Here is a 244,552-nt window from a genome sequence, read left to right as displayed (position 1 = left end):
CTGCTGTTAGAGAAGGGTAACATCTCTCCGCTGTGGGTCTTCAGAGGAAGGCGAGAGGTCACGGACTAATTACATGGAAGATTTCACTGTGTCCATGTTTCCTTGGTTAAATGCAATATGAAGCAAATAAACAGAGCCAGAGCACCGAGCTTTATCCTTTTAAAGCTACATGTCAAGACTACAGGGGTGATCTTTAAGTTTTGACACAGACTAGACAGGCAGGCGTGCGGTCATACACAGAATATTTCAACCGCTGATTCTTTTAACATATTTGAAAAAGAAAACATCCTTTTAGAAAGAAATGCAACATCAAATATAACATTTTGCAGTCATTTTCATTTTCCAGATCAGGGGCCAGACCCCTAACCTCTGACCTCTGACATCAAGGGTCTGGTCTCTTTGGCATTATCACACTAACGTATGAGAGGCTGTCTCTAGCAAGTGATTCCATTGTAAGTAAAAACGTCTGAAAAATCAACCCTGCAATGAAAAAAAACATTGGAGATTGGAGAAATCTGACTTTATTAGGTGGCATGACAGGAGGAATCAGAGCAAAACAGTTCACCAGTGAACACAGGCAGGCAAGACCACACATTTTGGAATAACGTGCACTAGACAGACACATTAAACACATGGTTGTTTGGCCACAGTAAGAGTAGATATGTCTGCTGAAGACCTAAGACAGCTTCAGGACAAAAAAACAAAAACTAATACCATGCTCTGAAGCATTTTGGTGGAAATGTTATGGTTTTGTGTGGCTTCACGGCCTGAGGCAGGCCGGGAAGCTTGCCATCATTACTTCAGCTACGAATTCTGTATCATATCAAAGAGAGCCCGAAGATAATGTTTGTTTGTCTGTCTGATAGTTGCAAGTTGAACTTTTCAAACTGGCAATGATCCCAAGTACAGTATATTATCCATTATATCCACTCAGGAATGGCTGGAAAGAGGAAAAATCAGGGGTATGGTCCAGGTCAAGCCTACACCTGAATGTTGCATGCATAAAACCCTCAAACACTACTAAGCTACTAAGAGATTATTTAATGGAAGATATGTCATAAATGTAACCTTTTTTCTTTTTTTTTTTTTTTAACACTGATACTGGATGTGTGCTTATTTTTTCCATAATCTGTGAAAGCCAATATAACACTATATACACTCAATGGCCACTTTATCAGGTACACCTTGCTAGTAAAAGGTTGGACCCTCTTTTGCCTTCAGAACTGCCGTACTTCGTCAGGGCATACTTTCAACAAGGTGTTGGAAACATTCCTCAGAGATTTTGGTTCATATTGACATGATAGCGTCGCACAGTTGCTGCAGATTTGTCGGCTGCACATCTATGATGCAAATCATCCCAAAGTTATATGAATAATACCTTGTAGCCTGTAGGGATCACTGGTGTCAGCTTCTGTTGCAGAATATGGTAAGATACGTGAAAAAAAAAAAAAAAATCCAAGCCGAGGGAATAATGAATTACATAAAGTCATCAAAGTCATTCACTCTGGTCTCCGTGGAATCTCTTGACGATAAGTCACGCATGCCGGCAAAGCAGCACCCGTCACAGTGTGCTGGTTCAGAAGGGGCGACAATATGTTTAACGGTTCTAACATATGGCAACGTAAGAAGCTGTCATGTTTATTTCATGGCAGCCATTTAATTATTTGAATGCTATATATTTAAGACTCTTTGACAAATGTTGTAAATAAGTAGACTTTAAAAGTTCTTCAACTCTTCTCGGTACAATATCTGTGTCAAATCTTTCTTCTTCTTCTTCTTCTTCTTCTTCTTCTGCTGTCCTCCCTCCAGTCCTTCTTCTCTGATGCTGCGTGCAACCTTTTACCTGTCCTCCCTCCTACCATGCTGAGGTGGGTGTGATGAAAACAGAGGACACCCGCGTCAAATGCATATGGCTCCTGGACACGCCACACCACCCACCCCTCGCACATGTGCAAGGATGGATCTAAGCTGCTGTGGTTGGAGGAAGCTGTGGCCTCTTTATGAAGATCCATGGGGCTATTTCAGCTGGAACCAAGGTGGCTGTGCTTACTGTGCCAGCCTCGAGAAGAGCCTTGGGTCTTCTTTACACAGACGCTATTGTTTCCAGTGATTCGTAATGTGCAATTAGGTCCGTGTGGACGAGCCTCGGGAGCGGTGCTGACACGGAGCAAAGATTAAGTGCTTTAAAATGTGACAAAAAAACTCGTCTCGCGGCAGCAATTAAGGTCAGAGACGAAAACGGCTTTTTGAACGTCTCATTTAGAAAGTTCCTTTGCAGACTTTGCAGACACCCCGTAAATTAAAGTGGTTGAAGTGGTACTTGGAAAAAAAGTGATTTTCTGACTCTTTAAACACACAAGCTCTGTAACAAAAAATAAACAGCAGCAGCTTTACTCATTCCCCCACTGACACTGTGAAAGCTATGGTCAGACTGCATTTACACAAATAATTTAAAACAGATGCATGTTAAGTCATAAAAGAGGCCGTTTTTTGTCCAGCATTAGAGGCATGTGAGATGCAGATATCCAGCCTGCAAGGAAGAAATACCATGCTAGAGTAAAGCCTAGACAGACCAAGTGGCCTGTGAGCGTCTGTAGTTTTTAGGATTGCATCCCTGTCCTCAGCTTTTCAACCAGTTGAGCATGTTGAAGAGCATCAGTGAGACAGATACAGAACCTCTGATTGGCTGTTCAACTTAGCAAACCGCTGCAAGGGAAGAGAAACAGACAGCAGACAAAAAGATGACGCTCAAAGGTTACACACAGGGGGCTCCTCCAATATCAACCAAACATTCAAGTAACAACATATTTGCACAATGGCACAATCATCTAAGATGAATAATTTGCATGATTCATGGAGAGGCCAGCTCTGTTTGATGCTTTGTAATTCTTCCCTACTTCCTAGCATCCCTAGAGTTTTCATTGACAAATACAGACTACTGCCACCTGCTGGTATTTAGGATGATTTCATCTCTCTTACTGCCAGCTGGCTGCAGATTTTGTGCTGTGTTCAACTTTTTGGTCCAGACACAGGCGACTAAGATGCTGGTTGTAGTGTGTGTATACCTTAACACAGGGGTCTTCAACATTTTTCAGGTCAAGGACCCCAAACTGATGGAGAGATTAAGTAGGGAGCCCTTACCTACTATATGTGTTCTATACTTAAACTCAACCTAGTGCTATTTATAAATATACATTATTATCAGAATTTTGCATTCAATATTAAGCTATTCAGATAATAATCAGGTCCAAATATAATTTTTTTATTATTATTATTTCAAATGTGCAATAGTAGGGTGGCAGTGCAACTGCCATAAACTTAAACATACCTGACATAAACACACATATAACTGTATATTTGTATGTGTATATGTTTAGATATGAAATTTAAAGCAATCCATTTTGGCCTCAGTAGTTGGCTGATGGGAACAAGCTCCAAAGATAACATCTTCTGCGTCCTTTTATCTCTTTACTATAATATGTTGGATTCACATTGTGTATTTAAAGAAATTTAAATTTGTGGTGAAAAATAATGATAATAAAAATATATATAAAATGTCTAATCAACCAGAGATTTTGCAACCCCCCTGCAGTACCTCCACGGACCCCCTAGGGGTCACGGACCCCATGTTGAAGACCTGTGCCTTAAAGGAAACAACAGCGACCCTATCTGGAGAAACTACACCTTTTTACACTATGTTCCTGTAAGGTTTTAGGCTGCACCCCTGGCTAAGACTTAGCCACTGCTTGGATGGTGGAAAAGATGGCGTCTTTTTTGAAATGTTAATTTTTGGCTAGTTATCCTTTAGAAACTCAGCCTCACAAAGGAGAATGGAGAGGTGCTCCATCTACATCAGTCTAACAGTGTCTTAAAGGATAAAGTGCTGGCAGGTGCTCACAGAGAGAGGAATGCCTTTTTCTTCTTGTGCAAATGTCTGAGCATTTAAGTCCAGACTTTTCAACGGGGGCCCTTACATCACTGTTACCTCAACACAGTGGGAGACATCTATTTACTAAGAGCTCTTTTCGCTGATGATCCTCCTAAATTTTGCTTAAAAATGCCAGACTACTCCCTGACAGGTGAACAACGAAAGAGGTAATTTAGCAGCCATTCCTGTATCCTTCGCTCGATGGGCATAGCCAGACCAACACCTCTAAGAGAGGGAGCCACCATTAATCTCCACTTCTGACATGCGCATTGTTCTGTCACCCCTCCCACCACTTGTACCGCGGCACCCAGGGGAGCAGCGCCGACTCATTTATCAAACACACAAGATGTCCTGCAAGCTCACCCCCCTCTCCCCCCTCCCTCCCTTCCAGTTTTACACAAATGCAAATATAAGTGTTCGGTTGTGCAACAGCAGCCACAGTCTCACCCGGAGTGAAACAGATAAATGTAAAGCCCTTGTGTGGAGAGCTTCTCCATTTTCATATGTGAGCTCTGTTGCAGGCCCAGACACATACATGGAACCAGAGCTACACAGCAGAGCAAAACCACAAACTCATAATGCATTCTTGGTTCAGCACACAGCTGAGCCTCTTGTCTTGGAGCTATGCGAGGCCTGAATGGAAAGACCACACCACAGCTGGCAGACTTCTGCATATCTCCATTATGTCCTCCAAGATGAAAGGAGCGGAATGGGCAAAATTTTCATTACCTGAGAGAGAAGTTCTCACCTCCTGCACAGCGCTGGTGTATTTTAGTGCTGAAATCTGGGGCGAGGGACAAGTGAAGAGGCTCTTTTCACTGGGATAAAGTGCTCATTTGAATGGAAGAGTGAATGTGCGTGTGTGTGTGCGCGCAGTGTTTCAGCTTGTGTGTACGGATGACAAGCGTGGACGAGGATGAATAGTTGCTGTATTTGGGTCAGGGCCATCATCAAACAATGTGAATCGAGCGGACGGAAAACATACACAGACTTGCAGTAATAGAGAGGAACCGAAACACAAAGTTAAGTGTATGTTTAAACTGAATACCCAGGTGCGTTTTTTTTTTTAATTTCTGTCTAGCTTTTCCCTGAATCAGACCCCGCCTTCCACTGAAAATTGGGGAGGGAAGGGTGCAAAGCAGGAAGCCAGATGGGCCTCAGTTTGCTAATGACAGATAAAGTGGGAAAGCAGTGAATAAAAGATGAGTTTGCAAGCAGGTGGATAAAACGATGCATAAACAGGCAGGATGGGATTGTCTGTACACCATTAAATATGGATGGATCTTCAAGACCTCGGGGTAAATGACAGCATTCCCACAGATGTGCTAGGGGTGCTGCTAAATACACAAATCATTCTCAGTGCAAACACATCCCCCTGCACGTCCATTCTCAGGAAAACAAGCAGGAAAATCTTGTCTCCATTTTCACGTTGCTGCTGCTTCTGTGTGCAAACTTCATTAGCTTCCCTGAGCATGACTCTAGTTGTGATACATCCGGTATTCCCCTCACACCAACTCCCAGCACAGACAAAAACACACAAACACACAGCGGAGCTGCAGGTGAGAGCAGCTGGACCTCCGACAGGTGTGTCAACGTGGGCGCAGCACGCATGCTTACCTTGCCTACGTCACCAGTGGGACATGGCGGCCACTGCACTTTCACCGCAGATCAACCGTGGCTGCAGCTGACGAAAGGGCCCGCACACACAGGCACACAAAACAAATACACAGCGCAATTCCAAACAGAGCTAGCAACAAACGTACTGGATGAGAGAGATTTCATCCGAGTTCAGCAACAACTCATCATCAGGTCAGAAGAAAATCAATGGCACGAATACAACGCTGCTTCAAACACGGGGTCGCGGAAAAGGTGCTGCTTAGTATGCATGAATTTAGGATGATTCAGAATTTGTTCACAACGGATCCTCGGGCAGCATTTATTTCTGACTGCTGGCAGAGATCGGCCCAGGAAATCTCAAGGTGGGGCGGCAACAGGTTTTGGCAGGGTGGCTATGAGTCCTCATTGTTCCCAGTTGTTCAGTCAGTTGAGGTTTAAGAAAGTCGCTGTAATAAATCTTGAATCCATCATCTGTTTTTGCGACCTAATATATATTTTTTTCCCACTCAGTAATTTATTGACTTTCTCTCCATTTCTTGTTTCGGTGCTTTGTGGACATTGGGGGTGACTTTTGGGGGGTGAGGAAGGGAAAGCTGATTGTGTGGAAATTTTCAACTCTTTAACCTCAAGTCTCAGATGCTTAATGACAGTGGCCAGTATGTCTAGAAATTCATTATGCTGATGATGATCTATATTATTTATCCTAGCCGTGTGCCTCTTGACTTAGCTGTGTTGGGTGGGTTCATTCATTTCGTATTACTGCAAAATTACATAATTTATACTAATAATAAATTGAAGGACAGTCTGCTTTCAGAATGTCAGTATGACACTGTGACGGCATTTACACAACCCTCCAATAAAGACTGATGAGGTGGCATGGAGAGAAAACTTATATCCCTTGCCTTGACCCTGAAAGATCAATAAAAACACATCTACAAGTGAGACTGAAGCGCGAGCAAGGTGTACTGCATATTTGTTTTGGATAAAAGGGAAAAAAAAGTGGATGTCATGATTCTTTAATAAGAATCACATAATTTCCAGCTTTGATGATTGTCTGATGAACAAGAACAGCCAGCACACAACAGTCATATTTGTAGTTTATTAGCATAACCCTTTTTGTTTCGTATCTAATAGATATCAAAATGTTTAGGGAAAAAAAGAAGTTCGATTACAGTACATTCCATTTGCAGAGAAGCAGAGTCAAACCTACGTGAATTCAAAAGAGAACAGTAGATCTGTTGGGATGAGAGTTATGACCCTTTTCCTGGTTTAAGATTGCATTGGCTGATACCAGCACACAGAACTGACATAACCTCTTATGCAGTAGCGTCATTTACTGCCATCCCGCACTCTTGCATCCTTTGAGGTAAAAAAAATACATCTTTAGTATCGATACATTCATAGAAATATAAAAGTGTCTTTATATCCTTATTGTGCTTTTATGTGGGAATATTGCCTTCGCTCTGAACGGCTTAGGAAATGGATCTCAGAGCTGGTAACCCTGGGTGACGATCGGGGAAATAGCCTACGTCGTGGATCATGAACCAATTTAGCACTGGTAACATTTGCTCCAGGCCACCTCACAACAAGGGCGACTACCTTGTGCCTAAAATAACCAAGTTGCTTAAACTGAGTCCATGTCCATTAAATATGCACCAGTAAATGCCGGGCTCAGCTATATAAAGATTGAACCGTGTTTCCTTTAAATAGATAGATAAATGGCAAGCTGGATTTCCACAGGGTGACATGCAGCATGTTAATGTGTGTCTACAGGCACTACTCAAAAGGCTCGGAGAGGCATGCAGAGAGAGAGGAAGGGAAAGGGAGGAGGGAGGAGGAGAGAAACACTGGAAGAGGGAAGCAGACAAGGAGAAAGAGTCCCCGTGCTCACTGTGACAGAGGACAGCAGGGGCCGCGCTGCCCGAGGCATAACATACCCCACACCCACCTCCATAGCCAACTTCCTGCCCACCCCTCTTTCCCTGAGGCTCAACGGTAAAGAGCACAATACGTCCCATCTCCCTCCTCACACCATCAGGAGCTCCCAGTCCAACCAGCCATGCACTGTTCCACCTAATTCAGAGCATCCACCACGGGTTGAGTGAGCAAGGAAAGAAGAGCTAAAAGGAAAGGAAATGGCAGAGACAGAGCGCTAGGGGGAAAAACCGCCCTCCAACCCTCTTTGTCTCTACACTCAAAACCCTTTACACAGTCTGCCTGAAACCATCTCTGGTCAGGAGAAAAGAAAAAAAAATGAGAGGAGATGAATTCTTTCCTCCTCCTCGTCCTCCTCCAATGTCTCCATTATAGCACAGTTCCACTCTTTGAAGGAGCCTCAAAGTGGAGGGGGAAGGGGTTGGAGTTGAGCTGCACCCAGAGAGCTGCTACCATACAGCTCCAAAGCTGAGCCAGGCCTCTACATACCGTCTAACAACATTAAGTTTCTCTAAGGTACACACCTAAACCCTCTCGTTACTTGTTTTCATGCAACTGGATTTTTAAACACGTGCCTTTAAAACAAAAGAATCTGATCCTTGTAAACGTCTTCCAGTGATATGGGCGACCCCAGTTGGTTTTTTTTTTTTTTTATAGTTCAGGAATATATCCCACAAAAATGTCCTGGAAAATGTCCTGCAGACTCCAGGGAAGTTCTGAGGCAGCTCTGCTACAAACCCTTGGTTGGGTTGTGGTAGATTCCTCCAAGTCCAGTTTGAGGAGAACACTCAGTGCTCGGAAGAGGGCCCTCACCTCCCCCGTCCTGCGGAGGTGGACTGTGTACCCTTGACCTGATGGAGCTAGAAGCTCCGTCTCTGTAGTGGGAAAACTCCAGTGAGCTTATGGGGGAAGGAGGGTTGTGAGGCTCTGGGATGATGGATGATGGTTGGAGGACTGGAGAGTTGGGAGTTTGAGGTGGCGGCGATTTGGAGACAACGGGGAACCCTAGCTGGAGGTCCTGGGATCTATGCGCCAGAGAGTCCGTGTGACACATAGCAGCATGCTGCTGGGAGAACATGAGAGGAGAGGAGGGCAGGGACATGGGTGTGTCCGTCCAGACAGAGGCAGTCTGGGAGGAAGATGGCGAAGGGTGAGACTGAGGGGAGGGGGGATGGTGCAGGTATGTGGGGCGCGCCGGGGAGCAGTGCGCAGGGCAGACTACCGCAGGTGGCGCCACTGATGGCAGGAGGGTCTCCATGAGGTGAGCCATTCTCTTCATCACCTGCCCGAGGTCGGCCACTTCCCTCCGGAGGGTGTTCACCTGCAGACACAAACACAGATCTGCCTTCAATCCCAGACACTCACGTGGGTATTAAAACCAAACGTTTATTTGGTCACGTTTTGGAAACATTTGTATGTGTCTGCAATTAATGCAAATTATTCATATCCACAACGGATTCGCAGATTTATGGAAATTATGTTGTCAATTTACACATTCCTACTAAAGTTGCTTCGCATTAAAAGCACAGTGACCACAATCAGACAATAGATACTGTGGTTGAACTGATTAACAGAATAACAAGGATCCACAGTGAGCATGTGAAATGAAATGTAGAAGCTGACTGGGCTGTCATATTACCACGGTAACCACACTTGCTGTTACTGTGGTAACCATAGATTTCCCCCAGTCCACCGAGATTAAAATCTTAATGGTAACAACTTAAATAAATATGGGGAAGTACAGTATAAAAATATTTTTACGATACCTGCTTGCCACTTCAGTTAAAAATATGCTCCAAGCTAACTTTATCAGGTTTGTCATTCAGGGTTGATCTGTGGTTTTAAGGCTCCAGTTTGTTTACTTGTTTGAGGAACTGAATCCATTCTAATGCCTACATCTCTTACATTTGAGCCTCCGCCACGCGTAACTTCTCTGCTTATGTAATAAGAACAAACTTTCTAGGAAGCGCTAATTACGGAGAACAAAAAGCCCCAGGATTTACAGTACCTCGAAATAATTTTGGCATTTTCAGGTCACTCGTTTTGGGTCAAAGTATCCGTCTTGTGCCTGCCGCTTTCCATGTAACATCAAGCTGCTATAATTGGTCATTACACTGACGAGTGGGGGCTGGTGATTAGCTGCTCCCCACACGTGGCATGTCCACAGAGGGCACGACCATGAAGCCCTGCCAATGCGCCATCTGCTTCTGCCAGTCAAAGCACTCATGACCATTCATCAGGCCAATCATGCACATCGGTGCAACTGGATGCACATCAGCCCTCAGCAGGACACACAACTCCAGGTGGGAACCGCTCCAGTCGCTGTGCGAATATGTCAAGGGGTGATCAGGCTGAGTGCACAACTCCTGTACGTTGTAATCAAGGTAGAACAAATCAGGCTGAGAGCAGACGTGTAACACATGATACATCCAGTTAATTCAGCTTCGTCACGGTCTCCCTGACTATATCGTAGCTCTGCCGAAGCAAAACATTCAACAAAACAGTCTGCCCCTCTTTCACAGTCCTCCCGTCTTTCCAGTCTCTCGAGTGGCTGGTAAAAGCCTGAGTCTAAACAGAAAAGCTGAGAGTGGCAGGATGGTCCAATCTGACACGCTGTCAACATGATTCAAGAACTCCCACGTCAGGGACAACTGTCTATGACGACGGTCAGAGAAAACAACAGCAGCGGATGACCACTGCAGCTACAGGTGCTAGTCAAAGGGTTGGTATGGCTCTTCAAAGTGGGTTACTTAACTTTAGTCAGTGCATCAGCTAAACAACAAAGAACTGCTGTGGACAGTAATGTTCACGCTTTGATAGAACTCACATATTTTAAGCTCAAACCAAATTTACAGTTCACATTAAATATTGTACCTTACAAAACAGACCCAAACTTACTAAATGGAACATTAAACCGGCTGAAGTCTATCCACTGTTTCTTAATATTCATTTTCAAAACGAGGTCACTACTGGGGAGCAGGCATGTGTTTGTCTCCCTCAGCGTGTGCATTGCATTGTAATGTGTTTCTGGCTATGCTCCGATTGTTCCTGCGCTGCCGTGTAGCTCCGCATCATGATTTTCCTTTGCACGGTGCAGAGGTCACAATGTTGGGCCTCTGCTCAATCCCATTAATGCTTTATTCATCTCCCATTGGAATGAGCCGTTCAGAGGCGCAGTTATTGTTTCAAGTCAAAGGGCAAAGGTAAGAAGTCAGGGTGCAGAGCAGAGCTGGTTTATTGCTGCGAGCACACAATTTGTAGTTCATTAAAATATCGCTACGTTTGTGTGGTTCAGGTCAAAATTAGTAAAGATATTAGCCTTGTCAGTGTTTTCCTTGGACGGCCATAACTCACATAAAACATTGCGATCCAGACCCACTGTTCCATGGTGTTACATAATTTTCATCAATTATTATATGACCTAAATGACTGTAAGTTAACCCCCCGCCCCCTTTTTGTTGCACCTACACATTTTTATACTACTGCGCCGTATACATCACACAACATACAATGCTCTCATTTGTCGTTGTTGCTGGGTGTGTTTGTATAGGGAGCAAACAGGGCTTAAATCAAACACACCTTTTCATCTCCTGTGGTGAATTGTGTGGATGGATCCAAGTGTGGATTAACAACCTACAAGACCACGCTGAGAGACTTCCTGTCAAACACCGGCGACCAGCAGAGCCAGAGAAGGCACAGCAGAGCCAGCGTGTATAACTGTGAAGGGTGTTGTGCCACCGTCTTTCACGCGACTCTCTTTTATGTGTTTTCCTCTTCTCACTTACGCTCTTCCACCCGGCGGGTGTTTTTCATGAATTCAGGTCTTTTTCAAATTTAGCTCTGCTTCATATTTTCCTCGTGTCTCGTTGTCTTCAACTCATCCTACGATGCACACCGGGGCTTAGCGGGAGGAAGCAAGCACTCCTCCTCCACCTGCCAAAAGTCTAATGTCAATTTAACCACCCGCCAATCAAAACCACGGGATACAGCACGAGAGTCTGTGCGTGTGTGCGTGTGTGAACCTTTAAGGCTGGACACCGGGCCGCGCTGGACGACAAAACATAAAAATAGAATCCCATACGATGCTACAGGAAATGCTCAGCATATGCTCATGTAAATACCAGAGGAGCACCGTGGATTAAGAATTCATTATCTTATTTATTGTTTTTCATTGGTTCATTACGTCTCTCAATCCTTTCATCCATCTTGTGTCTGACATGCTGATGCAGCCATATGGCTCGTGCTTACTTATGCCCACCTGTCTGTCTCTCTCCATCTCACCACTCACGCACACATGCATGTCCGCATTCGCGATAATTCACCGGCCTGCGCTCATTTCCCGGAGACTCAAAGTCCTGACGAGTCCTACCTGCTGGTCGAGGTGTCGCAGCTGTCCCCTGGTCTCCTCGGCTTTAGCCGCTAGGTCTGCTGTGCTGATGTGCAGCATACCTGTGACAAATTAGGAACTTATAAATCACCTCGAGCGGGAACAAACTTCCACCCCGCAGTTATTGTATCGAGGCAGCCGATGAATATCGTAGCCGCTGACAGACATTAATCAGCCTCATCGCTCCCAAATACTGCAGGATTTTGCATGTGAGCATTTTTCTTGCGGACAGTAATTGGTAATAAGTTACAAGTGAGAGGTAAACTGCTGTGTGTGCAGTGCATGATGAGAAGACCTGTGGTAGATGCTGAGGCACTGACTGGTTCGTTGGCAGGACAGCCTCGGCTGGTAGAGAAGGAGAAGGCCAGGGAGCTTTCTGTGCCCTCACTGTCTTCGGTACCGTCCACTATCCTGAACAGAGACGAGGCCGAGTGTAAGTACAAATTGTTACTTGTCCTTTAAGAATGCTGGATTTAACTGAGAAATGTTATTAATGAAAAATTTGTATGTGTTTCCTGTTGTTCAAAAGCTTAAATGTCATCAGGTCCTTAACATTTTGGGAGCACTTGTATTGTTGCATGTTGAAGTTAAATAAGAAGCTGGAGCATGGACATTGTTAGCTTAGCTTAGCATAAAGACTACATGTGTTTGCACTGCAATAGCTGAGCCCAGTTGTCTTTCTTAGAACTCTATTTTGTAAATTTGTAGTGTGAATTTGTGGGGGGAAATAAAAAAAAACAAAAACAAAAAAACATAAAAATTGTCTAATCAACCAAAGATTTGAACCCCCTGCTGAAGACATACTGTATGTATGTACTGTATGTATTTCAGATATGATGCTCTAACTTCCAACTGACTGTGGCCACAAGATTTAGTGAATAAATGAAACACATGTTACTTGTCGCATTTGTCTCAGCCCCAGCTCTTCCCACATATAGTGTTGGAAGAATGACAAAAATAGACATAGCAGAGAGTCACAGGGCTACAGGTCTAGACAGGCATATAGACAAAACAACGACAGTCCAACTCACCTGGGGCTGAGGTTGGAAGGGTCTAAAGTGGTGAGAGTAATTTCCTGGATCTTCCTCCGAGACCTGCTGGAGCTCTGTGCCATGGTCTTCTTGCTGGGTCGGCACAGTGGAGACTTCCCACCAGTGTCCCTGAGGTTCGTGGCTCGGTTCTGCTCCGACGACAGAGCTACAAACGTGGCCTCGCGCTCTTCCTCCTCCCCCTCCTCCTCCTCCTCATCCTCCTCGTGAACCTCCTGTCCCTCTACAATTGGCGGATAGCCCTGAACCACTCGCCCGTTCCTTCTCACTCCCAACTGGAAAAAGAAATTGAAGAAAAAACGTGAAAATGGCAAAAAGCTGTCAATCGCCTGTGATTTGAGGACATACAGATACTACGACAAAGCTCTGGAGATAAGGTAACAACGTAATGTCAGAGAGCTGACATGAAATTAAAATCTATTCATTTGATCGAAAGCAAGATGCTTACTGATGTCTGTTCTGCTTTTCTAGAAAAACTAGCAATTCTCCACATTCACCGTCTCAGCAAATGTGAATGCTGTTTCCTTTCCTTCTTCCTCTAAAGATGCTAAAGCTGTGCTTGCACCTTTAATACTGTCACCCTGAAATGCAAGTTTTTTTCCCCCAATACACATAAAGCACTAATGACTTGTAAGTGCAAAGAGCAGCCCCCTCAAGAGTGACAAGGTTGACAAATAAATCCTCTGATCAACGTTTTAGCCTGAAACCGTGACCTACGGGATAGTAAATGCACCACCAGTGAACTCTGACATTTGTGTCTATTGTCAAATGTCTGCAGCACGCTGTAGCTAAATTACTGGGATGCAGATTATCTGTAATGTGGGAACGCAATCTGGTAACATAAACAGAAATGACGTCCACATTCACCTATCGATCAGCCGCCTGTGACCCGTCGTTCTCTGACAAAAATACCACCAGCGTCAGGTTAATGGCTCTGACGGATGAATCGATTCTGCTGCAGATCTGAGCAGCTGGGCAGCATATAGACCACTGCCCTCTATTCTGGCTATGATTTAACGACTTCAACTAATTCTGAGATGAATTGATAGTCTTCTTCCCTCAACCTTCCCACCACCAGAAAAAGATCTCTTCGTCATAATCATTAACTCTAAAAGAATGAGTGTGTCCATTATGAGTGATGGAGGTTTAATATCACCCTACACACCATTCATTATTATTTCCTATCTTATTAAGGTGTCGTGGATGGGCATCAGTTACTACATTAATAATGATGTTTCTTAAACCCTACAATTTCTTTCAGAGTTCCAAGCTCAACTGTTAACGTGGCCATGATATGCAACAAAAAAGTTTTTTAACTTCACTGACAACACTCAATTTATTAGTCTCTTCAGACACTTTGAACAACCTGTTCTTTTAAGTATTTTTCTTTCTTTTAAGGTCTCCAAGAAAAAGGTTATGTCTGCCACAGCCTGTTGTTGCTGCATTTTACTGTGTGGGGACAAACTCCAGTCCATTATGGACAATGTCCACCACCCTCTACACGACACCGTAACCAGACAGAGAAGCTCTTTCAGTGACAGGCTGCTGTGTCTGTCTGCTCTGCTCCTCTGACAGGTTGAGGAGGTCGTTTGTCCCTCAGGCCTTGCGCCTCACTGTGAGGAAACAACTGCGGTTGCTCTGCAACTACTTGCTGCTGCTATATATATATATATATATTTTTTTATAATGCATTACATCATAGGTCTTCAACAGGGGGTCCGCGACACCTAGGGGGTACGCAGAGGTACTGCGGGGGTTGCAAAATCTTTGGTTGATTAGACATTTTTATATATTTTATTAATTTTTACCCCCAATTTTCCCCTGCAAATTTATATTTCTTTGAATGCACATTAACATTAATCCCATAGTAAAGAGATAAATGGAGGCAGAAGAAAAAAATGTTAAATACCCCTGCATTATATATTTAATATCTTATATATATCACAAGTGCAAATTTGCTTTTGGATGGTAAACTAATTCACAAGAGCTTTTGGACTGCGGGATGTTTTATAAATACTAGTTACTGAAGTAGAGTCCTACTTCATGTTAGGTACGCCTATTTCCATTTCAAATACAAACAGAAAGAAATACCCTTAATATGTACATGTATTGGTTCTTAAGCCCCTATTCGGTGTATGTGAGAGTGCCAACAGTTTGTTACCTGAGTCTCTAGAGGTGTTGTGGACAGTCTAGCCTTAACCTGGAAGACAACCAGCAAAGAAAATGTGGAGTAAATAAAGCGCAGAGAGAGGAAATCAAAATATTTATCCACATTGTTTACAGAGAAGTCTACGGGGAGGCGGTTACAGAAAATGGTTCACCTTAATACAGTGATATAACTGTAGTCAAATACATGATCCCTTTGCAAACATGCCTCTATCCACAGCTACGTCCCTCCTCCTGACTTAATTTAAACTCTGCTCGGTCTTGAGATTTGGGCAGCCCCTCTGCACATTACCTTCACCTAAAAGCCCTGCGGCATGTACTCTATGTGTGTGTGTGTGTGTGTGTGTGTGTGTGTGTGTTGTGTGTGTGTGTGTGTGTGTGTGTGTGTGTGTGCATGTAAGTGGGCCAGTGGTGTTTGGGAGAGACAGATACACCTGACTGTAATTACAGCAGCAGAGCTTCTCCGAGTGCCCTCTTGGTTTTCGCACGCTCTGCGACTCTCACACACACTTGAAGACTTCTCTTATTTTACAGCGTTTCAGCGTTTGCTTTCTTCACCCACACTCAACCCAGTCGTCGCCATCCAGCCCTTTTTTACTCTCCTCTGTCTCAGCTCATCAGTCATTCGCACACATTATTACAGTACAGTGATTCATTACACAGAGAAGCTGGCACATTCAACCCTTCTCTGTGGTCGGGATCATGAAGATTATTAAGACATCATTATAATTCCATATTTAATAAACTTTAATAATTTTAATCAACTGAAGACAAAGGCCTATTTTGCCTGTTTCACTTTAATAAGGTTTCTGAACTTTATTACTTTTCGGGTTGAAACCTCAGTGTAGACCATGTTTAGGACAGTCGGACGGACTCACGTGCGTCTCATGTCCCTCCCTCAGGTTGTATGTGAGGTCCTGCTGGATGTCCTGGACAAAGTGGTGAGAGTACTCCGGGTAGAGGTCCAACACCTCGTAGAGACCTTTCAGATTGACGCACTGAAGGTCACAGTAGGTGAGGGCTTTCACGTCCGCATTGGTTTTTATCACCCGGTCATCTAAGGACAGGTTTGCCCCAATCAGGTCGCCTTTACCTGCTCAGAGACAGATATGGACAAGGTAGGTCAGCAAAAAGGGGTCGTGGAGAAATGTTTGCAGGCTGGTAAAAGGGGTTGAAGCTGCACATGCTGTAGTGTCTGATGCAGACACTCCAACCCGTTTCAGATCTTCCATTTGTTGCAGGGTCTCTAAAAGGTGTACTCAAGTTTTGGAGCAGAGCAATGCTGAGATATGAAGAGGACCACTTCTCCATCAAGACTCTGTCCAAGCCCTCATGTTCACATGATCCTATGCTGCTGACATGTCTGGGAAGCTGTTACTTTCTTACTCAACGTATTTACTGTCTTTTAATTAGAGGTGTAATAATGGCGTCCCTGTACCAATAGTAGTAAGAACAATTTTTTGAGAGTTGCCGTGGCATCATTCCCTACACTACACCAACGTCCAGGCTACAGACCAAAAATGTAACTACCGGTACTATTGTCTATTGGTAACGGTAAACAGTCTTGTTTTTATGTAGCACCTTTCCTCTCATTGGTACTCAAAGCGCTTTACAGTCACAGACACATCTACTCATTCGCACACACAAGCACACATACATTCACACACCAGGGCCACGCACTAGGAGCAACAGGTTCAGTGTCTTGCTCAAGGACACTTTGTCATTTGGAAAATTCCGGGGAACGACCCGCTACCTGCTCCGCCTACCTACTGAGCCACAGTCACCCTTATTGTCTCCCACACATTTATATTAGGTGCATTTAATGCAAAACATCAACCAATATTACATGTACATCCATAATTATTCTAATGGCTAATGAAAGAATACTTACTTTTACACTTACATATCCTAAATTAGAAGTGTAACTCATAAAAAAAAAAAAAAACTCTGACTTTTACCCAAATTTTATTCAAATACAAATACTGGCTGCTTTGCACACACCTAGTGTGCATATATTAAAAGATGGCATTTTATAACGAATGAAAATAGTCTGATATACGGCTTTCTTGAGTAATTTCTTTTCACTATAGCTGGAGCCACAGTTAAGGCCATCATTAGGAGAAAAACTGGCACAAACACCTCCAACACGACTAAACGTCACTGTAATTTGGGCTTTTGACAACTGTATCTTCCGCTTCATCTGCATCCTGCAGCTCTTTTCACCACACACGACAACAATGAACATCAAGGCAGCTGGAAATAAACAGACCTGACAACTGGCTTTTCTGTTCAGTTTTTACACGAATGCTAATGTGTTCTGCTAATTAACTGCTGCCACCTACTTGTCAAACGATGTTGAAATTACAATGTTACGAGCGCAAGCGGTCACTCGCGAACGACGGAGGAGACCGCAAAAACAGCACTTTGTTGAACAGAAGAGATTAAGGTAGAAATGTTGAAAAAGCACCGATGTTTGGGTGAGAGAAGAGGAATGTTGTGTTTTTGCCTCTAATTGTTATTTATGAAGCAGAATCAGTGTCACTGTTTGCAGTAAATTCCACAGTTTTGAGTGAAGTGACGGTGGCAGCTGTTGCTCCACACACACGGTGAAGCTAAGTATCCTGTTCGTGCTAATGTCCCTTAAGCAGGGATAAATTATTCATTATGGTCATTGTGAACGTGGCTAAATTACACCGCAGCTGATGGACGGGCAGTCATGACTGTTTTTATTCTCTATCTCTCTGTCTGCTCCCTCCTTCTCTCAGTCATAACTCCGCTCTCTGTTCCCTGATTTCTCACTGGTTCAGTTATATAGAAACCCTTTGTCACTGTCTCCTGTGTCGTCATAGCTGCCTCCCTTTCTGTTCCCTGCCTCTTTTCTTTCTTGCCTTTCCTTTCCTTTGTTGCTTTTTTTTTTATTACATTTTCCCTCCTCCTTTTCGCCCTTGTTTACTTTCCTCAAGCCGCCTTTCCTTCTTAATGTCTAGGCAGGAAAGAAGAACCCTTCAGAAAGATCAGTTCCCTTTGCCATCTTCCCTTTCTTTCTCCTCTCTTTTCCTGCCATTCCTTCTTCCTTTCCTTACTCCCTTTCATTCATCCCCTCTTAACTCTCCTTTCATTCTTCTTCTTTTCCCTCTTCCATTCCTCTCCCGACTGCCCGGTTTACTTCTTTACATGCTTCTTCCAAGTCTTCATTTCACTCTAATTTCTTTGTTCTTTCTTCCCTCCTCCTTCACTCCTTTTTCCAAGTATCTTTCCCGTCTCTTCCCCTCTTACTTCTTCCCTTTCCGTCTTCTTGTTTAACGCTCCCCTTTCACCTCGACATTCCCTCCGTCCTTTTTCTTTCCATCCACTCCACATTCTCCTCTGCCTCTCGCGCTTTCTCTTTCACATCTCTCACCGTTGGTCCTCTCTCGTTCTCACCCACTACCTATTATAGAGTGCCGGGCTGCAGCTGTGGACTTGTGGCGCGACAACAATGAGGACGATAGAGGAAACACACACACACACACACACACACACACACACACACACACACACGTGTGTGTGCGTGCATGGCAGAAAGAGCGACTGACTGAGAAAGAAAGACGCTGTTTTTTCTCCTTCAGTCAGACCCTCAATGTCAGCCTGACCTTCTGCACAGTCAGCAAGCGAGCGCAGACACAATGCTCTCCGCCTGTCGAGCCTACACACACAGATATGCACCCGCCCCCGCACACAAACACACACCATTTCTTGCGGCAGTAAACAATTCCACCTACTCGATACACACAAACGCCCAAGAACACACAAACTCTCTATTTTTTTTTCTTCTTCCCTCAACTGGAACATGAAGGAAGCAAAACTAATAGCGCGCACACACATACACAGCTCGACATATAGACCGACATAGCGATTTTAAGCACCCACACCAACAGAAACAAATTGATGGATGGAGGTTCGGACTCAGATCTTTAACGGGCTTTCTCTGACTCACTCTCACACACACACACACACACACACACACACACACACACACACACACACGTTCCTGGGACGCACACTTGTGCCAGATTGGTCTATAACGCCGAGTCCCGGAGGTCAGACACCAAACGTCATTAAGGTCACAAGGACGAGAGGTCGTGTTGCACAACAGATGTGCGTGGCGGGGGATACTGCTAGAATTAGTTGGCATCTTGTATCAGATTTACAGTGTTCTGCATACAAATTGGGCGAGATATGCTTTTGAGTGAGGAGCTTTTGCCACTACAGACTAAAAGTAGGCACACTTTTATGCAGATGTCCTCAAAGAGAGGTGACAAAGGAACATAAAAAGCCGTTCGTTTGAGTGGAATTAAATGAGATCCAAAACTGTTTTTGCCAGAAGTTGCCCGTTTAAAGATGATGTTAAAAGCACGGGTGTAGAAATTGCAAATTATTCTCAGTCAAAGGAAAAGTTTTGTATTTTGGGAAGTAATGGTTAAGAAGCAAATAGTTAAACATATGATTATATAATGTGATAAATCAAATAGTGAACATCAGAGTTTCTTGGAGCAGGTTTTGTTTAATTATTTTATGTTGTGAAATCATTTGTAGGCATTTTTTCCTTTTATTGATAGGAAGTGCAGTAAAGGTCTATTATTCAGCCCCTATTCTAATCTAAGCTAAAGGCGTTTCTCATTAATTGATTAAACTCTGGATATCTTTGATATTTTTAATTTGCAATGATCAGCCACAACATTATGACCACCTAACAGGTGAAGTAAATGACGTTCATCATCTTTTGACTTGCAACATGCACGTTTTACATCTATCATCTCTAGAAACTGAAGAATTTCATTAAATCCCATGGCCCTTTGTCCCCATGTCGCTGCTTGTCTATGTGTGCAGATCAGCCACAACATTAAAACCACTGCCAGGTGACGTTTATATCACTGACCATCTTGTGACAGTACAATGTTCTGCTGACAAAATCTGGACCTAGCATTCATGTGATTGTATGGAAACCCCCACCACATAGCAGTGACACCCTTTGATGGCAGCAGCCATCCCCAGCAGGACGCAGCCTGACGCAGGCACACACACACAAAGATGGTTTAGGAACAACTCAAGAAACATGAAGAACAGCAGGAGGCGTTGACCTGGCCTCCAAATGGATCAAGTATCTGTAGGATGGACTGGCACAAGTCTAATCCACAGAGACCCCTCCCCTCAACCCATAGGACCCAAGGACCTCCACTAAGAATATTCTATTTCCAGACACCACATGACCCTCAGAAGACACATGTCCATTCTCTGGTGAGTCACAGCTGTTTTGAAGGCAACAAGGGAGACCCACACAATATTAGGAAGGTGGTCATAATGTTATGCCTGATCGGTGTATAATTGTTTTAATCCAGATCTGCCAATGAAAGGCTAAAAGGATAAGTGTATCAAATGATTTAAACCAAGTGTATTCTTCCATGCAAAACTGTTGTATTGTCTGGATGACATACTGACTTTTTTTCTGTCATCGTCTTTTATTAATTTGAATCTATTCTACTTTAAAACATAAATACTCAACGAATAAATATCTTTTCTTAGTTTTAGCTGAATTGTAGTTTTTTTTGTTATGGAGTCATATTCCTTCATTAATTAAAAGCCAGCTTCTATTTTAGCATCCTACTCTTTCGTAAATTGCTGATTAGGGATTACTCAAGGGCTGACATAGACCTTCGTATTATTATGCCAGATGATGCAGTAATTAGTTGGCACTTTAGCAAATCAAACATTCATTTAAATCTGCAAGTGCAACTGAAAACACATTTAGCTTTGGGCTCCATAAAAGCAAGAACCTGCCTGGACAGCCTGGCCTCGACTAGATGGAAGTAAAATGACCAAACTCCGGTGAACGGAGCTGATTTAATGGGCTGGACTCCACTGGAGAGCTCAGATTAAACTTGACAGTGGACTGGATTGCGATGCTATAGACCAGACCTGACCATGCTCAGCTGGGCATCCCTGGCCTGGACCGGTTAAGCAACTATGGAACTGAACAATTGTGGACTGATTTGATTACTGGTATATAATTATAATACAACACCTGCCTGTCAACTCCGCTCAGTGCTTCTTTAAATGTATGTAGCCTGAGATCAAGCTTTAGAAATTAAGGCTACAGCTGGATAAGCCCTTCTTCGACTCACTTACTACTAGAAAATGGCATCTGACGAAAGCAATAGCCTCTGAGAATGAGCTCTAGCCTTTAGAACACAGCAATGCCTCCATGTTTACACAATGGGCTAATTTAGAGCATCACTCTTGAATACAAAAAGCTGCACAAAATATTTATTATGAATTACACTTCTGGGATTTTCTTTTTAAAACTAGGATAATGGTTCAAAGGTATTCGTTGTCACTTTTTCCCCATTACTGAGCCCCATCCTCGTCCCTTTATCGTACCCAGGATGGCGAGCACCATGCCGTCTTTCAGCACCTCCATGGACCCCGAGCAGACAAAGAAGATGGCCTGGAGAGCGTCACCCTGTCGAAGGAGGTACTCTCCGGGAGCGCAGAAGGAAGTCTTGATGTGCAGTGACAGGGAGCGCAGGCAGCCGCGACTTGCAGAGGCAAACAGCGACAGCTCCAGGATCTCCTTGTTAAGGTGCATGGTGATGTCGGATCGCAGCTCATCCGGGAAGTCCTTCAGCAGCTGTGGAGATGATGGGAGGGGGGGAAGGCAGAGAATGAAACCAAGAGAAAAAAGAGAAAGAGAAGGCAAGAGACAGCTGCGAGAAACACCATTCTGCAATTCTGTGACTAAACATTCGGTCTGGGTTGCCTCAGATTTTATTTCTGGTCTCTGGTACAACGGGAAACATTAGAGCTAACGCTGATATTCTCTTAATGACAGACCCTCAGAGAACACATGTCATACCAATAAAGGAAAAAAAAGTCATTTGCATGACCCCAATTATAGAGCTGTATGATTACTTATATACTACTGAATTGACATCATGATTCATCGCACATCCCGGTGAGTTAAATACGACTTGGAATAGCCCTGTCACAGGTTGAAAAAAAAATTGCGTATTATCTATCTGAGTATCAGCTTGTGAAGAAATACGTAAAAATCTGGAGCACATGATCACACAGGCCTGATCAATGACTCGTCAGGCCAAGCTCAGTTTAATCAACAGTCCCATCTATAATTCATCTGTCTAGGATTCATCATCATCACTCCATCTAAGCCCTGGTCTGGGCTCTGACAGCTGTCTTGCAGGCATTCACAGCCTGGAGGGACGAGTTACTATTTGACTGCTGACTGGTTGCCTCAGTTTCCCTGAGCTTGTCAAGGAAAGGTGTTCCTTCCACTTTCCTGTTTGTGCTTCCTCTAAGCTATCCTTTTCAAAAACATATATTTTCTACACTCAGTTCATGAGCCGTTGTCTAATGCTGTTACACTTGAGACTGTCTAAAATTTTAAGTCACACGGCTCAAAACGGGTTCTGTCAAATTACACCATCCCAATATGTAAGAGACGCCGCGTCTTTCTCTCCCTGTCAGTCAAAGCCGAGTTCAACGACATGCTTTCACGTAGTGGTGGGTCATGTAGTATTGATCACATTATCAACCTTATATGGGGCTGCTATGTGAGAGGCATGTGAATTTTCTAATGAATTATTGATCCCTCTGTGCTGACCCGTTGAGCTAAAAACAAGCTAAAAACAAGTAGGCTCGTTAATGCCATCTTAGGTGCGTGATGGAGATATTGGGATGGATTGGACACATAAAACCTTCCTAACTTAAAATTCACACGAATGGTGTTTGTTTTGCACCTCATTGCAGTCGATGCCATTGTTGACCGACCAGGTTGTCTGAAAGTACTCCAGCATTCGCTGCTTGAGGCTCTGTGGCAGGTGATGGACACGAATGAAGTCCTTGAGGTCTTTGGTTCTGGTATGGTACTGGGACCAGCGTGAGTACATCCTCTGGATAATGGCTGTCACATTACCAAAGACCAAGGCATGCATCAGTGCTGTGGGTAAAAAGAGGAAGGGATGAGGGAGAGTTAGACAGGAAATAGATGATGGTGCATGAGGATGATTGAAATATAGCAGAACAGACTGAGCTGACAGTGGGCTGTCAAGATAGGGAACCAAAATAGGGAGACCTGCTGCACACTATTCTGGCCTTGAGAGGAGCAGAGTAATATCACATTACTGTGTATTTCACTGCAAACTTTACCGAACTAAAGTGTAAAGAGAAGAACAGCATGAGGTGCAGTACAATGCAAGTAGGATGATTGGGATTTGAACTCAAACCACCTGCTGATACAAACTAGGTCAATTGTGTTTTGAGATGAAATCAAGGAGCAGTTGTTCTGTATTTTCATGTCCTATAGAGGGATATAGAGCAGATTTGCACTCACCGGCTACTTTATTAGGTACACTTTGCTAGTACACTTTGGACCCCCTTTTGCCCACAGAGCTGGGTGTTACAAGGTGTTGGAAATATTTCTCAGAAAATTTGGTCCATATTGACATGATAGCATCACACAGTTGCTGTAGATTTGTCAGATTTGTCTGCACATCTATGATGCGAATCTCCCATTCCACCACATCCCAAAGGTGCTCTATTGTGGAGGCCACTGGAGTACAGTGAACTCATTGTCATTTACAAGAAGCCAGTTAAGTAGCCGTCAGAAGATGGGTACACTGTGGTCATAAAGGGATGGACATGATCAGCAACAATACTCAGGTAGGCTGTGGCATTTAAACCATGCTCAGTTTGTAGTAAGGGGCCCAAAGTGTGCCAAGAAAATATCCCCCACACCATTACACCACCACCGTTCAGAGATGGTATTGTGCATTCCTTGATTGTAACGAGTGGTTATTTGAGTTACTGTTGCCTTTCTATCATCTCCAACCAGTCTGCCCATTGTCCTCTGACCTCTCACATCAACAAGGCAATTTCATCCACACAACTGCTGCTCACTGGATATTTCCTCTTTTTCAGACCATTCTCTGTAAACCCTAGAGATGGTTGCGCGTGAAAATCCCAGTAGATCAGCAGTTTCTGAAATACTCAGACCAGCCGTCTGGCACCAACAACCATACCATGTTCAAAGTCACTTAAATCCTCTTTCTTCAACTTTCTGGTGTTGTCTGGATCACCTCTACATGACTAAATCCACTGAACTGTAGCCATGTGATTAGCTGATCAGCTATTTGTGTTGACAAGCAGTTGAACGGGTGTACCTAATAAAGTGCCAAGTGAGTCTTTTTTAATAAGAACTGGGATAAGCACCAGGAATAAGGCTACTTTTACAGATGCTTGTATGTGGTTTGATCGCCTTCATTTGATTTCTAAAATCATATCAACAGACAAACAAGCCAAAAATATATCTGCATTCATGTCTTGGATATCCACTCCTTCCAGACAGGTACATCAATGTCAGGACCAGAAGGTGCTTATTTGATTGGTATGACACATATCTGCCCTTTCTACGCCCACAGATAATGTATTCTACTGATCGCATTCAGTTTGCAACTGCAGCTGTGTCGCAAGCCACTGGACATAAAAGTGTGACTGTCCAGAGAAAACTGATGACCCTGATGTGCCTTATTAAAGCAGTTTAAGGTTTAAGTTTCAGAAATCAAAGTAAAATTATTCCTCTTTAGTGACACGGCTGAACTGCACAGTGGAATAAATGTAGATTAGGTTTTTAAATTCACTCTAATAATAAACTAATTCCATCCTCAAACTGTTACACCAGTGCTCTGCTATAAGCTATTCCACAAGGTGTATTTGTGCTATTGTGCGTATGTGTGCTGGGTGTGAGACAACTACTGCTACTACCCCCAGGCAGCCAAGGTCATTTAGCCAAGCCATCAGGAGGGTGGGTCCACAGGGAAAACCTCACAATATTGACCTCACTTCAAGTCCAAATCTGGATCACACCCCAAGAAAGACCCTGCACTGGATTTAATTACTCTATTAGAAACCAATGGACAAATGTACAAATTTATATTCATATTCAAGCATTTAAATAAGAGAAACTACATTTAATTAAGAACACGTGAACATATCTTACAAACTCTAGTCTCAACAAATGAAAAGACAGACAGTATTTTCTAAAAACATTGTGTATATGTGTTCTGTAATTTCTGGATTTGTGTGTTCTGTCATGTTGACGTGTGTCTGCTGCTGCCTGTGCCAGCAGTACGGGTGGGTGGACTCGCTTTATACTGATGATTACTCCACGTCGATGTGAACGTTATTGGAGTTTTGCATGTCAGACACACCTTTTGAATGGCTGCGTGTTTGAATGGGAATGGAGAAAAGAGGGCACGGTGAAGAACTATTGTGCTACTGTACGAGCTAAGCAGCGCATTCGGCAGTTCCATTTAATCATGCAGTCACTGTGTGATGAATAAAAATGTATCACTGTTAAGAAAAAAATATTTACTGCTGTTTCTGTCACTGAGAACAAAGCCCTTTATGTTAGTATGCATGATCCTTTTGGGGCGAAGATATAATCAGCGAACTTGTGTGTACGGTCTCAGAGAGGTTCCCTTTTCATGAAATAAAGGCTCATCTTTTTTAAATTTGGTTTTTGCTACTGTTGGAGAGGCTGAAAACAGCGCATTCTCTTGATGATTTTCAATTTCTACTGCTCCTCTCAAAAGTAATGTCACGTAAAAATTGCAGACTTGTTTGATTGCGATACTTCCCCAGAATTTTTGTGGGTGTTCATGAGTTGCGCGTACCTCCTATGAGCATGACACAAACGGAGAAGATCTTCTCAGCGTCAGTGTTGGCCGACACGTTGCCGAAACCCACGCTGGTGAGACTGCTGAGGGTGAAGTAGAGCGAGGCGATGTAGACGCTGCGGATGGACGGCCCATTGTTGGTCCCGTTAACACCTCCTATGGCATAGTACGGTGACTCCAGGCGCTTCCCCAACTCGTGGAGCCATCCTGTTTTTAAAATGGTGTAATAAACAAATGGATGGTTAGATAGACAGATAAAAGTACCTAAATGTATCTAGTAATTAATTCACTTTCAGCTATTATTAAAAGCATAGGTCTTCAACAGGGGGTCAGTGACCCCAAGGGGATCTGAGGAGGTACTTCAAGGAGGGGTTGCAAAATATTTGGTTGAGGAGACTTTTTTTATATATATTTTAAATTTTCCCCCACAAATAAAAAGAAGACTCTATTCAGTCCCCAGGTGAAATCCCATGTATGTATGTATGTGTGTTATGTCAGTTATGTTTATGTTTACGGCAGTTGCACAGTTGGCCTACTATTGCACATGTTTGAAATAAAAAAAATTAATATTTGAACCTGTGCAATGTTTGAATAGCTTAATATTGAATGCAAAATGATAATAATCACGTATATTTATAAATAACACTAGGCCAAGTTTAATATAAAACACATAAAGTAGGTAGGGGGTCCCTACTTAAACTATTTTTCAGGCCAAGGACCCCCAAACTGCCATCCTTGGCTTGAAAAACCAGGCTTGAACCACTTTCTACCACATTTACACTGGTCATCTCTAGTCAGCTCTATGCCAGGACGGTACTGACAAACATAGCAGCATTGTTTCTTAGTTCTGTATACTCATTAGTGGACTTAGTGGAAGCTGCAGAACAATGGATTTTACAGTAGAAGCAGATCAGATGCCTAAGAATCAGAACTGATCCCTGGTCAGTGCAGTGTGGAGACATGCAGCTGATCCCAAGAGAGTCTCCTGCAGACACTGATGAATGGTAATTGGATGGAAGCACCTCATAGCTGCCTGACTTCAACGTTCACTTCAGCGTCAGAATTGCATAATTAGGAAACAACACATTAATCCTGCCTCATGTACTGACCTGTTATTTTATGACACTGAAAAGCAGTAATTGGTGAAGAGAAATCTGCATCTTTCTCCTGACCTAGTCAATGCTGACCTGGAAACAGTTAGTGAAGACGCAAGAGCGACGTAATTGCAAGCGGTGCAGCTCATCGATACTGACCAGAGATCAACCCAGGGGGCCTCATTATAAGAGTGACCCGGAGGCTGAGGGGAAAGCCTGGAGGCTCCGTCATTAATTATGAGAAGAATCAAGCCATTCATAGCAATTTTACAATACTGAAGGAGCTGTTGCTTTTTATTCAATGAATATTAAGGAACGTATAAGGGAATCAATAAAATCAATGAAGGGAATCATAAACGTAATTTAGCTGCCGATATACACAGTTTATAAAATATTAAAGGAACCAGGCAGCCTGCTGAGCTGTCCTTGGCCGACAAACACCTGCTGTATGCCAAAATATCACAATATGATGAAATGAGTGTGTAATATAGTTATTAAGAGGGACCCCTCAATTCGGTTCAAACCCACACACGTGTCATCTTTTTAATTGATCTACGAGGACTGTAACGTTACAGCAGGGCTTCATTACCAAACAACAAATCCATACCTGCTTCACCATAGATTAAGTGTGTGCAGCCGTCTTAAACTCACATATAGGAGGCCAGTGACAGCAAAGACATCCCCAGATGAACATCACATTGTATTTGCTCAACAAAACATTGACGTGTTGATGCATCAGCATCCTTTCAGAAACACAGCTAATTTGAAATGAATGTAAGTAATGACGCGGCTATGCATCAAGATACTCATCTGGTTCACCCACATACACAGTATGAGAGCGATAAAGAACTCAATCTGAAAATAATCAGGAAAAAATACTTCTTTTATAAAACCAGAAGATCAGTACAAAAATCCAGTATTTTAGCTCTGTGCTAGCTTTTAGCCTGAGAAATTAACCATTCATTGTAAAGAATTTTGCCCATAGAAGCTCTGTGTTTCCTTTATATTGATTTAGTACAGAGCTGGATAATGGTTCACTCTGTCAGACTGATAAATGTGAAGTCCAATCGCGTCTAAAGACATTAGTAAATTATGTTTTATTCCAAGCATTCACATTTCATTCAAGCTTTTGCAAATGGTGTAATGATAATAAATTATTTTGCGCAACGACAAATCATTTTATAATACTCATCTAATTAGATTTTAGATTAAGGCAGTAAAATTAAGAAATTACACATTCGTATCATATTACATTCCCTAGTGACACTAATCCCACCACCAACAGTGTCTGAAGAAGCTCCTCCTGATTTTGGTGCAGTGCCCAGTAGCACCCATGGTGCGCTGAAAGGGATTCACTGTTTGTTATAAGATCATGGGAGCTCTGGCATTGTTTCCCCCAGTACCCACCAATATCCCAGTTGTAGGCGTTGGCCTCCATCTCCATCTTGCCGATAATGTACCAGATGCAGGCCATCCAGTGTGCCAGAAGTGCAAACATGGACATGAGCAGGGTCAGGACCACCGTGCTGTGCTGCGAGTAGCGGTCCATCTTCTGGAGGAGGCGCAGCAAACGAAGCAGGCGCACAGTTTTTAACAGGTGCACCACGGACACCTGGGGACAAAGAACAATAAATGAATGGATTTATTTTTAGCTGACAGATGGCCAATATTTTTTCTATTTAGAGAACTACTGTAAATGCGAAATTGGATTTTCCACCATGCACAGTCATAAAAGAATTGCTGGCATTTTGACATCCTGGTTTTGGGCACAAAAACATTTGATCCTGTTTGAAACGGTGCCTATTATGAAGATGATATACTGAGACAAATGAAACGGACGTTGTGTCGTCCTCTCAGATGAGTCACATAGCAAAAAACAATTAATCTGCCTTACTTAAGCTTCTGACATCGGGGGTCTGATGTCCTCTCAGCTATTTAAGTGTGTGGTGACATGATGACAAAATCTAACAAGCTGTCTAAAGTCTAAACTACTCCACTGAAAGTAAATCCATCTATGATCCAAGTGGTGTAGATGTCAGGTGACTTCCAGTTTGTCCAATACCGGATGCCCCGTCAAATCCAGTTAACAGGTAACTTCGTGACTCTTGGTGTCAAAATCCACATGGATCACAAAAATGATTCGGCCCGCATGTGAGCGGTTCCAGATAAAAGCACAAAAGAACATTAGAGCAAAACTACAGTTCGCACAGGTCATTTGTAATAATGTTCTCTGGATGAGTCAAAGACAGAGGTGTTTGGCCCACTGATTGACGCAGACCAGAGAAAACCTCAAACCACCTGGGAAGCACGATCATAGAAATGTGATTTTGACTTGCTTCGCTTCTTGCAGTCACTGAGAATTCTGCAACATATCAAAGCGAGCTGGAAGATAATGTGTGATCACCTGTCTGTTACAATTAACTGAACCAGAGGTGGCCCTTTGTACAGGATAATGATTCTAAGGGGTTACATAATGATCATACTGGCAAAGCTTAAGGTTGCAGAGCCATTGAATATTGTGGTGGGATTTGAAGTGGGCAGAGGCAATTATTTAACACGCTTACAGTAAGTTATTTCTGCTAAGAGGGCAATAGTAGCTTCTGGTGACAAGGGTTTATTTAATTTTTCCGCAGAAGAAATCTATCGGAAACTATTGAATCCATTGAAGCTTTTGTTGAGTATATTTTACATTAAAATACCAACTTTATCTGCAAGCATAAATAAGATTTAATATTTGCTGGTCCAAATATGAGAGAAGAAAATTGCCAGGGGATGTCCTCATTTTACCACTGACTCACTACAGTGCACTTTATCGTTTCTGTCTCCCTCCCCGCAGCAAACACTCCTGAAGGTAACATGTGCTTCATTCCACGCTCAGCAGCGATCAAAAACCACCCCGACACAACCTCCTTATCATGTCTTGAGGTTGTCTGATGTTCTGCCGGGGGCAAAGTCAGACAGACAGACACGGACGTGAAGAGAGTGAAACGGAAAATCTGAACGAGCGGAGCAGAGTGCAATTGTCTCCCTTTTGCAGACAGAAAATCTCCTGAGATGAGTGATAAACCAGCTCAAAACGCACCGAATGGCATTACACAATTACATTCACAGCATCAAGTGAAGTGATGGAAAGCGTGCTCTTCACGTCCTCTCCAGCCTTAGAGGCTGCTCAAACACTCTCCAGTCCTATAATTAGAAATCCACAAATGCTTGTAAACATTTCTACAATATGATCTGCGTGAAGATTTCCTGATGAAGGACACTTGAATATAAAAATAACAATTAGCGCAATCAGGCGCTGGCTCACAGGTGAGTTTGTGTTGGTGTTTTTCTTTTTTATTATTTGTTACTTCCAGTCCTCGCCCTCCTCATTCTTTTCTACTCCTTCTTCAAAGCGCAAGCTTCTTTAATTCAGTCCTCAACAAATCAAAAAGCCTTCTGTATCCACTGCCTTCACTTGCGCGCAAAATGTAAAGTTCCTTTTCACACCTTGCTGACTTTTACGCGCTGTAGATGGGGAGGAAGTGAATGTCATCCATTGTGCACCTGCTCCTCAGGCAATCTCCACCACCAGTCCATCATTTGGGTACCATCCTGTATCCCCACCGGAGCCGTGCACACAGGGACTTGCACACACACCTATAACAGCTATTATTTAGCGGGATGCAGGACATGGAGGGTATTTGATGTATGTTGCCCGTGCATTTGTGTGGTGGGGAGGGGACAAATGGGGGCTGGTGGCAACGGGGGAAACTGGGACACAAATTCTACAGTCAATGTGTTTCCAAAGCAATAAGTAAAATAAACAAAGAGAAAAAGAAGGATGGTGTTTAGAACAGGTAAAGATGGATTAAAGGGGGAGAGAAAATGTGTCTGATGAGAAGGAGAGTGTTTGAGCAAAGCTGAAAGGAGATACAGTATGTGGACAGTTCTTATCAGAGCTGTTCCTGCACACGTCTCCATGTTTTTTTTTTCCTGTGAGATATACAGAACTGCTGCTTGAGGGGTAATGAAGCCTCCTACAGGCCCCCGGGGAGAAGCTCCATCTCCTTTCCACCATCTATCACCACTCTCATCCCACCTATGGAGAAAGCAGCCTGCGCCACCTCCAATTCTCCTCCAGCAGCATAAGCAGTAAGCAATGTAGTACAGTCAAACAACGTACACACACCTACTGCCAACTCCAAGTTGTCCCTCTGCACCTTCCACCTCACCCCGCGATTCACGATTTCATTTCCGCTGCTCATCAGGTGTGAAATTTACATTTAGCAACCTGATTGCCTCCTTTCTTTTTGCATATTAAGGCATTATTTGTGCACATGAGGCTATAACTTCACAGAAATGCTCATTATTTGTCCCCCTGCAGCCTTCAGGCCTACAAGTCTATCACACCAGCGTGACTGGTCATGTTTATTTTTATTTATTTTATTGATGCAACCGTGTCATTCCAATAAGCCTGAACACCACTGTTTGCCGATACCAAGGAGGCATCCAGGCCCAGGACCTTTTACGACCTATCTTAAAGCTGAACAAAATACTAAAAGTATAATAGATGGATCGTCAGCTGGTTTAGCATAGCATATTTTACTTACAAATACACTTATATTACCAAAAGTATTCACTCCCCCCTCCAAACAACTGAATTCAGGTGTTCCAAACATTTCCATGGCCACAATTGTATAAAACCAAGCACCTAGGTATGCAGACTGCATCTACAAACATTGGGGAAAGAATGTGCTGCTCTCAGGAGCTCTGTGAATTCCAGCGTGGTACTGTGAAATTTCCTCGTTACTAAATATTCCACAATCAACTGTCAGTGGTTTTATAACAAAGTGCAAGTATTTGGGAACGACAACAACTCAGCCACCATTGTCAGGGCATGTAAAATGACAGAGCTGATGCTCACAGTGCAGAGAGATTTCCGACTTTCTGCAGAGTGAATCACTACAGTCCTCCAAACTTCATGCGGCCTTCAGATTAGCTAAAGAACAGTGAGCTTAATGGAATGGGTTTTCCAAGGCGGAGCAGCTGCATCCAAGTCATACATCACCAAGTGCAATGCAAAGCGTCAGTTGCAGGGGTGTAAAGCATCCCGCCACTATGGTGTGGGGTTGTTTTTTTCAGCAGCTGGACTTGGTCCCTTAGTTCCAGTGAAAGAAACTCTGGATGTTTCAGCATACCAAGAGATTTTGAGCAATGGCATGCTCCCAACTTTTGGGGACAGATGGGCCATTCCTGTTCCAACTTGACAAAGCATTAAGACATGGATGAGTGAGTTTGGTGTGGTAGAACCTGACCGGCCTGCATCTCTCTATATAGAACAACTTTAAGATGAATTAGAGTGAAGACTATGAGCCAGTCCAACATCAGTGTCAAATGTCACAAATGTGCTTCTGGAATGAATGGCCAAAAAGTCCTATAAACACCTTCCCAGGGAATAGTCTTCCCAGAAGAGTTGAGGCTGTTATAGCTGCAAAGGGTGGGCAGATGTCATATTAAACCCTGGATTAGGAATGGGATGTCACTTCATTGCATGTAAAGGCAGGTAATGTAGTGTATGTAAAACAAGAAGTCAAAGATAGACAATACACCCGTTTTCTATCAGAAACAAAGAAAAGGGCCATGGTAGTTTTTCAGTGCCATCTTTGTTTTGTCTTCCTCAACTTACTATAGCGGTTCTGTCAAAGAGATACATTTATTCATTCCTTTGTCGTGCAATCTATTGTTATGTAGCAGCAGTACCCACAAAAAAAAAAAAAACTCTGGGTAACTCTGGGGACTCTACTCAGAGGTTATTGAAATGAAGCATAGGGAATAAGAGCATTACCCTGAGAACAAAAGGAAATGCAATTTAAGTATTGCTCTAAGAAGGAAAGAAGACGAAAAGTCGGGGTCAAATGGGACCACTTGACAGACTATAAAACATGCCAAAAAAGCAGAAATGACAGAGGCATATGACAAAAAAAAGAGGAGAACACAAGGGAGGGACACTGCTGGGGCCCCGTGGCTCATTCTGGTAAAGGATGGCTTCTGTCCTCATAGGGGACGTCAGTCTGGCTGCTCCTTCCTTAGAGGGGACATGACGCAGAACGTTACTCAATTACCAACCATTCCTGCTCTCCCCGGCGGCAGCCCAGTGCCCCTACTGCATCCAAATCCTGCCCTTCTGGGAGAATGTGGTATTTCCATTAATAGACACTAGAACCAAACTGGTACCGTTGCCTGGAGTGGCCTGTCATTGATCAGTCCCACTCCTCCTTTCTTTCATCAAACGTCTCAGTTTGATTCAGATTTTCTTTTAAACCACATAATAATTCATATGCGTAACTTTTTATATAGTTCTCATGAGCACCACACGTTTGACTGCTGAATCTTTCATACCTACAGGTTAACTTACGCATATATACCTTTGCCACTTTTAAGCCTTTGCCAAAAAGGTTTGCAGACTACAGATGAAGATGATCTGTACCTGTGTTATGCCCCGGCCTAGGGATACCTAAACATAACATAAACACCAACTCTTATGAAAAGTAACACAGAACACGGAGAGATGCAGTCCAAAACGAAGGGATTTATTTACCCAAACGAACATTAAGTCTTTGGGGTGAGCATCACCTAAAACAATAAACAAAACGAGCTGGATTTGAAAACTGACTTAGCTAGCCAAAAGAAAAAGAAGTCAACAAAACAACAGGTTTTCTACCCTCACTCCCTACCAACAAAACAAGAGAAAAGATGGACAAAAGTAAAAGGCTACTCACCCCTACTAATATGGGATATGTAGACCTTTCTGCAGTTCATAGCTTACTTGAGTCAGCGATGTTTAGTTTAGCAGAGCAAAGAGGTGAGGATCTGTAGCGACGGAGATGGATTAGCAAAAGAAGTAACCAATATTCTACCTTCTGCTGCAATTCTAACTAATGAAATTGACCAAGGAAGAATCCAAGATAAAAAAAAGAAACTTGGCGCCCAGAGGAATGATTATAGTCTGAAAAAAAATAATAAATAAAAGCGACAGACAGTGAGGAAAGATTTCACTGCGTTCACCTACTGTACGTGGGATTAGATGCTTGTGTGGAGCCATCCAATATTAGATATTGAACCTTTTGATTCACATTACATTGGTGAATTGAGCCAGGCATGTCTTTCTCTAAATTAGAGTGCAGGACCCAAAAACTTCCATAAGCAACCAATCAAAAGCTCCCTATAGTGCAGCGCTTCGATTTGGTGATATCATTCAGCCAGGGACAAGACAAGACAGTCCACCTAATTGCTCCATATCTCCGTTTCTGCCTCCACTCAACTGTTCTTAAGGGGGCTGTGTGTTTGACAGAGGCAGAACAGAAGAAGGGTTTTAAAGACGAGGACTTGATTGTTTTCTTCTGTGCTTATACAGTATGTGGAATCAATATGACAAAATTAAAGAGGCACTGGGGCCACTCTGGTAAACAGGGAAGGTCATTTATTCGTATGAGATGTCAAATGTTGTGGAGGTGCTGTTCTTTACAATGACAAGATTAAAGGTGGACGGCCCTGGAAAGCATGTCAGTCATGACATTTTTTTTTTTTTTTTATGATAGCATTCAAAGTCATTGCTTTGACCTAACATTATTCATTGATCCGCCAATGCAGCTGTATTTCATACATATGCGAAAGAAACAAGCTGACGGCTACTCACCACGCTGACTTTGAAGGCATAGAGCAGGTCAAAGGGTAATGCGGCCACCAGGTCAATGATAAACCATGTGGTCAGGTAATGGATGCATATCTGTCGAGCATCAAAGATGACCTGGCCTGATTTGCTGACATAAGTGGTACGAAAATTGAAAACGATGTCTGGCAGTAGAAAAGAAAAATAAACAGATGTAGTCACTGTAAATGCAGCTTATCGCAGAGACTCAATTATTCAAGAATAAATCGTTTCTAAATTACAACTAACCTATGATGAATAGTATTTCCACAGCAATGTCACTGACAGTTGTGCTGCGGGTCAAGTCATCGTCGTCGCCAATGAAGCACACGTTATAGGGCACCGTCACAGCAACGTAGAAAGTAGCGAGCAGAATCAGCCAGTCCCATCCTGCTTTGAATGTGCTGTAGTGAAGTAAGATGAATTTGGACTTCTTCGCATCGGCTACCTTGTACTCTGGCAACGCAGGTAGGTCTCCGAATACATTCTGGACAGTTTGGGATAAGACAACAGAAGCGATGTAGAGTACATACAATTAAAGTATTATATGCAGTGACTACAACACGACTGAAACACAATGAAGTCAGTATCTAGGAAAAAGTGAATTAAGAGTCGTAATTTTGATATAAAATGTCCTGGATGACTGAGAACCTTCACATTCATCAGTGGTCACCAGCATACTTTACTTTTTGGTAGGGGAGGTACCTTGACTAAGCCTCTCTGGCATTTAATGTATCCAGTTGTTTTTTGCTTTTCTTTTACATTATCTTCTTGTATTATGGTGTAAATAAATAAATATAAAATGAGAAAGAAAAAAAAAGCCAGAGTAGTTATTTGACTGAGGTGAAGGCAAGGAATGACCAGCTCAGCAGAGAGAGACAGAGGCTGCAGCTGCATTAGCTGTGCAAACTAATAGTTACAGGTTAAGATGCTGCTACACCACAACTCTGAACAAAAAATCTCTCAATCATATGAATTGTTTCACGTTATCCAGATGTAGTGTTATTTTATTGGCTTAGAAACTATTTAACTTCACTACATTGTGTCAGTCATTAATACATCAGTTAAATCACTGCCACACACAAAAAGAAAAATCGTCTTCTTGTTTATTCACTGTTCTTGGAAGATTTTTTTTTTTTTTTTTACTGAAGAGCCCCCTCCAACTCTCTCAGCTCCCAACTCTTGACTCTGTGCCTTAATAACAGCAGTTATCTTGTCACTTCCAGAGTCAGACCCGTCCCACGTTTGAGTGAACCCTCAACGCGCTACATCCTGCTCTGTTGTTTGAAGAGTCACAATGATACCTTGTTGAGTTTAATCTTGCTCTTCTCTCTGCTGTGGAGGTGACCAGAGATGTGGTACAGCACGGTGCTGCTTCGCAGACGAGCTGAGCTGAATTGAGAGCCTGTTTTCACCCTGCCGCGCCGTCGCTCTGTGAACACACACACACATATACACTCACAATAGTTAGTACACACCCACCTACAATTTTTTACCCCCCAAGGCGAACTCTTGATGACTGAGTCAGTCATTATCCTTGATGAAATACATAATATTCTGTCCTGAATAGGAAAACATGAATATGCAACAGCAAGAGTGTTTCATTTCTGAACAAACTGCTAAATTTACAAAGAAAGAAGAGAGTGAGAGGTATTTATTGTTATTTTGCTTTGCTGACGTCTATGAACATTGCAGTTGTTGACATGTAAATACGTCAGGCGTTTCCACATTTTTGATTTAAACATTTTCATCTTATTTAAAAAAAAAACAACAAAAAAAACCCCCATTGTACTAGTTTTGATATTGACATACTGTGTAAACACTATCTCCAACAGAACTGCAATCACAGCTCTGATAAGTTGCCGCAAGAGAGACAGTTAAGTATAGTATGCTATATTTTCTCCGGAAGATTGGTACCGGTGTGTGTTCCTTCACAAGTGTATTACATTAGCAGATGAAAGTAGATTGTGCAGGAGTGATGTGTTCAGACGGAGGAGTTGGGTAATGGGAGCAGGCACGTTATTGCTGCTAGCTTCTGAGCTCCATTCTCACTTCTGTGAGGCCACAGGACCAAGGCCAGATTGGCTTGAGGGGGGATAACGACAGTAACAATGCCGGAGAAGAGAACTGATAACTGCTGAGTGTCCTTTTGGAAAGTGTACGTGTTGTGTGTGTTGCGAGTGTGCGTACGGACCCCAGACGAGGCGGATAGACAGGACCCATCCATAACGCTGTTCAGCCTTGGGGGACGCGACACGGCAGGAGCACGGAGACAGAGACGTGCTTATTTTTAGATCTAATGAATTTCCCTTCGCTTTTATAGCCATTCTGTCGGGGGTAGCGCGCGGGAATAGAGGGGTGAGAGTTGTGCATGGGAGGGGAGGCAAAGGCATGTAGGGCAGATAAGCAAGCTGGGAGTTTACTGATATTGTAAAAGCAGCTCCGGTGGATGATAAATAGAGGTGATTGGAAAACAGATAGGCGAGGAAAGGACAAGAAAAGAAGGAACTAGGTAGAGAGGGAGGATTTACCGAAGAGATATAACGGAGAAACGAGAAAAGAGGGGGAGAAGGGAGTGAAAAGAGGTCCTGCTGACGCCACAGAATGGGTCTCCCTCTTTATCACACTGTCCACATTGTCCGGACAGAATGCTAAGTGGGTCACATCCAAGGTGTCTGTTCTTGAAAGGCTCTCCCAGAAAGAATGGAAATACCCCACTTATATCATAGTGTGACTCCAAAATGTCAAAACATTTTTGGAAAATGTGTAATTTAAAAATATGTGTTTGACCACCAAAACATGCAAATGTTGCCTCTGGTACATGTCTTCAACACCGTCAACTGTGGTTTACAATCAGATCACTGAAATTGATGGTCCTCCTTTTAATGTGTGGTCCCTGCAATTGATAAGGCTGTTCATCTGCACCACTGCCATCCAAAAATAGACCTGGAAATGACTTGGATAATTCTGCAGCTCATTCATCAGCAGGTGAACCTCTCCTTGCATGTGACATCTTCATAGGACTGGAAGGCCCTGACTGTTTTCTTTTTGCTACTTTCTAGAATCAAAGAACCACAAATCACTCTCACTGCTTGACGACAAAGGTCTGCCAGCATACGAGACTGGATGATGGATTTTTTTAAAAAAAGTCTTGAGTACAATTTCTGCTTAAACGTACAAAAGCTTGTCTCCACTACTTGAAATGCAAATGTTTGTGAGGCACATTCCCACTTAAACAAGCTTGTCAGAGCCAAACCTATTATCTTGGGGGGTTCCTCTCTGACAGACACACACAACTTCAGACTCTTTCCTTTCCTATTAAGTGCATTTCACTGAGTTGGCAAAAATAACTTTGCTTTCTGTTTTTCTGTTTCCAGTTTTACAGTAATGAAAGTAATTAGGGAAAATCAGGGGTGGCAGGCCTTAGATGGGGAAAAGTGTTGTGTGCAGTATAAAAAGTCCGTAGCACATCATGGAAACAGAATGGAAAGAGCACAGGCTCCCTAACGAACTAATATATTGAAACAGTACAACCCTTTCCACTCAGCGGGTCAATGTAGCAGCCTGTCAAAACACAACCGGTGTACAGTTTTCAAAGTTTCAAAGCACGGGACATATTGTGTACATATTGTTCTTCATTTCTCTCGCATCAAACTTGGTAGAAGTCTTGAGAATATAGAGTAACATTAGTGACCGTATTATACAAGTCAGCTATCAAATCTTCAAATTAAAGTTATAAAAATGTTTTTTTCTATTGCTGTTGTTTTTCCAATCTCACTCTGGGTTGGTAAAAAGGGTCAGGAATTTTACTGAATTTCAAGTTTTACAACATTTGCGAATTTTTCCATTGAAAATGAAATAAAAGCCAGGGTTTTAAAGGGTGAAACAAAATAAATCTTTATTGTTACCTTAGCTTCAATGTGGATCCTGAGTTCTGATGATTATTTTTCTCTATGAAAGCAAACACTATTCTGACAGTATGATTTAACGCATAGGTCTTCAACAGGGGGTCCACGATTCCTAGGGGGTTCACAGAGGTACTGCAGAGGAGGTCACAAAATCTTTGGTTGATAAGATATTTTTTATATATATTTTAATTTTCCCCCACAAATTCAAATATCTTTAAATACACATAAAGATGAATCAAACATATTTTAGTAAAGTCAATGGAAGCACAATACGTTATCTTTCAGTCAGCACTTCACTCATTCAGTGATACAGGAGCTGTCTCAACAGCACAGTTTCACACGGAGCGTCACGCTAGCCGAGACCTGTCAATCTAAGTCTCCTGTACACAGTAGGACCCCGCCCTCATGGCTGCTGAGTCAATCATGAGGCAGCATATTACATGCTGACTCTGTCAGGTTGGCTTCAACTGGCCGAGAGCCTATTCAGTCCCCAGGTGAGCTCCCGAAGGCATGCTGCAATATTAGCAAAAGAGAAGCTAACAGTGCAGTTCGCTACTGCTCACTACTACTACTACTACAGCCAACTACTACCATTATGGATCAGTTGGTCACTTGAACAAAAAATATTAAGTTTAAAGTTTAATATAGAACACATATAGTAGGTAGGGGGTCCCTACTTAATCTCTCCATCAGTTTGGGGTCCTAGGCCTGAAAAATATTGAAGACCCCTGATTTAATGTATCAAAAACGAGTTCGTATTTGGGGGGCTTTGGGGATATTCTCCTCACTTGTACAGCACTCATTAGAAGCCATTCAACAATGCCAACGCACGTACTGACCTTCCTTCTTGTCCTCTTGGATGGCTTTGGCTTTCGTGTCAGTGATGTCCTTAAACGAAGCCAGAAAGAGCACCACGTCGCCTTTCTCATTCTTAATTGGCACAATGTCCAGCAGGCACCAGAACTGCTCCGCTGAAAGGGGAAAAACACACTTATTAACACTATTAAACACCATCTCTGAGTGAAGTTACAATGCGGGTGTGTATACCTGCGTGATTTTCCGTGTGTGTGTGTGTGTGTGGTGGTATACAACAACAAATTCCCAGACTTATTAGTGAGTCTATCTACAGTTGGTGGTCCCTCAGGAGACGCAGCGTCTTTAAATAGACCGAGCCATTGTTCCCCCGGCACAGCGAGAGATGAACCCTTCTCTGAGGTCCCATCTCCTGCTAAATGGATTGCTTTTCAGAAGAACTGAAGGTCAGCTTCTGTGTGCATGTGTTTCTCCACCAGCGTTAGACTGCGTGTGCTGGTTGCTGTTGTTCCACGAGTCGTCAAACGCACATTTAGCGCCACCACTTTAGCATCTTTTGGCTCACTGTTTTGGTTTTGTAGATGAGCCTTTTCAGCAAAAAGGCTAAAACGTTACGTTAAACTGCCACTTACTGGTGATAGCAGTGGAGCATTTAGCCGCCAAGAGACAGATCATTTGCACCGGGACGCCAGAAAATGTAAAAAAAAAAAAAAAAAAAAGTTTTCTGGATTTGCACAAACTGTTCCCGATGGAGTTTGCCATTTCAGCTTAATGTGTGACAATGTGATTTCTTTTAAATTATAGCATTCTCTTGTTTATGTCAATTATTTAATCACACGAATTTCAGGCTAATCTGCATCATGCTGCGGCATATGCACGACAGTGACACCGGGGTGAATTTTTCATCAGGCATACTTTTTTTTTTTTTTTACTTTCCTCTTGGATTATTTCATACTTTCCTTTGTTGTGTGTAGGCCAGCTGACGTTTTTGTCCAGTGATAAGTTGAGTTAAAACGTCAGACTTCCACAGATTTTCTCATAATAAAAGTCTTCAAAGCGAAGAGTTTGCTGCACATTTCATTCTCTTCTCAAATGAATCGCTGAGCTAGAGGGATTTCCCACGGAGTTTCCTCCCACCCAGTAAATCTTCTTTGCCTGGTGTTAACTCAATCACAGCATTTTTGTCTGTGTGTGTGTGAATATCTGCGTGCAAGGCAGCACTATCAGGCGCACAGTGAGAAAAAGCTTTCCTGATTGCGAACACGCGGCGTTCTCTTTTCTCTGGCAGACAGACGGAGGACAAACTGAGTCAATCAGTTACGTTTACTTTCAGGACTCTGCTGTGACAGACGGGAAGAGGGAGGGAAGAGGCAACACACACAAAAAAAAAAGGCTGAGGAAGGGAAGGGAGATGAGCATGAGAGACACAGACAAGCTACTACCAAGAGAAGAATGTTCAAGAGGTAAAAAGAGGTGGAAGAAAATGCTGTTGTTGTGAGAGACTCAAAGGGAAATGAAAGGCAACAAAAGGGAAGTGAAAGAGAGCAGAAGGAGTGTGACATGTAAGACGACAAAGCAAGAGAGAGTGGAGACAGTCACATCTGCGACGGGGTTAGCAAAGCTGCATGTATTGAAACTGCACTGAGCCGCCTGCTAAATTCGCTTTAGTAGTTAATTAATCAAAGAAAATGTCAAGAAAAGCAGTTAAACATGTGGCACAGGCACATATCGCGATACCTGTATGACTAGTCTTCTGAGACCCTACGGGCAGCCTACAGCTTCATAAATGATAGGAAGTTAATTAATCTGCTTCCATGACATCCTTCTCAGATTCACCGTTGTGTGACTGAGGTCTGGTGCTGCGCTCGCTGATGGCTGTGGCCCCATTTGGAGAAACAATCGACCGATGATTGAGGTGAGACAACTTAGGAAACTCATAAATCGAAGCATTCGTTTGATCAATGTGAAAGACATTAACTCCCCCTAGCAACCGCTACCACCTCCAAGATTTATTACTCAACCACTGGCGAGTGGTTAATCCAGAACAACACAGAAAAGTGTTTCTATACAGGATGTCGGCTAACGGGAAGCGCCAGGCTGAATGAATGCAGTGGAAAGAATGGTAGTTCAGAGTTCAGACTTCAAACCGAAACAGGCCGAATACGATACAATACAATACAAATACGAGTTACAGTACTGTGACAGTAACCTGATGTTTTATATATATATATATATATATATATATATATATATATATATATATATATTTCTTATAAAAAACCATATGAGAAGTGATCATAGGAAACAGAAGAATCTATCAAACATCTATCAAAGGCTAAACAAAACAGTCAGAAGAGATATGAAAGGGCATTCATTTTGGCCTTTGTATGTAAAATTGTGCATGACCTTAGTAACACATAAAACATTTGCATAGCTACCACTAACTCCAAGAAGGCCCATTCTGCTAACGTTAGACAGTGTCTCAAAAAGGTGGCAGTGTAATGAGCAATAAGACGGATCTTTACACATAAACAGTGATCTGACAACTAAAGAAAATGTTAGCCTGTGGTGGATGAAATATAGATACAGCCTCATCATGGTGTTTAACAATCAGTCATTCATACTTAGCATAGCATTTTGTTTTTTCAGATCCTTCAGATATCTCAACACTGGTTCCCATGTTCTTATTATCAAAAGCTTGTATTCTGCCTGTATTTTTCTGTATTTGTAAGTTTCTCCAAACACAGTGTCTCACCCACAGTGTCACTAGCAGACCCCAGAACGGCCAACAGGGGACGGGGTTCCCATTGTCTATTGAGATCTGAGAATTAAAATATTTAAAATTCAATCTGTAGCCATACTGAGGTCACTCCAAGTGGGAAGTAGTCCATGAGACACGGCTTCATGCTCATTAGACTATTTTCAGAGTCACGTGGACAGTCGTCTACAACAGAGTCACTGACATCCAGTACAAACGCAACCCAGTGGAGAAACCGCTCTTAGTAGTTCCCCACAGGACATTTATTAGTGGACACCCTGTGGATCTGCCACAAGTGCAAAACACCGGCAAGATGGATTGTGTGTGATTTTAAAATCAAACTAAATGACAAAAATTAATTTTTTTACTTTGCGAGATAATTGCGATGGAGTAACTTCTGGGAAAAACACAAATTTTGTCACATTGGATCAAAACATGTTTTGGTATTTTTTTAATTTTTTTTTTTTTTTTGTAGATTAATATCACTGAACCTAACAAAACATGCTAAAGTAAGCTTCAAAGAATATACAAGGGCACGCAGCCCACAAAGTGTCAATCCACTGAGGCAGAGATGTGCTCATTATTTTTCACTCTATTTTGTTCAGCTGGCTAATCAGCAAGTCACACACCAAACCACGCCACACCACAGCTACATATTGGGCTCAGTGTAATTGAAGAAGACAGGGTTAAAGAGTCACTATCTGACAGCTATTAAATTTTAATGTGCCTCAGCGTTAAATCACGACTGTGGGATTTTCTCACTGATGGATTTGTTTAATCAGCTTTTAATGAGAATGGGTCAATAAAAGAAGTTATATTTCAATTTCTCTGCCATTACTTCATCTACCCCGTCGGCCCCTCTATGCCAATTTAAAAACGGAGCTCCTTCAGAAATAGCCACCGTGAAGTGCTATCCATTTAAAGACGTATAAAATGCACACATGGTAATCACCCTGTCTGCTCATTTCCTAGCCTATCAGCGCTTCTCTACAGGCCTTTCTTCCAACAGTTAATTGGTAAATGACAGGGAAGTCTGCCTCGTGTGTGTGTATGTGTGTGTGTGGTAAAGCAACAAAGAATGAGCAAAGAAAAAGATAAAAGACAAGAGGACGGAACAATCCGGAGACAACTGAGCTCACCTGTCTTCTTGTAGAACATGATCTCATCCTTGAACTCTTTGCGCTCTTCCAAGGCTTCGTCGATGCTGAGGATGATGCTTTCGCTGCTCTCTGGTCCGTACAGGAACTTGCAGGCGCAGCTCTTCTGCATGACCTCTGCCCGGGAGAAGCCTGTGAGCTCACAGAAGCCATCAGAGCAGTAGACGATGGGAAAGCCCTTCGACACCTGAGCGTTGGCCAGGATGAAGTTGCTGTCTGCAGGGGCGAGGGGAGAAACAGATGAGGTGAAAAGAGGGACGAGTGTATGAGGTGCTTACATCTTTCTCGAGGTTGTAGCACGGTTATACTTTTATGCCTGCTCGCCCTTGAGTCATGGATTCTTGCAGAGTTTAGCCTAGCTTAGCGCAGTGTCCACCTCCACATAAAATGGAGAAAACACCAAAACATAAATACATCTTCACACTGACTCCAGGAATGCTGAATACGTAATCCACTCTGTTTTCATGACTCAAAGCACTCAGTACTCATTATTTTGTTCCTTAAAGCGTCCATTGAGGTCTCTGGATCAATCTCTTAGCAACCGCAGACTCACAGAACCTCAAATATCTTCCACAGTTAAGTATAACTATTATTAATTAGTTTTAACATAAAAAGAAACTGTAAGCACAACATGTGCTAGTATGAGCACTGGCTAACAGTGTGAACGTGCATCCCACTTAACCCCTCGCCAAATGAGTTCATACAATGCCAGGTTTTACAACATACTGTAATTTTATATGTTGGGTCTGTGGTGGTGAGAAGGAACTGAGGACAGACACTGGCGGCGTAGAGGACACGCAACAGTGTTTGTGTAATTACTTTAATGGCCACAGGGGTGAGACAAAAGTTGTACTCTGTGGGTTTGACACTTATTTGATGACGTTTCTGTTCTGGTCACTCAAATAATTTTCACTCACCAGTTGTGTTTGTCTATTTAGTTGATAAATGTTCTAATTTCTACACTTTACACAACTGAAACAGGAGTCACACTATGATCGCAGTGTCTGCAGCCAAGCATGGTGAGAGAATATTGTTTCACTGGAGCTCTCACTGTTTGAAACTGTTGGGTGTCGTCATCAGCGAAGAAGTCAACTGATGAAACCAACACACGTGATCGATTGACAGCTCACTGACTGTGTGGCTGGAGCACTGAAAAACGTTTAAGCCAGCCACACTGAAGTGCTGAAGATTTGTTTGAAGCGTGTCCCTGGCATCCAGCAGTAATCGCTTGCAGCATTTTGGAGTAAATCTAGACTTAAACATACACAAGACTTCAATGATGCACGGGGGAAATTAGCTTAGTTGCACAACAAAAACAACATTCTTAAAACCAACAAGTGAAAAGATAAAATAAAATAAGATTAGATTAAAACAACAAAAAAAGTATTATCTTGTAAAATAAAATAAACAACCAACCACAGAATTATCATTGTGAACAAATGTACAAAAGAAGTTGGCAAAACAGAGTCCAAGGTGATCCAGTTGTTTGGCCAGTTGCATAGCAACAGTGGCATGGATCGTGCCTTGTCCGCTGAGGGAGGGATGCAAACTCCAACACCCAGGAGCGCTTCTCTATCCCTCCTCAGAGTCCTGAGGCCGGGCACAGACGTAGTGTGGTCTGTACGTATGAACCCAGGTCTCCCCAAAACACGAAACACTGTTCACAGACCATTCTTTTTTCTAAAATCACAGGAAAGAGCTTAAAGATGCTATGGAGTGGACTTATTTTCTATAATCGCCTGTCTGATATAACACATTAGATCAATATTGGGGGGAAGCAACTACTGTATGGTCAAACTTTCACTATGTTGTTCTAGCAACACGCTGCTCGTGACCACTTCTTTAACCTCTTAGCTACCACCACCATCTTTTCAAACCTCACATAATAAAAATGGAAGTAACTTAAGCAGTCAAGTAGCGCATCTCTTGTTGTTTCTATGTATCACCCCTCAGCAGCCAGCATGGCAAAGACTTTTAACACAGGGATACGGAGGGTAATGGGATTTTTGATTCAGGTAGATGAAGGCCTGCAAAAGGAAGGTCACTTGCCTCAGTTTGAGGCTGATTTATGTGCACACTGAAGAGCAATAGAAATCCTACCCTTGAAACTTGCTCCTTTGTATCAAGAAACCCCGACCCTGAATTCATGACATGCATTAAAAAGGAGAAATTCTGAGCGAGTGGAAGATAAGTGGGGGAAGAGCTGGTGTGATGACAGAGTAAAGAGTGCTGAAGTCTATCACAATTAATTAGCCTATTTGTGTCTATCTCTAAATACCCAGTTGAAGCAGACCAGCTGTTTATACCTGAATCCATCTATGACTCTCTCACACACACACGCCCACACACACACACCATCCACACAAGCAAACACTCACAGTGCCAGCGTTGTGCTGAATGATGCTCAGCAGCGCTGATAGACAGCTAATGTTTACAGCGCGCTGCCCACTATCCAAGACAGAGAGGACTGTGGTTGTGTTATATGTGTGTGCCCTGATGTAATTTAATAAGCAGTGTAACCAGTCAAAGCTGCTTTGAAAAAATACACATTTACAAGTAGATCTGGCATCAAGAAAATATGTAGAAGTGTAATTACAGTAGACTAATGCACCACACACATTACCACACATTCTTAAACACATGAAATGACAGCGTGTTCATAATCATTGCTTGAGACATTCTGCAAAGTGACTTGTTTCAATTACATTTCATTACAAAAATCAATTTTCTGCATCAATAATTCCTTTTCCACCAACACGGATGTTTAATTGTTTTATGTTACACGTCAGGCATTTGCTGAAAGAAACCACCTTTGATTTGGACTGGGAATACACAGAGCAGAGAACAGAACTCTTGTATGCGTCCCTCAAGAGAAATGAGCGGTGTGTTTCTTCTCTTACTCCCATTCTTCAGTCAGCGACTGCCTCCACGCGCTCACCGTACCGTAATTCGTGCCACTTTATAGCCAAGCCCAAGATTACTGTACATACCCCAGGATTACTGTAGTGAACTTCTATTGAGACCTATACCTATGTAGATATCTGCTTGGAAGTGGGAACCGTGCAACTTTATTTGCAGTTAAAATATGAAATAAACAGTTCTGGACATTTACGTAACAGTTTTAAATTCTAGTGCATATTGCTTCCAAATTTATTTGGCTGACTAGAGTCTTGCAATAAACTTGATTTTTGTTTCTTCGAACAGCCAAAAATCAAAAGCGCATTATTCGGTCTCTCAGTATATTCTCTTTTATGACGAAATTATATAAATAAATGAGAAAGGTAAATTAAAACGTAAGAAAATTAACACTAAAATATTAATTTAGGTCACGTTTTATACATTAATTATTGCCTACATTTCTTTTTACATTTTTTTTGTATTTAATGGCATATTTTATACATATCTATTTATACATGTCTATTTACTTATTATTTTGGCAGTTTTGGGCTTCCATAAAAGCACTACATTTTAAGTGGCGTTCTAGTGAGTATGTGGAGTTCACTGAAAATAAATTATGCCGGTCAAACTAAATTTTTAATTTGTGACTGGTTTATTTATGGGTTATTTCTTCCTTTTATCGTGTCTAGAAAAACGCCTTGTCAGTAGTTGAACCAGGTCATCCACTTCTTTATCGGGATACATGATTGAATTGCACTTTAAATGTGGCACCCAAACTGCACAAGAAAACTGAAACTTTGACAAATATTTTCAATATACTGAACTGGAATTTTCCCCTTCAAATAAGTTTGGATCACCTGGGACGTTTGTTTAAAACAGATCAGGCCGCCGTTGTCTCATTTGGCTTATTTTTGGCAACGCTGCTGGGGCTCCCACACCTCAGTAACTAACTTGGCTGTTACTCAATCCATTATCTTTTACGGTGACTTTGGAATAATTGTTATCATTAATAAATAAATCGCAGTGACAGTAATGCCCTTTCGAGAAAGAGAACACGGGGAACGTGTCACGTCAGCAGTAATACTCTGGCTGGAACGGCCCAGACAGATGGTCAGAGGCGGTCTCAGCGCTGGGACCAGCTGTCAGATGTGAGGGCCCTGAGGCTCGTGGTACTGCTGGAGTCTCAGGGACCCTTAGCGGAAGGCCTGGAGCCTTTCTGACCGCAGCTCCCAGAGCACAGGTGCATGGTGTTGAGAGAAAGCTAATGTTTACAGTGAGAAACACACTATACCGTGTTGAGCGGCGGGTTGTGTTGGTTGCCTAGAAATGACAGATAGATGTATCCGGTCTGGGAGTCCACTGCGCTTAAACTCTATGGTGTGAAGATGATGGTTGTTTAACAGATCTGATAGGCTTTCGTTTGGTTTTAAAAGCAATATGAAAAAAAAAAAACAACTGAGTAGAGTGTATCTCTTTATAGATATGGTATATATTACACAATTCATAAATAAATACAGGGGTTTCTGAAAAAAAAGAAAGTAGAAGAAACACTTAATATTACGATGTGTTTGAGGACTCTGTACTCAAATTTTCCTAAATATCAACAAGAATTTGAACATTACCACGCAAACATCACGACAATGTATTTTCTTAGTTGGCTTCTTCTATGACTAAATCATATTTTTACCCAAAGTGGGAACGCATATCTCTTTTTGTCAACTTTTTTCTTGTTTTAAATTGTTATATCTTGTATAATGTTAATACCTAAAAGCAAAAGTTTTGAAATCAAGTTTTTAGGATAATTAACTGTTTGTGTTTTAAGTGTTCACATATTTTAGGTTGACACAGATTCATTGCATCTTTATCGTTAAAGTTAAATAATCTCTCCTTTTCCATACGTGTTCTTCCGCCCCTCCCAACTACTGCCCTACTTTCTCTGCCTCCATATGTCCCTCCTTGCATTCCCCTTACTCTCAAAACATTTCTATATTTGCTCCCTTCCCCTTATCCCCCTCTCAATCACTCCAGCCGCCCTTAGCTCCATTGCTCCCCTATCAACCTTCGCTCCCTCCTTACTCCTCTCCCCAGCCGCTCGCTACGTACCTCCTACCATTTTGGCTCTCTCCGCCTAATTACTCTTCATCTCCTCTCTACCCTTGGAATTCCACCAGACTTCCCCCTTTTCCCCGATCCATTTATTTCCTTCCCTCTCCCTCAACCATCACCTCTACAAAAGCCTTATTACTTTTGAATCTTTCCCTCTAAACCCTCCACCACCTCATCTTATTCCTTTTGTCCCTTAGTTTTAGGTTCTGTTTCTTATCTCCTCTGCGTCACCTCCCCTTTTTCTCACTTTTTCTCCATCTTCTCCGCTCTGACTTTGTTTTGGCTAATTGCTCCGATGTAGAAGCCCATAGATCATCGCACCTCACGCTCACGCTGCTGGAGAAACCCCACAGGTACGTGGAGAACAGAGGGAGGAGGAAGAGACAAAGGCGAAGGAAGAGAGAAGGAGGGAGGGCAGGGGAGGAAGGAGGGTAAGGAAGGAAGAGATAGATTGTTACAGAGACCTCTTATGCAATTAACGCCAACTAAAGTAATCTGGTGGTGAACAAATGATTCCTAAACCCTGCGTGAGCTATAAATAAAAAAATGCTTTCAAAGGTAATTACAGGATAAAAACACTTGCAGTTGTTTCCTGCTTTCTTTTTTCAGACTTCTTTACTTCTTCAGTACCTGACACCTGTTTTTAGCAATTTCCTGAAAAAGTGACGCATTTGACTGTCTTTTTTTTTAATACATATAACTTGTGATGAAATGTTCTGTGGAGCTTTGGTCCACATTATTATGTCAGTATTCTTATTGTGAACAAAGAGAAGCCTCACAATCTTGTGTGTGTTGTTTTCACCTTTCATCTAACTTACACTTTAATGATCCACAAGGGAAATTAATTGATCATAGTAACTTAATTGACACAAAAAGACGAGCTGTTATACAGTATCCATACTGGGATAAAGGAAGTTCAGTAGCGATCACCATGGGAGTGGAGCTGAATCAGTCTGATGGAGAACGAGCTCCTCTGACCCCTTAAATATTTGGTGTAGTGGATGGGATGGATTGTCCATAATGGATAGCAGTTTATCCAATGTCCTCCTGTCCCTCATTGAGACAAATGGCTCCAACTTCCTACCGATCACTTGTCCAGCCTTTCGGATCAATTTGTTGATCCTGCTGATGTCTTTTTGCTGGTCCCACTTCCCCAACAAACCACAGCAAAGAACAGGGCACTCACTACAACAGACCGGTAGAAAGACTCTAGCAACTCACTGCACACATTGAAGGACCTGAGCTTCCTCAGAAAGTAGAGTCTATTCAGGCCCTTCTTGTCCACAGCATCACTGTTGTCCCTTCAGTCCAACCTGATGTTCATGTGGACTCTCAGGTACTTGTAGTGGTCCACTACTTCCACCTCCAGGCCCTGGATGGTGATGGGCTCCACCGGTGTCCTCTTCCTCCTGAAGTCAACGACCGGCTCCTTGGTCTTGTCCACGTTCAGGAGTAGGTGGTTTGCCCAGGACCACTCAACAAAATCCACGATCAGTGTCCTATACTCCACCTCCTGTCCATCTCTGAAACACCCTACCACTGCAGAGTCAACTTCTCACTCATCAGAAAGGGCTGACTGGTGTTAAAAGTGCTGGAGAAATCAAAGAACATGACCCTCACAGTGCCCTTCCCACCACCCACCATCCATGTGAGAGTGAGCTCGCTGCAGCAGGTAGATTACAGCATCATCCACACCAACATGAGGCTGATACACAAACTGAAGAGGGTTCAAGACAGGGGCCACCAGGACCCCTGTCTTGCCAAGTCATTTTTGCGCCTACAGCTAAAACGAACACAACTTTTGCAACATTTTTTATTTATTTATTTTTTAAGCTTTTGCAATAGTCTGTTGCTTTGGTGGGCTGTGAGAAACAACATGTGTTATTTCAGTTTGTTTGAGTCTATTTCCGCAGCAGCAGGTCAGCGCCAGAGTAACTAGGTGGGTCAGTGGAAACAAAGCTGCACCATCAGGTACGTTCTTCCGCTCCGCTCTCCTACACAGATGGTAAAGCGGGGAAGAGGTACTTTGTCCCAGATTTGTACGTTTTAAGCACATTCGCGAGGTGTACGAACATTCGCCGGCTTATCGACAGCCTCACGCCACCACCTAAAGCAACCCGGGAGCTATTTAAGGCACAACAACAATCCTTATGACGGGTGACCGAGCATGAGGAAAAGCAGAAAGGGAGGAAGGGGGGGTGGGGGGGGAGCAGAAACTGTCAGAACTACACAGCGGGCAGAGAGAAGGAGATGGATGGCAAAGCAGATGAGAGAGTGAGAGATGAGGGGGATGTGGACAGGTAAGGGGAATAGAAGGGGAGGAATACACAGAGGCAGACAGATCGGGGTGGGGAAGGGGCAGAGGGCGGGCGGGTGATGTGGAAAGTTGAAAGTGAGTGAGATTGAGCTGCGAGAGGAGGAACGATGAAGGATTGAGACGGAGGGTGGTGAGAATCAGGCGGGAAGTGGGGGAGACGGATGGAAAGACCTCATCACCTTTTTTGCCTAAATTCATGCCGGCCTCCGAGAAACAGCTACAGAGCGGTTACGTAACCACAAAAAAAGTCACTGCACAGTTGCCACAGAAACCACCGACACACACCATGGCAACCAAGGATACAACTGCACAGTCTGTCTTTGGGATGCAGACTCAAGTCAACATATGGGATTATGAGTTTATTGTGAGACACTGGAGTCCAGCATCAACAGTTACTGGCATCGTTTTGTGTCGCAGAGAGAACGCGTCCCTAAAAACGCGTGCACATACAGCATGTGCACACACAGCCATTCTGACAGTGGAAATACCATGTCAGTGAGGAGAGAAAATCATTACAGCCGTAATCACTGCAGCAACTTCTTATCATACAATCCCCCAGGCTCACACCAAATGAAACATTACACCAGTCATTACATTCCTGTAACTTGCATGCTGCACCTTTGCATTTCCCCCTCTGTCTCCCCCAGCCAATATCTGTTTCACCCTCCGCCGTCTCCCCGCTGTCGCCCTCCTAAAAACCTCTGTCATTTATCACCCCTGTCCTCCTCACGAAAACAATTAATTGAGTCTAAAAAGGGCCGACTTGGCCCAGACTTCCGCTGGTGAAACCCAGTTTGTCGATCATTCTGGACAGTCCATTAGAGACGGTGATTAGGTGAGGAATCTCACTAATTAGGCGGCTTAACAAGGCGGAACGTCCACGGCGACGGGAGGGCTCTCACTCAGGGGTCCCAGAAGTTTGGCGGAAAAGGAGGGATGCTCTCCCTCCTTCCAGTTCCCAGTGATAATCAAGTGCAGTGACCTTACAGCGAGGACAGCATTAGCCTGCTGAGTCGGTGCTGATGATGGTGGCGGTGTCCTAACCGAGAACTTTATCAAAGCCTTGTTAAAGCCAGCCGATAGAGCTGGGCTGCTATTAACTCAGCACAGTCATTTGCATTTTCCACAGCCGACGACGATGCTTTTAGCTATGCTGGTTTACAGCGGGTGTCTTTTTCGTTCTGACATGACATGCAGATGATGAAGGTGTGAGAAACAACATGTTTCTGGTAAATTAAGATAATCGTGCTCATATTCTTCTTCAGGTGTGTGTGCAGTGGATGAGCAGGTTCACAAATGCGCGGGGGAGGTAAGAGGTTGGACGCTTGGCGCTGTTGACAAAAAAGAGAGCCCTAAATGCCTTGAGGAAAGGGGCTGGGCGAGTTAACGTGGTCCAGAGCTCAGAAGAGCCGTCACCGATGGCTTTCAGTGCCTCCTCTTCTCCGTCACTGCCTCCACGCACTGTCCACTTTCAGATAACGCAGCAGTCTAGTGCATGCACTGAAGGACCTTAACAGTCTGCTCTGTCCTTTCTAGTCTGTCCAGGATATTCTTGAGTTGTGCCCATATGAACTTTCTGATGTTCCATTTCCACCAACTCCCTCCTTAAAGCAACAGGGTTTGGGGGCCTCTTGAAGAACAGATGTCCGGCATCAGCTTCTTGGTATTCCCAGCACTGTGCCATCTGAGGAGTAGCTACAAGGTGAACACAAACGGTGCCAGTGCAGCAGTCGGTGCGACCTGTTGGTGTTTGCTTATGAGGAGATACGGTAATATGGCAGTGGAGTTTCAATACTTGATGCACTAAAACCAAAAACATTGGACTAAAGCCGTGTGAATTTTAACAAAGCACTTATGCACAGTGGTGCTACTGTGCTCTGAGCTACATGCCAACACCACCATCCTGAAAATGTTTATATTTACACACATGGTTAACTTCAGCAGGTATGCATTTTTTTTGTTGATCTTATTCACCCTCTTAGTATAATATGTCAGCATGCTAACATCTGCTAATTAGTGCTTAAGTTGAGGTCATTTGGAAGTATTTAGTTGCCTACTAAAGAAACGCATTGGGCAAATTTTAGTATTTAAGAAACACTTCTGTCATTGCGGTTCCTAATGTGAAGTCTGAATACACTTGCTGCATTAAAGAGGTGTGACATGGTTTCCATCCAACCATTAAACAGGAGGTGACTGATAGTGACTGGTCTTGCTAGCTTTAATGACTTATGTTACTGTTAAACTCACTAGTCATAGCTGTGTCAATACAGTGCAGAATTTACCTGAATCAGTCTGTGCTATTCTACAATGTGGGATACCCAGCAGACCCCCAGGCTGGATGAGGCACAGCAGCACTGCATCAGTATTTCTGTTTGTTTTTACCCTAAAATGAACCAGTGCTGGTATTAAGTGGGTTTTGGAGAAAATTGGAACAGTAGTGTCAATCCACTGCCAGTAAGTGAGGGCCCCTCTGCACCCTGCAGCACTACAGTCAATGATGATGGATTACTCCCTCACAGTCTCATAACTGCACTCATTATTTCTTTCACAGTCATTCTCCAACTGAGGACAACACCAGACCTGGCTTTTCACAAGTTAGCATAATTACACTGGGAAATAACACTTTACTGGGCGTCCATTAATGAAAAATGCACAGCCGTTAATTTACTGTCATATATGAAACTGGTTTGTTGCAGCACACACTCCTGGCTAGCTTCACTTTAATAATCCTCCCAGAAACATATTATATGTGCATCAATATGTGATCTATGGTCTTCCACACTCAGTAATTAGCTCCCTCTGCCTTCTTGCAGGTCATAGAGTTACTTGTGAGACTAAGCCATAGGGACACCTACAGCAGTGTAAAAGCCTGTCTTCTCCAGAAAACAGGAGCGGATAGTGATATCTCCCACTTGTGCCGGAGCCTATTCAACTGGATTTTTTAAATATTCACCTGGCAGCGAGTGGTAATCACAGTGTGGATGCCACAGCTACTTTCTTACCAGATAATTAGTTGTGCTGCGTTTAAGGGAAGTTTAAGAGTGGAGAGGAAACTTCTGTCTACAGTTCCCTTACACTCAAAGACAGCCAGACACACACAGAACTACACACAGGCTACAGACACACACAAACCGGCAAAGCGCAGGAGATGCCTCACGCTCCCCTTCTTCCTCTTGCTCTACTATTTTCCTCTCCTCTGTTTCTACACGCTCCCTGTGTTCATTCACATACACACTTAAACATTTCGACTGCCGTCCTGTTCCGTCTCAACACACAGCTGTTCCGAGTCTTGGCATCAGTGATTGTGACAGTAATTACCTGCCTAGTTGAGGTGGAACTAGTGTGTGCCGAGAGCTAGAAAAAAGCAATCTGGAAGAACAGTGCAGGATGGGGAGCAGGCGGCACACCGGGGGACTCTGCACAGCCCTCTGTTACAAATGTACCACTAAGCCGTCTGCTTAATTTGGCAGAAGGTCAACCCAATACAGCCCAACGGAGGCCCTCATCGGTTGATAGAAAGGCAAGTCAGCAATACTGTGCTGGTGACGAGGCTGCTGCAATAACCCTAACACATTACATCAGGGCTTTAAAGAGGTGTTGGGATAAATAAGTGGAATCACCAGAAATGAACTCAAACAAAATATCTTGAGATTTGGGTGTAAGATGTACTAATTCTGACTTTGTTATGAACCAAATAATATGTCAGAAATGAAAGAAGTTGTTAGTTGCAGCCCTGAATGTGACTGATTTTCAAATCACCGCATTTTGGCCTGTGTCAGTATGGAATTATGACACCACGACATGTATCACCGACACGAGGGACCGGTGGTAAGATTAGTGACCTGGATGGTGCACGGTGCTAGGGATGACAGAAGGTGGTGGAGCGCTGTAGCACATTCATCGCAGAGCAGAGACACAGACAGATTCTCTCCTTTTTGTTATAGCAAACGCATACACACTGTACCCGGCAACAGTAATCAGAGGAATGCGTGTCTGTCGGCCACTGCACACACTGAGACTGATCTTTAAAATATATGGCAACTTGACATTAGCTGTGGGATGCTAGATAAATAATTTGCAATGTGTACGTTCATCTTCCTTCTCCGAGGATTTGTGAGTAACTGCAAAAACCTGCTACTTAACCCAAACACTGAAATATAATTCAACGCCTCAAGCATCTTACCCTGTCTGAGCTATTCAAAGGCCTGCAATCTGTGTCTTCTCAAAGCTGTTAATGGAATTGATCCTGAGTGGTCCCACTCATTAACTGTATCTGTGGACTCTCTTACCAAGGGGGCGTCTCAATTTATTCAAATAACCCTGGATCTGAACACAGAGGAGAACATCATTCTTTGTGAGCACTGAAAAAAAAAAGTTCAGTCTATTTAAAGGGCCATCGGTAAATATGAAAACCTGTTCTCCGAGCACAAATCGGATCACGTCAAAAAGTCGCCTACTTTCACTTCCATCCATTTATCACTGCCTCCGAGTCCAGCCTGCTCGCCTGGGCTTCGGATGACGTCAAATGGGAACACATAGCAGTGAACTTAGCGCTTCCCTTATATTTGCTCTCGGCCAGGCCATCGGACCCAATTTGTCCCGTCAGGCTCTGCTGCCTCAAGGCAGCGCCACCTGGCAGTTCAAATCCAATGTTAATTTCCTCTACCTCACCAGCTCAAGGACAGCGGTTCATTATCTGGAGCTTGACAAACCACTTGTGCTAGGTACAGTACCACTCCAATTCCCTTGTGTTAGGACATAGCTACTACCCAGGCAGCTGGATGTTTGTTGCCACTCGACATATAGCCTGCTCTGACTCATACAGCGGTGCTCAACCGGTGGATATTGGAACTGAAATCACGATGGATGTCTCTCTGAGTGTTGTGAACACATGGCAGGAAAGGTACAAATGTTCCAAAGGGAAGGGTAAGAGTGGAGTCAAGAGGTGGGTTTGGCTTGAAATTGGACAGGAAATGCAGAGAGAAGTGTGTTTAAAAAGGTTGTTGTTACAATTTCTGTCAAATTTCGAGACAGAAATAACGTCACAAAGGCTACAAATTAGCAATAGTTTCTGTACTGCACACTCATCCTGGATGCTCTGACAATTTGAGTTAAAAAGCAAAGACAGGAGACACCATTTCTAAATCAAGCAAATATTTGCAAAACAAACAAACAAACAAAAAAACAAACAAAAAACGTGTTTAAGGCTCCAAACAACAGCACTTTAAATGTAACTCTAAAAAAACATGGTAAGCAGAAAGGAAGAAAATAAGAACAGGGCCAGACCTGGAGCAAATAACAGCTCCAAAAACATTTTTCTCCAAGAGAAACAGACGAACATCATGAAATATCTCATCTGATGCTTGAGAAACATCATTAAAACGAGAAGAAGTAGCGAGAGTTCAGACAAAACTTGCCCGTATGAAATGCCTGTGTGAGCCTGAGCCCGAGGAAGGGCTCGCTGTAGTGTCGACCAATTAACTTTGATAAATGTGGCTGCTGGTTTCAGACCAGCGGGAGGAAAGATTGCAACCGCTGCATGATTTGTCAGCCAAAAAAAAAAAAAAAACTCAGATGATAAAGGTTAAATTTAAGGCAAAAGTGAACGTGTGAAAACATTTGGCTCGAACGTGTTCACAAACTTCATGAATCTATATTAAGTGTAGGACACAGGCTGCAACTTGCAAACAAGTTGTCCAGATGCCTGGTGGGGTGTTGAAGGCTAGGTGCACACAGTTACCAATTTGTCGCTGTCTGTGGTGCTGAAAACTCAGCACCACAGACAGCGACAGCCTAAACAGACTGGAGGAGCTCTCCTTTTTATTTACTGTCTGGACTTAAAAAAGGGGAGTTGCCTTGAAGTTAAAGTCTGTCTCTGGAAAACAAAGGAGTCGGGATACCTGGTGACCTAAAGACACTTTTAAAAGGCCGTATGCGTCGATGACTGTGAATTTGCAAACATATGAAAAAATGACATTCGTGGGTTCGGCTGCTTTGTCAAGCTTCTCCCAGACTAGACAATTGAGGCAAGCTAAAACTTATATAGAAATATATCAAAACATATTAAAAATAATCGAGCGTTTAAAACATTTTTTCAAATAAAAAAAAAAGAAGAAGAAAGAAGAAGAAGAAGAAACTTACGAGTGCCATCAAAGCGTGTGGCTATAGTGTCCAGAAACGTGTTCTGCGGCGCTAATAATCCTTTCATCACAGGCATTTTCCCTGCTTAATGTCGAAGTCCCCATCAAAGTTACTGAGGAGAAGGTGCAAGTCGTCCAAATGCGTGAGGTGCTCCCATTTAAGGCGCATGGGGCTATATGAACCAGCAGCTATCCGGTCAACTCAGCACAATGCGAACCCTGGCTGGTGGAGAGCGCACGTGATGCGCGCACCCGGGAGTCTGTTGCGTGTGTAAAGGACGGAGGGGGAGAAGAAGCCCACAGGTGCAGTTCAGGTAATAGCCAGGGACGACCGTGAGAGAGCGAGACTCCCTGTCAGCGATGCCATTATTATGGCTGTTGGATTCAATGATCGTCTATCCACAACGCGCCGAGGGTGGGAGGCACCGATCACTTCACAACAACAACTGTCTCAGAGCGCGAACCGGGGGAGTTTCTCAGTGAGGAGATACACTGGAATCGCAAGACAGAAACATAACTTTTATTTACAAATTTCTTTTCTTTTCTTTTTTTTGTGTCACTTCTTCTCCCACAAATAAACAGTGGATGTGTTGGCCTCAGCATTCTCAGGGACACTGAGACAATATTAGTCCAGGCATGATGCATAAAAAAATCAATGAATTAAGAGGAGCTGTATAAAAAACAGTAGTCATTTGTATTGTTGTGTTGGTAATGTGTCCACGTTGCTTTCTGCAAGCGCCGTCAGTACGTCAGCAGACGCACCACTGTGCACAAAGACAAAGACGAGTCGAGAGTTTTTAGCGCCATCTGATGGTAACATCAAGTCGTGACCTGCACTGACAGGCTGGAGCTAAAATTCAGCGACATGAGGAAACTCAGCAGCCCAGATAAACTGAACTATAGCGCCCCCGCGTGGTCAGTGTAGCGCCATGCTTGGAGATTGTGACTTTCTGAACATACTGTACATGGAAAAAAAAACACATTTCATTCTCTTTGAATAAGTGGCCACAGACTAAGGTTATAAACTTGAACACAACTTCCTTTGTGGCATTTTAATAGTCTCCGTCACTCTCGTCAAACCTGCAAGATGTTTTGGTGGTGGAGCAGCGTGTTTAGGATCATTAACCTGTTGAAATGCCCTCTATCGGTTCAACACTGACTTTCAGACAGATGAACTCAAATCATCTTCAGTCCCTCTTTGATGTCACGCATAATAGTTTAATCAAAGAATGAAAGCTGTCCATGCCCAGAGTCAGTGAAGAAATTCAAAACCAGAACATTTCCACCACCATGATTCACAGCTGGTGTATAGCTGCTGTCTTTAGTCTGTGCCAGTCAGGCTTCACCAAACATCTTCAATCTTCGATCTTTACCTGTGTGTTCGCTGACGCGCCAGTTTTGCTACGGTGTTGTTTTCTGACAGCAAAGACCTTTTCCACGCATGCCTCTGGTGGATTTTGAGATTCTTGATGACTTTAAATCATCTGCTGTCAGGCTGAATTAGTTGGGGGCAGCCAGTGTTGGACAAATTGCTCACTTGAACTATAGCATGTCTTTGGGGAGCTCTTTAGATCTTGGCATACACTCCAACAGCAAAGAGAGTAGACAGTAGACTCTGGATGTCAGAGTCTTAAATAAGACAACCTATCGCTCCCTAAGGAGGTTTAAAGGACACATAATATGGAACCCATGGCTGTAAATTTATGAGACGAAGATGTGACAGACACTTTCTTTCTTTTAATAATTTAAATGATGAAACGACCATAAATTTCAACGTCGTATAACCTTTTTGAGTAAATCACCTCTGATAAGCGTTTGCCAATTCAATGACTGTCTCTACTAAAATGTAAATGTAGACTTTTTTTTATCACAAAACGTGATATATTTATCACTGTGCTCAATGACATCGAGAAGCACCAGTTGTGTTATAAGCAAGTCTCACCGAAACAGGGCAGGAACATTTCTTAATTCCACCTCAAGTAATCATAAAATCCCTAATTGGCCAACCCACAGTTCCTTCTGTAAGTCAAGAAATAGGATGGCAGCCAAGCCTTTTCAATTACAAGCATCAAGTACAAAATACCTCTAGCAGTTCGCAAGAATCCTTTAGTACAGTCATGCACACAAACACACACACACACAACACACACGTGCGTGCAAAAACTATGAGACGCAGCCAAACTCGGTTCTAGGTCAATCTCACTAACACCAAAACTAAACAGCAGAAGTCAAGCACCGTGACTCCTACTCAGATCCTCCACAAAAGTGAAGCAGCTGTTTGCAGCGGTTATGTCATTCGGACCAAGTGTAGTCATCAGGTGCTCTGAGGCTCCCTACTATGAATCACATATCAGCTCAGTGGCTTCAAACAAGCCCACAAACACAAACACTCAAACGCAAACAGGTTCCGCATACACGTGAAGAAACGTGTGACTCATGACCCTGAGGTGAGGCAGTGCGAAGTAGTAGTTAAGCGCACGGAGATAATTCCATCAGCGTGCCGGCTAATAAAATTAAAACAGACAGCCAACGCACAGTGATGCTTCACCTGAGTAATTAAATGCTTAACGCATCGTTTAATCCTGATCATTGCTCCAAACACACATTTTGAGTCTGTGTGTGTGTGTGACAGATAGCTGAGTTAAAGTGAGTCATTGTTACCTCATAAGAAACTTTATTAAACTTCCATAAAGAAAGTGTCTTTAGTCCACTTAATGTCTGTTAGTCATTCAATTATAACTATAAGTTCGATGACATTTAGGTGGAAGTGTATTTCATGAAGATGTGCCTTCTGATGTTGAGCCACCGGAGAAATATATATAACACTTACTTAAGCCAAATGGAAAGCTCTGGGGTAAGTAGCAAAAGTCATCTTTGAATATCACCACATTATTTTCCTGTCAGTTGGGAAGCTGACACTATTATATCACTCTCTATTGACAACAGTAATATTGCTTCGGAGAACACAGTTGTTGCTGCATGAATTTGGTGTTTCAATGTGTAAATTTGGGACAAAACGTATGTGTCAACATAAGCGACACAGTAACACAAACTGACCAAGGCAATGACAGCTCAGCAACCCCTGTGTTCTGTGCAGTAAAATTCGCAGTTTTTGTCAATGGAACCTGGCATCAGAAAAGGCTGTCTGACAACAAACATAAAGCAGCGAAAACGTTTAAACTGATGCTTAACTTTTTAGATGGCTAAAACGTGTCTTGCTGCTGACTCCCTCTACGGTAGTTAATTGTTTGGCTATAGTGCTGTTTTCCTGATCTGCTTTTCCAAATTGGGGGCATGTTGTCCTCCATCTAGTTTGGGTAATACACAAACTGATAATCACTTGTAGTTTTTAAATGGGGTTGTTTGAGGTACTTATCTGTCCATTTAATAGTGTGTGGTATTGTACACAAAGGTTCAGTGTTTACATATTACTGGGACAGATCCATTACTGACATTATCACAACCTGCCCCCGACATGACAAGTTTAAGTTTGAGCTTTATTATATATTCAAAAGAAAAACGTAAAATAATAATAATCAAAAAATTCATAGAAGAAAGAAACATGCAATATATTCAAAAAGGGGGAGGAAGTAAAACTTATCAAGCCCCACCCCTTCTGCTTCCACATTTGACAAAAGAAAAACAGTTTCTACACCACACGTCAGTGATCTCACAAAAAATAATCAAAGACAGAACAATAACAGCGACAACCAACAAGGTGAGGCAGTAATTCTTAATTCAGTGTGATTCTTCCCGTTTCATTGCATTGTTTCAGATCTATCTGTAACCGATTCGAGAATTGAATGCCACACCGTGAAACACAAAAGCTTTTAATTCTTGTGGTGACCTTGAACCATCCATTTCTACAGTTTTTGAATGGTGGGTGGTAATGAATTATTTTTGACCCTGTACATTATTTGTGCTGTTTGCAGTTCAACAATGTCCGTGAGTTTTGCCAGTTTTTACCTTATAAATAGTGAATTGGTGTGTTCTAGATATGCCACCTTACAAATGCTTCTTATTGCTTTTTTAATATCTTTTTAAAATCTTATATATAAGATGATTAGTGGATGTAGTTTGTAGTTGTTACCCTAAGCAACACAGTAACGGTTATAGAAGTGCACAGTAAAGAACTCGTGTATCCAGAGTAAAAGATATTGGTGTCGTCAGCAAACAAAACCATCTTCAAATGCCTTGCATAGATCATTAATAAACATAAAAAAAAAGTTTTGGTCCCAATAGTGACCCCTGGAGGACACTGCAAGTAATGCTCAGACATGATGAGTTGTATTTACCCAACAAACTGCCTAAATAGCTTTTAATCCAGTTTAAGACTGTTCCTCTTATGCCTGTCGGTCTAATTTGTTGATCAATATGTCATGATTGATGGTGTCAAAAGCTTTTTTGAGATCAAGAAATATTCTGGCATTGAACTTTTTATTATCTATTGCGTTAGTAATTTCTTCAACTGAATCATTTATTGCCAAAAGGTCGTGTGTTTTTTTTGGTTTTGTTTTGTTTGTATTCATACAAACAAACGAAAAAAAGAAAAAACCCTTTGGCACTAAAGTCTTGTTATTTTTGTTGTTGTTTTTTTTATCCCGCACATTGATGGTTTAACCTTCTGATAAGAGGTTTAGACTGACAGAAATACAGGAGCAGTAGGATCCGAATAATTAAAACAGCAACATGAGAAAAAAAAAAAACAACAACAACATTACAAAAAAAACCTCCAACCTCCTGCAGTCTATTAACATCTTGAAGAGCACCCTTGAGGAATGAGTGGGGGGAGAGAGAGAAATTTCCATTGACTGTTTAATGGAGAGACTCCTTCATTTAGAACAGCAGATGATAAATAAGTCTGTCAAGAAAGAGCTTTTTAAAAGAACATAAGGGAGCCAACCTGATCAGACCTCTGCTGCACCACCAGTTCCATCAACCACTTCTCTCCCACCCTAACCCCCCCCCCACACCCCCTGCCCCCGACCACCACCCCACTCCCCACCCCAACTTGTACATTTCCTTAACTTTGTAGCCCCCCACCAAAACCCCAAAGAACTGTTCATAAAAAGAATACATATTTTAATATTTTAGCAGTATTTAGGTACAATTCTATCACAAGTGGACCTCAACATGTACTTATTGGTGAAAATACATTGATAGTGAGACTATATACACACACACACACACACACACACACACACACATACTGTGAATAATGTGTTTGGTCTAATCTTAAACCTTTCCCCAAAATGTGCAGATTATTGTCCAGTTTGCTCTTTTACTCCTGTGTTGCTTTTACTATTGTAAAACAGTAAAAATGGCCCAAGTCTGCCCCCATCTGGCAAAATGCTCTAATAGCAACGATGTACAAGTGCACAAATGTTTGGTTCTGGGGGCATTCGTTGTGGTACCAGGGGTGAGAAAGAAGAAGTAGAAAATGGATCCAACAACCAATAATTCAGATCAGTCTGTACACCTTCATTATCTATTTCTGTGAGAACATTTCAACATGGAAATACAGTGTCACCTCCACCACAGAATGACACTGGTTGAGCCCGACACTAACTGTCTGTATTTCTAAACTCTCTCACACTCCAAGGCATTCTGATGATGAACTGGAACAACAAAAAACAAGTGTGGCAGACACTTCTGTTGAGCTAACAGATAGATCTCGGTCTACGTTTTGGATGCACATCAGAGATATACCCTCACTAGTCAAAATATTAGGTACACAAGAGAAAACTAATTCAATCTAATGTTAAAGTCATGCATTAAATCCGCCTCCATGACAGTTCTGCAGTTGTCAAAATAATAGAAACCTGCATAATTACAACACAACAGTAGAACAAACTACAACCCAAATCCAAAATAAAAACACAGCTCAACTCAGTTATTCGAAACAAACGACTGCTATATTAGAATGCATCCATTTTCAATAGGAAAAGTCAGTGCATAAGAGAATTATACTTGCTATTCCCTTGCTGCAGTGAAAAGCCAACACTGGCATTATAACCATGCGGTTTTTATGATGCCCTAGAGTGCTTTAAACGGAGAGGGCTTGGCTGTTTAAAAATACGGTTATAGGTTCATTTCACATGCGCACTTTAACAGTGTCCTATGTTTTATGTGCAATATGTACCGCATACATGTACAATCACACTGTCATCATTCACACGGAGCTCTGCACGAAACCTCCTAATATATATTATATTATATATTATATTATTATATATATATTATATATATAAGGCCCATAAACATTTGTCTAACCTGAGGCTTTGTCTCTTTTGTGTTGTTTTGTGTCTCATCATCCTTATCTCACACCAACCATTTCTTTACATGTTACACAAAACATAACCTGTACACTTGTCGATCGTGTAGGTAAACAGTTCCTGAGCTCACAGCGACATCTAAAGCCTGGAGGTCCCTGGAGGTTTCTCTGCTTTGTTTGTTTGTTTTTTTTTTTTTACATCAGAACCACCTTGACCAACAGCTAGTTTTTTTCTGTTCGACACCCAAGCTTGTATGTCAGCAGAGTCAGGAGCCTCTACATGTCCCAGATTAGGAGAAACCTGAGCAGAGACAGCGTCCTACAAGCCAAGCTGAGGCACAATGCCAGTGACAGGTCTATTGTATGGACATCTTTGCGGAGAGAGGGTTTTTTGGGTTAAGTGTGAGAGGGACAGGAGTGCAAATACATTACAATCCATATCAATTACAAGTAAATGGGCTGCATGCAAAAAAAAACAAACAAAAAAATGATTAGGTAGAAGTACAGAAATATTAGCAAAATGTCAATGCTGTGATTTATATAGGTGTATCATATTCTTGGACTGATGCATCAGTGTAGTGGAAATGTTTCATTAGTTTAGATGGAGGATGTGAAAGTTAAATTAAACTTGTCGCTCCAACGTGTACGACAAATACGGCAAAGGGCCTCAACTACACGCTTCCCCTTTGCAATTGGGTCACAAGCATAGAGTGTATTTAAACATTGTACATAGCCACAGTCACACCAATCAGTCATAACATTATAATATTATTATTATTATTATTATTATTCCTAATATTGTGTAGGTCTCCCTTGTGCCTCGAAAACAGTTGTGACTCATCAGGGAATAGACATGGGCGTTGTGAGGTTGTCCTGTGGTGTCTGGCAGCAGGATGTTGTTAATGGAGGCCTTTGGGTCCTATGAGTTGAGGGGAGGGACCTCTTCGGATCAGGCTTGTTCCAGTGCATCCCACAGACACTTTGGAGAAGGGAATTTGGAGGCCAGGTCAACACCTTGTGCTGTTCTTCATGTTTTTTTGAGTTGTTCCTTAACCGTTTGTGTGTGTGTGTGTGTGTGTGTGTCTGTCTCAGGATGCATCCTACTGGGGACGACTGCTGCTATCACAGAGTGTCAGAGTTGCCGTGGGGTGGGGGTGCCTAGTCTGGTGTAGGTGGGTGGTACATGTGCAAGCAATGTCTAAACGAATTCCGTGTCCAAAAGTTTCCCAGCAGAAAACTGAATCACCACAAGATGTTATTTACTTACCCACTTACTTACTGTCAGTGGTCATAATGTTGTGGCTCATCTGTCTGTGTCACCCATTGGTTTATGGACTATAGTTCTGAAGCCTCGGGTTGAATCTAGTGAGATGTGATAATTTGTGATAATCGAGAAGGACGAGGGAACCGCACAGCCACAGTCAGCCAAGCCAGGCGTTACCAGGACACCAAACGGAAAAAATTTAAAACTTATTAAAACTTAAGGAAAGAAACATCGACTTAATAATTCAAGAAAGAAGTTGGGAGACTGTAGGAGTCACCATAAATGCTATTACACCTAAAGCTCTAGTCTGTGTTCATAGGACAAAAAGGTTGTAAACAATGATTCAGTCTTTCACAACATAATAAATTTATAAGCTGTTTGTGTTTTTCTATGTAAAATATTAGCCTGTGAAGTAACTTTTAACCACAGCTTCCAAAAACAAACAATGGAGTAAAAAATATAACATCTCTCCCTGAAATTAAGAGGATTGAAGCATGCCTGAAAAAGGAAAGTCCTTGAGAAAATGCTAATAACTTCCCATCAGTAGACAAGGTTGATGGAAAATGTACAGTAAGTATTAGTGTCTTAACATTTGTGTATTTTTTTCTTCTTTTACATCAGATTGTGTCTGTCAGACTGTCAGCGTTGTGTGCAAATATTCTTTAGATCACGGCGCACGTACACGCGCGCACCACAGAACAGAAATGTGCAATACTGTGTGCTGGCAATCCATTTCCCCTTTAACGCGCCAACACGATGTCTCCACCCATCTAACGGCAGCAGGCTCACTAACCATATCATGAGTTTATAATAACCACATCACATCCATGGCGAATGAGGTGGAATGAAAATCTAACCTAATTTGGAGAGATACACGACTGTGTGAGTAGTGGGGTGTCCCCTGAGATGAGGCTCCAATTGAGGGAGCCGTGTGCTGCACTGGTAGCATGCTCTGTGAGCGTGTAATGGTCTTAATTATCATTTAGCATGCCAGCCTCATTGACGACATATCAAGCCAGTGATAAAATAGCAGAGCAGAGGGTGACACCGCGAGAGAGAGAGGGGGAAACTGTATCATATAAAAACTTAAAGATACACGCACGCACAAAATAGTAGCAGACAGCCACGGAAACGCACGCAAATCAGTTTACTTGGATAACAACATACCCAGAGGTAAAAGGGGAATGATGCAAACACACACACACAGGCTTCCACCCAGCTGAGTGACATCTCTCTCTCTGAATTAGTCATGATGAATGATGTGTAACCAGCCATGACTCGTTCTGGCTGGGGAGATAGCTAATTCACTTTGTTTAATTAGTCAAAAGTAGTAGAGCATGCTCCCTCTCTCCCCAAACACACACACTTCCACTGAACAACATCCACCCAGCTACGCCTGCCTGTAGAAAAGGCAGACCCATGGCCACGCCGGTGTAACATTTCACGGGGCAAGTCTTTCAATCTTATCTGACAGAAATGAAGGATCTCTGACTCTCACCTCTCTCTCTCTTTCTCTCTTTCTTTTTTATCTCACACACACACGAACACCGCCCTTTGTGATACCTTCGCAGAGATTTCAGGCGCCGTTTAGGGATCTCAGCCACGGAGGTGAGTCCCCGCATCTCGTCTGCGGCGGACCACATGGGGGAGGTGTGCTGATGCTCGGCGGCAACTTCAGGTTTTCTGCACACAGGACAGAAGAAAAGTTATTCGCTCTGCTGATCTGACTCTACGGACATTTACAGGTACAGTTAAAAAAAAAAAAAAGATTCTGTTGGGTTTTTGTCTTTATTTTTTAAAGCCTTGGCCACCGTTTGGTGTGATGTTCAATAAGTGATCATGTTGAGAACCGTCTGCATCTTTGTCTTCTTCTTGCTGTCTACGCCATAGTATGATAATACAGGAAGTACTACCTTATTATTCTAACTATACTGTTATTCGAAAAACAAATCAATATTCTGTTGGATATATTGGATTTTATATGTGAAATATTGCATTTTATCTATCATGGGATGTCATTCTAAACTATAGTAAGTACTATATCATCACCATGGTAGAATAATTCAGTAATTGTGGCCAGATATGGAGCACATTAAGTGAAGTATGTGATTGTATATAGAAGCCACTGTGACAATACAACATCAGTGTTCAAAAGTTAATATCAGTCAGCCAGTTCCACCCTGCCCTGCTCCACTTTGTTACCATGGAGAGCTCCAATACCCTAAAGACTATAATAAGTGCGTGCACAGCATGCGGGAGAACATAATAAATAGATTTATGCGCAATTGTCACATTTAATACATTTACGGAGCGCGCTAGTGAATTCATTATTACACCATATGTTAATGCAGCTGGGTCCGTGTATTTTTGAGTGTGTGTGTGTGTGTGTGTGTGTGGGTCTCTCTCTCCCTCTGTCTCCCTCCGTCTCCCTCTCTCTCTCGCTCTCTCTCTCTCTCCCCCTCTCTCTCTGCGTGCGCACAGCGCTTTGAAGTGTAACCAACAACTGCTGTCCTGGAGTCAGTGGTGTTGTCTAATCTCTGATAGGAAATGCGCCCCGGGAGCTCCACGCCGCGCATTGTTCTCCACAGAGCTTGATCCACACTGAAACGGCATGTCCCGGCGCTCTGGATGGGAGGTCGCTTCGAACTTGCGCTGAGGCCAATTTATCGTTGCACCGGAAAGCGAAGCGCTGTCGGAAAGAACAAGGAAAGATAGGGACAAAACTACTCGGGCAGGTCATTTCGGTGCCGAAAGGGAAGCCGCCGGTTTAAGTGAGGGGAGGCGCACAGCTGGGCATAACACAGCACCGACAGCCGGGAGAAGCGGATCCGTTCCTCAGCTGGAGATCAATGGAAGCGAGCACAACATATGGACACAGCCGCTGTCTGCAGGAATGGGCTGTTGATGTATGATAGCGGGTCCGGGCATGCACGTTGTGTGGAAACAGGTTGGTGGCACCTCGATCAAACTTCAACAGAATCAGACCATGGGACGGCTGGCGCTCATTTAGGTGGTGGAAATGAAGTGAATTACTGCCGCCCTGACAGTGCAGCGGCGCGCCTGGATATGACAGCAGGTTTATTATGGGAAACTGCGCTGTAGCATTCACTGGACTTTTTACTGGATTTAGAGGGGTTATCCTAATCGCCGAGTGAAGGTCATCCCCAATACTGATCCGGATATATTTCTGATCTGAATGTGTTTGTGTGTGCATGTGCTTTCTAATGAACTGTAAAGGACTGACACTGCTTTCTCTCGACATTTGGATTTACTTAATTGTGCAGTTTGAGTAGGGTAGGGAATGAGTTACTGGCTGTGTATCCATAGCCACATGGTCACAATATTTGATTCACATAAAAGCTATTTTATAATATATGCTTTTTAATTAAATTAAGAATCCTAAACAGTCAACATAATCCCTGCTGACCAAACTATATAGGTGATGTATATTGGGTTACGTTGTTTAGCTTTGAGTATTTGTGTCTCTGTGTTAGTGTGAGACCACAGATGGATCCCCTGTGTAATGGAATCAACAAAGCTGAGGGCAGTGATCTCGTGTTAGACCCTCGGCCCCTTCCAGCTAAGCTGCCCCGGCTGGAATCACACGAGGTCGGACTCTCATCCCACGAGAGGAGCAGGCAGGGGAGTCCCGTGGCCAAAAACCACTGCTTGGCCCAGAAACTCCCCACAGTGAGGCCACAGAGCAAGAGCTGGCACACCAGAGGTACATGGGCCGACAAGGAGAAGGGTTTAGAGAACAGATGCAAACAGGAGCCCAGAGGGTTTGTGGCTCTAAAAGGTTTTCTCTCCCTTTTTTTTTTTTTTTTTTGGATTGGATCTTTAGTAAAGTGATTATGACACTTACGTGTTATCTGATTAATGGGGGGATGTTTACGATTGTAAATGTCATTCTGATTAGGACCTGCTCCAATGTGATAAGAATGTGAAGTCTGCACTGCATGAAAAAAAAAAACATATGAAAATGAAACGAACCATACGTTTGCAGGTCGCTGAGCACATATGACCACATTTCCAAATGCCGTGTTTTTCACGAAATCACGTGTGTCCGTCTGCTCAGGGAGCCTGCTGCCGGTGTTCTGTGTGGTGGAGCACAAGGAAAACCCTTTGGAGGGAGAGAGGAGAGAGGAGCATGCCGAGTTTGTGCTCGTCAAGAGAGATCTGCTCTTTAACCAGCTGATAGAGATGGCCCTGCTGACGCTGGGATACTCCCACAGCTCTGCTGCTCAGGCGAAAGGTACACAACACAGTGCACCGAGGACACACGCTTACATCTTTAAGCAGTTTTCAAGTTCTACTCTTGTGTGTGTACCCTCAGGTCTGATCCAGGTGGGCAGGTGGAACCCGGTGCCTCTGTCCTGTGTAACGGATGCTCCAGACGCCACGGTGGCTGACATGCTGCAGGACGTTCACCATGTTATAACCCTTAAAATACAGCTGCAGAGGTAGAGAGCACACGTTATTTCTATTAAGATGTCTCAGTCCGGTCCGTGTCGACTGTACACAAGCTGTAGGAGTGTACAAGAAATTTCTTACAGCACAACATATAAATATAGATACATTTCTCAGAAGACATTTAGGCTCATAACAGGAAAACAGGTTACAAGAGGTTTCTGAAGCACTGCCCTAAAAGTGAAACAGCTAAATGGGATTCAGCCATTGTTTATTTTTGTGTTTACACCTCTGCGTTTTGAGATTATTTAAGGTCTTCAGTTTCCTCCCACAGCCACAACTGTCTCACACCTTGAGTTCATGAGCCTGAGACAATGTATTCATGTGGTCCAGCATTTAGACAGGAAGTCTGAGCTGCGGGTGTGTTTACTGCATGACGCCTGGGACTGTGTTAGGCTGGATGTTTATTGTCTTTACAATATATGTAAAGTGTGCGAGCAGAGAGAGATATGTTTTAGAGGCTGAGTAAAGTGGTACGCTAAGATTTTTACACATAAAGTTTTACTGACTAATTCCATCAAAGCCTCTGCGGCTCTGACAGGAGCTTCCGAAAGTCTGAGAAAACAACCCTAACAATGTCGCCAGGGTCTAATAAAAGGTGCCAATGAATTACATCCTGACAATTTCTGAAATGTTGCGGAAGTGCGGCGTTAAAGTGCTCGAATGCTCCATTAAACTGTAGCCTAATAAAGCACTGCAGTACGTCCTTTTTTTTCTTTTTTCTTTTACGGTAGCTGTCCGAAACTGGAGGACTTGCCAGCCGAGCAGTGGAGTCACTCCACGGTGAGGAACGCTCTCAAGGAGCTCCTCAAGGACATGAACCAGAGCTCCCTGGCCAAGGAGTGCCCGCTGTCCCAGGTAGAAAGAAAACACACACACACGTGTACTTACACAAACAACATAGAAAAAAACCCCCAGAAAAATATAAACTGTACTGACATTCAAAATGTGCACATGCAGTTATGCCTTTGCCCTAGTATGGGTGTGTGTTTGTGCCTGGTCTGATGCACGTCAGAGAGCAAGCTTTTGGTACAATGGAAAGGAAGTCCAGATGCAGAGGTAGATAAGGCGTGGAGGCAGAGCGCAGGGCAGAGAAACAGATAAGGAGAGATAGCTATCTCTTAAAAAGCTATACCGCCTGCGCTGCTGCTGCCTATCTCGATGCTGACGTCTGCCTGCCTGCCCGTCACCCTATCTGTGTGTCAGCCCCACACACTCTTTGCTATTTAGCTTTTCCTGCCGTCTCGACTGACTCAGCATTAACATCCACGTCTGGTTTTAAGATCTCCTTCAATTCTTGTGTGTTTAATTAAGCAAATACAGACACAAATGCAGAAATAATTTACATTAATCATGCAGTGTTTGGAGAAGGCCTCCTTATAAATATTCATTATTATCAACTTAGTCTATCTGTTATTCTGCCTGAGGGTGTGTAGGACATAACAGTTTGATCAAGAAAAAACTGCTCACCAGCTCTCTCTTCAAATTCCTTCCCTCTCTGCAGTATTAAGATCTGATTCAAGCCTCCCCCATCTTTCTCTCGCTCTCCTATCACTCCCTTAACCCCCCTCTCTTGTTTGCGAGAGGCAGATTAAAATAAATATGAGAAGATGAAAGGTGTAATCAGATGTAAAGATTGCACAGGATGGTCTTCAGGGAAAAACTGTGCGTGTGTGTGTGTGTGAGCGGGTGAGTGAGAGACAGCGAGGCATAGTCTCTGATGACCTCTAGTGTTTAGTTTGATTACACACACGCGCGCACGCATACACACACACAGACACACGCAGCTCACACACCGACACACTCATCTGTCTTTATTATCCTATTTACCTGGGGGTCTTTTTAATAACATAGATCTGAGTTCATTAATATCAGATGTGTGAACAGCTGAGGCACCCAGGCTGCCCGTAGCGGGAGCTCGGAAAATGTAATGAATTTCTATTGTCTTTTCCCCTCTGTTTCAGAGCATGATATCATCGATAGTAAACAGCACTTACTATGCAAATGTCTCAGCTGCCAAATGTCATGAGTTCGGTCGGTGGTACAAGCACTTCAAGAAGTCCAAATGCTTCAAAGGTGAGGGATTTCGATCACACCTGTGAACATCGAGGGCGCACATTGTCAAGTTTCGCTCTACATATAAATGCTGTCATACTCTTTCAGCAGTTCCACCACACACACACAAGTAAATGGATTCTATCAGGACATTAAGCAATACACAGCGAGAAAGAAAAACTACTTAAACACTTTGGAATAATCAGTTTTCCATCTTTATCTTCATCTAAGTTACTTTTATGGACAATCCATTTTTTCAAATAATAAAGCCATTGTATTATTATCGTCCATTTTAAATACATAATTAAAACATCAGAAAAAAAAACATATGTGAAACCCAAGACTAATGACATCAAGCTAATTAGAATCCAGTCAATGAAACCAGACTAAGTTCGAACTACTGCAACATATTGACTAGAATTACAGTCTGGTGGTTGTGAATTGCCTAAGAATTGATAGATAAAACAGTAATAGCATCAGTTTTAAGTTTATGCTTTAGCCAGATACTGAAGTTGCAGTGTGCGTCTGTGTATATAATAAAGTAAGGAAGACTGAAGAAAAGTCGTGAAGGTTTTTTGGGGTGTAATGTCACCACTTCGTCATTTTATCCTATTATTTGACCTTATTTGAGCAACAGCAACCTTGGTCCTTTACCTTTACTCACCGAAATCTAATCCGTTCATCATTGCGTAGCTGGGCTGGATGAATGAACTCTGCAAGTTTGCTGTTCTCAAGAAGTAGCTGCACGTATACACACAGAGTCAGTTACACAACAGCCTGAAAAGCAAACTACCCCCCTTACAATTGCATTTAGCGAGTAGTAATTCACTTAGTTTGTGAGTTTTGTTAATCACCATCTTCATTCTCTTTTGCCAGAGACTGAAAGCTTCTCCGACCAGCCCGCACACATCACCCTAACCCAGCAGCCACTCGCAGGTAGCCCTGCAGATCAGAACACACCCCTCCTTTTCCCCCGCGGCGCGGTAGCCAACATATGCGGCCGCTCACCTCTGGGGCTGCACCCTCCCGGGATGGTGACCCAACCCCTCAGCTCCCAGATGGTCAACCAGCAGCTGGTGATGGCCCAGTTCCTCAACCAGCAGTACGCTGTTAGCCGCATGCTAGCCGGCCAGGGCCTCTCATCACAACCACAGCAGTATCTCAACCACCCTCCCGTGGGCAGAGCTCCCGCTAAGGTCTTCTCCAAAGCCGGCGATTCCCAACTTCCACAGCAGGCGCAGTGCGGCCTAGCAGGAGGCCCCGTGGCTGGGCTGCAGAACCAGACACCGGCTGGGCCTTCTGCGGGAGCAACAGACGTGCCGGGCGACATCTACCACTGCGTGAGGGAGGAACTGAAGCGGGCGGGCATCTCTCAAGCCATCTTTGCTCGGGTGGCCTTTAACAGGACCCAGGTATGGCGGGAGAATGGGGCGGCGGAATAAGAGTTGTTGAAATTCACGAGGGTTTGTAAGAGTTTATCGAATGTATTTCTGGCGGTTTCAGCAGTAGGGGAAGTGTGAATACGTGCGTTTGATGGTTGGCACATTGGCATGGCCTTTGCCGCAGTGCCCCCTCCCCCCATGCATGTATGTATGTGTGTGTGTTTGTGCCAGCTCTCTGCAGCACAAAGCTGGTGCCAGCACTGAAGCAGCTGCTGGGCCAACTAATCACAACCCCTTGGAGAAATGTTGTCTCCCTCTCTACCTCTTGCTCTGTCCTTCCATCTTGCCACCTTTCACACTGGAAGCTCTTCTGCTCGTTTAATCTCTACTTCCTATGGTCAAGCCATCTTTGCTTTTGTGCGTCCATTGGTTTCTTTGCTTCTGTATCTGTTACTGATGTACAGACGGTAGTTAGATGTGCGGTGGCTACATGGGTCATAAAAAAACAACTTTCTGATTTACAGAGCATTATTGCGAGTGGTTGAAATAATACCCTACATTATTAATGACAAAAATATCAGGTTAATTATTATTATTAGAGGACGGCTAATTATATTCGCTAAAATGTTAAGTTTTGTCAGGAGGACATTAACAATTTTAGTTTGAAGGGATTAATTATCTGGGCTACTGTTCAAAGTTTCTGTTCAAAATCACTATATTTCTTTCTTTTTTTATTATTATTATTTAAACATACAATAAAACAGATGACTTTCGAGCAATGCTGGCGTATCATCACGCTTACATATATCCAACTGAGAAATGATAACGGCGCGTGGTCGGGGGCTGGTCTCTAAATTGGAGAAAATAATTTGTGATGGAGGCTGATGATTTATAATTGCATGCGTATTCAGATGGCATCAAAGCCAATCACCAGTGCCCATAATTCTTTCTATATTGTCTCAAACTAACAGTAAAATGTTACATTATCTGTGTCTGTCATCTTACATTCACCGCAGCGCCCACAGAAATGGGGCTCAGAGGACAGGCTAAGCCCATTGTTATTATTATTATTACCATCATTATCATTTTCATCACAATAAGCAGAGTTAGTTATTATCCACCCCCATGTTTCCCCTGTTGCCAAGTCCAAGGTGCTCCGGTGCCAGCCATACAAGTTGGGCACGAGGCCAAAGCGTCATCTAGAAGTGAGAGAAGCATTTGTCACTTGACAATTCACATAAAGCCTCCATCCATTTGGAAGGCGGGGGTATGCTGGGTGGATCCAAGGGTGAGCCACGATTTGAATAAGAAGGCTGTATCCTCTCATGCCATTCCACTGCCAGCGTGAAATCTGATTTCTTTTGAGGAAGGAAGCCGTACAATTTGCATGTGGCTGTATAGACAGATACACAGAGAATAATGCTAGCCGTACAGGCGGGCAATGTGCTTAGAACAAACTGGGAACTGGCTGTGAAACGCTCAACTGCGAGATTTCGTCAAAATGCCTCCTTGAATGGGATCAGGATTTGAATATAGGGATCTAATGCGAAAACCCTTCACAAGGAACTTTATATTTGGGATCTTTACATAAAGATAACAGAAGAAGACATAATATTTCATATGAGATCAATCCCCTGTACGTGTAAGAGATTGCGGGCTTCTGAAACATCTGAACTGAATCACTCTGTAAGCCTCGACGCAGCTCACGCTGAATAAATGAAAAGAAAGCAGTGTTATCTGTGCAGTTTTGCTTCAAATGAGACTTTTCTTTTTCTGCTTAAAAACTGTTTAATTTAACAACTGGAAACAAGGTTAAACAGCTAACCCGGCTCTGTCACTAATTAAAACATTATATCATGTTTGATTAATTCAAACAAAACCAAAGTAATTAGTTGAGGTTTCACACGGGAGTTAGTTGCGAGATTATTTCTGAGCTCTGTATCTCCCCGACAACCTTTTTACATGCCAATTATTTCCTCAGAATAGTAATAGGAAAACAGTACGCACCGCAATCCTTGAATGAGTCTGTATCAGTGCTTCCTTATATGAGCCAGCGAGGCCTGATTTGGTTGTGCTCGCGTGTGCTTGCCAGGGTCTGCTCTCAGAGATCCTGCGAAAGGAGGAGGACCCAAAACACGCCTCGCAGTCTCTGTTGGTCAACCTGCGGGCCATGCACAGCTTCCTGCAGCTCCCCGAGGCCGAGAGGGAGCGCATCTACCAAGAGGAGAAGGAGAGGAGCCTGACAGGATTCACACCCAGCTGCAATAACACACCACCGAGATCCACACAGGTCAGCCAGCAGACGGGCCGAAAGACAAGAGATCAAAAGTCGGCCCTCGTAAATCCGATGGCTCCAGCTAATGTGTTTTTCCTCATAAAAGAGCACTTAAAGGGAGAGTTTTGTTACTTAGTTGAATTGCGTGCAGATGTCAGCGGGTGGCTCAGAGCCCTGTAGAGCCGACTAGCATGGCTGAAGGAGCACTGGTATGATTTGATATTCCAGTAACAGCAGTCGATATGGTGTAAACTGTGTCAGTGCACTGATGCACTGATAAGCCTTAATGCAGGTGTGCATACAGGACTGATCCCTCAGTACCAGTTACCAGTACTTTGAGTAGTTTGCACTTAAACCTTCCCTTTTCTCGTCTGTCTCTTTAGGCGAGATTATCCCCAGTCACGGTCGACAGAGGGTTGAGGACGGACAGTTGTGTCCTCAATGTCAGCGCTTCGATCTACGAGGAGATTCAGCACGAGATGAAAAGAGCCAAAGTGTCTCAGGCTCTGTTCGCGAAGGTCGCCGCCTCCAAGAGTCAGGTATAGTATCCGCTTTCCTCCTAGAGCACATCTAATGAACATGTCCCACCCCAAACGTTGCGCCCAATCGTCTCTGTTGCTTGATCAAACGTGCAAATTTAGCATCCGTGATGACTCCATCTTCTCAGTTAAAGCAGGGGTGGCTTGTGTGTGTGTGTGTGTGTGTGGAGGAAAGCCCAGATAATCAACCAGCAGCTGTACTCTGCAGAGGACTATCATCAGTGCATCAGACTGCTATTGTGTCCTAAATTATCGCTTTAATAGTCGTCATACACACACGCGCAAACACACACACTCCGGCACGCCGCCGTGCGCAGACATACTGTATGAGCAGGTGCACACACGCGATCACACACAGGCGCACAAATGTACGAGCACAAATGCACACACACAAGCATGATTTGAGTGTTTATTGTTCTCATTTTTATGGCGGCCCCATAAGCTTGTTATTGCCTTTTGTTTTGAGGATAATTTCCCTTCATGGAATGGGGGGATTTCAGCTGTCTCATTTTCTCTTCCTCTCGAGCATATCTTTAGCAATTTTAAACTTCTTCCTTTCTCTCGTTTTCTTTTTCTGTTGCTTTCTCTCCTTCTTTCTTCCCTCTAACTCCCCTCCGTCTCTCTCTTTCGCTCTCTTTCTCTCCTCTTCATCAAGATGTTTAGAGGTCATTCAGCGGTTATGCCAGAACAGACAGGTGGTCCAAAACCCCCGAGGTTCTTTTTCCATCTCTACGCTGGCCTCCGTTTATATCTTACTTTTTCTATGTTCTCTTTACCCCTCTCTCTCTCTCTCTCTCTCTCTCATATTCACCCTCTCTCTATATATCTCTACCCCCACCTCCCCACCCCCCTTCTCTCTGTGTATTACCCGGTTGTTTGGCAGGCAGAACCAAGCTGGATCTCTCTGTTCTATCAGCACTGTGCATCTGGATGGCATTGTGTACTAGAGCTGGGCTACAGCCAGATGTGTGTGTGTGTGTGTGTGTGTGTGTGTGTGTGTGTGTGTGTGTGTGTGTGTGTGTGTGTGTAAAAAAGGGAGAGAGAGAGAGAGAGAGAGAGAGCATATCCTGCTCGCAAACCTAATTGCGCTGCAGTTTATGAATCTGAGACTAGCTTGGCTTTACGTTCCACAATCTGCCGCTCACAGATTTCTGCCTCCACAATGCGAAGACAATTCAAACTGATGTCCCCATGATCTATGGATCGCTCATGTTTGGGATATTGGGAGTAAACACGAACCAGTTTGCTTTTGTAAGTTTTCTTTTCCCCAACTAAAATGGTAGGGTTAGCTTAGCTGAATCATCAGATGTCTGTGGAATCAAGCAGCAAACAGGAACATCTTAAAATATTTAAACCCTGAGAAATATGAAGATGGCTGAAATAAAAATGTGCTCTTAAATGGCTGAGGCAGAGGGACTTACTGGGTATTCACACAGGGGCAGTGTCTTTGGGCTTAGGGCTAACTACTTCATGTTCACAGAGCATCTTCGTTTTACAAGGCGGCTCACATGGTTCACTCATCGCTGCATACGACTGTACCTCTCGTAGGGCTGGCTGTGTGAGCTGCTGCGCTGGAAGGAGGATCCCAGTCCGGAGAACAGGACCCTGTGGGAGAACCTGTGCATGATCCGCCGGTTCCTCAGCCTTTCCCAGACCGAACGAGACGCGATCTACGAACAGGAGAGCAGCAACATGACCGCTCAGCAGCACTGCGCCGACAGGCTCACGCTGCTCAGCAATGACAACACACTGGTAAGCCTACAAAAACCACACAAACAAAGCTTTATTACACACTGTTTGGAACACTTTGCCTGGATCTTAAGAAAAAAAACATCAGGGTTTTTTTTTTTTTTTTCATGTTATGCTACCGGCTGTAGAAACAGAAGAAAATCATTAGAGCCTGAGGTTACTCGACTTTCATTCTGTAAAGGACTTAAAAATCTATTTAAGAAAAACGCAGTATAAAAAATGTATATAAACTTTACTGAGACTTTGGAAGAAAATGCACCACACTGAATGCCAATAGATCTCTTGGGTGCGCAATGGGAATGCGGCACAGTAATGACAGCTAAATGCCAAAGATATCAAGAAAAAAAACATGATTACATTAAGCAATGATCCGTAAGGCTGATTGGTTATTTTTCTTTCATTTCCAGTGCTTATGTGTGGCTTGATGGCCTTATTGTGGCATTGTCTCACAGTTACCATGTGAAAGAATAGTTGTGTATATCTGCTTGTGAAGGTACAGTCCACATGGGCTGCATTGCACCACCTCACAATTGTCCTCAATACCTTGCATTTAACAACAGATCAGATAGGCATGTCCTATGCTTTTCCTCATCATGTTCCCAGACTGATTTAAGTAGATACAGTAAGAAACGTGCCGTGTGTTCATGTTAGTCCCATGTTAACCATGTTAACCTATTAAGGTGAAGAATAATTCTTTGTACACTACGAGTCACTATGTGTGTCCAAACCTTTGACTGGTAGTGTATATTCTGTAAATTCATTATTTAACCCCGATCTATTCATTCGTGATCAAACGCATCATTTCACTTTAAATCACACAAAACATTTATGTGCTACTGACTTCACTTTTACGTCATTTAAAACCATTTAAATCTAACATGGCATTATCCACGTTAACATGATGAATATTAGCTGGTGTTGAAAACATGAAACTCTGAAAGCATGCCTCTAATTCCTCTAATTCCTCTCATCAGTACCAACGCAACTCCCCGATGCCACAGCAACACCATCTCCAACCCCATCAACCTCTGCAGCCCGAGGCAGGACCTCACCTGTCTCCACGGCAACCCTGCGCTGCATCGCCAGCCGAGTCTGATGCTGGGGGCACCTGGGGGCACTTGAGAATGCGACTGCAGAGCAGAGGCAGCAATGGCGACAGTAAGGTCTGGGTTGAAGGGGGAAGAGTAGAGAAGGGCAGTCAGGGCGGGGACTGGGGTTGCGCTGGAAGACTGAGGGATAAAAATAGTGACAGCAGTGAGCAGGTGAGGGACGGAAACGTGGTCAGGGTGAGCGCAGATGAGATCGCTGAAGACAGCAAAAAGGGCAAGATTAAAGAGAAGCTGCTGGTGAAGTGGCCAGGGATGGGGAACGAGGATCACGGTGGGCCTCTGGTTTGTTCTGAGACAGACAGTAATGAGGTGGGAGGTCCAGATGAAGTCCAAAGCGAGGGGCTGAATGTGTCTAGTGACGCCCTGGGAATCCTGCAGAGCTTCATCCAGGACGTGGGCCTAAACCCAGACGAGGAAGCGATCCACACCCTGTCGGCCCAGCTGGGGCTGCCCAAACACACCATCCGCAGCTTCTTCAACAGCCAGGACCAAGGACAAAAACAAGACCACAGCCAGAGCCCAAAACAATGCCGAGACAACGTTAATGGCTGTACAGACCCAGTCCTCTCACAGGCAGACATAACTATATGTGGAGGAGGAGAAGAAGGGGGTGGAAAAACTGAAACAGAACAAAACAAGGAGAAGAAGCAAACAGGAAGAAATGAAGCAAGAGAGACAACAGATTTACAAGAGTCTGATGTCGGCACTCAGACAATGCTCCTTATGAAGGAGGAGCAGGAGAGCTACATCTGACCCATATACCTCCAGTGACATACAGTATCTTGAAGCAGCATGTGAGCCACCGCCAGGAGCAGAAACCACAATGTAACTCAACCACAGTAACATATTGTTCCAGTGCAGATCCAAAGTATTTCGGTCTCGGATCTGTTCCCTAATCTCACTGTGGAAAAAGACTAATTGTTACTGTTATATACTTCAGCTTTCAGAGACTTGAATTCATTACGAAAGCTGTTGAGTCACTGGAAGATCCTTAATGCACTTGAGACAGAGTTTACTGTGACTATGTGTACAGATATTAATAGAACATTGTTTCTGTCTGTAGATACATGTCTGGAATAAGGGGAACCAGTACAGTGAGCCTCAGATTACATATCACAGTTTTTGGTTGACTGATGTACATTTTTAGCAAATGTTCATACCAGAAATGCCTTGTGGAAAGTGGCACTGCCAATCCCTTTCTTTTTTTATTTTAAATGACCAATATCTCCATTATATTCCTATTTTTTAAAATTGCATTTAAAATTGTTCATGTTTGTCTGTCACATCATACTGAATCACATATATTTCTGTTTTAAATGAAACGTTTAGTAGGAAAAAAGTGGATTTATGTAACAAACCTATTATGTTCTTGTTTACACAGTGTGCCATCTTATGAATTTAAAGTACAACGATGGTTGGATCTAGGGATAATACAAGGCATTCTGTGCGAGTTCAACTGCAGCATTTAATCAATTATGGAGGACCAACTCCGCCACAATCAAAAATAAATAAATAAATGAATAACTAAAAAAAAAAAAACCTTAATATGTATGCCATAAATAAATAAATGAAAGAATCAATCTCTCATTACCTAAATATATATGCCATACATCATTAAATAAATAAATACCTAAGTATATACCATAAATGCTATTTATTTACTTTCCAACACATCAGCTAAGCGCCTCAGCTCTGCAGCAGTCTCATGGTTTGAAGTCGCCTGCGATGGCTCCTACCTGCCGTTGCTGCACCATTTCAAGTCAAACTACCTACTGTGAAAAGCAACGCATGTGCAGTTGATGCGTGCACTCACGGATCACCAGTAGGCAAAAAAATCAGTCAGTGTTGAGAGCCCCCTCTTTTGCATTACATTTCCTTGTGCATGCTGAAGTGCGTGCATCAATAATCAAATAAATAAATACCATTTGTGGCATATATTTAGGTATTTAGTTAGATATATGTATTTATTTGTGGAATATATATTCAGGTAATGTGTGATTGATTTATTCATTTATTTATTTATTCATGGCATATATCTGTAGGTATTCTCTTATTTATTCATTTATTTATTTATGGCATATATCTGTAGGTATTTTCTTATTTATTTATTTATTTTTAATTATGGCAGAGTTGGCCCTCCATAAACAAGTCAGTAAATGAAAAAAAAAATAAAAAATGTTATCAGACCGAAAGACTATTCCCATTTCAGAAGTTCTTCCACAATATCTAATCACCAGTGAACAGATCTGCATCTGAACACATTGTAGTTTACATACACTGTTTCTGTTGATGCATGTGAATTTATCAAAAATGTAGTGTTTTTCCTTTACGCTCTGTTGTTCTCCTCATTTTATGGCCCACGCTGCTTGATGGAGGGCATAATGTTTAACGTCTCTTCCTAAAGGAAAGCTGGTGGCAGCACTTTTAGCCTTTTAGAAAGATTACAACTTTACCTGTCATAATTTTAAAGTTACTTTAATGTGTTTCAACTGTCTGATCTTCCAGTAGAAAAGCCTTTTTTGCCACAAACAATGTGAGTGAGGATAATAAAGATTTATGTATCTTTTAATCATTAACTTTGTTTGTCTGATCCCTTTTGACAGATATATTAGCATTAAAGTACAAAGAGGAGACATTCCACACGTTCCACACCACCATGAAACTCAGGGACATTTACACTTTGAAAATACTGAGTTGAGATATGTTAGTAATATACAGAACTTCATCTATAACAGACTAGAAATACAAGTCGGTGTAAAAGCCCACTAATCACGCAACTATTTTAGGCCTACTGCAAAAACGTATTAAAGAAATAATTCATGATTCATGATGTTTACTTTCTGTATTGTTGTTATTCTCTTTAATGACTGTCCCTGTGTTGGTGAACTGTGTCATGGTTTGCAACCATCAGACAATATTCCTCTGTGCTGTTTACCAAGACACTCTGTACCAGTGGATCTGGGACTCTCTACAATCACATGTCCCTTAGTGCTGCAAGCTGCTATTTTCATCTGTGTTTCAGTCTTCTCCTCTCTGGCCTTGACTTACCATCGGTCCCTCCTCAGGACTTTTTATATTACAGCTCCTACACTCGGACTGTGCAACATTCAAGTCCCATTTGGTCAGAATAGCTTCATAGGGTAATTCAATAAAACTATGCTCTTTTTTTCTGCCATCTGTTGCCATGACAATGCCTAAGTCAGGGCCAACGAGAGGCCATGAAAGCCTCATCATCAGTAATATTAGCTATAATAATGATGATAATGGTGCTCTTGAAATGCCATGCCTGTGACGATGATGATAATAGCGACGATGGTCATTATTCCCGCTTTGTGTTAACCCCCCCACCACCACCACCACAACACAAACACACCCATCTGAATCAGTAATGGTATTTAATGTCTCCACCTGTATATATTATCCCATGGACTTCTGCCTTTTCCCATCACAACCATCTTGCCGCATTAAATTTTTGTGTGTCTCGTCTTCTGTGTTGGGAGCACTTTGTGATGAAGCCGTTTGTTAAAAGTGCTCCACAGATAAACTTGACTTGTCTGACCTCAGAAATTGCTGTAATTAAGTCTACATAAAACTGCTTTAATTAACCCTCATACTGTACGGCCCCTTCAGTGTTCTTGCTTATTCATGATGTGTTTTATTTCTCCTTGGTGGGGCCACAACCTTGTGCTTTACCAGTGCAGATTAGCATCTTCACTATTTCATTTTTCACAATCACCCATCTTTACATCATATATTGCGTCTTCTTCTTTTTTTTTAATTTTTTTTTTGCAAATAAGACCTTGAAAGGGAATTTCAGCTGATAAAGTTATAACTGAATCTGCAATCTCCTATGCAACCTTATCTCGGCAATCTAAAGTAATTGGATAAATCCAGAGTAATCCCTGCATTATTTTTCAAACCTCCCAAGTGGGATTAGCATATGACTGAGTAGGGATAAAGACATGTGCCGCAGTGGTACCATGCAAGGTACATACAGCACATCATACCTGTGAAGAAACAGTGATCAGTCTGAACAGGTATGTACCCCTCATGAGTCCTCCTGTTTGTAACCTATGAGACGTTTGCCACAACTGCAATGATTACTGTACAGATGACAGGATAACAAGTATTTTCCATGGGGCAACGCTTGTAAGTCAATCCAGTGTCTCTGAATAGAAATTCTCCTGAAACTTCAGAAATCATTTTATTCAACTGACCAATCTTTAATTTCACACAGGTTTAGCCTTTGTGCCCTTTGAGCATGAAGGTTGACAACTCATGAACAAAACCAAAAACTGCCTCTGCGTTTTAGGAAATGGTTAAAGAGAACTGGAATTTGTCAAGATGGCTGCCGCATTATGGTAAACATCTAGCTCTGCATATGATTTGGATGATCCGGGGCTTTGAAATATTCTGACAAGTGGACAACAGCTTTAGGTGCATGCCAAGCCCTGGAACGCTTCAGGTCACTTTCAGAATGATCGTGAATAAAGAGAAGTGAGACGCGAAACTGCAGGATGGGTCTCAAAGTTAGCTGTGTGAAATGACTTTGGTATGGTTTCACACATCTAAAGACCGCAACTTAACTTAGGGCTACCTAAATAACCCTGTTGATTAAAGGTGGTATAAACTTAACAAGATGTACCAGGTGCCAAAAAAAAATATTACTGATACTCATCCTCTCCTTGCTGAAGACTTTTTAGCTTTTACAGGTGTCTGCGGTTTGGACTGGCAACTGATCTTCTCCTTTGAAACAAAGACCATCCATTAGCAACGAGCAAACATGTAACTTAGAACTGCAGAAATGTGGATTCATTTATAGATCTTTACTGCTGACTTACAAACAAAAGCACTTGTGAGGCTCTTCACAATGTTGCATTAATGCACAATTCAAACCATCCATCAGCTGCGATTTATCAAACCCTCTGACTTTAATAAGTGAATTTTGCGTGGACAGAGTCTAAATATAAAACGCAGCAGTAGCAGCAACAGCAGCTACCTGAGCAGCAGCCCTCAGCCGCATCATGAGCCCTGGTCACATGACCAGTCAGCTGGTCTTCAGCACATCCGCCTGACCCGCTACTGTTTACAAATCAGCAGACAGACCGACACGGCAGAATGAAGACTCCTGTATGATCTGAGCAGGTATCTGAACATCTCCAAGAGCATTTGGGCGATAACTGGTTGCTTTCTGCTGATGGTCACGCTCGCATGAACCTGTGTGTGAGAGGGGGTTTGAACTTCGTCTCGTGTGTGTGTGTTTGTGTGTGTCGGAAGTAACGACAGGCCCCTGCTTCGGCTCGTTATTCGCTAACAGCCCAAGCTAATGTCACATTAGCTTTCCGGCTGCTTCCTGTCATCTCAAGTCAAATTCACTCAGCCGTGACAGCTACAGCATGTCATAGTAAGTCTTTTATTTATTTTTTTATTTTAGCCTTGGTTTAGCATTGCTAGCCGACACAGGATACGTGATAGCTTAGCCATTTTTATGGCGTTTTGCCCTGTCTGCCTCGTCAATCCCGCTGTTATATACCTTACGTAAAACAATATAAAGTGTCAACGTTGGCTGTCATTTAGTTTGACAAAACTGTAGACAAATGCTAGTTTTAATGACCGGTTTTGTCCTTTAAAGTGGTCGGCCGAGCTGAACCACCTTTCTCTGCAGATTTAGTGATGAGTTCAGGGCGATGCAGAGCTGTGGTTTACACTGCCTCGCTGCACGGTTTAATGCGGTTTCTCATCCCACACACACACACTGTCAACAACCAGTTCAGGACAAATGCTTGTGTAAGAGTACAGTCTCGCTTTCCGCAGGATAGTTTGGACCACGCAAAGCTGTCTTGAGTTCGCAAAACAGACAATACTATTTTAAAATAAAAAAATACCTACACTCGCCCTCGACTTTAACGCACCTCCCGTTGTTATGTGAGAGGAAATGTGTGTCGTAAGCCCATTGTGAGAAAATCTGCTGTTCTTGCTGAACTTAGTCTCTTCCCCAAAATCACTGAGTATTTCTGGATGTTAAAGTGTTTCATACGTCTTCTTCTTGGAACAAATGACTTCCTCTATTGAAATGATACACAGCCTTTATTTTGCTTTTTAATGGCAAAGCTGTTTTACGAGAAGTCCAGCATTTATTTTATCTAGGTATTTGTAGAGGCCTGATGTAAAAGTATCCTGTTATTAAGTCAGTGTGCCTTTGTACCAAAACTCCCAACCAGTGCACTGTTACTTCTGTACATGCTGTCTTTCTCCTCCGGTAAGTGAATCAGTCAAGACCCAGCAAGTTTGTGGTATTTTGCCAAGGTTAAGGTTTCAAGCATGTTCTCAGCGTCTTGCAGAGCATGTGACCGCAAAGGCTCCTGAGCTCTCGCTGTGTGTGCGCGCCGAAGTAGAGGCATGTGAGTTTGTTTAGCTGGGGTGTTTGACTTTGACCAGAGTCTACCGCTCCGACTGCCAGTGACAGCTCCTCTCATCGCAGAGTCCTCTCTGAATATTCATCAAGACTCGGCCCAAGAGCTGAGTCTTTGTCTGCACTCATTCAACGTCGCGCTTCGCTGACAATTGTGCATCACAGTTTATGACGACCGACAGTTTTACAAATCCTAACTTTTATGAGAAATTGAGGCATTTTTATTCCACATCTGCGAACAAGGCTGCAGTTGTAATTCAGCCAGATGTCCCTAAATATTAATCCTGCTGGCACTTCAGAAAACTTATTTTATACGATTGACTAATCTGGGTTTAGTTTCACAACAGTTTAGCCTCCATGCCTTTGGTTCAGTAGGCCTAGTGTGTATGCGTGTGAACATTACGAAAACCTGAAGGACTCGTCTCACTTGCTGCCAGATCATGCGGTAAAACAATGAATCGGAGGAAATCCTTAGTCGCCAAACCCTGTGACATTAATGGTCACTTTCACACTCGTAGTGAACTATTGGACGTGGGAGGTGAAAAGTTGGGTTGCACACATTAATCTGGTTTGAGGGAAGTGGTTTGGAGTGAGTTTGTGTGACGTGACTTTCACACGACCCAAAGCATCAACATATCTGATAACCTGAAGGCGACTGCCAGATGATGTAATGGCCACACTTTGGATTCGGCACCCTGAGCTTCTCCCAAGTAAATCCCAGGAAGAGATCTTCTACCTCAGAACAGATGGACTCACTGTTATTTGTCTCTTGATTTATTTATGCATTTCATTATGTATTGATTTGATTATTTCATGAAAGATTCGTGTTCTGAATTATTGAGGTGTCTCCAGGTGCTGCGGATTGAATTATGCAGGAGCTAATTTGCCTTGATTGTTATGTGGTGAAGTTGGGATGTCGTTTCACGCTCGACTCCGGGAAGAAGCGGTGAAAGCGGCGAAAGCCTAAGAGAAGACTCGCTTCGGGCAAATTTGCGCTAACACGGCAAAGGCCTCAAGTCTTCAGCCCACATTGTTTTTCACAGGCGCAGAAGACATGCCCCCTCAAAGAGCACAAATGATGTGTTTATACATCTCAGGAAAGTTTCAAAATGACTTTATTTTTATTTCTGGATGTGCAGGCCTGTGGGGAGAAATGCTCCCCAAAATATCTTGTAACACTTTGTCCACCGCAGATTGTTTCTCAGACAGTGATGATGTGAATTAATATTCAGTGCGAGCTGACACTGTTGCTCAGGAGACTTTTAAATCTTTCATCCCGATCTTTTAAAGTAAAGCTAAGAAAACAAGCTATTATTGGAGATATCAATTCACAGCGTTCCTCTGTTGTTCCCCATAGTGGTGGATTAGTTCCGATTATTCAACGTGGTAATGTCATTTTTATGAGAGAAGGGGGTGAAAAAAACCCCCACTGACTTAAGGAGAGCATTAGTCTTTGAGTAGAACAGATGTTTCCCAAGAAAACGGGCACATACATTATTCATCTAAAATAATTTCTATTTTGATGGCGTGTGTAGCTAATTTATCGAGCAGCGCTTCATTCACATGGTTAATAGGTTTAAGAGATGCCTTTGTTGTGTTATTTCCGCAATTATTAAAGTGAAGGCAAACGTAATGCTCGGCGCGCGCGTTGCTGTTCTGTAGGCCTGCGTATCAGGCTAACCATATTCATAAACGCGGAATAATCCCAAGCCGGATAAAGAGCGGAGGCAGAATCGGTTAACCTAGATTGTGATGCCTCACGGAGGAAGTTTAACTTTTTCTCACAACTCAGCAGAGAAGAGTTGGCCCAAGGTTTCACCTGCTCCGGATCTTGTTTATATATTTTTGGGGCAGATTTTGTATTTTTAAAAGGTATTTCCTCCAGCCGCTCGATGAGACCTTAAGTCATAATCAATTGTCACATTTACGTCGTTCTTTAGGTTAATCAATGAGTGGTTTAGTCATAGTGAAATGTCAGGAAACAGAAAAAACAAAAACATGGTGGTTTCTTTAAGTCGTTTTGTTCACATTGATTGTTTCGTCAGAACACAAAGCTGTTCAATTTCTATTGAAAGCGGGGAAAATGAGGACCCACTGACATTTTAGGAGCTGTTTGTAGGTCTCATAACTGACTTAAGATACACATCGATTGCTGATTTGTTTTCTAACAACAATTTAGGACGCGAGTTTCTGTCCTGCTGTTATCTAGCTTGTGAAACGTCGGCCCTGTTGATTAACATAAAAACAGGACTATGGCCTCGTCAGCCAGTGGTCGTTCCATCTATTGTTATCTCCTTTTCCTGATTATAGAATCGTTAGTCTCACAAGAGTCAGATCATCTGGTGATACATTTTAAAGTTTTCCAATATACCCCACTATCCTACTTTTCCTAAACGGTTGCAGAAACCCTGCCGTCTACGAGCTTTGTGAAGACTGTTGACATTAGAATATTTAATGAATGCATTCATTTGCCTACTTAATGACCTCATTAGCCGTGCTAGTTATGTTCAATAGATCACAGTGAACACGGTGGAGCGTCAGGCAACTCGAGTGCTTCTGGTTAATTTCAGCCATTCTTCACTGACTGTAATCACTGTCAGCGTTTTTGTTTCATGCCGCAAAGTTGTGATAGATGCAAAGAGAGAGAATGCACTATGGCCCCTCGGCTTGATCACCACCAATAACTAAATTATTAGTCATCATTTTATTTAATGTCTTCACAGATGCTTGTTGCTTTGTTGTAGCGCGAATTTCACGGAGCGGCTCTTTCGCAGACACGATTTGCAGGCATGTTAGGGCCCGATAGTCCACTGGATATCAGCCGTGCTGTCTGCCGCCGTTCTGTTTCTTATCACACTACATCCTTTTACTTCCCCCCCTTAATAGCCTTGCTATTGGTTCTTGCTATTTATTCCCCCTTGTGCTGAAGGTGTTAATTTTCTTTCTTTCTTCCTCTGGTAGAAGCATCATTTTCTTCTTGACTGAGGAGGATCACGAGGCTGTGACAGTAAGTACTCAGATCACATCGTTCAAGGGGGCTCAGTTTGCCCAGAGAAAGAGGGGCTTTACAGATCGCAGCAGATAGATTTCAGCTGGTGTGTTACACAGAGCGGTCAGAGGTCGGGGTCGGCTAGAGAACGGCGTTCAGCGAGAGTCAGCACAGAAGACGCCTGTGTGATAGATTACCAGCGTCCCCCTCAGTAGATATGAGTCACTTTAGAGGGAATCCATTGTGCTTTATCTCTAGGACGTTTAGGAGTTTAAAAAATGAGCCGTGCCTATAGAGTGAAATACCCAAAGATTGGTTTGTCGGTGCTGATTCTTACCCATCATGTCGTACTAACCTGTTATTTAATTCACTTTGTTGTCGTTGTCCAGGTCCAGCTGGGTCGCGGTCATGCAGCACCCCAATTTTGAGACCCGCCACCCGCTCCAGACCGAGGAGCAGCAGGAGACGGGCTTTGACCCCCTTCACAATTTCAACAAGAACCGCAGCAGTACGTCATCTGTCAGTGACAGCTTACAGACCTGTGGTATGAAGGAGACCATTTGTGCCCTGTCCTGGCACCTAGACTCATGTCGTCATAGTATAGCTGCACTCTAGATAGTCTGTTAAGTTACTTATTTGAAGTAGGGGTGGGTGTTGGCGAGGACTTCACGATACGATACATTATTGCGATATTATGATATTGCCGTATTCTATGTAGTTCACTGAGAAATTTTAAATGCAGCTTAAAATACAAATTGTATATATGTACAACAGATGACAGTGATAATTCATTGGACAAACTGAGTCAAAAAACAATGTTAATCAGAACAAGTGAAGGTGGAGGTGTAGAAGTTGTTTTTCCTTTTTCTTTTATTTCGAAATCGATATTGTACCAGAACAAGAAGTATTGCGACATATTGCCACATCGCTGTTTATTCCCACCCCTACATTAAAGTAATTAGAGATTTAAACTGGAGCATTACACCTCAGACCGATAAACGCGGCGTAAAGTAAAACATGCGCCCATGAAAAGTTGAAGTTCATCGTAGAGATAATAAAAAGTAAATTCACAGCTGACTGAAGCGTGAGTCACAGATGTGGCTGGCGACGCCCCCGGGCTCAGGGTGTTTTTATGTTTACGTGGGAGAGAGGGAAAATGTCGGGGGCTGGCATGTTGTGGAACTGATGAATATTCATGCTGAAGCGTCCCTGTGGAATGATCCACTCCTGTAACTAATGTTGATAGACAGCTCTCCGACTTGAATGCATGTTCACCTGCAGGCCAAATTAGGCTTATTACCTCCAATAAAGGAGAAAAGGTGCACGGCGCTTTACTTTGTCTCATCACTTACCTTGCTTCTGGTCTTTACTGCTCAACTACATGCCTGTAAAAAGAAGCCCTAAAAATAACTTAACTGCTCATTCGGATGCAGTAAATGCTAGCTCCCTGATGAGCTTGTTGTCAAAGGTTATGTTTTTTATGGCCTCACACTCTCTTCTACCATCTCCATCACTTGCTGTTTACATCTCCCCCTTGTGGTTGTGTGTGTTTCATCAGGAGGATCTCTTGACAGCGGCACCGACTCACAGTCTCAGTCAACCTTTCTCTCGTACAGGTAACTGTTTCTCGATTATCCTTTTGTCACTGTACCATAAACTCTTGGCTCGACTAACTGCCCCAGCCTCGCGGTTTTACTGCTGGATGACACATTAGACGGAAAAACCGTGCCCGGCATGGGTTGGGATGCTCATAAATCTCCTCATCCTCCGCCTCCCCTCCCCTGTGCAGGAAAGAATGGGACGACTTGTTCCTCAACAGTAATTACCTGGCCAGGATCCGGCAGGCGGGCATCAACGGGCGGCTGAGGAGCAGCCGCTTTCGGAGCGTGTGCTGGAAGGTAACTGCCAACTGGATCGAGCAGTTCTATCGAGTTTGATTAAAGGGGATTTTGGCAAATTCCCTGCAACAGAAAAGAAAGAGTGCATTTCTGGCAGCCTGCAGAGCGTTTTTTTTTTTTTTTTGTGTGGAAATAGCAGGCTAGAGTTTAGCTTTTAAAGGTGTCGATCATTATGTGTGGTGTGTGTTTGCAGTTGTACCTGGAGGCTCTTCCAGAAGACAAGAGCCAGTGGATCAACAAGACTCAGGAGCTCCGGGCCCAGTATGAGAAAATCAAAGAGACGGTGAGAGCGCCCCCCTGTGGCCGTTTTCTTCAGAAGGATGAAGTTGCGCCACCTTTGTATAGATTTTGTGGTCATACTAAGCAATCAGTTTTATACATATTTGTTGGGTTTTGGTTAAACGTCACTGCACACAAGGTTCAACCATCACTGACATTTCAAAGTTCCAAGTAGAGCTTGTAGCTGGTTGTACAAGGTTATGGTTAGAGGCATACAAGATGAAGTATGCGTAGTCAACATTTCTAGTAAGTTATTTATTTATTATTTATTTTTTTCCTGACAGCACATCACTAACCCCCGCAAGGCTGCCGGCCAGCAGGACCTCGTGGTAAACAACCCGCTGTCCCAGGATGAGGGGGTGAGTGTCTTTGAGGATGAGAAAGCTGCCTGTGTAGGGCTTGTCTCCATCTTTGTTGATTTTCAACAATGATCATCTTTATGATGAACATAGTCCCCTAGACTATGTTATTAGGATAATTGTTAGTAATTGTAGACTATCTTAGTAATTCATTATATATATATATATATATATATATATCTGTTTTTGTAAATAAGTATAAAGCCATTAAATTTATGCACAATTAGACAAGTAATCAAGTATTTTTATAATTAACTTTTTTATTTTTGCATCTGTTATGTGCTGTAAGGTTTCTTCTTCTTTATTTTATGGTGTCACATTAGTTTTTGGTATGTTTGTCAGATTGGACCAGTGTTAATTAGAGAGGAAATAGAGTCTGCTTTCAGTTTGTATACGTCCCAAAAATCTTAGTAGCTAAAATGTAACTACACTCCTTTAATTAGTCAGCAGCAACTCAGTGAACTATTGGGACTTTAACAAGAAGTTTTAGATGAAGGGTGGCAAAAAAAATGCTTCTAATTTCTGGCAAAGCAGGTGGATATTTAAGCAGTTTTGACTTGGTTTGTAAATCCATCCAGGACAAGTTCAGTTAATTCGATTATCATTGTTAAAAAAACGTGTATTATTGGTTTGATCTGTCTCCAAATGATGGATTTTGTTTAATTCATTGGAATAAATGTTTTGTCATCGTCCTTCAGCCCCACATCTCTCAGGTTTCTGACTCTTCTTTTTCCTGTCCAGAGCCTGTGGAACAAGTTCTTCCAGGATAAAGAGCTGAAGGGGATGATCAAGCAAGATGTGTTGAGAACGTGAGCATCCATGTCGCACCTGTTCAATTATATTTTTTTAATTACAGTGAACCCTCGCTATAACGCGGTTCACTTTTCACGGTCTCGCTGCTTCACGGATTTGCATCATGCATTGTGTTCTGCATTCTGATTGGCTAAACAGTCTCTCCGCGTCTTCTCTACCTGTGTGTCAATAACGTTATGGTTTAATATGTACACGTACATATTACGGATAATCGCCATTACGGAATTAATGAATCTTCCGTTCGTTCCATAAAGAAGGAGGAAAATAACATAAGGACGACAGCAGCAATAAGTTTTAATAAGGATGCAAAAAGGGTTGCAACTGTCCGCAACAAGACCGTGGTAAGGATGGAGTCTGGTTTAGCTTTGTGGATTAATGACTGCAGAAAAAAAAACATCACGCTGGATACGAACGTTATCTGCACAAAAGCTAGAACACTGTATCAAACCTTTGCTGACAGCGACAGTGACAGGGAAGAGGAGGAGTATGCAGATACTGGGCCATCATCAAGTGCTGTTCACGCAGTACCAAGCGCATTTAATGCAAGCAAGGGCTGGTTTGAAAAATTTAAGAAACGCTTTGGACTTAAAAATGTTTCTCTGCACGGAGAGATCGCCTCTGCGAATACCGCTGGAGCAGAAGAGTTCGTGAACAATAAATTTAAAGCGATCATTGTTTTACGGAGTATTTCATTGTATAATAACTGTAAAAAAAATAAAGGTTTCTACTTCACGGATTTCGCCTATCGCGGGTTCTTTTTGGAACGTAACCCCCGCGATAAACGAGGGTTCACTGTATATATATGGTAAACTTATACGTCTGCTTTTTTTTTTCATTTGCATCAGATTCCCCGAGATCCGTTACTTCCAGGACGAGGATGTGAGGACCAAGCTGACGGACATTCTCTTCTGCTACGCCAGAGAAAACGAACAGTTACTGTATAAACAGGTGGGCGCATTTTGTGTTAACTTAAGAGTCAAACACCTTTGCTTTCTTGAAAATGCCGACCTCCTCTTCTAGTTTTTTTTTTTCCAGAGCCGTAATCTAATCTATAATCTAGACCTGCTTGGGTGTGAACTTGGCAAGTACCCGCTGAGCTCAGGCAGAAGGACAAAATGGCTTTGTAACCTAAACGTTATCAGTGTCTGTAACAGGTGCCAGCGGATGAATAGACGGCGTGTACAGCCTCCCTTTTGCAAACTGGAAGTGACACGTGGCCGGGCCGAAGCTAACAATATCTAAATTAAAGCTGTCATCACAGATTAGACGCCTCGTGCATCACTATTAAAGAAAGACTGACCACAAATGAACCATATTTTGTCTCTCTCTCTCTCTCTGCCCTCACACGTCTTAAGCTCCTCCTACCTCTGTCTTTTTTTTTTTTTTTTTGTCTGTGTGCAGGGAATGCATGAGTTGCTGGCTCCCATAGTGTTTGTGTTGCACTGTGACCATCAGGCCTTCCAGCATGCCAGCGAGACAGCCGCCCCCAGGTCAGTCTGTACTCACCGTGAACCCGCCCCCCTCCCCACCTTCAGGTGTCATTAACGCTTTCAGACCTACCTGTGCAACAACAGCTTGTCCTCTCATTTGAAGCTTTATTATTCTTTGCATGTGGATGAAGATGAAATCTAAGGAGTTTCTTTTCCTCCACAGTGAGGAGATGAAGTGTCTGTTGAACCCTGAGTTCCTCGAGCACGATGCCTAGTGAGTAAACTAAAGATCAGATGAATATCAAAGGTCCTTTTCAAGAAAATGCCTTCCTTATAATAATTACGATCATTCACAGTCTGAGCCAGATGTCTGCGTACCCTTTATCCACTTACATTTGAGTGTTTAAATTTAAGTTTAAATGTCAGGTCAATTCCTGACATTTAATCCTGAATGAAAAATATGTATCTCAGCTTTTTTTTCTTTCATCATATTCCCAGCGTGTCAGAAGATTGCATACAGTTAGCATTTGGAAACATTTCCTGTAAATAGTTTAGCTTGGGTCAAATGTTCCAGGTGGCCTTGATTAGCAGCAGTGGTTAGCTCGATTTTTAGCCCAGAATGTTTCTCCTTCCTGTGAGGTGTAATAGTGTCGCATGGTGTTTATACTGTGTGTAGTAGTGTTTTGTACAGATGAACGTGGTACCTTCAGCCGTTCATAAATTGCTCCAAAAGATGAATCAGTCTTGTTTAAGTCCGCATTTTTCCCTGAGTTTTTTTTAGTCTGGCATTCCGTCAAACAAAGAGGCACTGAGTTTGAAGGTGGGCATTAAAATACATCCACGTGTAAACCTCCAGTCGGCTCACATGATGCCAGTTAGCTTATCGTGCTAGCGGTCGACTGTGGACACTTTTGACTGACTGGAATTCTGAATGGTGAATTATAAGTGAGACAAACTGTCAACAGATACTTGTGTCTTGCATGAAGAGACTCGCAAGAGCCATAGTTTCATCCGTGGAGTGGTTAAAAAAAAAATCAGTTTGATTGTCAAGTTCCAACTTTAACTGCACTAATGTCACCATTTCAACACATTTCTCTTTTTTTCACGCTCATTATTTGTCACCCGCTCTCTCACACACTTCTGTCTGTAGTGCTATGTTCTCGCAGCTGATGGAGACGGCGGAGCCGTGGTTCTCAAGCTTTGAGAGGGAAGTGAGAAAGGTCAGAAAGAACTCCTTTTTGGTATCATAATTGTGATTGTGCCTCTTAACCAAGTGTCGGCTGATTGCACAAAGACATGGGATTATATCAACGTCTAAAGTTATACATTGTGTCGCAATTACAGGCCTGGCTGGTCTGACCACACAGGTGGTTACCGTGGTAACAGCCAATGTCACAATCTGATTTAGTGGCTACATCTGTCGACTCACTGCTGCTCATGTTCACCTCTGCAGTATTTAGAGTCGTCTGTTGTCAAAAAATGGTAAAAATGAACATTGTCTTGGTAAATAAACTACATTTCTAGGAGACTGTATTGTAAAGCTCCTCAAGGCAAATTTGTGATCCGTCTAAAATCGACTGTTTCCCAAAAAAATCCACTTGTTGTCCCTCTGGTTGGATGTTTTTGATGTGAACTAGCAGCAGCAGTAGGAAATGCTGAGTTTGCACAGACCTCAACCTAATACGACTGCTACGGCTGCAGCAGTGGGACAGTAAACACTGATGCGATGAAATAAAACTGGATTACTTTCTGCATCGTGTCTTATGAATCCCTCGTGCTCAAGCAGGCAGTTTGACTCTTGCCTGAGAATTGCAGACTGTAATAAAAAAACACTGTATAGAAAAGTAATCACACAGTGTAAATTCGTTGTTAGGAAAGCTGTCAGCAATAAACTATGAATAACACGGCATGATCTCTATGGAGGACCAACTCTGCCATAATTAAAAATAAATCAGTAGATAAAAAATACCTACAGATATATGCCATGAATTAATTAAACCATTCAATACCTATAAATATATATGTCATAAGTAAAGAAATAAGTAAATAAATAAATAAGATATTGAAATATATGCCAAAAATGCCATATTAACAAACTTATGAATGCTCCTCTGGCTCTCCGCCATGTCATGTGTCCAAACGGTCCAAAGTGGACGCTGTGTAAGAAGACAGTTAGCCAAGATATCTTCAACCGATGCAAGAAAAAACGGCACATTTAAGCTATACTTACCATGTCCCAATTCTTCCAATCTGTTGGCCTCATCTCTTAAAAACTCGGACACCGAGCACCTGTCCGACAAAATGGGTACTCTTTATAGTGACTGTCACTTTGCAGCTACCTGCCTGTGGGAAGCAAGACATGTGTAGTCGATTCCTGAACTCGAGTGTCGATCAGCCAATAGGCGATAAGTTCAGCCAGTGTGGATAACCCCCTCATCTGCATTACATTTCTTAGTGCGTGCTGAGGTTCATGAATAAATAAATGGCACTTTGACTTATATTTAGCTATTTACTTATTTATTTACTTATTTACTCATTCATGGAATATATATTTAGATATTGAGTGATTTATTTATTTATTTATGGCATATATCTGTAGGTATTTTTGTATTTATTCACTTATTCATTTATTTTTAATGATGGCAGGGTTGGTCCTCCATAGTACTCATCCAAACCTTAATATTAAAATGGTAAACCTGCAATTTCTTTTTGCGTGGCATCCAAAAAAAATTCTAATGTGTTTCTTAAAAACCTATGTGGTGAATCAGACAGATGGACACAGATGCTGCTGATTTATAGAATGAAATGTCACTTATTTAATAATCTGCTCCCCCCAGGGTAAAGAAGAGATGCTGACCAGCATCCCGTTTGCTCGGCCCCAGGACGCAGGGCCGTCCGTTGCCATAGTGACCAAAGTCAACCGGATCCAGGACCAGCTGGTGAAGAAGCACGACGTAGAGCTGCACATGCACCTCAACCGGCTGGAGATAGCCCCGCAAATCTACGGCATGTCAGTGTCTGCGGCTTTATTTCGTCCAGGTCTTTTCCCGACCCCAACAGCTGTACATAAACGCACTTATCCCGTTTGTCCGTGTCTTTAGTCGGTGGGTTCGTCTACTGTTTGGCCGTGAATTCCCTCTTCAGGACCTGCTGGTGGTGTGGGACGCCCTGTTTGCAGACAGCATCACTCTGGACCTGGTGGACTACATCTTCGTGGCCATGCTGCTCTACATCCGAGATGCTCGTACGCTCCATTTATTGTTCGAATAATCCAACGATGCCATGTGTTGTCTTAAAAGCATGTCATTTCACAAGTTGCGCTTAACTGGAAGAATGTGACTTCCTCTGTCTCGTGTAATCAGATGGAGTCACACTGCTTTAAATAGAATACATACAGGCCGGATTGTTGTGTCCTGATGTTAGCTTACATCCTCCCCGTCTGTCTGTGAGAATCATCCTACTTAAACAACAGATGCCGAGCCGCCAAATGACTGTAGCGTTTCCTGCGAATCAGTTTTTCAGCCCTGTTTCCACGCGCACATTTAGGAAGACAACTCAAATATTAAGTTCTAAATTCTGAAAATGAAAGGCAGATTTTTTTTGTGATCTGCAGCACTGCTGTATCTAAATGCTCTCAGCAGAAAGAGGATGGAGACAGATGGAAACATAGTGTTGTTCAAATACGTTTTATAATAGATGCTAAATGGTGATTGTGGATTTGTAATCTAATAGTATGTATAATAGAATCTAAAAAGGCCTTGCCCTGTTCACTTTAGAGATACTATTTCAATCTGTTTTTCTCTTTCAGTCATTGCTAGTAACTTCCAGACCTGCCTGGGCCTCCTAATGCACTACCCTCCAATAGGAGACATCAACTCTTTGCTGCAAAAAGCTCTGTTCCTCCGAGATCCCAAAGTAAGCTAAACTGACTTTAGCTTAATTAACTGGTCCAATCATTCTACAAAATGTTTTTTTTCTTCCTGTTTGTTACTGTACAGGCTTTCTGAAAGACCTGCTGTGGTGTGTGTTAAGCGCTTTCATTAACTGGTCACAAGTTAAAATGCAGAAGAGAAAGGGGAAATGCTAAAATGAAAGTGGACGGAGAAAGAAGTGCGAGGAGTGGGACTCACTTTGCAGAGTCCTGCTGCTTCTCTCTCCCCCGGAGGATGTGCCGCGCTAGCGCGACGATTTGCCTCGTTGTTTTCTTGCAGCGTTAAGTCGATTATTTGCGGAAGTGAAATACTCAGCGACGCCCAACCTAGTGGGCTTAAAAATCCTCGAGCATCATGTGTCACGTAAAAAAAATCTTGAAGCTTGAAGGTGTTAAAAAAAAAAAACATTAAAGTTTTTCAGTTCCTCACATTTGAGGAACGATTTCAAGGCATTTACAGTAAATGCATGAAGCACAGGTGCAGTCAGTGAAACGATCATTGCGGTTAATAATGGAGTTGCGCATATATATATGTATATACTCTGATCAGGCATAACATTATGACCACCTTCCTAATATTGTGTAGGTCTCCATTATGCCTCCAAAACAGTTGGACCTTCTGAGGGCGTCCTGTGGTGCCTGGATGTTGTTAGTGGGTTGAGGGGAGGGGCCTCTGTGGATCAAGCCAGAGATACTTGATCAGTTTGAGATCTAGTGAATTTGGAGGCCAGGTCAACACCTTGTGCTGTTTCATGTTGTTTGAGTTGTTTCAGCAAGAGCTGAGAGATGTGGATGAATTAGGACATAGATTGTTGAGTATATTGTGTATTGCAGAGTGTCTTGCTCTACAAGTTGCTCAAATTCTGATTTCAGCAAGCATTACCCTCTTGCAACAAAATAGTCAAACTTCACATGCAACTCAAATGTGTTTTATACCATTCAGACGTAACACAGTGACCACTGAGTGTGATCATTTTGTGACAATGCAAGTGTTCTCCAGGGGAAACCTTTGGACCTGCAATTCGTGCGGATGTTACATGTACCGCCCTCCCAGACCAGACCAGGCACCCCCACCCCATAGCAATGACACTCCTTGATGGCAGCAGCCATCCCCAGCTGACACAGACACAAAAAACCCAAAGGCCCCCACTAACAACAATATGTTGCCAGACACCACAGACACCCTCAGAAGGTCCATGTCCAGGAAGTCACGCCTACATGTTTCAAGACATTTAACCCTCCATTTTGTGTGTACAGTCAACATTATGAACACAGTTAAAGGCTCTGTAATGTCTCTGTGTAGAGGAGGAAAATCCCTGTCCTGATTCTGAGCATGAAAACACTGTAGTTCCTGAAATGACCCCGCCTTATTGTTTTATCTGCTTCCTCTTGCGACAGTGTATTTGTAATGATGGACCAACCGTAAGAATGTGAGGTTGAAAACAGAACTAGTTGTTGACACCCTGTAGACTTGTGATGTGATGGTTTTAGCTCTGCAGTTTAAAACGGGCATTCAGGCTCTGTCAGCCTGAAGGAGAGCTGCTGTTTTCCGCATGATCTTTCAGCCCCGAGCATTTTTTTATTTTTTTTATTCCGGTTTCACTCTCACCCAGGCGTATACAATCCCTCTCATTCAGTCAGTGCCGCTTCCCCTCACATGCAAAGTATCCACGGCCGGATCTCGACGTGTGAGTTAAGTTAAATCTGACAGCACTGGTTATTTGACCTCAGCTATCGCCTCACTGTGGTGGAGCAGGTTTTCTTCCTCCTCTCCTCCAAATTCACTGACCTGTGCATCCACACACAGCCGCTCACCACTCTTCCCGAGATGTAAATTCACGAAGGTGCTGATCCGACATGACAGCATTTCCCCCCAGGTCAACCTGCATGTCATGTGTTGTCCATATAATTTTTACATTTTTACATTTAGAGGCTGGTTGCTCATAAGTCCTCAGTCAGAAACATGACTAGATTTAAGGTTGACTTGTTCGCCCTCTGATGCTACTTGTTTACCACGCACAGCAAAGACAGACTTTTCCTGCTCATAAAGTTGCTAACGCTAAACTTTGTTGATGACTTCTGCCCTTTTGTAGAACAATCCCCGACCTGTGAACTATCAGTTCCAGCAGAATCTGGATTACTACAAAACGAGGGGCGCTGACCTGATGAACAAGACACGGTAATACACAGACAACTTTTCTCCCTGACACAAATCTACACTACGGCTCAAAAAGTCAGTGCATGCTTCTAAAGCACAAATGTTTATCGCAAAAGATTTTAGGAGATGTTTTCATTTTAAATAAACCTGGTCACAAAGAGTCTGTACTTTGATTCTTTACAGTTCACAGATGTCGTGTGGATTTACTGCGGCTACAACAGAATTCAAAATGTATCTTCTTTCTCTTAAGAATAAATAGAAGGTGGACATTTGTCTTAGTAACAGTGTAGATAGATTGCACACAGATATGCGTGTCTGTCCTCATGTATGTCCATGACACTGGGACACAATTGTTTACCTGAAAGAGACGTAAACTTGCTTAATAATTTAGTCCTGAGCAAAGCAAGGACTTTGATGGATTTATTTCCAATGTAGATTTGTCTTATTGCGTGGAGTAATACACATGCAAATATGGACATCTATTTGAGAGTGTTTATTTCTCGGTTGTTCTTTGGGCCAAATTTTCACATCGCCAAACTCTGGACAGACTCAGCCAACTCTCATTTTCTAGAGTGAATATAGTGTAACCCTAATGCCCCTACTCGTAACTAGTTACAGGTACCCAAATTATATGAAAGAAAAAAATAAATGTGTTGAGTTGTTGAGAGGAATCAACAGCCATAAGCTTGTAGTAAACTATAAAAAGCTAGGGTGCTCGTGCTTTAATGTTGTCTTAACACAAGCGTGTCGTCTGGAAAACGGTAACCGACAATCCACAGTGTGTTGGAAACGGGTCTCTCTTGCTCCCCCTGCCTGTCTAGGTCTGGCTCCAGTACAAAAGCGGCTCCCCTCAACATCAACAAGGTGTCCAGCAGCCTGCTGAGCTTCGGCAGGAAGCTGATCGGCCCAGCCATGTCGGGCGCTTCCAGCGGCATCTCGCCGATCAACTGCGAGGTGCACTCCTCCCCTTCCTCCTCCTCGTCCACGTCTCCCTCCTCGGCGCACGTCCTGCCTCACCCGCTGGCTGAGGCCCCCGCCCCGACGCAGAGCCAGACCCAGGTCCAGACCCAGGCCGAGACTCACCACTACCGCATGCTCAAGTCTGAAAGCATGCCCGTGCACCTCAGCAAAGGTGAGCAGCGGGCGATGAATGAACACGGCTTTGAATTTGTCGCGGGACAAACGAGACATCCTGCATATCATCTACTAGTGCATTGTTCTTGTCGGCAGTTGTGTAACTAGTGTATTAGCCGCATGCCCAGTTTGACACTGAATATCACCAGTCATTGGTTTGTGTGGTTGTGGCAGCATCAGCTTTGACTCTTCCTGTCTGTCAGATGAAGTTTCAGGTGCCGTGTCTCAGGTCTCTCTCCCAACCCAGACTCACACTGACACACAAGGTAACTGCTACCATGGCAACCGCTTGTGTGACATGCTGCCCATGCGTCCATGCTTTTGTCATTGTCTAGGCAGCAGGCGTATCGCGCGGCTTTTTAGACACTAACAGGCATGAGTTTGTAGTGCGTGTCATGCCGGACGTTGACCAGCAGAGGGAGATCACAGCACGCTGCGTCGCTGATGGCATGGCCTTTGTGGATGTGTGGAGACTTCTGCTTTCAGTATCGCATTGAATGTATTTGTGCTTACTTACTGAACCACAATAGCTGTAAATATTGATTTTGTGTGTGTGTGTGTGTGTGTGTGTGTGTGTGTGTGTGTGTGTGTGTGTGCACAGAGAGAGTAAAATCTAAAGGAAATGGCTTTAACTGTTAAATAATTACAGGCAGATTTACAGCCAGCTAAAACAAATGCATAAAAATCACTATTATAAGTTCATTACTAGCATTTGCATTTAAATGATGCATTAATGAACAGCGGGAGTCCTGCTTTCTCAGAAGCTACATTCCGATCTCCTGCTGCTCTGTTGATGTGACTGCTGCACGTATTTACATCAGAAAAAAATAAATAAATAAAACAGAGCGTGAAATGGCAACTCTAAAATCTGGGGTAAGGATCATAACAGCACTTGCATGTGAAATAACAAACATAAAAGCTGAACTATTTTTCATTTCTATTTTTAAATTCGCTTCAGTCATTATTTAAAGTCATCTAATTATTAATTGGGAATATTAATTCATTCCTTGTGCTTAATTAATGGCTCATTAAAATGCAAATGTAATGACTGTATATACTCTTGATTTTAATCCTGCTCTGAAAAAATGTAACTATTCCAGTGGCACACTGCGGGTTTTGCATTCTTGTCCAAACCTTCTTTTCCTTAATTTAGAGGTTATGTATTGAAATAAGTCCAGCAGATGTGTATGTGTAAGATATATATCTTATATTATTCACTAACAATGGTCAGACACTTGTTTAGATGTTTAGCTCCAGTGAGCTGGATTTTGTGTTGGGAGTTTTGATGAACATCTAAAGGATTCTGTTCCAGGGGAGGTCGTAGATTTTCCTCCGTGGTTCATCTTCTCAGCGTCTCTAACCTTCTGTCCTCTCTCCGTCTTCCTGTCGCTCTCCCTCAGGCCAAAGCTCCCGGATGGTCAGCTCCTCCCCCAGCACAGAAAGCCTCTCCGGTGGGCGAGGTCAGCCCACCGCCTCCCCGCCCCTTCCCCTCTCCAGAGGGACTGACGCCAGCACCTCATCCCCGCCCCTCTCCGCCACCAAGAAAGAGTCCTTCTTCGCCATCACTCGCTCTCGCTCCCACAGCAAAACCATGGGCAAGAAAGAGACGGTGAGCTGTCCCACCTGCCCTCTGCTCCGGGGGCCCGTCCGCCTCACGTCTTCCGTCTCCTCTCGCAGCTTCCTCCTGAATCACTTTCCATTTGGTCCCTTTCAGTTTTATTATTTTCTCATGTTTGTGCGTGTGTCTGTTATCAAAAGGAGGAGGATCTGGAAGCCCAGATGTCATTCCTTCAGGGCCAGATCAACGACCTGGAGGCCATGAGCAAGTACTGTGCCAAAATGATGAACGCACACATCTGTGAGTTCGACAGTGCACGCTCTCCGTGTTTATTTTCAGCTTCAGCACTAACGCGCCTTAAAAAGCTTCTTATGGTGAATATAAACTCGACGTGAGTTTGGCCGCGTGCAGCTGCAGAACAGTTTTAGCTTCCTGTTTCCGAGTCGTTTTAATTCTTTTATTCAGTCTTTCGGATTATTTTGTGGCTGGTTGCCTGAGTCAGCGTTTGCTAATAATTCTTTCCCCTCCAGGCAAAATCCAGGAAGTGATTCTCGAAGAACATCTGGAGAAAGAGGATGAGGTCCTGGTGTCGCTGGCTGGACTCAAACAGGTGAGTGGACGAGCCGATGTTTTCACAGCCCGTGTTCCTGTGCGGCCGTACTCACTTGAGTTTTGAAGTGAAATCCGTGGAGAAACTTCACAGACTTTCTCCCTAATGTCAAAAAACTACAACTTGCACACATTGTTCGATTAGAATACGAGAGAATATCATTTACATAAACTCCCTAGCCTTCTCTGGAATATTTTTCTCCTTGTCACTGTCTCTAGTAAACACTTCCCTCCTTTAGTTCATGGCATTCAGTGTTTGTTGTCGTTTCAACCTTTGCATGAAGAGACTCGATGTACACATAGTACATGTTCAGTCACGTGTTTTTGGTTCCTCTTCTCCTTTTTTTGACTTTTGGCAGCTCTGGCCGTAGCCGACCGGTATCAAAACAGAAGAGGGAGAACCCGTTTTGACCCTACATGGACGCGGTTCTGGTTTACTGCTTATCTAAAATAAATAACTACCCACTGATTTATGCCTCCGTCGGTTAAACTGATTGGCCCGGATACCGACCGGGACGTCTCTAATTGTTAGTCCCAAAAGCTCCAGTGTTTGCTACTGCCTGACATTTCCAGCAGCTGCTCTGTGTCCTTGTTTCACTTTACCTGTTACGAAAGTGCTGACACAATCATCTAGATGTGTCATGTTAGACTGGGTGACCTCAGTGGTTCTTTAAGTGTTTGAGGCTTTTAAGAACAGACAATGTGGGCCTTACCTCAGAACAGTCTGGATTGTATCACCGACTGTCAGAAGGGCTAAATTTGAAGCTAAATCAGTTTTGTAGTCTGAGCCTAGTGGTACCCGTGTCTTTTGTGTGACTTCACCTTGTGGTCCGTTGTCAGATCAAAGACATCCTGAAGGGCTCGCTGCGCTTCAACCAGAGCCAGCTGGAGGCCGAGGAGAACGAGGAAATCACCATCGCCGACGATCACTACACCTCCACGGCGGCCGCTGAAACCGCTCTGAACACCGCCAACCACCACGGTGACGGCCAGCGACAGGGAAACGGCGGGCGCAGCCGGGACTCCGACCTGGAGGGGAGCGCGAGCACGGACGAGAAAGAGGAAGAGGAGCAGGCCGCGACGCCGCCTGAGCAGCAGGTTAATAGCTGATCCGTCCTCTTCTAAGCGGCTGGAATCACTGCAGTTTAACGCTCGGTTCAGACAGGATTGGTTTTTCGGTCGTCCGGTCTGATTGTTTGACCGTTTGATCCAGGGACATTTAAGTCAGATCGTTCTCGCGTCTGCAGATTGTAGCCTGTGTTCTTAAAGAACCAGTATTTGTACCAGAATTATTAGCTGTTTCCAGGATTAGTTCATGTGACAGCGAATGCGTTTCAGTGGAAACTTGACCGACGCAGCATGAAAATACTGTGCTTAGTCACATGTTATCACATGGGAGTGTGAGATGGAATTCGATCTGTGTGGCGAGGGGGAAGCAGCAGCAGTGGGTTAAACGCACCCTGTCCATGTGCACAACTTTTACATATCTAAATCTGATATGTGTAGGTGGCGTCTTCCCTCGGCTCGGAGGGTAAGAACTGGGACGACTACATCCTCGTGTGTCAGGATGGAGACCTTCATATGGATGGGGGAGGAGGAGGAGGTGGAGGAGGTGGAGAAAGGGCTGCACCTGAGCACACTCCTCCAGTCAGGCGAGGCCGCGGCCTGGTGCGAATGGAGCCTGAGGGAGCAGCCGGGACTTTCCACGACCCCCTGATGGCTGGCACCACCTCGGGCTCCTCCAGCCCAGACGACGGCTCCACCCACAGCAAGGACTCGGACTTTACCATCGTCAACCCGAACGACCTGTGAATGAGTACATCCCCCCCCCCCCCCCCCAACAACCCCCCCTCACCCCTCTCCTCCTTCTCTATCACCTGATCTGTTTCATTTCCCTTTCCGGGGGTTCTGATAGAAGAAAACTGACTTGGGATCAGAGAGGGGAAACTCGCAGTCTTCGGTGGAGCGCCTCGGGAACTGCTGTCAACTTAAAAATTGCACACGTGGACTGTGACAGTCGATCACAAATACCTTATACTCTGTCTCTTTAACTGTTATCTGTGCCACTTCGGTCCTGTCTGAACTGCGGCTGTCTCATCTACCTAATGCCTGTCTGCTTATTACTCTGGGCCTTTTACGGGTGCCATCCACCTCCAACCATCTCTCATGGCGTTTAGCTGTAGTTCCCCGCTCTACAGAGAGAGGGTGCCATTGAACTGCTTACCCTGTCACTACATTATTACTGTTAAAGAGCTGGACCTCAAACTGCTATTGACCTTCGGAGGACGACTCTCCTCTTACTGTACTGATAGGGAGTGTGATGTTCGGCTTCTTCTGGATGTGGAGATCTGGCCACACCTATGCCTGTGTCATGTCCGCGCGTCTGTCTTTGTCCTTAGAGAGGAAGCTCACTTCTCTGATACTCAAAGGAAAGAATGACGGTGTCCTCCTGTCGCTTGTGGAGGACAGCTTTCTCCCCCCCTCCCTCCTCCTGAACCAGTGCCTCTGACCATTATTCTTCTCTCAGCCAAACAAAACCTAACTCTGTGATCTTATTCTTATTTTTGTTAGCCTTTTTTTTATTTTAAAGAAAGTATTTTAACACTTTAGACCTTTGATTTCCCAGATAAAAATGATTAAATTATGGAGTAAGTCATTTTTTTTTGTTTTCGTTTCGCTTTGCTTTTAACGTTGATTCCGATGTGAACATTTTATTGTTTTGCATTTGTCGCATTTCAAGTGAGTTTGTGTGGAAATTATGTAAAGCAGCACACAAAGAATGTCCCTCTAGCTGCCCATTCAGCATAATTAACCCTAGACCAATAAAACTACGTCGCTCTTGCTACACCCTGAAGTTATATTGTCTGTTTGGGGAATGCTTTGTAAGTATCTGTTCTGCATAATTGGGAAGACAACACGGTAGATTGCATTCATTTTCTGAATCGACACATTTCATATAATTAAGTATTCGTCTTCACCTTGAAAACAACGTTTGAGACGACGGTCTACGCGCTGTTCCTGTGAATATCAATCTCCCGGACGCCTTGACGGATCTTCCTCAAATTTGGCATAAACATCCACACGGACTCAAGGACGGACTGATAACAATTTGTTGATCGCGGTTCTAGGCCAGCGCCGCCTCGCAAAACATATTTTTAACCATAATTGAAGAGTTAAATAATCTAATTAAGACAAAAAATTTCACAAATGCCTTAATAGAATAAAATTATTTTATGCCCACAAAGTCAAAGGCCCAATTCACTGCTGGATCATAATGTTCTGCTAAAAGTCTCTACCACATACCATGCGTTTGTTCCTTTTTTCTTTCGCTTTTTAGCAAATATTCAAATTATTACGGTTATTTGTCCATTTACATTTGAGCCGGAAAAGGGGAAGGTGTAGGAACGCAACCACTTTCCCAATGAACCTATGCGCATAACACAAGTCTAGACAGACCGTCCCTGACAAGCTTAGAAACAAGAGTCTGCTTCACCCGTGCGCCGCCTTAGTGCAGCACGTTGCCATGGTAACGTTGGCTAATTAGCACGGGAGACAACAGTCTCAACATTGGGGGAAGTTTTGCAGGAGTTTCCCACAAACAAAAGTGTATATTATGACTTGATGACGATTTGAGAAGTGATTCCAGGACTTTTTTTTTTTTTTTTAAAAGGTTGTAGAAAAATTCACCCTGTAGATGCTGTCACATTTCTTTCAAAACCACCGCGGTGCTGAAAGTCCAAAGGTCACAAAGTTCCCTGGGATTTCGTCTGCACCTTATTTCATGGCCTTATTTAGTTTAGTCTGCACTTGCAACACTGCTATTCACCACCAGCATGGCTCAAAAAGGTAAACATCACAGCCTCCATGTTTACTACACATGCATTTAATATACATCCATATTGAGACTGCGACTTTGATCGTGATCTTTCAGCAGGAGGGCACTGAAGCTACAAATGGGACCTGATTGGTCTTTTACCCACAGCCCTTCACAGCAGCACTATACGTCTGCCCCCCCCCCCCCACGTACGGCGGATGAGGGCGCCCAGCTGGCATCGCAACACCGTGCCAGCCACACGTCACTGTCAGAGAATGCACATCAAAGCGAGGAAACGGCAACAGACCACACAAGCGTCATCGTTTAAAAACTAGTTTATTTCCATCCTGACCGCTGAGGAAGGTAATCGTGTGTTGTAACCTCTCACGTACAGTAGCCGGCGGGCAACCCCCATCTAATGCAACAGTATGTCTTTTCATTCAGCATCAATAATTTACGTAAAATATTCTTTACAGCAAAAGGATAGAATTACATATTAAAATACTGTACAGTGTTTCCACACAAAGTAAGCACTTTCAACATAACAGCATCGGTTGTGTCGTAAACGTCCACCTCCCTGAAGGTGAGCGTTTACAGTCGAGGAGTTGATCATTATGGCGGTTTAACTGTGGATTTATCGGCACAAGGGGTTTCAGGAGAATACAAAAATATAGCATACTGTGTGTATGAGCGTGTTTTAGAGGGTGAAGAGGACACAGAGGACCTGAAGGTGATCAGATGAAGAGCAGCAATCTGGGATTAGAAAACACTTGATAGAAAGAAGCTAGTGATACACACAGAGGCTGAACTGATCCACGAACTAATGATGGCGGAATATCCTCAGATTCATTGACAGGGTTCTTTTTCTCGTAACTTGGGAAAAATATCCTGCGACCTGATCTGAAACGGAGTCACTGCTTGATATTGCGAGACATCTGTGAATTGAACTAGTCATCAACGCGTGGAGGTGGTGGGAAAAGGCTTCCGCTGAGTGTTGGCTAGAAAACGTCGTCCTCATTACACACGACAGAATAATGAACATTTGGTGTATTTACAGTTTAATTCAGAACAAACAGCTGAACCTTGGCTTCGATTCTAACTACATTCATCTCCCCGGTATCACATTTCTTGCGTCCTCCCCGGCGGTTCACCGACTTGTTGTGACAGGTGGTTTGACAACGGCGGCATTTTGGAGACTTTTAGATTCATCAACTCTTTTACTCCTTCTTTGTCAGAACCTGGTCGCAAAGCTCCAACAGCTTTCTGCACAAGTTTTCCACAGCAGCGGAGGAATACAGCGGGATGACATGAAAAGGGTTTTTTTTTTTTTCACAGCAGCTACAACGGCAATTTGTCCTCTTTCCTCTGCTTGTTTCATCTACACCGAGGGCCCTCTAGCAGCCGCGCCGGGTTTGTCATCCTGGCCCCGTCTCGTTTGGGAGCGCACCCTCCTCAGGCCCCCGCCCTCCTTGGTGAGGTTTCCCGTCAGAGCAGCATCGTGCACCTGCTTCATGTTCTCCTGGACTTCGGCCTTGGCGCATTTCAGCAGGTCAGCCTGGCCCTGGATGTGAGGAAAAGTGCGGAGGGGGAGAAAGAGTGAGAGGGAGGGAGGACATGGGGGGGAGGCAGAGGTTGAAAGTGAGCAAAAAGATGCCAGAGGTCACAGCATGATCCGATGCTCTGAGCCTCGGGCCGCTTTTGAAAGCGCACGAGTGCCGTGCTGTGCGACTGCGCTGCCGACCTTAAGGATAGTGATGTTCCAGCTGAAACTCTCCAGCGCTCGGCCGACCTTGCAACCTTTCAGCCCCTCCTTTGCCGCCAGACTTTGCAGTTTCTCGTGATATTCCATGGCTGGGGGAAAAAAAAAAAGACACACACAAACACAGTAAATGACTCACTTCTCGCTTGCATTTTCCTGGTTTTTACAGGAACACATTGCACTTCGGGGACAAAACTAGCTGATTTGGGCAAGCTGGCTGATGTGAAGTGACATTTTGATTTCCTAAATGTTACAATGCTGAGATGGCTAAGAGGGAAACATTACATCTGGTTTAAATCTGCGCGGCACAAGACACTGACAATCGTGGCTCAAAAAAAGGGATGAAAAGTCCCTCCTACTCTTTTGTATAGCAGTTTGTTTCAATGCTTCAGGTGAGTGATATCCACTTATCTACTGAGCCCTGGGAAATGTTTGGACTTGGCATTCAACCTGGAGTTTGTTACTTAGACCAGACCAGACACCCCCACCCCATAGCAATGACACTCCTCGATGGCAGCAGCCTGACACAGACACACACATATGGTTCAGAAACACCTCAAAAAACATGAAAATAGCACAAGGTGTTGACCTGGCCTCCAAATCCGCTAGATCCCAAACTGATCATGTACCTGTAGGATGACCCACAGAGGCCCCTCCCCTCAATTCACAAGACCCAAAGGCCCCCCCACTAACAACATCCTGTTTCCAGACACCATAGGACACCCTCAGAAGGCCCATGTCCATTCTCTGATGAGTCACAACAGTTTTGGAGGCAACAAGGGAGACCCACGCCATAATAGGAAGGTGGTCATAATGTTACGCCTGACCAGTGTATGCAATTTTATTTCACACTGTGTTAATCTGACTTTCCGCTGAAGACGCGACCACATATAATTCACGAAAAAGGCTGAGGCAGGCTCCGTTTTCTCATTAAAAAAAAAAAAGCTAGTGCTGCTACCTCGGAGCAGTTTCTATTAAGATGACTTACGGAGAGGGAGATTACAGGAGCGAAATCAGCCGTGAACACTGAGTGGATTTTTCACAGTGAACAGTCTTAAGGAGGTGGAGGTGAGGAACATCGATGTTAGCTCGACTCATGCCGTTATTGATGTGCGTGTGTGTGTGCGTTTGTGTGTGTGGTCTGCAAACAATAGCTATGAATGAGTCACTGTTCCTGCTGCATTCATCATTCATACTCTGAATGTCAAGCAGCATCAATGCAATGTCTCCAGTCCAGTATTTACTGTAGCAGGAGGACTCGGCCCTGGTTCAAGATGGTACAGATGGAGATCGAATCTTCACGTTCAACCTGCGAGTTCTAATCCACCACCAATGAGGTGTTATCGACAGTGTCAGTATTTCTTTTAATGTAAAGCTTTAAAAAAAATACTGACATTTCACTTTCTGGACGATTTAACCAAACTACAAGCGTGACAGAGAGGAGAGAGAAAGCAGAACGGGGAATGCAAAGGAATGGAGCAACTGAAAGACAGACCGCGAAATATTCGCAAAGAGAGCACGACAGTGTCACAGAAGTCAGGCCTCCGGGTAGTTATAGAGTGTGTGCAGTGAGTTGTGCTGTGTGTGTCTGGCTTCCTCTGGCCGCCCCGGGCCACCGTCCCACTGTTACCATGGAAACCCGGAAGTGGGTTAACATGGGGCACACATCACTGCGAGCCATCAACGAGACGTTAAACACGCCGAGTCAAGACCACACACACACACACACGTGCGCAGGCGCGCGCAGAAGAGTAAACAGATTGTGTGAAAGTATAATTATTTACCACTTCCTCACACATAATTCCTCTCTGTCGCTAAACGTCTGCAAGCAGGGACACACACCTGCGCGCGCATACGTTCTCACTGCTCCGCAATCACACACACACACACACACACACACACACACACACACACACCCCTACATAACCCACTGCTCCACAATCACACACACCTACATAAATTGCCTGAATAATAACCTTTTCTGCGTGGTTGCTAGGCAACTCGAAGCCTACGTGCCAGCGAAGTGTGTGTGTGTATGTGTGTGTGTCTATTTCCATGTGAAACCAAGTGAAGCTAGGGGAGGGGGACAATATTTTCGAGCCTTTACTTGGACAGTGTGCACACATGGAAAAACACACACGCACACACACACACACACACACACACACACACACACACACACACACACACACACACACACACACACACACACACACACACACACACACACACACACAGAAACAAGGTCCTGACCCAGAGGACAAAATAACCTTCAGGGGCCAGCCAATCAGAGCGTAGCAGCATTACATCACTTTAACTTCCTGTCCTCGGTCTGAACTGTGAGCAGTTGAGATGGGAAAGATGTGACTTTTCCTCCGATGCCGTTGAGAAACAATGCGGCTGAGAGGGTCTCATGGAAGTTAAGAGCCACACTTCCAGATGTGAGTCTCAGCGCGAAACACACCAGGGCCCAGAGGGGGTGAGCAGCTGATCAGCCGATTTCTCAGCGAGGTGAAGCCTAGAGGCCCAGTGGGTATGAGTATAAATAATCCAAGTGTGTGGGCCTCTATTTATGAGAGGGGATAAAGAACATTCATCCAGGACATGTTCACTTGTGATCTACACAACTTTCTAATGCAGCTAACCATCTGCTGAAAGGACCTATATGTATGGAAGCATCTGCACAAGATGTTTATCCTCAATCATCCAGGTTCGTCTTTTAGTTTGTGAGCATGTTTAAGTACATTTCTAAACAGTGACACCGTTAAAGCAATAATGTGTTTTTTTTTTGTTTTTTTTAAATGTTAGCTGACGTGGTGTGATGAGGTTTTATAAACAATCACAGCCAGGCTCTAACACTCAATCCTCTTAGAACGCATTGATTTTGTGACACTCGTGTCTGAGAGGGCGATTGGAATTTTATTTGTGGTGATCGCAGCATTTCTGTGATCACCACCAAATGATAACTGCGCACCAGCCGGGGCGCTGAGGAAATAGTTTCAGGTAAGACATGTGAGCGAAGTAAATTCGCACGTGCAGGGCTCGGCTTCTCGCCTCGATGCGAGTAGTGCGCTCCAGGGTGTGACAGAAGTGAAACGTTCTTAAACTTTCATCTAGAGGTGACAAGTGAACCAACGGCTTTTTAGATTGGTGTCATTGTCTCTCTTTGTTTTCCATTTAACCAGAAAGAAAAGAAAAAAAGACATCTCAAAACTGGATGAAATAAATACATGGCACATATATATCTACACTGATCAGCCACAACATTATGACAGGTTACGACAGGTGGAGTGAATGCAACGTTCTGCTGGGGAACTTTTGAACCTGGCATCCGTGTTCGTTACTTTGACCTGTACCACCCACCTGAAACCAGAACGGGCACCCCCGCCCTATAGAAATGACACTCCTTGATGGCAGCAGGCATCCCCAGCAGGACGCAGCTTGACACAGACACACAAATACACAAAAACGTGTCTCCCAAGTCACTAGATTTCAAACTGATCACGCACCTGTGGGATGATTCGCAGAGAGATCCATATAGGACCCAAAGCCCACCCCCATTAACAACACTCTGTTAGCAGATGCCACAGGACACCCTCAGAGGGCCCATGTCCTGCACAATATTAAGGTGGTCATAATGCTGTGGCTGATCGGTGTACATCGAATACACAACCAGTGAGAAAGTGAGCGTTTTCCTAATCCACCCCTCTAACAAGCCAACCCATTCTGATGCTAAAGTGGATTATCTGTCACTTCTCCCTCGGTGTTCTCGTCTTCCTCGCAGCTTCGCCTCCAGCCATCCATCACCGCCATTAATCTTCCCACGGCTTTCGCCTCCCGCCTCCGTCTCTCCTCTGTACGCTGATGTAACTTCCAGACATCCATCTCTGCCACCGGCCATCCCATGGCTCCCTCCGAGTGACCTGTTTATGCCTTCTCCCTGCCCCCCCTCCTCTTCCCAGACTGAGAGGTGGACCCCCGCCTTGGGATCACCTGATCCCCATCTCTCATCCGTACACACAGGAAGAGCTTTGTTCGTAAGGATCGGGCCTCGGGCTCAGCTCCTTATCAGATGAAAGTACTGGCAGCGGCCCAAAAAGCGCAGGGCTAAACTGTCGCAGTTTCAAGAAAAACACTTAATTTACATGCGATCGCATATAAAGTAAAAGATTCACGATGGACGGAGGAAACGAAAACGGGTATTTCTGCAGTAAGACGCCTCTGCCGCAGCATTACCTGCAAAACAGATAAATACATCACGCTGAGTGAAGCCATGGCCTCCGAAAAAAAAAAAAAACTAAAATAAACTCCAGTGGAAGATGTGATGAGTGGTCTGGGAGCGGAGCGGAGCAGTCTGCAAATTTGTAAACAACATTCATCTCCGTCAAATATTCTATTGCTCCTTTCAGTGGCCTCAGCTGAACCATCATCAAATATGATTTCTCTTCTGCGTTATCTCAAGTTCTTCCTCATTTCCTCCTTTCAATTCGAATTTTTCTCGTGTGTGATATATAGAAGTCTGTGTGCATTTCCACCCACAGCTCTGGCCGAACATGCAGATGCTTAAATATGCATCGCAAGAGTTCTTTTTTTAATAACTTTTTTTTTTTTTTTTTTTGCTACTCATTATTAGCACCGAGCCAGTTTTAGCACTTCTAAATGTCAATCATACGCTTTCGTATGTGACAACCAGAGACTGAATCGGGGTGAGGAACATGATGGGTGTGAGCTGGTGGTTGGAGGGGTTGTTTATCGGCGCCGTGACAACAGTCTGTCTGATTAATGTCAGAGGGACCCGAGGGGCCCTGCCGAAGCAAACAGAACCGTGCCAAAGATCACAGAAACGATATCGGCGGGTCAGATAAGGTGCCCTCCCCTCAAGAGACAGATGGAAGATTGACGACGGGAGCGGGGCCAATTTAAACCTCCTCCATCCAAAACACGCAGATGAACCGCGCCAGAAAGAAGTCTCAACTAACCTTGTCTGACAGCGGTGATTAGGCAAGATGGAAGTGGGAAAAAAATGATGGAATGACGGAGCGAAAAGGAAATGAAGGGAAATGTGCAGAAACAGGCAAGAAGGAGACGAAAGAAATTAATGATAGTATAGGGACAAGAGGGAAAGGGTAGAGATGGCAGACGAGAAAGGAAAGGAAAGGGGCAAGGAATGAAAGGAAATGGATAAGAAGCAGTAGGAATGAGAAGAAAACGAGCCGATGACCAAAGCAGCCACTCCAGTACAGCACATGAAGCCCTTTAGAAGAGGCTGTGTGGGAGCCTCATTACAAACACACATCACATCATAACACACGCTCTACATAGCAGCATCTCATGTGAACGCCAGCACACCAACACACACGCCTACACACCGGTCGTCTGTATGTGCAGGATCCTTTCGTAGAGTCCATCAGAAAGCTCCATCACAGCTCTGCTCGCCTGGACCATCTGCAGACAGGGAAACATTTATTAAAAACACACACAGCTGTAGCGCACCATAAACATATTCAACACGCTGACGCGCCATAAACTATGATATAATATAAAAGTTAAAAGGTACAAAAAGATTAATGCATGCTGTTCAGTGTTTTCACTTCAATAAATATGCTGGTGGTAAAAATATGGAAATTGTCAAACGGCGTTCCCTCAGTAAATACATATACACAGATGCCTGCATGCGAAAGCACAGCGCAGTGAGTAATGCGACGGCTCTTTTAAAGTAATGACCACACAAAACGAACACGCACACGAGGGGATAACACGAGCAGCGTCTGCCTGATTAATTCCGCACCTCCTCCCGCTAACCCCGCTGGGACTTGACCCGTCTTTGGGGAAAAAAAAAAAAAAAGAAATAAAATGCCATTCAACAAATAAGGGATTAACTCCAGAACACTACCAGGACACACACACACACACACACACACACACACACACACACACACACACACACACACACACACACACACACACACACACACACACACACACACACACACACACACACAACACACACACACACACACTCCAATTTCCTGTCTCTGTTTTAGGCCTCTCTCTCTCCCCGGGAATCAGGATTCAGGTGTGGAATCCATTTAGCTGAACAGCATCCAAATCCATGCTAATGGTATTCAGTACCAACGTGAGCTTTTTTTTTTATTATTATTATTATTTTTTCCCCACCGTGGAGGCAGAGGTGGCTGAACATGTGCGCAACTTGTAGTTAAAGTGTCACGGATGGTACAGCAATCAAGAGTCATAACTTGATACAACACATCCGTTTGTCTCCACTGCAGCCTGCAGACCTGTCCGCTTTCCATTCACATACCCTCGCACACATACTCTCTCGGATGGTGTTGCTAAATTGGCAATTCATACCGGCTGTCCATCATCCCGCTCATGGGATTCCTGGGGAATATCTAATATGAATCACAAGCAGGTGCACTTTGGGGCAAATATCAATTTAAAAAATATTGCAGATGGTTTAAATAAAAAAATCTGTGATGCACTGAACGCTGGTCCACAGCCGCGCAAAAATCCACTTATGTCGGACAGGGGGAGAAACAAACAGGAGACAGGAGCTGAAAAGATTAATGAGTGAAAGAAGAAATGGGGGAGGACGTTGAAAGATGGAGACGAGACACCAAAGGGAAATATACTAAAAGTGAGATATGAAAGTGAGGACATTGATATTGCATCTTTTCCGTCACAGAAAGAGACGAACAAACTCAACTCACTTCCCCTTATTGACTGTCTTGACTAGCAACTGACCCGTCTGTCCCCTTCACTTTTTCTCTCCTCCTTTCTTTCTTTCTTTCTAGGTTTGTGTTTATATCTGGGGGGAGTTTTTCTTCGACAGCTGGTTTTATTTTTGGACACCGTTTCATAAATTAAACCTGTTAAATAACTTTCTCCTTGGGTCAGTGAGAGTTTTATTTGGGTGGAAACACAGCGGATTCAGGCCAAGGTGAGGATGTCGCCAATGTTTTTATGGGACTTGTTGTGGCCAGAGTGAATGGGGGATGTTGTGCGCTGCATAACAATGAGCGCTCACTTTGTGTTTCTGAGCATACCGGCTAAAAAGGAAGCTTTTGTTTAGGAGGGGGATTTTCTGCGTTGGGTGAAACAGTCAGAAGATGGGAGGCGAGCGAGTGGTTTTGTTGCTTTTTGTTCTTCCCTTCCTTTTGATGACTCTCAGATTTATGAGCCGCTCCTTTAAAGGAAACTGCCAACACTTCCTTCCTCACCATGTCATAGGTAGAGACAACTCGGCGAAGGACGTCGGGCAAGGGCCCCTGAGCCTCCAGGGTGGGGTAGCTCTCCTGAAGCACAAACAGCAGTAAAGGCGTCCCCTCTGGTCCTGACACCCTGGAGCTCAGAGCTAGCACGCACTGCATGAGGTTAGCCACAGCCGACACCCCGCACAGCTCCCTGAACACTGCTACAGAGTTCTGTAGAAAAAACAAAAGGGAGGATACACGATTTAGATCCGCAAATTTAAACTTGAATTCAACTTTCCCCTCTTTCTTTCCGTTTTCATGTTGTACAAAATTAAAATCAGTACTCCAGATTCGATCTCCGTCACGCACACGAACGCACACAGGTAATCATAAACGACTCCTGAAACAGGGCTATTCGTCTTTTCTCTCGGCTATTGATTTCTCTCCTGCAGTTGTGCTGTAGTTGTTTGGAAGTGGTTCGGAAGAAACCAAGAGACTTCAGCAGTCTCATCACGCTGACAGAACATATAATTACAGTTTTATTGCTGCAGGGTGACTCAAGCACCCACAGACCAAATTGCTGCCTGGCACATAAAGGTTAGCTCAGCTGTTAACAAAAAAGGAAAGGGAAGATATTGCAAGTCTTCAGTTTTGTCCTTTGTAACTACTACAGGGTGCAAAAAATATAACTGTCATTGTCAGTCAGTGGCATTAAAGGTAATTGCTATTGCACTATAACTGTGATTTGGAATGTGTTACGTAAAACTACATATTAACTGAATGATTACATATATAAAAGGACTGTGTGCACTTCAAAAACAGCATCAAATTATAACATATGACGTAAGATTTAAGTAAAAAGCGCTAAAAAACTCTCTTCACCTGCATGTTCCCCCTCAGATCAGTGGCTTCCCTCAGCAGAGGAGCAGCCATCTTGAAAACATCATCCACAGACCGAACCCCTAAGTCCCTCAGAGCCGTGTAGTCCCTTCCTTTTCTGGCCTTCCGTACTGAGAGACCCCTTTTGTGAGGCTTCCCCCCTCCTCTCCGATTGGTTAGGGCCACGTGGACAAATAGCTTGGCGTGCGGTAGGTCCTCCCCTGTGAGAGACTGGAGGGGTACATGCCTGTAGCCGGGCTGGAGGCACTCCAGAGGTATCGTATACTGTCCTGCAGCAGCAAGGAAATCCATTTTAGTTTGGCACATTTGAAAGGAATAGGCAACTGATGTGTCAGAAAAACACTGTAACCACAGAAAACTGTCACACCCACTGACCTATGAATTCATCCCCAATGTAGTCATCATCCAGCACCACAAAGCGAACCATGGCAAGCTCAGGCAAGTTGATCTGGAACTCAAAGCTCTCATCGAAGACGGGGTTGTCCCCATTCTGGGTCACAGTCCTGGTGCGTCGCTCCATGCAGTCAGCTGGGATGCCATGGATCTCCACATACACATATGGGTCCACCACATCCCCTTTGGCGCCAGAACCTCTGGGCTTGGGCAGGTTCTGACCACTAATCACCTGCGAGAAGGAGGACAAGTTACTCATCATTATTTGAGTTTAATGCAACTTTGGTCCTTGGGTCTATTCATTTTGCCATCTTCCTGGATGATTTTAGTCCCCAATGATAACTTAAATATCTAAAACCCACGTTCTAATCAATGGAAATATTTCTTGTGGTCTACACATTAATCCACCGCACCTTGACGTGGAGTAGTTGTGGAGAAACACCAGGCACCGTGTCTCTGGTGTCGGCACTGAAATAAGACACCTCCTGCCGCATGATGGCCGGCCGCAGAATGTAGCCACAGTTCCCATTCTGCCTAAACCACGCCGTGTTCAGGTCCATCATCAGTCCTGCCGTCTGAAAATTCATTGACACAATCTGGCAGCCGCACTTCCACAGGTCCTGGGGGTTCATGTTGCTGGAGTCGATACGCATGGGGTTGGGGTACACTCGTGACAGGAAATGTTTGTTGTGGTTGACAAAGTCACCGGGGCTCTCGCTAGCGAGACGCACAGCCAAAGACTCGTGGAAGGAACACAGCTCCCAAGGTTTTTGGCTCTTGGATGATGTTGCAAAGTCAATGAAGTGGACAGAGTGGCAAAGAGTTACTAAGTCAGAGAGATCCTTCAACAGTTGGAAACGTTTGGGAGGAAGATGAGGAGGATTAGACTGAGGGGCTGCTGTGAAGGAGACAATTTTCTGCATCACTTCCTTCTCACTTGCACCAGATGTTGTCCCTCCACTATTAGCTGCTTTTAATCGTTGACATACCTCCGCTCCTTCATCCTCTTCACTCACCTCCCCATCCTCCCCATCGGAAAATGGCCCCAACTTTTTACCCTTAAGTAGGATTCGATGCCTCAGAGCATTCGGCGATGGAAGATACAAGGCCCCTTCCTCTGGGAGGTCTGTGTACAGCTTCTCTCCTAATATCCTCACAAGATGTTGTAACATCACTTTCTGCTGATGAACAGAACAGTGGTTTTCGATACAAAGAATTAATGGATACTCTGACGCCACAAATGCAAATCTCCCGATTGCATCCAACACACAACGCAGGGCTAGCGGAGGGGACAGGTTGTGTCCAGTGCACACCACTGGCTCCTCATCGGGGCCATCCCAGACGTCAAGCTCCACACATCGGCAGCCCATCTTAAGGGCACGGATGTAGCCGGAGATATCAGAGGGACCTCGAAACTGGTCCTCGATGAGGTAGGTGTTGTGGGAGGAGTTGATGTAGTAGTGTGACAACGGCTGGGACATGTCCTGGCACACGATGTGATGCTCCCGGTCAAAGAGGTGGCACTCAGCTGAAGTGAGGTAGCTGGTGAAGCCGTCCAGTGACAGGTATCCCTGCTGCCGTCCCTCCTCTGATGGCTCATGGCACTGGATGAGTTTCAGGCTGGTTTCCTCATTGGCCTAGAGGACAGAGTGAGAGAAAATTACAAGAAAATTACATTTGTCCACATATCCAGGACTTGTTTTCTTGTTTTCCGTATGTGTGATTGATTTGTGTTACCCACTTGAGCCATGCCCTGCTCAGCCTCGATGAACCTCATCAGGTCTTTGGCATCCAAGAACTCCTTGTTGCTAGAGAACTGCACCATCAGGAAGTAGATCTCTGGACGTGTGCAAAAGTCGTGAAAGACCTCAATGAACTCTAGCTTGGTGACTTGCTCATTTCTTCCAGGTGGCTTTTTGGTTTCACTGTGGTTTCCAGATCCATTACCTATTGTCGGCCCGTACGTCTTCTCCCTGACTCTTTGAAGCTCTTTAAACCTGTGCTCCACTTTGCTGCTGCTCACGCCAGGGTTCACGCTTTGTATTAACTTTACAGCTGACTGCAAGCGAATCCCTTCCTCGATGTCTTCCTGCTTGTCCACATCAGCAGCAGAGGAGAACAACTGTTCCAGCCAGCACAGACGGAGGCTGTCCTGACTGCTGGCGAGCATGTCAAGGGCATGTTTCCCATACTGCATCAGATACCTAGAGGCAGAATGGAGAAGAACGCACAGGGGTCGGTTAAGTAGGGCAGAATATTTTAGTCATAACACTGCATCACAAAACCTTTCCATTTTCATTTCAGGCCTTCTCCGCCGTGCCTGAAATATAAAGTAAGTGCAGAGCAGTGGAATGAGTTTAAAGTCAAATCACGTTTTATGTCAGAGCCCTTCATAACCAAGAAGGCTCAAAGGACTACACAAAGAAATCAACCAACAAAACTCAGACTGCTTAGCTCAGTACAATCAATACTGGGGGAAAAAAGCTAAGACATAACATATATTGTTGGGCTGATGTGAAGACCTGCCCAACCTTCCCTGCACGGCCGAACATTAGTTCAACCACAAATTAAATCTGTCATTTCTTGTTCACCTTCATGTCAGTCAGAAAACCAATGAGGAGTGTTTGTCCTACGAGATAAAACTGACCGGACTGAAACGTTGATGTAATATAGTATATATGTCAGCTTTAACCAATGAGTATAAATGATGGATGTAGCCACAAGGTCTGATATCACTGTTGGTCTCCAGGTAATGGGTCCAAAAGACTCCCATTCAAAGATCCTCTATGTCTCTCATAAATGGGCAACATCACTCTGGCCAAACCTACATAACTTATATACAGTGTATGACTTGAAACCCTCTGGTGCATTTAGGAACAAGCACCTCTATCATTCTGATTCTCCTGAGCTGCTGGTACGGTGTCACAAAGGAAGTGAGGTTATAAACCAAAGCATCATACATACATCAAACTTGATTTGTGCAGAGTGAGAAACTTTTGCAACACCTTCAAAGTGTCATACCTCAGGCCCGTAACCCATATGTTTGCCACTTCTGCAGAGTTAGCCACCAGGTCCAAGGTTTCATATGTCTCTCCATAGATGATTGAGAATGCACAGTCCTCGGAAATCTGCTCATAAACCCCACTGGTGCGGAAAGTTTCAGTGTTGCGGCCCGTCCGCACCTGGAATTCGAGACCACGAGGAGACTATGTGAGCTACAGTAAAAACAAATGATCTGTTGTCTCCCGTATGGCTCAGGGTTGTAAATATGTTTTCCAGTGAATCAGACTTAAGGACTCGCTGAGGTTTTTCATTAAGCAAAAGCCAGGGAGTGTTGATATAGGAAATTCTTTCTCCCAGGGTACTGACCTCACGTATAGAGGCAAGCGAGATCCGAGCTTTGTCTGACTCCTTCTTGGACGGCTCCCAGCACAGAGCCTGGAGGCCTGCATCTAGTAGATAGTAACGCTGGTAAACACGAGAGTTGGGACGGATTTTCTTGAGCTCGCTCCCCTCAACCTGGAAACAACATACACACAACATCTGTCTCTCAGTGCGAGAGTTCAGTCCACTTCACTTCTGAATGCCTTTGATCTACCAGAACCCCTTGATGCGTCTACGGACCATTAAATATTTCATGTTCAGGTATGTAAAGCTAATATTTATTCACCATGGAGTGGATGCAGTCTGCAGCGCTGCTGATCTTCTTCTCTGACAGACTGCTGCTGAAGGACACCGTCTTCTTCCTCTCCCGCCCAGCACGTGATCCATCCTGAAGAGCAGGGAGAGAAGGATGAAATGAGGAGGGAGGGGTGTTATAATAATTTAAAAAAGAAGAACAAAAACAGTCAGCAATCATTCATTTGTTCAGTCATTCATTGGGCATGACAACATTTTCCCAGTCCACAATGGTTCTGAAAGGATTAGAAGGAATATCAGCTTATATAACCATAAATAAAAACAGATTATTTGGTCAACCACATAGAGCGCCCTCCTCCCAATCTGTTATTGTTTTTCCTGATACAATGCTAAAAGCCTTTGCTTGCCCTTGCCCTTTCACCATTACACCATTAATCATACCTGACTAGACTGAGGCAGCAGGCTGCAGCATTCTAATTCTGCCCCTCCACAAAGACACCGGCAGACCCAATCAGTTTATCTGAGCGCACCATCAGGGCTCATCCATCTGATTTAATGGCAGATCAGATGTCACCCCCACAAAGCACCCCACGCTAAAAGATAAGAACATATATGTGGGCAAACTTATTCAGTTACGGATATAATAGTCCAGATACAATCAAATCAAAGACTTCATTGAGGCTAATCTTAGGCAGGATAAGCAGGATAACATAATTATAGCTGATTCGATTGTGAAGTGGAGGGACAGATGAAGCAAACGCCCACATACTCAGCATGCTGGTGTCCTGCATCGCAATTAAGACGACAAATGCTAATGGCGGAAAAATGCAAAATTGTAAAATTTATCATAGTTACTGTACAAGTTTTCCGTTTTCAGCATAACTAATGCCATTAGCTATCTATAATGTGCAACAGTTTCAGTTAATTTATTATTTAATGCACGGCAGAATTTTCCTCAGAGCAACTTATTTTAAGCCTACGGTGACATCTTAGAAATAGATATTTTGCATTCATAAAGTAGAGAAAAGTACACAATTTTCAAATTTGAGAAGTTGGAACCTGTAGATACTCTGGCCCAAAAGCAGCAGCAAAACAGGACCGTTACCAAAATTGCAGATTTTATTTTTATAGTCACTGACCAAATCGGTTCACCATTTAACTTAAAAACTAAATAATGAAAAATGGATGTAACACATAACCTAAAATACCACATTCTCTTTCTCCGAGTTGTTTAGATGCTGCAAAACAAATCAAAGAAAAAATTTGTTCACATAAATTCATCGAAATCCAGTAGCCTGTTGCTTTGAGGCTGACGAATAAACAATATTTTTACCTCTTAAATTGGTTTTGGAGTGCTTAAGAAGTCCATCTGATTGGCAGTGAACTAATATTATCATGTTATTATCATGTTTATAGCGAACATCTGTGAATACTGACGAGTGGCTGATAAATCTCTACTCATCAGCATAACTCCATTCGAACCTCTTGATCTCTTGTGTCTTTTATGAGGGAAGAGAGGAGGGAACCCTGCATATGAAAGAAATCTGGGGCATATGAAAGGAAAACGGAGATAACAGAGGAAGAGACCTGAGCTGTGTTTCATCTAAAGAATATGAATGAACAAGGGAAAGGAGGAAAGAAGGGAGGCATAATTCACTGAGCCCCAGATGGAAGGGAGGCCACCTGACCGTCGCAAATCCTTCCAAATCAATCGGCTCATTAGGAGGGAGAAGTGTTTCCAGTCGCAAGTTTTTTGAGCCCGTGTGATGAGAGTGCTCTAAAAATAACCCCCCCGGCGCCTTAGGGCATGACAGAGGGAGTAAGAGGAGGCTGCGTGGAGAAGACCATCTTCCAGCCTTATTCTGAAAATGGCAGGAAGAGGAAGAAAAGATGGAATTGCGTCAGATTTAGTATCTTTTCACGCATAATAAAACACTGACTTGTGACTGAGCTAACTGATTTTTGTGTCCTTATTAAAAACCTGCCACCTCTGGAGGGCTTCATCTCGACGTGCATCTCGAACAGAAAAAAAAAAAAAGACTCGGACTGCGGCTCCACCCCAGCAGCAGGGAGGACGGCATATCAAAATCAAATCTCCCACTGAAACAATTTGAAATATTAAAGATAAATACATAAACAGAGCTCACAGGAAATTCCCTGGTGACCCAAAACGAGGCACGGCGTAGACAAATACAGACAGATGCACCTGCACATCTGCACGGTGGCGTACAGTCGCACAATATCGTTCACCTTTTCCTTTCATGCGGCGCAGTGACAGGCAGGGGAGATTAACGCTGGCCTCAATCTATATCTCTTCCTGTGTGTGTGACATTGCCGGTAATGGTCCCTCTGTGGCTATATCAGCAGCAATCTCTGTGCACACATTACCCAGTTAGGACTGCACATAAATAACATCATCTCCAGAGACGTATGCGCACTACGTGACAAGCAAGAGGCATTTCATTCCTGATTAATGGACATGCAATAGGTAGGAAATCCTATTGAAGCAATGGATCTGTTCCCTTAAAAACTAATAAGGCTCATATGGTGTGCAACTGTCGCAAGCTGTGTTTGAAGGGTGGGGGGGTTCAATTATCTTACGTGTGGAAGCTGTCTCGCATGTTCACCTCTGTTGGCCCATGGCATAAATTACTGACTTAGAGAGAGACAGAGTTCAAACACACAGCCGAACAACACTGACGTCACGGCAGACTCTCAATAAATTATCCTGACAAGATAAAACTAGAGGTCACACATTTTTCCCCCCCAAGAGTGGATAAATACCTGAATGACACCGCAAAAAAAAAATAAACAAAACAAACAAAAAAAATAAAACAGGAAAACGAATTCAGCTTCCATCCAACCAAATGATTAAATTTTTTTACGTCATATCCTGTACTGTACGACTGCGTCACAAAAGTTTCAGCTTGTTTTCTCATGGAAAGAAAGATGAGCCCCTAAAACCACTGCTGCGCTTCAAAACAGGAAGCAGACTATCAGACCGTCACAGAGAGTTTCCTGTGGCTCCACAGAGAGCTGAGTGAAGTGACAAGACCGGAGTCAAAGGCAGAATGAGAAAAAAAAAAAAATCTTGCGTGAAACCCTCGTCACTCTGAATTCTTGTAATGCTAAAGGTTATTTTTAGATTCGACAGTCGGCTCAATGAGGGCTGAACATCTGCTATCCATGCAGATCAACGCCTTTGCCGTCTCTGCTAACGCAACCTGTTGAACATCACGGGAATCAGGTGATTTAAATATTATGCAAAGATAGGTTTCTGGTGCCAGCTTAAACAAACAAACCTTAAACGGCCGTGCACACACACACAAAGCGACTGGTAGCACAGCAGCGACAGGAGACCACGGACTCTGCTGATGTGGTGTGGGCAGGCGCCAAGCTGAACTAATCTCAAGTTTGCGGCAATGTGACCAAGTGTGAACGTTTGATAGAGTTGACTGACATATCACTCACGTCTACTGAATGGAAACTTCGTTCACAGCTCTGGTTCCGACCACCCAATTTTCTAGGCTAATGGAGGCCTTGGAGCATCGTTGACGTCCTTTCTTTTCAAATAAAAAGTGGGGACGACAAGAAGGGACGGCTCTGTCTGCTTGTTTCACCTAGTGGGCAATAAATAAGAGGGTTATTTTGGCAAGCAGAGCCGGGAATGTGAACTATCAACCAACTTGCAGCGACGAATATAATTTTATGTTGTTCAAGTGTTGACAAATCTGGTAATTTACAAATCCAGCACACTTGGAGCAACTTCGCCGTTTATTTGGAGCCGTCTTTCTATACACCTTATGAATCATTTTAGCTCCGTTTTTGGTCTCCACCGACACACGAAGGTAATTTTGTCTTCGTCTGATATTATACAGCGATTTTTAAAAGCAAATTTTTGTCGCACACGTGGCAGTGTCCTGCCGAATCCAAAAGCAATTCAAATGACAGCTGGAGAATGAAAACAGCAACAGAAAAGTTGCGGATTGTAAGACCAAAACAGTTAGCTAAAAGACGAGAAAATGCTTCTGATATTTTACGCACACGGTCAGGTTGAGAATGTCTCTGACTTACCCACATCACAATGCAATTTAACAACTGTTAAATAGTAAAATGCTAACTTGAGCAGCTTTAATTAAAATGTCTAAAAATCAATCAGAAAATAATGTTTTTTTTTAAAGGACATTTTCAGGCTCAAGTTTTCATTTGTTGGAAATGTACAAAAGATTACTGCGGATACATTCAGATGATTGTGTGACTATGAGATTACCGATGTTCCTGTTAGGACATGGACGTTGATTGAACAGATGGACAAACGCGGGGATGGATGGAGAGACTGGGAGGCAGAACACATTAGATTAGAGGAGGAGGACACACAAGATGCCAGAGCGACATCAAAGAAAGTTCCAACTCGAGAGAGGAAAGAGATGACACCGATAAAATGGGACGAGCGACCGTGGAGGAAGCATGAAGGGGAATAAATAAACATGCTCTTCGGCTGATTGTTGTCTATCATTAGAGCGGACAATCAACAAACAGAGCCCCTGAGCTTGGTATCCTCCTGAAGGCCCTAGAACGGCCTTGCGCCTTCATTAGCCGGCTTACATGCATGGCGTGATGTATGAGAGAGTAGATGAATGCAACAAGCTTGTATAACTAATTACGGCTCCTCCGAGTCAGCAGAATGAAGATGTAGGTCGTTAGTGGGCGTCGTCTTTGATCCATTAATTAAGACACAAAGAGAAAGATAGATGGTTGCTAGGTGAGAGGAAATACAGAACAGAAAGCTGAAAATTGGAAGGGAGCAGTCTACAGTCGTCTGGCCTTGTGTGTTTGACAGCACATGATGGATGCTTAATGGTATTGTTTATTCCAAGAGCCTCTCACCCTGGAGCGCCACAGAGAGAGTGATTTACTGCGAAATGTGGGATGTATCGCTTCGTAAAGAAGGCCTCCAGAAAGAACGTAAGGGACGTTTATTGGAACACCGTTGGAAATGAATCATTTGAAAACAACACAAGTTAACATGAGCTAAGCTGATTAACTTAAGGGCACACGCGCCATATATGGCAACATGGTTCAAGCCGAACCGCACAAGGTATGGGCTATTATACTGCAGGTAGTTAACTACAGCGACGCTTTATGTTACCAGCCAATTCTTACTGATATCACAAACCTAAGGTTAATCAGGCGACGCACATTGTAAGTAACAGTAACAGTGGAAACACTGAAAATAACAATGCCATCGTGCTTATTTTCAGCAGGTTTAAGATGTAATTTTGTGACAACACAACGGTCTCCTGGGAAACTTTTGGACCTGGGATTAGTAGGTACCTTAACCCTAACCTTACACGCACCCAGTCATACCCAGCAGGATGCAGCCTTACACAGACACAAAAAAAATAAAATAAAAAACATGAAAAAACAGCATAAGGTGTTGACCTGGCCTCCAACTTCACCAGATCCCAAACTGTTCAACTTTGTGTAGGATGATCCACAGAGCACCCCACCACCACCACCCCCCGGCTCTTTCTGACTGTTTTCAAACTGTCAACGTTTAAAATATTCGTTAGCTACAGTGGAAATTATGACTAATGTTCAGCAAACTATGTCATGACCATATGCTGTGTGCTGGGTGGAGTTTGCATGAGCATGTGGTTTCCAAAGAAGCCAGGACAGTGGAGACGGAGTGCTATGTGGTCGAGTGTCTGTCAGCGGCCCAGCGCATGGGAATGATGTTCAACGGAGAATGTGGTGAGTGTTCGCAGTGGCTCAACTGCCCACTCTGACTATAAAAACCTGTCCTTGTGGCAAGTAGATCAGCAGATGCTCTTTTGCGCTTTAAACCTTTGAAGTCTCGTGTGCAGCACATGCACACAATCAAACGCGCACACCACACGAAATGAAACAAGAAAAAGGTTGACTTGAAAAGGTCATCGTGTCAGAGAGCTAACCACAATTCCAGCTGACAAATGTCATAAATTTACTGCAGATACCAGGCAACTGAAAGGAAAAAAAAAAGAAAAAGACAAAAAAAAAACCAAGATGAGCAGGCTGCTGGAGACTTGAGTGGAGCATCCTCTGCGAGCGCGAAGGTAACGTTCAAAGTGCAGAGTGGGGTTTTCTCACGCCTCGCTAAGTAGGCACAAAGTCAGACATCCAAACGCACACTGTACGTACATATCACTGCACGTGCGTGGGTGGATGCTATGAATGTAGAATGTATATGTAGAGCGATCACCAGCTCAGCTCTGAGCTCTGGTTGTATTTCCAGTGGCTGCTCTGCGGTGTGTGAGGAGGTTAATCCGCTGGCGTGCAGGGCGTGCTCATGCAGTCTAAAGTGGCTTAAAGCAGGCTAAAGTTGTTGATTTGAACTGCAGGAGGCGCTCAAGGCCGCTCTGACTCAAACAACTATCCTCCCCAGCTGTGTGCTAATGCCTCTGGCTAACACTGCTTCCTCAGCCTGAAAAACACACGCAAACATACCCTATATGCACACACTCATTAGACACTGGTTTAGGTACAAAACACAAACAAGTACATCCATCTGTTATGCGTACAGACCCTTTGGGATTCTTTGGAAAGCTAGTTTGATGACTTGTGGAGAGTAAGAGTAGATAGCTATATGACTACTGAATATGACGCTGCAGCTAAGAGATGTTTCCCTCTGAGCCAACTGTATTTGTGTTCCGTCATCATACTAAATGACGTCAGAAAGAAAGGAACAGATGTACAGCAGACTACAAACTATCCCTGTAAGTGCAAGAACTCCTGCACGAACCGAGAAAATCGCTAGATTGAGTTGGGTTATGTAAATCTGCGTAGTTTTTCTTGGTTGACAAAGAGCTGAGGTTGTGCATGCATGCACGCAGCCTTGCACGAGCGCTCACTTGAACCATGGAACATTTCCCCCCCCCTTTGCCTCATAGTGTTTTTAGGGCACAGGCAAGAGGAGAACCTGAAAGCAGGTATTTGTTGCGGCGTTTCATGAGAAGGCAGGTCCGTGCATGTGTGTGGCTGAATGTGTGTGTGCATTAGGAACTGGCTGATGGTTATCTACATCAAGATGAACTTGAGAAAGACATAAATTCAAAGGCCTCCGTCGCGCTTGTGAGGGCGAGACGGAATAAATGAGAGCAGACAGACAGTATTATAGCGATGAAATACAATTAGGGGCACTCTCATTAATTCATCTCCAGGGAACACACACGCACGCACACGCTCACACACACACGCTGGGCTAAAATCCTTGACTCCTGTCTGGAATGTCAAGTTTCCTGTTTATCTACCCACATACCGCGCACATTCCTATTGTGTGTAATGTGTAGTCTAGCAAACAGAAACACATGATGTTGTGTTGACAGGTGACTCACAGCATATCGGTTCTTAGACTGAGCTGGTCTATCAAGAGTCGAATACGTTTGTGGTCCAAAACTTGATGGTGAAAACACAAACATATCTGCACCGCTGTGCTAGAGCGTCTACTGGAGGCTCAGAGTCTCGACTAAATGAGCAAAATCAAACACACATCACCCAGGCGTGCCAAATGCAAAGGAAGCACGTGAGGCGAGCGGTGGGAAAGTGTGTTTTCCCACACTGTCCCGCACTGACACTTTTTCAACGAACTCAGGCACCTCCTGAGCTATTTGACGCCGGAATGAGACGGGCAGAACTGGAAGCAAGCAAACACAGCAGTGTGTTTAATTCCTCTGCCTCGAGCTGGCCGCGCTGTGGAAACCAACAGAAGTCAGATAAGAGCAGGCCTGTGTGTGGGCAAGGAGGTGAGAAACATTTGTCTGTCCGTGTCCTCCAGTGAAAGAAAGGCGGCCCGTGGAGAAAGTGGCTGGTCATAGCCAAGTGCTTGTGACTTAATAGCAATATTGCAACATGAACGAGGAAATTGGCCAAGAGGCTGGCTTCCTGTCTTGCCAATCGCACGTCGGATGATGGCATGTTCGAAATAATCATGTCTTTGCAGGCAGGCGGCTCTGGAGACAAGCAGCAACTAGAGATCAACCTCCCACATGGCTTGAGGCCGACACCATAAAGGTGAACGTCAGGGGATGAGTTATTGATCAGACGTTATTGGGGTTTAGAACACGGCTCTCTTGTATTCAACTGAGAGACCTGCAGGCCAGAGTGAATGTAATTTCTCATTCTAATCTAAGACAGCTGCAGGTGGGTTCACTCCTCCTCCTCCTCCTCCTTGCTCTAGCTGAAGGAGCACTGCTGTAGTCTGGCAAGAATGAAACCTTGCCACAGACACACGTCAACCCTATGTGACGCCCTGTGAGATGAGAAGCCTCAGAAGGGGAGGTTTACATGTGGCCTCAAACTGTACAAGTAACTCCTCCCTGACACCATGCCTGATGCTCGAGATCTCGCAAACTGCCTCCTCTCCACATTTCCTCAACGGCGTGTCCAAATGAGGTGAGATGAGGTGACTGATTATTCTGCCTCCTGACACAGTCACAGGTGGAGAGGAAGATGACAGAAGGCAGTGCCACAGCGTACCAGCAACAGTTTGTTTTCAGGGTGCAGGTTGATTATATCCAGCAGTGTTGTGCAGCTGTTTGTGTGTGTGCGTGTGTGGAACAAGTTCCCACATCTATATGCTCCTGCCAATGGTACATATAATGGTATTTCATTCAGATTAACATCCCCGCAGGGTGTGCACTGCCGATGTATAATTCAAGCGATCATAATATATATCCTGTGTGGTTCAGTCGCAGGGTTTGGAGCTCTGTCTTGGACTTGCAACAGTTTGCATGCATTTGCATTGCACGAGCGTGTCCCTCTTTCTATTGAAGGCGAGATGAGCGGCTGATGGAAATGATAGCCTACCTTGATGAGACTGCTGCGTCGAGGGATTGGCTTCGCGCTCGTGTTCTCCCACGTCGGGGACTCGCAGCTGGATTCGTTTTGGACCCTCTTGGCGGTGTCTGACACGCTGCAGTTTCCGTTTGACACGGGCTCTCCTCGGTGCGTCTCCACACTCATTCCGGCTCCTCCTGACGCAGCTCTCCAGTCAGCAACCTGTGGACAGACGGCGCTCTTGTTCTCTCCAAATTCGGCCATGGTGACAGTTTTTTTTTTAAATAGAAATAATAATGAATCTTTCAGTTCTCTCGAAAGCAGCGGAGCTCCCGAAGCAACAGCGCTGCACCCTGACATAGACGTGCCATCGTGTGGAGTGAACGGTCGACTACCGTGCGTCAAGACAGGAAACTTTCTCTCTCTCTCTCGCTTTCACAACGAAGGGGGTTGGGTGCGGGAGGGGAGACAGCTGAGCGACAGCAGTGACCGACACACCTTCCAGATCTTCTCACATCTCGTTGACGGCTGGGTGCGCGGCGCTTGCGTTCAGGAAATTTAGACGCCGCGGAGCTTCTCTGCTCCTCCTCCTTCTCCTCTTCCTCCTCCTCCTCCTCCTCCTCCTCCTCTTCCAACTCAGTCAGCTCTATGCCGGTTTCAGCAGAATCTATCCTCATTGCACCGTGACACCGTGTTATATAAACGGAGACAGGTTTTGCATTTTAGTCAGTCGTCTACCTTCACGGTTTCGCTTCCGGACTTCATCCCGGGGCCACCAGGTTTCTGCGCGTGCCAGGAAGCTTTTAAAGTCACCATCGGTCGCCGGTCTGTGATGGATCGGTGGTTTGACAACAATGAAGCGCACACCTACCATATCAAAGGGGCTGTGGTCCCACTAATCTCAGTGGTTAGGACCTGCAGGTCTGCATAGTTATCGCCCCTGATTAAAAAGATTATTTTTTAGGTTGCCAGGTTGCGGAAATCCCCCCCTTCGTGACTATTTACATAATTTCACCAACCTGTTGCAACAACCTGTTAACTCCAAAACTCTGCATCAGCGGCACGTTTATCAGTTAAGATCACTTTATATGCATGAACACGTTAAACCCATTTCAACTGGAAAGATCATTTCCCAGTCATTTTCATATCACACTTTTTCTTTTCACGGCACAAGATGAGACATGTTGAGAACAGTTGCTGTGTCTTGCCATGGCTCAGTGCAGGCCTATCTGTGGATGCGTTTGATAATACTTCCACTCGCAGGTGTAAAGACTTTCATAACATTTCCCACTGACTGATTTAGAAATGAATGTAAAAATAATGTCTGGCTGCATAATTGTGGATTAGTATTTATATATATTAGTATTTATTATTATTATTTTTACGGAATACCGTGGTGTGAAACAGTTTCGTCCCCTTCCTGGTTTCTTTCTTTCCTTTTTTTGCACGTTTGTCACACTTAAATGTTTCAGATTGTCAAACTAATTTAAATATTGGTCAAAGATTACACACGTAAATGCAAAATGTAGTTTTTAAATGAACGTTTTCATTATTAAAGGGGAAAAATCCAAATCTGCATGGCCCTGCATGGCCTTGTGCACAATAACTTGCGCAATGAGTTTTTTTACAGCACTGTGGAGGAATTTTAGCCTAGTCATCTTTGCAAAATTGCTGTAATTCAGCCACATTCAAGGGTTATTGAGCATGAATTGTCTTTCTAAGGTCAAACCACAGCATCTCAATAGGATTCAGGTCAGGACTTTGACTAGGCCTTCATTCATTTTCTTCAGCCATTCAGAGGTGGACTAGCTGGTGTGTTTTAGGTCATTTTCTTGCTGCAGAGTCCAAGTTCACTTCAGCTTGAGGTCACGAACAGATGGCCGGACATTCTCCTTCAGGATTTTTTTGGTAGACAACAGAATTCATGGTTTCATTTATCACAGCAGCACAACAGCCCCAGACCATCACATTACCGCCACCAGATTTTACTCTAGGCGTGATGTTCTTTTTCTGAAATGCAGCGTTACTTTTACGCCAGATGTGATGGGACACACACCTTCCAAAAAGTTCAGGTTTTTGTCTCGTCAGTCCACAGAGGATTTTCCCAAAACTCTTGAGGATCATCAAGATGTTTTCTTGCAAAACTGAGACGAGCCTTTCTGCTCTTTTTCCTCGGCAGTGGTTCTGGTCTTGGAACTCTGCCATGCAGCCATTTTTTCACACCACTGTGACTGCTCAAACACACTCAAACACACAGGACAATGCACTTCTTTTCTCAAAGTCAATGAAAATGAAGGTCCTGGATTTTGCTCAAGAACTCAAGGGCAAACTATTGTGATGCATCACTTATGGACAGATGCCAAGATGACTTCCTCAAGGGTAATTGTTAAATAAAATAGGCGAGTTAAGTTTTTCTCTGCTAAATTAAATTACTGAAACTTCACAAAGTTGTCAGTGTGAAAGTATTCACAGGGAAAGGAGCGTCCAGGTCGTACGGCGTCCACATCCCTTGGTTGCGGCGTTTATGTGACTATGCTGGACGAACATGCTCTGTACAACGGTTTGATTGTTGACGCCCAGCACAGGACAAGGTCAGTGCAACATCCACTGAGACAAAACCAGGGTGTGATTTATGTGATGAAAGTTCTCTCCGTTTTCAGTGCGGTATCCCCTGTAATAAAACATACCAAGTTAATCATTTAGGACGACCTTATCTGAAGAAACAGGAGAGTCTTCCAATTCATTATCAGCACTGCATTATCATAATGTCATAACTGCAATAAAAGCTGCACACCAGGGCGTTGTTGCTCAGAAAACTGTGGCAGAATTTGTGTAACGCAATACAGAGTAAATAAAGGTGTCGTACTCTTATTAAGTGTCGAAAGAGATGTCTACGTTGTTCACTTTGGACATTTTCATTAAAGGGAGACAATCATGTAGTTATCCAGGGAGCCTCTTTCTGGAGGACATTAGCTAAAGAGGCCTGTGGGGATGTGACAGAGGCTGACACACAATGGAACACTCATCCTTGTAGGATTATTCCTAAGAAAACAGGACAAAGCAGGAGCCGCACTCAAACATGTCTCTAAGGTTATAGCAGGTGTGACGCCAAATATGGATCCCATAGCTACTGAACTCACCTCACACTAAGTTTGCGGATGCATTTTTTAGAATATCAAGATTTAAGGTTGCAATATTTCACGCCCTATAAACTTCAGGTATCATGAATTATGTTCAAGCCCACAACTGCTGACTAAAGAGACCATCAAACGTGGTTGACATAAATAAAACCAGGCAGCACCACTCACTAGCCACCTTGTATTATTGAACTGAGTATGTGAAACTGTAGGATTCTTAGTGACTCTCACCTGGATTTTCCACCCTTTCTTTTCACTTCAAGAACAACTTTCAGATCAGGACAAGAATAAATAAATATGTTATATGTGTAGGGAACTGCACTGACTGTATATTTACTGAGATACAGAGATAAGGACATTTTGTTTTGTTTTGTTTTGTTTTGTTTTGTTTTGTATTGCACTGCAACACTGCTGTGTCATCCAAGAAAAATTTCTCCTAGACAAATAAAGAAACTTTGGACCATGAGCCTTGAAAATGAGACACCAATGGAATCCTGGTACACCTTTGCTGCCATCTAGTGGTCATTTCAGAGCACACCGATTGTAGAAGCAAGGAAGGCAGTCTGCCTAACTCACAGAGCAGTTTTCATCATCTCAAAATCACTTTAAATATAATGACTTTATTTTCAAGTAGCAGCCTTTAACGAGCATACTGACTGAAAACAACAAAAAACACACTTAAAATACAAATGCCAAGTCCTTCGGAGTGCTAATATAGATCAGTATAAACTGTGATCAAACAAACAAACAAACAAACAAACAAAAAACTATATATACCCCCAGTACTATCTTAACATTAACAATGAAAGTGGATTTAAGAAATGTGTTTGTTTTTTTTTTAACAAGTATTGCAGGTTGTTATACAACCCTGATATCAGTTCTTAGTCATCCAGCTGGCAGAGGCACGCAACCCCCCGGTTAATCCAATGTTTCTGTGGCTTGTCAGAGGGCAGCTCGATGGACATCACATAGTTGGTGGAGTGTCCAGTGGTGGACAAGGTCCCTCGACGGGCACTAGTTTTGTAAACAGGACAAACGTAGATGTTTTCATGCTGAAACTTGGCCATTTCTCCTGGTTTGAGCTTGATGATGGGCAAAGAGTCGAAGAGAATCTTAGGCAGAGACTCTCCGATGACCATGTTCTGCCTGTCCCAGCGAGCCCCCTCCAGGAAAAGACCCCGAACATACGCTCCATCCTCTGGCTTCTCCTCCATGTGGGTCTCCTCTTTGGTCACCTGGAACACAATTAAGAGTATGAATATAATACATTATCTAATTATTATGACTCAATGTGGCAGTACAATAGAGTCACATGCCTCAAATTCAAAACCAATGTAGTCGATGGGGATAGTGTACTTCCTGGCAAAATTCTGGGAAACTCCAGTAAGAAAAGACTGTGTGAAGTAAAAACCAGAGAGCCAAAAGACTGTGGGCGGTCCGCTATCTATCCAATCCTGTCAACAAACAAGCATTATGCAGAGGTATTACAATATTAAAATGAAAAAAAAGTAAAGGACATAATAATCAAAATTTCAATTGTATTAATTTTGAATATTTAACTTTTACAATGGCGATCACTTTCAAAAATCACTTTTTGCAACTACAGTTCTTACTTGAAGGAACTGTAGCCTGGCTAACAGATCAGTTACATAGCTCCCCATCGGCTTGAGGGAAGGATACGACTTGGCTGCCCACATAGCGGGCACCCTGCCCACCAGCATGCTGTTAAAGACGTTCTCAAGATCAGAAGACATAACAATCTGGCCCTTCAAAGCTTTGCGGATATTTACCAAGCTGGCACGCACCACACCTGTAAGTCTGACAATAAGGGAGAATGACCATGCATTAATTGTAAGAGGGTGTTCTGCACAAGGAGATCAGTGAAAAGGACTCAGTTACTTTTGTATCCTGATGTAATTGCATGACCTCAAAGTTGCTATTACCTGTTGAAGCGTATAATTTCCTGCCTCAGAACAGTATTCATAGACTCTTCATACATGACTGGGTATTTATCTATCACCATTTGTATGTCAAAGTCTGCTGGCAGCTTAGACAAGATGTCCTCTGCAAGGCCATCTACCACTTCCTATGGCACAAAGAGACAATGACACAAAGCTTAATGTAAGGCATAACACAACAAGTGTGCATGGTGATGACATCTGAAGCATGAGGCAAAATTAACAAAGAAAGTATGAGTGCTCCAGACAATGCATACCTGAGGAGACTTGGCCCCGCCGCCTGACTGCCTGGGCAGAGTCTGCAGTACTCCATCCAGGAGCTGATTGGTCTCTTGGTTATCTTTGGTGATGTCAGCGTTGCTATGAAGTCCGAACACACAAGGATCGGCACAAATTGGCAGGCTTCGAATGTAGTCAACATACGTCTGGAATGAAGAAACAGATTATTTCTTTAGATTATCCTTATTGACAATACTGTCTATGGCAGTGTAGCATGAAATACTTAATTGATCACAGATCTGACAGTACCTTATAGGGGCCATGAGCAGGAACATAATACAGTCCTCCTTCACACACGTGATAGCACTCCTTCTCTATCAGGTCCCAACTGTAGAAGATGGACAGGAGCGACAACAGCAGACGTCTGTCTTTGTCATCTGTCACTCTGCCGCCGTAGTTGCACTCACCTGACAACAGATAAAAGTCAAACCTGCGAGGACATGCTTTTGACAGGTTGTGTCAAGTGTGAAGCACTGTACGTTTACACACGATTTATATATGCAAAAAAGAGATGATGATTGTGATTAAGGTCATACAGAGAAAGCACCTGCCCTAAGGTTCAGGCAAACATCCATTATAAACAAAGTTATTGAATGATACAGACTTCGTGTCTCCTAAGAGGCCCTTGTCAGGAACATTATGTGGATGGATGGATTGATGGTGGATTTATGTTATATTTTCCTAAGGTTGGATATACACAACAATCAGCCACCAACATTCAAGCTACTGCTTTCTGACACTAGCTTCAAATTTTAATACAGCTAAGTTAACAATGATTTGGCTGCCTGAAAAAGTCACAATTATTGGAAGATATGTGGTTTGTGAAATATGAATCCATTATTTAGTTTGCAGAAAGAATCAGAAAATGTGTTTGTGCTTAGTTCTCGATTTTTCTTCTTTTTTTCTGCAAACAGAAGAAATGGTGTAGTGATAGTATCCACTTGACATAGATACAGTAAATGATTAAATGTTTTGCCCTCTTGTTTCTGAACTGTCTGTAGTTAAAGTTTATGGTAGATCAGCCTGTGATTCAAGGATGACCTATTGTACTTCTCAGAAGCTCACCTGACCATTTTCACTGGTATAATTTGATGCCCCGCTGAGTAAACAGTTGTAAAACTCTCACCTGTAAGGTATGAAAGGGCCTCAAGTGGTACCTCATCATACTCATCGAGAAACATCTGGATCTGCCTCATACTGATTCTCAGGTCAGACTCATTGAACTCATAAGGAATATTCCAGCCTGAAGAAAGATGTAGAGCAAGACTATGTTCCATAACACAATGTAATTATTTTAAATTGATCCACAGTTAAAACATGTTTGTTTATATGGAAGGGGGATCAAATACTCTATTTCTCACCCAGAGGTCCAAAGTTCCTCCTCTCCTGCACCAGAGCATGGAAGAAGGTGAGACCGAAGAGGAACTTCTGCCAAATGACCTGTTTCTTGGAGCTTTCAAAGAAGCTGGGGTCAGAGATAGGGTGACTCAGGTAGGAGCGTAACAGGTTGGCTCTAATTCCTTTAGGAGGCTCGTTGGTCATCTTCAGCCCATTCTGCAAGATACTGACTGGGAACTTGTCAGATGGGTAACTAGTTAACCACAACCTGAGGAAAAGAGACACACATATAGGATTCATATTGTTTTTTATGATGTTACTGGTCTGAAATGCGTGTTTCAGTTAAATGACTGTTACCTAAACCTAGGATGTGTGTTCTCTGGGATGATGGTTGCCTCACAGATCCTCTCCAGAGTGGGCATCCAGCTGGTGGCCAGGTGGCAGTTCTGCAGTACCACCCAAGTACCCTCCTTGATGCCTTTGTCAATCATCTGTGCTGCGATGGGCCCCTGTCCTTGGCCAAGGGAAATGGTTTGGGTCTTACTGCCCCCCATTTGTAGGTCATCCGCAAACTTCAGCAGGCCTAGAGGAGAAATGAAAGGTCACTTCACCTCATTACACGTATTATCAGTTTGAGCAGGTGTTGTGGAGCAATAGTGTGCTACAGCTACAGTGCAGAACATTTACATACATAACTGAATGAACTGTTATATTCAACCCCTTGAGTCCATGTTCCACTGATTAAGCGTAGTAGCTCAATGAACCAGAGTTTTAAATCTACTGTCTGCGGAGACATATGTTTTATATGAATTGGCAATGATTGTTTTGATTTGTTTTGTTTTGAGGAGCAGCACTAACAGTGGAAACTACAGCAGTGGGCTACAGTAACTAGGAATATGAAGGAGACAATAATGAAAAAATCTTGAAAGCATGTGTAAAAAAAAAAAAAATCGATACTCCAGGCAACAAAGAAACTGCATTCAGAGAAATGATTACAGTTAAAAAAAGAAAGAAAGAAAGAAAGAAAGAACGAAAGAAAGAAAGAAAGAAAGAAAGAAAGAAAGAAAGAAAGAAAGAAAGAAAACGACCAGTGGCAAAGACATGTACATTAGCAGTGTTTGTGTAGGTACTCCAAATGCCAGAGGAGGAAGACAAACGTTCTGCACTGTAGCTTTTGTATACAGAAGGAATGTGACTGATAAACCACCTGCTGTTGGATCTGATCCTGGTGACAACACGAAGATGAGAGGAGAGCAGCAGTTTGAGTCTTTGTAGCTCCCTCCCAAGTCAAAGGTGGGTGGCTCAATGTAAGCTTGTCCCATGTTATCCACTATGAAATCCTGCACTGCTGGAACCAGTTTATCTGGCCTGAAGCACCTGATCACGACCATTCGGTCCAGTCCCACCAACTTGCTCCACTGGTCAGGCAACTGCTCTTCATGGGGTTTTCCTGAATCATAAAAATTCTTCCATTTGGGAATGTTGTCTTGGACGTGTTCAAAGAAGCCATCGATGTTTGGAAGTTTGGAGGCCCTGACAATCTCAGACCAAGACTTGTCAGACAGCCACTCTGGAGCAGGGTTAGGATAAGGGTTATCCAAAGCAATGCCACCAGTTAGGAGGAAACGCAGGACTTGATCGTCAATCTTGCCCCCACCCTGCATGATGCCTACAGTGAGCAGAAGGGCAAAGAGCAACTTATCCTTCTCAAAAAGTGAGCGACAGACATTATTGTAGATATTGAGGGTAAAGTGCGCAACAATATTGTTGATTCTTTCAGTGACATCATCACTCTTTAAACTCTCTGCGATGGAGGAAAGGTAGAGGTTTATGAACCAGGTCAGGGAGTACTGGTACATTGGCTCTATGTTGGCCAATTCTGAGATACAGAAAAACAAGATGGAAGAGTGCTCTGCCACTGGACGGTATCCCATGCGAGTATCATCAATCTCTTTCTCTGTGACACTGGCAATTTTTTGCTTCTCTGAGATATCCTCAGAGAGTATTTTAGAGGACGACAAGATCTTAATAGCAGTCTCATCCTCCAGGATGTTCCCCTCGGAAGAGGAAAGCACTTCTAAGATCTTATCCTCAATTTCCTTGAGTTGCTTGTTGTTGGCAGCACTCTCAAGAATGAGCTGGTTCTTTTTCTCCTCCAGTTCAGGCTTCTCTTTAGCTGCAACAAGCCCTAAAAGTTGATCTTGTAAGCCTTGCGGAGTGATCATAAAGTTCAAGAGACAGACTTTCACAGCCACTTCAGGAAGGTAATGAGGGTTCCTCAGTCCAGTGGTCATGTAGAACAAAAAGTTTTTGGAGTATTCCACAATGTTCTCTCCTATTTTCATGTACTCCACGCCCTGCTGCTTGAAGGTCTGCTTCAGCAACACAGGCTCAAGTACTGGATCAAGTTCCTCTCCAACATTTTCCAAAAGGACTGGGGTCCCAAACTGTATGCAGTTCTCTAAAATTCTCACGTAGTTCCCATCGGACAGTTTGATAACAGCAAGTTTATTTGCCTTTTCCAGATTCTTGACCCACTTGTTAGCTTGACCTTGAGGATCAATCATTAGGGGCCATCGACGGGAGTTGAACACAATGATACCATTGTCTGTGGAGAAGGAGTCCACAGGAAGTCCAGCAATCTGCCATGCCCTAATGGCCACCTGGTTTCCCAGAGTCCTACTGAGGGTTAGGTCCTCAGAGCAAGGGATTTTCTTCTCTTGACACAGGATATGCCACTGCTCCTGGCACTCTGTACGGTAATCCACTGTAAAGGCTCCAAGGTAAGACACAATTCCAGAGGAGAGAAGTATGTCCCCAGTCAAATTAGTGTATCTGTAGAAGGTAATTATGGTACAAATATAATTAATCAAATACTGAAAATGAATACACAGACTATTTATATCTATTCTTACCTGATCCCAAGTTGCCTTGCAGCCTCTGTCCACCTATCCTTCTCCCCACCCAGCCCTCCTATAAGCTTCTCAGCCCTGATCAGCTTCTGAGAACACAGTTCAATGTTGTCCTCCAATTCTTTCTTCTTTGTTATCATGGCCGCCAAGTCATCATTCAGGCTCTGCAGTCTGTCCTCAACTAGCTTTAGCTCAGCTCTTTTAACAGCAAGCATCTCCATCTGTACGGCCAATTCACTCTCAGCCAGATTCAGTTTCTCCTTCTTAGGGGCTACAACCTTGGCTACACGCTCATACACCTCCATCGCCCGCACCCATTTACAGAGACCCTCACAGGCCGAGGACACATTTTTGATAACTGATGGCTGGAAGTCGGGGTTTTCAATAAACTTATCTCGTATTTTCTTAATGTATGCGGCAGGAATATTGTCTTTGTCGTAGGCTTTGAGATTTTCCAGAAACTTCAGATCTCCAAGGAGTTTTTTAGAGGGACCCCAGAAGTCCTCAACCATCTTACCTGCAAAAAAACAAAAAAACAAAAAACATATTAGTCTTAAACATTAATAGCGTATTGAACTTATATTATAGAGTACACCTCTGGGAATAGGAGTGTCACAAGAAAATTCTCTCAAAGTTGTGATCTTACCTGAGCCACTAGGATCAGGTTTTCTCTCAGGTTTGATGCCTTTCATGATACAAATTGATTCCATCACCAGTTTGACTGGACCTGGCGGGTTCTGCATTGACTTCACTACTGTAATGTCTGACGGTTTCAATGTGTCAAGGGCTGACAGGGCAGCTTCCAATGCTGGCATTGCCTCTGCTAGGTCTCCCTCACATTCATCCTGAAACACAATCATTTCAAAACCAGTCATCGTCTAATTACATGCATGCACCGCACAATTTGTCATTGTGACTTTATACCTTAATGGCTTGGGCAGCAGCTGCTGCGTCATTAGCCACTTTCTCATCAGCAGACACAAGTTCTTTCTTAGCATCCACCTCCACTGTTTCCCCTTCGATTTTAACCATCATCTTATCTGTCTCAGCTGAGGTCTGGATGAGCTCTGGCTGCAAGGCTGTCAGCTCCTGCTGCATCACTGATACCTGCAAACGCAAAGTGATATAAATTAAGCTGAAAATTATCAATATCATCTTGTCACACTTCAGGACTTAGTAGAATGCATCACCTGAGATGCAGCAAACTCCAGTTTCTGAAGACCAATAATGTAGCGGTTCCTTGCAGTGTTTACTTCATTTCTCTTAGCTTTGAGCAGTGTCTTGAAGGTAAGGATGAGTTCAAGGTAGGAGGTGGGTGTGACATAGTTGTGTCTCCTTAGTCGGGAGAAGTATGTCTGGGACATCTCCCTGACGCATGTCTGGAAGGTCTTGCACATTTCCACCACCCTTAGACAGAACCCAAAAAGTGTTAAAATTACATAGGCCAATAAAAATTAAATCCATGTCCATTGTTGAGCAGCAGGAAAATGTATTTTGCATTTGTTTTTTCCTCTTACTCCAGTCTGACGTCACTCTCCATTTCCACATCCTCTAGGAACTTGTGGGCCACCATTTCCAGTGCATCATTTGGCCATGCATGAAACCAATCAATTGTGCAGCAGTTGATGAGGGAGGGAAACATCCTAAGGCGGTTCCTAAATGCATCACCGATGGGACTCATGGCTGTAGAATGCAATGTTTTCAAGTTAAAAGTATTTAGTTAAACCTCAATCAAAAAGGACAAGTAAATGTGCCTACCTAGCACAATGTGAAGGTTGGCCTTTACACGGTCAATGAAGAAGTTATACATGGAGAGTGGAGTCGACTCTATCTTTTTGCCTTCCATTCGAGCAATACCCTGCACTTTCTCAATGATGCCAGCACGTTCATCAGCAGGAAAGATGTTAGGCACATCCCCCGTGTTAAGCAGCATGTTGACATCTTCCAGCATGGCCTCATCCTTTATTTGACTGTCATTGAACAGAAACACAAGACTCCTTCCCTCGATGCCTGCTTTAAGCATCATCCGCTTTAGGTCTTCACGCCAGTCTGACATGCAGTAGTTTTTGGTCAGTTCAATCTGGAACAGGACATAATCATTTATAAAGGTGCCTAGCTTAGTGGTGCTCTGGCGCCCTGAACCACCAATACCAACAAGTAGAAGGTGGCCATTGTCTTGTTTCAGTACACGGCAGATGCGGGAAACATGCTCAATAGCAAACTTAAACATCACAAGGGACATGGGTGCCTTGCTGCAGTTGTTGTACTCATCCAGGTAGAACTCCATCACTTCTTGCAATGCCTGCAAGTCTGTGATTTCATCATAGGCTTTAATGTCAGAATCAGGCTTGGCATAGTCACCAAAGAACAGGCTGCGAATGCTCTCATCTACTACCTTGCCATCTGGGCTGAGATGGCTCAGGAGCTAGACCAAAACAGGAAAGGGGTTATGATTAAACACAGAATTTGCAGCTTTAAATATAGACACTTCTACACTACACAAAGCGGAAGTGTCTCTTGCAGTTTATTATGTTATATTATTTTGAGATGAGATCCTCTTAACTTTGTTGAAATTACATTTGGGTAATACTGAAATGTTTACCTTATCCAAACTTAGCTTAAAGAAATTTGAGGTTGTTTCTCTGACAATGGCAAAAAAAGTCTCCTTGTCATTGTCATCTATGAGTCGATCATAGAAAACACGGTAGACCTCATGAATCCACAGGCGGATCAGTTTATCTCCTTCCTAACAGAACAGAAAGAAACAATACATGAAGAAAATGCAGAAGGCAGACATTTAATTTGACCATTTCACTATTGTCGTCACTCTTACCTGCATGTGTGTGTGTGGAGCCAGGAGTACACCTCGTATCACTCGAGCAAAGTCTCGCAGGTTGAATATGTAGTGGGACTTTGATGGGGTGGGGAGGAAGCTATCCATAGAGGCCTTATAGACAGCCATGGTGGCCTGGACCATGATCTTGCCAAGTCTAGGGTGAAAGATGACACATGACATCATGTTTATAGCCTTCTTCTGCATAAGAACATCCAAATAAATAAATAAACTGGAAAGTTACCTGTAGAAAGAGGCATCAAACCCATTGGCAAAGTGCCAGTCACAAATGGAGCTGAATATCTTGGTCAGTGTTTCATCATCAAAGGAGTCAATCGAGATGATATTCAAGTGACGAGTGAACCGGCCTAGCATTTTAAACTTTTTGTTAATAACAATGGTGCTACTTTCTTCAATGCACAACACATATTTAATTCAACATACCCGTAATGTCATTCTTTCCACCACCAGGAGGCCCCATTGCAGACATAAAGAGCACGTCTACTATGTTCAGCACTGAGCAGTCTTTCTTATCGTACCAGTGGTGGTGGTCAATCCACTGTCTTAACAGCTCAATTGGGGGTTGGGCTCCATAGATTTCCTTAGATGGCATGTTGAGGTCATCTGTGGAGAAGAGGCAGTAACAACTATTAATATCACAACATTTAATATCACCATTTAATAAAAGCTTCTAATAAGAACTGTATGTGCAACTTACCAACAAAGACAACACACTTCTTTCCCACAGGAGGTCCAAACACGCCCTTTCTTCTTCTATCCAGCTTTGCCATGATGATGTCTTGGGTCTGATTTGCTGACGTGCGGGCTGAAAAGTCTATGCAGTTTGGCATGTACTGCTCCTTAGGTAGGGTTACCAGGACGCTTTTGTTGATGACAGATTTGCCAGTGCCCGTGGGCCCTACAAAGAGCATGGGTATTTCGTGTGCAAGGTAGGTGTTCAGAAAAAAACGCTGACGAGCTGTCTCCATGGTGGGAATTATGAGGTATGACACCTGGTAGGGAAAAAAAGAAAGAGTTCCAGGTACCCCACTGTGGTATTTTAACCGACAATAACCTGTAAATGCACTCACATTGGCTTGAGCTGGTATGACATTCTCTTCATTTGTGATTGAATCTGTCCAGACATTCCACTGCCCTTGTCCATCCTTATGGAAATAGTAGTCATAGACAGTGCCTGCAAAACAATAAGTAAACTGCACACATATAGTCACATGGAGTAGTATGGGTATAGTAGCTTTGTATATAACTAGTAAAGAAATGTGTGACCTCTCTCAGGGAAGATATTGTTCTTTTTGAGTTTGACACTCTTTGGACGAGGGTGCTCATCATCCATGCCCGCAATCAGAGTGCGATAAAAGACATCAAACTTCTTTCGACTGTCTCCAGTTATGGTTCCACCAAGAGACCACACAACCGCGAATAAGAACAGAGCCTGGAGCCACATGGCTATCTGCTGGCTGGACATATTGGTTTCTGATGCAGAGATTTCATCTGGTATCAACAGGATACAAATTAATACACAGGTCAAATATGAAAATGCATTGAGCAGTAATTATCAACAAAATCTTCACTTACCCATTAGACAGGTAAAAAGCCTTATTAGACTATAAACCAAGTGGATGGGAGATGTCTGCACCACAAAGCGACATTCCCTATTTATAAAATTCAAACAGGGCTGAACTAACCAATCAAAGAGGTCCACGATCTATGGGATAAAATACCAAACAAGCAGAAACAAGACATATCACATCCTTGAGATCTTGAATTAAACGGCATCTGCTAAATGCTGTATATAAGACAATTAACACATGCATGTCTGTAATCTCACCAGCTCTCTGTGTTCAGTGTTAAGAGTTTCTGGCAGTGTGTTCATGTAGGAATCTCTTAGAGGAGACCAGCCCAGTTGGTGAGGTTCCATGTAGATCATACCACACCTTCAGATAGAAAGTTATATTCAAAATCTATTCTTTCAAAATGCATGTTTTTTATTTTTATTTTTATTTTTATTTTTATATTTAAAAGTCCTGGAGCTTGTGTCTTGTCTTTTGTCAAAGTGGGCTGCTTACCTACTGACAGTAGCTGGAGACGCTTGCTCCAGGTCAGCAGGCTCGAAGATCAGACTCATCTTGGCACTCATTTGGATGATCTCACCACTCATCAGACAGAGCTAAAGAAGAGTGCAGAAAATGAAGAATTCTTGTCAGAATTCTGTTAATCAAGTCCTTTACAATAACTATTAATGATCACACCAAACTTCATAAAGTGTAGCCACAGGGAGTGAACTAAAAACAAAGGCAGTACCTTTTTGTTGTCATCTAGTACGGTATTCATGTTCTCAATCCAGACAGCATCGATTGGTCCATCAAAGATGATCCACTGTCGGTCCTCTGAGGTAGAGATAGCCTGATCTCTGAAGGAGGTGGCCAGGACACCATCAGACCACTCATGACTGACTGGATCAAAGCAGCCATAGAGCTGGCCCATAGTAATGGCCTTGGGGTTGATTATGCAGTAATGTACTGCAAACTCCTCCATCAGCTTGGCTAAACAAGGAAAAAATAAATACAAAATAGAGAAAAAAATTCATGAAAGAGACAAAAATGTATATGTTGCAATGGGTGTGTTTGCATACAGTAGAGGCAAGTTACTAAACAGTACAAGTCAGTGAAAAAAAATTGCTGAGAAACAAGTTAATTATTCAAAAAAAAACTACCCTTATAAAGGTCTCCAAGGGCAGCAGAAAGAACTTTATATGCAGAAGTCTTTCCTCCGAGAGGGTCTCCGACTATCATGAAGCCATGACGTACCAGCATCATCTCATATACCTATACAGACACAAATAAAATCCTGAACACATTTATAATTTTGAGTTACTCGTTTTAACTATTAAAAACAGTAGTTTTTCCTCGATACCTGGATTATTTTGCCAATAAACCATGGGACAGGCTGGAGGTTCAATTTAGCAATGTTGTCATTGAGTGCCTTGAGGAGGAGATCATAGTCTGGTTTGGGAAGGACAACTCCAGGAAATAAATCAGAGATGATACCCTGTGAGCAGCAGCAGAAGACTTATAAGTAAACAGGCACTGACAACAAACTCTTCTACCACTCATGACTGAGTGATGATAGAAAATCTGACACCTGAAACAGTGGCACATCCTGTGCCAGAAACTTGGCCATGTTGACGTCCATCAGTGCCCTAAGCAGCAACACGCTTTCATTCTCTTCAGGGTACTTCAGTTTCAGATTCCCTGCGGCAGTCAGCACAGACTTCACAGCTCGCATGCCGTAATCATAGTGGTACTGGGAAGACAGTTGCTCGGAGCACAAACGGTAGGTGGCCACGATCTTCTGGGCCAGACTGTCAGCAAAGTTGGAATTAAAATGTTGCAATGTGAACCAACCAATTCTTGGTCATAAGACGACAATACCTGCGAGATTCAATGAAGCCCATGGAGTACAGTGAGATTTCTCCAATGAGACCATAGTCTGGCACCATCATAGCTACCGTGCGGAAAAGAGCCTTCAAGAGAAGATTGGTAGGCAGAGTATTTACAATTCACAATCTTATTGTCGATGGTATGTTATAACCTTTACAAACTCTGTATTCTTCATCAAACCTTGACCGAACATGTACCTTTAGGTTGTCAGGAAGCTCAGCTCTTCCAGCATAACCGGGGTTCATAGTGATGAAGACAGAACAGGTTGGGTTGAGGGAAAGCTCTGTCCCCTCAAACATAAAAGTCACCAGATTCTTGGCAATGGCCTGTTGTATGCAAAGGATTTGCTGAGCTACCACAGAGAGTACTTCCACCTGTGACACACGCATAAAAATGGAAGGAAATTAGTGCCGTTATGACATGAGCATTTTTCTAAATTAACACATATTACAATACCTTGTAAAACATAATGAAATTGCCAAACTAAAGACTTCTCCTCAAGCTGAGAGGTAAAATTGTTGTTTATCGTAAACACAACATTATAATAGACACACACACTTCACAGGTATAGTAAAAGTCCAGCTCACTTCGATACGATTGAACTCATCAAAGCAGGCCCATGCTCCAGACTGAGCCAGTCCTTTGAAGAACTTACTCATGGCCTTGTAGTCTAGACCATCGGAGCAGTTGAACACCACACACTAGAAACAAATAGCAGCTTTAACATGAGAGTTAAAAAAATCAAAATCAAAAAAAAAAGTGAAAATGCTTTAAACAGCTGTGGAGTACCTGTTTTGCCAAAGCTTTTGCCAGATCTTTTGTGGTTTCTGTCTTGCCAGTACCTGCAGGACCCTCAGGAGCTCCTCCTAAGTTCAACTTCAAAGCCCCCATTAGGGTCCTGATGTAGTACAAAGCCATTTGGAGAAATCATATTGTGAATGAACTGTACATTCAGGGCATTTAAACAAAAATCATAATCATTAATCATACTAAATAATTCTAACATTTATTACTATGTTTTACTCTGTAGATTTTCAATAACAGCCATAAGAGAGAAGGCATAATTATCTGAATGCTACCTGTAGCAGCGATCAGTAAGCGGTGTGATGACCAAACGGGGTGAATTGCCCAGATATTCATAGCCGTATTTCAAGCAGGTGGTAATCATGCGCAGCATCACCTCTCCACCCTCCCAGAAGTAACGCAACTGTGAAATCCACGCAAAGTCATTCAGTGACGAGATACCGTCCTCTGCCAGTTTTGCCACAACATCGCGAGCTAGGAAAGCAAAATTACAATAAATGAAGTTAAATGGAAGAGAACATCTCCTTAAATATGTGAGAATTTTAGTATTTAGATATTACCATGAACATCTATCACTGTTAGAGCACCAAGGGTCATCCTGGCTCCTCCAGGCAGCTTCCCACGCACCAGCTCCACAATTTCAGCAATCTGGGCATTACACTTCTCCGCATAGTCCTTTGGAATAAAATTCACTACTCGTGAGACATTATAATAACTACATTACAGGTACTACTAACATTTCCTAATCTTAGAGGTCGACTTGTTTAGCAGGTGGATCTGAAGACTGACATGTAGAGAATTGGTCTGGATAGCTTCTGACACTTCACTGGTCCAAAAGATAGAGGAGGCACAAATGACAACTTGACCAGGCCACTGTAACACCCACTTCTTCCTGGGCATCTAAAGGTAAAAGAAAACAAAACATTGCATTAGGTCGGAACGCAACACAAACTTAAATCATAAGTTGTGATAATTCTCAAACACCTCTGCATACTGCATTACTCCTTGATGGATGACATGTCGAACACTCCTGAGCATGAAGTTCTCAACCTGCAACAGCCATTTCTCCACCATGCCCTAAAATGGTCATTCAAAACACGTTGTGTCCAAATACAAATTTGAAAACAAAAATAGGATAAAAATACAGGAGACAGCTACTGTGGGTATGCTAACTATGGCTAAAAGCTAAATGATATACACAAACAATGCTCTATACCTTGGCCTGGGCTGGATAAATCTTTTCTGTCAAGGGCACAGTCTCCTTTTCAGAGCTGATCATGCCAATAATCTCCATGTCCTTGGTGAACTCCAGTTTTGCGATGCCTTCAAAGCACTTCTTTAGGTGGGGTTGCACGCACAAGGGGTCTTTGGTTTGTGACAGAATCGCCAGCAACTCATCATTTGACAAGAAGAAGAATCTAGAAATATAGTGAAGACAGAGGAGAATCTGTTAAAAAAAAACACTTGATAAGATCCACGTATCATGTACTGTGAGTAAAATCTTAATCCACATACACTAACAGCAAATTTGTCTTTGTTTACTTTGGATTTTCCTATATGTCTACTGTGCTGTAAATGTCTCTACTGAGTTGTATTTTTTTGTAATTCAAGACAACATAAAACATTTTTTAGGTTTCTCTTGAGTAGTCTGCCATGCAAACAGACATCAGTACGAAATGAATTATAAATTATAAAAATTATAGGTTGCGCTTAGAACAAATGCTACTTATCAAGACCTTGGGAAATACAGCCTCTTCTTTTCCAGGTAGGTATTAAGACCTTTTTGGATATCATCCAGGAACACATTGGACTCCTGCAGTCGTTCCAGCAGGTTGGGCTGGTCTGTAGCCACCAGAACACGTGTATCCTTAAGCTGAATAAATATGATTGCACTGACGTCAAAACAAAGTGCAGAGGATACACTTACAATAACAAAAATGAGAAGCTGTGTGTCATGAGGCTCTCACCGCTTCAGCGATGATATTCTTCCAGTAGCTGTCCACAATGGCAAACTTGCGGCCTTCCTCAGGCATCTGGGCAATGATGTCCTCTGAGCTGAAGATGGGTTCGAGGTAGAGCCATGTAGACTGACACTTCAACATGGAATCTAGGATGTCCTGCATGCTCACCAGCTTGTCCTCCCAGTTCTAAGTAGGAAAGCAATTGTGAAAACACAATACAAGGAAGAGACGAAATATACATATATGTAAAAAAAAAAAAAACAACATTTGGATGGGATTACTGTGTCATAATTCCATTCACCGGAAATACACAAACAGTTCTCAAGCCATTTTAAGTAAATTTATAGGCAGCTTTATCTCGGGCTGTGTTTATGAAAAAATAAAATACAAATGACAGTTGTATTTCCCTGTGAATTTTACCCGTTACATACATTTGAAGCTATGTGCTTTTCAAATTGTTAAATACAGTATTCAAATCAAAATACAATAAGTGAAAATGATCATTCTTGTAACATTTGCAGCAGAACACATGCGTTCACCGCACGGCAGTAGGTTTGACATGTGTGAGCCATCTGCAATCGTCTCGTGTTTGTGTAATTACACACCACTCATTCTGTTTTCACATGTAAATGACTTGAACTTGAATAGTCAGCACTATTTCTGTACAAAAGAAGAGATCAAGGTTCCCTTCTCAAAACCAAGTTTGGTATGGCTATGTCTGCTATTCATACAACTTATCTACAAAACAAAGGATTTTATTTCTGTACTTAAAGGGACCAAGTATTGACATTGCTGTGCCTCACCTTACAAATGGTCTCTATTGGCTTAATGAAAGGCGAACCTCGCATTGTCTGCGTCTTAATAATGTGGTCATCCAGAAGGACTTGGATGTCATCCACAGCCGACACAATTTTCATATCCTAGGGGAAAATAAGAATAAAGATTTACAATAAATATCCAAGGGTAGTTTGAGGTAAAGACAAATTTATTTCTTGCAGTAAATAAAGAAATACCAACAATGTGAGCATTTCAGATCAAGGCATGTGATTGTGTTTGTCTTACTGTGTCTCTGTACGGAGAGAAAGAGAAACTTAGGTCGGCCCATTCATTTTTCATCTTGTCCATAGCTTTTTCAAGAGAGTACTCTTTACTGGCCGAGGCACCAATCTCTTCCAGTCTAGGTGAAAATGAATATAAACAACTTATCACTTTTTTAACAAGTCACAGAATTTAGTTATTTACTGTAAACACGTTGTCTTACTTATCAGAGAACTCGGAAAGTCCCAGGTCTAACATATTCTGCAGTGTGCTGTCTGCATCCGGTTTGACACTAAAGCCCACAAGGCTGCTAATCTGCAGTCACACATGTCATAAATGATTCACATCAGCTTCATGGATCACATCATATTCAGGACATTTGATCCTTACATTAAAAGTGGATTTCTATTCAGCTGGGCTAACAAAATAAATAACTTTCATTAACCTTCTCCCAGTGGCGATCTTTGATGCCAGGGTTGCAGATGGTCGTCAGGATGGGCATGTGCTGCTTGAACTTGTCTATTTTGCTTTTGAAGATTTGGGCCACACGACAAGGCCCACGAAGATTGGAGAAAGTCTTAGTCAGTTTATGTACTACCCTCCACATGACGTCGAGCTCATCAGAGATTTTCTCAGCATCCAAGTCCAGGAACGGACCTAGGAGTCAAATGATAAAGGGCGTACAACACCGTGACAACAACTGAGCATAAACCATTGTTTGTGGCAATTTGGGCTTTACAAGACAGTCACACTGTGAAAAAGTATAAATATAGTTCTTAAATCTGAGTAACATACCGTCCATCCATACTTCTGACATGCTCTGAAAGTTCAGCACTGTGTTCCAGAGTTGTTCATATGGCTGTTTATCAGCTATCAGAGTTTGCACCATTGGGAACTGTGTGTGTTCTCTCTCTAGCAATGTCTGCTCTTTGTTGATATCCTGCATAAATGACAGAAGAATAAGACTTTTCCACGTTCCTTATGAAACATGACTTTCAGGATAAGATGCACTTAATCTTTACCTATAAGAGCGCAGTGTCTCTTACCTCCACTTCCATGACCGCAGCCTCCAGGTTGGCAGTAATTTGAGAGAGATTTCCCACATTGTTCCTCATCTCCTCAATGTCGAACATTTCCTTCCTTGCAAAAGCCCGGATCTCCTTGTCCAAACCTTCTAGCCTCTGGTTAAAGTATACAATCCTGAGACAGTCAAACAGAATTACCACAGTTGTCAGTTTCACTCACCTGTGTTTATATTTAAGGTTGTGAGAAAACAGTAAAAATAGTTTTAAAAGAGGATTTGGGGATAATGTTAAAAAGGAAATTGATGCTATTTGGACATAGATGTTACTGATGGATGGGATGATGTGATGGAGTACCGCTGGGAAGAGATGCCTCTAAATACCTCTTTGGAAAATCTCAGCCTCTGTAGATATTTACTCCTCTACTTGTCAGTGTTTTGGTTACTATTATTAACATCATAATTATTTTTCATTTACCTTACCTTTTATGTATTTATTTCTACTTTGCTTTATATTTAAATATTGTGTTTTTATACTTTATGCCTTAATTTTTATGTATGTCCGTGTGTATACTGTAAGAAGGTATATATATTATTTATGTTTACTCTTAGTATTTAATTCCCATTATAATTTCTCCTTTTCCTCCCTTTTTTAATGAATTAATTTCGTTTTTAATTTATTTATTTTTTTTAATTTATATAATCTTTTTTATTGTAATTTATACGGCTCTGTTATTTGTTATATAAAGTCATATGTCAGGAAATTTTTTGTAAAATATTGTGTAAAATGTTTGGAAAGGTTTAAATAAAAATTCTGTCTTGTAACCTTGTTAGAAGTTGTTCATCTGCCTCTTCTCTCATGATGGTCAGACGAGCCTTGCTGTCCTCCAGCTCAGTCCGGATCTGATTGGGCCACTGGAAAACACAGGCATTTAGCCTCAAATCGTCAGCTTAAGGAAGAGAGAACAAAAGAAAAAAATAAGTACATTAGTACTTCTGCCTTATTCTAACAGTAAAATATATAAGTGGGGTTTACCCAGAGAGCAAAGCTGTGAGGACAGCTTGAAGGGATTTTCATGGCATTTGTACTTAAGTGGCATTTTGTGTATGCTACGGTTTATTTATTTGGAGAGACATTTTGCAGGACATACGAGGCAGTGTGACGCAGTCCAGGAGGAAGCTGAGGCGGTAGGTTGCCTCGTCAACCTCATCTATCAGCTTGTGAATGGTCACATCGCTGGATTTTTTTATGTACTGGTTGAGAGACACCAATTCCTCTGTAGTTTCCGGGGTGCCTCTGATGGTGTTTGTAATCTCCTCATACTTTTGACAGATCCTGGTAATAACGAAAGGACAGCTGATGGTTCTTCTTCAAAATGAGTGAACGTTAGTGACACATAGAGCAGGCTAGTTAGCACCTACCCCGTGTTAAGCTCACGGTTTTCCTCCACCTTAAATGCGACGAGTTTGTCTTTCAGCTTCTCGGCACGGTCACGCAGGTCATCATTCAGGATGCCAGCATACAGACAAAACATAGACAGGGGTACTGTGACGTGAAGCAATCCAATCTCCTGGGACAATGAATCAATGCTCTCAATTTTCTGAAGAATGAAACAAAGAGAGATGACTTTGATTAATCAAATACACATTGAAAACATAAGATATTGTAACTTTTAAATGAAAATGTTGAGTTACTCTGGTAAATCCTTCTAATGAATGCTTTTCTTTGAGGAATGCTGATATGTCCTGCTTTCCTGTATTGTCGAGCAGATTGTTGTACTTTTGATATACATCCAAATACCTGAAGAATTAGATGTGATTTTAGCATTTCAAGCATTTCACATACACTTGCTACATCAGAAAAACTGAATGATATAAAAAAAAAAGTTAATGTGTCATTACTTTTTTGGTCCCACAGTGTTTTTGTGGAAAACCTCCTTGGCTTTGGTGATAATGTCTGTAACCAATGATTCATTGGGCTTGACAGTCCGTAGGTACAAGTTCTTGACATCAGGAAAGAGGTTACATTCCACCTGGTGAAAAAAATGAAATTCATGCATGTTGTAAGTATTACACATCAGAGTCAACATTGTGTACTATAAAAGAAACAACAACAAAAAAGGCAAATTAAAGTTTGTACCCTTGGGAGCTTCTCAGCACCCTTGATGATTTCCATGAAGGCCCTACGAGTAAATTCCCAACATTCCTGGAAGCTGGGAATAAAGTTAATATGAGGCTCATCCGCTTGCAGCTTAACCAGCAGGACCTGAGACTGGACATACTTCAAGTCGTCAAACACCTCCCCAAAGTCATTGCCATCCTGCAGAAAACAGAACAAGGTCCACACGCTGATAACAGATCACAGTAGCAAAGTTTAAAAAAAAATGGATAGTTGAGAGTTCCCTTTCAGAATTTTAAAATAAACCAACTGAAAAGCCACTCAGAACCTTGTGTATCATGAAGAATTGCAGCAAGTCCTGCAGTGATTGTATGACCAGGCTTCGGAGTTGCAACGACATGAGAACAGCCACACAGCTGAAGAACTCCTGGACATCATCTGGAGCCACCTTCCTACTGTCGGACATGAGGGGCAACCGCTGGTCCTTGAAGGTGACAAAAACTGAAGCACATTGAGGCAGCCACCTTAAAGAAGAAGATGATCATTTTGAGTGAATTGCAGGTTGTTTTGTTGTATAATTGGCAACAAAACTGTCAAAATTCCAAAGATATTCAATATTACTAAGAGGTTGGAACCAGAAATTGTTGGATATTATTGTGAGAAAGGGTATTTTCTTGTTGATTGACTATTCAAAAAAATAAATGAACCATCTAAGCATTACATGATGCTCAGTCTTTGGTGACGATACTGGCATATTATATCCTTTATTTATTCCTCTTGCTTATTGACATTTACCAATCCTCATAGAGACAGATTGTCTTCTGACTTCATTGAAAGTATGCATACAATGGCAGTTCTGTCACAGTAGAATGAAGGTATCTAAGTAGATCGAATTGTGAACACAAAACTAAACATGCAGCAGCTAATTTCAACAAATTACATCAACTCATATTTCACGTGTGCAGGCATGGTCGTACATGACAGGCACACAACAAAAGATGCAACAGGAGACTAAAGTGAGGAAGTGTAAGCAGACCCCTGAAAGGCAGCGCGACATGTGCCTGACAAAGTGGACAAGGTGGAAACATGAGCCTGAACCTATAGCACAATGGGATTTCATTGCTTGGTGGTGTACATACTGCAGTTCTAAGCCAACGTGAAGACAAGCTACAATAATTAAGTCTGGACTGAACAAGAGGCTGCCTGACAGTCTGGCAAACTGGCAACACTCACTTTTCAACCAGTTCATTTCTAGTAGTCTGGCACTGTCTCTGGACAAACTCTTCAAACTCAGATGGGAGGAGGGGGAGGTGGGTGGAGAAAAGGTCATCCAATCTGACAAATCTCAAGGATGAGAAGCTGAAACAAGATAAAAGACGATGAGTTAAAATTCTGTTCGTACAAGTCAGTCCCACTGCCAAATGATCGTCAACAAAATTACATTTTACTTTTATCCCACTGAAGCTGTGATGTTCAGACTTTTACATTTCAGACAATTTCTAATATTCAGTGTCTGTGAATGTGTACGATGTATCAATATATTTCATGCAAGTAAAGTATAATTTACTGTCAATAAAACCACAGGACATATTACCTGTTTACCCAGACATCCTGCAACTGGAGCATAATGGGACTAACTGTAAACAGATGCTGACTTTGCCACATGTGGGCATCCCTGTAGCTGTCGGCCCAGGGCACTGGAGCACGGACCACCTTTCTGGGAAAAGGCTTGGGGATGCTGTTTATGGAAAGTCGATAGCGCTCAGATGGGTCCATCAGAATGTAGTCCACTGGGAACATGGTGAAATATATGAAACACTGTTTAATAATACAACTAAATGTTTAAGCAGGTGCACAAAAAATTAAGTTAAGTTCTGCGTTTATTTCACTCAGACTGAGTCAATGTTCATGTGATACTGGTGTATGCAAAGGATGTCTAAATTAAGCAAAATAAAGAGTTGCTATCATCGATTTATACCTATGCTCCTCTTGATGGTGACGTGATACACTTTTTTGGCCTCCTCTTCCAAGTCGTCTCTTAAAATTCTGAGTTGTTTTCTATCGTCAGTGTCAGGAGGAAGCAGTTTCTTGATGTTGATCATCTGCTGGGATGGCTCTGGAGCCAGCACTGAGCTAGGGATACCATTGTTGATGTAGTACATATACCTCTGTGTGAGCAAGTCAAGATTATCCATCAATATGTCCAAAAAAGAATGGCCAAAAGACTTGAATCAGTAAACAATTTGTTCATTGAGGAATTCTCTGATACTTGCCTCCAGGTCTTTGTCACTAGGTTCTGACTGAGTCTTCTCCTCTTGCCTGCGAATGATGTCCAGCTGCTCTTCAGGACTCATGGGTGGGCTGCTGGCAATGCGGATGTTTCTAGGGCTATGCTTTGCCCGAGATGAGGCTGAGGCATGAGAGGAAATGTTCCTGCGGAAATATTAATAAATCAGGTTACATGCTTCAAGAGAAACACATGGTTTTGATAAAATCTGCTAGTTTTAGGCTATGATCACCTTTTCCTTTGCGTAGTTACTTGTTTCTTTCCAGATGGAGTGGAAGCTAAAAGCCCATTAAGTAAAAAGGCAGTGTCTACAGGATGAATGATCGCAGATGATCAACATCAAGCATGATGCAGAAAGACTATTCTTAGTCAGAAAGACCTTCCATATATGAACAAATTGAAAGGATACAAGGCCCGTGGTGGCGGATATGTTGCCTCTGCTTGAGATTAATCATTTTCAAGTTCTGGGCCCGTGGACTGTAGTTGTTTCCAATAGACTCAGTAGGAGCCCGGTTGTGACGTTGCTCTTTGAATGGCACTGCCTGCATCCGTGAATAGGCGTGTAGAATGGGTGGGTACTGGCTGTGCCTTGAAATGATCTGAGGTAAAATAACACAAATGACTAATTAAATACAGGAAGATCTGAGCAAAACAGGATTTTCTTCTAAAGTATCTGTACCTGTGTGGTATAGCTACTTACTTGATACAGTTCTGAGGGTTCAACACCACTGGGCAATGGTGGGGGAAAAGAATATTCTCTTCTCTCAGACATATTAAAGATGGAGTCATCCTCCATCTAGAGTTCAGGCAAAAGCAGTTAGAGTTGTAACACAGAGGAATACTGACACAATTACGTGTTTTTTTTTTTCTTTTTTGAAAATAAAAGCTCTGTGATGTTAACCTAGGTTAACCTTTAGGTTAATCTCAGTGTGTTAATGGTTGCGTTTTGTCTGACTTGTTGTTTTTCTGTGCCTTGAACCAGTCAAAATGTTTTTTTGGTTGTTTTTGTCTTTTTGTGGTGTTTTCATTTTATTTTTTTCTGGACTTTTTGTTTTTGTCTGTGTCGTTGGCTGTGGATAACTCCACAACCGACGACTGACGACACAGGCAAAACAAAAAGTCCAGAAAAAAAAAAAATATCACAAAAAGATGAAAAGACCAAAAACCATGACTGACTGGTTGTCTAATAGCTGGCTGATGTGGATCACAAAAGTCTGTCTAAATCTAAAATTAATCTTTTGCTCTCTTCATATATGATTTTTCACACAACCTCACAGTTAATAAACTGAGCAACACACATTTACCTGCCTACATTTACATTAAATCCAAATGTATTGTGTTTTATACACTGGCTGTTGTGTTGGTTACACAGCCACAAGTCTAAAGAGGAAAGAGCCAACTGTTTAAAGTTGTAACCATAACGACGAATGGGCGGTGGGCGTTTCCTAATCCCAGCATTAAGTCATCGTTTCTTTTACCATGACCTGTTAAATCACCTTAACCCTGTATTATTTTAACACTGACAGCGAATCTAATGTCGTTTAACCCCACGAATTTTCACTAAACAATCACTTGTTTTCACGCTCTTGCGCGTATTATGGTCGTTTATGAGAAGACCTGTGTGAAAAATAAAAGTTATAGTCAAAAGAGTAAGACGGAGAGGCTGACATCAGCCAGGTTCAAATTACCTGCTTCAGTCGCTCCATCGTGCTCAGGTTTTCTGCAAATAAACCGAAAGAAACACGGAAATAACGTGGTCGCTCCTATAGACATGTACAGTTTTACAAGACATAAACGGTAAACAGGAATTTTAAAACACAAACCGTTAACGCGAGTCACCGTTTACATCAGTTACCTTATTCCCTGTAATGTTACGCTGGCTGGATTTCTGTGAGGTAACAGTTTAAATGATTAATGGAGAAGACCTTGTAGGCGGCAGTTGTCGCCATCTATTTACCTGCCACTCACCGGTGTTTCACTTGTAGCTCCCAGGAGTTTAGTTTTGTCCTACAGTCAACGGTTTTGTCCTGCTGTACAGTGAAAACAAGTTGCTCTCATCTGAGCACGTCGCCATGGTAACAAATACCAACCTTGTCCTGCTTTTGTTGACGGAATTATATATGTGTGTATCTACATGATTTACCATTCATAATAATGCCATTCATTAAAGCGGGGATAAAGCTATACAAAAATATTGCATAAATATATGCAAAAATACTAAACCCTGGCGGCCGTGTCTTTTGCCACCTGAGGCCTGTAACACATTTCAGACACACATGGTGTAAACAAATTAGTAGATATCAAATGTCACGTAAGTGTCCATTGAGACAAATCATTAGTTCCTCCCAATACATATTCATTTATTTTTATTCAGTCTGTTTTAGATCCTAATCAGACATCTCCTATTTAAGCTGCAAACAAATGTAAATAGATGCACTAAGTGGGTTTTATAGATAGTGTTAAAAAATGGGATAAAATAAAACATATTCAATATACACGAGAGGCAAGAGTTGGTCTGACTGCTACAGGCTACTACATGCAAGCAATACAATTTATATTTGATATTTTAATAGTACGAGTAACATATTTGTGTACATTTTGAGTTTTGCGGTCATTTTTATATGGTGAAAATAAACTTTTTCCCTTAATCTAAGCGCGACAAACGCATCACGTTTGGGTCACGTGTACTGCGTGGGCGTGGTTTTGTTTGGTTGCGCTTGCCTGAGGGGAGAACTTCGGCGGTTTGCCTTTGAGTGTCTCTTCAGTTTTAATAATTTTAGACATGGTAAGTTGCATTGTCAGGTGTGTGTAACGAATAACGTACCTTTACAGTCGTAGCCATACCATTACTGTCTTAATTGGAGACTTCTGTTGACTTAATCTGGATGCTAGCTAAGAGCGGAGTTAGCTACAGAGCGTTGGATAGTTTGACGCTTGCCTGGAGAAATGAAAAAGGCGCACTAGCTAACCGAAGCTAACGTCGGTTTGGCGAACAACTCAGTTAAGTCGCATTTAACACCTGCTGCTAACAATTCACTTTTAAAGAAGTAATTTAGTCTACCGCTGCTGTATTTTATTTCAACATGACCTTTAACGTTATGCCTCGAGGTTTTAGGATCGCCTTAACCACGTTTCTCCGTGGTTAAGGCGATTTCGCGCAACGGAATATGTCTCCAAATATGGAATAAACGTTCACTCGGAGCGCATAGCATTGAATTAATGTGAACCCCTCTAATTTATATTCGGGGATTAACTAATTGAGTTTTGGTTGTCGAAGTTCAAGGTCTTATTGACTGAACCCATCGACCCCATGGTCGACCGATTCTTGTCAACGCGGTATTTCAATAGTGGTGCCAGATCTCGCGAGACAAATAAGCAACCAGGCCAGTGAAAACAAGGCCAAAACATGCGACTTGGTATGGAGGTACCTGGGTTCCGGGGTGAAAAAAAATAGACTGATGTACCGTGTACTTTATGTACATATTAAACCTCTGATAATTAAATTTGGCCCCACAATTTTTTTATCAGTGGCTCAATATACATTATCCCTTCTCTCTTGATTCTGATTGGTCAATCACAAATATTGTGATGTTTTGTTCTAAGAAAGGGATGTATAGTGAGCTGGTGAATATTAGGGGAAAAAAAGTAACTAAATAATAACTGAAAAATAACTCGTGATGGGGAAATGAAACTAAAAAACTATGTTGCCCCACTTCTGATTGGCTAGTAGTGTCAGGGTCAGAGCTACATTTAAATAACATATCGACAACCCAAATAAGCAACTACACTTTAGAAACAGGCCCAATATTTGTTAGCAGCTTTTTAACATGGAGGTCTATGGGGATTTGCTCCCTTTTGCAGCCAGCCTCCAGCGGCCACTTGATGAACTGCAATTTTCTGCACTTCAGCATGGGCTTGATCGCTCAGACCCGGAGGTTTCCGCCAGGTGTCGATCCAGAAATCTCAATACTTCTGATCTAGATTTGTGTTTTTTTAGAATCGAGCCATTTTAGAATTCGACTCATTTTAGTATGGGCATCCAACTTATCTCTGGATAACTCAAAATCATAAGCCTAATGAAGAGGGAAATATTGACTCTTACAATGTTTTCTTACCGTGCAAGTCAAGGACTAAGTTGTGGTATTTCATTGTAAGGATATCAACAAGTCCAGAAACTCCGCCCAGACATCACCTTCCTTGAAGTTGTCAAATGGATACATCCTACCCCAGGGAAAGCTGACTCCCAATGCCCTCTTTGTCGGTGGGATTGACATGAAGGTAAGATCAGGTTCATTTGGTTTAAATTGACACTGCCTGTTAAAAAAAGAGTTTTGTACACCACATATGGCATACAATAGGCATATAATAGAAATAATGACATCTATGGGGTAAATTACTATTCTACAGGTATCCAGATGTACACTAAACAAATGTGCTTGTCTTCATAATAATACACAAGCTTAATTCAATTATTTTAACTTTCAGGTGGATGAAAATGAAATTTGTGACTTCTTTGGAAGATTTGGGTCAGTTAAAGAAGTAAAAATTATCACATACCGTGGAGGGATCTGCAAAGGGTGAGTTGTACTGTTTATAGATGTTTTTATGAAGGTGCTAACCTCTTGATTAATGAGTAATTTTGTTGTTGTCAGTTAACCTGTGAAAATGTTCAAATAATAAGGCTGTATTTGCATAGGATTTTATGAAAACTTGGTATGTTTTACCATAAAATGGCCTCTTATATATTTCCACCCTTTACAATGTACGCAGATCAAACATCAACATTATGACCACTGGCAGGTGAAGTGAAGAGCTTTGACAACACTGTAACAATATAATACTCACGGACCTGGCATTTGTGTGGATGTTACTTAGACATGTGCCACCCAGCCACCCCCAGTAGGATGCAGACACAAAAAGGGTTTAGAAACAGCCTGAGTAACATCACAAGGTGATGACCTGGCCTCCAAACTCACTAGATCCCAAAATGATAAGTGTCTGTGGGATAATCCACTGAGGCCCCTCCCTTCAACCCATAGGACCCAAAGACCCCCACTAACAGCATTCTGTTACCCAGCACCACAGGACGCCATGTCCATTCTCTGATGGGTCACAACTGTTTTGTAGGCACAAAGGAGAACTACACAATGTTCGGTGGTCATAATGTTATGTCTGATCGGTGTGTACTGGTTTTGAGTCACTTAGTTTTCTAACTTATATTATGTGTTCCTAGTTATGGGTTTGTCTACTTCAATGAAGATGTCAACATTCAGTCAATCATTGAGGTGAGTTGTTGTCTGCCTGTGGAACTGTTGATCTGTCACATATTTATGTCTCCAGCTGAGAGTAATATCTTCTCTGTGAATTTCTTTTGTTATAGCAACAGATCAGTATTAAGGGCCGAAAACTCAAGCTGGGCCCTGCCATCATGAAAGAAAGAAGCTCTCGTATGTATTAGGCTTCAGTTCAGATGAGCTTCAATGGCTCGTTGTTCCATAGGTCAAATAAAAAGTGTTGTCACTTAACATAAAATGTGTTTCATACTGTTGAGTAATTTTTTTTTTTTTTTTCCCCTGTCCAGGGTCCATGCCGTTCCGTATGGTTGGTTTGGCTCCATGGATGAATCCCACCCAGTACATGTACTGTACCTGTTGCTCACCCATGGGAGGAGGGGTGCCCCAACCCTCACCCATCCTCAATGGAAGCAGCCCATACAGTCAGGTATCTCGCACACATAGGCAAGCCTCAGGGTGTCTTATCTCAGCTGGCAGGAAGACTGAATTAAAATTGAAAAAAATAAAAAATTCAAAGCAAGTAAACGCGCTGAGTGTAGCATTAGCATTACTGTCACGCTCACACACTTTTGTATTACACTCTGAAAAATATAATGAACGTTATTTTCTCTCAGGGGTTTGGCTGAGGCTCATCATCAGAGCCAAGAATAGAGTTTCCAAGTAGAGAGTAATCTATCAGTTTACATTTCAGTTCACTAGATAAAATATGAAGGTAGTTTTAATAATGTCAGTATTAATGAATTATTTAGGTTTTCCCAGCTGGCAACAACATGAACAGTTACAGTGTGATCTTAGCAAAGCCGTAACAGAAACAGTGTTGACATTTCTTCACATCTATTTGTGTTTGATATTTCACACCATTTACTACACACTGTGGTCAATGTATTGTCATTGGTTGTGTTTGCAGCCCTACTCCTACAACAACTTCGGAGGGGTCATGATCCCACAGATGCCAATGAACTACACACAGAATGCCTACGGCTACCAGGTGCATGTACACAAACGCACGCCCACACACCACCAACAGTATCTATGCTGGGCCTCCGAGGCACGGCACATTTTCTCCCACACATATGAGATGAAAGGCTCTGCCTGGTTTAGGTCCACCTGCCACTGCCTTCCCCATACTTCACACGCCCCACTTGTTCTATAGAGCAAGCCCAGGTTGTTCTGTTGCCATTTGTTCGACAGCTGACCCCTCTCCCCTAACACACATAACTCCACCTCCCTGGTCTGTGGACCAGAGGACACGGCCTGTTAATCAAGTGACTCAAAGATGACAGTGAAAATCAAATTTTACAACAAAACAGCATGTGTCATGAGAGAATAATGCGACAAATTAGATTTTTTTTGTTTTTCCTTCTGGCACTATCTTTTATTTTATATCCCAGCTCTTCACAGACCGCAATGTTCACTAGCACCACTAGATGGTGCTGCTTGGCCTGTGTTGGCAGAAGAACGCAATATGTGAATTGAGCACTGAATGTTATGTTCCCCAGTCTCACAAAGCTGATTTTACATATACAAATAATTGCCATTTGCAGTATTTTTCTGGGAGCTTGTTTTATGACGGGTGTTCATGTCTAGGATTGTTCCTCAGGTTGTTCTATCATGCTGTATCCTTTTTTTCCCCAGAGCTTTGTGGATTGTGGAGTCCAGACTATGCTGAATGTCCTGTAGTTTACTGCAGCTAAGCCCCGTGGAAGGTAATACACCACTCCAAAGTGTTTTTGTACTATAGAGTATAGCAGGTAGAATTGTTTCATTGATGGCCAGGAGCCTGGAGTTTTCACACCTTTCCTCAAGAAGACATTTATTAGCGCGATCACATCTTCAATTTGGGTTCAGATGTGATGTCAGATTTTATTTTAGCTATTTCTTAGGTACTTGACTCATTCTTCATGGACAGTGTCAGAGTCTATTCATTCTGTGTCCTCTTGTCAAACTTTATTATATTTACCCAAACTATTCTCAGGCATCTAATTTCTACCTTCAAAAATGCAAATCTTGTTCGGATATTTATTTGAATTGGAACCATTATTTACTTGCCATGATTTTTCCCAGTCTCACTCAGATGCAGACTACAGGGGCTTCAGTGAGTCACGATGCTGACAGGACGACATCTTGGTGTTCCGTACGACTGGAAGCGACGCCACTCTTCAGACTGTTTTCAGAATCGCCCTCGTCTCAATGTTTTGAGAGCCATTTTAACATCAGTCTTCACCTGCTTTCCACTTTAACCGTCTTAATATAATCCCAGACACTTTTACCACGATTGGTGTGGTTGACCTTCGGTCATCTGCTTTTAAGTCACATGCATCACAATGACAGTTGCACCACAAGAGCAGAGCACCCTCACCATCCCAGCTCATACATGGTATCGAAGTCTTTTTTTTTTTTTTTTTTTTCCTTTGGTAACTATCCTGAGCCAAAGATGGGAAGAGTTTTAAGCTCACTCTTACTTTCGCTCACTTCACGCTTATTCATGTTTTATGTTTGGAATTATTTTAAATGTTTGTTTGGTTGTGGTTTCTTAAGACTCTGCAAGGCCTCTCTGTATATAACCCTGTTCATTAACTCATCTACTACAGTACAAGGACATTCGGGCATTTATTAATTTCAAGCACTCGCATTTATTTTGTGCTCTTATTTTATTTCAGTGGGCTTCAACTGAGGGAGTAATTTATGTCACAGTATAGCACCTTATCAGTATCTCGTATTTTGTTATTTCAGTTAATGGTCTGTTAAATGGTTGCAGGGGTTCATGCGCGAGGACAGGCACGGCATCAATTTAGTTTACAGTTACTCATCATTCTGGGGGAAAAGTGCGAAATTAAGGACTTGATTTAAAGTTGGGTGTTACACCTGTTTGTTAAAGGCAGAATGTTCACTGTTAATGTTCACGTAGTACTTAGTACATTTTGGATTTTAATCTAGTTGCAGGTGACCGTACACAAAGCATTTTACAGACTTCCTGAGCGAGCAATATTTTAAATACTTTTTTTTTTTTAAGGGCAACTATACTTGATTTGTCTTAAGTTAATTCGTAGGATTTAAAATGCACATTGATGGTGTGTGGTGTACATCACAGATTTATTTGTCCTTTAATATTGGTGTAGTTTTACGTTGACATTGACCTCGGGGTCTGACATTATTGTGTTAAAACAGCTTTGTTACGAGAGCCTGCTCTGCTTTTGGTGTTTTTGTTAGTGTTGATGTTTTGTAGGGTTTCTATATATTTGTCAAAAAAAAGAAAAATAATAATAAAAGTTTAAATATGTTGAGATAATATATTCTTTTGCATCCTTTTGGAGATCATTAAGGCGTGCTTATTTAGAAACTCTGCATGAAGTGACAGACATCACTGTGCCCGCCGCTTGCTGCCCCTCCCAGACTCCGTAAGCCTGTCAGCGTCTGGTGGTCTTCAGTCAGGGTTGGATTGCCTGTCTTCCCTGGCAACAAGCCCATCATCTCTTGGTCACAGAGCGTTTTGTTTTTGTCACAGTCTGGTGGTGTGACTGGGTTCCCCAGGGTGCCCTGGCTAGCCCTTGACCACCCACCAGCCCCACCCACCTACCCACACCCCAAGTCAGACGTTTCTGAATTATGGATAAGTCTGGTTAGCTACTTATGAAATATATATTTTCCAAAGGGGGCTCGAAAAAAACAAACACCTTGAACCTTGATGGTAGACCCACATACAATCCATACCAGTTAGTGAAAAATAATGGATTTGAATATAAGTGATGCAATAAGTCCTTTATTGATTTGTTAAAACAGCATCAAAAAGGTGGTAATTCAAGTCCAATGACTATACTGGGAATAAAATAATAGAAACGTGTCAGATGAACTGGCTTGTGAGTGTTTTTTTCCTGTTTTCTTCCAGGAGAATGACTGTGGTAGTTTTACGAGTAAGTTGATAATAAGATGCACATAGTTTCCTCACAGTGTCCAACCCGGAGCGGCGAGTGAGAAACAACAGGAAGGAGAGAGGATGAGATAAACCGCCTCCTCTCTCCTTCTCCCCTGCACACGCTCAGCTGACTGAGAGGTAGACGGAGAGTTTATCACCAGCCCGCAGCGAGTTGTAGTTCCTAAATGAAGGATTCATGTTTTCCTCCTACTGGATCACGGTGTCTTTCATTCCCGCAGCAAAGAGGAGGGAGACGCTTCAAGTGTGAGGGAGCTTTCGTTCGCTAGCGGGACCGACGAGGCTGGTGAGTTGAAATCTTGTTTTTGGCTGTCGGATTAATTCCTGCAGAAATAAATAAACCTTCAGCAACAGCTTGTTGACATTTTATGCGGGTTTTCCTATATCATGAGCGAAAATAGACTATTAACTGTTATTAGGCGTCTTACTTTTCCCATTGCGCAACGTGTTCAGCTTTTTAGAACAACTTTAAACAAAAAAACAAAAAAATCAAGACAGCGAGAAACGCCTTCTCAAATGTCAGCTGTGGGAGCCGTGGAGAAGTCTTGGAGCAACACAAATAATAATAAAAACACAACACCGGTGACAGAGAGGCATCCTTTTGCTTTGGACATTCAGACAGTCGTGTGATTTGTGGGATGTTGTGTGCCATTTGTACTCGCGGCGGAACGAAACGAATAAGCCCCCCTGCTCCCTGTCACAGGTTGAAGTGAACCCGAGATATGCGTGACGGAGTAAATGTGCCGAGCGCAGATGGAAGAAGGGGATGGAGTGTGTGTGCGTGTGTCTCTGTGTGTATGTGTGTGTGTGTGTCACAACGAGAAAGATCTGGTGCGTAAGCGACCTGTCATGTATCATTTCCCGTTAACGGGCAGCTCCAGCTATATAGCCACGTGTTGTCAGAGCGGTTGTGTGCGTGTGTTGGGGTTGAGCTTGAACGCACCACAACCCGAAACATGTAATTTCAAGCAAGGCTGCGCCCACAAAATGCACGTTGGATCAATTAGTTACAGGGCTATGTATGGCTGCTCACTCTATGGCTGGGAATCTATTTGCAAAAAGAACACATTAGCGGTGAGTGACAGCCGGTTTCTAATCAGGAGGCTGACGCTGTCACCAGTTATTCCTCTAGCTGCATGGATGATGTATTCAAGAACCAGAGGAGCCCAGGTCGGGGCTCAGTAAACTGATGCACCAGTCGAAACAGCCCTCTTTTGTTCATAAACTGCTCTTCTTGGAGGAAAAAAAAGACTGTGCAAGAGTGCATAAGACAGACCAATACATCAACGTCATAATTTGTTTTTTTATCCTCCCTGTGCAGCCTCATTAAAACGCTGTATGAGGCGACTACTTTGTTGCTTGGGGGGGATCACACCTCTCTCCAGGCAACTTGACATGCTCCCACTCTGCTCTCTGCACGCCTGCCTGTCTCTCTCCATTTCCCTCATCCTTCTGTCTCTCTTTCCTCTTTCTGTTCTGGCTCTTCATTCTCTTTCCTCCTTCATGAGCACCCCCCACTGCCCCCCATCTTGGATCTCCGTCCCAGCAGGAGCGAAGCCGGCTCCCCAGGACTCAGTCTGTCACCTCTAATTTTGAAATTCAGTGACATATTTTACATGTTGCGAGCGCACAAGGCGCTTCAAGGAACGGCCTTAATTACTGTTAAAAAAAAAAGGAAAAAAAAGAAATGAAAAGTTAATTCAGAGTCACACAACAACATGTACATTCTGTATAATGTAGTTGTGATGCCACCCACTCGCAAGCAGCGCAATTTATGTGACTGGAAGCCTGAAGTGACACTTGTATTCTTGCTATCAATCAGTTTAGTGTGTCAGGTGTACGAATGAACATGTCAGGCCGCTATACAACATGCATCAAAAGAAAACCTAACACACTTCCGTGACTCCAGGTGGCACACACATCTCAAAATTATTAAATGCATTTCTAAGATCATTCAGTTTTTGCTCTGTTAGCATCACCTCTGGAGAAAGGCAGCCAGCAGAGACGCTTAAACGCCACATGTTTAAGGTTTTCCTGAGCGCCACGCAAAGGCCAAAACATCAGCCGCTCTCCTAGTTTCACTCGCAACCTCGCACCTTGGGAGAGCTTGCCGCACATTGTCCGTCGGTTCGGGCTGCCTCAGCCGCGTCTGTTGCTTCGTGTGATCCCAGACTGGCCCTGTGATGTTGAGATCAGGTCTCAGTGGGCGTTGGACCATCTGTTCCCAGACTCCTTGTTGGTGCTAAAGAGACTTCCTTGTGCTGCCGCTCATGCTGCTGAATGAATCTGGGATGATGAGATGCCCAAGTGGTGGCACTGCACGATGGATTGGAAGAATCTAACCGCCTCAAAACGTTTAAACGGTGAAAGTGTGAGCAGAGGGGCGTTGTCGAGACAATTATCGTTGGAATGTTGCAAAGTAAATGATTTAACTTATAAGGGAAACCTAGAAACTTCTGACTGGGTAGCAGATAAAAACATTTCAGTATATTGGTGATGGGCCATTAACTCATACTACCATACGTTTACCAAACATATGTTGACGTCCTTGAGGTTAGCGATGTGAGAACACATTTTTAACTGTAAAATGCTCAGATGTTTTCAGTGGACACTGCCTGTCAATCCCAGCCCCAAAATAAATGAATACGTGATCATCATCAAAAATGCTTATGGCTTGTTTATGTTAACTCTGTCCATCGACTACCAGCTGTTAACCAAAAATGCTTCAAAGTATATTTCCATACACAAATTCAGTGATAAAATTGGAAAAGTTAAGGGTTGGATATAGACGGTAACATAATATATTACTCTGTATCTGTACACCTCGTTGTGCAATACTGCATCCCTGCTGCATGTCTCAATCTGGCAGCTGTCGCTACTTGTTGCTAGTCAAGTTGGTGGCGAGTATTCCGTGCTGGATTTGAATATACAGTTGTAGGTTAGTTTAAACAAGGAAAACAATATGAATTTGAAGTTTCGACTGGAGTCTCCCCAGTGGCGCCAGCGTGCATTTCCCCTGGCCTGTGTCCATCTGTAGCTCTCCCTCTGCTGCGGATGAACATTGCCTCTTAGAAAGCGGGCATCCCCCCCGAGTGCCATCAGAGCGTGTGGCATCAGAGCGGTGGCACAGCGCACACGGATTACGCTCTCGCATAAATCTGCTGTCATTTCAAAACTCTCCGTTACAAGCGATTCTCTAATGAGAAGCCCTCCGCTGCTCCCCGCCTGTCTCCCGTTTTTTCGCACCGTTCTCTCTCTTTCTCCGTTCCTTTCATCCGTCGCTCTCTCCCGTCTCTCCCCGTTTAATGGATGTTTTTTGCTGTCAAGGCCTTTTTCTGCCTGTGCGTTTTGCGCGACAGCAGCTGAGAGAATCTGTTTGATGTCAACATGTAGAGAAAAAGGCCTCATATGTAGCAAAAAGGGCCTCGAGACTTAGACTCGGAGGAGCTACTATGCCACTGCAACCTTGGTTTTTTTCATGTCAGTGTTGTGTCCAATTACAGATATCTGTTTCTTAACTTCACAGGCAGAGTTCGACTCTTAAAGTGAGATTTAAAAAAAAAGAAAAAAAAAAGGAACTGTCAGCATACAGTGAGGAGGATAATGAGACACCGGATCAAACAGTCAAGCAGTAGGCTAGTTGGGACCAAGACACTGTATTTGAGAGTGACAAAACAAACTGCCACAAGCAAAATGTTATCATATTAGACCAAATAACCACAGAATAGTGCATTATTAATAGAGCAGCAGGGCTGTGAATAAATGCAATTTGTTTAAACACGTAGATCATTTGCATTGTAATAGGGCAAAATCGAATGAAAAACCTGGAGGGAAATGATCCGAGGCAAGTCTATGATAGAAGACTGTTGCCAGTCTGTGTTAGCGAGTCTACTCTCACATCTAAATCCCTTTTCCCTAACCAGCCAGATATGAAGCCTGCTAAGCATCCCCACATTACCTTTGTCCCCCTCTGCAGACAGAACACATTAAAGCACTGCCCAGGAGGAAAAACAACGTTTGGGAGCGGATCCACATGCTCTAACTTAGTCATAACCCGAGGCCCACTTGGCTGTGCGACTGTCTGTCTGTCTGTCTGGAGACATTGTTATAGTTTTACTGGACCTAACAGGCTCAGCAGGGGAGCGCATTTACTGTGAAAACTCGTTGAGCCACCAGACAGGAGCACGGGAAGCGCATAGAGGGGAGGATGAAGGATGGGCTAGGTTAGACGGCTCGCCAGCAGAGAATGCGGACGGGTGGAGTGGGACATTATGACGCAGAGGTGGACCGGAGGGAGTCGGAATGGACTCAGATGAAATAAGGGGCACAATGGAGAGAGCGGAGTTCGGAGTTGAAGTAGCGAGGCGGGAGGGAAGTTGGGGAAAACAAAAGTGTCGGCGAACGCAGAGGTCATGGCGGGAGAGTCGGCAAGCCTCGTAATCAGATGGACGCAAAAAGCGAGAATGACAAAAATGAAGCGATTACCTTGAGACCAATCAAAGCCATTGTACCAGTTGAATGCAAGGAGCGGCCCTAATCAAAGATGGTGGAGACTGGGGGAGGGAAAACAAGAAGAAGCAAACCAATGGTGATGAATGCAAAGGGTCAGACCAGAGGAGAGTTGGGCAAATTATGAACAAGACGAGCTGAATGGCTAATGGTGTTAGAGTTTAGGAGGGGAACGGGGCAGGTCAAGAGGTGGGAGGAAGAGGAGGCGAGCAGATAAAGTACACCTGTGTCTCCCAAAGCATCATCCCTCCATCTCTCCTCATTTGTCCTCATTATGAAAGGCCGTATTGAAAGAATAATGACTCTTAATCGCTTGTTCTTTGCAAAAATTTAAAATGAGTGTCTGCAAGTGTACGCTCTGAAGATGGATGACTTATGAAAATGCAACGAAGATGCTGCATTAGTTATTTTTCTCAACTTTCTAACCTTTCCAAAATGCACGTAGCACGCAGCAAACATGCTCTCTCTCTCAATTTCTCTCTCTCTCACACTCAGGCTTAATGTAGTCTGTGAGGATCGTTAGCCGAGTTAACGTCCGTGCACTCGGCCCAATGGGAGTTACTGTGTCATTCTCCATGCTCCCCAAAACAGAGATATAGAGATACAGATATAGACCTGCCTCTGGGGAAGACATATGAACACGTACACAAACTAGCGCAGACATGCAGATGTGCACCTCACCTCGTGGCTCTCACAAACCGCGGCAGACGGGGATATTAAGCGTGTCCGTGGTGATGGTTTGAGGGTACCAGTGCTGTCACATCAGATTAGCTTCACAAATGTTTGTCACGCCCATTTTCTCTTGTCATTTACCCCTCTCTCTGTCCTCTTTTTTTTTTTTTTTAGTCTCAAACATCGTCTCACTCTACTTGTTTTTCCAGCAACCCACATCTCTGGGCTCAAATTGCCTGTTGAAATTCATAAGACGAGGATTTTAACAGGAAGTTTCGAGCCCTATCCAAATTTCGTTTCCAATCACCCACTCTCGAGGGCATGTACTGATCCCTACATGCAGCAAAACGTTTCTCCGCGCTTCAAGGCAAGCCTCGGATCAACATATAAATTGATAAGCAGTACAACGCGCTTAATGTCTTGGCTCTCCCCTCCTCCTTCTGTCGATCCAGTGTCATGTCGCTCTGCTTGACAGGGCAGGAAATCAGTCTCATTTCTGCTTTAATTCGTTCTGATCAAACACGTCGCTCTTAATCAGCCCTATTTGATTAGGAGATACGCGTATCACAGCCCACTGGGCAGGTAATGCTTGACACTCTCATATTTCAGTGTGATTGCAGTGTTTTCTTTTTCTTTTTCTTTTTTTTTTCTGAATGTGTGAGTTGGACACACGTGTTATTTCCTGAAGCTGAAGCTAGCCTGTCACCAATAGCACTCGAGCCTTTGTTGCCACCCTTTTCTTCCTTTTCATCTCACATAGACACCGATCAGGCTTAACATTATGACCACCTTCCTGATATTGTGTAGGTCTCCCTTGTGCCTCCAAAGCAGTTGTGACTCAACAAAAAATGGACAAGGGTCTATTTAAAGGGTGTCCTGTGGTGCCTGGTAACAAGATGTTGTTGTGGGGGTCTTTGGGTCCTTTGGGTTGAGAGGAGGGGCCTTTGTGGATCATCCCACAGATACTTGATCAGTTTGAAATCTATTGAATTTTTAACACCTTGTGCTGTTCTTCATGTTTTTTGAGTTGTTCCTGGTCGGGTCTAGGTGGGTGGTACATGCCTAAGTAACATCCACACCAGGTATACCAAGTACCAGGTCAAAAAGTTTCCCAGCAGAACACTGAATTATTACAACATGGTGAACTTTGTAATTTTTCACTTCTCTTCTGTTCTCTCCTCTCCTCACAGAGATATGGGGTGTAGACTCCCAAAGTTGCGGAAGACAGAAGAGAGGCGTAGCCCAGGCAATATCTATTCCACCCTCCGTCGGCCTCAGGTGGAGACTAAAGTTGGAGTGACCTACACCTACCACTTCCTGGATTTCCTGTTGGGGAAAGAAGGTATAATGTAGTGTCAGTCACCTCTGTGTTGAGAGTACTTACACATCTCCATTTAAAGTTATTTTCATTGTTGTTTTTCGAGAGCTTGGGCCCGGCCAGTAAAACCCAGTGAGATATTAGTGTCATGTGACTTGACTTCTCCCACGCATGCATTCTTTAAATAGTCATGTGTTACTTGTTTTATCACCTCTCTATCAAAGAGAAACCAAGATAAACATGAATTCAAACATTTCTAGGTTAAGAAAGCGTTACAGCGAACGTTCAGGATTTTCTTGAGCTCGCAAACCTCCCAGTTTATGTTGCCAGACATAAATGTCTAATGGTTCCCATTTTCATCCAAAAGCAAAGCATGCGTGGTGATACACCTTCAGTAAAAGTCAAAGAAGTCCATCTTGGTTTTAGATAATTAAAGCTGCTATAACTAATATCTTTTTTTAACCGTCATGCTGAATAGGAGGGTTAGTATGTTGACAGTATGCCTTGTTGAAAATGACCCTTCGTAAATACGAACACACACTGTAGAGAGTTATTCAGCATGTTATGTTTTGTTATACGTCCGACATCTCCTACTGTTTTGATCCAGCCTAGCCGGCACGTAACAGATGTTAAAGTTATCGCCTCAGCAGATGAGCAGTGAGTATCTAAAGAGCCAGATTTTTCCCACTAGAACGAATGGGGACCAAAACAGAAGTGGAGATTTCAAGAGATATTATGCAAAATTCACTTCATAAACCTTCATAAGTGTCCCATATGTGTCCCCAGAGCCTGAGGCCCCAGAAGTGAAAGAATTCTGTCACTTCCCTCGCTTGCTCCACTTTTTTGGCGAATGTGTGCTCTAACGAGCAGATCTGACATTTTGCCCTTCTTGGCGTCATGTGGGGCAGTAGATACTACCTTTGACCTGCTCTCTGGATAGATGAACCAACCCTCTAAAATTACAGAGCGGGTGCCATTTTTTTCCCCTCGCAAACACACATGGCAAAGGTACGAGCGAAGCACAGCCGTTGCTGCGTTGTTGGCCGCATCAACGAGCACAGAGGTCTGTTTTTTCTCCCTTCTTCTGAGCCTCTGAAGACCCAGTGGATCGATTTTATTTTTGCTGGAAATGTATCAACAAAACTTCCCCAAGTTTTGCATGTGTGAAGTTAAAAACGAAGACGCCAGCGAAAGCCGTATCCTCTCCCCAAGAGGGCCATAGAGTGGGCGTGGACAGACACAGCTCATTAGCATTTAAAGGTACAGACTAAGAAGCAGCCTGTTCGCAGTAGAGCTCACTGGAGCCACTTTCTGACTGGCTGAAATTCAGGACCGAGGCTGAATTTGGAGTAATACACTTTGAAAACAATGATGTTGAACCTCTGACATCTATATGATATTGTTGAAAAAATGTATAATATGGGACCTTTAAAATAATTGTTTCCTGTATGCTTGACGTGTACATAATCAAGGATTAAATATATCATTCTTGAGGATAAGGATGTTTTTTTTACATTCAGGAAGTTACCATTAACCTAACTTGGCCTTATTTCTAGATACTTTAGATACTAATCTGGACTAACAATCCTTAATCCTATAATCCTGTTTTTTGCTTCAGAGATGACAGTCATACTAATAAATGAGTGAAAGAGGAGTAGGTTTAGACGCAGCCCAAATGAAAAGAACAAGTTTTGGCCATGAAATGCAGCAGGCAGGCTTTATCCAGATCTGACTCACATTTGTCCCGGTTCCAGTCTGGAGGAGGCTCCGAGGAATTCGTCTTCATGTTTGGTCATTCCAAATGAATTCAGAGGAATTAGTTTTACTGAGCGACTCGCTCTGTTTACCGCTTAACTCCGCGTCGCTTTGTCGTCCTCAACTCCTGCTCCGTTTCAATCTCTGTGTGTGTTCCACTCATAAAACAGCCACAGTTGCTATTTCGACGTGTAACCAGTATGAAATGTTTAGGTCAGCAATTCAGCAGAGCTGCTTTTTTTTTTTTTTTTTTTCATACTCTAAGTATCTTGAGGGCTGAAAGTGGCTTATAAGCTGAAGTTGTGTCTGTGTACAGCTCCTGTTGCAGAGTTCAAAGACTTCTCTAATTCTCAGATTCAGCTGGTTTGTGCACAGCGTGGCGAGCCCCTCCAACACCCCCCCCCCCCCCCCCCTCCGTTGCACAATGACAACATGCTACTGTAAAGCCGGTGTGTGTGTTGTGAGGATGCTCCCTATTTGGAAACACGTGTGTGGTTTTGTTCGTGTGCGTTTGCGAATATTAAAGATGGTGTGTCTGATAAACGCGTGGGTGTGCTCATCTCGAGGATGTTTGATGAGAATCCTCCAGAGGCATCCAGTTTCTAAAAATACCACTTCTTCCATTGCGCTGGCGCGGTCTGTGAAGTTGGGAGGAGGAAGAGGGCGATCGGGAGAAATGGATAGTGTTGAATCAGGTATTTAAAAAATAAATAAATAAATAAAATCATCTCTTTTTTTTTTCCCCAGTGTGGCTTAATGTTTTCACGAACCCGCGCTGTGCTCTCTGTCACCTGACAAGCAGAAGCAGGTGCGGGCGGCTCACCGAAATCCTTTTTAGGGGAGTTTCAAATGCAACACTGTAACAGACAGCAGGCGCAGCGCCACAGCCAAGTGGCAGTGGTCCGGTTGCCAGTCGGCTTCATTTTCAGCCAGCCCTGTTATGTTTGGCAAATGGGTCGGGCTGTAGTGTTGGCAGAGAGATGTCTGGCAACCTGACATGGCGGTGGTGACCAAAGCAGACAATAGACATGAGGATTGCTTGTCTTCCTTGTTGCTAAAGGCAGTGGCAGATAAATTGTGTGATCACATGTGCACCAGCACACACACACACACACACACACAGAGAAAGACCACACACACGGTGTCATGCAAGCAGCCGTAGCGGCTCACTCGCGCTCACGCAAAACACTTTATAGCACTTAGTCACCAGAGTTAGTGTTATCTTTCAACAGACAGGCAGGTCATTTATATGGTAAACTCACTGACGCCACCTGAGCTGCTTAAGATTGGTAGGGTCTATTTTAGGATAAACACGGCTACTATGAATCGACTGTGTATGTGTGGCCGTGAGTGGGTATATGTCGGCCCCTTTCCGTCTCTCTCCATTTGTGATAGAGAGACCAAGGGAAGTGAAGGATTCCTGAAGGATTATCTGATTGTTTGTGGAGATTGAGAGACCTCATTCCCAGCAAAGGGATTTATTTGTATTTGTGTGTGTGTCTCTGTGTGTGTGTGTGTGTGTGGGTGGCAGACAGAGGAATCTGTATGTCAGTCCATGACATTGAGGAAACCCACGGTCAAATCCACGCTTTAATTCAATTTGGTTCCCATTAATAATATTATTTCGCCGCCAGCACGACTTGATGACTCCTACACACTAATGAAAAACAAATACATCCGCCGGTGCCCCTGTGAGATATGTGAGACTGGATGGCTCTTTATTAAACTAAATTGCGCTCTCAGGAAGAGGAGCTTAATGTTCGGAATGAAGAGTAGCGCGGCGTGATTTCTAACTCGACCTTTGACCAGTGAGCGATGAAACAATGTGGCTGATTATGGAGTGTCAGCTTTTGGTTTTACGAGGCTCGAACCTCGAACGGCGCTCGAGCTGAAAAGTATTTCTGTGTGACTAAGCCCAGCTCCCTCACGCTGGGCCACAGTGTCTCTGTGGTGAACCGGGGGAGGGCGAGGAGAGCTTGCCCTGAGGTTCACACATGGAACTTATGTTTGATTTGCCAGGTCCATCTCATCATGTGGCCTGAAACCAGTGTCTTAACCTTCATACCTGATTTTAAAATTGTTACGTTGTCACCATTGAGGGACAAAAGTGTCCTCTTCAAAAACGCCCTAAAAACGGCATATGACAAAATATAAAATGAATATAAATTTGTGATGCCATCCCAAACATTGGCATATAAAGGGTTAAAAGTCAGAAATTAATCAAAGCAAAGTGTCTTTGTTTTTTATGATTAGTACTGAAGTGGATTAAAAGAATTATGTAAAAAAAAGTAGAAAAAAATATTAACACATGCCATTTATACGGCATAACAATTTAGGTTACACAGTGTAAAAGTGGAGCATTATGGGATTTGAGTTTGAAATATAAAAATTTTCTACAACATACGCACCTTTGCTAAAAATGATAGCAAAAAGCAAAAAAAATAAATAAAATTGAGAAGGACGCTTTTATCCCTATCGGGGCATGAGGGTTAATCTGCTCAACTGCTTTATTACTCTTTAATCTCAAAGCCTAGGAGCAGTGCATCTAGGTCGTGGTTTATCGAAAAAACAAAAGCTCGAACAGGGTCAGAAGCCGTTTCACTGCTGTAAATGGCTGATCTGGGATTGGGGTTTTATTGTGAAGATGTGCGTATGGTGCCCTCCTGAAACTCACATGACTGAGGGTCAGCAACGACCAAATGAGTGGCTCCTGTAATCTGGAAATTCCCTTGATGTCTTCTCATAATCCCACACAAGTCAAAAGACGCTTTTCCCACAAATCTGAAACAAGGGGTTGGTTGGCAACAAGTCCAGTTGCCCTTTTCTTTCTTATACTGCCATGATCTTCATTATCGCTGCTATAACATTGGTTACTTTAACATGTCAGCATGAACGCAGAGTATAAAGTGTAACAGGCAGGTGTGACATTTCAACCCAGAATCCTTTGTGTCGAAGCTGCGCTCGGATAATGAGCAGAAGAAATGGAGAGAGAGAGAGAAAGCGGAAAACACGGTGTAGAGAGGAGAGGGGGAAAAAAAGGGAGCTGGAAGGGAGGCAGAGTAAAGTCAGAAGGGTGTAACGAAGGCGACTTGAGGGGGAGAGAAGGAACCGCGCTTGAAGCCCAAAGTTGCGGCGAGCGGCCGTCGGGTCTGAGGCGGGGAAGAGCGAGAGAAAGTCGAGAGAAAGAGAGTTAGAGGTGCGAGGGTGAGCGAGCGGGAGTCAGGACTCGGCGGATGTGTGAGGAAGTGAGTTAGGTGTGATGCTGTGTGACTAACGCGGGCCTCTGGAGCAGACAGCGAGGAGCTGAACTCAGATGATGACTTTCTGCTGCCCTGCAGAGACCGAGACCCACTCGGCTCATTAAAACTTACAACATGTGTCTAATTCTCGGCTGTGTGTGCGGGTGTGCGTGTATTGTTGTGGTGGTTTGCACTGCTTTCACCTTTATGTACAGATTTGTGCAGTCGTGTGTGTGTGGACACGAGCGCACAGCAGTGTTGTGGTAGGTATTTCTTGTGTTGACGGAGCGTGATGTATTCCTTCTACCGTACATGATACGTCCCTGCTGTCTGAATCTGTGTGTGATGTATTTGTCTTAGAGGGCAGACGTCGCACACATCCATCAGTTTACATCCGCGCTGCCTGACACGCTTTTCAAGGTGAGCGCAATTTTTTCCGAAAGATTGTTCGTCTCGCTCCAAATTGAAATCATTCAGTCTATTTTTTTTATTATTATTATTATTTACCCGCTTTTCAATCTCATTTGCAAAGATGGCTGAGAGTTTGCTGTGTGTCAAAAGTGAGCCAGCCCGGAGTTCACAGCATCACAAGTACACGGGTACTGTATGTGCCTTAAGCGCCACGCTGTGTTCTCACCACAGCAGACCTTTTTATTCCTCCTGCTTGTGCTCGTCAGCCGTTTTTTGTGAACCCGGCTCTCTTTCTGAGACATTTCTCATAAAGCGGGCGCTCTGGGGAGATCAGACCTCCTTTGCCTGAGCTCAGACACTGACCGACTACTGTCATAACTTGCGGCTGCATTCCATAAACAGCGGGGGAGCTCCTGGCTCCAGGAAGTTGATTATTTTACAGTCACTGTTTTGGCGCATATCCTTGCCCGAAACCTCTGCAAGTCATTAGGAGGCTATTTAAATAAACGTGAACCTCCAGCGAGCGGAGGGATAAGCCTTGAGGGTGGCTGTAAGTAGTAATCCCCATGCATCACCTAGCAGGCTTAGTGCGAAACTCTTTCTTTCTCATGTGTGCGCACAAACAAGGGCAAAAAGATGGCCCGCACACACTCGCTGCGACACCGTGGCACGAATTGCACCGCGAAATGTGCTTTACGGTCACACTCAGAAAGCCAGCGACTTGTGCAAGGAATTAATAAGCCCTTTCAGGCGGCAACTGGAGAGGGATGACTCTCACACCCCGCATGCAGCCTGCGAAAACCCCGGGGGTGAAAGAGTGAGACGTCGATCCGAGCGCGCAGCGGCCGGGACGTGGTCAAAGCTTGCGGGTTGAGACGTAAATAGCGGGACCGACAGCTGAACGGTGTGCCCTTGGACGTGTCCTTATCTTTTCAAAACGCTGCGTACAGATGCAGGTGTTCCCACTCCCCGTAAAACGCACGCTCACTCGCAATCGCTTCGGCGCACGCCTCGAACTCTCCTGAACACGTGCACTCTTTTGCACTTGCATGCTACTGATACTACCTCCCTGCCCTGCCTAGCTGGCACTATAAAACTCCAGCCAGCTTTTCTGCCCCGAGCCGTTCCCATGTTCCCATTCTGGAGCGGAATCGCTGCCTCCCTTTTAAATCCCACAGTGGCAGACAGTATAAATGAAGTCGCTTCCCAGCCTAAAGCGGCTGCATAACACCCTAATAACTTTCTGTGTGCCTTGCCTGAATTAGCTGCGATGCCTCGCCTGCGTCTTGTCGGTGGGTGAGTGCCAGCCGCGCAGAGCTAATGACGGCTAATGACTGTTTACGGTGACAGGATCGTTGTTATCCCCCCCACCACCACCGCCACCACTGCCGCCCTATGCCAGTCTCCAGCTGTTATTATTATTATCACTGTACTGCTTTTGATAAGTCCCCACAGACACCCGTTTAAGTGTTGGCTTGATGAAAAGCTCTCATGGATCCAAGCCGTTATGCCAACGTGACGTGATGGTCACATTTTCTCTTCTCTCTCTTCATTGTTTAACTGGAAATGGGAGTCCGGAAAATGTGGGCTCATGTGCACATACTTCTCATGTGCATTTGTGTGCGCGTGTGTGTGTGTGTGAACACGCCAGATGATGGAGAACAAATTGAAAATGAGATGGCTTGCACATTTCTTTCTTCCCAGTGCGTAGACGCGTGTGTGTGTGCGTGTGTGTGTGTATCTGTGTGTTTTTGTGTGAGTGTCTAGTTAATTTATTCAGGTTATTTTCTCTTCTCCAGACCCATGCAAATGAGATTGAATGGGGAAGGATGACAAGCATTCAGGCACAAACAGACAGCCTCATCTCTCTCTCTGCTCTGCTAACTGCCTTTGCTCTTTCTGGCTGTTTCTTCTCCTTTTCCACCCTTCCCTCTTTCGCACACACACACACACACACACCTGGCTTCACTCAGAAACCCACAGTCACACACGCATGCTGCCTTAAAAGCCCGTAACCAGACAGAAAGCCTCACTACAATGCACCGACCTCAAGAGGGCCGCTCTCACAAACATTGCGCTCTCCTCGGTGGATTTGCCGTGACACTTTGCTTCCATACGATAAGCTCCGCTCTGTAACCACTTCCACTGAAGCGAAAGCATTTCTTAACATTGGGTTTGTTAATAAGGGAACGCGGCTCGGTGTTAGCGATTGCTGCTAATGCCCAACACCCAGGCAGGCAACGTGATGGCATTGTCTCTCGAACCTTTTGATGTATTTGTGCTGGATCTCCGCCGTGGTTAGCCCTATTTAACTTCCCCCACAACCTTCCATACATGCCAGTGCATATCTCTTGCACGCATGCATATCTCCAGAAGTGTGTGCCTTTCAAAAGCCAGACTGTGCCGGTGACAGTGAGGACACAGGCTAATAGTTCTGGTGTAATTAGTTCCTGATTTAGCGTGAAGATGCCATGTGTTGTTGTTCAGCGGGAATTATCATAATGAAACACGCTCCGTCTTTGTTCCTTCATACCCTTTGTCCCCTTCTCTCATTTCCTCTTGTTTTTCAGCCCTCCCCATGTGCTACCTTCCCCCTGCCGCCTGACCCGTCCTCGTCTTCGCCGCATTTTCCCATTGGCCCCTTCTCCTCTAACCTTGTTTCTCTCCCTTCCCTCTCACCCCCGCTCTGCTCCCCAACAGAGGTCTCATCGGTGTCGTCGGTGCTCTGCCTGTCCTCGGTCCGAGAGCTGCCGGTTCAGGTCAGGGAGCTCTACACGCAGGGCTTTGTCCTGGTTGCCGTCCACCCGTTTGTCCACCCCTGCGGCCCCCGCCACGCGCACATCCAGCGGCAGCTCCACCGGGCCGTGCTGGTCCGAGAGACACCGAGGTACGCGAATTAAACGCACCCCACGTCTTCGGCATCACGACCACCTCCAGTTAGGAAACAGCCAGCTGAGATGATCTTAAATGCAGATTAAGATGAACGAGATGATTCATATGCAGCCACTTTTAGCCAATAGTTGGAAGGTGCCAGCTTTTGTGTACTTATTGTTTTGACACGGAAACCAATTGAGACTCATTATCACAAGCTTCCTCGCCTCCTTTGTTTCATTGCGAAATTAACTGCAGATGAGTCAGCCACTTAAAGCAGCTAATTTTATCCCACTACCCCAATTCTTTCACTCTGGCCCATACGTGATAATACACTGTACACTGTCATGTGTAACCCAGTTCTCCCTCTGGTAAAAGTAAAAAACTACAATATTCAGCATCCATGTATGGGCAGAGGCTTCACACTTCAGCACCCAGCATGTCATCACGGAAGTTAATGACAGATCTAACCCATATGCCGCACGTGCACGCAGAGACCTCTTTACACTGTGCCTCACGCTTGAGTGTTCGTCATCATTTATGCAGCCCTGATGGCACATTCATTTGCAGATCTGTTCCATTCTGTGTCGCGTCAAATTTTTCCATTTTCCGCCAACACTTTGCTGCTTGAAGTGTCACGATATGTGTCAGTTTAAGATTAATTCAATAACCGCCACTGGCAGCGAGTTGAGAGATCTGTTTCCCCCCCCAGTTCCTCTAAGTAGTTTATTATCCATGCTAGCGCCATGGCTCTAGGAATGGCAGTGAGGGTGTGTTTTTTTTTTTTTTTTTGGTTAGGCCAAAGTCATGACGCATTTAAAGTCTCTGTATTTTAAGCAAATGCTGCTGATTTCTTTTAGGCTGCTCAAGCACCGAGAGCTGAGACGAATATTAACGGCTAACTTGTTGGTAGCGCCGCCAACAGGTGAAATATTTATTTACTGAAATGTCTCAAAGTCAAATTCATGGCTGGGCGTTGAATCTGACGGATGCATTCATGGTCCAAGGAGTTGCAAAATGCTTCCACTGCCATTGCGAGAACGCTAATTAGTTAGTTGACGTTAGCATTAGCATGTAGCTCAAAGTATGCATGCTTTGTCTACATAGAAAGGTGAAGTCATGTCCCTTCTGATATGCAACCATGGGACCTCATGTGGGGAAAAATATGTACAAGAGACATTGTACTTATCTGCATATGTGACTTATTCATAATTACTACATGGATAGATAGTGATTATAGCACTTCACATACCATTTTCTGGAAAATGATACCTGTGATCCAAACTCAACATGTTTTACTAAACACTCAAACTGTACATAATCAACGCACATCTCTTACAGATCCATGTGGATCTATTCGTTCGCACAACCATGGTCATACAGTATATGTAACTTTTACTTTACGGGCATTCTCCTCAGTCTCAGGAGAACTTGTATACTGTAAACGCACACAAACACACATGCGCTTTAATGCACGGGCAGGTGCCAGCCTGCCCCTTTGATGCCCCTCCTGCCAAGTGGTCCTGCTGCTTCCTGGCACCTGTCACCGTGGAGACGGCTGATTGCATCATCAGTGCCCGCCAGAGGGGAACGGCACACTGAAAGAGAGAAACCATCTCTGCATCCTTTCATCTGCTTTCTTCAGTGATGACCCCCCCCACCCCACCCCCCACCCTTCCCTTTTGCTTTTGTGCCCATCACCCCCCTTCGCCCCCTTTACTCTGCCTTTTATCTCGCCATCGCCGCCACCCCCTTTCATCAAAACCGCTTTAAAAAAATGAAAGAACAAAAATATATCACTGATTTGCTGTTTCAAATCTAGCTGAGAATGTCACTCACGCCTCAGAGCACAAGATATTACCGCGGCCTTCCCCCTGACCTCAATCCAGATCTGAAGAGGCGTATCTGAATACTCCTTTCATGAGAGCGATTTCTGTCTAATAAGTCTTTTGTCGACGCGGTGAATGTGTGCTCTCCTCAAATGGAAAATTCACCCTGCGCCAGAATTGACATTATGTGTCTGCGTGTCATCATTCTGGGTCAATAAGTGTTCGTGAACATGAACATGTCTGCTGCGGGGTCGAGGCTCCTTTAGACGGTTATGGTGCTGGGTGCAATAACTGCTCTGGTTATAATGAACAGGGAAGCTGAAGGAAAGAGTCAAGGGCAATAGCAGCGCCGGAATGTTTGACATTTTCCTCATTCATAGGAGCAGGACAGAAAACCCAAGTGACTGATGTTTATGTTGAGTATGTGTGTTTATTTTTGCTATTACAGCTCAGAGAAGAACCAGCTGAGATGGGCGAGAAATCGCCTGGAGACGGACGTCTGCGTGGCGGGTCACCAGGTTGCTGACCCCGAAGTGATCCAGAGCTACGTCAAGCGGGTGAGTTCTAGTCGTATCTAGTATTCCCCCTTTTAAAATTTCTGAAATTTGGATGAAAATTGTTTGGCAAACAATCTGTCTAGCATCATGTAGCTGGCATCCAGTGAGCGTAAGAGGCTCCATTGTAGAGTTCAGGGCTTCATGTTGCAAGAATTATGTTGCGGAAAGGCGTATCAGGTGAAAAGATGCTATGATAACTGAGGGACCACAGGACGCTCCTCACGTTGTTAAATGATAACAGGGGGACAAAGAAAATCTTGAATTTCCAATTTTATTCTTCAAGGAAGGCACATTTTGCGTTATTTTCACCACAAAAAAAAAAAAAGGAAAAGGAAATTGACATAGAACCCAACCCTCCTTCCCCGCCTCCCTACTTGTTGCAGTGTGTGTGTGTTTTTCCCTTTGTGTGCCCCACGTTGGCGCAGCAGTGCTGTGACAATGAAGGAAAAACATTACGGCGCTCAGAAGGCTACGGGCAACTGGCTGTAATTGTCTGTCTGAGCCATATGGTAACCCTGCCTCTGGTAGTGACACGCAGAGCCTCTCCAATTCAGATGGAGCAAATTTGATTAGAGCTTTCCCATTTTAAAATATTACAGATTTAACAGATTAGAGGGGAGGGGGGGTTAAAATTCATGGCGACGGGAGCAGAGCAAGGAAGAGAGGAGAAACATGCTGGACTCATATTCATGTCCATATCTTTAAAACAAAGGAGGAATGACATGATGAATGGAAGGTTGCTGTACGTACAGTGAACTATAGTAACACTTAACCTTAAGATATCTCGCCGACAGCAGGATCAGAGCTGGCATTTATCAGCTGTTAAACTAAATTTTAGTTCCTCTGCTCGTGAATTCGCCAACAGTCCTACACTGGGAAATGAAAATGCGTTGTATTGAATAGATTTGCATCTGAACACCCAGAGAGCACAAAGGAAAACCTGATTGGATGGAAATGCACATCACTGAATATAATGTGATAGGCTCCGGCAGCGTGACATGAATAACCAATCAGATCCCGCGCTGCCAGAGAGAGTTCGAGATAAGAACCAAGGAGCTGCATCGAGCAGGCAGAGTGACAGGACGGCGTGCGTGTGTGTGTGTGCGCGCATGTGTGTGTGTGCATGCTCAGTTTTGATATTCCATACCTCTGTTTTTCCAGCCACTCACCAGCCTGCCCACTCTCAATCTGTCATCGGACATCAGATAAAACCGCGTGATTGTGCGTAAACTGCGTGTGAGGGTTCCTGCTAAGGGGGGGGGGCTGTTTCCATAAACGGGACGTTTGTGCGTGCGGATGAGTGAAGCGTCAAAAGTAGTGGGTAATAGAGGAAGATGTGTCTCATTATTGTTCGCCGGTAGTTTTCCAATCTGATTTCTCTCCCTGTCGAGCTCGTCTTAAACTGTCAGCGCAAATATCAACTGACAATTAACCACCGCGGCTCCATGGGAGGGAGCGGCGCAGTCACATGTACACACAAATACACACACACGCATACATGGATGCGTTGAAATAATGAGACCCTTTTGTCATTTGAATATTTGATCTTTGCAGATGATTAGGTAGGTTGTTATTTTGCAGACTATCCTCCCTGCATGTGTCAGCCTTTGTTTGTGTGTAAATGAGGCTTTGTTTGTCTGGCTATAGGAGAGCAGGCCGCACGTATTTATCTGTGGAAAGACTTTATTTATGCATCGCTCATATTTATTTTAATGGAGATAAAGGGTGCAAAATAGACGATAACATTGTGTGCAAACGTCTCCCCTACAGATCCAGGATGTAGCGGAGCAAGGGGTGATGTTTGTGGGTTTTCTGCAGCAGCCAGGTGGCGGACCCTGCTTCCTGGGGAACTGGGATCCTGAGGAGCTGTCGTCCTTACATTCAAGCCCTTCGCCCATACACCGACACCCTTTCAGCGCCAGCACCAGCCCGACAGATCCCACAGACCCACATCAAAATGGGCCAGACGCCGATCAGTGCCCTCATGAGCCTCAACACTTAGATCATGGCGATGCAGAATACGACACACGGGACCACAACCCTCTGAAGCCCACCCGCAGCTTAGAGCGCAACACGGAGGAGTCTCCTGAGCAAATTGGCATCAAAGCATCGATGAACGAACCTCAGCGTCACGTCAGATCTGGTGTAGACACGGTTCAGGATGATGCTGAGGGGAACCAGCTTTGTCCGAGCCCTCCAGAAACAACGGGTGCCGTGAGGCAGCAGGAGTGGAGCGTACCTGAAGCTAAACGAAATGCGTCCACAGAGAAACAGTTTAGCCTTCCCAGCCAGAGGGAAAGACGGGGTTCCAGCTCGGACAGCTGGCTCAGCTCTCCAGAACTCGACCACAGCCACGAAAGAAGGTCCAGCTCTGCTTGGCAAGGCAGGGTGACGACACACAACAACAACCACATCAGGTTAAAGGGTTCAGAGAAGGGAGCCACTTCACCACCGTCGCAGGCCAGTAAGTGAGCAGTAGTCCAGTTTGTCAATCATCATCATCATTCCGGTTGCCAAACTTCTATGTTTTTTATTTGTGTGTGTGTGTGTAGGGATGCAGCTGTTTGCGCTGTACAACCACACTGAGGAGCTGAACACCTCTCTGAGGTTCTACTCGCTCAGGGTGCCGCTGCGAGTCCAGAAAGAGACGGGGCTCATCACGGACGTTGACGCGCACTGGCTGGACCACATGACTCAGCATTTCACCAGCGGAGCGCAGCTCATCGACGGGTTCTTCCACCTCAGAGACGATAGCGGTAGGTTCTGTGGCCGTAGCAGTGGAAGTAATGTTGTGTGAGGAAAAACGTTCAAAGTAACACACAAGAAACACGAGAATCTCGGCAGTACAGTATTTTTCAAATCTCGGTTCACTCTGAGAATGTAACACCCATGTCAATTTTAGCTCAGCGTTGGTCTCCACCAACAACTGAGGGAAATATCTGACTCATTAGCTCCTACAGACTCTACAGCTCTCACCAGCTGGTTGTTAGCGTTAGCTCCGGTCTGGTGATGGATCCATAACATGCAGGGAGTTAGTCAAAACTTCTGGCACTGAGAGAACAGATACACTAAACCAAATACTGAAGTTATAAGGCATGAAGCCAAAATTAGCGGAAAGCTGCAAAAAAATGCTCCCTAAGGCTAAGGGGATCTGTAGAGTCGGGCTGTAAATTAGCTTTTGATCACCTGCCAATGTAAATGTCTCCAATCCGCCTGATTGCTTGACGAGGTGAGAAGGCTGCTCAGGCTGTAGATCCCCGCTTCACTGCGGGGTAGTGGATGATATGCATGGTGTTAGGTGGCACAAGTCCACGGCTCACACTGTTAAGTCACTGTGCAGCCACCCGTGGAATAAGCGGGCTTAAGCCAAGGGGAACAGGGGAGCCGTGGTGAGAGATTGGAGAATGGAGATTAGTTCTTAGTTCCTGTTTGAATCGCGTGCATCCTCCCGGGTTTATCTGGCTGCAATTTGTTTCCCTCCAGACAACGGTGTCTCGTCCGTGGACAGCGTGTTCATCTTCCAGAGCTCTGCAGAGGAGACCGCAAACACCTCGTACGATGCCATCGTGGTTGAGCAGTGGACCGTTGTGGATGTGAGGGTTTTTTTTGAAACGCTGAATAAGACAGTGACCTTGAAATCCTTCAGAGTTCAATGAGAATGCAGATAAAACATATTTGCACTTCCAGTCTTGTTTCTAAGCACAATTTCGTCCAGTGTTGCTGCTCTTTTTTTTTTTTATCTCTACATGTATGATTGTGTACCACTGTATGAGTCCTTTGCTGTGTCTGTGTGTGCAGGGTGTTGTGGTGAAGACAGACTACATCCCACTGCTCCAGTCTTTAGCCCCGTACGGATGGCGACTTATGTGTGTGTTGCCCACGCCGATCGTCAAGACAAACAGGCGAGAAAAACGCAACCATTCACCACTAAAGCCACGGCTAATTACTGCTTTGTTAATTTTATCGTCCTTTGTCTAAGACGTTGCCGGTCCAATTCTTCCTGGGATTAGGGCCGACAGTCTAACTTGGATACTGAGGACAGATGGAGCAGAGATCTGACAAATTGTGATCATATGCCCATCTCTGCATGAAACCTCTTTTGAAATCTGCCGGAGCTGCAAGAAAACAAAAACGGCACCGAACCGCATTTGTCTTGTAACCTGTCACTTCACCAACCAGCAGCCTGAATTTGAGCACATGTAGCGAGAAGCGTTAGCGAGCGCCTCCTCGCATTGCGGCGTGGCAGGTAACAGTGGTTAAAGTGCTGCTGTTTTCTTTGTGCAGTGACGGGAGTTTGTCGACCAAGCAAATCCTCTTCCTTCAGAGACCCGTTCTGCAGCGCAAGAGAAAAGACTTCAAGGTTCGTCTTCCCTGTTTCTGCCGTCTTTAGCGACAAACCTGTCACCTGCCTCTGATGTGCCTTTAGGGCACGTTCCTTTATGTCACAGAAGGTGCCATTAAAAAAAAGTCACGTTACTAAATATGGGATGTACAGCGAATATAAACCCGCTCAGGAGAAGTCTAATAATAGGCGAGTGGTTGGCCTCAAACTGTACAGGAAAAAGGCATCAGTGAAGGAGGCTTTGTTGTGTTTTGTCAGGTGTCTGGGGAGAGCGAAAGAAAAAGACATGACACAAAGCGCTAAAGTGTCTCAAACACATCTGTTTGATTTCAGATGCTGAGCCTCAGGGGTCGCGGCAAGGCAAAGAAAAACTCCGCCGGAGAAACGCTAGAGGAGAAAGAGGACGCGTCCCCCGTGACAGAGACCGAGATGGACAGGCTGAGGAGAAACAAGAAAGGGGAGGAAGAAGCAGAGGGAAGGAAGAGCGGGGACAGCGGAAGGAGCGAGAGCCTTCAGAGGGGTGGCGAGGAGAGGGAAGAGGACGCGCGACAACATCAAACGGGCTTCTCCTTCCTCTCGGAGAGCAGGGCTTCTGTCGAAGACCGGGAAGAGGAGACTGACATTGATAGGATGCTGCTGTCCGCGCAGGAGAAGTCGGTGAGATGGACAGATTTCTGCCAGGGAGATGATGGGGGGATCAAGGAGGAGGTGAAGACTGAAGAGCGGATCAAACAGCAGCTGTTTTCCGGTGTCTGTTGACACATTTGGCACAAAGCGGGCGAAGGGAACCGAAACTTGCTCAGTTTACTTAAAAAATAATAAAAAAAAATAATAAAAAGTAGGATCTTTTCAATGTTTCCGTTCCTCTGTGGACAGCCCAGATGTAGTCAGGTATACGCTGTATCTAGATTGCTTCTATCTGCTCCGTTTATGGCGTCAACGCACGCCGTCGAGGTCGTAGCTCCTGTAAATGGCAAGAGTGCCGTGCAGTTCTCTGCTTTGGGTCAGTGCTGCTATTTGATGTGTCTTTATTTCGCACCGTGCCTGTTCGAGGCTATACAGTGCAACCTAGAGCTAGACTCCAGTCGAAGCCTTAAGTATCGTTTCCTCTCAGACGGCTGTACTTTACGACTTACTCGTCACAGAACTGGGAGTTTTGATTTCTCTGGGCTCGCTGTATTTTTATATGCAAAGATTATGATCATTTAAGAGAAAAACACAAGAGGGGGAGAAAAAGAGAAGAAGGCTGAAACGATGAATGCATTACGTCGTGTATTAGAGTGTGGATCGATGCGAGTACAGTGATGTCAAGTAATTGCAGCCTTTTGAAAAGTGTCTTGATTCTGTAGTTTGTTTTTTGTTTCATTATCAGTACATATCTAGCAGCAGGTACAGAGTAAAATACATCGAACTGTTTCAAATCTTAGTCTCTCACTGTGGAAATCAGAAATACACCCTGAGTCTGGTTCTAAATAAAAAGATTTTCGATGCAAATTTTGGGAACATCACAAATTCTCTCCAAACCTGGTTAAATATAATCAGATGTCTGTGTGACGATACCCTACACGAGGCCACCGACAACGTTCCTTTTTTCTAATTTGTCACTCTGGAAAATATGTCACTTAGTCGGCTATTTATTACTCTATTCCTGGGCCACCTGTGTTGTGTATAAGTAGCGTAACATGTTAATATAAAAACAAGGTCAATAAAGTGTTTTAAAACAACAACAACAGCTTTTCAGACTCAATTTTCTTTTATTTCCTTTAAATCTCACGTCCCCGTCATAAACAGTTTTCCTCCCGCGAGGAAGAAACGCAAGAAACAACTCAAAAATGAGTCTAGATAGCACGACCCCCGCTGAGAGACGACAACGAGGAAACTCGCAACCATCTCCGAGGGATGTTCAGCGATCCAAGCCAATCAGAGACCACCCGGAGGTTCCATTACAGGGCACCGTGGGACACTTGCTCTCGCCCGGGATGAGAAACTGTTCATGGGTATGTGTGACTGTATAGGAGATAGTGAGGCTGTGTGTGTGTGTCTGTGTGTGTGAGAGTTTAACAGACAGGAATGCTGGCCAACGTGTGGGAGATTGTTAAGTTTTGACTCTAAAATATGCTCAGTGGTGTGAAATGTGGAAAAACAATCGCTCGCAGACCACCTCGCTGATCAGCCAAAGGTTTCTAAAATCAGAGCTTAAATAAAGTTATCTCATGAAGTATACACACACACATGGCATAACAAGTCTAAAAAAAAACTAAAAACTTCAGCAAATGAACCATATGTTGTTAAAAGTAAATTACTCAGTATATACTTATGTACAGTGTAGAATACCACTACTAACTGACACTGTTATCACTAATTCTCTGCATTGCGTAAAGGAATAATTCACATTTTGGTTAAAAAAAAAAAAAAAGTGTTCTCTTGCCGGGAGGTAGATGAGCAGATCAATACCACACTCACATCTGTCCACTAAATATGCAGCCAGAGATTGGAGGTGGAGTGTAGTGTGAATCACACAAATCAACCCACTACCACCACCTTCAAAGCTTTACACTTTACATCTTGTTTGATTCATCTGTACACGATAAAAGTAAATATATATATTAAAAAAAAAAAATCATTTTGCTGGGGGGAATTTGCTGGATTATTTTTCATCCAGGTGTAACAACTTCCTGGAAATAATGTGGCAAAAAAACACATTTCTACACTTCAGAGCAACTTGTCAAACCTTTGCTCTACGACATGTCTGCATCAGTTGATTAATGCATAAACAATGAGATGAGCATTGCGATGCAAAATATACATCACTGACTGAGGTAAGTACTTAGTTTGAAGGTATGTAATTTGCATCACGGTGTGTCCGCCATACATACACCGATGTCCTCCTGTTTGTACTGCAGGAAACAAAAATGAATCTCCATTGTCTGTGGAAGCCGGCTGCCGGCCGAAGAGTGGGTGGCCCCGGTGGTCGATCGCAGATGCAGCAGCAGGGAACAGAGGATGAGCTTCCTCATCTACTTGAGCACTCGTATTTAATATCCCACATCCCTGGGAAATCTCAAATACTTTCTGTTCTCCCCCCACACACATCCTCGCCCCGTTGATTGGGAAAAAAAAAAAAAAAAAAAAAAAGGTGAACACAACGAGGAGCACGGCCTCGTCGGTTTCTAGGAGTTGAGGGAGCTCCTACCACCACTTCTCGAAGACAATCCTGTCTTTCGGGAGGCCGAGGTCCAAGAGAGATTTTGAAATTGCTTCGATCATGGGCGGGGGTCCGCACAAGTAACACAAAGTCCTCTGTGGATCCACATGAGCCTGCAGCTCCTCCTGTGTGATTCTCCCACCTGAGGAGACGCAAGGGAGGCAAATCAATTAATCAAGACTAAGTGCTGCGACCTCTGTTGCTCTGACGGCCCTGTTCTACATGGTGACACAGATAAGTCGACAGAGACAGACTGTGGTAGAACGTGAGCCACTCAATCATCCCCGCTAAACAAAGTAAAGCGAAAGTGCATTCGTCGGCTTACGGTTGATGAACGGCTGGAGGTACGGGTCAACATCTGTGCTCTGCTGCGTGACGTGCAAGTCACAGGAGAATTTGTCAGGAAACTCCCGACACGCCTCAACGATGGAGCTCTGGGAAACCAGAAGGAAGGCTGTGATACATTTGTAACGGGGGGGGTTTTCCTTACGTAATTAAAAACACACCAGTCAGCACGTTCATGTGGATGTCGTTGCAGACGAGTCTTTTGGGCAAAAATCTTTCATAACATAATGCAGGAATGTACCTTGAAGAGCAGTTCCTGGGTGTTCTTGGCGCTGTAACAGAGGTGGGCGGAGCCTATGTTGTAGTCCCTGCCGCCCGACGCTCGGCTGAGATGCAGCAGATCTTTTACGTGCAACAGAATAGAGTACAGGGGGTTGATGCCCACGCCACCGGCCACCAACAACAAATCCACAGAGGGGTCGGAGGGCGCTGGGTCAAAGAAGAAGTCGCCGCCGACACGCATGGCCACCCTGGAGCCTAACGTACACTGAGAGGAAGGAGGGGAGGAACAGCAGTCAAAAAAAAGAGTTTGGAAGAAGTTAAATGTGTCAACCCAGGTAACCGTTTCTCTTTAGCGGCTCAGATATATATTTTTGGAGACATGAAAAATTAATTCTAAGAAAAAATATACTTCTCAGCCTTCATCCCAGACTAGCCTCGGGGATCAGCGGGAAGACAATTTCAGATGAGAATGCGTACACACAACAAACCTTCAGTATGCTATGGCGCAGTTGAAAGCAATTTCACAAGTTGCAAAGGTCTTTTGAAGTCAAAAGGAGCAGTAAATATGCCTTCATCTGCTTTTGTACAAGGGAGAGCGCATTCACATAATAATGCATGCACTTTTAATCTGCTATTATGGTCCCTACTCTACTCCTGGAGCACAGTATCAAACAAAAGGATCATCAAATGATCCCAGAGCTGAGACCCTTGAAGTCTCAGAACGCTCAACGCCGCTTCCCTCTTATTTACGCACGGCGTAGTAGCTCAAAGCTGTTTATTAGACCTCATCATCAAACACAGACGCCGCAAACAAATATGGAGACTGGAGACGGAGAGGGGCGAGCTGGAAGAGAACGTAGCCGCGCAGCTACTTGCAACAGTGGATTTGAGAAAATTGGATATTTGAAGCGGTTCGAGTACGCCGAATCAGAGCTAAAGCTAACTTTAATGTTACATCTGCAGAAATTCAGAGGATCAAAATTCTGTTTCTTCCTGTTCCAAAATATATATAATATACATATATAATGATGTTGTATGTAATGTTGTAGCTCAGTGTGGGTGACTCGGGCCGTCGCTATCTCAGCAGCACCTAAGTCAGTCTAACACCCAACTAATTAAAAAACTCAAATACTGAAACATGAGTGGAGCTGCGTTGTGAGGGTGATACCTGGGAACAAAGCTAGCAACCTAAAAATTATGATAATAACGACTCATTTAACAAGTGCAGCATAAATATTGTTTTACATTACATACGATGCATTAACGACTGTCTTGTTTTAGCTCAGCTGCACAACTACATCTTTTTTTTTGCAACTTCACAATTACACGTGACTAAAACACATCAGGTGGTCATAATATTTAATTATCAGAAGGATGGAGATCATTTAAGTAGCTCCATGTTTAGATGGTAACAAAACACATGTTTTCTCACAGCTATGAGCAAATGAAACCGGCTCTAAAAATATCATCTTACTTCCTGTTTTCCTTGTGACAATTGTGAAATTATGTTGCGGTGTTAATTCAAGGACTCTATAACACCTCAGATATTTCCTAACACCTTGATTGTTCTGCACCACAAGGCTTCATTTCTGCTTGACTTTTCTCTCACGTTCATCGCGACACTTCTCGTCTCGTGCGACGACGCGACACACGCTGGAGACGAGATCTGCTTCTGCGGAGTTCCTGTTACTAGGCAGCAACCTTTCCGACGAATTTTATATACGATGAAGAGAGCGGCCACTCACCGTAGTGTGGACCCAGTGTGCTGGGGGGTGTTTGGCATATTTCACGGCCAGCTCAACGACGCCCTCCCGCTGCAGCAGACCTGGACTGGAGCACATGGAGAAGCCTCCTACTTTCTCAATGCCAGGGATGAAGAAATCCACCCTGCGCACACACACGCGCAAAAGCAAAACATGATTCGTTATTAATCATTCAAGGTGTTAATTACACAAACAGATGTTCAAGCTAGTACTAAAAATGTTCCACTGGCCTTGTTTCCATTCTTCACCAAATTCAAATAAATATATCATAAATATAAAGCTTATATTCAACTTTTGTTGTATATTTGAAGCTAAAAGGAGACTTGCTGATGCCAGACTTCTGTCTGTACTGGATTTCAGACATGTTATATACAGTGCAGGAAATTCTTGCAAGAAAGAAAAAGGCTTGGCGCCAGGGTCAAATGAACCGCTTTGCCCACCCGTAGCATTAACTATGGTAAATTCTCATTCAAAAGGCGCTTCTTTGTCTGTTTCTTCTCATCCATGGGTGCGACATAGAAAGTTATTGTATTAGCTCTTGATATAATTTTTTTCCAATTATCTCAAATGGTGAAAATGAAATGAAAATAATCTTAAATGACTTGGAGGTAGACACATCCCGCTATGCTTTAACTGGCTCACTCATATCACCCTGCTGGATCGCCGATTTTAATGACTTGTGACGAATAATTCATGAATGCTTTTGTAATTCAATAACTTGCTCTTCCTGGTAAATGTCATATCTCTAATCCTGTATGCAGCTTTTTTTTTTTTTTTTTGCTGCTGTGTGTCTTGACCAAAACACTGTCAAAGGCGCTTTAACCCTGAGCTAAGGGTCAAAGTGTGAATGAAGGCAAAGCGCTGCCCTTTGACCTTAGTGCTGAGAGATGCTCGTTCCAGAAACCGAGAGCAACACAAACCGAACCAGAGGGAAAGTGGTCTGCTGGTTAGTTCTTTCAAACTGCGGCACCCCAGCGTTATATTACACCTAGCGCGCTTGCATCTGTCAATCAATCACCACAACAGAGTAGCCACAGACGAAAACAGCAATGCTAAACATCTGGGCTGATGTTCCACCAACACAATGACCTACTGTTACACTTGATAGAGACACCGACTCCCTCAGAGGCATCATAAATATGGATCTGCCGTGAAAACGCACGCATATGTTCCACCCGCCTCCTCCTTTTCTTCCTCCTTTTCTTCCTCCTCTCCCACCTGGAGACGAATGACTAAACAGTGCTTTCGCTTAAAAGCACTAAAAGTCGATGATTTCCATGTATTTACATTAATTATCACTCGCTGCGGGGCAACTGCCAGATTTATTTCTCACCACCGCCCACCAACAGTATGGGCTCATGTACATACTGCATGTGCACAACACACTAATTAACACTGGCAACGCTGACTGGCAGACCAAGAGTCAGGGAAAAAAAAGCTCTGCCTCCATCGAAGAAGCACTTAAGTCACGAACAAGATGGAACAGTCACTTAAAGTTAGCAAAAAAAAAACAAAAAAAAAACAGAACACTTCCAATTGTATGTACGTCCAAACAAGCCATTCTGTCTTTGAAGTCAAACCTGCCAGGATACAAGTAAACCCAAGTAAACGCCAGCTCTCTAAACAAATCTGTTTGGTTTTTCCAAATCTGACACATAAACTTTGATCCTTCTTTAAGCTGATGTGACAACCATGTATCAACCGCTGTAAACTTGTTTGCTGTAAACTGTTTACTGAAGTTCTGAAAGGAATGAAAGCTCACGGCAGACAAATCTAACGCAACCCTGTCACCGTGTGGTGACTGTGGGTATTACAGGTTTTAATCAAAGGACTGAAAACTGTTGCTCAAACGTTAGCACTAAAGAAAGTATATTTAAAATAAATAAATACCCCAAGCTTCTCTCTACAGCGGCAGACAACGTGGGGTAAAAGAATCCAAGAACACATTTGTTAAAAAAATACAATCTAGCAACCCCCGTGTTCCTCATGTTGCTTCATCTTCTGAATGTAGGTGCGTCTTTGTATGGCCATGTGTCAATTAGGTCAGTAAATATATTGTTTATAAGAACCTTCTTCATTTTACATTAGTGTCAGTCAGAAAACATAGAAGGCGAGAAGGTGTCCGGTATTTCTACTTGAGTTATGTTTTAGTCTCATCAGTCTAGACAAGAAAGCAACCACAGCAATTACCTCTCGCTTTACTACCACATATTGGCTTTTTCTGTGCTGAAAAATAACCAAGACTGAGGGAATGTAGATTGTAGGTAGAGTATATATATATCATTAGGGATGGGTACCATAATGGCACTGGTGCTGAAGCAAACGGTAGTAACCAGACCGAATAATTGCAGCCCCCTTAGCTCTATTGCTGTGCCAATTTTGACCTGCATGGATGGAAGTGAATCCTCAAAATACCTAAGGCGAAATGATCAAAAGTTGCAGATTCAGCAACACCTCAAATTTGACTAAACATCAAGCATTTCTTTGTTTTTTAACAGCAGAGAAATGTACTGTCTTTGATAGCCTGTGAGGCCCCACACCACTGTTTTAATTACGTTAATTATGACATGTTTATGTTTATGTGAATTTTATTTCATATTGGTTAATTTCTTAGTCTTAGTTTTATTTATGTTACCTAAATTAATATTCTGTTCAACTTGCACATCACAAAATGCCTTAAAAATAAAACAGTTTGACACTGTATAAAACCTTAACGATACCCGTCCCGATATATCACACGCTCTTGTCAGCAGTTTTGCTTAGAAATTCACAAGGCTTATGATCGAAGCTGATTTAATGAAAATGATCCAAAAAGAGAAATGACAATTTAGTCAGCCAGCATGATGGCTGTCAGACAAAAATCTGTATAGAGTGGGTGCAAACTTAATGAGTGCCTACTCACCACTGTCCTGCTTTGAAGATGAAGTCTGGATGGACGGCTATTCTCAGTCGTTTCACTGTGTCTGACTCACTTATGATCCCACATACTTCTGCTGGATACAGAGCCTATGTTAACACGCAGCAACAGAGGACAGATTAGGAGTGTGTTAATAACAGTACACTTTGACCATACGTCGAGACACAGTCATTACAAACTTATCCAGCTTCAGGATGTAAACTTACATTTTGTCTGTAGTTGCTCGCCGTCCTCTCTAGGTGGTCCATTTGACGTTTGGAGGACATGTTTCTTCTGATAAAAAAAAAACGATGGTTTGATCAGTTGCCCGTGCAGTGAGTGAAGAGCTACGCAGCAGCGTTATGTGACAAGAAAATTCTAAAAAGACAAATGGAGTTTGACCTCATTGTCAGCGAGAAACAATGGACTTAAAGGGCCGGTTCACTGAAAATACAGAACAACACGTGTGTTCAAAATTCAATGCCCTCCGTCCCAAAATAAATAGAGGTGAGTTTATGGAAACATTTCAATACTGGGAGAACTTTTTAATGATGATACCTCAGAGCCAAATAATCAGTGGCTAGATAGGCCCATCAATAAATGTGAAGACAACCTATATATTTGCTTACTAGGGTAAATGTAACACAACAAACTTGCTAACTGCTAACAACATTTCACCAGATCGTGTCAAGTAATGTCAATGAAAGGTCTGTACTCTGTCCCAGTGATGAGAGATCTGGACAGGGGGACACAACCAGCTGAACTGGGACAATCCAGACTAAACCCACCTTGTGGAAGAGCTGAAGCTCAGCAGCCGACAGGCGGACGGAGGCGTCAGGATGAAGCTTCGAGCAGCGGCGGAGAGGACACACGGGACGCTCATTGCGACCTGGGTTCATGTGGGAACAGAGAAGATGACACCGTTGTCAAAACCAACCAAGAGTTTGCAGCTAGGCGCTTCAACGAAGCGACCCACAATGGAAAAGCATCGCAAACCAAACTCTACTTAAGGAACAATCGAGTATACTTTACAGTCATGTCAGGTAAACGCCACCTGTTTACCTCAAAAAACGTTCACCAAGACCTCGGCGTCCCCGATAAAGCTAGCTGTCACCTACCGCGGAGAGGTTTAATACATGACCACGACCGAGTAATATCCCAACACGTTAAATACCAACTAAAAAGTGTATTATTAGGATTATTTTAAACGGAATTTGGCGTGACCTCCCTCCCTCACGTTGCTGCTAGCTAAGAAATACCGGTCTGGTGTATTCTTTTTTATTATTATTTTTAACACAAAAGCAACACTAGCTACTTTTCTTACCGAGTTAATAGCGATTCTGCGTTTCTCTTAAATGCTGTTCAAAAATTTGCTCCCGTACCTTTAAAATAACCTTGGTCATGTTGTGTTACATGACACAACAACTATTGACTGTAGGTTCACGTCTTCTTCGTCGAAATTGTACTGTAGGAAAGCTGGCCACTTCTTCTTCTACTACTAATGCAGGTGCTTTCTGGTCATCCTGTTACCGTAGCGCCCTCTTTCTACCACTACCGGAAACACAGTATTAATTCAACAAGCGTCTTTAAATGTGTTCAAAGTTTTAGACTTGAAACCGTTTGAAACCTGCTAGTCGTTTGTAAGAGTTGTTAATTGGGGTTCGATAAACCTAATAAAAAAAAAAAAATGTATTTGAAAGTAACAGCATTCAAAAGGCAACATCTGTAGGCAACATACGGTATGTTCAGTTTGTCAAAAACAAGAAGAAAAGCCTAGAATATAATCATACTTTTAAAAAAATTATTTCCTTTCTTAAAGTCAATGTACAAAGGGGAACTTTATTTGCATTTACTCACAGAAAAGCTTACACCACTTAAATAGATGACAAACACCACTGTACTGTTTGCTTTGACATAGATCATACAAAACATTTTAACACTTTTTACACACTACTTTCAATGAGATCATTGTTTCAGATACAGCCCTGTAAAGTCAATATGCTTTGCATCGGCAAATTTTCAATCAGTCTAATATTGAAGGATCAAATGACCACAGGTAGTCTGAAGTTGACCTCAGTTTCTTTCAGCTCCTCTGTTTGGTTTTAAAAGATGACGTCTGACTCTTTCATTGCACTTTCACCACTTTTGTTTGTTTAAATGACTCATGCAGTTCTTAAAAAACAACCACAACACTAAACAACAGAGAGACCAAGACGAGGACTTACGTCTCCAGTTCATGCTCTCATGACTTAGGACGCATTTGGAACATCTCTCCATTGTTTCAGCGCTTTGTGTGCCTTAGTTAGTGTGGGAGTGTATTCTGTGATTTTAAGCTTTATTGTGTGAAGTTCTTAAATTGAACAGTGGATTAACTCCATACACAGAGTATGAGGTGTCTTTGTTTTGGCTCCATCTTGTGTTAAAAATATTGGTGAGTGCTATGATGCAATTTGTTTTCCTCAAGCAGTTTAGCTGCTTCCAACAGCCTGGTCCTCTTACAGCAGGATCTTTATTTAGTTGATGCTTTCATTCATACAGTGACACTAATTTTTACTCTGCATTTTTTTTCCAGAATTGCATTGGAGGTTGACGCTCTTGTTTGAGTCGAGCCATGACCTTTTACTCATTTACTGTGAGTGACGGGCCTCATTAAAGCTAAAAGCTACAGTCAGGAAGTGTTTCTCAGAAATCTTCTGATCTACGTTTCGGAGTTTTGGAATTTGTAAACTTGGCATTGTCAATGATTTGTAACTCGCACTGAAACTAAAAACGGCTTAGAGTTTCATCACATTTGGCAAAATGATATGTTTTAGAATAATGACACTTTGTAAGCAGTCTTTTTAAATCTGGCCCAACCTGAGCATTTGTTTTATACAACTTATAGTTACATTTCATACTTTCTTAACTGACAGTATCGATCTCATGTGGAAAAAATATTGAATTGACCCTACTTGAAGGACTGTTTACATTTTAATTAGCTACATTTCAGGGTTTGGAAGATGTACTGGGTTCAGAAACTAGATGAAGGAGTTAGTGGCAGACTTTCTTAACCACCAGGAAATGTCCTGCCACCAGCAAAACACCTCAGCAGTTCTCTGAAGTGGAGACTCAACAACAAATAGTTTAGGTTAAAGACTTTTGATTAGAGATAATTTGTCTTCAGACGAGTTTCAGTGTGGTTATGGTGTAAGATAAGGTCATGATTCTCCTGCTTTAGGGTCTATCAAAGAGCTACGGTGATGGAAACTGGGCTTTTTTAAAATGACTGGACACACATCTAAAAGATGTCCAGCTACAGTATGTGTCAGCCAAAGAAGCTTAAGCTAAAGAAGCTTCGGTTCGAATGACACATTTTTGTTTTTGCGCTCGTGTGGTTTCTCTAATGAGGGCTAAGTTCTCATAAGTGGTCAATTAAGTCCGTGAGTGCAAAGCTGCACTTCTGCATATCTGGGTGTTCCTTTGCTTGTGTTCAGAAACACACTGAAAACAAACAAAACGTACAGTAACTGTTGGATTCCTTTCTACATTCCAGCAGGTGTTCAGCATCAGTATCTACAGAGGTGCAGGCGTACTTCACTGGAAGTTACATAGCTCTGAAAACTAATGACACAAACAATGCAAATGAAACGCACGACGCAGTACACAGAAAGTCAATCTGCTTACTAGGAAAGAAGCCGGCCTGCTCCAAATGAATGCTATGGAAGTGACAACAGGTTGTTTGTTTTTTGTTATTTCACTTCCTTCTTTGGTGTCACCTCTGTAAAGCCTGCGTTACCATCGGTAAGACAGCCAGTGTTAAAAGCACCCAGAATCAGGACATTATGGCGCAGAAATTGTTGTACATGATGAATCCAGAGTCCAGTGATATATAAGGAATATACGTATGTAATTCAGCTGCTGGTGTCACTACTGCCTTTAGATACAGTAGCCACTCACTTCCTTTGCTGTTTTTTTTTCTTTCTTTTCCTAGCTGACTCTACCAGTCCAACTGGCTGCCTTCCTGCTCTCTTTCCCATGGTTAGCATGCCTCGGCACAACCTGTTGTTCAGTACTTGGCAGCGACTGAGTCAGATTTTCAGGTTTGTCGTTTGACGGTATCTTGCTGCACTCATACGTACACAGCACACGCGTGATGCAAGCACGCTGTCGTCACTGCACAAAATGATTGAATGTGGACCGGCGACACGTAGTTTGACCGGCGTGTCAGAGTAAAATATTCATGCATGGCTGAATTAACTTTTACTGCATCTTAAACCTTTGTATATACAGTAGCTGTTTGTCGTAATGAGGCATTATGAGCTTTTGGATTGATTTTAGATCGTTAGCAGCTTTACAATGACTTTTTTTGTGTGTATCTGTAACAAATAAAAATAAACTAGTTGAAACATTCAAAAGTGGGCCCAACAGTGACGGTGGCTGATGTGATTTTAACTGAACTGAAAGCAAACTTATCTGCGTTTGGTTGCCATGGAGAACTTTGTTGTTTTTAATTGGCAGAAAGTCAACCATATCACAGACAGAAACAAAAAGAGATGCAGGCAATACCTCACGCGGTGCCGGTCATAGTTCCCATATCTCTCAACAGCATCATTTAGTTTTCTACACACATTCTCCTCATGTTTCCCTGTTTCTGTGGAAACTCTCTGTATACTTCCACCCCCTCCACCACACCCCACCCCGTCCCCTGAAGAGTCACTGCAGTGCTTCATCAAGCGAGTTTATAGGGCAGATCTGTATCTAATAATGCACCTGTGGATGTTTTCTTTGTACGGCTGAAGTTAATGATCAACTTTCAGTGACAGTATCTGTGTTATTGTGAAGAGGAAAAGCAGATAGAAAAGATACAGGGCAGAGTTATCCGGCATCGATGTTAAATAATAACTATTATATGGTGAGTAATACAACAGCTATTGTTTAAAGAGACCATAGATTGATTCCAGCATCTTAAAGGTGAGCTTTTTATTGAGGGGAATTACAATAACAACAACATAAGGACACATTCCAGCCCCAAGTAACACAATAGAGCTACAAAACTACTTAATATGTCTGTGGATAAAAAGAAACTACACAGATTTGTATACACATTTACACAGGTAGGGGCACGTGGACAAATAGAATAAATAATAAAAATAAATAAATAAATAAAAAGTGTGAAATTAAAAAAATAAATAAATCCTAGATTAATAAATACAAATTTAAAAAATACCCTCTAAATATAATATCCTTGTAGTTGGGCAGCGTTGTCAAGGAATTGTGGTCATTTATAAAAGTCCTCCATTTCTGATGAAAATTGAAGAACTCCTTTGAATCTTCAGGTAGGTTATAACGTCTCCGAGTCAAAAGGAGATAGATGAAACACTGACTTTCTGCTCTGTTACTCTGTTGTCACAATTATCAGCAACGTATTCATGAGTTTACTTAACTGAAAACGCATACGCATTCGTGTCATTCGCATTAATGTTCAATTGTGCATGGGCGCCGGAAGGATCTCTGACAGAGGGCTTTGTTGCAGAGAGAGGAAATAACTCCGCAGAGTTTCGACCGGGGTTTGTCACACAGGAGGGGAGGGAATCCCCCGTCATGCAGGCACACATTCCTGATGCCACAGCGATAACTTTCGCTCTAACTTTGGAGGAGGGAGAGGAAAAAGTGTTCCCCGATGCCTCCCTCCTCTCTCTCTCCGTTTCTCGGTCTTCCCTTGCTGGCACGGCCCCTCACAGAAACCATCCACCCAGGGATTCCCAGGTCAGAGAAACTGCTCGTCACATTGAGGAGATGCCAATGACACTTTGAAACTTGGCCTTCACACAAATGAAAGTTTGAGAGTGAACGATCATTCAGCTTGTGCTGAATATTGACTATGATAATGTTAAAAATATAATGTGTATGACCTCAACTGTAATTTTAATAAAAAACCTTGTCATTGAATGGTTATTTAACATATCTTGTATCAAATACAATGTATATGTAGCATGTACATATTGTACATGGTTGATATCCAGCTGTAGCCTAAGGACATTCCATGACAATGTGTTCCCTGTGTACTTAATGATTCACTCACTCTTGGACTTAGCTGCTATAAATACTACTATTAAATACCTTTCATAGTTTATAAACCAGTAATTGCTGATGCTTTAAAGATCAGTCACAGGGCATTAACAGAAACAATCTTTTTGTGAAAAGGTACATGCTGCACCTTTTGATGAGGGAAGCACCTCCTATCACTTTTGTGCAGGTCATCTGAGAAACCAAAACACTGCCAATAGGTGTGAGGAATAACTTCATCATTTGTTTTTTGTTTGTTTTGTTTCGTTTGCAGTCATTTGATTGGATGTTTCTTAGCGGCTGGTACTGGGAAGGGCCTGTCCTTCCAAAGCAACACACACATTGGTCTGATTATGCCTATAAGAAAATATTTAAAGAGGTTTAATGTGCAGTTTCTGCTAAAAGAGGCCGTGCCACCTTTTGAATGTTCCAGGAATGGTAAGTGATCTGCACTTAAGTAGTGCTCCTCTCCCTTGTGGTACTCAAAGCTCTCTGCAGAGACTCCTTCACATACCAGTGACAGGGCAGAGGGCGCCATGCAAGGTGCTCAGCTGCCACTGGGAGACATTTTTTTGTTCAACGTCTTGTCCAGAGACACTTTAGCCGGCCTCCAGTTGGCCAACCAACCCTGCAATTAGTGGAAAAGCCACCTAAGCCTCAGCCGTGCATTAAGGACTCATGGAGTGTCAGACTGAGGATGAGGGTAGCATGTATTAAAATTCTGAACAGGAATAATAATACAGCACGGATTTAAGTGAGGTCATTAATGTATGGGTAAATGTGTCAAGTGCACATTTTCATTCTAAAGGAAAGACTTATTGTACTGAGCCACATTATTAAATACTGTATTATTACATCATTTACATTAGTGGATGGACATGTGAGTAGAATCCTACCCTTATATCTGGTCAAAGGGGAGTATGTTACATTAGATACGTCTTTACTGTTAATCAATAACAATGCACAGTGTTCGGTTCCTTCTCTGTAAGGCAGAGATGCCTGAAAACTGTTGAATACATGACTAAATGTCATCACGTAATCATTCATTTATAACATATCAGCGAATTTCCCCATGCAGCAGCTTCTGTAGTGAGTTTGCCAATGAAACAGAAGTATTTTTTTTTTAAATATTTTTTAGACAGTGGTGCCCCACAAGATATATTACCTTACTACCTAATTTTGTAATAACGCTATACAACAGCTCACGTCATATTCACATATTATTTTGCACAACTTGCACTGCATCTACATTTATTTATTCATACTCCTGAATAGCGCATATCTCATTTTGTATTTCGCATCTGTCACCTCCTGCTAAGAGTGCCATTGTTATCACAATTAAGCTGTAGCTTTTATAATCCAATAAAATAGTAAATGAAAGACATCAGACAGGCACAGAAAAAAACAAAACAAAGAAAACGTGAACCTTTAAATAACCCGACTACAGAGTTGTAAAGTACAGCGGAAGGTGACGCATCCGGAAGGAACACCTGAGACAAGCACCCCATCAGATGAAACTGGCGCCAGGCCAAACTCCTTCCCCCCCAGTTAATGTGAACTTTGCAACAGCGACAATTACACCTTCAGTGCAGTAATGTCATCACAGGAGACATGTGACCTCGTCCTGTCGCATGCGTTCACCTCATAACTTTTAAAAACCAAAAGACTGAACTGCCACCGCGCTGCTGAGCGCAGTCTATTTTGATCGCCGGCTATTAATACCATTAACGAACTCAATAGACGTATCACATCCCGTTCCACTGCTTTGTGCGAAAAAATTGGAACATAATTTGGTGTGGGTTGGGTCCCGGTGATACAAAGGACTCTCTCTCCTTTTTTTGTTTTCTGTTACCGAAGAAGCTCACGCTCCCATGGGGTATGTTGCCACGCAACTGCAGGCCCATCCTACCAGCTTCACCTGAGAGGCGCTCACGTGACACGCTCCGAGCTTTCAACCAATCAGGAGCGGGGACAGGTGCTCGGAGTCGAGAGTTTCGGAGGCGGAAACCTGCTGGTTCGGTAGAAGAAAGCCGCTCCTTATAAATTTCTCAGGCCGTTTGAACTTTCCTCAACAAGTGGTGCAGAAGAAGAGTAGAGACATTTGACAAGAGCGACATAAAACGTATAAGACGCTCTGCAGGTGGTAGATGTGAGGAAACTCGTGCGTACAATGGACACTTCATCGACCCTGTGAGGGACTAGTGTCAGGGGTTGACCCGAGTGTCCCACAACTGAAGAGGAAGAAGAAGAAGACATCGAGGGCTGTGGATACAACACAACCAGGGACAGCCAAAAACACATTTACACTTAGGTTAGTGTCGTTTTAAGTGCATCTCAGGTAAGTTTACCTGAAAGCCTTTTTTGTGTGCGTGTGTTTGTATGTGTGTTTGTGTGTGTGCACGCGTTTGTGTGGATTGTTCACCTGTGAATCACGGCAAGAGTTTGCACTTCTGTTCCCACGACTCATTAAACCAGTTTTACAGACGAGCTGAACATGGTTACACGGGTTATTCTCAGGATTATTGGGCAACATGTTACCTCCCGTATGGGAAGTGAGACCAAAAAACAAATCTGTCTGGAGGAAAATGAAAATGCATTGAATTTTGACAGGGCAAATGATATTTAATGCAGTGATTATAGCTGTGGAACATAAATCACCTCCACAAGAATGCGCGTCTTGCTGAAGGCAGTGCGTCTCGAATTATGTTAAGTTGATTATCAGAGCATGAACAGGTTGAAACAACAATCAGGCAAATTACTGGTGAAGGATGACAACGTATCAACAGCTGATGAATGAGTGATGCCATCTGTCTCTCGTCACAGATTCCTCCCTCCACGTAAAGATGACGGAACGGACCCCGTGGTGGAAGGTGTTCCTGACAAAGAAAAAGACCGGCTCCGTCAGGGATGTAGGCTCACCAAACCACTTTGGCCCTGACTTTGACCCTTTTGCACAACATCAAGAAAAGCAAAAGGACCCCAAGGCCTATGGCAACCAGTCCCTTTCCCAGCAACAGTCCAGCAAGAGCTCCAACCTCCTCAGCGATGACACCTTCGACGACTCCCAACTGGAGTCGGTCTTTGACGAGAGGTCGTGTCGCAGGAACATGAACGTGTCACGCTCGGGCCGCTTTAAAGTGAAGCAGAGGGGCCGCTCAAGTCTCCCCATACAGGAGAAAGAGACAGAGAACACTGCGCCCCCGAAAGAGGACGCGCGATGACGACGAGGGGGAGAAGGGAGGAGATCACAGACTGCTCTGCAAAGATGCTTGATTTAAGTATATGAAGAAGCCTCGTTCTCATGAGGCAAGACGTCTGCTGTGTTTGTTATGATGGTGATTATGAAGGTGACAGGCATTCAAGTTTTGGCCCAGTACCGCAGATTATGTGGTACAAGACGTGGTGTTTTGGACATTTCTTGATGGACTCGTGTCAGAAGGCCACTGCATGAAGTAACATTAAATTGGGTGTTTGATGGTTAGTGAACCAACAATATTCCACAATCAAAAGAAGACATATGGAGTGAGCCCTTACATCGCCCCACAGAATCCCTATTTTCATTGATTGGACAGCACATAAAGTGACATAGCAGCCCTCAAAGAAAAGCACCAATTACCATTTTCTTTCATAGTGCTCAAGATATGTGGTATTTTTCCGGAAATTCTTGCTTAGAAATGTTTACATTGTGTCTGCAATAAGAATAATATATGTTTAATAATGAAGGATGAGTGTAACGCAACTTTTACAATGCTTTTACAACGATTTTGATTCTAAAGGGTTAGAAGGATATTTATGAAGGTGTAACTGATTCCATGGTATGTTTGGACAAATAAGAAGTGAGCAGCTTTTGGTCAGATACAAAACACTTGCCGGCAAAATGCTTAAAGTGTTCAGATGAAGGATGGCATGCATTTTGTACGAATGTCGCTGAAATAATAAGCTAATGTTGTAATAACCAAGTGTATGAGAAATTGATGTGTAGCTAAGGAAGCGACGAAGTTTTGGGGCTGCTCTGTATTGGGTCACCTGTGAACACGTACATGGAGGCAATGTGTGAGAAATAAATCTGGTGTCTGCCACTGAATATGTGCGTGTGCTTAAAGTCAACAGTAAAACAATATCTTAGAAGGTAAAGTTTAGTTTGTGCACCTCATGGGTATAAAAACAACAGTTCAACAATAGTGCGCAGACGGAGGCACAGAAAAGTGTCATCTGTGTAGAAAAAAAGAGCAAAACACACAATGTGCAGAAGAATCGTGTTAGTGGTTTTGGCACCAAACAAGGCAATTACAATGAATTATTTCCAGTTAGGGGTTATATATAGAGCGTGTGACAAACCCAAGGTTGAATTGTGCTGACGGCTAAAGGGAGGAGTACGCCTGTGTCGCTGCATTCCTTTGCCACTGTTGAGAGTCGTGTGTCTGACCTTGTGCACCGTCTTACATGAAAAGAGTTGAACTCATGCAAGTTCAAAATCACAACAGGATATTCGATACATTAAGCTAATTAACTGTAGTGCAATGTACTTACGTCACAGCAGCTCTTTAATATAGGAGCACCAGTTAAAAGTTTCTGTGGAGTTCACCAACGAGAGGGGCCTGTAATGCCGCATTTTCAACACAAGAGGGCCACTATGTGCTGCCATCATGCAGCTGGAAAATGGAACTGAACAAAAATACAAACACTGTTTAAGTTCTGGTATGAAAGTCACTGCCATCGTTTGCCTATAAGCCAGAACCTGTTCTTACGTAATGATTATCTTAACTTAAGGCATCTTCTTCACGACTACTGTTAGTCGATGACAGTAAGCAGCGTAGCTGTCCTTCCTTCCCATCTCTCTGTCCATTGGTCCCGTGCTGATTGTGGGGCGGTAAGGTGTGGCTTTCGCCGTGAGCCTCCTGGAGGGCGCTCACATGCGCAAAACCCCAAACAGCCTCAAGTCCGTGACTCGTGGTGCGCGTCTTCAGCGTCTCCACTGTGCGCAGAGAAGCGGAGTAACATGAAAAGTGCCTGGAACTTTTCTGGGTGTTTACAGGAGCTCCACAAATATCAGCTGTTGACAGTTCCTAAGTCTGATAAGTGGTGCCCTCATTTGACCAAAAATAACTTGGAGACTTTTTTTTTTTTTTTCTGAAGCTATGAGAGCTGCGTGCTGCGCTCCATCCCACTGAAGCTTTCTCTGCGAGCAGGTGGAGCCCAGGTATTTTCTGAAGGTAAGGTAGTTTCTCTAGTGATTAGGCTTCTGTGTGTGACAGGTGGATAGTTCTGTTTGGGACTGTGCTGAAAAATATGCAAAAGCAGCTTGTGCGTGATGTACTTGTCTAAGCATCTGTATCGGGGCTAAGTCTCATGTCTGGGTGGGACAGAACCCTGTCACGCCTGTGCACAAACACGGATAAGTCCTTAAACCTAGTTTTGTGGATGTTGGCTGTTTTGTGTACTTTTTAGGTTTGCTGTCTGTCACAATTACAGTTGGGAATTGAATGTAGGTGACAGTGAAAATGAGATCGAAGCACCAATTTTTCATGTCTCTCACCAAGAAATTGTGGACGTCCCCTGTTTACACTGCTGCAGTTGCCAGCTCCACCTGCATGTGTATGTCACAACGGCTCTTCTGTTCCTCATAAAGAACTAAGTGCACCAGGAGTCAAAGAAAAACAACAACTGGCGTGAGAGGTGCGCTTCCACTGTCCCACCTGTTCCTCAAGGCCTCACCAGTGTCCAGCTTTGCCCCTTTAAAGATCTAAGCTGGCGGTGTCACAGAGGCTGCTTGACACAGATATGGAGATAGAAATAGCAACGGGGCACAGTCTGCCAGTTGCGAAGATTGGAAGCATGAAGTGTCAATGCACCCAACAGGCGAGATGTGTGCGGCTCCGACACAAGCAGGCTCTGTTCTGTGTTTTATTAAATTTCTAAGGAGGAGCATGTGCAAATTCCTCAGAGTATACCGAAAACCTCAGGGTGTTCCCGTTCCTTCAGTCACGGAAGACAACTTGTGGGAAATTTACGGTGTCAAGGGGGTGGGCGGGGGTCTCAGTGTCTGACACCGTGAACCATTTACTAGCTGACTTGCCATCAGTATGTGCAGGCTGAAACGTGATGACGTGAGCGGTTCCTGGATAGTTGCTGTAGTGGACATTTGGCAGTGTTTTGATTACCGAAACAGCTGCTCTTGAAGATTTCCTGTAGATAGTTAACTGTCCAGTGCAACTTGGATAAAAAGAACAATGTGTTGGCACACTGCAGTGTGTTCCTCTGGACTTTCCTAAATTTCCTTTCAGTTACGGCACTGAAGACCTTTGGTCATTGAGTGACTAAAGGGTAGGGGTCCATTACTCTTCACACAACACGGACCATTGTTCCTGTCCCGAGTCGTGCCCCGGGGCATTGTGGGAAGAAGAGCAGCAGGGGCGGGTGGGCATGTGTCAGATTTCTCCGGAGAGGATGGAGTACTCTCTGGTTCCTGTTTTGTGCTGTGTGGTGGTGAAAGCTCTTCCTGTTCAGGGGAGAGGCTAGGAGGTCATCGAACGCGGCCCCTTCACACAGTAGCAGCTTCTGATGAGGAGGGAAGAAGGATCAGCTGGATGCTGACAAGCAGCTACGAGAAGGGTGGCAACTGGGCTCCCATTAACAGGGCGTGCTTTGTCTTCTGCAGGTATCTGAGGCGTAGGCATGCCAGCCCCCCCTCCTCCACCCCCGCCTCCCCCAGCCCCCCCTCCACCACCGCCACCCACGGTCGTCCTGCCACAGGTGAGACCGTGCGCTCTCGTTCATGTAACCGTAAACAGTCCATTGCGTCCTCCTCGGTGACCATCAGCCAAACACCTGGCGGTTATCTGCATTATTGATAGAGTTGTTACACACACACACACACACACATAAAACACACACACACACACAGGAGCAGATCTCAGTAGCAGAAGAGTGTTATGTTTCAACCACAGGCTCACAGTGTTCTCATGTTAAATGAGCGGCTGCAGCCACAGGCAAACACTACAGAGAGATGGCTCTTTGGAGATAGAAATAATCTTTTTTTTTTGCTTTTTTTGCAGGTTTTATTTATTGTTTGTTAAGGAGTTACTACAAAGTTGATGTCAGTGATGCAGTATGAGTTGAGCCTTTCCACACAAACAATTACGTTAATTTCTGAGTAGCTACATAGTCTGCCGTGTCAGTAAAATGTGACCACTAGATTTCAAAGCCGGCAGTGATGTCTTCATGTTTCTTGTTCTACGGTGTCGTTCAGTCTGTACCTAAACCGATAAATAACTTATGAAACACTGACTCACATAAAGGTTGCGCATTTGAGTGAGTTTTGCTACACAAATGATTTAAGCAAGTTGCAAGAATTTGGTGGTGAACGTATATTTGTTGTTGTTGTTTAAGTTTCGTTCTCTCTGTGACAGTGTCCAGTGGAGCCACCTAAAGTCCCGTCTGGTGGCGGTGGTGGAGGAGGCGGAAGGAATGCCCTGCTGGCCGACATCCAGAAGGGAGCCAAGCTCAGGAAAGTGGCCCAGGTCAACGACCGCAGTGCCCCCGTCGTCGATAGTAAGTCCAAAACACTCCTCTTCCTCTAGAATGAACATATGAACGCTAAATGTGTCATTGGCTCAGCCACTCTCATAGAACGGGTTTGTGTTTGTACAGTAGTTTGAAATGTGAGAGCGTGATAGTGAAAAAGACAAAAGTGAGGGGCGAGGGAGGGTAGTGGACACTGATTGTTTAGTTTACTGGGAGGATGTTGTGTTTCTTTGGGTTATATTTGAACATGTACACACTTTACAGGCCAGTATGCACTTCAGGAAGGAATGCCGTAGAGCAGATAATGATGCAGGCAGAGCAGGAAACTACTACACAATAGCCGAGGACAGACGGCTTAAGTTGTTTCAAGTTAACGATTTTTAACAGCAATGATAACATAATGTCAGATCTTTGTATTTTAACTTCAGTTTATTGACAGTATTGAAAAGGTTCAGTTTTCTTTCCATGTGAAACAGCCAATTAAAACAGGATGGAGAGCTCAAACAAGTTACTGTAGATCGCTGAAATGGTGACAGTGCCTGTATCAATATTTAGTGATGTGTTCTTCCAGTGAGTCAGTCTCCACTTACATGTGTCAACTTACACTTACAGTGTTACAGTATATGTAACAAGCTCAGACACTTTACTAGTATTAGAACGTTATGCTCAGTATCATGAACTACCATTCTTGTGATTAATAAATACGTAAAACAAACCAGTTTCTGATGTGGCTAAATGGTCACTAACTAGAAATCGACCAATATGGATTTTTTAGGGTCGATACATGCTGCTGATTTTTCTGAGTCAATATTTGGAGCCAATACTGCTTTTTCTTCCTCCATTTACATGATAAAAATGACACAGCTATAACAAATGTTACAAGTTTCAATTTATCCAAAAGCATAAACATTTATTGAACTCAAAGAAATCTAGGGTCAGAGATCTTTCTTTGGTAGCCATTTTAAAATAAATAAATAACCAAAAGAAAATCTTTTTCTTTTCAACTTAACTCTTATTTTTAGGGGTGCCCAACATGCTTATGAGTACAAGCATTTTCCAGCTTCCAAATGCACGCAGTCTGTTAGTAGGGGAGGGGCAATGTATTGGCTGCATGTGTCTGCAGTGTCTTCAGCAGCACAGGGCTGCCTGTGGATGCTCCTGTCAAAAAAATATATGTGTGTATTGGCGAACGCACCTGCATATCGGCCGACCCTATATACGGGCTGTCTGATATATTGGTCGACCTTTACCACTAATGCCATTGAACTACTGTTGCTGTTGAACTGTACTTCATGTGTGCATATGGTGTTTCCCAGAGCCCAAAGGAAACAGTGGAGATATTTCTGGAAATGGAGGCGCTTCTCAGGGCTCATCAGGTGGGATGGCACCTGTAGGACCCTCTTTGAGTGGTCTATTTGCTGGAGGGTTCCCCACTCTGAGGCCCATCGGACAAAGAGACTTAGCAGGCAAGACTCCAGGTAGGTGAATGACGTCGTGTATTCTCAGTTTTCCTTTGTGATATTTTGACCATTAAATGACTCCCGTTGTTTTCAGTGTCTCGGTCGAGCTCATCAGCCTCCATGAAGCCGCTGTGGAATCCGCCCTCGTCGGCCGACTCCAGCAGCCTACCTGAGCCTCACAGGACGGCAGAGAGCCACCGTCCACTCCCTCCCTCCTCCTCTGCTCCCCCCTCCCCATCTCACGGCAGCAAGCACTCACCCCCTTTTCCTGCTTCCTCCCCGCCTCCGCCGCCGCCTGCGCCTCCCTCTGCTCCCCCGCCGCCTCCCCCACCTCAGGCCTTCCAGGACCGACCCGCCAGCAGGCCTCCCCCTCTCCCCTCGTGCCCTCCACCTCCACCTCCATCGCAGGTCACCAAGCCCACGTGGCTCCCCATCCAGCACTCTCACCACACCTCCTTCTCCCAGCCCTCGACTCCTCCTCCTCCTCCTCCTCCACCACTGCCTCCACCTTTCCAACCTTCAACTGTCCCGGGGGACCGTTCCTCAGGCTGCTTCTATCCTCCGCCTCCCTCTGCAGTTTATTCTGAACCCTCTCGGTTCCCCATTCCGCGCGACAGCCCATTGGGACCTCCTCCCCCGCCTCCTCCTCCGCCTCTCCCAGCTTCCTTCACCCCGAGCTGCCCATCCACCCTTCCTCCACCGCCACCAAAGGTGCCCCCAGTGCCTTCCCCAGCCATGCGCTCTCTACCTCCCTCATACCCCTGCAACGCTCCCACTCGACGCCCACCAGCTGTGCCCAGAAGTGCAGGTAGGTGAAAAACACACAGATGCAGAAATGCACTTATCTCGTTGTTGGAGAACTGTGTTTTTCTGCGTCTGGAACTTCCAGCAAAGTATAGGCTGGAGACCAACTTTTACACATTGTCATTAAAAGCAACACAGTGTGTGTTGCGTAACTCACAATTTTTGTGACTTGCATAACGCTCTGCTTTTTCTCAGGGATAAAGTTGCTACCAGTTTACTTTAGAGAGTTGCATATCAGATTAGATTTGACCTTTTATATTCTCTTGCTGATGTCTGACTCCTCCCGGCAACAGGTGTGGGTCGGCTGGCTCCTCCTCCAGCTCCTCCGGCACGTTCCCCGACCACGGAGCTGTCCACCCGCATTCCTCCCCCGCCACCACCTCCCCCGCTGCCCCCATCCATTCTCAGGAATGGGCACCTGCACAGCTTGGGTAAGGCAGATTTAACATTAACTTGATGCGACAAATGTGAGCATGCCCCCCTGCCTGTGGCTTTATTAAAAGGTGACGGTATTTCTCTGGTCAGTAATTTTTGAGAAGGAGTGGATGTTTGAGTAGAGAAGGGAATGTTTCTCATTACTGGAAAATAACATGTGTATGTATTATCTAGTTCATCTCAATGACCCAGTGTTCTGAATGAAGGGAACATAGAACTTTATTGTTGTGTCTAAATGTCCCTGCAGCGTTTCTCACGGGTGGATAATGGGCTTGAGCTGGTTGACAGTGCTGCATGTAACTAGCGTGCACATAGAGACAGTTTAGAGGTTTAGAGTGTAACCCAGGATATTTTCTGTTACTACAGTTTAGTAATGTTTCCTCAGTTCTTCACTTGCAGCCAGTCAACAGATGGACAGATGAGCTGGGCTGAAAGAGCCCAAGTTTTATTATTGCTCATTATTAACTCATTGTTATTGCATCAGATGATTCTTTGGAAGTTGAGCTGGAGTGAAGATAAAACTTTGACCTAAAACCTAAAAAATGGAAACAAACTTGAAGCTTGCTATATCCGCCTTTACTCCCGCAGATGACTTTGAGTCCAAGTTCCAGTTCCACCCCATAGAAGACTTGCCCCCACCCGATGAATTCAAGCCTTTCCCTCGGATCTACCCCAGCAAAGAAAACAGAGGTGGCCGCCCTGTAATTGTTTCTCGTCTTCGTTGAGGACTCTGCTGACATCCTTAGAGCTGTCTTCTAAATATTCTTTCACTTTTCTCTCTCTTACAGTAAATGCTAAACCGCCTGGGATCAGGACACACCTCAGATGAGTCATGTTATCACTCTTCACTCCCGGACACACGGCGAAAAGGAAAATACTCAGTCTTCAGAAACACAACCACTATGGACGACCGTGGACAGAGGCTTTGTGTGTATGTTGTTTGTGTTCACCGTGTTTGTGTGTGTGTTTATGAATATATGCAAGCGTCAGACAGTTGTCTCGCCTTATTCTGACTGTGTGACCTCTGACCTTTTACAGTGTGGAATGTTTTGAATGTGTGTGAGGAGGAGGACTCTCCCTACTCGTACTCATGAGCTACATACAGACTCCACACACATACGCTCAGTGTCTTCCATCAAGTATATTTAATGTGACTCCTGACACAGATCACCACATTTCCAGCACATCATTATCCATGTACAGTATATAATGCTCATTAGAGAGTTTTGCCTCTACAGTGGCATTATGAAAGTCTGCGTTTAACCCAGATGCCTTTGCACAGTTTAAAGATAGAAACCCCATTTAAAACAAGACAATCCTCTTATATTATTTTATATAGTTATATGTTGTACTCTATGTTGGAAGTTCTTTGTCGGCTGGTGAGCATCAAGTGGCTGAAAAGTCAGTGAAATCAAGTGTTTTTCTGGTAGCTATGTCCTTGCACTGCAGGATAGACTAACCTTTTGTGTTCATAAATCATTGTACATGTAGTATTATGGTGCTCTCCTGTGTTAATGTGATTTTTTTATGATATTATTGTTGGCTTACTGATGGATAATAAAATGAGGTATGTCCTTTAATTTCCTCTACGTGTTAACCAACACTAACACCTGTGAAAACAGTGCCACCTGCTGGTTCAATGTGCACCCACCAAAAAAAAGGATCATTGTGTAAAACATTGCTGTATTTGTCACATTGATTTTGAAACAGAAAAACATAACCAACATATATACACATCTGGCTCAAAAGTCATGTGCTTCCTTAGTTTAGTCTTTTGTCAGCTTACACGAGAAAAGTTACCCCAGAGCAATAGAAACAGGATGGTTGAGATTCTGGGCTTTCCTGGTTTAAGACTCAAACAATATCTCAAAACTAGGAGAGGACATTGCTGCTGTGCCAAGAACAAAAAACAACAAAGAAAAAACAAACAACAGAACCGATCAGTATCACGCTATTACATGATAACTTATTATCACAGTTAGGTTGCAGTGAAACGGAAGTGCATTGCTGCCACACCAGAAAACAAACAGATCAGTATCACGTTTCAATGTGCTAACTCTGGCGGATAAGTTCTTCAGGCGAAGGTGACATCACAATATGTTGAGTGGATTGTGCTGCGGATTAAGGGAGATGTCTGAAATTCAGGCGCCAAAGGGACGGCTTAACTCTCCACGTCGTCGAGTATCACTTTGCCATTATGGCAGATTGATTGAGATAACTGGAAGAAGGAAAAGGCGCAGTCTAACCTGGAGTCACCGTCAGATCATGTAGACCAAAACAACAAAGAGGCTGTCACTCACTGTCCATGTGAGGCGGTAAAGCATGAAATGCACTTAATATTATCAGGGCTCTCAAGTTTTGAATTTAGTTTTGTTTTTTTTGAGTAGGTTAAGGGTTAAGCGTGTTCAAAGATAATCTTCTGGTCTATTTCACTTTGTCAGGCAGCTCCAATTTAAGTGATTTCTTGATTGAGACCAAGTGTGGCAGTAATCAGGCCTGGGCGTGGCTCGAGAAATTGAACTCAGGTGTGATTAACCATAGTTACGCTTTAACAGTTTTTCACACATGTAGGTTTGGATTTAGTTTTCACTTAATAATAACAACCTTCATTTAAAACTGCATCTTGTCTTTACTTGTGTTATCTTTGACTTATATCCAAATTGGTTTGATAATATCAATCATTTAAGTGTGACAAACATGCAACAAAAATAAGAAATCAGGCAGGGGCCAACACTTTTTCACACCACTGCAGACCCAGGTACTGTCTGAACCTTCAGACCTTATCAGTAACATCATTATCCTCACAGCAGCATTCCTTCTGTCCAGTGCAGTGGTGCATATTGTTATTGCTTGCATTTATTATGCTTATAGTTCCTTCCAGAGTTCCGCGGCAACAGCTGATTGACTGATGAATCACACAGGACAAGAAGAGAAGACATTACACTATTGTTAAAAGACACAAGACTTCAAACTTCAAACTTTATTTATTTATATAGCACTTTTCATTCTAAAACACAACCCAAAGTGCTTTACATAAAAACACAGAACATTACAACAGACACAGAATCACATAAAAAACACACTCACACGTACACACGCACACACATACATGTACGTATGCACACTGCACATACACAGGCACACACACGTCCACACTCACACCAATATACACACTAAGAGTTGTCAGCAAGACATGGCAGGAAACAGAGGCATCGCTGTAAGGCATTGGTTTGCCAATGTATAATTTTATTCAAACACCAAATGATCAACAGAACAGTTACAAAACAGACACAGGGGACAAAGTGGTGGCTGACATCAGCAGAACAATTTTTACATTTATTATCTATTACAGCACTGACAGTGGACGGCTCAGTAAAACATGGGCAGGATTATTACCCATAGGCTGAGTCACATGCTGGCATCTGCATCCTGATACGCAGATTCATAGATCTTATGAAACTCATTAAGTGGGTGCACACCATCATCCGCCAAATTATTTAAATTAATGTTAGTGTGTTGATTTGAGTAGAAGTTATTCTCTCTTGAAAAACCAGTCATGGCTCCGTTGATCAATCAGCGGGTTCTCTCCGGTCCATAGCTGGACCTTGCCACCTGACCCCTCCAGTTTCAACGGGGGAGGATGTCAGACAGCTGTGAGTGAGCTGGGTGTGCTGGGAAACAGCTGCTGTGTTTCAAGAACATCTGCTTTCACGCAGCGTAGCAGATCCACCCTCATGTTGGCCCCCCAAGCCAATGCTGTTTCCCCCCATTTCAATTACCAGTACATCTGGAGCGACATGGCCAGAGTCTCTTCTGGAGCAGATGAGAGGCATGAGATGCACTCATCGTCTTGCAGAAATAGGTTCTTGTCAAGGCCATGGGCTCTCAAGTAGCCACACAGCCTGGCGATAAAATAACTTCCGATAATATAAATGTTTGGTTACGTCTGGTGCAGTGGATCCATCTTTTCTGTTCAGAAAGACACAGCTTGATTGATCTACAGATACGCATCGGCTAAGCTAGTGTGTCCCAAGCATAGGACGCAATTTTACACAGAACTCCCACCTCCGACTAGACAAGCACAGACAAGTTTAAAGGGTCCCTGACTAAGAGTAAAGTAAAAAAAAACAACAGCTACCACACACAGCTTCACATACATGAGAGGTTGACGTTCCACACACCACACAAACATAATGCATCTATAAAACTGAAATACTTTTAGACACCAGACACCTGAGAGAGTCTTTGCAATAAACTCTGCACCAAAATAACTCCAGCACTTTAGAGTTCATCGTGTTTGTAAGTGAACTCTCTGGAGGATATGAAGCCGTCCTTGTTCTTATCCTCTTTGGCAAAGATGTCCTCCAGCATGTTTTCGTGTGCGGTGTCGTTGGGAGGGTAGCCGTGACGCTCAAACTCCTTCCTCAGATATTCTTTCACCTGCCAGACACACACACACACACAACAGGATAGTTAAATAGATAATTTCACTAACTTACTAAACCTAAGAGTTTGGTGTGTAATCCTTCACCTCTTGCCTGGAGAGCCTCCAGTCATCATTGAGGTCCATTTCCTGGAAGGACTCGTGTGACCTCGGTCCATTTCTGATCTCAAACACCTCGATGACGAAGGTCAAGGTGCTTTCAGGTGGGATCTTACCTGACCGCACAGGACACAGGGGAAGGAAACAAGGAGTCAGGTAAAACTGCTTCAGCTGGTTCCACACAAATGTGTTAAAGACTGAAAATATTCAGTTAAGTGTTAATGGCAGGAAAACTCTGAATGAATTATTAGTCCCATTCAGTCATTCAGGTTTTTGTTGTCATGGCAATGGTTACGTAGGGACAGAAGAGACAGCTGGTTAGAGTGGTTTGTGCTTACCAGAAAAGGCACAGTATGTTCGCATGCTCCACGTTGACAAAAAGCGGACTAATGCTACTGAATGAAACCTTCGTTCAGTGAGGTGAGTCCTGTGATGCCATTCAAAACAAGACAAGCAAGTATATACAAACATGCACAATAATGTTACACATTTTGATGACACAAAACACTTTTCTGAAGGTTTTATTAATGATCAGCAGCATGCAGTCAAGCTTTCCCATGTTTCCGAAGCCACATTACCCTTTCCTTCTTTCCCATAGGCCAAAGCAGGAGGTATGACCAGTTTCCTCTTCTCTCCAGAGCACATGTCCTGCAGACCTTTATCCCAGCCTTTCATCACTTCTTTGATGCCAAGTGTGAACCATACTGGCTGCTTGTCCCCCTCATTTCGACTGATGGAAAAACACAGATGGAGACACAGTCAAGTGTTACAGGTGTGAAGAAGGGTGAGCTGTGAGAGGGTCCTGCAGATTTCTTTAGAGGACAAACCTCTGCCGGGCTGCAATTTCAAACTAAATTTTGTTAAATGTTTGGGTTATTACCTGGTATTGTGTAAAATAACAATCAGGAAAAAACACTGCAGTAATCTGCAGTAGTTTTCACATATGACATGAAAAATATAGCGAACTAATTACTTAATTTTTATGTGGACCTTAATTTTGCTAAAATGCAACTTTGAACCATTTTCATTAGTTGCTTCCTCTATCATGCTTATTAATTAATATAATAATTATTATTAGTATCATTATTGTGAGGCTGGGGCGCATGAACCGTTTTTGGCTTCTATGGGAAATAGTTGGTGTTCCAACTGTTTATTAATGAGGCTGAACTAGATGAACAGAGAAAGTTTTTTTTTTGGAAATTGCATTTCCAATTAGTCTTCCATTCATCATTAATTCATCATTAGTTTCCATATTCCGTTCTTCTGTTTCACTTTCTTAGCTAACCTTCCGAGACCCTGTGTCCTCATATGGGGACATTAAGCTTCAGGTTTGTGGCAGATTATTCTGCCTCATTTAAACTTTTATCCTCATAACTAGATATTAGTTGGTGTAAAAATAAGATCGTGTCCATTTCAGTGGATTCATTCTACAGCCAGTTATGTAACAAAAGTGGACAAGATTTAAAATCTCATCAAATTTTACAGTTGGAAGTTATTAACTTGTCTCGTTCAATATGACACACAAATTCTATTCTACTCAACTGAGGATTTTCAGAAACGAAAATGTATCACCCCCCCCCCCCCCAAAAAAAAAAAACTACTCCCTGTTTAAAGACAATGCTTAGTTTTATAGTTCTTAGGTCCTACTAATCCCAAATAAAGAGAAATGGAGAAAAAAAATGCATACCGAACAAAAGCTCAGGTCTCAGGAGGTTAAACTAAAAAAAAAAAAAAATGAACAAGATAAATCACACTTTAAATGAACAAGCATGAAACCTAAAGTCACAGAATCAAAGCAAAAAGTCAGAGATAAGAAAATGTATTTTTGACATTTGGGTGAACTGGCCCTTTAAGTACTGTCACGTGACCGTAACAAACGGGAATAGCCAATGAGAAGAGCGCGAGCACTGACGGTTTTTATTATGGGACTTAACATCTCGAGATTTTCCAAATCTGTAGTCAAGTTTTGAAGACACCGAGTGCAACGAGAATGCTCCTACTACCTTTGTTTTACGACGTAAAATGCAGACTTTTCAACGAGGAAAAGCTCAGGTAACGCAGCTCTTGTCAACTATGGCTCAGTTACATGAAGCACACGGCGACTGTCATATAAGCTTCATTCTAAATTACTTTTAATGTCCTTAAATAAACCTGTAGCCTACCTTCCTCCCTTCACTGCTGTGACAAACGAAAACGTAACACCAGGAGAAGCAGAACATGTCAACTCGTTGAAAGTCACACTACTGGCATCATTAGCCCCGTGTTACTCATGAAACATACCTGGAGTGAAACATGGTCCCATTCTCTAAGTACCCATCATGGTGCACCAGCAGGATGTCCCCATTCTTGGACTTTCGGTGACAGAGGAAAGGTCTGTACAGAACTTCAATCTGCACCTCAGCCTCGGGCAACTTCCCCCCGCTAACAGACAGCAGCAGGGAGGAGGACAGCCAGCTCAGCAGAGCCAGCAGCATGCTGACACACGGCTTTCAGGAGCAACAGCAGGACAAACTTTAAGAGTTTTTAACAAAAAATGTGCAGAAGCTGCAGCAACAGTTGGTCCTCTACGTGGCAGCGGCGTTTCATCATGAAGTTGTTGCAGGAAGCTTCCCTCTGATTGGCTGCTTTTCCTCGAAAGCTCCGCCCCCAAGACTTCTCCCTTTAGCATCAAATAAGCAACTGAGTGAATTCTTTGAACTAGTGTAGTAGACCTAATCTTTATTTTCAATGTACAGTGTATTTTATTTTATTTTTTATTATATAAATATACAGTCATGCAAGCTGATTATCAACTAATCACATGTTACTGGATTCAGTTTGGTGTCATTTAGATGTAACTTCATGCTGCTGCAGTAATCACAGCTACTCTTTTTTTCACTGTTGTTGCAATAAAACAATAAATTCTCCTTCTGCCTGATTCATTCACTTCTAGAGGGCCGCACTTTGGATTGTACATTTACAGCGCTGCTTAAAGCTGTCTGATGTTCACTGGTGCACATTTACATGCAATATCACAGCATTGCACTTCATAAATATATGGTTTGTTATACATTGCACAGGAATAAACAATTTACATGACCTGATTTGCATACTACAGTACATAGAGTACCTATAATATTACTGCCTTTTGAAAAGGCTTTTTTTTCCTCTTCCATATTAAAAATGACTTTAGAACGTAGCTTATTTCTGCATTAACAGTCAGTATGTCATACACATTGTAACTATTGTACATGATACAATCATTAAAACGTTAAAATGTTTTCCGTCTGCCCATCAGTCCATAACAGTCCTGCATCCAATGATGTGACAGCAGCAAGGAGCCGCTCTCTGAGGCCAATTCAAGATTAAACCGTAACAGGGACAGTCGATTTCAAGCTGACTCCCAACGCATTTCATGGCTCAGATCAGCAGAAGAACGTCCTTTTCTCACACCCTCTCAGTCAGTTATTAATGGGAGGTGAAACTTCAGTCGAAATATGAAGTTTAGTCCCTGTCGATCAGAAAGAGGAACTGCAAAGATCCACTGTAGCCATTTTCTTAAACTTCTGAATTCAGGTGAAGTACTTGCAGCCAGTGGAATCAATGAGGCAAGAGTCAGTGCATCTGAGATGCCCAAAAGATCTACAAGAGAAGACGAGGACAATGAAAATAGTTATAATAAAGGCTGTAAACACGCTTATTTCTACTCTAACGTTTGGTAAAAACTGCTATATGAATAATATACGGTGGTTGCAGACAGTCCAAATGTGGCCCAACACACAAAAAACAGATTTTGCATATTATATACATTATTATATTCAATATTGTTATTTATTCATTCAGGTGACCTTCATAATCCCCAGATGCAAGTTTTTAGGTGCATACACACTGTATGTGTATTTGCTGTCAGTGAACATACCCAGGAAGGTAGGACTTGCAGGTCTGATAACCAAAGTCCTTTCCATCACACTCCTCCATGCCTTCATGTCGGTAGCCATCTCCACAGTAGGCCCACTTGCAGTCTGGAGTAGCAAAGAGGAGGAGATGAGGAGAGGTTTGTGGCAGAGGCAGGATAGAGCAAGGAGTGGAAGAGAGAGGGAGAAGACGTTACGAATTTATTTGGCACTGCAGTCTGTTTCAGTGATGCCAATACAGCATTTTCCTGCTAAATTAATTGAACGGAGGCAGAGAGTGGTGAGAGGATGGCGGGGAGTGAGACGGGGTGGAATTAATGGAAGATCAAGGAAAGGTCTCCACAGTGCTTACTGCTTTTATCCTGTGCCATGTGGGAACAGACACCGTGCTGTTTTTTATTTTGCTCCGCAGCGCATTTAATGAGCAGCTGGGTGTGGCAACAGAGTTGTGTGCAGCAAAAAGACATTCTACTTTACAGATAAGAGACTTGTCCTGTTTTATTGGTAACAATAGCGTTTCCATAATCAGAGCTGCTGACTTCCTGATTGGATTTTTTTGTGGTTCTTGGCTCTACATTGCAGGCTATTTCTGCATGTGTAACAAGTGAGCAACAGAGGGATGTAACTCACTTAGACAGGCATCGGTGACAATCTGGTTTCCATCATCACACTCCTCTCCGTGCTGGGCCTGCACCTTCCCATCGCCGCATGCGCCAACCCTATCAGGGACTTTCTCTGTTGACTGAAACGGCTGGAAGGGCTAGGAGCGACAAGAGCTGACTTAACATTTCAAGTGCTGAGAAATCTGATGTGGCAGTTTGGAGAAAATATGACTTTAAAAAAAAAAAAAGAGTTTTACCGAGATTGTTATCTGTTGTAGCCCAGACTAAGTAAAAGAATAATCTTCTGTGTTACTTCTCAAACGCAAACTTTAAATGCTATTACCTGAATGGGCTGCCATCCATCTTTATCCTTAAAGTACAGTATCCTCTGATCCTTCCTGAATGCTATTGCATTGTCTTGTTGCAGGCTGTCCATCTCTTCCTCACTGCTCACCACGTATATCTACACACACATAAAAAATACAAAGGCAGTATGGATTAACTCAGTGATAACACACACTTAGTTTGAATATTTCTAGATTATATGTGGAAGATTGAATCTCACTGCAGAGACTTTATTGTTGCCACGCCGTCTGTAGCTTCCAAAGGGGGCGTTATTTCCTCCAGAGACGGTGTCACAGTTACACTGACCTGGTGGACCTGGAAGACCCTTCTCCCCTTTCTCCCCTACCAGATAAAGACCTGCAAGAAATGCAAAAACATACAACATTTACCTTGGATAACACACAAGGTCAATACAAAACGATATAGTAAATGGAGTTAGTAAATAGAGGTACTGTACCTGAGGCAGGAGGTCCAGGTGGCCCAGGGTGGCCGTTAGGACCTTGGGGTCCTGGAGGCCCCATTAGTCCAGGGGCTCCAGTTTGACCCTTTGTGCCCTGTATAAACCAGGCGGTATCACAATGTCAGAAAGATACACACAGACAGGCACTCTGAAGGTGACCTACATGTCAGTACCACTTGTGAATTATTTCAGTGTAGTCCATGGGACCTGTGTTTATGTGTATGTATTTATATGTTTAGAATGACTCACACCCACACTGGGCGTCTAAACATAGAGCTGCAAGTACAGTGTCACCGGTGTCACCAGTGTCACCAGAGTTAAGTTAAGCTGCCAGGGTTCAGGTCTAATTCATGTCAAATGCAAATTGTTGTATTTGTATACACATGTGTCACCTATTACGTATTATACTTAACAGGTAACCAAAGCACTTGTGTATTATTCTTCCTTCTCCTCTTTCATCCACCTGTTTGCCTCTCTTCCCAGGACGTCCAGTCGGTCCTCTCTTCCCTGGCACTCCTGGCTCTCCCTTTGGTCCCTGTTCACCCTTGAAGAGGAGCAAAGTTAAGGAAACACTAGATTAGATCACATCTTTGAGTGTCTTCACCCTTTGATTATTCTTACCTTCTGGCCCAGCATCCCAGGCAAACCAATGGAACCCTGAGCAGATAGAAAAGGCGTGAGAAAAGTCCTTATCTCGTACACAGCAGGGACTAACAAAATGTATAATGTCAGTTTAATATAGCTCTGAAATAGGCATGCTGTTAAAGCGTCTCAAATTAACAGGCAGGTTCTCGTAAACCACTTAGGCTTTAAACAATATCTGAAGAAGCAGCTTTAGGGGATTTTACAGCCCGATCAAGTTATTAGATCCATTAAGACACAGCAGGAGTTTAAGTGCTCATTGTCATAGCACAGCAAACAACATTTCCGAAATGATTTCAGCACTTGCAGTAAAAGGAATATTTCTGTCGAACCTTGTCGCCTTTTGGTCCTGCTGAGCCGGGATCACCACGACTGCCCTTTTTGGGAAATAAGGGGAACGTGTAAGAAAAATAAAAAAGAAGATATAATAGTTTTTTTAATAACAAAGGTTACTATGGAATGTGACCCTGAACTCACCTTGTCTCCTTTGTAACCAGGCAAACCCTGAAATGATAGACAAGAAGTTTAAGGGCAGAATGATATTTTACGACATGTAGTCTTCATGATTGTGTACTCAGTGTTGTAAAGACCTTTGTTCCCGGTGGTCCTCTCAGTCCTGGTAAACCCATGAGGCCTGGATCTCCCTTCTCACCCTTATGAAAATATGCATATAGATATGACTGTCTGCATCCTTTATATATTTACATGTAAATGTATGTAAAAGACTTCCTTAATGCATCGCACTACATCAGAATTGCACTGTACTCAAACCTGTATCAGCACCTGGAGGAAAAAAAACAGGACACTTACCTTGGGTCCCTCTGGACCAGGCCATCCTGGAAGACCTTGTTTCCCTGGAAGACCTGGAGCTCCAGTACGACCCTACAGACACACACACACAAAAAAAAACATTAGTGCCAACACAAACAACTGAAATACTTCCACGGCCTCTTCATTGAACATTCACAGAAATTGACCACTTGTGCTTTTATCTACTCAGATATATACTCAGGCATATCCTGAGAGCAAAGTTTTAACAGTGTTGCTAATTAGTCAACAAGAATAAAGCCTTAATCAATATCGCTCCATTGCCAGCTCCCTCCAAGCAGAAGAGCCAGATGTCTTACACTGCAGCCTTGCATCTTAGTGACACCTGGACAACTATTGCAGAGCCTGTTGCCATGCTAGCAGCACGCTCTCATTTAGGTGCCTGTCATTAAAACCGCAGCCCGTGGAGACACCGCGGACCTGCCGCGCGCGTGTGTGTGTGTGGAGTGATTTATCGCAGAGAGCAAAAGCACTTAGAGAGATTAAAGTGCAGAAGTGGAGTGCTGAAGAGGCTGGATCAGCAGGACTGGAGTCCAGTACGAGGGCTAATGGAGCCAGGCCAAGGCGAGGAGAAAGGAGAGGAGGAAGGAGCAGCAGAGAAGAAAAAAAAAAAAAGAGGGGGGAATGACAGAGAGGTGAGGAGCCGGAGGATGACGGGAGGCATCCGGAGATGTGATCAAGGTTTGCTGCGTGGTTACAGTGGCTACTGAGGCTAATGTAGCGTGACCCATTTAGCAGCTGTGGACGATATTCTGAGCACATCAATAGACAAATCACATCACTGAGATTGAGGATGCATCGAGGGGACAGGGATGGGGAGAAATCCAGATCCCATTATTCCAAGGACATGCGAGACGGAGCGAGAGGGAGAGATGAGCGAGGCAACGAGACGTGCGGGAGAGGAGGAGCGGCTCACCTTTAACCCCGGACGTCCAATTTCTCCCTGCAAGGGGACAAATGAAGCGAAGGGAGATGCGGTGCTCGTTAGAGCGTGGAAGAACACAAGGACACACACAAATGCTTCTACGGAAAACTGCACTGGAGACATAACTCACAAAAAAACACACACCTTCTCCCCCTTTGGTCCCCTTATGCCAGGTAATCCACCGTGACCCTGAAAAATGGCACCGCATTTATATACAGCTCACACACAGAGAGATCAATGCTAAAAAGGTCTTTTGGTTTTATTTCCATGCTTGTTTCACAACATTTCAATCTGCTATTTTAAAATAGCTACATTAGCCCACTTCTACTGTCAAATGGATGCACCATGATTTAATCCGACCAAAGAGCTAATGCGTGGTTAACAGGATTTTGTAGTATTCTGTTTAAATTGAGGCCTTACCTCTGGGCCTGGAGGACCTGGAGGTCCTGGGGGTCCAGGTGAGCAACCCGGCATTACAGGCTTTTGTTTTTCTGGCACCTCTCCTTCAGATACCTCTGATATGCCGATGGCTTCCTTCAATCGATCAATTGTACACAAAGACAGAGAAAACAACGGGCGTCACACAAATGTGTGTAGAGGAGGGTTACCGTGCAATCGGGTTTGAGACCTACAGGGTTGCCCCGCTTCCAGAGCCGAGGCGGAGGGGGGAACAGAGGTGGCGGAGGAGGTGACATGAGACAACAGGGGTCAAACCTCATCGGCTCATCCAGAAACCTGAGGGCTGAGAGGAAAAACGGAGAGGACTGTCATGAAAAGCTGCAGCAGTGAAAGGCGTGCAACACGTTTTCGTCCCGTTTTAGCTCTCAGTTGTACTGTCCTATTTCAACACAGGCTCACACACGCACACACACACATGGCTGTACGTCTTACCCGAGTGCGCCGAGAGGATGCTGTCCATGTAAGAGTGCCGGGACAATGCCGGACACAGGAGAATGTGGATAAAGACGGCACTCTTCACCACGTCCATGCTGCTGGTCGACTTTCCCTAAAACACAAAACACAAACCTGTCACACACTCTATTTCTGTTTCCTGAGCTCAATGCAGTCTCTGGCAGCTGTCACTTTTCCTCATTCCCTCTTGAGGGTGTCACTGTTTCATCACTTCAGTCTACCAAAGCCCCCCTCTCTCTCCTTACAGCATAATAAACTTGTTGCAGCCCCTCACTGCAGCAGATGCAACCACCGCTGTAATTCCAGACGTGCACCCACCCCTCTGTGCCAGATTTAGACCAAGTGGAGGCCATTCACTGACAGAAGTCATGTCAACAATAGTAAGGCTCATTCACACAGACATTTTTCAGCACACTCTCACATTTGATATGGTCAATGCAGGTTAATGATGGCAGTTGCGTGGATTGTAATTTCCATCACAATCCGCATCTCCTTTGACTCTCACTCCTTCGCCATATATCTTTTAAGTCTGTCCCAATAATCCAACAGCTTTAAACTGAAGCAGTGCCATGTACGTCCATGGCTTTGAATGCACAGGATCCCCTTACCTTCCACTTGAAATTGTGCCGCACTTGCAGACACGCTGTCTGGCGCTCCTCTCGCCTAAATGAAATGCGCAGTGTGCAGTCCCGGAGACCGTGGCTCCTCTGACATGTGGCGTACTGTAGCCAATCTGGAAGGTTAATAAATCTGATCCACTTATCGACCCGCTCCTTTTCCCTCCGCCGGTCAATAACAACACAATTGCATAGAGGGAGGACCTTGTTCTCTAAATGTCCACCAGAGGCCACTGAGTGGAGCCAGCGCAGCTGTGGCAGCTCAGTCCCCGAGGAGCATTAACAGTAGTGTGATTTGCATCGGCTTCAGGACGGATAACTGGAATGGTCTGATACTCTCAAATCTGCACTCTTAGATCTGGCACGATTTGCATGGACTGCTGTGACAGCGGCCGTCATGGTCTCTTCAGTAGAGCGATGGCGCCCTCTACTGGATGTTTTAGTACATGTCAGAAATATGAACACGAATAAAAATCTCAATTTCATGAACATCTTATAATATATGTATGTCTTTGTGTTCTTCATGCTGCTTCTTGTTGACAGTGGTGTGAAGCTGTGATGTCAAAGTCATAGCAGACAATAATGGGGCGGCTATGGCTCAGTAGGTAGAGCGGATTGTCCATGAACCGAAGGGTTAGAGGTTTGATCCCCCTGAGTGTGCCATATGCCGAAGTGTCCTTGAGCAAGATACTAAACCCCCAGTTGCTCCCAGTGCAACTGGCGCTGGTGTGTGAATGTATGTGTGCTTGTGTGAGTGAATGGGTGGATGTGTCTCTGACTGTAAAAGCGCTTTGAGTACCTTTGAGTAGGTAGAAAAGCGCTATATAAGAGCAAGACCATTTACCAAATAATCTAATTTACTGACTTAATACACCAAGAAAACAAACAATGTTGACTACTACAAGTCAACAACAGTTTCTTCCGACATGGCATAAGAAGTCATTATAATATTCATCCCTCCTCACCCACACACACCTACACTGGACTGATCCACTCAGGACCTCTGTGCCCTGTTACTGCCCGTGCAATATAGTTATCTTTTATTTATCTTTTTATACAAAAGTTTTTATATGTTTTGATTTTTTGTTTCTGTCAGTATCCCTGCTTTCTCAGATCCATTCTACTGGAATTTCATTTGATGTAAATCTAACTGTCAAATAAAGTCTAAGTCTAAGCCTAAGTACATTATTTCAAAGTGGAAGGAAACAATGACATTTTAGAAGAAAATGTCTCCAAAATGGGTATTTTATTTACTTTCATATACTCTCACACCCATATTTTGAGGTTGTGTATGACAGCATTGTATAAAACAGTAATTCAGTATAAAGACTATTTCATTTATATCCAACACTTTATTAGCATCATCTCGCCCAATGACAGCTGGGATAGGCTCCAGCAACCCCCTAGTGAGGATAAGCAGCAGCAGAAGATGACGTGAGACTTAATTAGCATTAGCATAGCATTATCTCTTATTCAGATTCAGACCTAAATGACACTCTGAACTGTATATCATTTTACCCATTAAGTGTCTATTTTACTGTAACCAGCAAATCTATTTGACCTTGTTGTCCCTGTACCAACCAAAATTAATTTAAAAATGTGTCAGTATGAAACATTTTAAAGCGCCACCACATAGCATAGTAAAGTCTGTAATACCCAGTGGTTTAAAAAGGGTAAAGTCTGTAAAAAAATAAAACTAATACAATACTATGTCAAACCCATTTTGAGGCATGTAAACAGGGAAGACTTAATACATAGTAAACAATAGAAAATAAAGTTAAACACAAACAGTGATCCACAGCGCGGAGAGGGACAAATGCATAGTTTCTGTGCAAGGAGCAGTTAAAGTTAAACAATAAAATCCCAAAGAACAGTTTCCTCTTCAAATGAGGAGCGCCCGGAAAATCCACAAAATGCAGGAAGGCTGACTCACACGATGACTAAAAACAGGCTTCTCCACCTACACTGTATCAGCACATGACACAGCGTGGTGGCTATTTTGTGATGTAACAAAATGCAGAGATTGCATTTAAAAAAAAACTATTGTAAACTGTATTGTTTTTTTAGCCCATAAATGAACAGTGTAATGCTATTGTCCACAAATGCATGTGTGTGTTCTGTGTTCTTGTTTTACGACGTGGAATCCTTGATGTAGGCTATAAGATCCTGTCTTTCCTTTTTCTTTTTGATCCCGCTGAAGATCATCTTGGTACCAGGAATGTACTTCTTGGGATTCTGAAGGTAGACGTCCAGAGTGTCTTCGCCCCATATGATGCCTTAAGGGAAGTAAAACACATGTAAGTAACGCAGTTATTCACAAATAACATCTTACACGACTTGTGTAGCAAATAGAAAATCTACAACGTCAGGCAGCTGATGATGGTCGTAACATTTTAGTGCCTTCTCTCAGAGCGGAGTGGAAAACTCCAGCCTGTTTAGACCTGCTGCGCTTACTCTTATATACAAAATGGATAATCATCTCATAACCCCTTAGAAAAACACAGACTCACATATCCACACAGATCAGCATTCCTCTTATGTGACCTCTCAGTACAACAGAAATGAGATCCACGGTTCAGTTCCCTGCACGGGATTGAAATCACCCAAAACAATACAGAAACGTCAAAGCATACGGAGTGTGTCCTTTGAGAACTGTTGGCTCTGACTGAACTTTTTGCATCAGTACTTTCCAATAAGATCAACTATAATGAACTGAGGTTCAGTAGCTGGGGCACACCTCAATCACTCCCCTAATTACTTTTCAAGCTTATTCATACTTGGTGCCAGCACTGTTTCCTCCAGTTCTGTTGACCCCATCCTTCCATTTCCCCCTAATCCATTTATCCTCTTACCTTAACCTTCCCTGAATGCCCCTCGACATCCTACCATCCTCTCTTCATTTTTCAGGCACTCTCTCGGATCCATCTCCTCCAGCCCTGCCACCAACCCTGACTACCCTGATTAGACAACCATCATCTTACTTCTCTCATTCACTCCCATTATTAATCTCATCATTTCTCACTGTTGTGGTGTGGACCTTGCCAGTGAAACAGCAAGCACATGTTTTTAGTCAGATATCCCAGGCTGAACATCTTGTCTGGTGCACAGCTTTGTACATAACAGTAAAGAATCAGGCATCAAGCTCCTATGGGGCAATACAGTTTTAAAACTGCTCCAGAAAAGGTTGGGTTACGATGGTACTCTGTCACAGCTAAAGGTGGATAAACTTTGAGAAAATATGAACTTGGAGTAAAGCAAAGTTGTAAAGCAAATATTTTGTCTGGACACAGCACAGAAAAAAGAAAAACAATTAGTTTAAAAAATGGAAACCGGTTAACTGCCTTGAGGTCTCAAAGCAGCTTCGTCTTAACTTCAGTGTTGATCCGAATCCGTTTTCCTATCTACCGGTCAGTCCGTCAACAAGTACATGAGTTCTCTCCAGCTTGTTTGGGGATTCTGCTCAGCAGTGATCCGTACCTTTATCAATGTTGGCTTGTGTGTAGTTGTAGCCATCCGCCTGCCCTGTCTTTCTTCCAAACAGCCCCCACAGGTTGGGTCCCACCTTGTGTCGTCCCCCCTCTTCCACTGAGTGACACTGGGAACACTTCTGGACAAACACCTTCTTCCCTTTTGCAATGTCTCCCATGATCAGCTGACAGGAGACAAAGAGTAGACAGTCACAAACACACAGTACGAAACCAGTCACAGTATGAAGAAGTGAGTGAAGAAATACCAGTACACAAAGTGTTATAAAAAGTGATGCACAGTGCGCATGAGCACTTCGGAGCCACCCTCTCATTGTTACGAAAACAGATCAATATGAAAAAAAAAAAGAAAAAACGACCAAAATGTCGTATTGTGAAGTATGATAGATACCCTCGTTGTTTGTTTAAGAGTCTTGATTTAAAAAAAAAAAAAGATCGATAAAACCTATAAAGCGGCCACTGACGCAAATCTCACCGTCAGCCGTGTGTAGTTCAGGTGCCTCCGGGGGGGTGAAGATGTCTGCGCTTCTCAGAGTCTGACTCCTTTGACGGCAGCTGTTGTTTGTTGACAAGAACTTTCTGTCTGTTTCCTAATACACCGGATACAAATGTGAAGGATCTCCCACATTTGAAGGGAGGGGCCTACTCCGTTGGATAATGACTGGAGCTGACACCCATTTTCAGAGGAAGGCAGGTGAGGTATCTCCGTCATGTGTGGGCGGTGCCCGAGCAAGATAGAGGTGTCATTTTTTACTTTTTAGGTCAAACAGCATTACATAACCCCAATGAACTATAAACTACATACATTTAAGTAATTAAGTATAAACGAATAATTAAAAATAGATCAATAAATAAACACTGTATGTAAGGATATATATATGTATATATATATATATATATGTATATATATATATATATATATATATATATATATATATATAAACACATGGGCTGCTTTGTAAGTACTACTAACTAAATTAACACAAAAGCACATGTTTGGTCATGCTAAATTAAATCTTTAAGTTTAATTCTAATTTTATATTTATTCAGGCTTTTTTCTATTTTTGTTAAGTAATCGTTCGTTCTCCATAGTACTCATATGTGTGAACGTTCCCACAACCTGAGGCCACCAAGACCACCAACAGACCCCTATTTGTTAAGGGGGATCTTTCCATGTTCAAATTATTATTATTATTACTATTATTTGTCTTTAATGGAGGAAAGCAGTGTTTAGGTCATGTAACATGTGCTATGTCCTTATAAAGACTTAGAGAGACAGAGACTGTAAATGTCTGCCTTACAAGAGTGATCATCATTCACAGCAGACTTTTTGACTCAGTTCTTTAATATCTTCTGTAAATAATGGTTTCATTTTAGAGTGTTAGCCACGTCACTGCAACCACCCAGAAGTGACACACGTAACAGCAATTCTTTTCCTGCCATGACTTGTGTCCGCCGCGGAGAAGAACTGAAATATTTCAGTCATTTTGTAAAAGTAGCAACTGCATACACAAGAGAAAATGTGTCGACAACATAAAATGTGTTCTTTTATAAGGTGAATCAATACGCTATCAGAGCAGTCAGTCCCATGTGAAATGAACATTTTGAGAAACATTTTTATGACCTGTGTTCTGCCTTGATTGTCTTTTTTATTGAGCAAGGTGAGATGCATTTGTCACGCTTTAACATACCATAACATGTCCATAACACACCCAATGTTTTCCACCAATCTTCCTCTCCTCTTGTTACCTACTAGAAACCTTGACTGGGAGCAAAAATGCCAGTTTGTGGTTTTCTGTTAACCAGATGAGGCACCTGTGATGGACCTCTGGCAAGAGGACAAAAACAGAGGACCGTGTTTTCTCTTTTCAGCACATATTCAGTGCTGTTAGGTCATTTAGTAGTAGAAAATAAGGTCATGCTGGTTTTGTAACTCAACTTGAGGAGAAATCAGTCGGGACGTTGGCTCCCCCTAGTGGCAAATTACTGTAACGAATGAATGGCCACGACTAAATCTAGCCTTGCTGTACTACTACAACAACTACTACTATTACTACTACTACTACTACTACTACTACTACTACTACTACTAATAATAATAATAATAATAATAATAATAATAATAATAATAATAATAACAACAATACTAATAATAAAATTTTAAATTTAAACTAATAAATACTATTTATGTAAGGACTGGAACGGTCAAAACATTGTGTTTTTGAATGCATGCTGTAACTGAAGGTGTTTCTTTATTATTACATCAATCAGAACAAAAAGATGCTTTCCTAATGTATGATTCCTTCATCAGTACCTCAAGGTAGATTCTGGGGTAAGGCCGATCCTCTTTAAAATAAACACAAACCATTTGTTTTAAACCTTTATTCGTTAACCTTCCATTACAATTCTATAATTTTATTTAAAGCAACTGAATAATTGAAATGCTCAGATGCTCTAACTTTTTAAATATTTAACATTTTGCTTTTACAGTGAAAAAACACTTAATGTTGATATTTACATCGCACTGTGACCTCATTGCAGGCCTGAATAGAATCTTTATTTTTTAAAGGTTTTGTCATCCATCTCATCTTCTTCTTCTTGTTCTTCTTCTGAGCTGGTTGCAAAGTCAAAATTTTCATCCCTGGAAAAAGAAATGCAGTAATGAAGTGCCTATTAATCGAAACAAAGTTCCCAGACAAGTATAGCACAGGTTTATCACAGAGTATCTTACCAATGCAGCCCAGTTTTCAGTAACTGCTCACTGGCCAGAGTCCTGAGAAGGCTCCAGTAAGGATTACTTCTGCCAAATCTTTGAGGCAGCACCGGGTTCGGCGCCTCTTGGACTTCGGGGCACTCTGCGCACATTCGAATCACCTCCCAGGACCTTCCAAACCTCTGAGGCATGTTGGGGGTCGAGTTCGGCGCCCTTTCGTCACCAGGATCACTCTCCCTCCCAAAGCGCATGGGCATGTTGGCGTGCATGTGGAGAGGTTTGGCGGTGGGCGGGTAGAGCTTGATAATGGTCGGGAGGCTGAACTTGTTGGTCGGGGGTGTAACGTGTATGTTGAAGTTCTCGAGGTCTAAACTCCTATGGATTTCGCTTTTCATCTGGAAAGAGTTCAGGTCAGTGGATCAGGCCACGACGCCAAACATTTAGTTCAGTCTTCACAGATTAGAAGATTTGCCGCTTATATTTGTTCTATATTGATAGTAAACTAAATAATTAAACATTTTAGCCAAAACAAGAAACTAGTTTTGCACTCGTAAATGCGTGAACTATTTAGGTTGTCAATAACAAAAATTAAAGAAATTGTGAAAAATAGCATTTTTTATTACCACGAACCAGCAATTTGGGGCAAAGATATTTATTTGACTAACAATATGATGAGTAAAAACATCAAACGCTTACTTCTAAACAGCAGGAGCTGAAATAAGTAATTTATATATTACAAAAAATTCTCTGAAGGTTATTTTCCTACTGATGCACCTGTCAGTTAATGTTCCAGCACTTATCAATGAATACCTGGTTTATCTCTTACCTGCTGCCGTGGCTGTTTCCTCACAGTGTGTCTGTTGTCGCCGCCGCTCAGTACAGTTTTATCGCTGCGGATCGATTTCCCAAACACCTGGAGGTCCGACGCTTCTGCCCCTCCAAGACCTCCCAGCATCAGGAGCGCTGACACCATCACCGTCCTCAGCATGTTAAGAACTGCGCTTGACGGTTTCTCTCAGGACAGTGTTGGGCCACCTTACCTACTGGTCACACTGTCCCCCATTATTAAAGCACCCAGAGAGCCATACGTCACCAGTGGCGTGACATAACACACATACATATCATACAAACTACCTCATCCACGTGCATCTTCATCCTCATTTAAACTGAGCGAATTCCTGACACGTTTACTAATCACCCAGCCCTGAAGAATATATTTGAAAAGGTATGTCTGCCCTAATTGGGCCGCTGAATGGACCCGAGATCGCTGGAGCTAAGCTAAAACCATGCGTTGAATGGAAACACTGAATGAATGGCACCATTCCTATTCAACATATGTGAGATACAGAAGTATTGTCTAATTCTAGAGAGGTTTGCATTTCCTAATTACATTCAGGTAGTCAATGAGGAACAGATCTAGAGCAAAAAGGATGTTTTGATGGAGCAGCAACGAAAGCCCTGAATGCAACACAAGCTGGCAGTTTCTGTGAATTAATGACTTCCAATTAGTGAATTTAAGTAGTTTCCTATTTCCTCCAAGCTATAAGCAAATACTAATTAATGGTGTGAACCATAAATCTGTTCATTTAAAGGAAAGTTCATGCTGGTAAATACCTTGTCTATAATCACAGTGCCAACTGAAGAATTGCGCCAATTCTGGTTTCCTTCTTGTAGCTACTGTTTGACGCTTTCTTAGTTTTTAAAAATCCTCTTAAATATATTTTGAATTAAAAAGCCTTTATCATCCCAACCAACATGTTAAATACATAACACAACTTAAGGACACAAGACCGACAGTGAAAACATGGATCTAAAAATTTCATGATGAGTGTAATTAAGCAGATGCATTATATATGTCAACTGGAGTCATGTCCAGGTCCAGCTGATGAATGTAAGTTCTGCATTTACACTAATTTTAGTCCAGCTTCTATATGCTGGCCTTGTGTTCGCTGGCCATTTGGTGCCTGACAGATGTCTGCAGTGTGCGATGCCTATGGCTGCTTTTGGCTTAAAAAACAGCTGCCTGATGGTGCTGTTCAGAGAGAACAAAAACCTTTACGTTGTGGATGTAAAACCAAAACAATAAGCCGAAAGGCACTAAAATGTTAAGTAGAGATAAGGATGAGCTGCAGGGTAAATCTAGTGGAGTGACTTAAAACTACATTACAGCTATATATATATATAGACACACACACACACACACACACACACACACACATAAAGTTGTAATGTAGTTTTAAGTTTTCTTAACGAGCTGAAAGAGAAACCAGAATATATGCACAAACCATATGAAATGGATATTTGGGTCATGGTGTGTGAAGCCTGTAGAACAGATGTTTGTGATAATAACCTATCTGAACATAAATTTCCTTCTATATGCACAGTAGAGTGCAACAGAAATACCTTTGTGACATAACGCATTGTTTATTTCTTTTGCTTCCCGCTGAGCGTTGTGTTTTGTGTGGCTGAACAACGCAACCTGAAAAGGAGGGGGGTCCATCGGAGGGAAAGGTTTCATCGCACAATTAAATATTTTAAAACATTATTTTATTTCCAATGGGAACAGTGAAAACTAGTTTTTCACATTCCACCCCCTCTTGTGTCTAGCAACTGTTAAACAGCCCAGCTTTGACAAGTATTACAAAGCGGCACCGGGGAGGACGTCACTCCCCATTCCTGTTCCTGAAGGTGTCAATACCGTTTCTAATGACTCATCGAAGCGGTGTTTGTATCCTAAGCAGACAGAATGTGAAGAACGTCCTCAGGGAGACAAAGGGTGATGATGACAACCGGCAGGGAACTTTAATTTGATCCATGCGTCATGACCCTGACATTGTTACCATTTGCCATGTTGCCATGTCCAGCCCCACCTGTGAGCACTGAGAGTGTTTAAGAGAAGGGTTTAAGGCATCTCAGCAGGAAAGCATCCCGATCACATCTGGTTCCAGTGATGGAGAGTCTACCTTTTATGGCTATTGTTTCAGTCTATTTTTTGGCATTATCCGTTACCCCCCACCTCTCCTTATCCCTTTTCTTTGTGCTTTCCCTCTCTGACCTTGGCCCCCAGCTCTCAGACTAAGGGGTTTGGGATTTACGATCGTGTGTCCCACACTCATCCACAGTCCTGTCCACAGAGGGCTTCGCTCTACCTCTTTGTTCTTTGGCGGAGCTCTCCGAACACTCCCTCCAAGACCTTGTTCTCCACCACTGTAATTCTCCCCTTTTAATGTTTTTAATGTTCATCCCTCACCACCCCGGCGGCCTTTTCATCTTTCCATTTACATGCTCTCGGGCCTCTGTCCCCTCCTCTCTGCTCCCACATACTTAAAAGCAGACGCAGCTTCGCTGATAGAAATATAGCCAGGTTTGATTTAAATTACCCCAACCTTCCATAAATAACGCCTCTTTTTGGACAAATTTTGCATCCATGCTTTATTTCACTTGTACAGTTTCTGAATGAGGACTGCGATGACAGGGTTTTCATTTCTGCCTCGCGATTTCATTTTGTTATCCGTGAGAAATTAATGGAGATTACAGGGAGGAGGGCCGACAGGGAGGCACAGTGAATGAATAAATAAAATAAATAAATGTGCAGCCAAAGAAAAGATTACATATACAGAAACAGGAAGCAATTGGAGAGTGACAACAATGAGACCATTGATCCTGTGCTTTTCTCTCCGACTTCCCTATCAGGGATTTGGCACTGCTCCCTGAATTCCTCCCCTGGACCAGGACACCCTCAGATTCCTGAGATGATTTGTGGGAGTGCGCTGTTCTCCCTCCGTTGAGCTGATTTATGTTGAGTTTTATCTTCTTCCTCACTTAGACATCAGCCGGGTCATCAACACAACACTTCACAGTCAGCACGGAGACTCATTCATCAAGGCTTTGCGATAGGTTATAGTTTTATCAATGATCAGATCCATTTCTGTGGGATCACCGAATTATAAAGTATTGGAAGACGAACTGACGCTGAGCAGACAGACACAGGCTGGTACTGTACGGTGTGTGTCATTCTCTGTCTGGGAGATGATGGATCAAACTTAAAAAAACAAAAGACAGAAATAAAGTGGAGCAGTCACTTCTTTTCATATAGTAAGAGACAAACTATTTAACCTTTTACACATGCAAAGTATTTTAGCCCTGTAAGCAGAATTTGACAACTGTGCCCCCCGCTGAAATCATCTCAGGAGAAGATGATAAATTCTCACAGTTAGTTCGATTCTTATGACAGCTAGTAAAACTGTCTAAAAAACAGACGGCACACGATATTACATTAAGGCCCAGACAGGATCCTGTGTTTTTGCCAACTACGCCACGTCCTGAGTAAAAACCAAAACCAACAAAGTGTTTTTCACTCCCGCTCAAAAGATTTCCACCTCTCCCTGGAACCGCTGAAGGCATAAATTTAAAGCTGGCTCAGAAATATGAGGCAGAGTTATTTTACTAACCAGCTGGGTTTTGTGGTTTTTAGCGAGCATAATTCAAAGAGGAATAAATTTGAGAATGAGGTTGGTACTCTGTGTGTGAGACTGTCACAAAGTAAACTACCAAGCCGATGTTCTTCGTAATAAATGTGTCGACTGTGCTTGTCGTGCGCTTTAATTGTCCCCTGGGGACAAATAAAGTTTGCTGTATCAGAATATGAAATTAAATAAAAATTTAAAATGAAAATCATTTTAGGACAATGGGGGCCTGTGTCACAGAGGAATAAGCTACACCAGGATTTGGCAAAGTATAAAATACTTGTTAGTGGGAAAGAACAGAGCAGACATTTAGTCAGAAACATAGAAATGCACAAAGTCAAACATAAGAACACACAACAGCAACTGATAACCTCTCAGAAGTCACCTTGTTTTCACACTACATGGCAGGTGAGTACATAGTGTATGTTGCCAAACATCAGGATTCAAACTTTTAGAAAAAAAAATCACAGTCTGGGGTGTTTTTGTGCCTTTAATTGAACTTTCCAGTGAACTGACACTTGTCAGTCTTGGATAAGACTACTGCTAAAGCTGGCATCTTCACAAGCCCACTTGTGGCCCTTAACCTCACATTTCTTGAATCTGACTTAATCATTTTTATATTTTTGTAACGCTGATAATGTAGATATTTCTTATTATTTCTCAGTGAGTCCAAAAAATATAATGGATTTCTGCTTGTACAGATTTAAGCCAAGATCTTTGACTGGAAGGCAGAAACAATAGAAGTGGCACTTTTGCACCTTTTAAAGGGCACATTTAAAGGTTTTGTTTGTTTCTATTTTTGTCTTGTTTTAGAGATTTCACAAAATGGAAAAAGTATCTGCGTTTTTGGTTTGCTTTCAGTAACAGGTTACATATACAGCCACTAGATGGCACTGCAGGCTGGGTTACAATATAATACAGAATGCATGCTATAGCTTAGTTTGTTTTGCTGTTTTACTTGTTTGTTTTTGTTCCAAACCCTTTTATCTTTTCAAATTTTAGTATTTTAGTACTTTTTTATGCTCAGTTCTGGACTTTTTGTCGAGCAGAGAAACATTTTGTGCTTTAGTGCAGAATGGTGAGACTCTTAGTCCACAGGGTGCACAATGTGAGAATCGACCAGGTGGCGCTCGAACACACTTCTTCTCAGATCGTGGAGGAGGTGGAGCAATTCAAGAGAGGAGGAGAATCAGAGGAGGAGGCCGCTCCGTCAGAGAAAGGGAGTGTCCTGGAGAAAGGGGAGGCGTTTTGATGCCTGTCAAGGAGGGGAGGTGTCGAAAGCGCCGGCCAATCAAAGTCTAGGGGGTATTAACCAATGAGGGAACCAGAGGAAAAGCCAGAACAGGCAGGCAGGAAGCTGAGCAAATGACCCTTGATGAGAGAGAGGAGGTGGAGGATGGGAAGGATGGGGGGAGGAGCAGGGGCCCTGGGAGAGGGGTGTGCATTAAGCATATTTGAAGCTAGCGTAGCTTTTCTTTGTCTTATATTTTTATTACGATATATTTTTGCTATCACCAACACAAACGCTCATGGTCCATTCAAGTGTAAAGAGCGTGCATGGTGAGTGATTGGGGTTCAGCAATAAAATGCAGATTAAAGCGGGAACACGCAAGGAACAGAAATGAGTGAAATGAAGTTTGTCAGATGCAAAGGGAATAAAGTTTAACGGGGTTTAGAAATGCATGCTGCTTCGGGTGGCGCAAAAAAACAAGCCGCTGTCATTTTGTTGCTTTCCTCGCTCTTGCGCGATTCAAATGTTTACACGGCCGTTTATCTGTTGAGTGACTTTCACGATCCTTGGGACCTGGAAACCTCTTAAAAGCCGTGTGCCCGAACTCCCAAAAAATGCTGGTGTCTATGAGAAACAGTTTTTACTTCACTCTCGCCGCTAAATGCAGGGCTCATTTTGAAGCGGCGCTTGTACCGTTACAGCGTTGGAATCAAAGTGAGCGAGGGAACATAAAATGAGTCGAGCAGAACTTTCGCATTGGCTGAGAGAACGCTCCCCTGACCCCTGGGCCTTTCTCGGCGCTCCCCGTTGGTCGACCCGTTTGGCTGCTGCTGTTCAGAGGGTCACAGGAGGTCAAAGGGCCAGAAGAAACCCACACAGCGACCCTTAGGCCCTCCTCAGGATTCAGCTGAACCCTTCACAGTGCCTAAAGCGAAGCAGCCGGCAAACACGCCCAAATCTGATTACTCCAAAAGGCACATTTGGTCTGATCAAAGTCACTTTGTGGACCCGAGTAAACATTCAGAAAAAGCTTGTTTTTTTTGTTTTGTTTTTTTCAAACCATAATAAAAAAGATGTGACTGTTCAGCGTTATCGGTAATTGAATACATGAGACATTCGCATACACAGAGATAGGAAGCATGTGCCGACTTGATTCATTTACTGCTCACTTTACGTTAAGTGCTACAGGTGGTCGGGCAAAAACCTAAAAGGGAAAAAAAAAATTCCAAATTTGGCTTCAAAGGCAAGTTTCTTCTCATGGTATGAACCAGCGTCTGTTTAGCTGCGGCCACGTCACCAAAAAGGACTTGGTTGAAAACAAACACGCAGCATGAAGGCATGGTTTAAAAAATCCCCTGCATACTTCTGCTAATTTGCACACAATGAGCTTCCAAGAGTGAAACAAGAAACGCAGAGTTTGCACTTAACTTAAAAAAAAAGAAAAAAAGAAAGTGATTAGAGCAACATAAATAATGGCAAATGTTACTTTAGTAATAACAGAGTGCATGTCAGCGTTTATTCAGCGTGTCATCGAGGGCGGGAGAAACACACTGAAGCCTCAATCAAATCAATGCAGATATAATAGAACAGCTCTCTAAAATTGCTTAAATTCAAGTATTGAAGTGCTTGCACTTAACCGCGTACAGTTTCAATGCGAGTGGTCATATTTCACTTCCAGGAAGCTTTCAACCTCTGATGCGTTAACCTCCACGAATTAAAAGCGCACCCTGGTAGTCGAGTCGCTCTGCTGTTGTGTTGAGCCAATGTGAGGCCATGTGTGATCTCTTTCACTGCGTGCTTTGGATTTGACAGAATCTTATTTTAAACATTAACGGAAATGAAATGAAACGGTAAATTTCATGTCTTTAACGAGCAGAACAGCCCCAGAGGAACATAATGGTGGCACGTTATCTGTGTTTTTACCCTTGAGGGGGCGACTAACAGGGACACAGCAGTTAAAGAAAGGAGTAGAAGTTTCCAAAGCATCTTAAACGTTTTAGCCGTAGCTTTAAAGCAGCACATGCAGACTTTTTGAATTGTCCGTTAATGCAGTAAAAATACTCCAGGAATGAAATTTGTAATGAAATTGGTACAATATTTTTTGTTTTGTTTTTTTTGTATTTTTTGAAAATCACAACCATCCTACGTGATGTGGAGGAAATTTGAGCAATCTAAGCTTCTGAAGGACAGCTAATCTGTTTGATTAAAAGATTTTTTTATTTTATTTTTTGGCCTTGACCCATAAAAAATAAAAGGCATATTTAAGGCCTATTTCTTGTTAACATGTAATCACATCACTGGCAGAGAGCTGAGCTGAGCCAAATATCTCTCGTAAATCTGATTGATGTCTAAGCTCTTATCTTGCAGGTGTTTCGTGAAATCCAGTTTATTATTATTGCATTTTTTAAAAACAAAATTTTAATGGCATTTATTATTTTAAATTATGCCCAGGAAAAACACATGTAATTTTAATTGCGACAAATTTAATAATCCTATTAAAAACAGACACACTGTAATTTCCACAGTCGTGCATTCAGGTTTTAATGTGTCCACTTAAAAACTCCTAGATTCTTTTTTTAGGAGGAAAAAAAGGGGAATTTGGAGAAAAAAAATAGAAAAAAAAGAAGATGAGATCAGTACTGAGTTTGACAAAACAGAATGGACTAGAAACGTATGCCCCGAGACGCCACTCCAGTCACGATACTGTCCGGATTGAGTTTCTCTCTGTTTCCACTGGACGTGCACGTGCTCAGTGTGCAGTAATGTGTGTGGCCACTTTTGTGTGAACAAAACACTGTTACCCTCTGATTGTTTGTGATGGTTCCGCTGTAAAAGCATCCCCACTTTCCCCTCATTTCCCCTCCCTTTCCCACTCTTCTCCCCATGCTGTTCCCGGCAGCAAGCAGTGGTGTATACAAGTGCAGTGTGTGTGTATGTGTGTGTGTCTGATATACACATAGTGGGAACTTGATCCGGACCGTGGCTTTCAGCACGGCGTGTAGGATCCCTAGAGTTCTGAAGGAAAGCAGAATTAAAGAGAGGGAGACAGAGAGAGATCTGACCTCAGCGCGCACAAGTACACACATGCACGCTGTGCGAGTGCAGCGCTGAGTGGTGGGGACAGCTGTGGGATAGTGACATCATCTTTACTTGCCGCCTCATGTATTTGATCTGGGGAGAGAGGAAGAGTGAAACTGAAACGCTAGACTGCTCTGTGGACCCACATCCCCTGCCAGAAAAACCGTGTGAATGTCTGTGCGTGTGTGCTTTAATTCACATCAGCTTGTGCGTGCACGTGTGCGTGTGTGCGGAGGTATAAGAGCATCAGCGAAACCGCAACATTGAACCGTACACCTCTGTCTCTGCCGTTCTTCCACTCTCTGTGTGCGTCTTGTTGTCTCCCTCCGTCGCCCGCCTCCCCGCTGATTGATGAGTTGTATATATTCCTCGTGGTAATCAGATCCGTTTCTTCCAGAGGTTTGCTGTAAATAAAGTCTGCTGATGTGCCAGGCTGCCGGGGCAGACAGGCTGACTGTCTCTGGTGGGGATTTGGCATCGTGCAGCGGAGGCCCCTGACGGCATGGAGGAGCACATGGTGCCTGCGTGTGCCCTGCGGCGGCAGCGTGTACTGTACGTACGTTAGACGGAGAGGGGTCGCCCAGGGCCCGTGTTAGCATAGACTTGTAGATTCATTAGGCATCTGACTTAATTTGAGCAGTAAATTAGCCGTTGCGTGGAAATGAGCGCGGCGAGGTGGTGCGCTGGTGTGACATTTTGCAGCTCGGCGCAGAAAGCTCACAAACCGCACGGACGTACACTCACATACGTTAAACAATTTAAACGGCGTACTCCCCAGCTGGCACATACCTACACAGTCTGCTTAAATCTCACGTGAGAACACGCAGTCAAACGTGCTCATGGAGACGGTGGTGCGCTTGCGAGTGTTACGCGTGTGGTTTTGGAGACATTAAGTCCGAGCATGGGGGGTGGAAAAAAGAAGAAGTTCAGCCTTAAACAGCAAACAACCTTGGGTACAGAATTCCACAAAACCCTTTAAACAAAACAACATGTTTAGGACATGTGCTGTCAATTGCACGTACAGAACATACAGCAAATAAACCAAGTGGACGAAAACAAATCTGTCTCCGTGACAAGTGAGCAGCTTATGTCTGCTGCAGTGGAGACGTGCGATGGGTTAAATCTGTGGGTTTAATCCAAATAATAATAATAATAATAGTAATAATATATATTCATTTTATTATCATTAGATTGGAATAAACTTTCTTGTCATGGTTATAGAATATTGACAATATTCCATATTTGGTGCATAGTACTGTGCAAACAGATTATTTGAAGTGTGCAGAACAGTAGTGCAGTGGTTATGGTGTAACGGTCTTTAGTCAGAGTGGTATTGATTGTATTTTTGCACTGAACTTCTTATTTACTGGCTAACTTCAAAAGGGGGGACGCACAGGAAGTGTGAGAGACCATGAAATGTATATGATATTCCACTAGTTGAAGCAATGATAGGTGAAAAAAACTCTTCAAATGGGCAAAATAGAACTTTTGAGCCTGAGACGACGACCAGAGGGAGCGTTTGATACTGCTGACTGATACATGATGGAAGCTTTGGTTCCTACCACCAAATTCACCATGCTGATAGCAGGCTCTGGCTGACCCCCGTCCACACACTCCCAGTGTTAACGTGTTCTGGTTGTTCTACTAGGGAACATTTGGACAGAGGCGTTCATGTTTTTTTTAGAGCGTTGTGTGGATTGGGTTTGGCCTCCTTAATCTAAGATGCAAGTTATTTTTCCATCTTATTGTTTAGAGGAGACAGTTTCCTGCTTGACAAAGCCTCCGTGTACAGATCAAGGTTCTCACTGCCTTCACTGCCTCATGATGACTCGTGATGTATCATATATAATCTATATATTATAATTGTAACATGTAAAGAGGATATTTCAGTGCCTATATATAGTCTGTGCATGGCACACTATATATAGTTTGTACAAATTAAGCTCTTCTGCTAACTTTTATTGACACGTTTATTTTGCTTTGGCAGTAGTGTAACCTCACTGTCATGCCAATAAAGCCCAGTTGAAGTGAACCGAATTGACACGCTCAAAAACAAGAGCGCGGGAGACAAAGAGACGTAGGGAGAGTGAATCTAATGAAAGCGAGCAGAGGGCTACCACCCACTGAAGCAGACGACACACACTGTCTCACTCCGCAGAAAGTCAGCATAGACACAAAAGGTACAAAAGCCATCTGGGCTAGGCGGCTACGCTACATCCAGAGACAATAGGGGCTCATTCACGCAGGCCAGTCCAGCCAGGGCCATCTGCTCTTGGTGAGAGTGAGTGGGAGACGGGACCCCCTGCACCTCCAGGACCCCCAGAGTTCCAGCATACAGCAGCGTGGCAGCCTCAGATCAGCATAATATCACAATCATGGGATGAAAATATGAATGAGGATGAGCCGCTTCGCAACGTGAGCCAACGCAATGGGGGTGGTGGCTGAATCGGGCACGTAAAGGCACGTAGGCCTCCTACACTGGGAATGAATGCATGTGCTATGTTTTTTTTTTTTTTTTTTCTGAGCAACAATGATGAAAGCCGAGCAACTGTTACAACAGTGGGGGGAGAGGATGGCAGAAAAGGGAGTGCACACGCATGCAAACATCTATACATTTAGTATGCAAGCACAGATGCACACGCACACAGAAGCATAGCAGCGGCCATTCATCATGCAGTGGAAAAAATGAACAAAGAGAGTCCTGAGAAAATAAATTAGCAGACACTGAGATCAGAAGCCTTTGGCTTTTGTTTCATCTCGTGCGCGACTGAGTCGCAAACTTCATCCAGTGCCGTTTGAACTCATAAGTGTGGAGGATTCGTGGCGATAAAAACCTCTCTCTAGATGTGTCTAGATGCTTCGGAATGTTGAATATTCAAGAAATGAAGTCATGTCACGCCACGACACGACAAACAAGCAGCAAGAGGGACAGACAGAGTCTAACAGGCCCTAAGTTTGGGATGTGCTACTGAAGCACTGAAGGCACGCAGAGGCAAACCCACACCGGCGGACATTTGCACGCAAGCAGATTATATATATATACGGTACGTGCCACACGTGCACATTACCAACATTCAATCGTGGAAGCCATGAACGCACATACTGTCCAGCTTTAAGCATCAAGCCAAGGGGATTTCCCATTACAGCATCGCCTCTCCCCTTTATGACTCAATTAGCTTCTTTGAAAGAAATCTGTTGTCAGGGTTTTATGCCTATGATCACAGATTAGTGGACTAGGCTCTTCGGTCACACAGTGGTCACGGGTAAAATATATTAAAAGCTGGAGCTGGTGGGAAGCTCCGGTTTTGAAGAACAAGGACGACCCACGTGATCATCCCTCCGGGCGATTATTATTAAGTTTACAATTTAATTACATTTAATTTTAGGAAGAGTATCAAAAGTCCCTCAAACCAATATACAAGAAATTAAATTACTGCCACGAATAAGTCTGATATTATTAGCTTTATTCCCTGTTATTTCTGGAACTCTTTTTGTGTTATTTTGGTAACAACAGACCGGCAACATGAACAAATTAGCAGCTACAGAAAAACGGCGATGGGGATGGAGACCAAAAACAGCAAAAACAACACATATCTGTGTCGCGCTGCGATACAAGTGTCGGGTCCGTATTGCGTTTGTTCAGGCTTTGAGTTATCAGAGCTCTATTGATTCTTGTCATTTTCAGTCTGCACTTTGTTTTAGTCCACCGCCACAGTTAGAAGACACAACAGCCTGGTGCTGTACCCGTGGACCAGCCCCGACACTTGCCTGTCATCAGCCGCTATTGTTAGTCGGTGTCAGACACAATGACAACCTGTCAGCAGTCAGTATTTGCAGATTCTATTATTTCAGTGTCAACACTGTCTGCTAAAAGCTTTAGTGTATCCACTCTTTAGACGGAGCTCACTGTTCACACATTGCACATTGTACAGGCAGGTTAACACGTTCTGTAGGCCTGGGTTTGAAGTGTTTTTCTGAGGACTCCCTTAGGTGGGAGTGTGAACGCATGCAACCCCGCCTGCCTTTAATTTCTGAGCGCGCGGCTCAGAAACAGACAGAGAAACACCTGATTTAGCTCAGGGTCCCTCCGAGATGTCAAGGCAGGCGCTGATGAGAGATTCTGTGTCAGAATTTATGTGTTTTGTTAATGAGCGGTTTTGTTCTCAAACACAACCACAGACAGAAAGCGTGGAAATCCCCCTCGGCTGCTGACAGACAGTTGTCAGGAGCCTCAGATTAATGAAGGAGTCTTTCAGTCAGACTATTCCCGAAGGCCGACACAGATCACCCAAGGTCGTCCCCAGGACACATTCGGCCTTTAAGAGTCCTGTGTTCATGAGAACTGTGAACTAACAAATACACGGGCAAGCACGCTTTGTTGTCTTTGAAATCCATCTAGATCCAGAGCTTCAAATGAAATCGTTTTGTCACTTACAGCTCAAGTTATTTGATCTTTGTTTATGAAATGATTCAGCGTGCATGACATTAGCTGCAATTAGACGGACCACACTCTCTTTCTTTGTATTGGAAGCAAGAAGAAAACAGCTATTTGTATCTCATTTCTTTCCATTTCGGCTTTTCATCTTATTTCAGTGGTGTGAAACCTTTCAACTCAAGCTCAAAGTGATGCCTTGGCAGACGGGACAACTGAGGCAACATTTGGAAAGCTGACATCTGGAGCACACGGTTAAAATAAAAGCTTCACAGTATAAGGTGCAGCTAACAGCAAAATGAGTTATTTCCCTTCCTCCTAGTTTAAGCTACATAGTTTACGTAGTGGTGATCTTCTTGAAATCATGCGCGTGTGATTTTCATTATATGTCACTATGGCCAATCTGGAAATGCATTTCTGCCAATGAAAGTGATGAGTCAACATGGAAACATTTACAGTAAAGCTTTGCAAAGTAACTTGGGGAAAAGCACCTGAACTCTTTTTTTTTTTTTTTTAGGAACAAATTACAGCAAGCTGTATACAGACATTGTGATGTCAGTTATTGGTGCACATTTAATCTTCGAGCCGTCAGGATTGAATTTGCAGAACAGATTTGATTTCTGTGAAAGCGAGGACACTCTGAGGACAGACAGGAAAAAAAAAAAGAAAAAATCCTGAAAGTGGTGTTCTCAATCCTCAGCATTAGAATCATGATGTTTTGGATTATGAAGATGTATTTGCTAGGAACATATCCATCACAGAGTCTCCCTTCATCTCTTGCGGTCTGTCTGCTTTCTGTGCGCGCACCCACGGGGCAGAAAGAGGTTTGTGACAGGCTTTGACAGGTAAGGCATGGCAGCAGGCCTCAGAACTGTCAAACAAACAGGCAAACCTGGGAAGCCAAAGACAAAAAGCACAGATGCAAGGAAAGTGACTGATTGATGGCTGAGTAGACCGAGATGGGTAGATACAAATGACTGAGAGACAAAACTTTAGAATAATAAATTACCCTCAGCCCCTCCCCATATGCCCTTCTCCTCCCTTTTCTGTAAAATTTCTCACTTTGCTCTGTGTTCTCTCAACACCTGGCCCTCACCTGGGCAAGTGGTAAAACTGCACCAAACGGCTGCTTCACAGAAGCAAATCCAAATACATCTCAAGTGCTTGAAACTTGCCCGAGCACGAGGGAAGTCAATCAGTGTGTGCGACCAAGTGGGAACTTGCCGCCAGAAGATATGCGGACCCGAGCTGCAGAGGCAAGAGGAGTGAGAATTTGGAAACCAAAAGCACAGAGCGAGTGTTCAGGGAAAAAGTCACGCAGCGCGGAGGGAGCGGGCAAGAAAAAGAGGGAGATCTCTGTGTGCGATTGCCTGCGCATTTCTTCGGTGAAAGGCGGGTAGTTGGAGTGTGCTGTCAGGGCCCGTCACCTTGACAACCAGGCCTGTATTTCATTCACTTGCTAAAAAGAGAGTTCGAGAGAGGCCCCTGGCTTCTAACCCCCTGTCAAACCAATGTATATACACACAAACACCGTCTCCTACACAAACTCTTTCACACACACATAGCAAATTCATTCATCCTATTCATATAGCTCAAGCAGCCTCAAGACTCACTTCGCAGAAGTTACACAACCTGTTGACGTCGCGCTGAAACTCCCTGCCGTCTTTGTGTGTCTCGTTCAAGAGCACCTGGCATGAGGGAGGAAAACAACAGGTACACAGGGTCATGGGAAACGGCGTGCCTCCAGACGAGTTTGTGAGTTGTGAGGCACACAGGTGTGTTTGGTCTTATCTGTGTGAAAGCATGTGAACGCAGTTGCCGGCTGAGCCATTTCCTACTTCAAATCTGTCACCATATTTCAGCAGAACCAAGTCGAGATCACAGCGGCAGCCACAACAGCGTCACAACGCACAAAAGACAGGATGGACAGATGAATGAACGGGGGACGCGCTGAGTGCGTAGCTTGAAAGATGGATGGTTAAATGGACGGATGATTTAAGTGACAAGAGAAATGACAGATGCTGCCGGATAAATGGATGGATTGACAGATAGATGGAAAGGCAGACAGAGCCATAGAGATGCAAAGTGACAGAAAAAAAAGGGGAAGGAAGAAAAATGAAAAAATTCGACTAATACAACTGAATTTACGCATTATATGGCCGAACGTGACGGGCAGAGTTTTGACAGCTTCGAAAGTAATTGAGAACCAGCACCTCAACTAGTCCTGCATTTCTGTCGGAGGGTCAACTTCCGATTTGCTCCGCATGACTGGACAGACAGAAAGGCACGACGAGATGTGAGGGGTGGGGGTCACATTCTCTTGCTTACTTGCTATAGTCTTGCAAGTTGAAATGCACAGATTCCCTCTCTCCTGGCTTCGCCCTGTCACATCGATCAATGCCCTGAAAGGCGGCACAAGAGAGCAAACGCAGAGCTCTCAGAGGCCCACACACACTTACCGTCAGAAACGTGCATGCAAGGGATTGGGGAGAGAGCGATGGGGAAGTTTGACTTATACATCTGTACTTTGTAATTATGCTGCGCGGCTTCATGAGGCTCTTGTCAGGGTCTCACTGTGAGTGGAGACGTCTCGCTATTTATGCCCCCGGCGTCGCTCGTTTGTTTTCGCTGTTGTCTTGTTTTACTGTCTTTTGTCATTTGAGACAAACTGTCTCGTAGACGCTGTAATATCATTCACCCAAGTGCGTATTTTTTGTGCACATCACGGACGTCAGACAAAGCTTTAGTTTGCCTTGTAAATGTCAATGTGATTTAAAATGTCACACTGTACAAAAGAAAACAATAAATAAAAAATACTCATAGCTCCCTGCAGACCCCTTTTCCAGTGCAAGTCCTTCCTCTTGTAAATAGATTTTTAGAGTAAAGGTTTTG

The 244,552-nt window shown here is 43.4% G+C and overlaps 14 protein-coding genes across 22 annotated transcripts; 6 read left to right on the top strand and 8 right to left on the bottom strand.

The window, feature by feature from the left end:
* Positions 1-6,630: 6,630 nt before the first annotated feature.
* Positions 6,631-57,567, bottom strand: kcnh8 (potassium voltage-gated channel, subfamily H (eag-related), member 8). The gene is made up of 16 exons (XM_047605308.1): positions 56,695-57,567; positions 43,215-43,448; positions 39,344-39,475; positions 35,901-36,028; positions 34,846-35,083; positions 34,585-34,742; positions 28,314-28,518; positions 25,810-26,019; positions 22,876-23,075; positions 21,500-21,749; positions 15,961-16,175; positions 15,078-15,116; positions 12,899-13,191; positions 12,163-12,278; positions 11,850-11,929; positions 6,631-8,801 (listed from the first exon to the last, which is right to left on the bottom strand). Exons 1-16 carry the CDS (start codon positions 56,768-56,770, stop codon positions 8,211-8,213), a joined length of 3,165 nt encoding a protein of 1,054 aa, XP_047461264.1. The 5' UTR covers positions 56,771-57,567; the 3' UTR covers positions 6,631-8,210.
* Positions 57,568-66,632: 9,065 nt separating this feature from the next.
* satb1a (SATB homeobox 1a) lies at positions 66,633-80,379 on the top strand. The gene is made up of 11 exons (XM_047605310.1): positions 66,633-67,178; positions 67,726-67,955; positions 68,310-68,486; positions 68,568-68,694; positions 69,436-69,559; positions 70,666-70,777; positions 71,633-72,168; positions 74,231-74,428; positions 74,797-74,952; positions 76,501-76,704; positions 77,676-80,379. Exons 2-11 carry the CDS (start codon positions 67,739-67,741, stop codon positions 78,561-78,563), a joined length of 2,739 nt encoding a protein of 912 aa, XP_047461266.1. The 5' UTR covers positions 66,633-67,178; positions 67,726-67,738; the 3' UTR covers positions 78,564-80,379.
* A 2,482-nt stretch (positions 80,380-82,861) lies between these two features.
* Positions 82,862-104,227, top strand: tbc1d5 (TBC1 domain family, member 5). 5 transcript variants are annotated; one of them, XM_047605313.1, is made up of 24 exons: positions 82,888-82,955; positions 83,088-83,214; positions 87,184-87,229; positions 87,601-87,755; positions 88,770-88,827; positions 89,001-89,109; positions 89,303-89,392; positions 89,673-89,747; positions 90,489-90,556; positions 91,406-91,508; positions 91,962-92,050; positions 92,214-92,264; positions 93,141-93,210; positions 94,828-95,000; positions 95,092-95,234; positions 95,799-95,905; positions 98,015-98,100; positions 98,901-99,211; positions 99,417-99,479; positions 100,614-100,822; positions 100,972-101,071; positions 101,302-101,381; positions 102,221-102,478; positions 102,887-104,227. In XM_047605313.1, exons 4-24 carry the CDS (start codon positions 87,620-87,622, stop codon positions 103,190-103,192), a joined length of 2,685 nt encoding a protein of 894 aa, XP_047461269.1. In that variant the 5' UTR covers positions 82,888-82,955; positions 83,088-83,214; positions 87,184-87,229; positions 87,601-87,619; the 3' UTR covers positions 103,193-104,227. The 5 variants fall into 5 exon arrangements, with proteins under 5 accessions (XP_047461268.1, XP_047461269.1, XP_047461270.1 ...); XM_047605312.1 differs by lacking the exon at positions 83,088-83,214 and having other exon boundaries at positions 82,862-82,955; XM_047605314.1 differs by having other exon boundaries at positions 82,929-83,214; positions 87,601-87,719.
* Positions 104,228-105,513: 1,286 nt separating this feature from the next.
* Positions 105,514-128,512, bottom strand: LOC125020057 (inactive phospholipase C-like protein 2). Of its 3 annotated transcripts, XM_047605297.1 has the most exons (13): positions 128,309-128,509; positions 127,944-128,135; positions 119,131-119,232; positions 118,830-118,979; positions 118,482-118,642; positions 117,202-117,664; positions 115,874-117,097; positions 115,443-115,692; positions 115,050-115,336; positions 114,195-114,398; positions 112,323-112,398; positions 106,936-107,045; positions 105,514-106,755 (listed from the first exon to the last, which is right to left on the bottom strand). In XM_047605297.1, the coding sequence occupies exons 2-13, from the start codon at positions 128,097-128,099 to the stop codon at positions 106,573-106,575; spliced, it is 3,366 nt and encodes a 1,121-aa protein (XP_047461253.1). In that variant the 5' UTR covers positions 128,100-128,135; positions 128,309-128,509; the 3' UTR covers positions 105,514-106,572. The 3 variants fall into 3 exon arrangements, with proteins under 3 accessions (XP_047461253.1, XP_047461252.1, XP_047461254.1); XM_047605296.1 differs by having other exon boundaries at positions 127,944-128,510; XM_047605298.1 differs by lacking the exons at positions 105,514-106,755; positions 106,936-107,045 and adding an exon at positions 107,659-111,189 and having other exon boundaries at positions 127,944-128,512.
* A 3,138-nt stretch (positions 128,513-131,650) lies between these two features.
* Positions 131,651-154,910, bottom strand: dnah3 (dynein axonemal heavy chain 3). The gene is made up of 62 exons (XM_047605413.1): positions 154,750-154,910; positions 153,762-153,857; positions 153,471-153,660; positions 153,294-153,339; positions 153,048-153,207; positions 152,753-152,942; positions 152,369-152,564; positions 152,008-152,133; positions 151,103-151,298; positions 150,796-150,975; positions 150,558-150,688; positions 150,351-150,456; positions 150,078-150,256; positions 149,807-149,991; positions 149,482-149,605; positions 148,681-148,834; positions 148,430-148,574; positions 148,080-148,291; positions 147,858-147,949; positions 147,659-147,773; positions 147,400-147,516; positions 146,603-146,782; positions 146,372-146,508; positions 145,852-146,053; positions 145,620-145,712; positions 145,425-145,535; positions 145,196-145,310; positions 144,911-145,109; positions 144,621-144,729; positions 144,419-144,532; positions 144,029-144,205; positions 143,823-143,914; positions 143,533-143,752; positions 143,305-143,439; positions 143,105-143,216; positions 142,693-142,934; positions 142,458-142,558; positions 142,220-142,325; positions 141,967-142,096; positions 141,658-141,882; positions 141,462-141,565; positions 141,089-141,383; positions 140,815-140,994; positions 140,615-140,738; positions 140,371-140,527; positions 140,140-140,283; positions 139,296-139,962; positions 139,055-139,220; positions 138,728-138,944; positions 138,462-138,644; positions 138,184-138,382; positions 137,541-138,054; positions 135,833-137,460; positions 134,983-135,208; positions 134,649-134,893; positions 134,414-134,530; positions 133,537-133,694; positions 133,266-133,433; positions 132,994-133,136; positions 132,664-132,868; positions 132,367-132,504; positions 131,651-132,285 (listed from the first exon to the last, which is right to left on the bottom strand). The coding sequence occupies exons 1-62, from the start codon at positions 154,765-154,767 to the stop codon at positions 131,932-131,934; spliced, it is 12,090 nt and encodes a 4,029-aa protein (XP_047461369.1). The 5' UTR covers positions 154,768-154,910; the 3' UTR covers positions 131,651-131,931.
* Positions 154,911-155,735: 825 nt separating this feature from the next.
* Positions 155,736-161,640, top strand: dazl (deleted in azoospermia-like). Its single transcript, XM_047605399.1, has 9 exons — positions 155,736-155,846; positions 157,217-157,339; positions 157,547-157,638; positions 158,295-158,346; positions 158,442-158,508; positions 158,643-158,782; positions 159,263-159,343; positions 159,991-160,061; positions 160,420-161,640. The coding sequence occupies exons 1-8, from the start codon at positions 155,844-155,846 to the stop codon at positions 160,033-160,035; spliced, it is 603 nt and encodes a 200-aa protein (XP_047461355.1). The 5' UTR covers positions 155,736-155,843; the 3' UTR covers positions 160,036-160,061; positions 160,420-161,640.
* Positions 161,641-162,284: 644 nt separating this feature from the next.
* Positions 162,285-185,516, top strand: rftn1a (raftlin, lipid raft linker 1a). Its single transcript, XM_047605323.1, has 11 exons — positions 162,285-162,406; positions 162,508-162,572; positions 168,658-168,809; positions 176,891-177,077; positions 179,339-179,447; positions 181,218-181,911; positions 182,000-182,203; positions 182,931-183,040; positions 183,246-183,349; positions 183,732-183,807; positions 184,123-185,516. The coding sequence occupies exons 3-11, from the start codon at positions 168,662-168,664 to the stop codon at positions 184,546-184,548; spliced, it is 2,058 nt and encodes a 685-aa protein (XP_047461279.1). The 5' UTR covers positions 162,285-162,406; positions 162,508-162,572; positions 168,658-168,661; the 3' UTR covers positions 184,549-185,516.
* Positions 185,517-185,523: 7 nt separating this feature from the next.
* On the bottom strand, positions 185,524-193,696 carry oxnad1 (oxidoreductase NAD-binding domain containing 1). Of its 2 annotated transcripts, none has more exons than XM_047605380.1 (8): positions 193,603-193,696; positions 193,009-193,109; positions 192,448-192,514; positions 192,227-192,330; positions 189,307-189,448; positions 187,581-187,826; positions 187,320-187,428; positions 185,524-187,136 (listed from the first exon to the last, which is right to left on the bottom strand). In XM_047605380.1, exons 1-8 carry the CDS (start codon positions 193,621-193,623, stop codon positions 186,979-186,981), a joined length of 948 nt encoding a protein of 315 aa, XP_047461336.1. In that variant the 5' UTR covers positions 193,624-193,696; the 3' UTR covers positions 185,524-186,978. The 2 variants fall into 2 exon arrangements, with proteins under 2 accessions (XP_047461336.1, XP_047461337.1); XM_047605381.1 differs by having other exon boundaries at positions 193,545-193,683.
* A 6,567-nt stretch (positions 193,697-200,263) lies between these two features.
* Positions 200,264-202,349, top strand: LOC125020120 (proline-rich protein 15). 2 transcript variants are annotated; one of them, XM_047605410.1, is made up of 2 exons: positions 200,264-200,576; positions 201,089-202,349. In XM_047605410.1, the coding sequence occupies exon 2, from the start codon at positions 201,109-201,111 to the stop codon at positions 201,484-201,486; it is 378 nt and encodes a 125-aa protein (XP_047461366.1). In that variant the 5' UTR covers positions 200,264-200,576; positions 201,089-201,108; the 3' UTR covers positions 201,487-202,349. The 2 variants fall into 2 exon arrangements, with proteins under 2 accessions (XP_047461366.1, XP_047461365.1); XM_047605409.1 differs by having other exon boundaries at positions 200,268-200,603.
* A 144-nt stretch (positions 202,350-202,493) lies between these two features.
* wipf3 (WAS/WASL interacting protein family member 3) lies at positions 202,494-210,068 on the top strand. Its single transcript, XM_047605362.1, has 8 exons — positions 202,494-203,478; positions 204,924-205,018; positions 205,675-205,816; positions 207,106-207,267; positions 207,344-208,057; positions 208,347-208,484; positions 209,077-209,178; positions 209,277-210,068. The coding sequence occupies exons 2-8, from the start codon at positions 204,941-204,943 to the stop codon at positions 209,315-209,317; spliced, it is 1,377 nt and encodes a 458-aa protein (XP_047461318.1). The 5' UTR covers positions 202,494-203,478; positions 204,924-204,940; the 3' UTR covers positions 209,318-210,068.
* Positions 210,069-211,721: 1,653 nt separating this feature from the next.
* On the bottom strand, positions 211,722-215,645 carry LOC125020112 (peptidyl-prolyl cis-trans isomerase FKBP14-like). The gene is made up of 4 exons (XM_047605396.1): positions 215,312-215,645; positions 213,610-213,761; positions 213,020-213,147; positions 211,722-212,928 (listed from the first exon to the last, which is right to left on the bottom strand). The coding sequence occupies exons 1-4, from the start codon at positions 215,503-215,505 to the stop codon at positions 212,770-212,772; spliced, it is 633 nt and encodes a 210-aa protein (XP_047461352.1). The 5' UTR covers positions 215,506-215,645; the 3' UTR covers positions 211,722-212,769.
* Positions 215,646-215,729: 84 nt separating this feature from the next.
* On the bottom strand, positions 215,730-222,650 carry wu:fc38h03 (acetylcholinesterase collagenic tail peptide). Its single transcript, XM_047605363.1, has 18 exons — positions 222,247-222,650; positions 221,618-221,732; positions 221,359-221,468; positions 221,147-221,260; positions 220,871-220,915; positions 220,718-220,744; positions 219,784-219,855; positions 219,564-219,626; positions 219,451-219,477; positions 219,306-219,350; positions 218,953-218,988; positions 218,795-218,875; positions 218,329-218,425; positions 218,092-218,228; positions 217,870-217,989; positions 217,555-217,684; positions 216,930-217,032; positions 215,730-216,652 (listed from the first exon to the last, which is right to left on the bottom strand). The coding sequence occupies exons 2-18, from the start codon at positions 221,712-221,714 to the stop codon at positions 216,583-216,585; spliced, it is 1,374 nt and encodes a 457-aa protein (XP_047461319.1). The 5' UTR covers positions 221,715-221,732; positions 222,247-222,650; the 3' UTR covers positions 215,730-216,582.
* Positions 222,651-223,482: 832 nt separating this feature from the next.
* On the bottom strand, positions 223,483-226,383 carry LOC125020121 (cytochrome c-like). The gene is made up of 3 exons (XM_047605411.1): positions 226,216-226,383; positions 225,733-225,907; positions 223,483-224,531 (listed from the first exon to the last, which is right to left on the bottom strand). The coding sequence occupies exons 2-3, from the start codon at positions 225,899-225,901 to the stop codon at positions 224,386-224,388; spliced, it is 315 nt and encodes a 104-aa protein (XP_047461367.1). The 5' UTR covers positions 225,902-225,907; positions 226,216-226,383; the 3' UTR covers positions 223,483-224,385.
* A 1,734-nt stretch (positions 226,384-228,117) lies between these two features.
* On the bottom strand, positions 228,118-229,479 carry npvf (neuropeptide VF precursor). The gene is made up of 3 exons (XM_047605398.1): positions 229,280-229,479; positions 228,472-228,848; positions 228,118-228,381 (listed from the first exon to the last, which is right to left on the bottom strand). Exons 1-3 carry the CDS (start codon positions 229,439-229,441, stop codon positions 228,297-228,299), a joined length of 624 nt encoding a protein of 207 aa, XP_047461354.1. The 5' UTR covers positions 229,442-229,479; the 3' UTR covers positions 228,118-228,296.
* Positions 229,480-244,552: the final 15,073 nt, after the last annotated feature.

The sequence above is a fragment of the Mugil cephalus genome, chromosome 14 (assembly GCF_022458985.1).
Source record: "Mugil cephalus isolate CIBA_MC_2020 chromosome 14, CIBA_Mcephalus_1.1, whole genome shotgun sequence".
NCBI classification, from domain to species: Eukaryota; Metazoa; Chordata; class Actinopteri; order Mugiliformes; family Mugilidae; genus Mugil; species Mugil cephalus.
Note: the sequence above shows the minus strand (reverse complement) of the source record. Positions and strands in the feature narration are given on the sequence as shown.

What these genes read in the sequence shown, in the direction of transcription:
- LOC125020057 (XM_047605296.1), bottom strand. Translation starts at nt 128,273, where the DNA reads ATGTCAGGGTGCAGCGCTGTTGCTTCGGGAGCTCCGCTGCTTTCGAGA. An exon ending in CACAACTACTCCACGTCAAG is followed by an intron (nt 115,693 to 115,873) that starts GTGCGGTGGATT and finishes TCCTTCTCGCAG; the next exon opens with GTGATTAGTGGTCAGAACCT. An exon ending in CATTGGGGATGAATTCATAG is followed by an intron (nt 115,337 to 115,442) that starts GTCAGTGGGTGT and finishes TTGCTGCTGCAG; the next exon opens with GACAGTATACGATACCTCTG.
- dnah3 (XM_047605413.1), bottom strand. An exon ending in CAGGATGTCTGGGTAAACAG is followed by an intron (nt 152,134 to 152,368) that starts GTAATATGTCCT and finishes ATCTTGTTTCAG; the next exon opens with CTTCTCATCCTTGAGATTTG. An exon ending in GGACTGCGTCACACTGCCTC is followed by an intron (nt 149,606 to 149,806) that starts GTATGTCCTGCA and finishes CTCTTCCTTAAG; the next exon opens with CTGACGATTTGAGGCTAAAT.
- wu:fc38h03 (XM_047605363.1), bottom strand. Translation starts at nt 221,714, where the DNA reads ATGGACGTGGTGAAGAGTGCCGTCTTTATCCACATTCTCCTGTGTCCG. An exon ending in CTGGGAAGAGAGGCAAACAG is followed by an intron (nt 218,426 to 218,794) that starts GTGGATGAAAGA and finishes TGGTTTATACAG; the next exon opens with GGCACAAAGGGTCAAACTGG. An exon ending in ACCTGGACCTCCTGCCTCAG is followed by an intron (nt 218,229 to 218,328) that starts GTACAGTACCTC and finishes CATTTCTTGCAG; the next exon opens with GTCTTTATCTGGTAGGGGAG.
- oxnad1 (XM_047605380.1), bottom strand. Translation starts at nt 193,623, where the DNA reads ATGACCAAGGTTATTTTAAAG. An exon ending in TGACCAAGGTTATTTTAAAG is followed by an intron (nt 193,110 to 193,602) that starts GTACGGGAGCAA and finishes ACATGAACCCAG; the next exon opens with GTCGCAATGAGCGTCCCGTG. An exon ending in ATCTTCAAAGCAGGACAGTG is followed by an intron (nt 189,449 to 192,226) that starts GTGAGTAGGCAC and finishes GTGTGTGCGCAG; the next exon opens with GGTGGATTTCTTCATCCCTG.
- LOC125020120 (XM_047605410.1), top strand. Translation starts at nt 201,109, where the DNA reads ATGACGGAACGGACCCCGTGGTGGAAGGTGTTCCTGACAAAGAAAAAG.
- satb1a (XM_047605310.1), top strand. Translation starts at nt 67,739, where the DNA reads ATGGATCCCCTGTGTAATGGAATCAACAAAGCTGAGGGCAGTGATCTC. An exon ending in CTCTGCTGCTCAGGCGAAAG is followed by an intron (nt 68,487 to 68,567) that starts GTACACAACACA and finishes GTGTACCCTCAG; the next exon opens with GTCTGATCCAGGTGGGCAGG. An exon ending in CTTAAAATACAGCTGCAGAG is followed by an intron (nt 68,695 to 69,435) that starts GTAGAGAGCACA and finishes CTTTTACGGTAG; the next exon opens with CTGTCCGAAACTGGAGGACT.
- dazl (XM_047605399.1), top strand. An exon ending in ACATTCAGTCAATCATTGAG is followed by an intron (nt 158,347 to 158,441) that starts GTGAGTTGTTGT and finishes CTTTTGTTATAG; the next exon opens with CAACAGATCAGTATTAAGGG. An exon ending in AGAATGCCTACGGCTACCAG is followed by an intron (nt 159,344 to 159,990) that starts GTGCATGTACAC and finishes TTTTTTCCCCAG; the next exon opens with AGCTTTGTGGATTGTGGAGT.
- LOC125020112 (XM_047605396.1), bottom strand. Translation starts at nt 215,505, where the DNA reads ATGCTGCTGGCTCTGCTGAGCTGGCTGTCCTCCTCCCTGCTGCTGTCT. An exon ending in CTATGGGAAAGAAGGAAAGG is followed by an intron (nt 213,148 to 213,609) that starts GTAATGTGGCTT and finishes CTGTGCGGTCAG; the next exon opens with GTAAGATCCCACCTGAAAGC. An exon ending in GGAGGCTCTCCAGGCAAGAG is followed by an intron (nt 212,929 to 213,019) that starts GTGAAGGATTAC and finishes TGTGTCTGGCAG; the next exon opens with GTGAAAGAATATCTGAGGAA.
- wipf3 (XM_047605362.1), top strand. Translation starts at nt 204,941, where the DNA reads ATGCCAGCCCCCCCTCCTCCACCCCCGCCTCCCCCAGCCCCCCCTCCA. An exon ending in CCACGGTCGTCCTGCCACAG is followed by an intron (nt 205,019 to 205,674) that starts GTGAGACCGTGC and finishes TCTCTGTGACAG; the next exon opens with TGTCCAGTGGAGCCACCTAA. An exon ending in CAGTGCCCCCGTCGTCGATA is followed by an intron (nt 205,817 to 207,105) that starts GTAAGTCCAAAA and finishes GGTGTTTCCCAG; the next exon opens with AGCCCAAAGGAAACAGTGGA.
- kcnh8 (XM_047605308.1), bottom strand. Translation starts at nt 56,770, where the DNA reads ATGCCTGTGATGAAAGGATTATTAGCGCCGCAGAACACGTTTCTGGAC. An exon ending in TTGTGTCATGCTCATAGGAG is followed by an intron (nt 23,076 to 25,809) that starts GTACGCGCAACT and finishes TTTTACCCACAG; the next exon opens with CACTGATGCATGCCTTGGTC. An exon ending in TGCGACACCTCGACCAGCAG is followed by an intron (nt 8,802 to 11,849) that starts GTAGGACTCGTC and finishes TTGTGTCTGCAG; the next exon opens with GTGAACACCCTCCGGAGGGA.
- tbc1d5 (XM_047605312.1), top strand. Translation starts at nt 87,620, where the DNA reads ATGCAGCACCCCAATTTTGAGACCCGCCACCCGCTCCAGACCGAGGAG. An exon ending in GCCCGTGCACCTCAGCAAAG is followed by an intron (nt 99,212 to 99,416) that starts GTGAGCAGCGGG and finishes CCTGTCTGTCAG; the next exon opens with ATGAAGTTTCAGGTGCCGTG. An exon ending in AATGATGAACGCACACATCT is followed by an intron (nt 101,072 to 101,301) that starts GTGAGTTCGACA and finishes TTTCCCCTCCAG; the next exon opens with GCAAAATCCAGGAAGTGATT.
- npvf (XM_047605398.1), bottom strand. Translation starts at nt 229,441, where the DNA reads ATGCTGAGGACGGTGATGGTGTCAGCGCTCCTGATGCTGGGAGGTCTT. An exon ending in GGAAACAGCCACGGCAGCAG is followed by an intron (nt 228,849 to 229,279) that starts GTAAGAGATAAA and finishes AACTCTTTCCAG; the next exon opens with ATGAAAAGCGAAATCCATAG. An exon ending in CTGAAAACTGGGCTGCATTG is followed by an intron (nt 228,382 to 228,471) that starts GTAAGATACTCT and finishes TTCTTTTTCCAG; the next exon opens with GGATGAAAATTTTGACTTTG.
- LOC125020121 (XM_047605411.1), bottom strand. Translation starts at nt 225,901, where the DNA reads ATGGGAGACATTGCAAAAGGGAAGAAGGTGTTTGTCCAGAAGTGTTCC. An exon ending in ACAAGCCAACATTGATAAAG is followed by an intron (nt 224,532 to 225,732) that starts GTACGGATCACT and finishes ACTTCCCTTAAG; the next exon opens with GCATCATATGGGGCGAAGAC.
- rftn1a (XM_047605323.1), top strand. Translation starts at nt 168,662, where the DNA reads ATGGGGTGTAGACTCCCAAAGTTGCGGAAGACAGAAGAGAGGCGTAGC. An exon ending in TTTCCTGTTGGGGAAAGAAG is followed by an intron (nt 168,810 to 176,890) that starts GTATAATGTAGT and finishes GCTCCCCAACAG; the next exon opens with AGGTCTCATCGGTGTCGTCG. An exon ending in CCACCTCAGAGACGATAGCG is followed by an intron (nt 182,204 to 182,930) that starts GTAGGTTCTGTG and finishes GTTTCCCTCCAG; the next exon opens with ACAACGGTGTCTCGTCCGTG.